The 288,358-nt window shown below is 41.5% G+C and overlaps 2 protein-coding genes across 11 annotated transcripts; one reads left to right on the top strand and one right to left on the bottom strand.

Annotated features, from left to right (window-relative positions):
- Positions 1-59,811: 59,811 nt before the first annotated feature.
- Positions 59,812-117,987, top strand: KMT2E (lysine methyltransferase 2E (inactive)). 6 transcript variants are annotated; one of them, XM_080936372.1, is made up of 28 exons: positions 59,841-59,939; positions 71,969-72,041; positions 73,845-73,933; positions 75,336-75,520; positions 76,822-76,936; positions 78,418-78,647; positions 81,480-81,560; positions 87,419-87,477; positions 88,771-88,943; positions 91,624-91,662; positions 92,692-92,922; positions 93,020-93,150; positions 95,012-95,129; positions 96,257-96,366; positions 98,755-99,019; positions 99,728-99,826; positions 106,523-106,687; positions 107,443-107,751; positions 110,216-110,470; positions 110,635-110,779; positions 111,190-111,440; positions 111,761-111,817; positions 111,949-112,512; positions 113,472-113,758; positions 114,397-114,485; positions 114,583-114,708; positions 114,859-114,944; positions 115,713-117,987. In XM_080936372.1, exons 4-28 carry the CDS (start codon positions 75,450-75,452, stop codon positions 117,225-117,227), a joined length of 5,571 nt encoding a protein of 1,856 aa, XP_080792498.1. In that variant the 5' UTR covers positions 59,841-59,939; positions 71,969-72,041; positions 73,845-73,933; positions 75,336-75,449; the 3' UTR covers positions 117,228-117,987. The 6 variants fall into 6 exon arrangements, with proteins under 6 accessions (XP_080792501.1, XP_080792496.1, XP_080792500.1 ...); XM_080936375.1 differs by lacking the exons at positions 71,969-72,041; positions 73,845-73,933 and having other exon boundaries at positions 59,812-59,939; positions 115,713-116,361; positions 116,902-117,987; XM_080936373.1 differs by lacking the exon at positions 71,969-72,041 and having other exon boundaries at positions 59,816-59,939.
- Positions 117,988-120,966: 2,979 nt separating this feature from the next.
- Positions 120,967-273,242, bottom strand: SRPK2 (SRSF protein kinase 2). Of its 5 annotated transcripts, none has more exons than XM_080936553.1 (16): positions 273,150-273,242; positions 273,009-273,063; positions 178,889-179,037; positions 160,875-160,983; positions 159,646-159,733; positions 158,280-158,367; positions 154,562-154,668; positions 145,225-145,390; positions 144,201-144,226; positions 142,889-143,135; positions 141,479-141,949; positions 135,960-136,060; positions 135,757-135,864; positions 130,675-130,744; positions 130,013-130,105; positions 120,967-122,038 (listed from the first exon to the last, which is right to left on the bottom strand). In XM_080936553.1, exons 1-16 carry the CDS (start codon positions 273,163-273,165, stop codon positions 121,854-121,856), a joined length of 2,079 nt encoding a protein of 692 aa, XP_080792679.1. In that variant the 5' UTR covers positions 273,166-273,242; the 3' UTR covers positions 120,967-121,853. The 5 variants fall into 5 exon arrangements, with proteins under 5 accessions (XP_080792679.1, XP_080792680.1, XP_080792682.1 ...); XM_080936554.1 differs by having other exon boundaries at positions 145,252-145,390; XM_080936556.1 differs by lacking the exon at positions 273,150-273,242 and adding an exon at positions 219,191-219,254 and having other exon boundaries at positions 273,009-273,043.
- Positions 273,243-288,358: the final 15,116 nt, after the last annotated feature.

The following is a 288,358-nucleotide window of genomic DNA, read 5'->3' as shown; positions in this document are numbered from 1 at the left end:
CACATAAATTGCTCATAATGGGGTCATATCAGAATCTAATGTGGTCCCTGCTAACATAGAGAGTAATATTGGAAGCATCACATGAGGTAAACCTCCATCCACATACCAAGTGTGAGGTTTGATGACAATATTGGGTAGTTTCTGGCAAATTTTATACCTAGTGCAGGCTGGCAGTGCTCCCAAAGGATAGGAAGTCCCACAGAAGTGGGCATTTGAGGGACCCTTGGACAATGAGGAAGAGGTAGATGTGATATGCTTGGGGGATCCTTTGGGGATTTGTAATCAGTAAAGGGAACATGAAGTTCCATGCCTAACCTGGTGCCATAGGTTAGATTACCATGAAAGTCCCCAGTGGTCATATTATATAGTTAGAAACAAGAACTGATGGAGGAAACATTAGTGGTAAGGCAGAGAATTTCCTCCTTAGGACAGGTGCCTTCTAATCATCATGTAGTAGTGACTAAGTCCATGGAGGGCATACCCAAACTCACACTGAAAGAGAAAAGAACAGGGTAGGCCAGGAAGTTAACTGCCACAGACAAAAGAATGGGGATAGGGGTATCAGGGGAGATTCTGTCGTTAAGGTCTTATTCCCCAATTGGTTCTTATCAATAAAGAAGGTTGGGGGTCAATTGCTGGACCAAAGGTACAGGTAGGACTTCTGGGTTCCAAGAGGAAAGGGAGACACAGGGAAAGAGAAAGGGGCTTATCTGCCATGCTTTGGAGGAAAGAGGATGCTGAAATCATATAAGGCCCCAGAGTGGCTAGGGCCTTTGTCCCTCCACTATGGACAGCTGGCCAAGGAGGTTGGTGGGGTGGGGGGCTAGCTGATACAAGCCACTAGGTTTAGGGTGGAGGAGAAATGGAGAAAATAGTTGGTAAGGGTATGCCTTTCTAGGCAGGAGATTTCTATACCCAGCAATTGTGTCAAGCCGGTAAGTTCTGAAATAATAGAGTTGTCTGTGTGTCCTTTATCCGTGGATTCTAGTGTCTCGAGAGTGGATTGGGAAGAGAAACCAAGTCAGTGGTGGCAGTTCCGATCCCAGAGCTAAGGTGGGTGGGACAAAGGGAGCCAGGAGTGAGCTGGTAGCGCAGCAGCTCCCAGGCAAAGGTGATAGACCTTGAATTTAAAACTACAAGCAGCAGAGGAGCACCAAAGCCCAGAGCTCATCCAAGGTTAAAGGAAAATTAATAAACTCAGTATGTATATTAAATCTTCCGGTCCTGGTCTTCATCTGGCTTCTTCATTGCTCCCTGGTCCATGTCCAGGCAAACTTCTCTCAAGGGCACCCATATTGGTGCAGTTGTGTCCTAGGGGAACAAGTATAACCACACCCCCTTGTCAGAAGCAGAATGGGTGGCTGCCATTGAGAGGTTATTGGGTCCCTTCATCTAACCAACAGGAGGGGAGCGTTCCTCCACAAAATGCCCAATGTTTGTAAGCAGGGCTCAGCCCTTTCTCATAGAAGGAGAGAAAGTTCACATGGAAGAGGACCTCCACCGAGGCCAGGATCTCTTTTGGATTCTGGGAAGATGATCCAAAAAAACAATCTGCTCTGTCTACGATTGCTTGGCCTTGAGGATTATAGGGTATCCCAAAGGAGTGACTGATCCTCCCTGAGGACAGAAAGGCATTAAACTGCTGAGCTGAGTAAGCAGATGAGTAAGCAGGTCCATTGTCAGTCTTGAGTGCCCAAGGCACTCCCATTACCAGCATTGCTGATTTCATGGCCTTAATAGCATGAGAGGCCTTTTCACTTGCCATGGCCACTGAGAATACAAAGGCCAAGCAAGTATCCACTTCAACACGTACAAACCTAAGATTACCTAAGGCTGGGTAATAGTGACATCCATTTGCTAAATTGCATTGGGGAGTAGACCGCTAGGGTTAACTCCTGATCTGCCAAAGGACCCCGATGGTGCAAGAGGTGTTGTGCACATTGCACAGGACCTTGCAAGACATTGCAACGTAGACAATTTGGACAGGAGCTTCTGTGGATTCTGAGGAGAGACTAATGATGTGACATTCTGGCTTGTAATAGCAGTTCCATGTCTACAGCCATAACTGGGCATTGGTTCTCTCATTTCCTTCTGCTAATATGCCAGGCAATTTAGGATGTGATCTCATGTGTGAGATGAACAGGAGATGTGCCCTATTCTCGAGAACCTTCTGGATAGATAGAATGCAGACATGCACGGGGCTGTTTTACTCTTTAGTATGGGAGAAGGACAGAGTATAGACAGATGTACTGTATATTGGCTATCTGGGAAAATATTAACTGGCTCCTGTTGGCAACACTCAAAATTTTTTCAAGAGTACAAATAATTCACCTAGTTGCACTAAGCCAGGATTAGGGAGAACATAAAAGGGGTTGTGTCCTTTTCCTTCAGGTCTTTGGATAAGAACCCCATATCTGGCTTTATTTGCATCACAAAAGGCCATAGTTGCCTTGGGAATGGGATGAGGGTTTAGCTGGAACAAAGCAATAAGACGCTTGTCTGGGGCTGGAGAGATGGCTCAGCTGGTTAAGAGCACTGACTGATCTTCCAGAGGTCCTGAGTTCAATTCCCAGCGACCACATGGTGGCTCACAACCATCTGTAATGGGGTCTGATGCCCTCTACTGGTGTATCTAAAGACAGCTACAGTTTATATGTAATAAATAAATATACTTAAAATATTACTTTAAAAAAAAAAGACACTTGTCTGGTGGCATGTGATTATCCAACAAGCCTGAGAACCCCGCCACCATTTCTTGAAAGCTAATGAAATCTGCCTATAATGATTGAGGATATCGTAAGGAGAGTGGTAGAATTATTTTGTCTGGTTTCCTGTTATAACTTTTCCTTGCTAAGCCTCTCATCTTAAGGGCAAGATGGAAGGCAATGTCAAACTCTGAGGTAGCCTTAAGTAAACAGAGTAGGCCTGGTACAACCACATGAGGGTTGTACCATTCTGCCATAACACTCCTAGGACCCCTTCAATGGACCATAGCATTACAGCAAAGACAGGTTTCTTTGGATCATGCCTTTCCAGAGTTGATACAGAAAGAAGCACCACAACTTTCTGTAGTAGGCTGTTAGCCTCAGATGTTAGCTTAACCCTGGTGAAGGAGCTGCCTCATCTCCTAGTCCAGAATAAGCAGGAAAGGTTTGAGCCAGTTAACAGTTCTGCATGATCACTGTAACTCCACAAGGGAATAGGATTATTTTGACATGATGTAGAAGGCCAGGGTCTTAATCTTGTCAGAAATAAAAAATCCCAGGAAGGCATATAGGGGAACTCTCTGAATCTTTTCAGGAGTGACCTTCAAGCTGAGTTTTTCTAAGTTAAGCAACAACTGAGAGGACAACCTTGGGCAGGCTAGGATGTGCAAGCATAACATCATCCCCGTAGTGGATTACAAGGGTATCCCTGGGGACTCCCTGTATGGCTTCAACCACATAGAGATGACAAATCGTTGGGTAGGACTATCCACTGATATCTTTTAGGTGGTTTATTCATTGTAAATACTGTGAATATTTGCCGTACTGTGAAGGCAAAATGGCATCTCTCCTGGGGAGCCAGAGAGATCTGGAAAAGGCCATCCTTAATATCTAGGATCATCACATGGTATGTGGGTGGGATAGCACTGGGATACATGGGTAATTCCCATTTTTTCATATGCTCATTAATGGCTCTCAGATCCTGTAGAAGCCTAGATTTCTCTGACTTTAATAACAAAAATGGAGCATTATGACTTCTGGTCAAGGGGTTCCCATATGACCCCAAGCTAATTGTTCCAAAATTAGTTCCTTGAGAGCAGAAATCTTAGGTCCCAAGATGGACCAGTAGTTTGTTCACCCAGATATTGGCTTCAGACAGACAGTCCAATGGTATAGGGTCAGGTTCCTTGATGTCAATTAGCGTTGGGTGGGCAATGGCCATTAGAATTGGGGGTGATCCTGAATTTATGACCTGTGCAGTCTAGTGGGTTATATTGTATTATAACATCATCAAAAAAGGAATGGTTATTCATGGTAAGGATGACACCCATGTCTTCCAGAATACCTTTTCTCCAACGGTTTCAAGGGAACACCAGCCACAACAGATGTAAAAAATTGCTGTTCAAATCCTACCAAAGGACAGGTCGGGTAATCATTTTTGTGGCCTGTTGGCCTCCAACTCCCATAATGGAGGGACCAGACCGAAATCTCCAATGGGGGAACCTCAATGATTCATTTGCTGTTATTATAGTGATATCTGCCCCAAGTCAACCACCCCTTTAATGGGTATATAGTCTAAATGTACAGTTATCATCAAGGAGTGAGGAAACAAACAAGGTCTAAAAGACTGCTGGTCGAGCATGAATTCCTCTTACTGGCTGGGCTGAGGGGTGCCCCTTTTGGAGTTTAAATTGTCTTCCTACTCTTAAGAACGGCAATCTTTAACCCAATGAAAACCTTTGTTACAATGAGGACATTTGGTCTTGGACCTAGCTGAGGGGCATTCCTTTCTGCCATGACCAGGCTCGCCAGAGCCACAAAAGATGCGATCAGGGGGGCTTTAGGGGGAACATGTTTTCTATACACACTTCATGACCAAGGAAGACATCAATGGAGACAGTCGGGGCTACAATGGAGCCTGTGCCAGGGTCCAAATCACAAGTGCCAACAGCTCATTAATGGATAGCATCCTTCCTTATGGCTGCCACTACATTGCATACAGATTAGTTGGGCCAGCATTGACCTGCCTTTCCACTGCCTCAGTCACACAGGACAGGAAGTCCACGAAGGACTCCTCAGACTGCTGAACAAGATTTCGAAAATAAGCAGAGGGTTCCCCAGGGGCAAGGCCCTTAAGGGCCTTAAAGACAAGATCAGCAACCTGGTTAAATTATGCAGTCAAACAGTGGCCTAGATGACAGGGGTAATGTATGCGCCATGGCCAGTGAGCATGTCAAAAGTAACATTAAGGTTATATTCCAAATGAATCCTAGCCAGATTCTCAGCCAAGTAAGTCATGATATGCAGACCTCCAATTAAGAAACACGGCAGAGTCAACCACTGCCTTAAGGAGATTGTACCAATTGTAATAAGTCTGGAGGCATGTGGCCCATTGCTTCAGTACTTGTTCAAAATAAGGGGACTCTGGGCCAGAATCATGGCAGCTTTTCTGATTAGTGCCAAGTCTGCCAGAGGAGTGGGAATGCAGGGCCTTGTCACCACATCAGGGCTAAAATTGAGAGGGGAAGCTCATATGTGAGGAGAATGAGGCCCCAGGGGCAGACAGGCACCAGGTCCAGCAGGAGGGACAGTCAAGTCCCCCTAAGTCATGGGCCCAGAGTGGCACTAGAGGCTGGCGTGGAGTCTGACTGCTGGATGGCTGGAGCAGAGGTGCCTTCATCCTCATTGCTAAAATCAATCCGTTTGTCCAGAGAAAGTGGGATGAGGTCAGTAATGGAAAAGTGAGTATTAGCCTGATCCTTAGTCTGTTATAGGCAGCTACCACTTCCTTTGGGGAAGAATTCTTTATTTTTTTTTCTTTTACTTTATCTGCATTTATTTCATGCTGAATTTATTCCCGTGCCATGAGTTTTTGCTTCTTCAGTTTCTTCTGGGATATCTTTTTCTTCTGTGCAACCTCCTTTTCTGGCTTTGGAACGATCTGTTCCTTCTCAGTGAGGATCATCTCAGTGTGGCAGGGGGAGCTCAAGTATGGGTTAATCCTGCCATGACCTCTGTAGGTTCGCCGGCGCATCTTAGGTTCCTTGTTTACCTGGATGTGTTCGGTGACTACATCAGAGAGTCTACATCTAAACCCTTAAGTTCAGCATTCCTCTCTGCGTTCTTAGGCATGTGCAGCAAAAATTCAGCACTCTTTTTTGGCTGCCTTCCCTGTGTCCAGCCCCACTGTTTGACCTGGGCACACCTACCAACTCCACCATTATAACACCAGAATGGCACACATTGCTTCTTTAAAGTGACATCCTTCAGATACTTGGTGGCTTTGCAGATATGCATACTACTGATGGCTTGGGCAGTTTCCCGGGTGTTCTTAAAGTGAACGCGAAGGTTTGAACCTCTGGATTTTCATGATTTTGTGGGGTTTTCTGGGTCAAGAGAGTAGTGAACCATCTTCACAGGTCACCTCTGGCTGCTTACAGGAAGCGGGATAAGCTACATTCCTAATGCCAGTATCTCAGACCGTAACCATAATTCTAAAGGTGGGTTCAGTTGGTTGGATTTTCAGGTATTCGACTCATATTGCTCAGACTGGCCTCTAATTCCCAGCTTCAACAAACCTCTTTCGCCTCAGCTTCCTGAATAGCTAAGATACATTGCACAGCACAAAGTCTGAAGAGGTAACTAGCCGGACATGGTGCTGCAATCCCGGCATTTAGGAAAGGGGAAGCAAGAAGATCAGGAGTTCAAGGCCAACTTCAGCTACAAAGTGTGTTCAAGGCCAGGCTGGATGACATGCACCTTACAGAGGAAGGGCTTGAATACTATGACTGTTGGTGTCAAGCTCCAGTCTATGAATTCAAGGGGACACAGACCTTTAGACCACAGTACATCACAGCAATGTAGAACTCCCCGAGGCCTTTCCCTGCCTCAACCCCAGAAACAGCAGCCTGATAACTGCAGAGTGTGACCAGGAAGCCCAGCCAGCTGGCACGCTGAGCTCTGGCTAATCTGAAAGCAGCTGTTTCCAGGATCCCTGAGCACTGCCCATCTGAGCCTCGGGAATTCAACGGTGACACACACGGGCCTTCACTTTCCTCTGTGCTTGCTGGGATTTTTATCTTAAGGTTTAGTAAACGCTGGACATGTTGGTGCGTGCCTTTAATCCCATCCCTTCGTAAGTGGAGGAAGGCACGGCTCTGTAAATTGCAGGCCAGCCAGGGATACACAGCGTTAGAGTTCTATTCAAACTCCACCCCACAGTTACCTGGCAACAGCCAGGCATGCTCCACCCCCATAGGTACCTGGCACTATAAAAGAGGCTGCTTGCCTCCTCCTCACTCTCTTGCTCTTGCTTCTCCTTCTCTCTTACTCCTTTGTCCCTCCTCTCCCCATTCCCTTCCCCACTCTCTCTCCACGTGCTCATGGCTGTCTCTCCTCCTCCTCCCTCTCCTACCCTTCCTCCTCCTTCCCCTCCCTCCCTCCCTCTCTCTCCCTCCTTCCCTCCCTCCCTCCCTTCCTTTCCTCCCTCCCTCCCTCCCTCCCTCCCTCCCTCCCTCCCTCCCTTCCTCCTTCTCTCCCTCCCTCTCTCTCTCTCTCTCTCTCTCTCTCTCTCTCTCTCTCTCTCTCTCTGCCCCTACTACCCTCTTAACATGTCCTGAATAAACTATTCTAACTATGCCGTCATATGGCTGGTCCCTCAGGGGAAAGGGATGCCCAACATGAACCCTCCAGGGGCACCCCCTGTCCCCCACACCTCACCACACCACCACAGAACATACTCTTACTCTCTTTATCTTTTTCATAACATTGGTGCTGATACCCGGGACATATTTTTATCTTTTTATAAACATATCACACAATGAGACACTGCCTCAAGCAACAAATAAACAAGCAAACAGAAAAAGTGAATAAGACACAGAAGACAGGATGGTTAAGAACTTCAAGAGAGATGGCCAGGTGCTATTGAAAACCCCAGAGCCAATGCTGCTGGCTGGCAGTCTTCCTCCCCCCCCCCCTGCCCCATCAAGTACCTGTTACAGATACATCCTGGATGGCACACCCCACCTCACACTCTAAACCTTCCCAGCCCTTGAGCTTCCCTTCCCTTCCACAGCTTCCCTTCCCTGTATAACTCGGCCATCTTGACTAAGTGCCCCCCTCTTGCTCTTAGTTCTCATATGTTCTTTTTCCCCCTGCTTCCCACTTCTCTTCCTCGCTCTCATGACTTGGTTCAGTCTCTTCAGTGTGGACCCTTCCAGATACCCCTGGCTATTCTGCCCCTTATGTCTACAATAAACCCTCTCTTCAACCATACCTAGGAGCTGTCATGTCTTCATTTTTCATTCAAAGGTAGCTGGAGAGAAAAAGATATCCTTTATGGGCCTGCAGAGGGCTCAGATTCAGTTCCCAGCCCCAACATGATGGTCAACCATCTTTGAAACTCCAGTTCCAAAGGATCTTCTGCTCTTATCTGATCTCCACAGGCACTAGGCACATACATGGTACACATATATACACACAAAGAATAAACTTTAATTTAAAAAGAATCCAGCTTATATAAAAAAGAATCTTGCTTATCACAACCCCCCCCTTCACTGTGAGGCTGTATGGGGGTGATCTACTGACAGGAGCTTTGAAATGAAAATCTAGTTTACGGTGTCTTCACTTACATTCATTCATGATGACTATTCACTAATATTTTTAAATGTAATCGTTATTCAGGTAAAATGAAGCCATATTCAACTATTGAAATATTTAAACAACATCAGATCTTATAAATGGCACCTCTCTGTTCACCCAGCCTATCTCTGGAAAGGAATTGCTCACAATCTAGCAATTGATGGGTTAGTGCCCAGCACCTACAGGTCCTCTGAAACCTGCTGTGCAGTCTTGACCTTTCACCTGAAAAGAGGGATGCTGGGTCTGCTCTAACTAGCTTTTCAAGTTAATCTTGGTTAGCATGCTCCCTCTGAGTTCCTTAGGATGCATTGCTTCATGGTCATGCCAAACAATACTGTAAATATTTCCTTCTATGTAGGAAGAAACTGGGGCTCAGAGAGATAAGGAACAAGGCCAAAGCCACAGGGCAATTAAAGGGCAGAGTTCTGGACCACAGCTCGGCTCTCTCCAGTCTCATTCCTAGCCCACAGAAGTCCTTTGTCTTTTGAAGAGATGCTATCCAGAGTTCTGGGGTGTCTGAGAATTCTCAGAGCTCCTCTTTAATTCTGGGTCAACTACTGTCACATTGAACTTATCAAGACCAAGCAGTGCTGCTACTAAACACAGCTGCTCAAGGGTTCCAGAATCTTCTGGCCTTCCAGGACACCTTGGAGGCCATATTAGGGCTGTGTATGTGCCTAACTCAGTTCCAAGGTTAATCTTCACTAGCATCTTAACTGAATTGAAGATCACACATCTGTCTGCGTTTGTGAAAGGATTCCTAGCAAAGACTAAATAAGGAGGGAAAACATACACTGAATATGGGGACACCACCCTGTGGGTGGGTATCACAGACTGAAAGTGGAAACTTGAGAAAGTGACTGGAGAGCCAGCTTTCACCTGTTTCCTGACTGCAGACATGTGACCGGCCACCTCATGCTCCTGTTGCCACAGATGGAGAAGTCCTGGCTGCCACACTGTCCTCACATGACAGATTGTACCCTAAAACTACAAGCCAAAATAAACCCTTCCTCCCCTGAGTCCCCAGTGCCATATAACTGATCGACGTTGCAAACCTTTCAAAACTGAGGCCAAAGTCTGTCCAGCTCTGATGAACACTTGGCTCTCCCTGCCACTCTTCACACTGAAGGTCTAACCGCAGGAATTTGTCAAGCCACCACGCCTGACCCCCAGTTCATACTGCAGACATCCAGCAAGACCACGTCTTTTGACCTCTTACCCTGATCTCTTCATTTTTATTTATTTATTTATTTTTGTTTGTTTGTTTGGTAACCTTCTAACTTCGCTTTTGTCTTGCCCATGGTGCTTACCCCTTTGTGACCTAAAGGCTCCAGAGTCCTAAAAACCAGTCCTGCTGGCCCAGCACAATACTACTGGGAAAGCAAAGCTATGAGACTGAAGCCAGAAGGAAACCCACTCACTAGAGAAGCAGCCGGTAGCTTGAAACCAGACAGGGTGAAAAGGGAAGGCAGGCCAGTCCCCACCTCCTCCAGGACTGAGTGGCCTGCCTAAGACCTCTTGGCCCCTTTCCTAATAAGGACACAGCTCTTCCCTGTGAGGCTCTATGGGGGGGAGGATCCACTGATTGGAGCTTTGAGATAGAAAGCACCCCTGAGGGAAGGGGCAGAATCTAGGCTCACAGTCAAAAATAGTCATCGAATTCCACTTTCCAATTAAATATGAGAAATACTCCTAAGGGTTATGTGCTTTTGTTACATGATTTTATTTTTTAAGATGACACAGGATAGAATTTTTTTTATTTTTATTTAAAAAAAAACAGAAGTCACATTAACTCTAATACATATACATAATACTATAACAGTATTACATAATTATAGTGCATATATAAAAAACAGACATAAAATCACTCTCAGCATTTAGTGTGCACATGGTTTTTTATGAACAAAAGGCCAGATATTTTCAACAATAAAGCACAAACTTCTTTATCAATAAATTTACTTCACTGAATCCTTCTAAATAAATGGCTAAGGTACACTTCATCATAAGGTACTTCATCATATGCATAGAAGATAATAGTCTAAATCAATTTCCTGTCTCTGTGCATTTAGATTGTGTGTAAGAAAACGTAAATTCCTTTGCAGTGTCCAGCAAGAACTAGAGGAGGAAACATCCCAGACTTCTCAACAGTCCTCGACCTTCCCTCCCACCCACCAACCTATGGACTCAGTCCACTTGGGCCATTCTGTATTGCTGTGTAAGTTTGCCTAGGCTCAACCTGGAAGAGTAGCAGTTGCTTCATTGTGAGTATTCCATCCATAAATATGATATGTCACAGGGCTGCGTCCTATCTTACTAGCTCTTCCTCCTCTTACCTCTTAAAGGAAACAGGCCACAGCCGAAAGCAAAACAGGCAGCTCCATCTGGTGTGTATTTGCAATATCTAGTATTGTAAGGTAGAACTCAGTTTCCTTGTTCATACAGTTACACAGACACACACACAGAGACAGACACACACACAAACACACAGAGACACACACACAAAAGAATTCCCTACCAGATTAGGCTAGAGGCCCTGGAACTGGCTATCAGGGAGTTGAAACACCTCTGCGGTAAGAAGGGTAAGACAGGGGAACAGGAGTAGAGAAGAAGAAATGCTAAGGTGAACATATGTACACACACACCACACATGCTAGTGCAAGCCTGCTTTATAGCCTTTGTACATGGGAGATGAAGATTTGTATAAAGAAATGAAGTCAGACCTCAGATCTCGCAGAGGAAGAAAAGCTGAGACCAGCAGACTGAACACAAGGACTCCAACCCCGCCCTGTCTGACACTGCATATATCAATGTCGCAGGAGTCTGAGGGCACAGCAGCTGCTGCTTTTCCTCGGTTTGGGGTTTTTTTGTTTTATTTCACATGGCATCTCGTGTAGCTCAGACTGGCCTCAAACTCACTATGTAGTGGAGGAGGAAAAGCTGGTGAACCTCCTGCCTTACTTCTCCAGTGCTAGGAGGTGTGTGCCACCATGCCCAGCGTGCGTGTTACTCCACCAACTGAGCTCCACTCCCAGTCCACATACAAAGCTTCTTTGTGCACGTGTCTGTCGGTGCAAAAGAAACAGACACATTTCTAGGTTCATCCAAAGTACCAAAATTAAACCAAGAAGAGATCTATAACTCAAACTGACCCAGAACAAGTATGATTGCAAAGGTAGTAAAAAGCCTCGTGCCTAAAGAAGTCCAGGCCCAGATGGACGCATAGAAGAATCCCACCAGACTTTCAGTGGTCTACAACCAATCATTCTTAATTATTTTTAAAAAGAAGAAGAAGCAGAGAAACAGAAAGTGCATTGCCAAGCTCCTTCTGTAAGTCAGCATCTCTCTAATACCCAAACCAGAAAAAGACAGCACCAGAAAGAAAAGTGTAGTCACATATCCCTGATCAACGGAGGTTCAAAATTCTCAATATCTGCAAGTCAAATGCAGACATACATCAAAAAGATTAGCCACTATAACCAAGTTAGTTTTATCTCAGAGATACAAGAACATACCTCAATTTTATAAAAGATACATATGAGAAACCTATAGCCGTCACCATTCTAAACCAAGGAAAACTTGAAACAATCCCACTGAAGTCAGGAATGAGACAGGGCTGATCTCTCTCCTTTCAACCAAAGTAAGAGAAGGAAATTAAAGGGAAACAAATAGGAAAAAAAGTCAAACTATCCCTGTTTGTAGATGATATTAAACAAAAGAGATCCCAAAAGTTGTACCAGAAATCTTCTAGAAATGATCAATAAATTCAGCAGAGTGGCAGGATACAAAACCAGCTGACAAAAAATCAATAGCTTTCTTAAATTTTGTTTTTATTCATTTTATTGATTGATTGATTGATTGATTATTTTATGTATGAGTGCTCTGCTGCATGTACACCTGCATGCCAGAAGAGGGCATCAGATCCCTTTATAGATGATCATGAACCACCATGTGGCTGCTGGGAATTGAACTTAGGACCTCTGGAAAAGTAGCCAGTGCTCTTAACCATTGAGCCATCTCTCCAACCACACTAGCTTTTTCATACCCCAACACACACACACACACACACACACACACACACAGAGAGAGAGAGAGAGAGAGAGAGAGAGAGAGAGAGAGAGAGGAGATCATGAATACACTCCTACTCACAATAGCCTCAATGAAAGTGAAATATGTAGGAATAAACCTAACCGAGAAAGTGAAGAACCTCTACAGTGAACCTTTTACATCACTGAAGAAAGAGATACAGAAAAAAAAAATCTAAAAGATGGAAAGACACACATAGTTGTGAATTGTGAAAATACCATTCTGTCAAAAACCATGTATAGATATAATGTGATCCCAGTCAAGACCCCCGTCTCATTCTTCACAGAAAAAGAAAAAGAACTGCTGCTCTTCTCACAAGAGTTAGAAAATGGGAACAATCTAAGTATCTTTCAACTGATAAATGGTAATGAAAGTGTGGGATACACTATGGAATGCTATTCAGCTGTAACAAAAAATAAAATTATGAAATGTATAGGTAAATAGATGGAACATATTAAGTCATATAAAAAGTCATACATACGAGTTGTTATTATCTATGTACTTGAATTAAATATTGTGCATACACACACAATTTAAATGAAAATTCCAGACCTGAACTGACAATACTGTCCCCAAAAGCCCTATATTATCTAACAAACCCCCAATACCAAGCATGAGAAGCCCATTTTTAGCTGTCGGGTAGGGTGTGTGAGATGCCCAAAGTAGACTGTCGTTGTCACTCTTGATTGCCTCTCAGAGGTTGGAAGCAGTCCAAGCGTAGACCTGAAAACATGCTGGACCTCAGACACAGGATCTGGGAGGACCCTAGCTGGATCTGACCTGAAAGCCTCCTTCCCGAGGACTAGATTCCATGGTACCAAAAGATGCTGTGCAAGCTTCCAAGGAAGGGAAGCAGGCAACAGTCCTATCCTATCCAGCTATGATGTCTGTGAGCAATGGTGACCAGGACCATGCAATAGCTTTGTGGGTGCAACGGTGGCAGAAGTATTCTGAAGGTAGCCCAACAGCTCTCTAACTGGGCTTAAGACCTGCTCCACAAGAGAGAAAGCATGCCTGGTACTAGAAACCTAGTCAACTACCCGGGGTTAGTAAGGTCATGGATCTTGGAGGACAACCTACAACTGTCACTTTACTAAGACAGCATGATTCCTAACTGCACTCTAAATATTTATCCCTACACCTTACGTATATCCTTATAATATATATCCTCATACTGTATATCCTTACACTGTATATTCTTATACTTACCCAACACCCTGGACAAGTGTAGCTCTGACCTTCTTCTCTATGTGACAGACAGAGACCATTACAGAAAAATACAACTGATCAAAAGTCACCACTGAGTGGTGCCCAGCCCCAACCCATACACCTACAACACAACTCCTGCACATAAGGTTCAGGGAACATCTTGAAAGAGGAGACAGAAAGAACGTGAAAGCCAGAGGAACAGGAAGTCTGCCGTGAGACCGGATCTCCTAGAAACTTCAGGGAAGCTGCACCCGTGTAGTCTCAATATGGCTGCCCAGGCGAGGCCTGAATAAGCACACCAACAGCCAAGCTAACATGGAAGGGGAAACCTTACCAGAGCCTCAACCCTAAACGAAGAACTATAGACAAGTTAGGAATCCTGAGAGTAGAAGGAAAACAGGTCCCCGGGGACAAGCACAGCAGGTGGTCACGTGGTCAGTCCTGAAAGCACACGCCTGCAAGAAATGCTACACAGACTGGGCAGTATTTACGCATTTAGGACAGTGAAAGGAAAGGCCATGAATTTGAAAGACACAGGGGTACACATGGCCTGGGAGCATTTGGAGGAAAGAAAGGAGAGAGGGAAACGATATAATTATATTTTCATCTCAAAAAATTGTAAATATACTAAGTTTAAAAAGCATATAGAAAAAAAAAACGATTCCCAAAATTCTGTCCTCTGACCTTCACGTGTGCACATACTTGCATTCACATACATGTAAACACACATCACACATAGGTAACACTTTTTAAAGATTTATTTCTTTATTTTATGTTTATGAGTACACTGTAGCTGTCTTCAGACACACCAGAAGAGGGCATCAGATCCCATTACAGACGGTTGTGAGCCACCATGTGGTTGCTGGGAATTGAACTCAGGATCTCTGGAAGAGCAGCCAGTGCTCTTAACTGCTGAGCCATCTCTCCCGCCCACATTACTTATTTTTTAAATTTTGTCACAATCAGCCTTTTCCCCGCCCTCCTGGTTGTCTCTCACCCTAGCTGCTTCTACCCACCTCCTAAGCACGCAAGAGGTCCAAGCTTCCATGGATGCCTCCTTGGCTTTCAGCCTACCTGAAGCCTTTCCCATCCTTACCTCAGAAGAACTTCTCAGAGCAAATCTCCTCAGATGTCACAAGACAACACTCTCGCGAATAACTTGTCTCTATCTATACTGCTGCCGTGTGTGTTCTAATGCCTAGTTAAGTCTCCTCTCGCCTGCCGAATCCCCATTTAGAGGACCAAGTCTGGGTTTTAGTGGCCACTCTTCTGCTTGCAGCCCCAGGAAATTCTGTCTCTACTGGCCCTGTTGAGTATTACCTGACATGTCCCCTGCAAGCCCCAGCCCCTATGCACTTGAGGCATCACCCTGAGGGGCTGAGGGTCTACTTGCTACCCACACTCCTAGAAATGGGAGAAGCCTACCTGTGTTTAGGCTGTTGTCATGGACTGTCCATTTGTTGAAACCCTATCCCGTAGTTAACAGTTGAAAACAGTGTTTTTACAAGGTAATTGAGTGGATGCTAAGTCACTTTGACTACTGGTCATATAAGAGAGGGAACGTTCGTATGTAAAGATATGCATTTGTGGGAGTGGTTCGAGCACACACACAGCCATCTGTATTCCGAGGAGTACATAAACTAGAAGAGAATCCTTAAAGCATATTTTCTTTCAACCCTGTTGGAACTTGAATTTTTAGACTCTTAGCCTCCGGGACCTCGAGATAATTCATCTCCATTGTTTTGTGCAGGGTCTTGCTATAGTCCCATCTTAACCCGAACTCCTCAGCTCAGGCCATTCACCTGTTTCAGCCTCCCTGGTAGCTGGGACTACACATGTCCGCCTCCTCCTGGCTTGTGATACTTTCTAAAAGCAGCTAATGCTAGATCCCTGAGAAACGCAAGGGCCTCTAAAGTAAAGCCCGTTTCAAATCAGAGGCCACAGGTTTCCAAGGGTCATGGGGTATATGGGGTTTGGCCAGGAGCTGACCCACTTGAGTCTCGGAGAACAACTCTCCAGGGAAGGAGTTTTTGTTCTGCATTTGGAAGGGGAAGGAGGCTGTGGCGATGCTTCAGGAGGCCCTTCTAAAAACGGAGCAGACTCTCCAGGGACATGGAAAGACGCCATCAAGGTCCTCAGAATTGCCTCTTTCTCAATTGCTCAAATGCCCTCAGCTCAGAATGATCATCAGGCTACAGTGGTTTCCCCCTGGCCTGTTCAGGTGGTCCTGCTCTAGACTCAGCATCCTAATCCTTGGTACTGCCCAAGGACTAATGAATGCTATTCTCTACAGAAAGAATGCTTAGAGCCTCAGAGGTGAAGCCACTTACTTACCTAGGCCCTGCAGACATAGATAAAGAAAAGTCAGTGGGGTTAGAGATGGCTCTGCACTGAAGAACTGTATCAGAATTCAGTAAATAAAAGTATATCTCTTTTTGTTTTGTTTTTTTTTACTGAAGGTGGGGACCTGCAGAGGTAGCTTAGAGCTTAAGAGCACTGGCTGCTCTTGCAGAAATGTAGGCTCCATTCTGAGCATCCACATGGTGGCGCTCACAACCATCTTGTTAAGTTGAGTACCAGGGAATCTTATGCCCTGGGCTGACCTCCCGGGGCATCTGGTAATACAAGTGATGCAGTCATGCAAGTGAGAAAAACACTCATACACATAAGTGAGTAAAACCATTTTTAAAGACTTATTTATTTCTATTTTACATGGATGAGTGTTCTTGCAAGCTCTTATGTCTGAGCCACATTTGTCCATTAGCAGAGGAAGCCAGAAGAAGGTATCAGATCCCCTCAAACTGGAGTTACAAATACCAGCTAGCCATCATGTGGGTGCTGGGATTTGAACTCGTGTACGTTAAAAGAGCAGCCGGATCATGTCTTCAAAAATAAAATTAAACAAATAAACAAATAAAAGCTGACACACAAAGATGACAAGCAGGGGTGAAACCTATTGTTCCAAAGCTTCCTTGGACTTTGGACGTACTGGCTCTGGGGTCTGGTAATCAGAGGTGGAAAGGTTTATAAATGAGCAGACCCTTGGCCTTTGATATAGCTGCCAACAACCACATTTCCTATTCTGGGCACAGTGCCATCTAGGGCCTCAGCCACCCTCCCCTACCTTAGTGAGGAAGTATAAGCCAGTGCTGGCCGGGTCTGTGAAGGCAAGGACCAGAGGGAAAAGGAGTCCTGAGCCTGGCTGGTGGGTTGTTCCCTCTGTACATTCTGACATACAACTTCCAACTGTCCTCATTTTACCCCTCTTATCTTTGGCCTCTCCTTGGCAAAAAGGCAACCACATCTCTGGTCCTGGCTATTCAGGAGCTATTCAACAAGTGCACTGAGAGAGTGTCTGAGCTGGGCATGGTGGCACGGGGCAAACCTGTAATCCCAGGAAGACCACACAAGTTCAGGGTCATCTTCGGCTGTGTGGCTGAGTTTACAAAAAAAAAGAAAGAAAGGGGGCTGGAGAGATGGCTCAGTGGTTAAGAGCACTGATTACTCTTCCAAAGGTCCTGAGTTCAAATCCCAGCAACCACATGGTGGCTCAGAACCATCTGTAATGAAATCTGATACCCTCTTCTGGTGTGTCTGACAGCTATAGTGTACTTATATAATAAATAAATCAATCTTAAAAAAAAAGAAAAAAAATAAAGGAGGGGAGGGAGGAGGGGCAGGAGAGAGAGAGAGACAGAGACAGAGACAGAGACAGAGAGACGGAGAGACAGAGAACTTTACCCTGACTCCAAAGTTAATTCCTCCTGGCAATGAGCAAGCTGTTTCTTTTCTGAAGAACGTAAAAGAGAATAAGAGATTCTGTTATGGTGACAGGAGGATGAATGCCAGATCAGTGGCAAAGCCCCTCTAGAGTTCATACCAGGTGGGGATAGTCCCTAGAAGGGTAGACATCTGCGCTAATTTAAATAATGTTTAGCAGGAATGCAGGTGCAGGTGAGCAGAAGGTGGTTTCCATTAGTTAGAAATGTTTTTTTTCCCACTTCCTGTTTCTAGTCTCTTTTGCAGTGTTCCTGTATGAAAACACTGAGTTTCAGAAGCAGATGAAAGGTATCAAAGGCCTGCCCCGAGTTCCGTCAACTCTTCCAGGCTGAATGACGCTGATTGTTCTCAAAGGGCGGGCATTTCTCCGGAAGCAGAAAAGCCTGCTGGAGAAACACCACTCAACCGTCCTGTGTCAGTCTCAATACTGAGTCTGAATGGTTTCCCGATGGCGACTTAACCGAAATGGAAAAATAATTTTCCGACGCAACTCCCCCGGTACTGACTGGTGTTTCATCCTCTTCCGGTCCTTGCGAGGCAGCGGGGGCAGGCAGAACTACTGCAGTCTCTGAGAACAGAAGATGGGTGGGGTGCTGTGTTGCCATGCAACCAAAGGCAACACAGCTGCAGGCCTCTGCCAGCTGGGCCAGCCCATTCAAACCGCAGGGAGTTTTAAATGGCCGTGTCCCCTAGGGACCCTGCCTAGGTCTACCAGGGGAAAAGTCAGCATTCAAATGGCTTCGATGAAAGACGCAGAGGAAGCCAAGAGGACGCTGTCAAGGCCTAGTTGTCATTGACTCCAGTTAGAATGCTTGAGCAGGAAAAAACTGCCAAGAGCAGACAGCCAGGGCGCGCGCACGCGCGCGCGCGCACACACACACACACACACACACACACACACACACTACTAAATCCACTTAGTGTTGCCCATGAGTACATGTGTTTAACTTGTCAGGGGGCTTGTTCCTGAAGAACAAGAACCCTTCTGTCAGCAGCGCTTGATGGTGGCTAATCGACTAGGGGAGGAACCTTGTGAATCACACTGTGCATACAACCATGCTGTTGAGGGTTTCTATGTGCAAATGTTCCTGTCCTGCCCAGAAGAGACACCTCACTGCAATCCTCCCAGCCCTGTGGCTCCTACAAAGTTTTCAGTCCCTGGTCCTAGATGTTCCCTGAGCCTTGGTTGGAGATAGTGTTGTGTATGTTCCATTGGACTGAGCATTTCATGGTCATTGTTGCCCTGTGTTTTGACCAGTTGTAATGCTCTGTAATAGCTCTGTCCACTGCAGAAGGGAGCTTCTTTGACAAGGGGTGAGAGTGTTTCTTACCTATAGGTAAAGAATGAGAATTTAGAAGGCAATGGGATCTATATTAATTTTCCAAGATGGCAGCAGTAGGTTCTCCTTTAGGGTCCAAGATCCCTCTAGCCACATTTTTGGTTAGGTTTACAGTATCAGGTGTGTCTTCTCTCCTATGGTTTGGTCCCTAAGTCCAACTAGAAAGCTGTTGGCTGTCCCCAAGAAGTTAGTGTCAATACGCTGTTGCTTGTTCCCAGGATATCAATAGCTAGGTAACACTGTTAATAACCACCCATATCTCCTTCCCTTAATAAAGTCATGGGCATGAAAAACCACATGTCTGTACTTAGCAAGCCCTGTGATGATTGATGTGTGTTGTCAACTTGCCAGGATTTGGAATAGCCTAAGAGATACAGCTCTGGATGTGACTTTGAGGCTGTTTCCAGGAAGTCTGAATTGAGGAGGAAAACCATCATCAGTGTGTGCAGGTCATCCTGTGAGGTGGGTACCCTGGACTGGATGAAAAGAGGGAAAGGAGGATGCTGTAGATCTGCCCAGACGTAAGGTCCCCAGCTGCATTTCCCCCCTTCTCACCATAATAGACCGTGGTGGTTTGAATGAAAATGGCCCCCACAGGCTCATAGGGAGTGACACTATTAGGAAGTGTGGCCTTGTTAGAGTAGGTGCAGTCTTTTTGGAGAAAAAAAATGTGTCATTGGGGATGAGCTTTGGGGTTTCAGATGCTCAACCCAGGCCCAGTGTGTCTTTCTTTCTTCCTGCCGTCTGCCAATCAGGATGTAGAGCCTCAGGTACCTCTCCAGCACCGTGTCTGCCTGCATGTCACCATGATTTACACCATGACAAAAATGGACTAAACCTCTAAACTGTAAGACCCTATTAAATGTGTTTCATTATAAGAGTTGCTGTGGTCATGGTGTCTCATCACCGCAATAGAAACCCTAAGTAAGGCATGGACCATATGCCTTCAAGCCATGAGCCAAAATAAACCCTTCCTTCCTTGCTTGCATTGCTTTGTCAGGCATTTCATAAACTAATGAGAAAACTTAATTCTTACAACCCCTTTGAGAGAATATTGTAAATAGTTCCAGACTTCATTTCCCTCAAAAACCACACTCTAAAGGATACACTTTGCTTATAGGAAACTTGATGCCCTGGAATGTCCAATGGATCTTTGTACGAAAATTCCTTGCTCAATCAAGTCCTCTTGGAACCTTTAGCTATAAGTCACATTTACCTGGTGTCCTCAGCTTCATCTGATTTTCTTGACTTAATAACACATTTTTCCTTTATAAAACAATCTGTTAAAATCAGATACCATTGGATCCTATTTATAGAAAACAGCCTGGGGAGATGGTGTGATGGTTAGAGCACTTGTTGCTCTTGCGTATGACCCAGGTTCAGTTTCCAGCACCCACATGGTTCACAGCCCTCTGTAACTCCACTGCCAGTGAATCTAGGGCTCTCTTCTGATTTCCCTGGGTACCAGGTATACATGTGGTTACAAACATACCTGGAGGAAAAATACTCATGCATTATTAAAATAAAACAAATAAATATAAACAATTATATTAAGAAAGTAAAATGTCACCTGGCAGTGGTGGCTCATGCCTTTAATTGCAGCACTTGGGAGGCAGAGGCAGGTGGATCTTTGAGTCTGAGGCCAGACTGAGTTTCAGGACAGCCAGGGCTATACAGAGAAACCCTATCTCCAGAGAGAGAGAAGAAGAAGGAGGAGGAGGAGGAGGAGGAGGAGGAGGAAGAGGAAGAAGAAGAAGAAGGAGGAGGAGGAGGAGGAGGAGGAGGAGGAGGAGGAGGAGGAGGAGGAGGAGGAAGAAGAAGAAGAAGAAGAAGAAGAAGAAGAAGAAGAAGAAGAAGAAGAAGAAGAAGAAGAAGAAGAAGAAGAAGAAGAAGAAGAAGGGGAGAAGAGGAGAGAAAGCAAAATGTCTGGAATCAATTTCTGTTCCTGATACCACAATTCTGTGACTAAAGTATCCTAATTGTCCATTTTAAATGTGCAGTCTGAAATGTGAATTGCACCTTCATAAAACTTTTTGTTTTGTATCAAGTAGCTGGCCTCAAATTAGACACTTAGCCCAGGACGACCTTGCATTTGTGTCCTCCTGTGTCCATTTGCAGCATGTTGTAATTCAGGCACGTGTCACAAATCCGGTCCTTATTTTTGCAGTGCTGGGGCATTGTGCATACTAATCAAAGAGGATTCTACCATTTGAGCTACTTCATGCATGGGTATGTGAGGATGTTTGTGTGTGTGCCCACCTGTATGTGACCACATGCAGAGGCCAGGGGAGGACATCAGGCCTTCCCCTGTTACTGGCTTCCTCTTCTTTGAAACAGAATCTGTCACTTAACCTGAAACATGTTATTTCAGATAAACTGGTGTCCAGCAGTCCCCTGGCAATCCCCTGCCTCAGCCTCTCCAGGCCCTGGGTTAAAGCTGCCTGTGTGACCATGCCTAGTTTTTTACATGGTTCCACAGTTAGAAACTTGTGTTTGCTTACACATCAAGCATTCTAACCCCCTGAGCCACCTCCCTGGGTTTGACTTTGTTGTTTTAAAGGGCTGAATCTGACAATAAATACTTATACTCTTAGCACTTGGAAGACTGAGGTAGGAGAATTATGAGTTCAGTGTCAGCCTGAGCTGTACAGTGAGTTTGAGGCTGCCTTAAGCTAAATATCAAAAGCCAACGACAAAACAAAAGAATACTCACCACAGTAAAGGAGACAAGCCATTTTTCACCACCGGAAAAGAGTCTAGTCTCATTCTACCCATTTTTACCGTATACACAGTGTCTATTTTGGTCGTTTTCATACTCTTGTTAGCATTAGTGAGCAACTATGCAGTCAGAGACCACAGTCAGGCCTTGGAGACCACGTATCCTTGTTTTCAGTCAACAATAAACATGACTAATGTCACCATGGCTCAATTCAACCACACACATGGACTCAGGAAGTTTGGGACATGTGCTTGGGGGTTGGCAGGCTGATGAGCTGGAGAGGCCGTGCTTGGCTAAACTTGGATTCCAAGGCTGAGGTGTTGGTGGAGGTTGAAAAAAAATAATCTTCCCAGACCGTGGAGTGGAAAGTTACCATGGAAGGAACTGAGAGGAAGGGGAATTCTCCAGTTTGGCCTGAAGATTGATACCAGCTGGGAACTTTTTCTAAGAGAACAGATTTTTAAGCCCAGCATTCCCTCAACAACTTCCGGCCCAGGAGTCCTCCTTCTACCTCACTCCTCTTAGGCATGAGTTTGCTGTCATTATTTTGTTGTTTGAGACAGGATCTGAGGTAGCCTCGGGCTGCCCTCAAATTCATTATGTAGCCTGAAATCTGACTCTTCTGTCTCTATCTCCAGAGTATTAGAACAGCAGACATATGCCTGTGTTCAATCTGTGGGATGCTGGGGAACCCCAGAACCTTGTGGATGCTAAAGTAGGCAGTCTAGTGCTGCGCTTCATCCTCTTCTCCTATACAAGATTTTCAAAGGCAATAGAAGGCCAGGGGAGGGGGACCTGGAAGAGAGGTCTGTGTAGAGGCAATTGCACCAGAGGCTATCGGAGCAAGGAGCACAAAATCCTGAGACAGTACTCCCGGTACTTTGTAATGAACACAAAGCTTCACCAAATAAGCCAAGAAAGGTGACTAATGACTTCTGCTTACCTCTACCTTCTGAAACTCGCCTTCAGTTGGGTGATTTGCATAGCCATAACTGCAAAGACATCTTGAAGGCATGATTCTAAACTTTTCAGCCTCTGCCACACATAAAGACACCCTAAAACGAAGTGAGAATGCCGAGTGTCGATTGTTTCCAATACAGCGACAGTTACAGTTGTTGTCTTTGTCTGGGTTCAGAAGTAACCTTGACTTGGTTCTTTTCAGATACACCTGCAATCAACTGTAAGACTTACTCTCCTTTTTCTCCCCAGTATGCCATTAGGAGTCTACACACACACACACACACACACACACACACACACACACACACACACCCCATTTCCTTCCCAAGAGCTAGTAAACAGGATGTATCGAGGAGAGATTTGTAAGACATAGTGAGAACTCAGACCCAACACCTTCTGCCTGTCAGACAACAAAGAGAACACTTAATATTGTCAAGTGGAAGCCCTCTGTGGACTCTTGCCAGGAGGCAACGAGCACAGCGTTTTAACACTGGGCGAGAGTTAGAGCTTTGTTAAGCATAGGTTGGTAGTCAGGTCTAGCCATCTATCCATATGACTGCGTTATCACCTCTAGTCTGTGCTCAGCCTCAGCCTGAACAGTGTTTTTCTAGACTTGCTAGTGAGCTCTGCTCTTACTTCTGAGATTTTCCCCAGGCCACTACAGACCTAAATAATGGTTTTCATATTTGAGCCCTCTCTCCTAACCTCATGCTCATTCCTTGTTTCCCTCCGTCTCTTCTTGGTACCCATCACTTGCAACTAACTGTCCATCCTTCTTTTCTGCTTTGGACACTTTGCTGAACAGTGTACGTGAATTATATTCACTGCTTGTACTAGAAATAGATTAATACTGAGCACCCACGCTCACCTCCTTCTAGGATGCACAGATGTTCCCTCCCCAACCCTGGTGACACTTCCACAAAATGGTACTAAAGTCTCATTTTACAGATGGGGTAGAGGGTCAGAAGAGTCACACCACTGAAATCTGTTGGCTCCAGGATTTGAGCTCAGCCTTGTTCAGTTCTTCATCCCAAGTCCTTCCCACAGCTTTATGACCTGTTACTGTGTTGTGATCCCAGTTCACAGAACAGAAACCTTCAGATACCCCCAAAGAACCTTCATGTCAGATGCTCATCTCTGAGCCAAAGTTGCCTGGGACTACAGGGCTATTAGCTACACTCAGGGGTTCTTTTTCTCTCCTGATGTTTGGGACATTCTTATTTTAGAAAACAAACTATGGTTTCATGTTGAAAAATTCTACCAAATTGTCAGCAAATGCAAACTTGTGTAGGTTGTAGGACAGCACTGTTATGTTTGGCAGGAGTAGTGTCAGCCTGCAGTAAATGTCTGAAGACATAATAAAAGTGATCTTCACATCCTGTTTCTTACCCTTTTGTTGATTTTTGAACATTTCTTCCCAAGCAAGGGGTTATGCAATGAAAATCGAAAATTGCCAAAGTTTATTGTTAGTTTTACTTAGTTCCTTTTCCATGTTTCTGTGTACCTTGTGTGCTCTACATTTTAACCTCGGCAGTAGAAATGATTAAAAAGCACTCTGAGAGTGACCTAAAGACCACAGGGGGCAAAGTGACTTGGGCATAGTTCACAAAGGATCAACAAGGGTAGCTGAACTTTAAACCAAGCTTGAAGTTATGAGGGCTTGCGATCACTGGGCGGTTGCTCTTTTTCCTAGACAAAAAGGTTTCACATCATTCTATCTTTCTGAGCATCTTCAAAAACTCCCATACCCATCTCCTAGGAGAACGAGTGTGGCCTTGAACTAGAGTTAGGGCTTTGGAGCCTAGAAGTAGACAGCTTCATCCAAATCCCAGTTCTGTATGTCTCCGTCTGGGTCACCTTGGACATGCTCTTCACCCTCTCTGGCTCCTTGTTCTCTTACCTCTGCTCTCTAGGCTGGGTGTGGGAGCAGATTCATCCACAGAGGAGCTTCCCTTTAGCAGTCTGGCGTGCAGCAACGTGTTAAAGGTGCTAATGGTTTGTTTGTTTGGTTGGTTGGTTGGTTGGTGCATTTAAAAAATTAGACCCGGCTGGAGAGATGGCTCAGCGGTTAAAAGCACTGACAGCTCTTCCAGAGGTCCTGAGTTCAATTCCCAGCAACCACATGGTGGCTCACAACCATCTGTAATGGGATCTGATGCCCTCTTCTGGTGTGTCTGAAGACAGCAACAATGTACTCACATAAAAATAAATAAATCTTTTTTAAAAAAAAATTAGACCTTACTATGTAGCCAAAGGTAGCTTAAAAGTTGTTTTTGTTGTTTTTATTTTTTTTTAATTTCATGCATGTAGGTGTTTTGCCTACATGTATAGCCTAGTGCCTGAGGAGGCCAGAAGAGGGCACCAGTTTTCCTGGAATTGGAGTTACAGAGGGTTGTGAGTCACTGTTGGGCACTGAGAATGTAATCCTGATCCTCTGGAAGTGCTCTGAACTGTTAACCCATTTCTCCAAGTCTTGCCTTCAAATTCGTGATCCTCCTGCCTTACTTCCTGAATGCTAGAGTTACAAGCTTGAGATACTATATCTGGTTCCCCCAAAGTGCTTTTTATTATATTGATTTTGTAAATTTGACCTGTCTGGAAATAAAATTTTACCTTCTAACCGCTCGCTGTTAGCTCCTGGTTTTTGGTGCCATAACTGAAAGTTCAGGAGTAGAGGGCAGGGAATTCTTGCCATGCCCTGTAGCAGTTAAGTGAGAAACGCTGGGCAAACCCGGAGCCAGATCCACTCTGATGACATAGAGCCACCTGTTTGTCCCGTGTCTGAAACTTCGCAATATCTACACTAGGTTAGCCTCTGGGCAAGCCTTCGAGAGATCATCTAGATTGGGTTGAGAAAGGAGGAGTCACCTTAAACGTGGATAACACAATTCCATGGGCTGAAGTCCAGAGTTTCAAGCAAGCCTCTTCTGCTTCTGCCTGTGGATTTGATGTAAGCAGCTGCCTCAAAGGTCCTACAAACAAACCCCGCCTTACAGTGATAAACTATGTCTTGGAACCATGAGCTGAAATAACCCTTTTATTTTTATTTTTTAACTTTTTATTGACTCTTTGTGCATTTCACATCATGCACCTTAATCCCACTCATCTTCCTGTCCCTTCGTACCTGTTCTCCACCCTCCACTCATCTTCCTGTCCCTTTGTACCTGTTCTCCACCCTTGTAACCTCCCTTCCCCCAAGAAAATAAAACAATAAAAATAAAAACAAAACACCAACCAGCCAAACAAAAATTTGGTCATGGAAGCTGTGGTGTGTCACAGTGTGTCCCACAGTACACCCTTTGTCCACACTTCTTTGCTTGCAAATGTTCATCATAACAAGTCATTGGTGCGCTTCACCGGCCTCTGGCTTCAATGATAGATCCTCATCAAGACTCTTCCTGGATATACTGTTATTGTCCTGTGCCATGGAGATCCTGCAGCATTGGATCTGCAGGACTGGCCATTTCACACGCTCCAGCAGTTCATAGATGATGGAAATATTGGGGTGGGCCAAGTCAGAGCCCTGGATCTGGGCCTGGATGGTAGCTGAACTGGTCAGCCCATCACTCTCTCACACCTATACCGCCAGGGCCAGCTCTCTGGCACTTCCTTGGCTAACTCATCCAATGCCAGAGCCAACAAGGGTCAGGGCCAGCTCTCTTACTCTCATGCTGCTGGGGCCATCTCACCCACACCCATGCCACATGACCAGCTCTACCATGCTGCCCAGGTGAGGTGGGAGTCCAGGGTCTCCTGAGTACTGCAGTCTGCTGAGGGGCTGGGCCAGCTCTCGTGCCTTCGGAGATAGCTCTCTGGCACCTTTGCCACAGAGGCCAGCTTTCCCACATGCTGCAGGTGACAAGGTAGGTGGGGAGGGCATCTTTCCCATGTCACCTCATGGTAGGCAAGTGTCAGGGCCAGCTCTCTCATGCTCACACCCTTGGGGCCTGCTCACCCAAATTTCTGCCACCAGGTCTAGCTCTCCTGTGTTACTCAGGCAAGGTGCAAGCCTCCTTTCCCAAGTAGTGTAGATAAACCCTTCTTTTTTATCATATATTCCATATAGCAACTGAACAACTTATTAATAAGGTAGTTCCGCCATTCTTTGTAAAACAAAATAAACTTCTTCTCTAGTTTTAGTTCTCAGTGCTGGAATAGAAGGCTTTGATTCAGAGTCTCCTGGTTTGGGGCTTCTGAGGTGCTAGGGAAGCTTGTACTCGCCTGAGAGGTCTGACAAAAAGACGATACTGACTACAGTAACCTTTGACAGATGGCAATAGGGCATTTCTGTTGGTAGTTGTCCTGGTTAGTTCTCATTGGCTACTTGATGCAACCTCAAGTGGCCTGGAAAGAGGGTACCTCAATTTCAGAAGTGCCTCAATCAGATTGGCCTGTGCCCACGACTGAGAGATTGCCTTGGTTGATGCTAGATGTGAGAGGGCCTTGCCCACTGTGGGTGGCACCATCCCTAGGCTGGTAGGCCTGGGCTGTGTACAAAGGCAAGGTGAGCATGAACTATTGAGAGAGTCGGTAAGGAATATTCCCTCTCTGCTTCCTGCCTCCAGGTTCCCCTGCCTTGAGTTCCTGCCCTAACTCCCCTTAGGATAGAAGTGACCTAGAAGTGTAACAAGCGAAATAAAACCACCCTCCAAGCTGCTTTTATTCAGTGCTCTGTTACAGCAAGAGGAAAGTATCTAAGACAATAGTGAAGCCGGTTGAACTGTGAGTATGAGGCAGAGACCGACCACAGATGCTTTTCTAATGCTGGGAAACAGCATGGCTGAGATTAGTCACAGCCTAGAGGGAAGCACCCCTCAACTGTGCTGCGTATAGGAACAGCACAGAAGCAAAGTGAACATGGAGCCCTTGGCCTGGTGGTTAGGAACAAGTCATGGCTGTGCTCCTATGTGGGTGAGCTTGAGCAATTCACTGCATTTCTTCCACCATGAGTTTCTCCTTGCATTGTAGTTGTAATTAAAGGAATTTAAGTACATCCAAGTACCCAAAACAGTTCTTGACAAAGCTTTTAATTAGCATTAATTACTGCCATCATCAACATTTTAACAGCCACGGCAGATGGGAAGAGGGTGGATCCAGAATCAGGTGATGGATCACTGCAAGGAAACTTACCCAGCAGGATAGACTGGCTTGGGGAAATATCTGATTTGGGCAATTATAGGATCCTTAGAGACCAAGCTAAGCAGCAGGAATGGTTAGGATAGTCTGGGTATTATACTGACACTTTAAAGAAGTTCTTGAGCAACTGACTTATTCCAAAGGCAATCCCAGACAGGGCGCTACTGGAAAACAGATGAAGAGGAAGACAAGTCTCTAAAAAGGCAAAACAGGATAACTTCATCCCAACCAAGGGGAAAAGCTCTGGCCCTGAGGAGACAAACTGAGGCAGGAGATGGTGTGATGAGCTGGGTCCCCACAGGGTGGAAGGGAAGAGAAGCAGCTGTGACAAAGGAGACCTGGTGGTTCTCAAAGCTCTCCTGTAAACTGGCAGCTCGTTACAAACTTGGTGGGGCTAAGCCTAAGTTTTTGCTAGAGCATCCATGGCCTTCGGGGCGTGGCCTTCATGAAGCTTGGTGAGAGCTAGCCTCGGTCAGAGCACAGATCCTAACAGTATGATAATCTGGTGTTCTGGGAGGCACAGGTGGTCAGCATATGACAATCTGCACATGACAGGAGCATGGGAACATTTCTCCACAGTAACAAGGGCCTGAATTTGGAAGAGAAAGACTTCCCTTATCTGCCTCAGATGTATGTGTAGTCTATTCTCGGAAAAGACAGCTCCTAGGTTTATGTCAGCTGTCTCCTCAGTTTTTTAACAATTGCTGAAGCCAAACAAAATGGCAAGGCTGGAGTCTGAGAGCAAGCGAAGCCCCTTGGCCTGCAGAGTTTGTGAAATTTCCCAAATAGTTTACCAAATATGAGAAACTCTGGACTCAATGGGGTTTTTGTTTTGATTTAATTTAGAAGCAACCCTGAATACTTAAGCCTATTAGAAAATGCATTAGTAGCAGCCTGGAAGTTTGAATTTCAAATTTCCTGTCAGTTTTCTTTTTCTACTTACTCGTTTTGGAGGAATGAACTCTTCCTATGGAGGAAAACAAGCTCAAATAGAGCAATTTTCTGTACTTCAGAGAGAGTTTTCTAATTGCTTCTGAGTTATTTTTTGTTTGTTTTAAAATCTCTTTAGGGTATAGCTTAAAGTATCTTGTCTATATTGCTTCATAGTTTTGACCTGCCTTTTTTTTTTTTTTTTTAACCTTTCGGGACCTTTTGGCTTATATTGCCCATGAGTTGAGTACCCATTGAGGCCATCTGACTTAAAGGGTGTGCTGTGAGAATTTAGCAACAATTCAACTTCAAAACGAGTTTCCTAAGCGAATAGAAACAAGGATGTGGCTGTTCCCAGTACAGGTGAGGAGAAGACTGTTGTAGCTATGAGGGACAGCACAGTCAGAGGCTTCTGGAAGGATCCAAACTGAACTAGGCATTAGGAGGGCGGAGGGTAAGGGGCAGACCAGGAGAGGAGCCAAAGATGGAGGAACACGTGCCTGAAATGGCAAGTTTATAAAGGAAGGAGAGAAGGGAAGCAAAGCCCAGCCTCTGGCCTGAGAGATGTAGGTTAGAGGGCAGGGTGACAAGTGCTGGGAGGAGCCACAGGCACTCCTCCGATCTGACACTGAAGGAAACCATTCTATTGATCTTTTACTTCAATAGTTAACAACAGCAATAACCGGTCATTTTATTTTTCTAATATGAAAGGGTGCAGATGACAGGTTTGTTTCTGTTAAGTGTTCATTGTCCAAAGACTTCAAAATAATCTATTGTACTTCTGATAATATAACTACACCCGAAATATCTTTCAGCTTCCTCCTGCACAAAAGTTTGATCTTAGACACAAGATCTGAGAAGATGGTTTGGGGACAAGGGACTAAGATTACTCCTCTGTGGATTCATCAAAGCCTGTCTCAAAACCACTATACCATCTGGCTATTGTTTTAGGAGTAACAGCAACATAGGCCTAGATGTTCTTTATAAATATAAGTAGAATTTATTTTTGTCCGGCAATACAGATTTGATTTCATTACTGTTCCATTACTGATGGAATACAGAGTGTTCTCAATGCTTATTTTGGCTTCAAGTTGCTTTTCTATCTTTGTGATCTTTATTAGGTTTAACTGACCCAAAACCAGCTAGAAAAAGATCCTGTGTTAGCGCTCGTACATCAGTGACTTAAAGCCTTGTTCAACATCTTGACATCGGTATTTTTACTGTTCTACCTTCAGAAATGATCACTGCAAACAGATCTCAGCTGGGTTCTGTTAGAAATAATGCTAGCTAGGAAGTAAATATTGGTAGGTCTATTCTTTGGTACTCAGACGATTAAAACAATAATAAATGAGAAAGAAATGCTTTTTAATTGTATCTTTTCATAGTTTTTGTTCATTTGGTTTTTTTGTTTTGTTTTGTAGTAGTGCCAGACTTGGAACCCAAGCTCTTGGCAATGCTAGGCAAATATTCAGTCCTTGGTTTTTTGAGTTTTCCTGTGCAGTGTAAACTGTCCTTGACTTTGCTATGTAGTGCAGGCGGTCCTCGAACTTACCATCCTCTTCTCCTGCTTCAGTCTTCTGAATAGCTGGGACTATACAGGAAAATCCCACTGTACCGTATATATGAGAGTGAATCCAGAGATGACTGTACATGCCAGTGATCCCAACACTTAGGCACTTAGGTTGAGTGGAGACACCCTTGGCTGCAATGCAAAATCAAGGCCAGGCTGCGTTGGATGAAAGACACTGTCACATCAAATCAAAAAGTAGAAACTTTTAGCTGGGCATGGTGGCATGTGCCTTTGATGCCAGCGCTTAAAAGGTGGATAGATCTCTGTGAGTTCTAGGCCAGCTAGGGATGGGTGTACAGTGATCTGCGGAACATCAGGACAAGCATCCATCATTCTCTGCCTCCCAAATGTGAACAAGATCTGAGTAGCTGCCACCTGCTTCCACTGTCCTTCAGTCCCTGAGGGTAGACTGCATTTTCTGGACTTTCGGCCAAAATAAACCCCCTTAAGTGGCTTTTGTCACAGCAATAAGACAGCTATCTAGTACAAAAAAAGATGATCCAGTCCAACAGTGGAGATGTGTACCTTTAATCCCGCGGCAGAGGCAGGCAGATCTCGGAGTTTGAGGCCAGCCTGGTCTACAGAATGAGTTCCAGGACAGCCAGGGTTATACAGAGAAACCCTGTGTCTTGAAAAACCAAACCAAAAACAAAAAAAAAAAAAAAAAAAAAAAAAAAAAAAACGAACAAAAATTGTTTTACTGCTGCAATAAGCCTGAACACACAAATATTAGGCCTTTGTAAACTGGTCTGCAGAAGGAATATGGAAGAGTTTGAAATGATGGGCTAGAAAAGCCCTTGCCTGCTGGAAGCTGAACTCAATAGGCTCGAGGATCAAGATAAAAGTAGAATGTGGAGGCCTAGTTTCTGAAGTCTCAGACTGGGAAACAAGGGCGCCACTGGAAACTGGGCTAGACAGCATTGTGAGAGCCTGGTAAAGAACCCAGCTGCATTCTGGCTGTGTCTCAAAAGGAGGCCCATATAGGAGTGATGGACCATTTTGTTTGGTGGAGGAAATTCAAGGAAGGTGAGCGCATGCTGTGATGTGTGATCGCTCACCCTTCTTATTCATAACTACAGTGAAAACCAGCAACAAGTGGAGGCAGGAAGAGTATGCAGTTTTTCCCAGAAAAGGGCTCAAGTGTGTTTTAAAGGCAAAAAAAAAAGGGGGGGGTGGGGGGGACGTGGGGAGAAGGAAGGACCCTACCCATTGAAATTTGAAAATGCAAATTCACTTGAGAGAGGCTGACTGAGAATGCTGTTGTCCTGCTCTAGGAAAGCAGCTACCTTGGGAAGTGCTTTCCCAGGGACAGCGCCAAGGCTGCTAAGAACTGTGATCTAAAAGGGTCAGATTGCACCGGAAGCCGACTCCAGCGTTACCCAAATGGTATGGTTTTGCAGCTGTGAACGATGCAGCATTGAGGGGGATCACAGAACCGTGCGCTACGGTTTCAGAGGGCGGCTGAGGTCATGTACCGCAGCGTTGGAATCCCTGCAAGGAGACCCTTGTATGGCCATCCTAGCGAATCGTAAAGGCCAAGCCCAAGTTGCAACGAAGACCCCAAGACAATGGAAGTGCTGGAGCCATAGCGTATCTGCCAAGGACAGCTATATGGCTATGTACAGCTGCTCAGAGAGAGAGGCTGAGTGTGCTGTGGGCAGCAGAGTTGGAGGGGTGGGGCTCCTAAAGCGCGTTGGTGCCCAGATGACTCCTTGGCAAACTCCAGATACTAGACATGTTGCTGCAGGATTTGGTGTTTACCCTGCAGGCTTTTCATCTTACTTTGGCCCCAGCATTCCTTGCGATGCCTCCATTCTTCTGTTTTGGAACTGAAAGTTTTGTTCTATGCCACTGTGTGTTGTAAGAATGTAACTTGTGATTCTGTAGGCACTTGCAGTTGGGAGTGCCTTGAGACTCTGGACTGAAGCACATTTCGTGTGCGCTAGGTGTGTTTGGGTGTTGATACATGCATGCCATGGTGCATACGTGGAAGTCAGAGGACAACTTGTGGGAGTCAGTTCTCTCCTGCCATGGCTTCAAAGGGATGGAACTCAGCCTTGCACAACAAAGGGCTTTCTCACTGAGCCATCACACAGGCCCAGGACTTCGGACTTTATTAAATTGAGTTGAAATTGCTAAGGACTATGGCAACGTTTGAAGTTGGACTGAATTCAGTAAGAGATAGCCATGAGCTAGGGGCTAAAAGTGTCAAGTTTGGGTTTTGACAAAGGATGGGATTATGTTAATGTTTACAAATCTAAAATTTACATATTTACAAGATCTAGAACCACTGAAGGGAAACCTTTGGGCATTTTGTGATTATTCTCTAGATTATGTTCATACAGGGGAAAGATTTACCCTCCAGATGGATAGTACCAGGCTAGGGTCCCTGAATGAAGGAAAACAAAAAGGGGGCCAAGTCTGGTGTCCAACAGGTTTTTTTTTTTTTTTAATAAAGGTTTATTTATTATATGAGTACACTGTCGCTGTCTTCAGACACACCAGAAGAGGACATCAGATCTCATTACAGATGGTTGTGAGCCACCATGTGGTTGCTGGGATTTGAATTCAGGACCTCTGGAAGAGCAGTCAGTGCTCTTAACTGCTGAACCGTCTCTCCAGTCCCCCAACAGTTTTAATACCAGCTCTCAAGAGGCAAAAGCAGGCAGATGTCTGTGTTTGAGGCAAGCCTGGTCTATACAGCAAGTTTCAAACTAGCCAGGGTTACACACTAAGGCCTTGTCTTTCAAAAAAAAAAAATCTTAAAGTGTGGGGTAATTTAAATAAATGTAGATTGTCTTCAGTTATCAATTTTAAAAATTATTCTAGGCTCTGGAGAGATGCTCAGCAGTTAAGTGTACTGGAAGCTCTTCCAGAGGACCAGGACTTCATTCCCAGCACCTGTATCATAACTTATAACCCTCTGTAACTCCAGTTCCAGGGGAAATGACGCCCTCTACTGGCCTTCACAGACACGTACAGACGTATGCAGATAAAACACCCACACAGATTTTCTTTTTAAGTTTACAAAGATTTTACTTCTACTTATGTGTGTATGTATATATATATATGTGCATACAAGTGTATGTGCCCACAGATACCAGGGGCCTGAGCTGACAGATCCCTTAAGCTGAAATTAGAACCCTGATACTGGGATTTTCATGTTCAGTGTTAACGAGGTTTCTATTACATACAAGTAAAAAGGGCAGAGCCAGAGCGCGGAGAGGTATTCCTTTGCAGTCAAATGCTAGGCCGGGAACGTCATCAGAAATGATTATAGCAGATCTCAATAGAGGGCTGCAGGACAATATAGCCTTGTTCACCTAATACTGGTTTATTCAAATAGCTTGAATTCAAAGCAATGGCTGCTCCCCAGGCAGGAATTTAACAATTGCTACATTTGAAGGGAGGATACTGTGTCATTCCAAGGGGAAATCAGGTCTGGAAAAGGCCTCTTGGCTGGAGAACCTCATGTGTCCCAAAGCAGCTCCAAAGCAGGCCAAATCAAACAAAACAGCAGAGAACCGCCCTGTGAAGTAAGCCCGCTTTGAACTCATCTGTATTTCCTTCACTCGCCTGCCTTTCTGGGGGATGACAAAATGTCTCCAAAGCAGGTTTAAGACCTGGATAAGACTGTCGGCTGGAGGACTCGGGAGCACTGTCACACTCGGATGAACTGTATATTTATGTAACTGATGATGGCGATGAACTCAGAGGTTCCTCCCTGGCATCAAAACCCTCACCAGGAGTCAAGCGTGAGTCAACAGCAAGCAGAGGCTTCAATCATATTATTTTGGACAACATTGGTGAACAATCCTTCGGGACAAGCTTTCAGTTTAAAACAATCTTGTTTGTCCTGAGAATTCCAGATGAGTACAATGCGTTTTGACAGATCTACCCCCTTCCACTTCCACCCCACCCCCAACATGTCTCTCTCCTAACCTCACATTTATTTATTCTTTATCCTTTAATCCCTAAGTCTAATTAGTGTTCCCTATTTTGTGTTAACCCTTTCCAGTTTAAAACATATCCATCTGTCTGTCTGTCCATCTGTCTATCCATCCACCATCCCTCCCCCTCATGCAGTCACTTCTCTACTTCCACCTTTATATGGGTTCTAGGGAAGGCACTGATCAAGCAGGCAAATGCAGCAAGTGCTTTACTTGGTGAACTTTCTCACTGATCCCTATAACTCTTTATATTTTTGTTGTCATTATTTTAACATTAAATGTAGAAAGTTAAGATTTCACTTTGAGATGATCTTTCTCTGTAGCCCAGGCTGGCCTCATACAGCATGGGTTTGCACTCCTGTTTCAGCTGAGTGCTGAGATTACAGGCATTTGCCATCATACCTGACCTCTGGGATCAATAAAAACAAAACAAAACAAAACAAAACCCCAGTTACTAATCAGTATGTTTTCAGAGACAAGCTATGTCAGATTTGCATTGAACAGTTGGTTCCTCTGGAGCAGCAAGTTTATTATTTTAAACTCAAATTAATTACGCTCAGAAAAAGAGAAAGAATTGCTCAGGGATAAAACCTTTCCGTAGATTCTACCCTTAAGTGGGACAGACGGATGTTTACCTGAGGCCTACCTGTTAGGACGCTTAGAGAATAGTTAAGAGTCTCGGGTAAAACAGATGCTCTGATGAGGATCTCTGCTGCTGTAACATGTTGGAACCTGTAGTTTTAAAATGTTGTAGAGGAGGCACTGCTAGTTTTCCCCCATTACATATTCATGTGGCTCCTTGCCTGGCCCACTCCTGCTCACTGCTCATTCCAGCCACTAAGAGACACCAATTCTAGGTGACAAGTATGATTTCCTCCCTCTACAGTCAGGATGGTGGAGGCTGAAAACTCCATGGAGACTGCTGCAAATTGCAGGGATCTTGACTGGCATTTGTCACTGACCTCACACTACCTACAGTCAGGATGGATGGATCACATAGCAAAAGCAACATACAAACTAGCAGTAAGCCAAACTCCTGTTACTGCATGAAAGTATAGGCCACACAGCAGCTCTTCTAGAACTTTCTGGGACGAGGTAAACTCCATGAGCAATTTGAGTCACACAGTGCTTGAGTAAGCCGCTGAGGCTTTGCCGGGTTCCCTTGCCAGGTTGTCCTAATACCTTTCAACTTCCGGAGTTGTAACTGTTCCTCCGGGGAGTGGCGGAGAGGGAAGGAAGCTGGTGGTTTGTATCTGATGATTTCTCTTCTTATTCACATTTCTCTTGGGATTTAAGTCTTGCTAAACACACAGGACACATGGTGAAATTATTTATTGTGGTTTTCTTTTGAGAGTGCTAGTTTCCGCTCCTAAGAAGGGCCTTAACAAAACAGGAAGTTTTTCTTGGATCTAGAAATGGAACTGTGCCTTTTGACAATCTTTTTTTTTTTTTTTTAAACTGACTTCTGCAAATGTTTTCCTATTTACCAGCCAGAGGTTAGACAAATAGAAGGGACAAGATAAAATTTGGTGATGCCAATTCCTGAAGTGGCAGAGTGAGGGCTGGTGGGGTGTAAGTGGCTGGAGGGGCACACCAACAGCAGTTCAGGCTAGACCCCGTCTTCCTGACTACAGGCTAGACCCCATCTTCCTGTGCTCTCCTACCTTCCTCTCTCACACCGGCCAGGGTAATGTATGTAGATTCGAAGGCCTGGGAATGTGATGGGCAGTTGGTGGCCCTTCCCTTACAGTAAGTGCTCACATAGGTAAGCTAGCTGGGGTGGGTGAGATTTTGATCCCAGGGGACTGGGAGCTTTTTCTATCTTGTTTTCAATTCTGGCAATGTAGTGGGTACCCAAGAGTACTTGATGAAAGATAAAAGGGATTAGTTGATTTCCCCAAATATCTTAAAACCAGGGCAGGGACTGGAAAGATCAAATGAACTTATTTCCAAGCTGGGGACATTGCTTCCTGTATGGGGTCCTGCCACTCAGGAGACTCAACGGTGGTCAGGTCACTTGAGCCCAGGACACAGATCAGGGTGCCGGGCTCTGGGCCAGCCTAGACTACACAGCAAGACCCCTGTTTCAAACAACACACACACAGACAAAAAGAGTAACTGATTTCCTTTTTAGACTTTAAAACCACATACATACCTCTAACCCCAGTGCTCAGCAGGTCGGGGTAGGACTGCCTCACATCGGGGTCAGTGTTGGCTACAGAGCAGGCGGGGCTGTAGCTTAGTGGCACAGCTCTTTCTCCGTATGCTTGAAGCCCTAGGTTTTTCAGCACTGAAAAATGCTTGTTTGCTCATGGTGAGGTTAAGAGGTTTGAATCCAAAATCCAAATTTCCCTGCTTCTGCTTTCAGCTATATGACAGAGGGGTTAAGTCAGGTCCTTGCTCCAGGCACATTCCAATAGTATCGGCCACTTGCCACAGCCAAGTAAGGGACATCACCATGAAGACCTGCTGTTTTGGATTGTCTGTGTTTATGTTAGGAAAGACAAGGAAATTCTAACATCGCTTTCACTGGTGATAAGAGTTTCGAAATCTGCTGGGAAACGGTGGCTCACACCTTTAATCCCAGCGCTCAGGAGGCAGAGGCAGGCAGATCTGAGCTGGAGGCCAGCCTGGTCTACACAGTGAGTTCCAGGATAGCCAGGGCTAACCGGAGAAACCCCACCCACCCACCCACCCAAGAAGTTTCATAATTCTTTTAAGATTTTTCATTTTTATGCGTGTTTATGCGTGTACATCACATGTGTGCAGGTGCTCAGAGGCCAGATGAGAGTGTTGGATCCCCTGAGACCGGATTTACAGGAAGTTACGACCCATCTGAAGTCAGGGCTGGGAACCAAACGACGGTCCTCTGCAAGAGCAGCAAGTGCTTTTAACTGTAAGAGGACTTCCAGTTTTTAACACTTTTCTTTATGCAAGAAACGCAATGGGCTTCTAAGTTAGCACTCTGAATTATTCATTGGGCATGCCTGAAGTGGCAAACCTGAGAACTGTGGCTATTTCCCAAGGAACTGTATCTATGTCTTGCTTTAGTTGGGCCTGGGTCTTCTCTGTTACCCAGGCTGGTCTCACTAAGTCACCCTCCAGCCTCCGCCTCACAAGCAGTTGGAGCTGCGAGGGGGCGTCGCCATTCTTAGCTCATTCTCTTCCTAAATAGACTTTTTAGGTGGGCACAGGGTCATGCAATTTCTCCACCTCCTTTGTAGCTAGATACGGTCAGTTGGGAGGAGAAGCAATGTCCACCACCCAGACAGAGAGGAACAGTCCCCACCCTCTCCCTGTTACAACGTAGAGCTGGCGCAGAACCAACTCGGACTGCAAGAGAGAAGGCATGTGTTCCAAGTGGCAGCCATTGCTTAGCTGCCTCTAGATTATGCCATTGGCCTCAACACGTATCTTAGGTAATAGCAGACATAAACATTTAACAGTGCTCTGACCTCCTGACCTAAAAACAAATGTGTTTTGGGAAAATGTATAGTTCAGTTAGTCAAGCTTTCTTTTGTCTTTAGGCACAAGAGCCCGTTCTACTTCAGGAGAGGAGCATCTTCTGAGTCCATGATGTGTAATGGGACAAGGAAGGGAAGGACACAGGACACTGCATCTCGTTCTCAGATCATATACACTTGGCCACAGTTTCTAGTTTTTCCTGACTGTAACCACCACCTCCTCCTCCAGACACAATGCAGAACTCATGTGTCTGGAGCAAAGAGGTTTACGTAGTAAGGCTGCCTGGCCTCTGAGACACTGGAGAACTGGAGCCACATATGCCTATGAGAACTGACATGAACGTGGTGGTCGTAACTGCCCAGGCCACAGCACAAAGATCACCCTCAGAGCAGCAACATTTTTAAAGTGGCCTTGAAATATTTAACCCAGTTTTCGTGGGTCAAGATTGTGGGGCACAGCTTACCCAGGTGCCTGTAACTTAGGGTCCCTTAGCAGGCTGTGGTCAAAGTGCTGAATCATTTCTCACCTAAGTGGCTATTAGAAGACCAGGTCCTCCGTCCAGCAGCAACTTAACAGAAATCTTCAGTTTGGGGGCTGGGTTTCAGGAATACAAATACACTTGCTTTCATAGTTACCCACTGGCCAGAGAGTTCTAGGTGAGACACTTCTGGGTCTCAAAGGGCCTCCTTTATAATCTTCAGCCAGAAGTGTCCTGACTTAAAGACAGTTGATCTCAAGCTCTTCTATCAGTAGCCACAGTTTATTTATGGTTGTTTCCATTTTCACTGCCATTAAAAACCGGAATGCCAAACACAGCTCATGGCTTTGAGAACCCAAAGCCTCTACCCAAGGCATTCTTTGACCCCAGGGAGAAGTCCTTTCTATTGTTTCATTTCCTCTGGTTTACAAAGGAGAAATCTGAAAAGTGGCAAAGCATCAGGATTAAAAGCTCCATGCAAAGCCAAAGTTGGTTGTTTCCAGGTCTGAGCTGGTCCAGAGGCTGGAAAAGCCATTAGATAGCCTTCCAGCCCAGTCAGCATCTTCAATGAGCAGCTTTGTTATTTGCTGTAAACAGTTGTAAATTTCCAGAACCACAGGCACACCCATATTAAAATGTTAATTACCAAAGTGTCTCATAACCCCGAGTGTAAAAGAACAGTGAAGTAAAGGTCCCGTGGGATTCTGTTTCTGGATTTCCCCTACTAGCATGCATAATTGAACACTAAAGATTTGACGTTTTAAGAAGACATTCAGTCATCTCAGAGTTGAGCCTATCTATCATTCCGTGAAACTTCTAGATTGCAGAGATAACAACCGTGGTCTGATTCTGTGCTTTACGCTGCTTTGAAAATACCAAACCTCATCTGCTGAAGGAGAAAGGAGCTTAAAAACAAAACAAAACAAAACAAAACGAACAAACAAAAAAAAAAAAAAAAAAAAAAAAAAACCAAAAAAAAAAAAAAAAACCAAATGAAAACCAAAACCAGGCATTCCTTGGACACCCAAGTTTTGCTGAAGCTGCTGGAGATGAGAAACTAGTTCCTGTTTACTCTTTCTAAAAGTTCCAGAAAGCCTAGTGCCCGGCCAAAGCAGCAGATCTTAATAGTCCACAAAAGCCTTACTGGGGTTATGAAAAAGGCTCATTTGTTCTTAAGCTGTGGCCCCTCCACCCAGAGTCGTTCCACCCCCCCACGCCGGTGTCTGCGGCTTTGATTGCTAACTAACCATCCACCCACAGCGACTCTAGCACTGACTGAGTTCCTTCAAAGAGGCCAAGGTGTAAAGCAGGAGGAAACTTTTAAGGACAACAGTGTTGGGTGTTGAGGGTTAAACATCAGAGAGAAAAGGCAATTAAAAATCTCTGAGCTGAAAGGGAACAGGGGTATAGTAAATATGTGTATGTGTGCGCGCATGAAAGAACTGCAGAATTTGTGTCCACCAAGACACAAATTTGGTGCTGTGGCGCTGCTTACCCTAGGACAACTGGCGTGTGAACCCCGTTCCCACTTTGTGTAATTTCTTTTATAAGCTTGCACAGCCAGACTGAAGTCTTCCCAGCTGTAAGGCTTGAGACTTGCTGCGTGTCCCCTGGGGGATAACTAACAGCAGCTGCCTTCTTCTTGCTTCCCCAGCTTAGAGGATCAACTGATGACACACACAAATGGCTCCCAAGAAGAGAGAAAATGTCAGAATGCCTGGGCCAGCCTTCCAAAACAGTGAGGTGTGGCAAAGCCATGAGCTATAATTATTATTACAGCAGGGTCAGATAAGTGGGCTTTCTTGAAAAGCAAGAAACGTAAAAAAACAAAACTGCTGGGCTTAGTACCTCAAGGAAGCTCCAGAGTCTCCTTTCTCAAACTCTCCCAAATTGCTCTCACTCAAAGTCCTCATTGCGGTGTTGACAGCTGTGCCCACTGGCTTTTAAATAGAGGCAACTTTAGGTTACAAGTCTGACTGCCACTTAAGAGAGCCACTAGGAGTGTTGTGTGGAAAATGTGCATCTTACTGATTGGAGCTGTGAAAATTAAGTCATAAATATAAAAATGCTTAGTACAATATCCTAACATTAACTTGGGCTCAATGAAAGGTTAACCAGTTCACAAGAAAACAAACTGAGCTATCACTAAGGAAACAGAAGAGAATTTGAGACAACGGTTACACGTCTAACACTCGGCACACAGGAATAATGGGCCTAGTGACCCTTGGCGAGGTCAAAGATTCCTGGCACTCACGTCATAATCAGTTGATGCTTTCCTGAAGTATGTGGTTCCTGGTGTGGGGCCCAGGAGGTAGAAGTGTTAAGTTCCCTGACTACCAATGCAAGATAAGAACTACAAACAAGGTATCTTTAGGGCTATTTCATGTACCTGACTTGACTTTAAGTATTACCTACCATTCTTTGTCTCCCGTTTTCTAAAATCTACCAAATGGTCAGTTTTAACATCGAAAGGTCCAACTTAGACGTTGAGCATGTGTGATTTTTAAGTGCTGGGACATATGTAAATAAAACCAATGAGTTCCCAGACTGCAAAAAAAAAAAAAAAAAAAAAAAAAAAAAAACAAAACAAAAAAAACAAAACAAAACAAAACAGTAGGAATTATCTCAGTAAGAACCCAGCTTGTGGCATGGCTCTGCAGGTAAAGGCACTCTCTGCCTTGCAAGTCTGGTGACCTGAGTTTGAGCCCCATCATTCACACACATAAAGGTAGGAGAGAACGGTTTCCATAGTTGTCCTCAAGAAATTAGAATTATATCTAGGAATTATTCTTTACCACTGAACATTGCTCTCATTCAACTAGCTGAGTTATAGCACCTGATTCTTTATCTCCAGTCACATGATACTGATGATATCAGGCCTCAAAGGTGCTATTACATACACCGCCTTAGATTTGCTCCTTAGTGTTGCCCAGGCATCCACATCACAGCTCCTTTAGTTTTCCACAGTCCTGACCTGACACAACCATCATCATTTACACTGGGAAACGAGGAGTCTGTCACAAGGTCTGGCCTAGATCACCTCTTGGCCAAAAGCAAACTACTGTAGCAGGAAGGGGGTCTTTGTGGATGTAATGAAAATGAGTCACAGTGCGGTGGTAAACAATTTACATCTTTCAACTAAACTATGCTCTTGTAAAATAACACACTAGAGGGCGCTAAATGCATAAACTGCGACATGTGTTTTGCTAATGCCAAGTTCCACACTGGTACAAGACACATAATCAGCTACGGCTTCAAGCCAAAAAGCTCTCCTCAAAAGAAGCATGATGCATTTTATGATAATTAGGATGTTTTGCTCTTATCCCTCTAACTAAGGAAGAGAAGAAAAACAACAGCAAAACCCCCCAAGTTCCCCAAAGCCTGATGCTGTCTGTATTTGATACAGACTGCTGCAGAGACAGGGAAAGTGCAAGTAACCTAGAAGAAATAACTCCTGCAGTAATGTTCACACCACCGTGCTGTCTTCAGGGTGTGGTGCTGGGAAACGTACAAACCTTACTGCTGAGCACCAAGAACAAATCCTAGGAACTAAACAGAGAGACACATTTCTTCATTTAAATCTTATTTTACACAAGTAAAACCACGTACGTATTTCTTTAAAACAAAACAAAAAAATCATATCTAATTGAATTCTAGAGAAACCATCTTCTACCCAGAATGCCTGATTTCAGAATATTTTTATTTTTTGATTTATTGACGCGCCATCTTTTCTTTCCTCAACAAACAGAATACTAATCTGATCTAAGCAATCAGATTTACAAAGTACATTTTATCATTCTCCACTGTCACACAACATTCTTACAGAACCTAAGATCAAAAATAGACAGGTCAAGTCATTCAGCACCCTAACAGCTGCAGGGCATTAACACTTTAGTAAGTGCACACAGACACATACACTGTGATTTTTTTAAGCAAAAATAGGATTATCTTGTAAATATTACTTCAACGGCCATCTTTTCACATCATTATTTTTAAATGTCTGTTCTTGCACTGCTGCAGCCCAGTGCCCCTGAGCCGCATCCCCCTCACCTGCTTCCTTTCAGTTTGTGATTTTACCGCTAACACAGCTTACACAAATAGTACATCTTAAGTCTGTACTACATCAACTTTTATGTTATATGCAAATGCCAGGTGGCTCTGCTCCCATCAGTAAGGTTTTGAACAAGAGGGGTCTTCTAATCCTGATCACAGACTGCATTATATACACTTTTCCATTAAATGTTCTAAAGTACAAAGAACTTCTGGTTTAACTGGTGTGAGGATCTGACATTTTGACTCAACTGTGTGAATTGTGGTTGTTGACAGTTTCATTCAGTCATTAAGGGCAACTGAGGATAGCCTGAAGGGACCAGTCCTGCAGAGATTTGTAGAAAGCAAGTGTAAGCAAATTAAACACAAAGCCCAAAATAAAGATGCTCCAACTGTTCCCCAGTATATGAGTCGTGGATCAGGGGTAAATCTTAATTAAGTCTGGGGTTATTTTTGGTGGAATACAATAATCTTTTACAGTTTAAATCTTCAGTATTGACTCATACGTTATCACAAACACTGACGGCTGCTACATCATTAGTGCACTTAAAAAAGCAAAAATAAAAACAAAACCCCAAAATACTTCACTCTTGCTTTTATTCCCTAATCTATACCCAGTTCTAAACCAGCCAGTCATACAATGAAGCAACACCCTAAAAATAAAAGGGCATATATGTGAAAACTTCTAACACCTAAAAACCTACAATGTACTTAAACCTAGTCTTTGTTTTTTCCTGTAAACTAAACTCACGGTAGGGCTATCCAACTTGGACGCGTCCATCACCCTGCAGTGCATTTATTCACTATGAGACCTGTAAAAAAAAAAAAAATTCCTTAGAAACCAGAAGCCAGTAAAATCTGCTTTTGACTGGTAAGCTATACTGAAGAGTTGTCAAAATCCGCCGCTGTGCTACAGCATATTTCTCTGTAGCTTTCCTTTTCTTCCTCATTTTTAGGTGGCGATACTCAGCAATGCATTATCCCCCACCCAATTCCCTTCTTTATTCTGTTAGTTACTAATGCATATCTGGTATGTTCGGACTCTACATGCATTACCTCATTTAATCAATCAATTTAATTTAAGTGAGAAAAGACTGGGCTAATGAGAGTAAATTATCTATCATTCACGATTTGTGAGAAGGCATTCAAGGCACAGGCCAGACCCACAAGAGGGCCGCAGCTTCTACTTCCCCAAACTAAGTATCATGAAACTAACCGGGCTTGATGTCATTCTGTAACCCAAGTCCTCAAAAAGATTGGGCCAAATGCAAGACCGCTTCAAAAAACAAAAAATAAAACCGAAGGAAAAAAATAGTCATTTCCACTGGGCTCAGACTAACCACCATCAGCATTTCCGGAAGATGGCGGCTGCGCCGAACTCAAAATGTGAGCGGAAAGCTCGGAAGACCGAGGAAAGCCGGAAGCTGCATGGCAGTGCTTTACAGCGAGGATTAAGCAGAGAGGGGATAAGCTCCGGGCCCTGCATCTTCCCGCTCCGCTCCGCGAAGGTCCCGGGGAAACGCCGCCCGGCTCGCAGCGCCACGCACCGGGGCTTCCCGCAGGCGCGGCTCCCGCAGCCGCTGTCCGGGGCGGAAGGGCAGCCGCTGTGACGCAGACAGTGTCGGGGAAACGCCCTGCTCTATGGTACAAGCGCTCAGTCACTGTGGGACTCAAAGCTTGAGGTCTAGAGCACAAGCCCATGCTGTGCTCCGCCAAGAGGTATTTTTCCTCGGGTGTAAAATGGTTGGCAGTCACAACCGGGGAGCTTGGTTTTATCCATGGTTAGGACACGTCAGCAATAGGTATTATACGGTAAAAGGGCTATTGCTACAAAAGGTCAAAACTAAGCTACCGAACCTCTCACTTGTCAATCAAAACCGGGCTCAAGAGAATGGATCCTCCGTACTTCTTACTAAAGAAAAATCTCTTCCTGCAGCATTTCACTCTAGCCACTTTTACTAGACTAGTTTCTAATGTCAGTTGAGGGAAGGGGTCACTCCAGTTGAAAGCTACAAGAACATTAAAAGCTAGAATAGCTGCGCGTGGTGGTGCATGCCTGTAATCTCATCTAGAGACAGAAATACTAGGTATTGAAGGTGATCTTTGACTACAAAGGGATTTCGAGGCCAGCATGGGTTACATGAACCACACCTCGCCTTAAAAAAAATCAAGTTACATAGTCTCATTAGGGCACCATTACATATACGCCTCATTGTCAGCCCTTTCAGGATCTCAATACCTGCAAAGGATTTCTAGGCAGGAGTGTCCAGGTAGAATTTAACAGGGTATGTGCACTCTGCTATGTACATCGAAGGCATTGGGATGGATTTCTGGCAGATTAGGAATTACTGCAGTGCTGACTATTGTGGCAAGCCTGTAACCCTAGAGGCAGCGTTGAGTTGGTGTTCAGTCTGTATTAACTGAGACCTTGTTTAAACTCTTGCCCACCCTCGTCTTCAAAGAACAACCCGCATTATGGTCATTTAAGTTCACTTTCTGTGGAGCATGAATCAATCTTATTAAAAAAGCAGACTCAAACTATGTAAAAGCTAAGTCTCCAACTCCTAATACTTCCTGAGAGCTGGGGCTGCAGCGATTTCCCATTATACCGAGGTTTCCTATTAGGACTATTTTTCAATTATGGCTGGGTTCCCAGACCACTACTCTTTAACTTTTGCTGGGGACTGAATCCAATGCTTCACCAGAGCTATGACTCAGTCCCTAACCCCCCTTCCTCAGTATTCAGAATCAAACTCATACCGGGACTGATGACTACATTTAAACCCATCACTCAAGGCAGGTGATCCCCTATGTTCGAGGCCAGTTTAGTTAAAGTAAGCTCCAGGCCAGCCAGTGAGAACTTGTCCCCCAAACAAGACAAACCTGTAACTGGAAGCATACTAAACAAGTGCTCTACCAACAAGCTATCACCAAAGCCCTATACACTCTAAAAGCTCAGTGACCACTTACTTACCCAGCATATCTGAACTGAATCGTGTAGACAGGCACCTTTTCTTAATCTGTTACGTCTTTCGTCAGGGTGAGTTTACTTTAAAGCATGCAGTTTTTCCATTCAAAGATACACAGGAAGGGGACTATTAAATCTCAACTGTGATGCCGTTCTGCGTGTAGCAGCTTAGACCAGTACTGGCAATACACAGGTCTCTAATAAAGCCAGTGACTATTCAAAGATGTTCTTTATCAGTTTGTATCATGACTCGACTATAGTAATCGTGGTCTTTTCACAGGAAAATCCGTATCACAAATGCTGTTAAGACACTAAAGCTCTGAAACAATATACTCCCAAATCTATTAAATTAATTTAAGTTCTCCACCACTTAGTCATGATTAAAGCTTTTTGGGATTCTTTTTTGGAACTCACTGTGTAGACCAGGCTGGCTTCTAACTCAAGAGATTTGCCAGTCTCTGCCTCCCAAATGCCGTTGTTGAAGGCTAAGCCACCACGACCAGCTTAATATTCAAAATTTACTTTAGATAATGCTGACTTGAGGCCTAGGTTGAAGTAACTTGCTTCTCAGGGGTGGAGAGGATAGAGAAAAGCAGGCAGACATTTCAGGACAAATGACTGGAATAAAGTGTGACTGTACGTCAGTAAAACTAGCTGGTTACACCCAGTGGGATGATCTCCAAACATAACACTGGTACTTTCGTACATGGCAGTGTGCCTCTGTGACACTTATTAAACCTGAGTCCACATGGTGAAACAGATCATATTTGCTTCTTCTGCGTACGTATAAAAATACACTTGCTTAATTTGTATACTGTCCTCAATTGGTAAAATGTTCTCCCTAAGAAAGGCTCAACTCAACCTTCCTTCCTCTCACACAGCCATCTTTGGAGGCAACTATACAGAGGCAATACAGACTGTGTGTGTAGGGGGCGTACTTACTTCCCAGGCCTCTGAACTTTTAACTACCAAACCTTTCTCCACTTCTATTTTTAAAACTTAAACATATCACCAGCCCCTTTTGTGAAGCAATCAGTTAAAAAAAAAAAAAAAAAAAACCAAACAAACAGGCAGAAAACCCTTGCCAAGCTCCACTCCTAATGTTTCTTACTATATTAGCCCTGGCTGACCTGGAGTTCACTATGTAGTGGGCCTTGAAATTCGGAGATCCACCTGTCTCTGCCCCCGGCGTGCCGGAATTAATATGGCCCATGTTACCAGGCCTGGCTCGCAGTCTTTGTTTTTAAACTTCCATCATTGTCAAAGGACTGTCCAAGCAGAGATGCTTGTGGAATATGCATTTATAGTTTAGGTCTCAAACAGCTTACGTCACAGGGTCTATCATGTTATAGGAAATCTTTACCGTGCTTAACTTTATTAGTAGTCTGTTAGGTAATGAAGTATTCATGGTAAATACTAATTCTAGTGCATTAAACTCTATTTTTAAAAAGATTTATTTATGTATGTATATAGTACACTGTAGTTGTCCTCAGACACACCAGAAGAGGGCATCAGATCATACAGATGGTTATGAGCCACCATGTCGTTGCTGGGATTTGAACTCAGGACCTCTAGCAGTCAGTGCTCTTAACCACTGAGCCACCTCCCCAGCCCTAAACTCTAATTTTATAATCTTAGTTTTGAAAGTCAAATCTCAGCGAGAAAGTAAACTTTTATATAAATGTCAGTTACCTAATTTACTAAGCCTATAACCTGATAAAACCTAATTTTGTGTGATGCTAGGAACTGAACCCAGGGTATCACACAGGATAGGTAATTGTTTTATCACTGAGCAGTAACTTTAATGATGGCATATTATCCCATCTAATGGCTGGGACATTATGTGCACACACATATATCCTTGATATATGTGTTTATCTATCCATACCACCTATCCATTAACCCACTTTTGAATATTTGTATTCTTTCTCCCAGGTAACTCCCTGTTTTTTATATTAACAGATCCCTTGATAATAGGGTTAGCAGGGGATCTGACTTATTGCCACATGAACAATTTTCAGTGGTAGAAATCTTAGTTCAAATAATTTAATCATTCATTTAAAAAAATTTACTTTTTTTTTCCTTATAGGGCTACATGGGAAATACTTTATGTTGGAGGCCAGCCTCATGTATATTTATCATTCTATCGCTGCTTTTTAAAAATAACACAAAAAATGGTCAACTAATGTAGTCTATACTTCCTGTAGTTTTCTTATTCCTATTCCAGTCCTTCATGAGAAGCTAACCCTAACCCTAACCCTAACCCTAACCCAACACATGCATGACTATTGGATACTAGTAGATACTGACTGGGGCTTTAATTGAACTTGGTCTTCAACACAAAGCTTTCTGGCATCTTAAATTATCTCTGTGCTCTTATGAATGGCCAATTACTACAGTAAGTATTAAAACATACTAGCACTGTGCCCTAGGGGAAGAGGAATTCAGTGGTTATAAAGCAAGAACAAACTCAAAACAAAAGAAAAACCAAAATACTCAGCTTTATTGCAACATGAGCACAAAAGTCACATGCATGACAAAAGCATCCGTATAACATTTTATTCCAAATGAAACATCTAAAGCTTGGCGTTACAATCCCAGTAGCTAATATAAGTCACTATTTAAGAAACATTCAAAGGATTAAAAATTAACACAAAAAAGGTAACATTACATCTTCCAAATACCTTTAACTTAGTTGGTTTTCTGTAAAGAACACATTAAGGGAGTCTAAATCTAAAACTTTAAACTAAAAGGATCACTTGCTACTTGGCTCATCCGTTCCTTAGTTTGTTCATGTTGAGGGACAGAATCAATCTAGGAGAGGGGCCTAGAGAGAAAGAAGCAGCTGATTAAAGTAACTGTTTTAGTGTAAAGATGCTATTTAAGTAAAGAGAGAAATTAACTAATACATCTTAAGAGGGCTTCAAGCTAATCTTAAATTCTGTACTTCCTACTAGTATTTACTGAGCCTATGTTGAATGTAACAAGACTAACATTTGTGATAATCTGCAGATACATCTTAAGATACACAACATTTGGGATAAAGTATTTTAAATTTGTGTGTGTGTGTGTGTGTGTGTGTCAGCACAATTTGTGGGAGGGAGTAAATCCTATCCTCCTGTGGTTCCTTAGGATGAAAGCACCTTTACCTGCTGCATTGTCCTGAGAAGTTTTAATAAGCAGTCTTGTTCAGCTTATGTAATCGCTGGTCCTAGAAACAGTGATACCTTAGATGAGTCTCTAAGGACAACAGAAACATCAAACAAACTACAAAGAAGCTGGACATGGTGACTCATGCCAGCAATCCCAGGGTCTATAAGGCAGAGGGAAGATCATGAGACCCTGTCTTGGAAAAAATACCAAATACCTCGAAACACATAATTCTATTAATTTTAATTCCATCACTTTTCTGCCTCTGATGTCTATATATAGCATATTTATTTACAGGTACTTAAAACTTAGCCTCCACTGCTTCTTTGAAGGTGAATAATTATGTAATGTCCTTAAGTCACACTTCATTTGCCCCTTCAAATCATGAATTAGGCTGAAGAATTTAACAGTCCTTATTTCTCATCGTAACCCACAATTCTTTCCAGCCAAAGCCTCCATATAGTGATACCCTGTCTCAAAAGCAAAAACAAAGGGCTGGAGAGATATGTAACTGAGCAGTTAAGCTCACTGCTCTACCAGAAGATAGTACTGAGATTTGATTCCCAGCACCCACATTAGGTGGCTCATACAACCTTTTAATCCCAACTCCTGGGGGTCCAGTACTTTTTGCTTCTCTGGGCACCCACACTCACAAGCACATACCACCTCTCATACACATATACTTGTGATTCCTATTGTCCCTACCTACAGGGACTAGCCTTTGAAGCATTTCATAAGGTCCTGGGTTCTATTCCCAGCACCACATCATGTATTCACTATGTATGTATGCATGCAGGAATGTATATGAGATCCTTGGGTGCGATGGCATGTGCCTGTGATCTCAGCATTCTAGAGAGAGAGGCAAATGGTTCAATGCAAGTTCTGGGCCATGGTGTATAACAAGACTCTGCCTTTTAAAACCTTACCTATACAAAGAAACCCTGTCTGAAAAAACCCAAACCACTCCCCCCCATAAATATGTGTATCATATATATTTTGACTTAAGGTCTGTGTAGACCAGGCTAGACGGGTACTCAAGAGATTTACCTTTCTCTGCCTCCTGAGTTCCAGTAAGGTATGTACCACCACAACTGGCCCCTTGATACTTTAATTTCTAAAGCTATGAAATGAATGATACTGAGATTGGAGATTAGATTAACTTTAGGTTTTTGTTTTTAAGATTTTATTTTACGTGTATGAGTGTTTTGCCTTTATGTATGTGCACCACATACATGCCTGGTGTCTGAAGGTCAGCAGAGAATTGTGGATCACCTGAGACTGGAGTTAAAGATGTTTATAATTGCCAGGTGGGTGCTGTGAAATAAACCCAGGTCTTCTGTAAAAATAAGCGCTACTAATCAGTAAACTATCTTCCTGCCCTCTTAGATATTATTACTAAAATTTCCTATACATTTCTAGAGCTAATCCTATTTTTATATTAAATGTCAGGATTCCTGAAAATTAAGGGTGAATTGAGTGCAATGTAACCTTTCCTGATGATTTGCAGCAAACACCAATTCAACAAGCCCTTCAACAGTTAATGTAAAAATGTGTGACTGCTGCAGAACTGAAACACTCCAGTCTATTACCAGTCAGCAGCAAAGGTAACGTGAAGATTCATCAATTGGAAATGTTGAACATAGTAATACCTCACCAAGAAGAAATGGAAAAAAATGTCTTTTCACTGGTACTTCACACATTTTCTGTCTTTGTGTAGTGTCGCATACACTGTTGGAGGCCAGAGGCTGACAGGTGTCGTTATTACTATCTGCCTAATGTTTTGAGATGAGAGCTCCTTGAATGTAGGGTTTATTCTTAATTCTTGTTTCTAGTTCCAGTGTTAGAATCTAGACATATACGATAGCGCCTAGCCATTTAGGTGCTGGGCTATGAACTCATGCTCACACAGTGAGCACTTTTTACCTAGTGTGCCAGCTCCTTAGCTCTACACAGGCATTTTAATAAAACACTGAATCCTATCTATCTGTGTCCTACTTAGCTTTACTTATCAACTTGACACAGCAAGTCTGGAGTTACTAAAGCAGGCCTTAACTGAGGGACTGTTCAGAGCACATTGGCCCTGGCCATGTTCAGAGGATCATTTTGTTAATTTGTCCAGGATGGTCCAGTACAATTCCCTGGGCAAGATGGCCCTTCAGTGTGTGAAAGCTAGTTAAGCATGGGCCTCAAAGAATCAGCAAGCATCATCATTCCTCCATTGTTTCTGCTTAAAGTCCTGACTTCCCTCAATGATGGTGTGTGACTGTTAATTGTAAGCAGAAACAAACCCTTTCCTCCCTACTAAGTTGCTGTTGGCTACTGTTTTATTACAAACAAAAAACAATGTAGAACATAGCAAAAAGCCTATGGAGAGGATTTAACCATGTATTACACATACAAAGGGTCCTAGGAAAAACAAGACCGAAGTGTATGAAGTGAAAGGATCTTGAATTCAGAAGAACAAATCTAGCTTAAGAAACTATCAGGGTACTAACTACTATTAATAAATAAGATAATTATATAATTCAACAAAGTCTGTATATTATGATTAATAAGTACCACGTTCTTATATAAGCACTCTTTCCCCCAAGCAGCTTAGAGCCTTCTAATCTACATACAATGCCTTCCTTGATTAGTATCAACTATCAAAAATAAACAAGATCAATCCTTTCCTTATTTGCTGCAAAGAATGACCTTGCAATATCAAAGCTAAAAACAAACAAGGAAAAGAGCTAGAGATACATAGAGGGATGGAGGAAAGACGGCCGGAGATGACGTGGAGGATTATGATGCCAGCACTTACCCTGCCTAGGTAATGAGAACTTTTCTCAACCAAAACTTTCCCTATTTGCCCTAAAAACCTATAAGACACCAGGGTGGTGGTGGCCCACACCTTTAATGCCAGCACTCAGGAGGCAGAGGCAGGTGATCTCTGAGTTTGAGACCAGTCTAGTCTACAGTGATTTCCACAATAGTCAGGGGTATACAAAAAACCCTGTCTCCACCCCCCACAAAAAGCCTGCATATTTATTTGAATGTTCCAGAGCCTCACATTTAATAAGTCAGCTGGCATGATTATAATCACCAAGTTCTAAAATAACCACTTCTATAGCTGTCGTTATCTTTCTTGCCAGGTGTGCAAATGCCTGTTAATCCCAGCATTCAGATCATAAGCACATTTACTCACTGAGTTCTTTTGTCCACCCCATAAAACCCTCTAATAAGAATAGAATGAATAAAGATCAGGAAAAAAAAAATCAGTTGAGATTTTATTTTCTGATCCAGCACAACACTTATGGTAAGTTCTGGCTTTTGCTATTACATAGATTCTCGAGATGGAATTTAAAATGCCAAACTCATGTTTATGTGGCTGAGACTGGCCTGTAACCGGCGATCCTCTTGTCTTAGTCTCCTGAGTGGTAGAACTATATCCACACACCACACACCATTCGAGACTCATGTTTACTTTGAATCCCCCTTTTATGTACACCCATCAAGACAACTGTATTAGGAATTTAAATACTTTTCCTTTTTTCTAACCTCAATCTCTTTTAGTCCTGAATAAAAGATTAGGAACGAAATCTATAACCCAGCACATAGGCTATCCTGTTTTCTATTTGGATTAGAACATTTTTTGAAGTCCAGGTCTAACTTTTTACTCATTACTCAAGACTGAGGTTCTAGTGAGCCACTTTCCGACTTGAAACTATGTAAAAGTAGAGTGGAGTCTCTACGCTGTGAAGACTGAGGTCTCGTAAGTGAGGTGGAAATGGAGGTTGGTAGTAGAGCACTTGCACTTAGATGTCCTTGGAGCTGAGCCCTAGCAGGCAGGACCAAAAAGGCACCTTCTTCAATTCTTTTCACTCTCATTTACTCTTGAGATGGCCAAACTTAAGAGTCATAACTGAGAACATCTACTGGACAGGTGTGATCATATGCCTAGACACTTAACATGTTACTGGTATCATACAACTCAGAGATGGTGGTTTTTGATGCTGGTTTCTGAAATGAATATTATAAATTCATTTTAGAATGAAAAACGAAATAAACTAATTTGATGTTTCAAGTTCTTCTCATCTGATGAGCTCTACACTAACCACAGCCCTAGTAATTAATAAAGGCTAACCTTGAAGAACAGGTTCTTTCTTGACTTAACAACAATAAAACGTGTCAGAAACCCAGTAGGAGCTTGACATTTGGAATTATGTGTCACACATATATAATATATACATATATATATGATAAAGGGGTATAGTCCATAAAGAAAAAAATTGAACGTAGACAGACAAGGCTTAAACACTTGGCCTAAAAGTTTAGTTGCTAAGTTCTGACCTAGCATCTAAGACTTCAAATACTATAGATTGGTGGTGTGTCACATGTGTGCCTGGTGCCTGGAAAGGTCAGAAGGCACCCAATCCACTGGAAGTAGTCTTGCAGATGGTTGTGACCCACAAGTGGGTACAAAGAATTGAACCCAGGTCATCTGCAAAAGCAGTAAGTGTTCCTAACCACTGAGCCATCTCCCCAGTCTTCTTTCTACTATTTTAGGGCATTAAGAGTCAGTTTAGCTGAAGGTAAGTAAACTCTTTTCTGTTCTGGGCCCTGAGTCTTGTTAAAGCACTTGCCTAGTATTTGTAAAAACAAAACAAAAACAAAAACAAAACAACAAAAAAAAAAAAACAATAGTTCGGAACCTCAGCACTCCAAGAGGGGGAAAAATCATCCTAACTGCATAAAGAGGGGATACTAAACTGGTGAGATCAGGAAGGCAGGCATTGACATCACTATTTGCCAGCTTGGATAAGCATATCACTCAACTGAGATAGAATATATGCAGAAGCATCCCACCATTGGGAGATGGGTTGAGAAGAATCACAGTAGTAGTTGCAGATTTCTAAGATGGTTTTTAAAAACAGAAGAATCATCAATAACCTGAAGTGGCTCACTTTGCTTAAACAAAAACCCCACAAAGAAACAATCAAGCAACCCCCAAATCTCATATCAAGTTCTTACTTAAAATCATCTTTTCTTTAGCTTTGCTATTTATTGTTTGCAACATAGCAAACCATTCATACAGAAATGCAAATGACAGGAAAACTGAGCTAAATTAGAATGGAAGAAATCGGCAAACATTTAGATAGGAAGATTCCAAGCTAAGTAGCTTAGCTTTAAGTCAACCTAAGATGTAAGGTAGGAACTAAATAATGTTAGCTGAAATCAGAGCCATGGTGCCCATTTTCCTCAAGAGTGCGGAAACAATAGAAGGGAAAACCATAAGACAGTGTTGACTCTAATAACAATGTACTTGGGAAAGACAACTTTAAATAAAATCACTTGAGAACCAAAGAGACTGGCATCAGCACAAGACACCCCAAGACCAAGTTCTCAGCACAAAGTTGATTTGCCACAGAGGACAGAAGGCAGGGAGTAATAGACAAAGACAGGAGATAGACAAAGGAAAGTAGAAAACAAGGGGGGGGGGCTTGCAGTGGATAGTGACTGCATCTGGATAGAGGAGACAGGTGGCCTATAAGCAAATAGCAGTTTATAAAAATAAAAGGGGAAACCTGTGGTAGGAGTTAATGTTGACTGGACATGTTAATTAAGGTAGTCAAAGGGGGCTTTTGATTGTTAGCTGGACTTTGGCAGTCAACCTCAGTCGGAGGAAGTAGCCAAACTAGGGAATAGACCTTGGCTAGCTTTAGGAATGTAATCAAATGGTTTTTAGAAAGGCAGAGGTATGGGAGAGAAGGGCAAGGCCTGCCAGAGTCATGTTTACTCTGCTTGGGGCTGACTAGAGTCCCTTCAAGAACAAGGATCATTAAAATCACAATCTTTAGGAATAGATTCCTATAATTACTGAACAATTTGGGTTGATTTGTATAAAATAGTATTCACTATAGGTTATACTCAATTTAGTTTATTATTAAAAAACTGCTATATACAAAAGTCATCGGAAAGAAAGATAGATTAGCTGGTAAAGTATTTGCCATGCTTATAAGGACCTGAATTGGAAACTCAAAACCAGGGAATATGGGGTGTTGGGTTGTAAGCCTACTTTGGGGGAGGGAGGCAGGCTGATTACTAGGGTAAGAAGGCCAGCCAGCCCAGCCTAATTGTTTTATGGAGTAAGAAGCTGTCTCAAAAATTTTAAAAAGTGGATGCAACTGAGGAATAATACCTGATCCTTACCTCTGGACTCTGTACATCTGCAATCACACTTACATGGCTCTTCTGTGTATACAAACACATAAATATACATAAAGAAAATTATGTTCTGAAATTTCCTTAGTATTTACACTAAGAAAAAAAACTGACCAAAACTCAAAAATTTTTAATTATATATAATATATAAACTTCATAATTTAACATTAATGGCAACACAAACATGGGAAGGAAAAATGCCATGAAATATAAAACCACAAACAATCCAACCACAAACTCTAAGAGGACAAATACTGACCAACTTGGTACATTTAGAAATTTTATTTGAAGTATTGCTTTTCAAGTAAGCAAAAGACCTCCAACAAGTAAGTATTCTTCCTCACTAACTTTTTTAAGTTTACAGTTTATACTAGATATTAAAGGAATCACCCTCCCTCTTTTTAATTTAATAACTTATTAAATATATGCTTAACACATATTTATAGAGGCCTTAAACTTTAAAGTCACAATAAGATATTAGTTCACCTAATAACTTCAGAGAACTGTGGGGTCTCTATGCTTTTGTTATGTTCTTATTTTGCTTCATTTAGTGAAAAGTGCATAATATTGGTTTTTGCAGATGAAGTTCCATTCTAAGAAATAGAATGTTTTAAACATTTAACACAGAGATTAGGAAAATTCACCTTTTGGCTAGCAACATGCAGGGAACTTTCAAAAAATGTTTTTTTTTTCCTTTTTTTGGTTGTTGTTACTTTTTCTGTTGTTTTTGAAATCGGGTCTCATGTTCATGATGATCTTGAACCCCCATCCCCTTTATCCTCCTGTCTCTCTTATCTTTCTACTAGATTACATTTTCATTAAAAAAAAAAATTGGATGCAAGTTACCTACAACCTATTTAGAATCTTCAGAGCACTATCTACAAATATGGAGCAGAATGTTGCTACCATCAAATTCTTTTCTTGAACTCAACAATGTGCATATTTACCTGTAACTAAAATTGAGATGGGGATCTCATGTAGCTCAACCTGGCCTTGAACTTGTGACTTTTCTCGATGTACCCTAGAGTGTTACAATTACAGGTACCTGCCACCAAGTCCAACAAACCAGTTATCTTGTCTATCAAGTAATTTCAGTTCCATCATTTTCAGGTATGAATCTTTACATCCTTCTGTATTTTCAAGAGGACACTAAATGTCAGGGGCATGGGAGAAACAAACAGGGAATTTCAAAAAAAGACCAGGCCTAGGTTAATGTGAACACTGTCTCACTCCAAATGTCTTATTTATTTTGTAAATGTGTCAAATAGAGTAGCATACGCCCAAAGCTCTAGGAGCAGACATTGAGCAACCAGCATTCAGGCTTGATTAGGTGAGTTTTCAGTCTCACGTTACCTATCATGTTAATAAGCCCTGCAACTAGAATGTCAATCTTCTGTTCACTAAAACCCACAGCCAGTAGAAGCTGTCACATTGACAGAACACAAGGTTACTACAAATTGAGTCTAATGTCAGAGTAAACAATGCTCTATATCTTGATAAGCTCCCAAACATTAAGGTATCATAAACCCAGCCATTTAAACCACTGATTTTTATATATTACTGGTAAATTTGTAGATGAAAAGTCCTCTATATCTAATAAGAACATCCAAGAATAGTTTTTCTTCTCAGCCTTTTGCAGAATTATCTCTAGCATGGCCATCAGCTGCTGCCACCCTGCTTGCCTAGCATTATCTTTTTCTCTCATCTAAACTCTGATTAAAACAGCCTTCTGGAAAATTTGAGCCATTATTTTTAGTTTAAAGTCCATTATGGCAGTGTTTAACCTTATAATCTCTAAAGGAGCACACACACACTCAAACGCTTATCAACTGTCTATCAGCGGGCTTGGTCATGAATATGAACAATGGCCCCAAGCATTTGAGAGTAGTTTTAAGAGGCATGGAGGAAGCTAAAGCCGCGTTATCTGGAAGTGGGAAGGGTTACTCCAGTGGAACAAATGTGCAAGGTAACTAGAGATGGCTGAGTATTTTAGCACCTCAGCAAAAGATTACAAGTGAGAATAATTTAAATAAAAATAAAAGTTGTATACTATTCAGTAATTTTTTGAGATTACTAGAAAAGAACGTTCTTATGACTCAAGAAACAAGCTTGGAGTGTCCATGAATGTAGAAAAGTCCTAGCCCCTGAAGCTTTAACAACCAATCTACAACCCTGGAGCTAGAAGCACAATAGAAGTATTATAGAATAGCCACAAATGAGAGCTTCTGGAATGAAGGTGGTGACAGGGTCTCATGCAGTCCAGGCTGACCCTGCAACTCACTGCGCCGAGAAGGATGGCCTCGAACAATCTCACTATCCCCCTGACCCCTAAAAGCTGGAATTATGCTTGTGCTATTGTGCCTGAATTTGAAAGGCCAGTTTAAAAAAACAGTAAAAAAAGATTAAAGTTTATGAATTTCATGGAGTCAACAACCTGAAGGAATTTGGTAGCACACAAAGGATTCATTTTCATTCGACTAAAAAATGGCCTCTTTTCCTTATTAAGACAAATTGCTTCATATATAGTTCTTTTTCTTAAAAACATGATGTAAGGATAAAGAAGCAAGGGAATTTACAGAGAAACAAAAAAAGGTTATCCTACAATTATACAAAATGTTCACTTTAATAAATAAGCAGGAACAAGCAAGCTTTGAATTTGTTAAATTCTTTGTAATACATAACTACATTTAAAAATCTGTTTCTTTTAGCTCATTCACATTGTTACTTTATAACAAAAAATTTACAAGGAATGCTACAAACCAAATCTTGATTTCCAAATACAAAGAGCCTAACGCTAAAAAGAAACAACATAACCATGACCCAGGTTAAAGTAGTTTCTAGGCCCAGTAGGCATTTTTCTCTCAGCACCAAATACTGTGTTTTGTCGAAATAGTGCCCAGGCAGAGCCTGTAATCCTAGCCATAGGAGGGTGGGCAGGCGTATGAGCTCCAGGGTAGCCTAGGCTATTAAATAGCAAAACCCATTCAAACCCTCAATCCCATCCCTAAGTCCCATTAAAAGTACGTTTTATGCTGTTATAAATGTGCTTTAAAGACGCAGGCTCGAGAGCTTTAACGAATGTTTACCAGAAGCATTTGAAATTCCATTTTTTATTTTTAAAAGGACGACAAAATGCAACGTGAAGTATTGAAATGGCCTTTCAGTTCCATACAGTACAAAATACCAGTAGGTAGTATTCTCTATTACTAAAAATATTTACATTTGAAAAGGCAACCCTCACCAATAAGATTAAGCTCTCTCACGGGATGTACAGACAGGGAGGGTAATGAACACGAAGAATATAAGAAGTTTGGAAGGGCCCTTACATTCAGATTATGAAACAGTCTTTAACCACTTGTCTGTTCTAAGAAACTCAAGTGTTCCTGGGTGTTATTCACTTGCTTTCAAACTGAGTATGCTGTATTCTTCAATTCAGACCCAAAAACCTGTGTTTTGTCTGAAATAACCAACACTCCTAGCCGTGGTGCCTTCAGAACCTAGCCTGTCCTTGTTGTCCATGCCAGTGACACTCAGGGACTCCTAGTTGGCTTACAGAAGGGAACTGCCACCTTATGTAAGCACATTTTGCAAGGAGAAAGGCAGATAAGAAAATAGGGCGTCAAACCTTCTCCGGCACCAGCGGCTGGCACACCCCGAAAGGAGTGTCCTTTCGGGGACTCCCCCCCTCCCCAGGAGGCCCAGCTGTTCTGCTGCTGGGGGGAGGGGAAACACTTTCAAACAGTCATCTCTTCCTCTTCGGGCAGCCAACGCCGACCGCTCCACCATCTCCTCCGCCCAAACCCGGTCCCCTCCCCCGCACTGCCTGGGTCCCGGCCAAACCCCACAGGAATGCAGCCGGTCACATGCGCTGCGGCGGCGGTGGACGTGCCTCTCCCCCCGCGCCCCAAGGAGACCCAGCGCCATCTTGCCCTGACGCAGTTACAAAAGTCACAGGAGAAATTGCGCCTCCACGGCCGCAACAGCGCCCCAAAGTCTCGCAGAGGCCGAGCCAGGGCCCTCACCTCGCGCAGGGAGAGGAGCAAATGGTCGGGGAAGAGCCTTGCGACTTCCTTCGGCACTGCTTGGGTTCCACAGAAGCCGCGGCGACAAGGATCACCGTCATCACTTCTCCCTCTCTGCCTTTGCAACAGCCTCCCCCGACGACTCTGGCCCCACCCGCTGCTGCAGCATGAGGTCATCGCCAGCCAATCCCTACGCGCCCGACAGAAATCACCAGGCGCTGATTGGCTGCCGGCACCGCCTCTGCCTCTCCCCACTCTTACGGAGCACCCAAGGTCGTGCTGCGGGCCAAGAAGACGGAAACCGCCATTTCGGGGAAAGGCCCCAAAAGCCAGATCCGTAATCGCTGTGTGATTTTAGTGGGGGAAACCTGTTTTATTCCTTGGCCTCCCCTTTTCGCTTCGAGAAACCAGCTCTGCCCCTCCCTCGTTTAATCACCGCCACACAAACGAACTCCCGCTCCCCTCCCAGCACACTGTCCCGCGGCGGGGAATCCTTCCCCGGTGCTAAGAAGTATAGGAGGCGGCGGCGGCAGCAACTGCACCGGCAGCGGCAGCGGCAACGGCAGCTTTTACCCCATACACGGTGGCAGGGAGGCGGCGCTGACGATGGCTGCAATTTTTTCTGCGGCTTCTCCCCCCGACCTCTTCCGTTTCTTGCTCCTCCATCGAGACGGCGCCGGACTCGCCAGCTCCGCTTTTATCCGGTGCCCGGAGTCTGCGCACTGGAGCCTCCTCAGCCACTAGTGGGCGTCGAGTGACAATCCGACCGGGTTTACCCTGCGCTGGCAGGCCAGGCCGGGGGGAGGGGGCTGCCGGGACTGAGGCTGCTTGGGGGTAGGAGCAAGTGCATCACCTCAGGAAGTGATGGGAGGGGGGTCGTCCCCGTCCTTGCTGTCATCCTTCTACCCACTAGTGGCACCCTCAGGCTCACCTACATCCAGACTTGAGGGCTACTCGGGGTCAACGGGTAAAGAGCCAAGCCCACCAGCTAGCGAGACCTCCCCAACCGTCGGCGAATGGAGGAATGCACCTGCTGTGAAAAAGACGGAGCGTCTGGCCAGCTCGCGGCCTCTAGCGTGACGTCTCCAAGCCTCGGCGGAGAGGCCGCGTCGGGCCGCAGCCCATAACCAAGATGGCGGCGAGTAGCTTCGTCCCCTCCCCCCTGCCCCTGCGGAGCGGGGCGGGCGGGCCCCGTGCGCTTGCCGCCGCCGCCGCCGCCGCTGCCGCCGCCGCCGCCGCCGCCGTCGCCGCCATTTTCCCAGAGCGAGAAGCAGTGACACTGAGCGGGCGCAGGGGGCCGAGTCGGAGATCGAGCCTGAGTTCGGGAGCGGCAGCAGAGGGGGCATAGACACTCGGAGCAGTCTCGGCGTCTCCTCAGCATTCCTGCCGTGGCCCGTAGTGCCTGACTCCTGGGTTCCCACTGAAGACGCTGCGCGCTGCTGCTTGGGGAGGGGGTGTGGAGCCGGTTCTGCGACCGCAGTGGCTGTCGTCGGGGGTCGACCAAGCGCTGAGGTGTGGAGAGCCTCGCCCGGGGTCGAGCCGATAACAGGGTTCGGGTGTCTGGTGTGTGACCATCACAGGTCAGTGCCTGTCGTGTCTGTGGGTGTCGTGGGGTCCACGGTCGGGGGGGGACTTAGGCTCCAGGGAGGGGGTCGCTGTCCTTCAGGAGCCGGGCGTCCACACTGAACCCCAGGAGCCTGTGCTGGGGCCAGATGTCGCTTGTGGACATCGAATTTGTCCTTTCTCCTGCCTGTCCCTGGCACTGGGGCATTATGGCGGGTTTTGGGGTAGTGGAAGGGGAAACTGGCAGTTAAACCCCCTTGAGAGTGGGAGTTAGGGAGGGGGCGCCCTCCTCCCTGGTAGCGGGTTCAGGCCTCCGGGGTGAGGAAGGAAGCTTATGACTGGTAGGGGTTGTGTCGGAGAGGTCCCGCGAGCTGCCAGCTCTCCCTCTCCTCTAGCTGCATCTTGTTCGGGTGCAGAGAGAAGACGTTTAGGCCCCATTTTCTTCCTGCCCTTGTTCTCTGCCACTTGGTGGCATGTTCTCTTGAATGTGAAAGGGGTTAAAAGAACGCCTTGGGCATCTCTCTTTGTAGGAGAGAGACCGCTCCTCATCCTCTCCGGAGAGGGTAAACCCGCCCCTAAGGTGGTCACCCCAGTCAGCCTTCTCAGTCTCCTCCCCCGCTCTTCTTGCATTACTGCCGTCCTTTACTGTGCCAGAGCCTTAGAATCCACAATATGGCTCATTTCAGGAAAGCTTATTTTGACCGAAGGATTGGCACCGACGCGGTGGCAGCAGACAGAGATGAGAAACAAACGGTTCCCTGTGCTAAACGGGGGAGGAGGGAGAGAAAAAACAATCCTGGGTGCTTGCCTCACTGGCTTTAGTTCCGCCTAGATCCGCCCTATCTAGACTGTCTCTCAAGAATGATCAAATTTGAAGTCAAAGAGAAATCACTCGAGTTAGCCCTAGAGTAAATTTTTCTGTTGCTTATTTTATTCACCCTTTAGAGATGTAGGTAATATATATGTGTTTGGAGTTCTAGAGACCTTGGATAAGAATTAAGTGAGGTGCATTCAGCTCTAGGTTGAAGATAGCAATACCTAATTGGGAAACAGTCTCCCTTTCCCTTTAATTTCTGAGATGGAGAGTAAAAACTGTAATTTCCCTCTTTTGTCCTTTACAGATTCTAAAAATGGCGGCCCCAGGCTGATGTTGTGGTAATCTAATCAGCTCGGGTCCTCCACACCCCATGCAGTGCGTTTGTCTGCAGTGTATTACAAGCTTATTGTGTTTACATGAAAAAGATTGGGCTTGCTCCCCCCGCCCTTCTCCAAGCCATTTACAAAAATTTGTCAATTTTATTGCAAATTACAGTGCTGTGTTTTAGCTGATTATTTTTATTGGTTTTTTCCTAAGAGGCAAATAAAACACTACCACTTTTGAAAAAAAAAATAAAGACATTTGGCCTTGGAAATTTCATGGTCAGGGGGCTTTTAAACATTAAACATTTATTAGATACAGATAATAGTTTGTGTTGGCCTTAAATCACCCATTTTAAACAAATATGTCAAAGTAAAATGTTTTTGTAGGAGCCCATTTTGCATGGTTGGGAATTTTTATCTTCAGTTAAACATTTCCCATACAATTCTTTTAACTAATTTTGTATATTTTGGTTCTTGTATTCTGTTTTGGAGTAAATTTTAGGGAGCTGTACAGTCCTAAACCTGTTACTCGCTGGTTATAAGGATTCTTTTCTTTCCATTTTATGCTTGCCTCTGTTTTCTCCTGTATTTAAAGCTTTAATAATCGCCAGCTGGTTGTATATTGGTAAGGTGACACTCCGTGCTTTGCTGCCTCTTAAATTTGTCTTATTGCATACTATCATCATTATGTAAGTTAAAAAACAAGCTTTGATCTTCATTCCTTTCCTCCATGCCTATTTGCCCATTGGATTGAGGGATTTGTTTTAATAGACCTTAAATAAAAGCATTATCATAATAGGGTCTTGAATCCAGGTTATGCCATTGTTAAAATCTTAAAAAGTCTGAGACAGAAAATTAATTGTCAGATGGCATTCAGCTGTACTTTTAAGTGTGATTGATGACAATTTATTTGCATAGTGGGAGGGGTATCTTTTTTCAGGGTTGAAGTAAATGGCAAGGTATGAGTGGGCCATTAATGGGGTCTAATGACCATTCTGATTGTGTAGCAACTGAAAGATGAGTGCCTTTCAGTCCAGAAGTGCTTTAAAAGGTTGGAGAGCACACATTCTTTCACAAGTCTTTCTCCAGTGTATAAACCTTTAGAGTCAGTTGTACTTCATATTGTGCTTATATGAACTTGCTGATGTTAAGGTCCATTCTACCAAAATAATTGTGGAGATAATGGGGTTAGGTCATTTTACATGCCACTATTTCATCTTTGAAGAGTAACCAGGTATACCACCTTACTACTTAGAATCTTGGACATATCCTAATGAATTGTTGGTGGGTAGTGGGCGAGTTTTTGTAGGATTTGGAGTTGCTTGTTTACATGACACTCTTGGTTGAGTATATGAACATTGTCTATACATACTATGGTTGTCTTGTTATTGATATTGGTCAGGTCTAGACACAGAATAATTGGCTATCTTGATTTTTATATAAAAAACATCAAGTTAGGAATAAAAAAGCCTCCTTTTGGGTTTTGCTTCTCTTTTGTTTTGAATCCAGTAAAATAAGGAGTAATTTTAAATGTTTGTTGTACCTTATTTTAAGTATATACTTTATAAACAACACACCTCTGTTGTACAAGATAAGGTGGAGGAGGCAAATTTATTGACAGGTTATGTGTGATTTCTGTTCCCAGAGAATTTTGAAGCATTTGGACTCTTGGGAGGAAACCAACAAATAGTCTTTGTTCCTAGGGATAGCTTAAGTTTGAGTGATTACATGCTTATCTGTTTATGTGGATTTATAGAAAAACCTGTGATTGGAGAGTGAAATTACTTTTTAAAAATTTATGTCTAGAGACTGCAATTTGATGATACTTGGTTTTTGTTGTTATTATAAAGTATCTTTTTGATCCCTGTTTGAATTGAGAACTTTTGCCCATTTCCATTCTCTTCTCTAGTCAAAGTGGCTGTCATAGCTGTTCCTGGTGGTTCTGGTTAGCAGAGATGCTCCCGTAGTTCTAACTTGTCTACTTCTTCCTGCCAGAGAAGCTTCAGTTAAGCACCTTATTGATGAGGGTAGCTATTAATTCTTAAATTAGTATCTTAATTTATAAGAGTATGGTACTCACTTTTGAGTATTAATCTCTTAACCCTATAGTTGTATTTTTAAAGATGTCTGAGAAAGTCCTAGTGGCTCTGCTATTCTGGAAACTGACACTGAAACAGAGACAGATGTGTACTACTATGGTGATATTTAAATGTAAAAAATGTTTATCTCTGCCTACTTATGAAGTAATTATGCAAATTTACATTTATATAAAGCATTTCTGTGTTAAATTTTATTTTAAATTTTTATATATTCTTTTAAATAGTAATGGAATTTGAAGGATATCAGAACTAATTAGGGAACATTAGCATTAGTAATATGCAGTTGTCTGATAAGATCATATAGTATTAAAAACATTTTAAAGTATAATAGCTTTTATTTCTAAAAGCTTTATTTTTGGCAGATGATAGAGGCTCATTTATATGTTGAATTTAAAGTTTTTTTTGTAAGTGAACATATACTTCAAAATGATTTAATCAGGGACTGTTTCTGGTTATATCTCAGAATAAGTGTTAAATACATGTGTCTTTTGAGAATTACTTTTACTTTATGGCAAAATACATTTTTTAGTTACTGCCTCAATAAAAGGAAGGCTCTATCTACTTCAAACATTGCCATGTGAATATTATTAGCTTTGGGCAGAGTTCAAGAATCTGAGTGACTCTTTTGTTATGAAGAAATATCGGAAGGAGCCTTATTTCCTTAATGGCAAACTGATTGTTTTTGTATTAATTAAATATTTATTACAAAAGAGCAGTATTTGTAGTAGAAATTGTTTTGTACTGTTCGAAGTAGATAGTATTAACTAAAGATTAACCTAGTGCTGTTAAGCTATAAGTATGTTATAGAGAATATATTATGAGGCAAAGAAATTGTTATTCTTGTGAACTTACAGGCTAAAGTGCTAAATTAAAAATCAAATAGTGGCGATCCAGATTAAGAAGATCATATTCGTATCATTAAGCATATGAAAAGTTTTTATCAATGTTTAGTGTCTTATGATGTTTTTAAAATAAGCATCAGAAAATCCTTGTTAAAATTCACTTGATACAAAATTAGTTGTTTTTCCCTCTTGCTTAATTTATTGTAGATAGTTTAAGAAAGCTATTTTCCTGATGTTGGATGAATTTTACAGCTTTATTGGAAATCTCATTTTGTTATTTATCTGAAGTGTTTAAAGTCTTAATTTTTGAGGCAGGGGCTAATGTATCTCAGACTGGCCTGAACATAGGATGACCTTGAACTTGAGAGTATCTTGCCTCGACTATTAAATGACGGGATTACAGCTGAGCACCACAGATCTAGTTGATCTGTTAGGGTTTGAATCCAGGGCTTCACATATGCTAAGCAAGCACTCTGCTCACTAGGCTACATCCACAGGCCCAAGAGCTTTCAATTTGTAGATAATGACTTGCAGTACATTGATTTTAATTAGTAAATAATCAGATACTTATTTAACATTTTTAAATATTGTGAGTTTTTTTTTTTTTTTTAGTTCTTAAAATTGAAGTGTGAAATCTGGGTGTAAGAACCAAGGGATGGGGAAATTGAGTCCATGAACTGTTGGAGGGGAAAGAATGAGCCAGAGAGGGTCAGAGGGCGGGAGAAGAGTGTGAGGAGATGGAATGAAACACATGCTGGATTTACATCAAGAGCTAATTAAAAAATAATAAAATAAAAGAAGGCCAGGCTGCAGCTCATTGACTCCCATCCATGAGCTCTCAATTCCCAATTCAATCACCATTCCTGCTCCCTGCCCACCCCCTTCCAAAGAAACAATCTTACTCATTTCTCTTATATTTTTACAACTGGGCAAGAAAAGCAATTCCCAGGAACTCCTAGATTGCTTAACATAGAATTAATCCAAAAGAAGGGGCACTTTCAGTCCTGACGTTTATTGAGAACGAATATTGAGTAATTGACCTGTATCAATGCCAGGGTGGTTGTGGTACTTAAGGTCTGAGCCTTAAGGACAGAGGCTAAGATATGACAGCGGGATTTAGTGACTTATGGCACTTGGAAGATAATTTTTTTTAATTTGTTTTTTTAAATTTTAAGGTGATTTTTTTGGTAAAAGTTTATATTTGTAAAGTTTATATTTTGGTGTGTGTGTTTATGATTGAGGTTATGTGTGTGCCCTACATGCTTGTGGAGGTCAGAGGACAACTTTCAGGAGTTGGTTCTCTCAGGACTCAAGCTTGTGCAGTATTTTCCTGCAGAGCCATCTATATCGATGGTTGATGGCCCTGGTCCCTGTAAGATCATTTTCTTTTTCTTTTTTCTTTTTTTTCTTCAATCCCTGCTCCTCTATTTGACCTTGTATTTCCTCCCATGAGTGTTTTGTTCTCCCTTCTAAGAAGGACTGAGGCATCCACATTTTGGCCTTCCTTCTTTTTGTGCTTCATAAGATCTGTGAACTGTTTCTTGGGTATTCAGTGCTTTCTGTGGCTAGTATCTGCTTATCAGTGAGTGCATACCATGTGTGTTCTTTTGTGACTGGGTTACCTCAATCAGGACGATAGTCTCTAGTTCCATCCATTTGCCCAGAAATTTCATAAAGTCATTGTTTCTAATAGCTGAGTAGTACTCCATTGTGTAAATGTACCACAATTTCTGTAGCCATTCCTCTGTTGAAGGACATCTGGGTTATTTCTAGCCTTTGGCTATTATACTTAGACTGCTATGGATACTTTTCTTTTCATTTTTTTTTTTTCTTTTTTCTTTTTTTGAGACAGCATTTCTCTATTAGCCTGGCATGAAACTTGTTATGTAGATCAGGTTGGCCTCTAACTCTGCCTTCTGAACCTGTAAGATAATTTTTTTTTAAAGTTCATATAATTACGTTGTTAAACATCTTATCTGCAAATATTATAACAATTTTATACTTTTGGATATTTTATTGTATTTTTTAAAAGTTAAATTGTTACTATTTTAAGATAGAGTCTCTCTACATAACCCTAGCTGTTGTGGAACTCACTGTGTACACTAGGCTAGCAGTAGACTCACAGAGATCTATTTGTTTCTGCCTGCTGAGTGCCAGGGTTAGAGCACCATCATACCCAGCCATTTATTTTTGTACAGGGTTTTGTTCTATAGCCCTTGTCTGGTTTGGATCTTCCTATCCCCACCTCTGCTTCTGTTTCTGAGTGCTGAGATTATAGGCATATGCCATCATTCCCTTTAACAATGTAAATGTTATTTAAAACTTAAAAATATGCTTATGTTATTTTAAACATATTTGACTTAAGTTCAAAGGTTAAATATGTTTTCTGACTTTTTCTCACTGGTGTAAAAATGAAATGAACAAATGGTATTTATGTTCCATGGTAATACCCACCACTATTTGGGATAGTGTCATGAAATCAAAACATAGCTTGTTTTCTATTTTTTTTATTGAAAATTGTTTTTTTGTCATAAAATTATTTCTGATACAGTTTGATTCCCCCACAGGTTTATAGAAAAGGAGAATAGACATAAGGAAAATATCCTCTTGTAATAGTTTTGTTTTCTTGTCTTACACACTTTTGATATAATAAGTAAATGCAACTTGCTTTTGAGTTTTTCTAGGTATCTGAAGTGGTACAAGATTTGAAGGGTTTTAGACTAAAACTTCAGTGATTGGAACTATGCATTAGTAGCCATGAATTGATAAGGGTTTGAAGTTGACCTAATACATAGATAATACTCATCCAGAAAATAAGATTATTTTATTTGAAATTATTCTCTGCTGCTTCTTTTAGAACCAAGATGCTTTATTGGTTAAATTGACACAGCCTGTGTTGTTAAGCCTCCTCCTAGGCAACAGATGAATTTGAATAGCTCCTCTTTTCTCTGCACTAAGTATACAGAGATAGGTAAGCTTGTCTCTACCTTGAGGAAGCCCACAGTTTATTTCTACTTCTCATTAAGTATTATTTTAGGTTTGACTTTGTTGCAAGGAACAGATACCATCTAAAGCTAGCTTACGTAAAGGATCTGTTATACAGGGAACTTTTAGGATTTATTTATCTGAGATCTAGATGGTCTCACAGAGTAGCAAGGTGTCATGGAACTTCCAGTCTTCCTCTTGCTCCTTGTTACTAGCTGTGCTTGGTTAAGGGGGTGGTGGCAGGGAAGGTGTAACCCCAAATACTTGCTTTTCTTATTATGTTTTTTAGTTAGAAAACATTAAATGGGTTGTCTTATGTGTTCATGCATATTTGTCATTGTACTTGGCTCATTTGCTGCTCTCTGTCCCCCATCTCAAAGGTTTTTTTTTTTCTTCTTTTGGTGGGGGAGAGGGGCAAAGTTCAAAGGTATTTGGCAGTACCTCCAGAACTAAATAATTGATATTTCAAACTGATGGCTCCACTTTTTATTTAGAAAATGTAAATTGCTCTGGTACACATGTGTGTTAGTACACTCAAGCTCAACCACATACAAACTAAATTAATAAATATGCAAATAAATACTTGCACTGCATATGCACATAATGAGGAACGCTTACAAAAGCGAGATTTTTTTTCTGAAGATGTAGATTATTTGCCTATTATTCTGAAAATGTAGATTATTAGTATGCACAGGCTCTGGATTTGATTACAGCATTACATAAACTGACTATGGTTAAAAAAACAAAACTGTTGTTCATTATTACACACAGCATTGCTATAAAGACTAGGCTGTCCTTCAACTTGGAGCAACTGTCCTGCTTCTGCTTGGATTATAGAGGTATAGCTGATAGCATTGCTTGCTTGCTTTTCTTTCCTTTATTTGAAATAGGGTTTTATGTAGCCTGGGTTGACTTTGAACTTGCTGTGTGATGAATGATGTATGATCTTGAACTTCTGATCTTCCTGCCTATACTTCCTAAGAGCTGGGACTATAAGAATGTGATATCACACACATTGTATGCTGGGCACTAACAACTGAGGTATATCCTCAGCTCTAATTTTAATAGATTTTGAAGTAATAGTATAGTTGTCATAATATGAGGAAGGACATACTTGCATTAAGGATTTCTTCCACTCTGTAGAACAAGGCTTGTTGATTGTTGGAAATTACTTAGGTGACAATGATGGATAACTATGCAGACTAAGGAAGAATTTTATTTTATTTTATTTTTTGTGGTATGGATTGAAGCCCAAGTGGTTCTCACATTGGAGAGTCACAAAAGGCTAAGTGACTCACTGTAACAGAATACTGAAGAAAGGAGGGTTATGGAGAACTGAGAGCATGGAATCCTGATTTCTAGAAATGGAATGAAAAAGAAAAAAACACCCCTCCCAAAAAAAAAAAAAAAAAACCAAAACAGGTGTTGGGGCACACCTTATCACAACACTGGGAATCGAGAGGTAGGCAGATGTCTATGAGTTTGAGCCCAGCCTGGTCTACATAGAATTCCAGGACTGGGAGAACTACAAAGAGAGACCATGCCTCAAAAAAAGTAAATTAGTAAATAAATTACTCAAAGAATTGAAGGAAGTGTGTATAAAAGGACATTTTTTTTGTAAAATAATGACACTTTGAAGGTTTGGTTTATAAAATAATGAGGTATTTCAGTGGAATATATTCTATAGACAGTTAGGGATAGAAAACCAGATAGACTAAACGGTTGTTGATTTTAAGGTTGAGATTAATGATGGAGTGAGCTGAGCCTTCGGGAACAACTGTATCAGTAGCACTTCTTTGTGGCAGGCTTGTTATGTTTTAGCAGCAATGAGTTTATATTTGTGTACTTACAAGGATGAGAGAAGGAAATTGTGGTTTACTTCACTTAACTGGGTATTTTAGCCACCAAATTCCAGGCTTTGAGGGCAAATGCATAAATATCTAATTTTTTCTTTTAATATGAGGTGAAGTTAATGATCTAATAGTGAAAACTACATGTCTCATAGGTGTTTCAAAATAATGTGACTAAATATAAACTGGTCATTCAGAAATATAAGTAATATATTCATTGAGAAGCTAAGAAATTTGAGAAGATTGTGTGAAACAGATTTCAGAACTGAAATCGTCTTCTGAAATAATATTGTTAGGGTTTTTTGTATGTATAATCAAGAAACTGCCCTCAGGAAATTGAGCCTTCTATGTACTGCCAAATAGTTTTGTGGCACACATTTTTAAGTTTGAAAGTGGAAAAGACTCAAATGTTCCTGAAACTTCAGTACTGTCTTTATTGGGGGGTGTGGGTAGAAAAACAACTATAAATTTAGAAAATTTGCAGGATGATTGCCCCCCAAATAACCCCAAAACAACAAACAAAAAACAAAAAAGCAACAACCCTCATATTCCCAAAGGATTTATATATTAGAATATTATTAGTAGTATTTTTAGTATAGTGCCTGGGTAACCTGATAGATTATCAAGATTACCAAGTAATTTGACTGAGCCAAGCGTGTGTGCGTGTGTGTGTGTGTGTGTGTGTGTGTCCAATTGCTTGTGGTGATCAGAAGAGACTGTTGTGTCCCATTGGCTGGATATATAGGGAGTTGTGAATTACTTGAGTGAACTCTAGGAATTGAACTTTGTTTCTCTGCAAGATGAGCAAGTCTAAGTTATCTGTTTAACCTCATCTTGTATTTCAACTGAGTTGGGAGGTTGTACAGAGATATTTGGATATTCTCCCACCATCCATTTTTAGCCACAGAGATAAAAAAAAAAAAAAAAAAAAAAAAAAAAAAAAAAAAAAACAAGGCACACATGGTTACTTTTTTTTTTTTTTTTTTTTTTTTTTTGAGATTTACTTATTGTATGTGAGAACACTGTTACCGTCTTCAGACACATCAGAAGAGGGCATCAGATCCCATTACAGATGGTTGTGAGCCACCATGTGGTTGCTAGGAATTGAACTCAGGGCCTCTGGAAGAGCAGACCTCTTAACTGCTGTCCCACCTCTCCAGTCCCACATGGTTACTATTTGTATTAACAGACAACAGTCTTTTTTGTAGCCCAATCCTACCCCTGTTCTATGTGAAGCTGGGGATCAAACTTATGACCTTCTTTGGGCTAGGTAAGCACTATTACTGAGGTACACACAGCTCTAGCCCCAGCTCTTTGCTGAAACCAAAAATTCCCACTTCACTTTATCCTTGACATGGCCTTAAAAGCAGCTTCAGCCTTCCAGTTTTGTTTGTTTTTAATTAATTAAAAAGGATCCACTTTAACAGAACTCTTCAGGTTGGTACTGGCAAACATTAGAAAAAGTATAGAAGATTAAAACTTTTTCCTTTTAGAATCCAAACTTTTATTTATATTTCTGTCTCTCCCTGTTTTTCTTTTATGCGTGTGCCACATGTATGGGTGCCTGGAGGAGCTCAGAGAAGGTGTTGGAGCTGTGGTTGATGGGAGCTGAAGTTAGGACCTCAGAAAGAGCCAAGAGGTCTCTTAGCCACTGACTTCTCTCTCCAACCCTTCATAACTTAACATTTAATTTGAAGATAATTATAGATTCTACAAGTAGTTGTAAAAAAGGATACAGAGAGATTTCCTTTCTCTTTTAATAACATTGCTAACATTTTAACATCAGTTAACATCTTACAAAATTGTGAAAGTGGCAACCAGAACATTGACCTTGACATAATACAGCCCATTTCAAAATGGTGATACAGCCAGAACACTGACATGGGTAGAGCACCCATTTCACTCTGAGTCCCCATTCTACTTGTACTCCGTTGTTGTGTGCATTTCTTACTACATATGTGGGTACTTTTTTCCACCATTGCTGTTACAGAAATTTCCTATCACAAGGATGCTTGGTATTTTTCTCTTATGTAACTGTGCCCACTTCTCTCCTCCCCCTACGTATCTGTTCTCCATTTCTATAATTTATTATTTTAAGAATGTTATATAAATGAAATTTCACAGTATGTAATCTTTTGGAACTGAATTTTAAATTTTATTTTAAGATTTAATTATGTGTTGAGGGTGGGGCCTCAGTTTTGCATGCGTGTGGGTGACCAAAGAGACCAGAGATGTCAGATCGCCTGGGAACTCTAGTTACAGTTAGTTGTGGCATGGGTGGTGAAGTCTAGGGTCCTTATACGTGCTTTTATTTGCTGACCCATGCAGCTCTTTCCTTTGTTATATAGGGTCCACTCTGTACTTTATGTTAACTTTGAATGCAAGAAAATACTTTTGTCTCAGCCTCCGAGTGCTAGAATTACAGGTCTGAGTTAACCTGTCTAGAAGTAAGACTGACTTTTTAAAACCTTAGTATAACCCCCCTTGAGATTCTTCCAGCTTGATGCATGTGTATCCAATAGTTAATTGCTTTGTATTGCTGAAAATGTCCAGCTTAATATTTTCTTTGTTTGAAAGCTGTGTCATCAACTATCCAGTTTCAAATTTTTTCCCTTGTCTTTCCCTAGCCTCCAAGACTGGGTTTTATGTATACCAGGCTAGCCTTGAACTCCCTATGTAGTCCATGATGACCTTAAACTCTGACCCTTTTGATTACAATACAGGAATGCACCTCCAGTCCTGGTTTAAGTGATAATGGAGGTCAAGCCTGGGAGTATCTTTCTGCTAGGCAAGCACTTTGCTGAGCTAGAGCCTTGGCCCTTTGCTCTTTGGATGACCTTAAAAGCAGCCCCCTTTGTCTTGACAGTTTTTCTAGTAGACTATTTTGTGTGTTTTGTTCTTACTCTTATTTTGTTTTTGTTTATAAATGATTCCCCAGCTTTTTTTCAGTTTTATTTGGCATTTAATTATTACCTTTGCTTGTGCTTATATTCATTTGTATTTAAAAATAAGAATGAATTTGTTTTTGTAACTTTTGCTGCTTTCTTTGAGGGTACCACTTCAGTCAGAAGTACCTAAAACATATACATTTAACATTAGCTCAATGCTCCTATGTTCACTTGGTTTCTAGGTCTATTCTGGATAGCAGGTTTTGTGAAGACATTTATTCTTTCTTGGACCTCAGATTTCCCAGACATCTCATGGTATTTCCTTTTATATTATTCTTTATTGGCTGCTATTTATTCTCCCTGTATTTTGTACATATCTGACTGGCCAGTTGGTGACGCCAGGTTTTTTACCTCCGACCTGAAAGTTTGGAGTGTTTGGATTGTGTTGAAATTCTATATTCCTGTTTTATACCTGTGATAAGATGATTTCTTACTACATTGATCTCCCTCCCTTCATTCCCTCTCTTGTCTATCTGTCTCTTCTCTGGCACTTTTAATTGCACAGGTTGGGCAGGTAGTCTCATTGAGCTGTACATTTCTGGCTTTTTCTATTTCAAGACACGGTCTCCTTACCATGTATTCAAGCAGGTTTTGAATTCCCTGTGTAGTCCAAAGTGACCTCTAATTTATAGTCCTCTTGCCTTGGCTTCCCCTCTACTGAGATTATTATTACACTCCAGCGTGCGTGTGTGCGTGTGTGTGTGTGTGTGTGTGTGTTGCGTGTGTATGCGTTTTGTTGTTTAAGACTGTGTCTCTATAGCCCATTTTGGCCTAGAACTTGGAGTAGTCCTGCCTCAGCTTCCAGCATGCCGAGATTACTCATGTAAAATATCATGCCAAATTTTCATCCTGAAAAGATCATTTTAGAGATAATGATTTGACCCTAATGAAGTTACTTTTTATTGTCAACTGATTTTTTTCCGTCGGTACAAATTATCTGGCTTTTATAGTTATCTAATTATCACTTTTCTGGTGATAGAGATAGTAAAATTGTTGTATTTTATAGTCTCATGATAACATCTGACTGAATTGACTGACTGATCTTCCCTTAAGAATGAAAATAGAGGTCTATAGTTCTGTTTCACGTGATTATATGTTTTTATCTTGAACATGAGTTTTTTTAGAGAGATGCAGTTCTAGGTATGTCATGTGATTTTTGCAGCTCTTCTGTATAATATGTTCATTTGGTTCATTCAGCCAGAGCTGCAGTTTATCCCACCTTCTTTAATTCATTCACCAGCGTGTAGAATACCACTGTGTTCCAGACACAGCAGGAGGAACACAGATAGAGACCATTGCTTGAAAGAGGCTAATTACAAGATTTGTATTAGTATTTGTTTGTTTATTTTCATTGCTATTTAGAGCAGATCAGGAGTATTTAGTGAAGATTGTATATTTATATTTAAAACCATACACTATTATAAATCAAATACATATTAAATTAGAAATATTACTCTACTAAGTTAAAGTTATGCATAATGACTTGATTTCTGCTTTTCACTTCTTGACTCTGGTAAACAGTTGTATATTGCTTGTTTTTTTTGCTCATAAAATGTTCTTAATTGATTGTGCTAATAACTAGAGCATTGTGAACTAACTCTAATAAGGTCTAAGGTATAGAAAAGAAGGTTGGACAGTGCTTTCTTCTGTCAGTTGGCTGTCACTGTCTTGAGGAGAGTCTTCAACTGTGAAGCAAATGAGAAAACACAGACAGGGCAAACTTATTTTCAAGGTTTTTAAAGAGTCTCTTTAAATGAGAATGAGTGTTTGTTTTTTTCATACAGTGTTTTTTGATGGAACAAGAAGAACAGTTCTTGTGTGTGGTTATTAATTATCTCTTACCTAAAATGTTTGTGACCAGAAATCTTCCACATTTTGAATGATTTGAGGTTTGCAATACAAATTGATCATTCCTAATCAAGAAAATTTGAGATTCTGAGTATATTTTACAGCATTTCAGATTTTTAAAGTTAGGAATGTATAGCCTGCACTGCAGTATATTCATTATGTCATATTCTTCCCAGAACTCTGATTCTAAATTTCTATTTTGTAAACAAGGAATCTGATACTGGAGAGGCTAAATGACCCGCTTAGTCTCACACATCAAGGAACTGGTAGAAGCAGGCCCCAAAGTTTTTAATTTTAAGGTAATTGCCTATTTTGGATCTGTTATTGATGTTGTTCTGTTTTAAACTGGCCATTTCTCAGTGTGTCCCAGGACAGTCTCCAACACTCCTAGGCAGTTTAGCCTTAGGCTCAAGTACAGAGCCTACAGCATGTACTAGTGCCATATCTCGTTATTTTCAATCATTTGAAACCTGGACACTTTTTTCCAGTTACACATGATTTAAAAGTATGGACAAGTTTTTATATAAAACTCAAACTATTTACTTTCTTCTCAGTTTACATTATCTGTGATATGAAAATTAGAGTAGGGATGCTGAAGCTTTCTGGAAAGATTAAGGGAAGTGTAAAAACTGCTGTTCGAGGACATACTTTTTCTATTTTTCAGGTACAACATTACATGGACAAGGAAAACCTAACTGCTCTTATGTAGTTTATAGGATCGTCTGTTTTGTTCATAACTTGAAACATGTTATTATTGAACAGACTGAGTAGATATTTCATAAGTAATACATGTATCAAGTACAGTGGAGTGAATTTAGATTCGAAAATTTGACATTGCAGCTCAGAATCTTTTACTTATTTTTGTAAAGTTGTATTATTTTTTTAAGTCACCGTCTTTTCTACTAATTTATCATCTTAAGATGAGTAACCTAGTCTTTCATAGGTTGTTTAGTTTTGTACCTTAGAGGTAAAATGGAGATACCTACCTTGGATTTTTATTTATTTATTTATTTATTTTTGAGACAGGTCTCTAAATTATGTAACTCTGGCTGACCTAGAACTTACTATATACACTAGGCTGGCCTTGAACTCACAGAGATACACCTGCCTCTGCTTTCTGAGTGCTGGGATTAAAAGTATATGCCACCATGCCCAGGTTCCTACACTGGAATTTTGAAGATTAAATAAACTACTCAAATAGAAAGTTAATTTTGTGCATAATACTCAGTTTATGAATATATTGTTAGGTCACTACCAAAAGACTTGTTTTGGGATACTTGTATTATAAGAAATTCCATTTTGACTTTCAAAATCAACAATGTTTGCCAGCCATCACTAGCTAGTATGCCTCAGTAATCCTTGTGACATTCTAGTTTCATTCCCTAAAGATTGGCAGATTCAAAACATTCTTGTTTTCTTTCCTTCCTTAATGTGCTAGAATTGAACCCTCTAGCACACGAAGCATACATTCTCAGCTGAGTTATACTTCCAGAAACTTCTCTTTTGATCATAAGCATGCAACATAATTCCAGGAAGAAAATAAACAGCTAGTCTGTGAACACTTTTACATTTGTGCTAGGACTTTAATAAAGAATGCTTTCTTTGCTTACTTATTTACCATTGTTTTAGTATAACTGGTTGCTGTTCTACTTTGCTGGTTAGATGGCTCTTAACTCTTTTGTTTCCATTTCTTTTAAACAGGGTTTGTGGATGCACTTAGATGTTTGCAATGAGCACTGTGGCTGGCATGCCCCAGTATTTTGGATACCAATGCATAGGACTCCATAGTAATCGGATTTACCAGAGGCGAACGTCATGAGCATAGCGATCCCATTGGGGGTTGATACAACAGAAACATCCTACTTGGAAATGGCTGCAGGCTCAGAGTAAGTATTTAAACACAGGTATTTAGATAGGGAAAGGCATAGTATCTCATGCAGTTGTCACATCCAAATAGTGTTTATTTACATATGTTACTTTGCATTCTTGGTTAAGATATCAGAAATTAAAAGGGCAACGAACATTTAAGATTACTTTCATAAATAACCTTCCTTCCAAAATTCTGTCTTTTGGGAATTTGTTTTTTGTATTTTCCACTTACAAAACCTCCCCATTTCAAGAAAATGGTTTTTCTTTTGTGTTGCATGAAAATATGTTAAGAAAGTATTAACTGTAAAAGTTGTTTTTATCCTGCTGGTCTCAGAACCAATTTAGAGAATACTCTGAATAGGAAGTAGGATAAAGATTGAAATAAAGGCACCAAAACAGATTGTGTTCTGAATTTGAAAAGGAGAGAATTGACCTACGCTGTTGATCTACAATTATTCTGATCAGTAGCCATTAGACAAAATTGGGCTAGGTTGAGGGTGTGTCTGTATGAATAAAGAAGTTGGAAAAACTGTTAGAGATAAAATGCTAGGCAAGGAGCTTTCCAAGCTGCAGCAGTTGGGGAAACAGAGCAGCTACTCTCTGCACTGTTACCAGTTGGTTCTTTACCATCACTTAACTCTTAGTAGGCCAGACCTAAAAGCTACTCATTACAGTTAGCTGCTTGTATTTTTCAGGTTCAATATAGGTTCCCTTTTCTTTAACTTACTGACATTTCTCAGAGTCTGTTCTGCCCCAGCACATTCAACACATATTATTTTGATCAATGAAATGCATACTTAACATTGAAGCCAGAGTCTGTATAGACTCCATCCATCCTTAGTCTTACTTAAAACCATTTCTGCCACTCTGGCCACTCCTTTGCATGTTTCCTAATGACACTGGGTAGGTGGCATAAAGTTTAGTGTCTAGTAATTTTGAGGTTTTGTTTTTTTAGAGCCATTTTTCACTCATAGCCCATGCTAGTACTGAACTCTTGATTTCCCTACCTCAGGTTCCCATAGTGCTGTGTACAATCATCCCTAGCACTGGACACTTTCTAAATGATAGGAAACTGTAACTGAACTTGGCATTAGGATATTTATTTTATCAAGTAAAACTTTGGTTATGACATGGTTTATAAGGACGAATCTACTCACAAGCTGTGCACATACTGTAAATAAACATTGTATTTGTTTTGACAATATTTTAGTATAAGCACTTGATCAATTTTAATAGATTAAGTAATTAAATAAAGATTTTAATAGTTTAAAACAGAAAAATGAATGGAATTCTAATTGATGGACCTTCTTTCCCCTAGACCAGAATCCGTAGAAGCTAGCCCTGTGGTAGTTGAGAAATCCAACAGTTATCCCCACCAGTTATACACCAGCAGCTCCCATCATTCACACAGTTATATTGGTTTGCCCTATGCGGTAAGTGTCGCACGGTTGTTCAGAAGGACTTCTGTAAAGCTGGAAGTAGAAAGTAGTGGATGTGTGTGGCATTGTGCTTAATATAGCTGGTTCTTATTTTCTGTGTAATTAAGTGTATAGTCTATACTTTAACTTAACTATGCTATAAGGGAATAAAATTCTGTGAAAGTATTTAGTTATTTTCTAAAAATTATTGTATTTATGTTGGTATTTTTTAACCTCAGTGAAAAACACTATGGATAAGGTTACACTGTACTATTATTATTATTAATTCTCAATTATATAGTAATTAGTAAATTATGTAGTTTTTTTTCTAAAGGTTTATTTTTATATTTTCTTTGTTTTTGTTTTTTGAGACAGGGTCTCTGTATAGCCCTGGAACTAGCTGTGTAGATCAGGATAACCTTAGACTCAGAGATCTGCCTGCCTTTGCCTCCCCAGTGCTGGGAGTGGCACACACTTGGCTGTTACCATTTTTAATTATGCATGTGGGTATGTGAAGTATAGATGCTTTAGGAGGCATTGGGTTCTTTGTAGCTGGAGTTACAGTGGTTGTGAGCAGCCTGATGTGGTTCTGAGAACATAAGCTGGGTCCTCTGGAAGAGTAGCATGTGCTCCTTCCTAATTGTTGAGATGTCTCTTTGGGCCCAGCTTATTGTTATGTATCACTTTATGTTGAATATATATATTAAACAAATAAATGTGTGTGATTTCATATATATATGTATATGTGTATGTATATATGCTTATTTAATCTTTAAAACAAACTTTTGAACTTTTCATTCCTGTTTTACAGCTGATAGAATCAAAATGTATTCCCTTAATTTATTTATTATTGGAGGTCCTGTATTTGATTCAGAGAGTTAGAGGACTGGTAGATACATTTGTGATTACTAGGAAAGTATAGTTATGACAGATTATTTAGATGAGAATAAAAATTACCAGAAGTGGGAAATCCTATTTTACAGTAATATTTTTGCTACTTAACTACATTTGTCTGGGAGAATAGGCTGTGTACTATGGTTCATGTGGGTTCTCTCCTTCCATCACATGGGTCCAAGTATTGAATTCAAGTTGCTAGGCTCTATGGCAAGCACCTTTGCCTGCTGAGCCATCTCTCCAGCCCAGTTCTTGCTATTCTTTAGCTTTTCTATTCTTGTGGAGTTTGGGTTTTTGCCCTTATTCTCACATCACAGGCTTACTCTCTTCTTGAAAGCAAGACTGTGAACTCAGGACTGGAAATGTAGTTTCTGCTGGGGACCAGATATCGTGTGATGTGCAGGTGATTTCCATGTACTGGACAGTGACATTAACTTACAACCGTGATTTAATTATTAGTTCTATGTCATTATTTTGACAGTATTAAGAAAGAAATGGACAGATTTTATGTTATTAAGCATTCAAATTTTAACTTGCCTAGTTTATATTTTTGAAATATGTATTTTGTGCTTTTTTGTTGTTGTTGTTGTTCTATTATTTAGGACCATAATTATGGTGCTCGTCCTCCTCCAACACCTCCAGCATCCCCTCCTCCATCAGGTCTTGTTAGCAAAAACGAAGTAGGCATATTTACCACTCCTAACTTTGATGAAACTTCCAGTGCTACTACAATCAGCACATCTGAAGATGGAAGTTACGGTACTGATGTGACCAGGTGCATATGTGGTTTTACACATGATGACGGATACATGATCTGTTGTGACAAATGCAGGTAAATATTTCACACCATGAGTTCATGCTTTTTAAATGCTTTTAACCTTTGATTGTTAATTTGGAAATGCTAGTTGGTCACATTTGAAGGAATTAATTCCTCTTTTAGGTAAGATGCCTGCCTCTATGAAGATGCAACTTATTTTACTTAGGGGGAAAAAAGCCCTTAATTCAAAAGAAGCTATTTTAGAGCTAGAGAGATGTCTCAGCAGTAACAAACTAATCTTGGAAAGGATCCAAGTTCAGTTCCTAGCACCCACATGGGGCAACTCAAAACCATGTGCAATTCGAGCTACACACACACACACACACAGAGAGAGAGAGAGGGGGGGGGGGGAAGGAGGGAGGGAGAAAGATGAAATAAACAAACTTTTAAAAAAGTAAAAGAAGCCGCTTTATAGTTTATTAGAAATCCCTTAATTCATAATTAAATATGAATTAAGCAATAATTAGTTTTGAACTATACTACAGGATCCTAATCAGTGTTTGATCATATTTTCTCACAAACTTTGGCTTGAACCTTATAGCACTCTGGAGTTTTCTTGAACCAGAACCAGTCTCCTCCTCCCCAACCATGGTTCAGCCACCAAGAATGGCCTCCTCCTTTAGAGAAGGTGATTGGGACAGAAAATGGGATTTCTTTTCTTCCTCCCCACTTTCTTTCTTTCTTCTGTTAATCTCTCTGTGTGTGTCTCTCTCTCTAACACACACACACACATACACTTTTTGTGAGAATATAGATAGAACAATAGGATTTCAGCTTTAAAGTTAGTAAGTGCATAGGATGGGAAACACATTATAGAAGTCAAGAAAGTTTTATGGCTTCACAGAATTTCCTGGTCCTGGTCCTTAGGGCATAGTTTCATTATCTGATTTGGTATAGCATGGCTTTATAAATTCATATTCGAACATGAGTTAAGCTGCAACTGAGAGCCAACTGTAAATTTTTTTGCTTGTAAATTGTTCCATTAAATGAATAACTAGATTAAATGAATAGTCTCTAAGTGTCATTGATAGAAATGTATGATTTTTAAAAGTTCATTTATCTCTGTCAATAAGTAGGAAATTAATTTAGAATGTGAAATTCAGTTTTCTTAAAATAGAATATTAAATAATTTTATTTTAATAATGACATGCTGTGGTATGTTTAAAATTTAGAAATACATTCTCATTACCTGTGATATTTATTTTAAGTAATGACTGATACATTTACTGAGGAGGCAAATTTACGAAAGTAAATGACTTTGGAGATGTATTCTCTGCCTTGTATTAGAAAATATCCATTCTTATTGTAGTCACTTATATAAAAGATCTCTTAATGTGATACATTTCTGTATAGCAATATTTTTATTGAAAGCATAAGCTAAGGTATGATTTTCTTTTGATCTAGTTACTCAGATTGACGTATAATAAATGGTTATCACTACTTGGCATTCATGCACATATCCCTAGGGGGTTTTGGTCTGTTGGTTTTATTTTTTATAACTATCTACACACTCTTGAATGCACAGGTTTTGGATTATTTTAGGTATTTGGCTTGAAGTGACTCTTTTACTATGACTTCTGTCTGTGTAGGTCTGTCACCTTCCCCAACCTCCACTTTTCTACTCAGCCTATTTTGTTCTCTAAAGACTAATCTTTTTCTCTCTTCCTTTGTTTACATTGCTTCTTTGCATTTTTTCCATGCTCCTATTCCCTATAATCACTGTTTTGACTTCTGACATCTAGAATACTGTTCTTTTATTTTCTAGCTTTGCTTATATTTCCTGTGTGACATAACAGCTTCATAAATCTAACACAATTTGTTATTTAGATCTCCTCGGGGAATCTCAGTTGAGAAGTAAAAAGTAACAGTACCCTTTAGTTTAGTACCTTTCTATTAGAAGTGACAGTACAGGGCTGGGAGATGACTCAGTGGCTGCCCAGACTGACAAGCTGAGCTTATTCTCCAGGACCCACATGGAAGAAGGAGAGAGCCAACTTCAGAAAGTTAGTTGTTTTCTGATCTCCGCGCTTGGGCTATGGCATGTGCATGCACAGACACTCATAATACACAAATGCAACTTTGAAATAAGTGGATGAAGTAGGTAGTACTATTTCTTATTCTTTTTAAGATTTCAATTTTGAAGTTAAAAAATTCAAATTCAGTTTCAAGCACTTGAACTTTGTCAGTGACAACACATTAAGAAGTTTGCCTCATACTTTCCATATATTTTATTAAAAGTAGTTAAACTGAATTTCTTTCCAGTGGAACACCTGTTTGATTCTTTGATGTCTTTGGAATTGCTATAGTTCTATTCTTTCTAAGTGTGAAGTATCTTTGCTATTCTTTCTTCCTGTTTCCTTAGCTTTCTGTTAACACTTTATGCTACCAAAATTGTTAAATGTTAACAGAAGATATAATTCATCTTTGCTCCTTTTCTCTGATTTCACAAAAGAACAGTTCTCTTCGTGTATATTGACCACCTTTTGATCATCTTTTCATAGCTGATAATTGGTAAATGTTTCAAGGATACATTTTCTTCCTGTTTTCCCAGATAGTTGTTAGGCTGATTTTTATGTAAGGGCTTTAGTATACTCACCTTGTATAAAAACCAAGTTTTTAATAATATTTTAAACCATTACTTTTTACATATTAAATTGCATTTGCTTTAAAAATTTATTTTATGTATTTTGTAGTTGTCCTATTTTTGCATCTCAAAAATTTTCTACCTAAAGAACTATTTCAGTAGGCCTTTCTTAAATGATAATTCGATAGAATATGAAGTCATAGCTAAAGAATGATTTCAATGCTTTGTGCTCTTTTTGTTATATTTTGTTTTTTCTTTTTAAGTGTTTGGCAACATATTGACTGCATGGGGATTGACAGGCAGCATATTCCTGATACATATCTATGTGAACGTTGTCAGCCCAGGTAAGTTACTACTATACCTGATAAGACTTTCAGACATTTCACTGTAATTTTTTTTCACAGAAATTTATTTATGAGTTTCAGGTGAATGAAATTATGAATTATTTTTTGTTTTAACATGTACTTTTTTTACTAAATCAAGAACTTTCTTCAAAAAAAAAGAACTTTCTTCATTGATAGTATATTGCTGTTTACTATATACTTTCAACTTCATTAGCTATTAATATGAGAGAGTTTTCTTTTTTTTTTTAATCTTCTATGCATTTGGCATCTTTTGGCAACATCATTAGAATTTGGTATGATTGTGCTGGTTTATAATACAAGCCATTTGAGCAGCTGAGGCAGGAGTTGAAAAGTTCAAGGTTTGGTAAAACAGTAAGTTCAAGTTCAGTCTAGGTAACTTAGTGAGACCCTTCCTCAAAATAAAAGCAGAAAAAAAGTATGGCTTGGAGGAATGTGGTACAGTACTTGTATAGCATACATACCGGAGGCACTTAGTTTAATTGAGTTCCCCAGAAAAGGGAGTTGGGGTATGTAATTTTATGGTGATAGAGTTCTCCACTGGCATGTGAGAGGCACTGAGTTTAATACCCAGTGCCTTTTTTCTATCCTCCCAAAATGAATGATTACTGGTATATAACCCCTCTGTATGTAACATGTCTGTTTGTAGATTCAACCCCTTTTCCATGTGTGTGTATGTGTGTGTTCACAGTTTTTTAAACACATAGTAAAGGTACAATGTCTCTTTCACATAAGAATTTGCTTCTTGTGAGGTTCTGGAGAGATCAGTACGAATTACAAGAAGAATGCCGCTTATCCTTGCCACAATGTATTAAAGCTTATGGTCACAGCAAGATCTCTTACGTGGCAGAGAATACGATAGGTAGCTGTCTACATGCACCTTTGGAAAGGAGAATCTGAGTTAGGGTGATAGGAATGAAGCAAGAGACAGACGTGTATGTGGAGCAAGAGTGGGTGATCTGAAGTCCAAGAAATACTTATCAGATGCAGAAGTGCACACATGAAGAAAAGTTGTAGGAGAAAAAGAAATTGGAGGGGATTCCATGGTCTCAACTCGATGGAGTAGAGTACATACAGCTTTACCATGGTGAATATAAAAAGACTGTAAAAAAAAAAAAAAAAGACTGTAAGAGGGCAGAAAAATCAGATGTTCCTGGGATCTTGTTCTGCTCTTGATTTCTTACGCTTGTGTTGTCTGTCAAGTGAATTGAGATAAGATGGTGGACTGTAGTATAGAAAACAGACAATTTATTTCATAATTAATTGAGGCATTCTCAAAGATGAGAGTAAGCACTGACCAAACAGGTCATTGCCTGTTTTGTTTTTAAAGTCATTATTACGAAGCCAGGCAAGAAGGACCCTGCACCTGAGTGATGGAGGAAGACGGGTCTGGGTTGAAGGTCCAGCTTGGCTGCACATATTTGTTTGAGCTCAGCCTTAGACTACATGAGATCCCTGTCTTAAATGATACCATCATCAACACATCTTTTTATTATAGACATTTAAAACCCAGTTAAAATAGGCTGTGGGAATGGCTTACTAAATGTTTGATTTACATATTAAAAAAAAGATGTACATTGTCACATGACTTCTAACCTAGCCCAGGGACGGCAGAAACAGAAGGATCCCTGGGGCTCACTGGCCAGGCCTGTCTAGGTTAACTGGTGAGTTGTAGGCAGATAAGAAAGTTTCAAAGGAAGTAGATAGTCTTCCTGGGGATGATCCTGGAAATTGTTGTCTGCCCTCTACATGTATGTGAACCTTTGTGCTCACAAATGACTGTGTACACACATTGAAATAATAACAACAAAATGCACCTCCTTCTGAAGTAAAATAGTAGAAAGAACTCACATGAATTTATACTTATAATTGCAGGTCAAATTAAGAATATAAAATTTTATTTTACATCTGCATATTTTTATAGTACATATGGGTGTATGTCTTTTTACCCAATTTCTCAACAAGAGAAGAATAATTAGAATATTATAATTACTCAATTGATTAATTCCATAGAATAAGTATAGTAACTACAACACTAGCACACTAATATAATTATGTAAAGCATTTTAGAACTTTTACCCTTTGTGGACTATACCACTGAGGGATATTATATCAACTTATATGCTGCCAGGGCTATGTTGATGTCTGTGGTCTGTGCTGCTGCCTGAGGACATGTTGATGATATCTGTGGTCCATGGGGCCACATGTAGATGTCTATGTTTCATGCTGCCACTCGAGGCCATCTTGGTGTCTGGTGTCTATTACAGTCAGTGATGCCATTGGGGACCACAGAGGCTTTGTGGATGGTCATGGACCATGCTGCTTCTAGAAACCATGTGGAAGTCCATGATCCTTGCTGCCTTTGGCTGTTACAGGCAAGGAAGCTTCCTTTGCTATGTCAATGACTGCAAACTCATAATTGAGAATGAGAGAAATTTAGGGCTTCTGTGACAGCCTCTCTTCATTCCACAAGAAAAAGGGGAAACTGTCTAGACAGGAAGCGTTAAAGAAAGTACTTAAAATTTGTGATTAAGATGCTTAGGTGTGGCTCTTCACAGTTGATGCCTCTGGTGACAGTGGGGTAGGGAAGAACTCAGTCATTTTAAGGGACTAACCACTGGGAGTTGGATCATGCCAGTGGGCAAAACAACTTTGACATATATATATGCATATATTTTTTTTTCTCTCTTTTGGTGGGAGGGCAGAAGGGTAGGATGGTAAACCTGGAAGTAATGTAAAGCCTGTGTAATTAGGTTGCTTTGTATGTAGTTCCCAAATAATCAATAAAATATTATGTTGGGAAAATTTTTATTGTATTTAAAGTCTCTTGATAAGAATGTCACTAACTAGATTCACACTTAGGTTGCTTAGATTATTAGTTTCATTTGCACTATTAGTCTTATTTTGCATTTCTAAGTTAAGCTTTAAATTAATTGCAGATTTACTTACACAGATAACTTGTATTCTTACTTACCTTTTTATAGTGAGAACACCTTGTGATGCTGTCTATACAAATATTATCATTAGATGTTCACATTTTGATATCATTAAATAGAATAGTCATCATTGCAAGGACTCTTTATCCTGTCTTTATCCCTCTCATTCCTAGCCTTTAGCACCCACTAATTGATACTTCATTTTGATAATTTTGTTATTTTAAGAATGGGAATCATACAGTATATGACCCTGTATGCTTTTGAACTCATTGTGCTTCCCTGAGAGAGATTTAATGTCCTTCATGTTTCATTACATTCTTTTTCATTGCTGGTATATTCTGTGGTATATATGTATCATGGTCTATTGATAAACCTCCATGGGTGTATATTTGTGTTGCTTCCCCTTTTTGGGGAATTTTAGTACAAACTTAAGATTTTTTTCCATGCCAATCTATAACTCAATTGTGTGAAGGTTGCAAGTTTAGTGTAACTTTCGAATGTTTGTGTTGAGGTTTGTCTTTAATTCCAACATTTGGGAAGTAGACACAGATGAATCTCTGTGAGTTTGAAGCCAGTCTGGTCTACATAACAAGTTCTAGGACAATGTGGTGAGACAATTTCTCAAACAACATAGATTTTAAAAAATAGAAGAAATTAATGAGGACTGAGTGTGGGTGGATGCTTATTCAGTATGTACAGTGCCTGGGTTCCCAGGACACAAGGAATGAATGAAGGAACGAATGAACAAACACTAAGAATGTGTGAAGAATCCAATTGGGTTAGATTGATTTCTTGAGAGTCTTAAAGGTTAGGCTGCTTCTACCTCACAAGTACTGAATTATAGAGATACATTATTACCCATGGTTCCAGTTAGTTGTTAATGTTAACTGCTTTTTAAAAACATAACTTTTGCAGTTACACAGCTTACTGTAAGAAATAATTGTACTAAAGTCAGATATATAACAAGGGGTATTCAAGTAAGTGTTCTCCCTCATCCTCTCTACTCCAGACTCTTTTCAGACGACTTTTCCTTCCACTGCTTCTTTTCTTACACACAAACAGACTGTGAAGGTTCTCTTCTTACTTGGGGAAGCAGAAATCAGATACAGAGTACATTTCCATTCTCTCCTTAACATGCTGAAAAGCACTTCAGAGTAGGATAGAGATTAACTTTTCTCTTCAAGAACTTTTCTGTCTACTATGATTTATTTTAGTCATTCTTGGTGACCATTTGTTTCTGGTCTCGTATGATAATGTTCAACTTAAAGCTTACCATATATAGCTGTACCCCTTCCAGAATGAGTGGTGTAGTTTTGAGTGCCATCAACAGCAGATAAACAAAGCTGTTCTCTCAATCCTCTCAGTAGAGAATTGACAGACTTGGGGTTAGTCAATTTTATTAGGTAAGAAAGACTAACTTCACCATGGTTTTACGTGAACTTTCTTATCGTGAGTAAAGTTTTTGACTTTATGATAACTGTTAGTCTTTTGATAGACAGTTTCACCGAATTATTTTTGTTTTTCTGAGGTAGGCTATCGGCAGCATATACAGGTCAGCCCTGAATTCCTTACATAGCCCAAGCCTACTTGAAACTCAGCATCTTTGTGCTGCAGTTCCCAAGGGCTGGGATTATAGCTATGTTTGATCTTGTCCACCTTGAACACCTTGACAAGGAGATTTTGATGGAGCAGTGTCTGTTGATGAATTCCAGAAAAATTAGTTAAAACTGACATAAGCCATGAATTTAAAAGGATAGTGAGCTGAGAGCTTCTTACTGCCACACTATGCTGTGAGCCTGGCCACAGGCCCTTAGTGTATTAATGCACAGCCTTTGTTGACTTTATAAACACTCAAGTCTAGAGCCCTACTCTCATTCATATTAGAATAATCTAGTGTATTTGGTTTCTCTATACAATAAATAATTAGCTTCTTTTTTTCTTTTTCTTTCTCTTCTTTCCTTTCTTTGTTAATTTCTTTATTTCTTTCCTTCTTCCCATGTCTTTCCCCTCCTTGAGATATGGTCTCACTGTGTGGCTTGGCTGGTTTGGAACTTTCTTATGGAACTTACCAAGCTGGCCTCAAACTCACAGAGATCCTCTTAGCTCTGCCTCCCACCATGCTTGGAAGACCTAATTAAGAGTGGAAGTCATATTTTGAAGAAATTATTTAAAACTGGTCTTAATTCAATGTGGCAAGCTGTGGTATGGTGGTACCTGCTTCTAATCCCAGTGCTTGGGAAGCAAGAACACACATGCTAGTACACTTTAACTTTAACACCTAGGAAGCAGAGGCAGGCACATCTCTCAATTAGAGGCCACCCTCAAAAAATAAGTGAATACTTATTAAGAGTGGAAATGCATGTAGTAGCTTACAGCTGTAATCCCAGAACAGAGCAGCTGAGACAGTTTGAAGCAATCTGGGCTACTTAGGCCCTGAGACCCTACCTAAATATGCAGTATAAATAAGTAAATCATGGAAATAATTTAAGGCATACTAATTTACTATCATACATTACTTAAATCAATTTGTGGTTTTTAATTATAGTTGCTAATGTGGATTTTATTTTATTTTATTTTGCTATAAATTCAAATTAGAAAAATGTGCTCACTTCCTAGTAAACATTATTTTCTTAGTAGAAAGAAATGGATTAAAACTGTTCCAGTGTGTGTGTGTGTGTGTGTGTGTGTGTGTGTGTGTGTGTGTGTGTGTGTGAGAGAGAGAGAGAGAGAGAGAGAGAGAGAGAGAGAGAGAGAGAGAGAGAGATCATATATAACCTGTCAGGCAGAGGATGCTGCACATAATTTATATTTATTCAATAAGAACATAAAGATTATGAAATTCATCACATGTAAATCATCTTCATATCTAAGCTTATGGAAGTTTATGTTAATGTCTTAATATAGGAGTTTGGATAAAGAGAGGGCAGTACTACTGCAACGCCGGAAAAGAGAAAATATGTCAGGTATGTAAAAAAGACCGTTCTAAAGTCAGATTACTGTGATTTAGAAAATATGTGATCTGAATATTTTTAATTAGAATAAAAACACCTGATTTTTTTTTAATTTTAAAAAAATTGAAAGAAAAAATTTTGTGTGTGCATGAGTGGTTTACCTACATGTATGTCTGTGTAGCATGTGTGCCTGGTGCCCTTAGAAACCATAAAAGGAGGGTGTATTGGATGCCCCAGAACTGAAGTTATAGTTATCAGCCCCATAGGCTTGCTGGGACTCAAACCCCAGTACTCTGGAAGAGCAGCCAGTACTCTTAACCTCAGAGCCATCTCTCCAGCCCCCAATGCCTTGTTAATAATGTATTTTGACTGTGTATCTTTATTATAATCTCAAGTATAGACCTATGATTACAGAATATGCATGTTTATATTTTAAGAAACATAATAACCAGAACAAAGAAATCAAAAGTTTAAATCACCTATTAGTCTCACACTTAGGTAATATTTAAAAAAGTAAGATATGTTGGTTGGAATAATGATCTATTAGTATACAATATAAAATAGTATTTAAAAAATTTTTTAGAATACCATGTTATAATTTTGTATATGCTGTAATTTTTATGTTTAGGATTTTTCTTTTGTTTTTGCTTTTTTAGATAGGGTCTTCTGTGCAGCCCATGTTGGCCTGAGCTTTTTTGCCTTGAATTCGAAGATCCACCTGCCTCTGCCTCCAAGTGCTGGGATTAATGGCATGTTTGCATGTGCAATCCTTTTGCTTCCCAAGTGCTGGGATTAAAAGCAGATGCCACTATGTCCCAGCTTGCTATGTTTTTAATTTTGGAGCAGGACCAATTTTAAATAAACATTTTTTTTTTTTTACTCAGCCCTTGCTCCTTGGTGGACATTATGGTTTGTTTCCAATTGTTTTGTTATAAAAAGTTCCTTTGATTAAACAATGGTGCATAAGTTTGCTTTTATGCCATGGAATGACAGGCTAAACTTTTAAGTGAATATCTATTTTTTTATAGGTATGGCCATAGAAAATTTGAGTTCCGTTAGTCGAGTGTACTCTTGCCTGTTTCTCCAGACCAGCAGGGGCCATCAGACATCCTTAATGATTTAGTGTGTGTATAAGAAAAGCATGTAGTTTACATTTCAGTGTATCTTTCAAGTGAATGACTGGAGTGAGAAAATGAATTTATTCTTTAGGAACAAGGAAGTCATCCTTTGTTGGGTGGAGTGCTGCTTTCTTATTCTGCTTAAAATAGAAGTACTAAAGTGCGCTGACTTTGTTTCTCATCAAAGATGGTGATACCAGTGCAACTGAGAGTGGCGACGAAGTTCCTGTGGAACTGTACACTGCATTCCAGCACACTCCAGCGTCAGTCACTCTGACAGCCTCCAGACTGCCCAAGGCCACTGATAAAAGAAGGAAAAAATGTACGGAGAGAGAACAACACTTTCCAAAATGTAAAAAAGTACGTTTTTTGCCTTTTTATTTCAGACGAGTAGATAAGAGCTGATAGGAAGCTGAGTTACAGGCAAGACATGACTGCAGGGAGAGCATGGATAGCAGCTAAGTGTGGAAAGATCTAGCAAGTTTGTATTTTAAAATGTTAAGCAATCTTATTTAGAAATTGCAATGCATTTAAAGACTGGCATGGACTACAAGAGACATTGCTCATTGCTCTGGCATCAGTGTTCTGAGATGAATGACAGACATTGTAAATGCCTAAGTGAAGCAGAACAGACTGAAAACAGAAATCACAGCCTTATATTTAATAATTACTAGGTAAGGAAGCATGTAATTATTACTTAGAACTGTTTGTAACCTTAATAAGATTCATTGTTAATAAAAGCTTCCTAATTGCTGAATTTCTTATTTTTCTTTTATATTTTATTTGATATGAGATCCAAAGATCTAATGGCAGGCAACAGTTTATAGGCTAATGTTTCATTAATTTGTTAATAACAAATTCTCAATGGTGGTACATAAAGTCATTGTCCTATCAGATTATAAAGTGAAGACATTTTATCGAGTATTTTGTTCTGTTTTGATAAAGAAACATACACTATTATTACTGTCGTGCAAATATATTCATTATTAGGTTACAGTTACCTACAGGAACATAATCTGTATGGTTTTAGCCAGAATCAGTAATTATACCATGAGTAACATAGGTGTGTGGGTTAGACCAGATCTCATAAACACGTGTAAGTATACTCTGTAATTATACAATACAGACAGCTCTAATAATGTGTCCCTGTTAATTAATGTGGAAATATTCATGTAGGTAAAAACTGAAGAATGGAATTGTATTTACCCATTGCAGACAGTCGGCTGTTTGTACAATCACCAACAGTTGTCACCCTTCTCTGTTACACTGCTTATTTCACCCTTTGAAACAATCTTGCATCTTCTTTTCTTTTCCACTGAACTGACAGGAGTGTTGCTTTTCTCCAGCAAATACAAATACAGTCGGAAGTGGCCTTGAGCTTTTTATTTCAGTGTTCAGCCCCATTTCACCACACTGTGCTCATCTCTGTTGTTCTCGTACAGAGATGACATGTCTTTCCCTGTGTATGTAGAGTCTGACCTTTGTTTACAATACAGGGGTTCACTGATAGGTTACTTAACTGAGCCTTTTGGGTACTGTGTTTTCTTTGTTATTTATATAAAAGTTACTTAGAAATTTAATTCTAGCATATTTATTTTACTGAGTTTAGTTTAATAAAGCATAGATTGTGTGTTTTCTCTGAGTGAAATGATGAGTATTCAAAATGAATAAACGTGAATCTTGATTGTCATTTATCTTAGAATATTGCTGTATATTATAAATAGTACTTGCCCAGACATTGTCATTAGTACTTGACAGCAATTATAGAGTCCAAGAACTGGGCATAAAACTCCTCATTGTATGTTAGTTTTTAATATGGGGACACTGTCCAATAAAAATATGTAGCAAAAGAATATAGTTTACTTTGTTTTCGGTCTACTCTTATTTAGTTGTTGAAAATTAATTAGTCATAAATTTTTGAAGAGATGACTGTTTTATAATATTTATGAAACCTAATAAGGTATTGGCAGCATCTTAGTAATTCGGATTTGATATGAAATGTTAATATCCACACATTAAAAGCGTTCACTGTGACTACCTTACAAGGAAGAATTTAGTGACAGCACAGATTAGTTTTGAGTGTCCCCATATCAAAAATCTGAAATAGTTGTTAGAAAGTTTTAGAAATTAGAACATTCTGGATTTGAATTATGATTTTCAAGTTGCAGTTTAATCTAAAATCTGTCAAAAGAAAAACAGTCTAAAAGACTTCTAGGCTCAAATTTTTGGATACGTGATGTTCAACCTGTACCCTTTTCCTTCTCCAAAGACTCAACAGAGAAATAACTTTTTTCCAACAAACAGTTTAAACTTGGAATGTAAACCTAGTGGTTAAGTAAGCTAATGATCTTGGGACATCCCACCTAATTTCAAATCTTCATTCTTTTCTGTTGTTTTGTTTCTGAGACTAGAGTCTTTTTGTGTGGTCTTGGCTGGCCTGGAATTCACAGAGATCCACCAGCTTCTGCCTTAGGGTTAAGGTTTAAGGCTCTGCCGCTGTGTGCATCAAATAGCATTTTTCTTCTTGTTTCCTTCTACACCAAACTTGTCTTATCTTCCTTGATATTGTGTGTATGTCTATATGACTGTCTCACCAGCATAGACAATATGATAGTACTTAGACTCTGAAATCTGTTATTGTATTGAGTCTTTGATAATCAGATTTATTCTCAATAGCTCTATTGAGTTTTCTGTTGAAAAATCTTAGTATATCTTCAATCATTTTGTTATTGTAGATTTAGTCCAAGTCCCCACTGTCTTGTCTTTCACCTGTATAGTTGATACCTGCAATTTGATTATTATGATATTCAGCACATAGAATATTTTTATTATATACATACTTTACTGTTCTAAAGAGTTAAAATTTATTTGTAGTAGACTTTTGGTATAACTGTATTCACTTCATATTTGCCATTGTCCCAGCTTTATTGCTACTGCCAGATTATTTCACTTCAGCAGAATGCTTTAATAAACAGTTGATGCTTGCTATTATATCCATGTTTGGGGGTAAAAAACTAACTTAATTCCATGCTTATTTTAGGCCTTTCGTGAAGGATCTAGGAAATCATCAAGGGTTAAGGTAAATATATTAAATTAAGGCATTATTGTTAACTAGTGCTAAATCAAGAGCTTTATAGTTGCTGCTTATTTATATTGGTCTTTATATGCTCTGTGTTGCTTGGCAATTCACTGCTTTTACGAGAAGTAGACCCTTAAAGTTCTAAGTGGATTAATAAGTCAATTTTTGACAGTTTATTGATGTTGTTACAACATTAACAAAAAGAGGGAAGAATAAATGTAAATATTACAATTGAAATAATTGAAATTTCATTTGTCATTGTATTGCATGTTTCTGATACTACTAAAGTGTATTAGTACATGCTACACATTAACCCATTGAAAACTGCACAGCTGGAATTCTGAGTTAGTCACACTGAACAGTGGACTGTAAAGCCACCATAATCTCTTATTGTTAATACGGGCTAGTCATGTGGACCTTGAATTAGTTAGCATGCATCTTCAAGGTTTTGGAACAGGGTCTCACTATGTTACCCAGGGCTGCCCTTGACCTCACTGTGCCTTGAATCTAATCTCAGCATCCTTACTCGCTAGAGTTTGCAGGCCTCTCCTACCAGACCAGCTTGGTTTAAAACTGGAGAGATGGCTCAGTGTTTTAGGAGTACACACAGATTTTTGAAGTTAAAATGAACAAGTTTACTGCTATGATGTAGGTATATAGGTCTGTAGAATCAGAAGTTTCACATGCTGGCTGTTTTTTGTTGTTTTTGTTTTGTTTTGGACACTAGCTGAGATTGATCTAACTTTCAAGTGTTTTAATGTTCTTAAATTGGCTACTATAGTGACAGTGACACTAGGAGTAACACTTGCTCTTTCAGTGTCACTTGTCCTTTATCGGTTTCCATCTTACTTTCCTGGTGTGTAGTATAAAAGTCTAATGGGCTAATTGATGATTTTTTAATCTGTATCATCTTAGATAGGCACTCACTATAGCTTTACATTCTCTTACATAAGTTATTTTGTGTGTGTGTGCATGCGCGCATGTCTGTGCTTGAATTTAAAGAGTAATCCTGTTTTCCTATGATTTTAGGGTTCAGCACCAGAAATTGATCCTTCATCTGATGGTTCAAATTTTGTATGGGAGACGAAAATCAAAGCATGGATGGATCGTTATGAAGAAGCAAATAAGAACCAGTACAGCGAAGGCGTCCAGAGAGAGGCGCAAAGACTAGCTCAGAGACTCGGCAGTGGGAATGACAGCAAAGACATGACTAAATCAGAATTGGGCACCAACAATTCCCTCTTCAAACCTCCTGTAGAGGTGTGTGCCCCTTGTCAAAACCTTATGAAACTGCCTGTGCAGCATGTTTTTAGTTAGACTGAATAACTGATTTAATTTATACATTTACTGATTCTAGAGCCATATACAGAAGAATAAAAAAATTCTGAAATCTGCCAAAGACTTGCCTCCTGATGCACTTATCATTGAATACAGAGGGAAGTTTATGCTGAGAGAGCAGTTTGAAGCAAATGGATACTTCTTTAAAAGGTATATTCTTTTTTTTTTTTTCATGATGGTTTTCAAGAGTTAAAAGTTAGGGTTTTTTTTTGTTGTTGTTGTTTGTTTTGTTTTTAAGATGTTTTTCACTGTATAACCCAGGTAGACCTAGAACTTTTCATTCTTACACTTTGGCCTCCTGAATGGTTAATTTACAGAGTCACTAATGCCAACAAAATGAATGTGTGTGTGTGTGTATACGCATGCACTCACATGCAGGATGTCTTTATGTATCTGGGCATGTTTATTTCATGGCATCTATGTGGAGGTCAGAGGGCAACTTCAGATGTCAGCCCTCACCTTCCACCTTGTTAAGACTGACCGACTATCTCTGCTGTTCATCGCAAGCTAGCTGGTCTCCAAGCCTCTAGGGACTGCCTGCCCTACACCTTGATGGAGAAGCACTGGAATTCCACCACATCCTGTTGTACCTAGATTGTAAGGATTCTAACTAAGACGAAGGTCCTTACAATTGGCGTGGCAAGTTTCTTACCCGCTGAACAATCTCCCTAGTCCATCACTGAGGTTTTGATTAGGCCGGGATGCCTTGTGTGATTTCCCCCTCCTTCTCACTCCCCCATGATCATTTTAGTATTTTAAAGTATAGTATGGTTGTCATGCCAATGATAAATTTTGTAGTGTGTCAACATGTAAAGGTCTATTTCATAGCCTCTTGCTTGTTTCTATATTGCTGAATTCTAAAGTAAGCCACATTGAACAAGTAAAAGCAAGATAGCTTAGCTATATAGGGTGTCGGCCTGGAATTATCATTCTCTAAGATTTTCAAGAACCTTGTCTCCCACTACCTAAGTTGTAACATACTTACTAGAACCTGAAAAGAACGTGGTGGCTGAAGTTGAAACTCCCCTTTATCAGACAGGGTTAGATATGCCCCTGTGCTGCTATCCCCACTTTTAGCTCCCCCTTTGCTGATGTTGGGATGGTTTTAGAGGCTGCTTTTGAGGTGTGGAATTCTTAAAGAGAATTCTTATAGTGATTTTGTGATCGCCATCCTTCTCAGAGGTATAGAAATATCTTGCTACCGTTAGGGAAATAAAAGTCTGTGCTGTTTAATACAATAACATTATTAAAACATTATTTATAATTTGAGTATTTAAGCCACAAAAGATACATAAGATCTATGCCTCTTATATAGCATATTCTATCTGAAATCTAGTATAAATCAGTTTTAACCACAGCAGGAACTGGGACTTCAAATGCATGTAAAGGGAATGGTTTTTCTGTTGGGTTTTTTTTTTTTTGTTTTGTTTTGTTTTATTAATCTCTGCCTAAAAGAGGCTGGAGAGACAGTTCAACAGTTAAGAACACTGGATGCTCTTCTAAAGGACATGTATTTGGTCCCTACTACCTACCTACATGGTGGCTTACAACCATCTAGAACTTCAGTTCCAGGGGCTCCAAGGCCTTCCTCTGAGTTCTGTAGGTACCAGGCACACAAATAATTTGCAAACATGTATAGACAAAATACTCATACACATAAAATAAAAAATAAAGATTAAAAAACTTACTTAAAATTTTTTCTACCTTAATTGCTTTTGACTTATGCAACTTGAGGTAGACACAAGTCTTATTTGTTTAAAGTTATGGATTCTAGAGTCAGATTACCCATGTTCAAATGCTTACTTTATTACCATGTCTTAGAAATGTCTTAATCTCTTATTTTTCTTACTTGCCTCTAAAAGAATAACAAATAAGTTTTTGTTATAGTTTGCTTGTCTGGTGACACTGGGGACTGAATTGAGGGCCCTGTCCCCTCAAGGCAAGCACTCTACAACCAGATTATCTTCTCTAGCCCTATTACACTGACAGCTTGCAATACTTCTGTTTGTAGGCCATACCCTTTTGTTTTATTCTACTCCAAGTTCCATGGCCTAGAAATGTGTGTTGATGCAAGGACTTTTGGGAATGAGGCTCGATTCATCAGGCGATCCTGTACACCAAATGCAGAGGTAAGCTTATTGACGTCTCATGAAACAGGAGCACAAAGTACGAAAGTCTTCTTGAGGATAAACACCTTTTAGCTATTGATGTATTTTATTTTGTCCAATATTTTTCTGTTGTCAATATTTAGGTAACAATCTTTAATCTCAGAATTACTATTTATAAGCTGTGTGTGGTCATGCATTCACTTCTTTATCTCTTGTGTGGCAGATATAGCCAGAGCTCAGAGTTCACAGCCGGCCTGATCTGCACAACAAACAAGTTCTAGGCCAGCCAGTGCTACAGAATGAGACCGCATCTTTTTTTTTTTTACTTTGTATATCTATCTGTGATGTTGCTTAGAAGAGGGAATATTGAATTTCTGTTGATACTGGATGCTCTGTTTGTAGGTCAGATACATTATTTTATGAACTTCCATGACATCTGAAACCTAAAGCAGATATAATTCTTTTTATTTTTACATTTATTTAGTGTGTGGGAAGGGGGGACCTCACACATTAGGCAAGTAATTTACCACTGAACTGTATCCCCAGCCTTTTATGCTTCACTTTTCTGTGTAATTTAGTAGTGCCAAGCAAAAAGAGTGTCATGAAAAGTGAAACTACAGTTGTGTCAAAGGAAAGTATTCTTAATTGTATCATTAGTACATACTCATTCTCAGGATGATACACATGCACACACACACATACGCACACATTTAAAGAACCTCCACCTCCAGTTTGAAACACGATGAAAAGGTAAAGTATGTATGCTCAGATGAGAATGCACTGTTGGTTCTATTCTGAGTGGGAGGGGTAGGCTGTAGGGTAAGTGTTGGCAGTGTACCTTTGACAACCTTTCAAGTAGTAACTACTGATTTCTAACTCTTGTCGTGAATGGTACTTTTCCATGTCATGGGTTTAAAATGCTTTTAAGAATATTTTTTTAAGCTAGTCATGGTAATATGCCACCTTTAATCCCAACACTCAGAAGGTAGAGGCAAGTGGATCTCTGTGGGTTCTAGGCCAGCCAAGGCTACATAGTGAGAAACTGTCTCAAAACCAAACCATAACAACAATAGTGAATAATTTTTTAATTGCAAAATAAAGGTGCTCTAAGTAGTTTATAGAAATATATAATTCTTTTTAATTAACAGGTGAGGCATGAAATTGAAGAGGGAACCATACATCTCTACATTTATTCTATACAGAATATTCCAAAAGGGACTGAAATTACTATTGCCTTTGATTTTGACTATGGGAATTGGTAAGTTCAAGTCTGTAAATGACTTATGTTGTTTCAAAGTAGTTTACTATCTTTATAATAATTTAGACATTGTTAGGACTTTATCAGGAGTCATTAATAGTCCCTGAGTTAAGTGGGTTGTTACAAGGTCCACCCTTTTATTTCCAAACATCACGTGAGTGTTCACACCTTCCAATTAATAATTCAAATTCAGGTCTTCAAAACTGACTTTATCACGTGAGGATTTTTCCTTCTTCCTTGTACTTCAAGTTTTTATTTACTTCAACTTGTTAAACAACTTGATTGGTCACGTGATTATTAACACATAATTTTTTTTCTTAATAACAAAAACCACTTCACCAAATTTTCTTTGCAATGTAATAGAAATGGTTTGCTGGAAATACTACAGTAAAACATTAAGAACTATTGTTTTGAAATGTTAGGGGGAACCCTTTAATTTTGAGTAAAGAAAGAATTATTTATATTTTTCAGACTCTATGAAATACAAATAAGACAAATATCCATGTACTTATTTTCCAAATTATGAAATAAAGCAGGAGATAAAGCTCAATGGCTAGAGTATTTGTCTAGTGTTGTAGAGCCCTGTGTCTCATCCCCAGGACTGAGAGAAGAAGTCATGCATGATGGTACAGGCCTATAATTCTGTTTTTTGAGGGTAAAGAGGAGGATTTGGGCTAGCCTCAAACTCCCTATTTTGTCTTTCAACTCTGTTCTTTCAGCCTCTGCCTCCTGAATGATGAAATTACATTTGTGCACCACATGTATAAACATTTAATTAATTTCCTCCTATATTTTATTTTTTACTTTTTTTTTTTTTTTTGAGATTTTTGTTTGTGTGGGACAGTGTATACCACATATGTATAGATGCTTGAGGCCAGAAGAGGATGTTGGAGCTGGAGCTGGGTAGGGAGCCATCCAGCTATGGGTGCTGGAAACCAAATTGGGGTCCTCTGAAAGAACAAGTGCTCTTGATCTCTAAGCCATCTCTCCTACATACTATACATTTCATGTGACAGACAGTATTTCTAAAATTAAGTTTTTAAGTGTGTATTGTTTTCAGTTGGCGTATAGTCCCTTTACCTTCAATATGCATCTCTATGATTGTGTCAGACTTATCATCAACTTGGCCTTTCCTTTTAATTTATATATGTATCTATGTGCATGTACGGCACATATGAACTGGTTCCTGCAGCTGCCAGAGACATTTCCTCACATGGAGGTGGAGCAATGTTGTGAGGGGCCCCTTTTGTATGGATGTTCGGGTTCTTTACAACAGCAGGAAATGATCGTTAACTAATTAGGAAGTTCTCCAGCCCCAAGCTTTCTCTTTTGAAAGTATATTAGTAAAAAACATGTATGTTTAACATGTAGTGCTCCCCCCCCTTTTTAAAAAAAGACGGATTTACCTGCTGCTTTATCCTCTCCTGCCTTTTTAAAAACCTTTTTAAAATACCCCAGAAGGGGGAAATTTAATATGATGGTTTATGCTCACTGCTTTAGGAGACTGTTATCTCATAGAAGTTCACAATATAAACTCTTACCTGTATGGCTTGATATCTGGATAGGTTACTCATGTTCACTTGGTTACACCAGTTTCTGCATCTCTCTATAATTCCTTAGCTCAAAATTGACAATACTACTCACTTAATGTTTTGAATTTAATGTAATCTGTTTACAGCAGTTCCTGGCATGGAGGAACTGCTGTGGAAAACACAAGTTAGTGCAGTTAAGTGTAATCCTAAAAGGGAAGTCTCTAGAATTGTGTGAGCTAAACTTTAGGACCATCTGTAAAATTGAGAGTACTAATAATTAGGGAGAAGATGAGAAACAGTGTAGTTCTTCAGACCCCCATTTAAAAGAGAGAAGACTCATAATTAAGTTTTCTTCAAGGTATATTTTAGGGAAAACTGATTACTAAAATCATCCCTTGAAGTGTATGTAATACGAACTAGGTAAGATCTGGTATTTATCATAGTTAGCATTTTTTTAGTTGAAGTCAAATTTATAGTCAGTATAACACTTTCAAACCGAGTAAGGATGGGTTTTGCCTTAATATGTTATCTTGCGTAAGCTATAGAATCATTTTACTTTAAAAGACTGTTCAAAACATCAGCCTCTCAAGGGTGGCACTAATTTGGTAGGAGAGCACTTGGCGAGCACATCTGAAGTACTTGTCTTTGGGATCAGTCCCCAGGTGCGTAAGACAATGAAACAACAAACCCCGTATCTAATACTGTGTTTTCATGAAGAAATATTTATTTTGTGACACCAGAAATTCAAATTAGTAAAGGTGTTGATGCTTATGAATTTTATGGTGTTACAGCTTAAAAGAGATTATGAACATCTCAATTTTGTTTTATCTTAGTATTTACCTGGTTATCATTTCAGTAAATACAAGGTGGACTGTGCGTGCCTCAAGGAAAATCCAGAGTGTCCTGTTCTAAAGCGCAGCTCGGAATCCACAGAAAACATCAGTAGTGGTTATGAGACCAGAAGAAAAAAAGGAAAAAAAGAGAAAGATATTTCAAAAGAAAAAGATATACAAAATCAGAATATTACTTTGGACTGTGAAGGAACAAACAACAGAATAAGGAGTCCAGAAACAAAACAGAGAAAGCTTTCTCCACTGAGGCTCTCAGTGTCGAACAACCAGGTACCGACATCCTGCTTCTCACGGACTCATTTGAGAGAGGGAAATGTTATATTTAAACTTTTTTAATCATACAATTATTTAACAGTTTACTTTTCCCAGTGCAGGGGTTGGAACATAGAGGCTAACATATACTCTAGACAAGTTCTATGTGCCACCCTAGTCCTGTTCTGCTGCTTAATCACTCACGGGCATGTCCTCCTACAGTCCACGCCAAAGTAGTAGGAAACACTCACACTGACAGAGCTTTACAGAGATTGAATAATTTCCTAAGACGAAGTCTTTAAAGACATCAGATTTTTGTAGTTTTTGTAGTTATTTTGAGACAGTGTCTCACTGAGTGGCTTAGACCTCCCTGTTGCTGACCAGGCTAGCCTTGAATTCAGATCTGTCTATGGCTGCTTCCAGAGTACATGACTAAAGGTGTGTGCCACCATCTTGTGTCTTGCCACCTTAAGTATTAAATTAAACAAACATTAGAGATTTCATATAAACAGGTTTGGTGAAAATTTGTTTTGACCACACTACTATATTTGATAGGAGCCTCAGAAAACGAAATTACTCGCTAGTATAAATTTGAAAATTTCATTTAGAAATTCAGATTTTGGTGGGCTTATTTCACAATTGTAGTCAAAAGGCACAGTATATAGTTCCTAGTTTATAGATGGTGTAATATAGATGTTCCATAAATAAGTGATTTTCATGTTTCAGGAACCAGATTTTATTGATGATATGGAAGAAAAAACACCTATTAGCAATGAAGTAGAAATGGAATCTGAGGAGCAGATTGCAGAAAGGAAAAGGAAGATGGTAAGTTGGGAATCTTGTGGTTGTTTATGTACCCTGGGCTGGGGCAGCTGCTCCTCCACAAGTGAACTACCTTTATGTGCAATCTGTCTTGCGAGTTAGTAAATTTGGGATATATGACATTGAACCGTTTTACCTGACTTTGCCATTACTATTTAAATACACTTAACTGGGGTTTTTTGTTTGTTTGTTTGTTTGTTTGTTTTTTGTTGTTTTGTATTTTTACTGACTTTCATTAGGCATTTAAGAATGTATACCACCTTTTAAAAAATAACACTTGAAGCTAAGAATTGTTAATAAATTTAATGCCACAATTATTGTTCAGTATTGTTCAGTATGTTTTTTCATTAGCTCAATATAGTTTCTTTTCATGATTGAAAACAGAAACAGAACTGTTTGCATTACTATTAAGTCAGATAAGGTATATACCAAAGTCAGTTACGTAGCAAAACTTTACAATCCACCATGACCTAGCAGCCTCCATGACTGTGCTCATGCTGTTACCAGAACAAAAGCGCCATGCCCCTCATGATTCCTCTGTAAATGTTTCCTCAATACAAATGCGAGACAAGAGGTTGTAAGTCAGTTTTAACAGCAGTCTAGCAACTCATCCCTGTATCTCAGGATCTGCAGGGCTGAAGCCACAGAATTGCCATGAGATGAGGAGGTAAAGTGTAGGCCCCAGAGTGGCTTGGCAATAGGGCACTTGCAAAGCTTATAAGGGCCTGGGTTAATCTGCTGTGTCCCACCACTGAAAAGTTACCATGTAAAGAAGTGTGAGCTGCCAGGAATTGAGCCCAGGTCCTCTGGAAGTGCTCCCAACTACTGAGCTCCAGCCCGTTTTGTTTCTAGATGTGAGGGTATAGTGTGTGCTGTGTCTGTGTAGCTAAAACTGGAACTCTTCTTGAGAACCATTTGCTTCTACCTCCTGATGCTTTTAATGGCCTATTACAGTCACATAGCTCAAACTGGAGCCCATGGAAGTTGAGTCATGATGGTGTTCATTAGGACAGAAATTTGAGAATCAATGAAAGGATAGCCAGGACTTGCCAAACAGCTAGCTAGTGTTATCCTGGTTGCATACTCTTGACAGCTTACTTGGAGCTTCTAGCAGGGGAGCAAAACTACTCACTTACCCTTGTCAAAAGCTTATCTGATATCATTTATCTGACATCACCTGCCTTTTTAATAACTGAGTGTACAGTTTGAGGGACACACATGGAGCTTGAGTGGTTTGGAAGAAGGGGACATTAAAGTAAGCATCCAGATAAGTCTAATCAATCCTGGTGATGAGTGAGGTGACAGATGTCTAAGCCAGATAGTTTTCACAAACTAACATAAACACCTTAATGAGAAATCACTTCGTAACCCATGTGCTAAGGGGAGAAAACAATGCATGGTTTTTAGAATAGTAGCTGCTTAGTGAGCGGACTAAATTGACAACACCCAATTAGAAAAGATAAGTTATGACTATGAGCTAAATGAAGTTTCACTGCCCAGCTAATATCTGTAGCCTTTACCTAGAATTACATACAATTCTCATAATTTTCTCAGTCTTCCTCTATATCACAAAGTATTCTATAGATGTCTAATTTGATGTCTGTGAGAAAGTATGTTAGCTAAGTTAATTCTATTGGTTCATCTTATCTGCGCTTGAATACCTTGCAACTTTTAGGGTACATGATGACCGTTCTGGCATTCCTGGTTCTTATTTTGTGCAACAAGTACCCTGGTAAAACAGTATTATTCTGAATCTGTGCAGTTGCTGATGCATTTTGAAGTGATGAACTTAGCAAGCCAGTTTAGAATGTGCCAAGTTTTAATATTATTCAAGTATGAGAGCAAATTTGTTGTCAGGAAAGTCATCGGATGAAGACATAGGATGGATCTCATTCTCATCTTTCTCTTTATTGCACAGCAAAACTGATGCTGACTAGTAACCTTAGTTTCTTATTCATGAGGAGGAATCATTTTTGTTAAAATGCATGGCAGAATGGAATGTCTGTTCAAACAAAATGAGATGGTTCTGCTTTAGTTTCTCGTAATAAATATCCAAAACCTTCCTGTGCTTCCCAGCACACCTCCACACACAGCAGCAACATATGCTTTATACAGAACATGGATATTTCTCATTTAACAAAACGGAGTGCTTGCTATGTGGGTAGGGCTTACTACGTAAGTACTGGTAGATCCACTCTCATAGACAGTGGTCATAGCAAATCATGAGTGTCAGGAACAGACTGAGAGGTACATTGGACTGTCTCACATGATAGAACAAATGAGAATACCATGCAGGCAAGGCTTATTACATTGGAATGCTTTTCTTTATTAATAGTCTAAGTGATCTTTAACATTCGTATCCATTTGTTTTGGGTTTTTTGTTTGTCTACTCAAGACAGGGTGTCTCTATGTAAAAAGCCCTGACTGACCTCCAACTCCCTTTGTAGGCCAGGCTGCTCCCAAACTCACGAGATCTCTTCTCCGCAGGTCCCATCCCCATCACTCACCTCCCACTCAGAGAGCTGGGATTAAAGGTGTGTGACACCATGGCCCAGCTTGTTGATCAGATTGCTGTTTGAAAGGGGATTAGAGGAGACCATTTTTAAAATAAGGGGTCTGCTTTTCAGTAGGTGCTCTTTGGTTTCAACTCCTTTATTTTATAGGCAGTTTTGTGTTTCTCAGTTTTTAAATTGGGGATCTTTTATTAATGGAATATTTTCAGCCCTTGGGTTGAGACTTGAGGAAAGGAAGACTGGAAGGCTGCAGAGGTGCAGTTTCCCCAGCCCGCTCTTGATCTTGCACTCTGGTTACTCCAGGCCAGGTCGAATGCTCTTGAGATCCAGGGATCATTTTAAGAAAAGGCACTTGATAGCAAAGAAGAAAAGCAAATCAGGGGGAACATGTATTTATTCTAACACCAAGTTTACCTGTAAAGCTACTTAATGGTGCCTAGACTTGAGGCTTATTTTCAGTTTCAAATAAGTTACAGCCTAATCAGTACAGTTTATTTTTCACAGCAGGATGGTTTAATGGGTGAAAGCATATGCTGCCAATCCTGATGACTGAGTGAGATCTCTAGGACCTGCCTCATGGAAGGCAAGAACTGGCTCCAAGTTGTCCTTCACACAGCACACTGAAATGCATTCCACTCCTTCCCACAGACATACACATATATGCACTAACACACAAATTAAAAAATTTAGATTATCAAAAGCACATCTCAAATGGGAGGAGGACCAAAGCAGATTTTTTCCCTTCTGCTTATATGAAATTATAACACTAAGAAATAATGTACTAAGATTATCACCACAATAGTGAACCAGGGAGGTCACATGGGATACTTTCACATACACTGGTTAAGACCTAACACTTCAGCATAACAGTGTATCAAATCCAGCTCTGAATTGCAATCTGTCAGTTTCCCAGATCACAGATAATGAAGTAGCTATGGGCTCAGGATAAAGCCATGGTTTGTATCACAGTTCTAAACTACAGCCATTACAAGCTATAAATAGTCTTGTGAGGGGCTAATCAGGATGTCCAGTATCTCTTATCTCCTCACCAGCTCCAGTTCCCCATAAACTCAAGTTAATATAATTTTCAGATAGATCAGTAAAAGGGTGTCTCTTTTACACATGACCATGTATCAAGGAATGCATTAGATACTGTGATGACTATAAAACTGACTATAAGAATATAAAATCTGGGGGTTGGTTATATGATTCGGCGGTTAAGAGCACTGGCTGCCCATCAGAGGTCCTGAGTTCAATTCCCAGCAACCATATGGTGGCTTACACCCATCTATAAGGCTTCTGGCTACAGATGTATATCATCAGAGCACCCATACATTAAAGAAAATTAGAAATAAATGAAACCCAGGCATGGTGACACATGCCTTTAATCCCAGCACTCACGAGGCAGAGGTAGATTTCAGAGTTTGTAGCCAGACTAGTCTACATGGTGAGTTCCAGGACAGCCAGGAGTACAGACCCTGTCTTATAAAAATGTTAATTTTTAAATCCATGTAAACAATCATTTATTCACAAACATCTACATACTTTAAGATAAATCTGGGTTAAAGTTATTAGGAATTTGATGCTTTCAACTTTATTGCTATATGATAAACACGTGAGAAATGTAAAATTTGTGCTTTATCAGCAGTTAATTGGAAAGATGAGTGAATTAGCAGTCAGGAAACTTGTAACTTAAGCAAAAGCAATGCAAAATGACTCAAATCACCTACATACATGTAAATTTTTGTTCCATCAACAACAGGCAATGTGCCATCTTTAGGTGGGGGAAGGACCTAACTAGCTAAAGATTATGACAGGGTGTTTTGTTTAATCAACATGTAGTTAACACTGTTTTTAAGGGAGTTTAACCTTTAATTCACTATGTCTAGGTCTTAATATCATATAATAGTATTTCTCTGATCATCAATATCACATTTGAAAACAAGGAAATACTAATTTTTTTAAATGAATTTCAATAAATAATGAATTTCAATAAATACATAGTTATGATGAGTTTTCACTTACAAATCCTCCTTTTTTAAAGATTTATTTATTTTTATGTATATTGTAGCTGTCTTCAGACACACCAGAAGAGGGTATCAGATCTCATTACAGATGGTTGTGAGCCACCATGTGGTTTCTGGAATTGAACTCAGGACCTCTGGAAGAACAGTCAGTGCTCCTAACCTCTGAGCCATCTCTCCAGCCCCTGGAAATACTGGATTTTATTAGATATTTCACATAAATTCATTACTGTCTCACAAGTTCAGGATAATTATAATATAGAAAACTTGTTCCTTGGATATCTAGCTAATGGTTGAGTTATTCACATATAAAAGATTCTTGGGCATCAGGAAAAATGGCTTTGTGGTTAAGATTGCTTACTGCTGGCTCTTGCAGAGGATCTGGGTTTATTGCCCAGCACCTATATATATCCATGGCTCACAACTGCCTATAACTCCAGTTTTGGGAGATCTGATGCCCTCTTCTGGCTTCCAACGTTACTTGCATGCAGATGGTTCACAGAAACTCATTGAGATACACATTAACATATTTAGAAATATATTTAAAAATATATAAAACAAGCTTGTTTCTTCTAGAAAATATTTTTTCCACATTTTAAAAACGTTTTTGAAAAGAATCAGTCATGGTAATTAAAGTCACCCCTCCAACCAAGTCCAACAGGTGAGGTAATTTCTTAACAGATTTATTTTTGTCAAGTCTAGATTTCTAAATGGTACATTTTAGAAAAACTATATATGGAGGTTGAGTTTTAAATGGATTAAGTAAGGTAAAAGTAGAGACAAAAATTATTCTGAGAATTTGGTTTCCAGTTCTGGAGGCTGCTCTTCCAGAGATCCTAAGTTCAGTTTCCAGCAACTACATGGTGGCTTATAACCTTCTATATGGGGTCTGATGCCCTCTTCTGGCATGCAGATGTGTATGCAGATAGAGCACTCATATATAAAATAAATCTTTAAAAAATATCCAGTTCTGGTGTGAACAAATAATCATTTTAATGTTTTGAATTATCCATTCTAAATTTTGGGGAAAGACACAGATTCTGCCTGTGAACAAGTAATCTATTACTTCCGTGGACCTCAGTTTGTGTGTAAAATAAAAAGGGTGAAAATTAGAAACTCCTTACAAAGCGGTTGGAGCTGAGCTGCATTAATCTTTGATTTCTTACTGAATGTGCTTTCTGCAGACACAGTAAAGAGTAAGAACAGTTATCTCTCAACACTTAAACCTGAAGCTCCAGTGTTGACAAGTGTGTGGCAACCAGACCTTGAGTTTCTGATCTTTCTTTCTTTCTTCCCCACATCGATGACAATGAAGGAGGAAAGACAAATGGATCTGAGCCTCAGGACCTGGTTCTTTCATTTGGAGAACTGGACAGTTGATGGACCTGCTTCCTGGTTCTGGTTGAGAGCTGAAGCATTTGCCAGGCCCTCTGCTCAAGGCTCTGGGTCTTGTTCTTAATATTCTACCCAAGAGTGTCAGTGTAAGGAAGGAGGAGCAGAAGGTAGAGGAATGCCTTAAGAGAACTGTAATGGAGGGCATAAGGGCGAAAGCAGACATGACAATGCTTTGTGGTTTTGGAATGCCTACCGTTTTTTCCATGTACTTTTAAAAAACCTCATGTTTTCTATTTAAACTCAGTAACAGTCCAATTAAGTGGCTAAGGATTGTATGCCTTTACACTCCTAAAAAGGTTAGAAATAATTTGCTAGGGTGACAGAGCTATTTACTAAAAATTACTGGAATAAGATGGTTTGAACCTAAGACTATGCCTTGACTCCTTAAGTATGTATGACTTTTTGTTTTAACATATTTTTTTCCTTAGGAATATTCAGCCCTTTTTTTTTTAAAAGGCAAACTTGTGTAATGAAATCTTTTTGGTTTTGTAAAAAGACACATTTTATTTTGTTGTTGGTTGTTTTTCTTTTTTTGTTTTTTGTTTTGCTGTATCGTCCTTTCTGGCATACACTAAGAACGGCTGGCTCGCTGCGGTGCCGTGTGAGACTCTCACGCGCTGACTGGCTGTAACCTGCTCCCATTCCGATTGACAGCAGCCTTGTTATTCTAATAGTGTCACAACCAGTTTTAAAATCTGTCATGAACATTTGACATTTAGAATTTTTGTTTGGAATAATGACATTTACTTCAAATTTAACTTCCATAGACAAGAGAAGAAAGGAAAATGGAAGCAATTTTGCAAGCCTTTGCCAGACTTGAAAAGAGAGAGAAAAGACGAGAACAGGCTTTGGAAAGGATCAGCACAGCAAAGACAGAAGTTAAGCCTGAATGTAAAGAGTCACAGGTCATCACCGATGCTGAAGTGGTGCAGGTATTATCACTCAGGGTTCCCGTACTGTCCAAGTTAAATGCCTTCAAGTCTCAAAATAGTATAGTTGCATGGATAAGCATGATGACTGTTGCTCACATGCTACTGTATGCATGTGGAGGTCACAGTACAGCTCTGAGTCAGTTCTGAAACTCCTCAGTCATGTGGGTTCTGGGCCTCAAACTGGTCTTTAGGCAGGTGTACAAGTGTTTTGCCCATGAAACCATCTCACTAGCCCAATAATTTTAAATAATACCCAATTATTAGTCTCTTAAAGCATTCTGAAACCCTATGGCAAATTTAGAATTAAGATTATATTTGACTTGCTTTAGAGTAAGAAAGTGTTGAATTGTTTTGATTATTGCCAGAAGTTGGCTAGTACAGTAACAGTGCTGCCTGCTGACTTTACTCAGTCTCTAGCACGTATGTGGCTGACAGAGAAAACCAGGCTGGCCTCTGGCCTTTCAATACACACATGAAAACACATACTTGTTTTAGTTTTTCAAGGAAGGGTCTCTGTGTAGCTCTGGCTGTCCTGGAACTCACTCTGGACACCAAGCTGTCTTTCTTCAAACTCAGAGATCTGTCTGCCTCTGCCTCCCAAGTATTGGGTTCAAAGTAGTGCACCACCACACCCAGCCTAAAATACATAAATTTTAAAACATTCTGGAAAGCTAGTTTTTAAAGTAAATAATGCTATATTTCAACATAAACATGTCTATAAACATCAGAAGTCCCCCTGTTATATTTTGAACTAGGAACAAGTAAAAGAAGAAGCTGCCATCAAGCCAACCGCTGCCAAAGTGAATAGAACTAAGCAGAGAAAAAGCTTTTCTCGCAGCAGGACTCACATTGGACAGCAGCGTCGGAGACACAGAACCGTCAGCATGTGTTCAGATATACAGCCATCCTCTCCTGACGTTGAAGTTATGTCACAACAGAATGATATTGAAAATACTGTACTTGCTATAGAACCAGAGACTGAAACTGCAGTAGCAGAAATAATTACTGAAGCGGAAGTTCCAGCACTTAATAAATGTCCCACAAAGTACCCCAAAACAAAGAAGGTATGCGTCCTACTGACAGTAAGCAATGTTTGCAACAAGTCTCTCCTAGCTGAATAATTATCTTAAAAAGTCAACCTTCACTCAAGTGATCTAAGAAGCATCATGTTTACACTTGCAGATATTTGACTAAGAACGAGAAGTACCAAATTGTCAAAAACATTGATAGTTTGTATTATGAAGATTAAATATTTGAACACCTTTAGTGTTGTAATTCATGATTTCTCTAAGGTTGTCTATCTATGTATAAAATTATTCATTTCTCTGAAACTGGTTTAACATATTTCCTCTCTCCTGCCTAGGGATCTAATCCAGGGCCTTGTGAATGACAGGCAAGCACTCTAACCCAGAGCCACACCCTAGCTTTTCTTCATTGTTTGAACATTTTACAATTACTTTTTGTAGGTAGATTATAAGAATTAAATATGAAAAATATCTTTCATTAGATTGTACTGAGAATGTAGATTTAAGAGTATCTTCCTTTGTGTGTATACCAGAGCACACATGTCAGAGTGGGAGGAGTCAGCTCCCTCTTACACTATATGGGTTCCATATCCTACTAATAAAGTCATTGGAAAACTGTCAGAGTTAATGAGACAAGTTATAGGAAACTGCTTATGAACTTGACCAAGAAAAGCAACAGCAGAACCTTAGAGGTTGCTGTTTTTGTCCAAGTAAATGACAACACATAGGGACTAGTGACTTAGGGCCTATACCTTCCTTTTTTCTTACCTAATTTTATAGTTTTGTAGGCAGGCTGCTAAACAATAAAAAGTATGCTTCAAGAATTCTGTGAGTTCAGGATTATAAGTCAGTGGCAGACTCTTAAAATTTCTTTGCCAGAGAATTACAGGTTTTGCTTGAAATATCACTGTAATGTTTCATTCAAAGCCTATGCATTATATGCTTTAAATAAGTGGATACTTGCCTTTGGTGTATTGCTTATCCACATTTGGAAAGGAAAAAAAATTAGTTTCTTTTTGGAAGAAAAAATAACTTTAGTTTTTAAACTATTTTCTCAATCACAAATATCACATTTTTATATTTGTAGAATACGAAATGTAAATATTTGCCAAAACAAATTTTGTGTTATTCTCACCATATTTTATCATTTAGTGCTAAAATATAATGAATTCTATCCAGAAGATGCTATTGTTTAATAATACATAGAACAGTTTTGTCCAACATACATAGAAAAAAATAACAACACAGGAAAAGAGGGATGCAAAAATGCTTTGGAATTAAGGAATATGTCTGTATATGTATGAATGTGCACATGCAATACCTACTCAAAAATTCACATTTAAGCTAGGATATTAAAGACCCAAACAGCAGAAAAGAACGTTCCCGAGTACCTAGTTTTTTAAAAGGTGAGGAATGATTACTTTAGGACCAGGTGTACTCAGGTAGCTGGGAGAGACTAGATTATGAGGGCCGGGGTGTGGCTCATTAGAACAGCACTTACCTAGCATGTGCAAAGCCCTGGGTACAATCCTAAGCATTCCCAAAAGAACAACAACAAAGGCTGTATTATATACATGGTGGATAATAAACTTTAGAAAGGCTTAGATGTTTAAGAGGTATTTCAAACCTCAAGAATTGTCAGTGTGGACATACTTTTATCTATTTGCTGACCTCATCTCTAGGCAACTGTGATGGGCACTTTGGCTAAAAAAACAAAAAACAAAAGCAAAAGCACTGCTTAAGAATATCAGACATTCCTAAGCAAACAGTTTCATGTAAAATATAAGGCAATATATCTGCATTGTTTGTGGTACTTGTTGGTATCTCCTAGATTTTACTATATCGAAAAAAAATTTTTTTAAGTCCCTTTTCTTTTTTTCCTTTTAAACAGTCTGGCTATGTAGTGGTATTGACCAGGTACTTACTATGTAGCCCAGGCTGGCCTCAAACTTGTTTCAGTCCTCCTGACTCAACCTTGGATTATAGGCAGTTTACCACCATAACCTGCCGTAAATTAGTGGGGTTTTTTTTGTAATATAATTTCTTACATATATTCATGTATCTTATCCCTATAAATATTATATAATAATCCTTAGAATAACAGTAAGTAAGAAAATGAAAATACTGATTAGTGGGGTTTCTTTTTCACCACATAACATGAATACTTTGTTAAACATTTATTATTATTAATTATGTGTGTGTGTCTGTCTGTGGGTATATATGCACATGAGTGCAAGTACCCATGTAGATCCCCTGGAGCTGGAGTTACAGGCGGTTGTGAGCCACCTGACATGGGTGCTGGGAACCGAACTTAGGTCCTCTCTCCAAGAGCAATACATGCTCTTAACTTCTGAGCCATCTCTCCAGCCCCATAATGTGATTAATCTAAATTACCCAACTTATCGTCTTAGACGATGTGCCAATATCTAATTTGATATTAGAATATTCTGTAGTGGAATATGTGCAATTACTATATAGTGATCCAAATGTTTCTGTTCTCTAGCACTTGGTCAATGAATGGTTAAGTGAGAAGAATGAGAAGACAGGAAAACCTTCAGACAGCCTTTCAGAAAGGCCTCTGCGCATAACTACAGATCCAGAGGTGTTAGCTACACAGCTCAATTCTTTGCCAGGTCTCACTTACAGCCCCCATGTATACTCTACTCCTAAGCATTATATTAGATTTACATCACCATTCCTTTCGGAAAAAAAGAGAAGAAAAGAAACTACTGAAAACATTTCTGGCTCATGCAAAAAGGTAAACTTTTCTTTGGATATAAAAATCTAGGAGAAGCCAAATGCAAATCTCAGTCCTTACTACAGCTCCTCACAATGAGATGCTTTTGTGATCAGCTTTGCATTTATAGGCTATATAAACAGCTACAAACTGATCCTTATTCATCTGTTTTCTGTCTTATTCAGCGATGGTTGAAGCAAGCCCTGGAAGAAGAAAATTCAACTATTTTACATAGATATCATTCACCTTGTCAGGAAAGATCCAGGAGTCCTACAGTTAATGGTGAAAATAAAAGTCCACTACTGCTGAGCGACAGCTGCTCCCTCCCAGGTACTGTTGCTGTTCAGTAGTGAACTGTGTTCATGAGGAACTGTGGCAGGGAGCCAGGGGAAGCTTTGTGAAGAGAAGCCTGCCCATGTAAGCACTCTTCTTACATGAAAAAGGTTGTAATACCATAGTTGAAAATACTGTTTATGTTGGGATTGAGTGTGGAGCTAGCTGCTGAGATATCAGTTTCAGTAACATCAGCACTAATGATGAGACTTCATTATGACTTCTAGGCTTCAAGCAAGATAATTTTTGCTAGCACTGAAACTTTTGGGGGTTTAGGGGAGATTTCAGGTTAGTAACATTTAAAAACTACACATTCTTTAGTTTGGAGGCAATTAAGTACTATTATTTCTGATATCATAGCAAATATTAGCAGTATGATTTCTTATAGATTATTATTTCATCAACAGATTTAACTACACCACTAAAAAAACGAAGGCTTTACCAATTGTTAGATTCTGCTTACTCAGAAAGCTCCACCCCTACTCCTTCACCATACGCTACACCAACTCACACAGAAATCACTCCTGCGGACCCAGCATTTGCCACTCCCCCACGGATCAAATCAGATGATGAAACTTACAGAAATGGTTATAAACCCATATATTCACCAGTGACCCCAGTGACCCCTGGCACACCAGGAAACACCATGCACTTTGAGGTGAGAAATTTCATTGGTGGTAAAAAAAAATTGTTCATTCCTGGGACTGAGTGTTTCTTTATCAAACTTTTGGTAAAGCCCTTTTCTGTCCCTAAGTGTAATAAGAAGTTCAGAGAAAGTTGGGAATCTACAATTGCATAACTGTAAGCATCTTTACTTGTGCCACAGTGAACATGTGTTTGTAGTATAGCAACCTAAAACAAGTGTCTTCAACAAGGCTCAAATCTAAAACCTGCCATCAGTTTTTTCATTTTAATTCTTCATCTCTACAAATTATAGTTTGTTGTGTTTTAATTCCCAATTTTATTACTTTTATATAGAATATTTCTTCCCCAGAAAGTTCTCCAGAAATAAAGAGATGCACTTACAATCAAGAGGTAAGCAACTATCAAAAAAGATGCATTTGCTGATTTTGTCTAATATTGTTTTGCTTAAATTGCTGCTAGTTAGTAATTTGTCCCTAAATGGCATTGTTTGTGTGATTTCCCCTCCATACTACCACCAACAGGGATATGACCGACCTTCAACCATGCTAACATTGGGGCCTTTCAGAAATTCCAATTTAACTGAGCTGGGCCTGCAAGAAATAAAGACTATTGGTTATACCAGCCCCAGGAGCAGGACTGAGGTTAACAGGCCTTGCCCAGGGGAAAAGGAGTCTGTGTCAGACCTTCAACTGGGACTTGATACAGTTGAGCCAGCTCCCTTACAAAAAAACATGGAAACACCAGCTCATGACAGGACTGAGCCCAGCAGCCAACTGGATTCAACCCACTCTGGACGAGGCACAATGTATTCATCCTGGGTAAAGAGTCCTGATAGAACAGGAGTTAACTTCTCAGTAAACTCCAACTTGAGGGACTTAACACCCTCCCATCAGCTGGAAATTGGAGGAGGCTTCCGAATAAGTGAGTCAAAGTGCCTGATGCAGGATGATACTAGAGGCATGTTTATGGAAACAGCTGTCTTTTGTACTTCTGAAGATGGGCTTGTCTCTGGTTTTGGACGGACTGTTAATGACAATTTGATCGACGGGAGTTGCACGCCCCAGAATCCACCACAAAAGAAAAAGGTTATAATTTAATAATTTATAATCCTTTTAATTTAATGGGTTTTTACTGTGCACTTAAGGGTTACTGGTAGTTACAGCATATGTTATGTGAGGCATCTGTAACTTAATATGTAAGTTAAGGTTTTCATATGTATGTTTTTAAATAATTTGATCTTCCTAAGAAAGTAAAAATTATGGTGATATGAAAACTTCTAAGAAATGTAGTCAGATAGAAGTCTCAAGATGATCTTTTACATGAAGTAAATAACTTAAACAATCTCCACCAAAGCAATAGGTAGATAATACTTATTCTTATTTCTCTTATTTTACATTTGAGCAGGCAGCCTTGGAGAGAAGAAATGCCTCTTCACCATCTCATAATACTTACAGTACTTAGGCCATGGATGTAAGAGTATTTTTAAAGTATGATACTGCTTGATCAGATCTATCTTAATATAGAACTAAGTCTTGAGACAGTTGGAATGCCTTATTTTTCAAGAATGGGAGAAACAGCACTTACTTGTTAATAGGCTTAACTGCATATAAGTCAAAGCGTTTTAGTGATATGTGCTTTTAATTTTTATAACAGAGTCCAGTTGGCAACTTTGTGGGAAGCAATGTAGTATAGTGGAAAGAGCACGGGCTTTCAAATAAGACCTAGGTTCGAATCCCGGCTCCAACACTCACCAGCTGTGTGACCTGGAGTGAGTGAGTTACTCAATTTCCTCATCTGTAAAATGGGGATGATAATATACCTATTTCTTAGGGTTGTTGTGAGGATTAAATGAGATAATGTATATAAATCATCTAAATACAATGCCTGACATATAGTAGGCATTTAATAATTGTTAATTATTTATGGAAAATTCAATTATTTTATAATTTTTCTAATATAAATGCTTCAGTGTCCTTTTTAAAAAATAAATTGATACTGATGCACAAACAAGAATAAAAGATTTACTTTTTCTTTCTTGTTTAAGGTTTCTCTATTAGAATACCGTAAGAGACAACGTGAAGCTAGGAAAAGTGGTTCGAAGCCAGAGAACTTTGCTTTGATTAGTGTATCACCTCACCCAAGTGGGAACCTGAGCAACAGTGGCGATGGATGTGTCCACGGCAGTGAAAACGGGGAGCAGGCGGAAAACCAGGCTAGCTTGCCTTTGCCACCGCCAACTGCCGCCTATAATGCCTCTTCTGAAGAAGGCAGCAGTAACTGTCCTGTTAAAGACGCCAATTCCAGTGAGAAGAAAGACCCAGAAGTTCAGTGGTAAGCCCCTTCCACAATGTGCCACTGTGCAAGGAGAAAAAAAAAACAGATTATTAGAGAATTATTGTTCCTGTTTGCTGTTCTGAAATGATAGACAGTAGTTCACAGTCATAAGCCTGTTGCTGCCAAAATCACATTTCTTCAACTGAGCCACATAAATATTCGTTCCTGTGAAACTTGTCACCCCAGGCAGCATCTATACAGTTTCTTGACCTCCTCTACCAGTTAAATTTGGATGAAGAAGCAATTTTGCTGTTTCAATAAGACTGAAGCAGCTACATTTAAGATGGGTCTCAGCAGTCCTGTGAAAGACTGCTCAGTTCCCAGTGCTCACTCTGACACAAGGCAAATTTGGATTCTGTTGGAGGGATTTTGCTCCCTTTTGGCAACCTAACATGTCCTTAAAAATGTTAACACAGTATTTCCAGCTTACCCTTCTTTACACTAAGAAATTGCCAAAGACAAAAGTTAGTCTGATTTCTTTGAGTAAAAACCTCAGTCTAGATAGAGCATGGTTAGCAACGTAAGAGACTATTTTCAGAGCTTAACCCCAAAGTTTTGTCCCAGTATAACAAAAATCCTTCATCTGAGGGACATTTTGCTCATCAGGAGACCTAAGGATGTGTTTTATTTTAAAGGACTGCCTCCACTTCAGTGGAGCAAGTGAGAGAGAGAAGTTATCAGAGAGCATTACTGCTCAGTGACCATCGTAAAGACAAGGACGGCGGTGAGTGCACTTGCTTCTGCTCTCCCAAGTGGCTCTGCTGTTTGTGCTCTGCTCCCTGTGAGCACTAATGTTCTCTCTGGGTCTGCTTCATCCATAGGGGGAGAATCACCATGTGTCTCATGTTCACCGAGTCATGTTCAGTCTTCACCTTCATCTCATTCAAATCACATTCCCCAGGTGCACGCTCAGAGCCTAGCCCCTTCTTTGAGTGAACTTATGGCAGGTCAGTAAGCAGATGACCTATCATGGCGATTATTTCAAAGCACTTTTTAGTAAAAAAAAAAAAAAAAAAGTGTACAGCAAGCACTCTGTGTGTCTACAAGAGGCAGTATGTTTTGTAATCTTATATTTACTGTAGTTTTCTTCCTTACAGACCCTGATCCTGAAGGTATAGAAGCCACAAGTACAAGTGAATGTCCATCCCCCGACACTTCTCAGAGCCCTTCTAAAACAAGCAAGGTAATAACACTGACCTTTCAAGTCTGGCCACTCATAAAAGTTGATGGTAACATCAGACAGACTTTTTTTTCCCTGCTACATCAAGTATTAGTTTGTAATTTCTATACTCTTCCTGTTGACTTTTTATGTTGAACCGTGACAGACAACCACCCTGGCTTAACCTTGCAGTTTTCTATTTACTCTTCCGTAATCAACATTTCTCACTGACGTTTACTTCTGTCTTCATGGGATACTTTTTAGGACCAGTCAAGCAGCACTCCGTATGCCAAAGCTCAGGTGACATTCATTCAGAAGAGACAATACTTTCTTTCCATCCTGGTCTGTGATCAGCTGATGGCTTAGCCTGCAGACCATGGTAAAATTGAGTGCCTTTGACTTTTGAATAAGTCTTACATTGGGGTCCATCCCACTTGTAAGTGGAAAAAAAAGTATTTTAAGGCTAAATGATTTAATGAACAGTTTCTGTTTATACAAAGCAGTTTAGTTGGGCAAGAAATTAGTTATGAAATCAAACTTTGCTAAGTTTTAAGGTTGTCAGAGGCTGAAAGACAGCTGTCTGAAGAAAATTATTTTCATCAAAAGCTAGAGAATTCAGCTTAAGCTCACTCAACTCTAAGAACTTACACAGTGTACTGAGAAAAACTCACCTTCCCACATCGTGGGCTCTATACTTGTCACCCTACACTGCTTCCTGCCCTCTTTTTAAATAAGTAATATTAAATGCCAAAACAATTTTCTCATATCATTTCTTACTTCTTTTCTTTGTAGCCTGGTTCACCGGGGCCAATCAATCCTGTTCAGTCACATGGGAAAATACTCACAAAACCAGATTCCCACTGGGAGGCAACTTCCACTGTATCAGAAGCTGAGAACAGTGTTCACCTAAAAACAGAGCTTCAGCAAAAACAGCTGTCAAGTAACACCCCAGCACTTTCAAAGAACCATCCTCCTCAGGCCCAAGTTCGAAATGCAAATGATCAACTTCCGCAAAAGCTGCCTTCTGCTCCAACAAAGTTGCACTGTCCTCCGTCCCCTCACACAGAAAACCCTCCCAAGTCCTCCACGCCTCACACGCCCGTGCAGCATGGTTACCTCTCACCAAAGCCTCCTTCACAGCACTTAGGATCTCCCTTCAGGCCTCACCATTCACAGTCACCTCAAGTTGGAACTCCTCAACGAGAGACTCAGAGAAATTTTTATCCAGCGGCACAGAGCCTTCAAGCAAATACTCAGCAGGCAACTTCTGGAGCATTATTTACCCAGACACCCTCAGGACAACCTTCAGCAACATACAGTCAGTTCAACCAACAAAGTCTCAACAGCACGGCACCACCCCCTCCACCCCCTCCGCCTCCTTCATCATACTATCAAAACCAGCAGCCCTCTGCAAACTTTCAGAATTATAATCAGCTAAAAGGTAGTCTTTCCCAACAGACTGTGTTTACATCTGGACCAAATCAAGCACTTCCTGGCACCACAAGCCAGCAATCAGTTCCTGGACACCACGTTACTCCAGGGCATTTTCTGCCGTCTCCAAACCCTACCATTCACCATCAGACTGCTGCTGTGGTCCCACCCCCACCTCCGCCTCCACCTGCTCCAGGACCACACCTCGTACAACAGCCAAACTCGCATCAGCAGCACTCTGTAGCACATGTAGTTGGGCCAGTTCATGCTGTCACCCCTGGGTCACACATTCATTCTCAAACTGCTGGACACCATTTACCACCCCCCCCTCCACCTCCTGGTCCTGCCCCGCATCACCATCCTCCGCCCCATCCTTCCACAGGACTGCAAAGTCTACAAGCACAACACCAGCATGTAGTAAACTCAGCACCTCCACCACCACCACCTCCTCCTCCTCCTCCAGCCAGTGTTCTGGTTTCTGGGCATCATTCAGCATCAGGTCAAGCCTTACACCACCCACCTCATCAAGGACCTCCACTTTTTCCTGCAGGTGTTCATCCAGCTGTACCACCGTATCCCTCACAAGCCACACATCACACCACTTTGGGACCGGGACCCCAACACCAGCCTTCCGGAACAGGGCCACACTGTCCATTACCAGTTGCAGGTCCTCATCTCCAGCCCCAAGGACCAAACAGTATTCCAACACCTACTGCTTCAGGGTTCTGTCCTCATCCTCATCCTGGCTCTGTGGCCCTGCCACATGGGGTGCAAGGACCTCAGCAGGCATCTCCAGTGCCTGGACAGATTCCAATTCACAGAGCACAGGTGCCACCAACATTTCAAAACAATTACCACGGTTCAGGGTGGCATTAAAATGGACTCCAATAACATTTTTTAAAATGTTCTGTAAGATAAACTGTATATTTCATATGTACCTGTTAAGGTACTTTTTAAAGCTTGTACATGAAACTTTGTATAAAAAAAAACAAAACAAAAACAAAACAAACAAAAAAACCACAAAACACCAGTGCTCTTCCATTGTATTTTTCCCATTTTTGCTTTTTAAAATTTCGTATGAAATGTGCTCCTAAGGCAGTCGTAGGCGTCTTTACTCTGTAAGTGAGCATTCCAACTGTTTCTGACCATAGAAGCTGATGCTACATGACCTTTAAACTTCACTGTTGCAGTTAAATTCATTTAGTGAATATTTTCTGTTATTTTATACATATGCATTAAGTATACAGCTAAAGAAAGCACTAAGGATTTTCTTTTTTATGGTCAGCGGTTCTTTGAGTGCATCTTAGGTCTGAAAATGCAATACAGGTTTTTATAATTTGGTGTGGACATGGCTCATTTTGTTTTATCAGTTTTTTGCAAGCAAAATGTAATTTAATGTATAGATAATTTCTAGTGTCTCCTGACCGACTGTAAATACTACATTTCTTTTGCGTATATAATTGCTTCCCACCCTTTTCATTTGGTATATAGCATTGTACATATGGCAAGTCTTTTGCAAAGTGTGGTCTGTGAAAGTAGTACAGTACATGGCCTTCCCTTTTTATTTCAGATATGCTGTCACACTGAAGCACTGGTCGGGCATTTTAATTCATGTTAATAAACCACAATTATGTCAGTTTTACTAAATTGTTCTGTACAACGTCTGAGATTGAGGTCTGCTTAATAATTTTACAAAAGTTATGACTTTCAAATATAATTTGTAAGTAAAGAACCATCCGTTTTCTTCAGTAGCTGCTACCTGAACTGCACTGCAGGCTACCAGCAGCCAGTCTGGGTAGGTTCCACAGCCCTCTCTACCACTTGCCTTTTCTTTAGGAGCGTGAGTCACAGGAAATTAAATAGCCACACTATGTGGCTTAGCTAACAATCAAAGAATCTAACATTCTAATACAACATTAATCCACATTATTGATGCACTCTATACTGTACAGTTGCACACTGCAGTTTACCACAGTCTGAAAGGAGTAATTTACCTAAAACACGGGAAGATTTAATTTGTACAGTTTAGGGATTGACTGAAATGCCTCCACTAATAATCAAAGCTGATATTAAAATTTTAATGTTTTAAGTTGTAGAAAATAGATCTCTTTACACAAAACCAAGGAGGAAAGGCGTTATTCTGAAATATGTTAAAAGTGAATATTTTATTACTGAAAGAAGATACATCAGTTGTGAAAATTTTTTTTTATTTTAAGTTACCAGCTTCTGATGTCTACCTCTCAGGAGTGACACTATTTCCCACCTTCCAAATACGTGACACAATTGGGCACAGTAAATAAATTTTGTGCATCAGGCAAAACAGTAAACTCAAATATTAGATTTGGTAGTGACTTAAATCATGTTTTAATCATTTAATTCCCATTTGAAAATTAACTGATGGTATTCGAGAATACAGATCATTTAGGGCTTAAAACCAGTCAGTCACCTTCAAGTTTTTGAAGAACACCAGTTACCTTGCCATCTTTGACTTGCCAATATTCCCCTTAGGGTATTTACTAAAGAAGCCTTAACCTGAAAACTGGATAGGTTCACATTGTCCCTCCTTGACAATTCCAGACAGACCAAGAAACGGCACTAATCATCCTTAAAATCGCTTGTCCACAGACTTTCCAAGTAGCCGGCTATAAAGTAACTCATAATGAAAGCAATTGTGCAAACAGAAAGATAGCAACTAAATATAATCTTTAGTGGACACACTCTACAAACTTTTAGATAAGAGAGAAGGGGTGTGTGTGTGTGCGCATGTATTTGAGGGATAGGAAGGGGAAAGAACAAATATAATCTTTAGTGGACACACTCTACAAACTTAGTTGGGGGCAGGGGTTGAGGGGTGGGAGGAGGTTGGCATGCCTAGGTAGGCAGATCTCTGAATTCAAGGCCAGCCATGGCTTGAGACCTTGATTCACAAAACAAGAAGAAGAAAAATAATCTGAGTATGTTTCCTTTTCCAATGAAAGTTTTACTCATACCTGTTAAGTTATGCATGGTACAGAGAATATGGAAAAACAAGCAGATCTCACCTTAAAAGTATACTTCTTTCAAACTCACTAATACCACTTTTACTATGTACAGTTCTGCCAGTTTTTAGATTGGCTACTTCTGAATCTGTTAAAGTCACACATGAGACCCACTGCTTGTAATTTTTCATGAAGATTTCACAGGGTCTTTCCACTAAAATGATTAAGTTGGCTATGATGTCCCAAATAACCAGTGGTTCACTCTAAGCTTTTATTCTTTACTCCTTCCTTTGGGGGGGGGGGTGCGGAAGGGGGTCGACATGAGATCTCACTATATATATATATATATATATATATAGAGAGAGAGAGAGAGAGAGAGAGAGCGCCTTGGGTGGCCTGGAACTTCTGCAGACCAGAATGGCCTCGAACTCAGAGATCTTCCTGCCTCTGCCTCCCAAGTGCTGAGATTAAAGGAGTGCACCACCACACCCAACCTTTTCTTTTATTCCTTATCATGCTACCAAGAATCTGGTATTCTAGAACTTGTATATCATAAACTAGTTAGGGTATTAATAGAAGAACCACCTTAAGATTAATATTCTAGCTTCCTTTTCCAACTTGACATTTCTAAGTGCATTAGACAATTTTATTCAAATGTAAAAGTTCTTTTAGAGGTAGAGAAGACAAACACACTCTGGTTCTTGGAGGAATGTTCCTATAGAAATCCTGACTTAACAGCCACCATCTGTCATAGGGTCTACAAGGAAACCCAGAGCCTCAACAGAATGACTCAGCATGCATAGTTTATGAATGAGTGGCACCTCCTGTCTCACTACAGTGTGTGATAAAATAATGGTAACCCCTAAGAGGGACATGTGTCTTGTCTCCAGAGGGAAAGATGGAGGGAGAAAGAGAAAAAACCATTCCACTTAAGATGAAACACTGAAAAAAGGAACTTCCCCACCTTGTAGATAATGAAGGTATAACTAAAGCCTCATTCATAAAATCCATTCTGCCCTAATGTATGTCCTGTGACTTTGCACCTCCTTTAGCTTTGTTGACACTACTGAGAGCAAGTGTATGTTGATTCTGTCTCTTCAAATACAGGGCAATAACCAAGGCAATTTCTGGAAAAACACCCCAAAACACTTTAATTTTTAAGACAAGTGCAAGCACCCCAAACAAAGGATTCTCGTTACAACACTTGTTAGCTTTTCACAATCTAATTATTGCAAAGGCATATGGATAAATGTTAATGGACAAAGTCAAGAAAAAACGAGGCACCTTAATGAATAAAATTTGTTTAAAAAAGACATTCAATCCACTGACTTCTAAAAGAGGTTAAATACACCTCCTATGTGACACTCTAAAATAGTATTGCCTACTAATGGTCTGTGTCCTGGGTTCTACAGTTAATTTTAAGGAAATGCATAAACTAAGACTGTATGCGGTCTGCAAAGGGGAAATGACCTCTCATTCATGGGAGGGAAGGAAGGAAAAGGCGCGGGAGGCTGCTGTAGCGAGGGAGCTGCTATGGAGTGAACATGATCACAATCACCTTTACGCCGTGAGGAGTGTTCTGTCCACTGCACTGCAAACTGTAGAAGCGCACCTTGTGTTTTAAACAAACACGATCATGCTTTTCCAAAAATATACTATTTTTTCATTCCACAAACTGAACATATTTCTCTTGTCCAATTTAATCTATGTATTTAACTTACACTGGGAAGAGGCGACAGGACATGGTACAGGGCCATCATGTTTTAAGTGGAAATGACTTATACTTTAAACATAGTTTTAAAAATATGCAAAATACAAATGGAACTGCTAGGTTATAGTGTCAAAATTTTTAAACTTTTTCTCCCTTTAAAGGGCCACAGCGGGCATGGCACCTAATCCAGAACCACTTGGACTGTTATGGAATGAAAAGTTTGTGCAACTTCTTGAAGCAGTGGAAATCTGCAACATGCAATGTAGGCTAAAAGTCACTCAGGACTGGGTAGCTTTTCTGAATGTGAATCCTCATCCCCTACTATGCAAATGAATAGTTACATACACTATAATACAGGAATGATTTCCCTTTGCCAGAAGATAAAAGTGTACATTTCCTTGCTCTTTCTTGGTTCCAACTGATTCTTTCCTTAAGATTGTAAATTATATAATACTCAGCTAAAATATGTCTTCATAAATAGTTACAGAACCTGCCAAAACACAAAGGGCAAAGTATTTTCCGTTCAAAAAAAAAATGTCATTTGAGTGCCACACAAGAAACAATGCTTGGAGACATGTTATTGTTTCCAGAAGAAAATGGCCAGTAAACTACTGAGCTGAAGACAAAGACCACCCTTCCCCAGGACCACGGTGCACAGGAAGCAAAGTGTGAAACAACAGTACCTCAAGGCAAAACAAAGGTCTGAGGGTGGAGCCAGCTCACTTGTGATCCTGTTAAGAATGAGAGCCACTGCTTAGGTCCAAGGGACTGGGAAAATTTTGCTAGCTCAGAACGCTATATTTGTAGAATCTGCTAAGAATTCAACCAAGGATGTCGAAGGCATTCGCCAGCTGAGGCTCGTTTTTCTGGAACCATCTCTAACATTGGGATCAGGAAATCTGTAAATTGTGCAGCATCTTCATGGGGCCAGCCATACTTTTCCACAAGTACATCAAAGAGGCTCCAGGGCTTCAGCTTGGTGATGTGCCGCAGTTCTCCTGGAGAGAGAGAAGCATGCCGTCACAAAAGCTCCAGATTTGCACATCTCAGAACTTACTTGATCCAGACAGGCTTTTTTTCCCCACCAAAGCAAGCAATTTACCTCTCAAAACCTTAGGAAAATGACAGCAGCTAGCTTCCCCCTATGAAAGACTCATTGAAGAGCTAATGTTCAAGCATAATGAGTTATGCTTGAACAAATCACCGCTGTGCTTCCTGAGATGAAAAAGCACGCAGGCTGTTTGCTTCCCACACGAGAGCTGCTCGCACTCCAGCCACAGAAGCTGTGGCGTTGCTATTTGCTGGCTCAGGAAACCGCTATGATGTATATTTGAAGATGTGTTGCTGCATTTTACCACGTGAAAAAAAGAAGCCTGGGTTTCTACCTCAATGCAAACAGTACTTTCTCTGATGGTACATGTCCTTGTGAACTGGGTTCCACTATGGTAGCTGCAGACTCCATGGGGCTAACAGGCACAGGGCGACAACACCAGAGCCTCAAGCAGTTACTGGTAACCTAAAACAATCTCTTATACAACCTTAAGTTAAAAACTGTTCTAATGTGTTGGCTGCAGTATAAAAGCATCGATGCTCTGACTCAGCAGAAAAATTAACAGGAAGTCAGCCTTTTCTTTAAGGCCTTTTTAAAAAAAGAAAAGAAAAAAAGAAAAGTTACTTTTAAGTCAAACTGCCAGGTGAGGATAACTTTCATTTCTGTGTGTTGGAAAATGTTCACAGAATATCTACCGATGCCCATAAAATGGCCTTCTTGGCAGCCCTCTGTGCATCTCCTTCCCAGGCCGCAGTGGCACTGCCTGGCATTCAAGCCCTGGCGCTGCACTGGCCTCATCCCTCAAGTGCTGGATGACCTGCATCCGAGGTCAGACTATGTCACTCACCTCTGCAAACCAATTCAGACCTCCCCCACCCACTCTAACATTACTAGCATTACTTACAAATGCAAAAAGGAAAAAAAAGAAAAAACCCAAACAAGCAAACGTGCCCACCTGCACCACAGTTCTTTCCTTTCTATATACTCTGCAGGGGCCATCTTGTCTGTCTAGAGAATTACCACACTATACACAGGACTCCATAAAGCAACTCTTGGGACTGTTCCTGGTTGACGAATGTTCTGGGGACCTAGTCAAAGGATATGAACCATACCCCCTACCCCCAGTTCCCAAATAAGGTCAATATTTAGGATGATAGTTAAAATGCCAAACACAAGAATTTGCAAGGGGCAATGCTATGGAATAAAGTCCCATAGAGAAGAAGGTCAAAGACTGACTTAAAAACGCTTGTGAACATGGAAGGCAGGTGCACCAACACCCAGGTCTTCAGGCAGCAAACACCTCCCGGGTACCTTTCCGTAGACTAAACACACTGACAGAGCGACTGCCCACCTCATGCTAACAGTTAAGACAGACGGCCATTCACACATGTCATTGAGGTAAGTTCTCTGGTAAAAGCAGCAACTTTCCCGACCTTTAATCACTATGTCTTGGCACAAATATGTTGCTAAATGAAGATGAAGAATGGCAAGCGCTGTGTGGCAGAACCGACTGAAGGAGCCTCCTCCACCTGTTTAGGCTAAGATGCTTCAATGAACACCAAACTAAATATGTTCTTCCCTTTGTACACCTAGAACCTGGTTCCAGGACTGCACCTTCACCAACAAGCCAAGGTATTCAAATATCCAAGTGAACTCTCACAGCATAGCATTTGTATATAACCTGCACACACTACACCACTGTCCTTTGTCCCCTTTCCCCGTTTTCTTTGGGACAAGGCTCTCACTATGTAGCCCAGCCCAGCCCGGAATTGGCAATCTCCTTGTTTCCACATCCTCAAGGCTGGGACTATGTCTCCTCCAGCGCACAGGGCACAACGCCTGTCACCGTAACTGGACTCAAAGTGAGCACCTCGGAAACATTCTACTGTTTGGGGAATGGGGCGCAGAAAACAGTACAAGTTTTTATAAATGCATTTGTGCTTTGATGCCGATTAAATTCTTGAATGTGGAACAAGAGAAACTAAAAGATTCACCATGTCACCTTCTGTGAAAAAGTACACAGTGGGGTTGGGGTCACTAGTGAGCTGCATAGCTCAAGTGTAAAGGCTGAAACCCTGGAGATGAGCATAATACAAAAGGACATTACACATGGCTCTGCTATCACAGTGACACTCAAAGCTGTGATGAAACCATCTCCAGCCCACACGTAGTCCCACATCCCTGAAATAGAAATGAGTCTCAGCTTCGGACTTATGTCCAATCATCAAGTCACGTCAATGTAAATAGTTCAAAACTGGAGGAAATCAGAAAGTGGAAAATGCCATCTCAAGAATTTTGGACAAGGGACGTTCTGTTTGTATGATGGCAATTACTTCAAATTTCTAGTAACTGAGTACCAAACTCCTTAAAACTTAAAATTAGAGCTAGAAAAAATTCAGCAGTTAGGAGCATTGAACTCTTGCTCTTACAGAGGATCCAGGCTCAGTTTCCGATATTCACCTAGTGGTTAACAATCATCTGCAACTCCAATTTCAGGAGATCTGATGCCCTATTCTAATCTCTGCACGCATCAGGCACATATATGATGTGCATAAATACATGTAGGCAAACCACTCACAAAAATAAATCTAAAACAGCAAGACAAGCCACCTACAACATCTATGCAGCCTACGGTGAGCACTGTTTTCTGTGGCCGTGCTGTCCATGGTACACGGTACACTTCACTTACTTTGTACTTACTGCCTCAGTGGCCTCTGTCCTTCTGCTAGGCAGGACTGTGGGTGAGAGAGGCTAGCTCAAACTGCTCTAGGCTTGTCTTTGTTTTCTCCTTCACTGTTTTGGAGTCAACCTACACTCAAAACTTCAAGGAGGACCATGTCCCTCCTTCCCAGAGATTGCAAAGACTGTAAGGCCCTCAGAGGACACTCCTTCCATTTCTAAAGCACCGTGATACCACAGTCTGTGCGGCTGTAAAACTGAAATGAGGTGAAAAATCTTGAATCTTTTTAAGATGGGAAACCCACACACTGAGCAGAATAGAACCAGCATGAAGCCTGTCAGCTCCAGTGAGCAGATCGGACACAACATGGCTGCACAGATCCTCACAACACCCACAGGGTCAGCTAAATCCACCTCAACTTTAGCTCCGATATTTAAATTCAAAATATGAAATACAAAGTACATTAGGATCACACTTAACTGAGGCCAGCCCTGTGAGATGTGTACACCATGCGGTGGTGTCAGCAAAGAAGATATAGTGTTTACTTTACTTCACAACTCACTATGATCCCACACTCCATATGCAAGGCCTCCTTACTGTCTCATCTCACCTCAGAGAATTGGGGTGCTGGCCCTCACATAAGGAGTTTATATTGTCTCATGGAAACTGATTTTACAGCATGTCTGATATTTTCAACTGAATTTCATTAAATACTTAGGTTTTTTAAATTAATATCTGTCTTATGTGTATGAGTATATTGCTTGCATGCATAACTGTGTACCACATGTGTGCCTGGAGCCCATGGAGACCACATGAGCATGTTGAATCCCCTGGGAATCCAATTACAGTTGTGAGCTACCATGTGGGTGCTAGGAACTAAACAGAGGTCCTCTGCAAGAGCACCAAGTGCTCTTAAATTGCTGAGCCACCCTTCCAATCTCTTTATTACATCTGTACATGTCTGTTTTATGTATGTGTGTAGAAACATGCACATGGAAGTCAGACGTCTGTGTAGGAGGAGTTCTCTTTCTACCTGGTTCTTGGGAGTCAAACTCAGGTCATGAGGCTTGGTGGCAGGTTTTACCTGCTGACTAATCTTACAGGCCCTAAGTTTAATGAAGTCTTAGGAGCTAAGTTGTGTAGCTGGTCTTTGCTGCTTTATGGGTTCTTCTCTTTTCTGTTCTTCACACCCCACCCGGTTTTACCCCATCACTAGATATAAGAGACAGAAGAACAGAGGGAAGAGGGACAGGGAGATACAGGAAAGGGGACAGAGACTGATTGATTCTCGAATCTCATTTCTTATGTTTCTTCTTTGAGCACAAACTGCAGTCACCGCCCCTGAATGACCAACAACCACCTCTCAGGGTCCTAGCATTTTTGTACCCTCTGTAAACGTCCCACAATTCCAAATGTCACACAATTGTATAAGCTATCTGAAGCTGGAAAAACCATGCTTCTTCTAGAGCACAAGGAAAATCACAGTCAGCTGCTATGGACAACACAAAGCAGCCCCACAACCCTTCACCTGGGATAAAATGAAAGCACATGCTTACAATATCTCTGTGCTTTTAAAAAAACCAAAAGTCTAAAACTGTCATTACAAAGTCAGATTAACATCTGTGCACATAGCCAGATGTATTACAATGAATTTGATGCCCCCAGTGGGAACAAGTTTAGGTAACCTATCCCCTCTGAGGCATAAATTTTTGACACAATAAATTCAGTAAACAATGGCTGCATAAGGTCCAAGGAACACAGTCCAGGAAGGGGCCATGATATACTCGCCAATCCCGAGAGAGCTGCCACTCAGAGAGTGGCTGGCTTTCTTACAGGGCACAGTTTAGCAATCTGATTTCCTTCTGTCTTCATTTTGAGACAGGATCTGACTCTGTAGCTCACGTTGGTCTTCAACTTCAAGTAAGTCTCCAACTCACTCCTATATGTCACACACAGTGCACTCTGATTTCTTAATGGCTTTTGTGGGTAACATTCACACCCAAAACATAACCCAAGAAATTAACATTTACTAGATAACACCAGTAATCACAATGCTAGCTCCAAAATCCAGTTCGGATTTCACCTTCTGGCTAAGGAGTGACACAAACTAGGACTGGCCATGCCTTTCAGAATTAGAAGTGAGAGACCAGTTGGCTGAATCTGAACCCCGTTCTCCTCCTCAGACCAGTGGTGGGGGTGGAAACGTCCTCAGTTGGAATGACAAAGAATAGAAAGAACTCCTAGCAAATGCTTTCATGTCTGTTGTGAACATGATGCAACGCGGAACAGCAATTTTATCCTGCACTTTTGTCTTCCTCAGTTGGGTTCATGCTAAGAAACTGAATGGATAGAAACTGTACACTGGGCATGGGTGTACACCTTCAATCCCAGCACTTAGGGTCGAGGAGGAGGGTCTGGTCTACACTGACCAGTTTAAAGACAACCAAACATCCATACTTCCTCATTCTTACAGACATACTTTCATGATAAGCCTTCCCTCCTCCTATTACTGTAGAGTCTGTCAAAGTCCAAAGCTCTTCTGACTGTCACAGGCATTGGATGCAAATCACCACCAGAAAGGGGGCTACACACTCAAACTCTGAATTCACTTTTGGTATCTCTGGCTTCTCCTGTCCAAAAGGGGAAGTATCCTAGTCACCACAGAAACACCAAACCAAGTGGTCTCAGTCTCCCATTAAAAAGAATGTACAGTACACATCATGGTGGTACAGGCCTGTGATTCCAGTATTTGGGAGACTGTTCCTAGTACTGTCAAAAAACACCCAAGCTCTTCAGTCCTAAAGCAGGAGTGCTTGCTAAAAGATGGTTGTAGTCACATGCCCACAATGTCCACGGAGAAGAAAACCCCATGTGAGCAGGTCCACAGTCAAAGCACTGCAGGACAACCTCATCTCCCGAAAACCATCCATCTGAGCACCGCATTTGCCAACTGTCCTTCAAGATGGATTCTTCCAAATGGGTAAGAAGAGGTGCCATTGCTGCTGTTGGTTCTGGGATGGCATTCAGTAGAAATCAACTCCATGGCTTACAAAACCCTTCCAGCTCAAAGACATGTGGAACCTAAGAGCACAGTCGGGCACAGTGACTAGTTCCTGTGACCCTAACACTTGGAAGGCTGAGGCTGGAGGATCAGGAGATCAAGACCCGGCCTCAAAAAGAAAGAATGGGCTAGAGAGATGACTCAGCAGCAGTTAAGAGCACTGACTGCTCTTCCAAAGAACCTGGGTTCAGTTCTTAATAGACACGGCAGATCAGAGCCATCTGTAACTCCAATCCCAGGGTATACAATGCCCTCTTCTGTAGGCACCAAGTATACACATGCACAGACTGCAGGCAAAACACTCATACACATAAAATACCTAAAAAGAGAGACAGACAGACAAAAGATATCGAAGTGAGACAGATTAGTAGGTAAAAAGGCTTGCCACAAAGCCTAAAGACACTAATTTGGTCCCCAGGAATCACATGGTATGAAGAGAGAAAGAACTTCTGAAAAGGTGTCCTTTGATGTCCACATATACACCATCTCACCTATGACCTCTCCAGTAAGTAATAAACATAATTTTAAAAGAAAGATGAGGAGAAGAAGAAAGGAAGGAGAGCTAAAAATGAAATAACCTGGACTGAACACTCTAGGTTCTACTCAAGCCATGCTTGTGTGTGCACATGCGTGTGTATTCGTGTGCGTGCGCATGTGTTTGCAGAAGACAACCGAGTGTTTACTCCTCAGGAACCATTTACCTTGAGTGCAGTCTCCCATTAGGGCCTGGATGGTGACACACCTAGGCTGGCTGGCAGGAGAGCCCCAGGATTCCAGTGTTCTGTGTCCAGAGCACCAGGATTACAAGTGCACGCACCATACAGCTGGTTTTCTATGGAAGCCCTGGGACTGAGCTCAGACCTGCAACTTAGGCTCAGTTGCTCATACGGCAGCCACTTTACCAACTCTCTCCCAGGCCTTAAGCAGACCTTAAGGGAGGATGTAAACACACCTGAGCCTAAGCCTTGCCAGGGACCCAAGACAACAGCATCTGAGAGAGGCTGTTGTCATCAGGCAGGATCTCACATAGCCCAGGTTAACTTCTAATATTCAAGGTAGCTGAGGACGGCCCTCAGTTCCCTGCCCTCCTACTGAGGGTTCATTTTTTAAGGCGAAGAGAGAGACACACTGCTTGGAAGTATGTTTAAGGATTGGTATTACCTTCGAACTACAGAATGACATTAAAACCAGTCACCCATGGGACTACCTACATAAGTGCATGTCCCCAGGATTTCGAAGGACCACACAATGCCAAAGAGCTGAGACACAGACACACCCAAGAAAATGTACGTGGCCATCTATAAAACCCATTTTGAGGCTGTCTTTTTAAAGACTAAGAACAGGAAGAGAAGTCTAGCTTTGTTGGTTTGGGATCTATGCTGGCCTTGGACTCTCGCCTCTTCAGTCTCAGGTTCCGAGGTCTAGGGATACAGCTGAACCTAGTTCTTTCCCAAAGCTCACTTGACGTCCTTTCTACAAACATGGGAATACACGCATGGGTGCCTAGAGTGAGTTAAGAGGTAGTTGTTTGAGAAAGGATTGCTGGAAGCCTGCTTTTTTATACAAGTTTCACTCCATAGATACAAGATGGTTCCAGATTATTTTGTGAGTACCTTCTTCAGCAGAATTCTCCAGTTGAGAAGTCAATCTTTTCCACTGCTCAAATATGAATGCACAATTTCTCCTCTTGGGAGAAGATCATGCTGAAAATTAGTACCATTACCTTTTCTGGTGAAAAACTCCTTGGAATATTTCCCCAAATAGCGTATTTTCGAGGGACTTTCCCCAGCAGTTCAATGATCAATGCTATGTGATCTGCATTGGGAAACATTGCCAGCAAAACAGAAACACATGACAGTTTAATCAGTACACTGCATGCAGACATGGTTACTGCCCGAACAGACAGAAACGGAGCACGACCCGAACAGCCTTATTTCAGCTGAGTCAGAACTCAGAACTTAGAGCACCCAGCTGTCCCTGGGCACCGAGACAAGACCAGTGTACAGAGTTACCACATCACAGCCCAGACTCAGTCTTCGGTCAGCATTTATACCAGCACAGATGTTCTGCTCAGCTGCTTTTAGGACTTAGAAGAACTGCTTTGGTCGCATTAACCCTGCTGCTGCAGCTGTTCCATTTCTGTCTGCATCGTGGCAGATATCAAAGAGAAGAGGTACTACCTCTGCGATTGAAGAATTCCCGAGAATATTTTCCAGACAGAGCAAAGTGCCTTGGGATACTTCCTAGCAGCTCTATGATGTGGGCTATGTGGTCTATGAGGAGAAAGCAAAAGGGACATGGGAATAGGAAGGGGATGGGGAAGGGGAGAAGAGGAAAAGGGAAATTAGTACAACTTAGAAATCAATTCAAATCAACAATGTTTGCAGCACATTCATGCAGAAGTGACACCAAGTAGAGTACCACTCATGGCTGACACCAGCGCACCCCAGCCACCCCATCACTGCAAGCAAGGAAGCATGCAGATGGTCAGGTTCACAGAAGGAATTCAAGCCTGAATCCCCTGGTTTTCAACTGAGTCCAGACAGGACAGCAAAATGGGCAGCAGAGCTGTGGACAGAGACCACAGAGGCCCTGGGGCCTCAGCAGTCAGTGGTCAGCCACCAGCTGGGCTCCTCCAACCAGGAGGCCAGCAAAGCTGTGTCAGGTGAGTCCTGCCCAGTTACTGGAACTGCGGGGGCTTCAAACCCAAAGGAAAAGCATCTGAATTTGGTGTCTGAAAACCAAAGCATGGCTCTGTTCCAGTAAACATTACAAAGAGAACTCAAGAAGTTCTGGAAGAGCAGACCCACATGAAGGGACTCAGCAGGCAACCAGCACTCACCTTCATCTCTGGAATAGTCTTCCCCAGAATGCGGTTCGAACAAATAGTCTCCTGTTGCCAGCTCAAATGCCTAGGACACAACAGATGACATGCTGAGCACTTCAGAGATGCTCAAGAGCCAGAAGCTCTGGCTACAGAGGAAGCCTATATCTGCAGAGGACCAAAGTGCATCCCAGGACAGTTCAACCCCTAGTTCTCTTTCCTTCCAGAAAAGTTCACAGAAGCTTCAGGGTATTTTTATATGACTTCTAATGGAGAGGTCAAAGCCATGGCTCTCTGCACTGCAGGAGGTGGAATGCAGGAGATACACTGCAGCATCTACCCAGAGAGCAATGGGATAGGGTTAGGACTCAAGCAGGCCCCTTAGCGCAGGTGCTGCTGTGCTTTCCCCACACACGGAGAACCACGGTCCATCATGGTGCCGTGGTGTACACAGTTCATGCATCTCTGACTAAAGCAGGGGAACACCTAAAAAGAAGAGGCCCTTCCCTTCCGCCACTGCAGCAACACACAGCAGGCCTTCCTTAGACAGCAGGGAGCACCACTCCTGCAGCCACTACCCCCACCCCCTGCAACCTCAGGACTTCAGTGTGGAGAGAAGCCCACTCAATTCCACTCCCGAAACCTCCTTTGCTCAGAGCCCCATTTTGCAAGATACACAAAGACAGCAATTGCTACTGTGCTGATCATCAATTTGTCATTTAAAGGTCTACTCCCATTTCTAGATCCCCCATACTTAACACTGCTGTGGTAAAGCTCTCCCCGCTTGCTGACACGTGTGAATGGATGGCCACACCAACACCTCTCCTTCCTGTGGGACGGTTTTCCCATTCCTGCCCAACACCAGTCCTCTCTTCCTTCCTTCCTCCTGATGGCCAGGCCACAGTGTGAGGATGCTCCTTGAGATGTACTTACTGGGGAACAGCTGTCCTTAACTAACTGAGCAGCCATATCCTTGATTTTTAAGGACACAATTGGTGAGGAGGAGAAAAGCACGAGAGCAAAACTGATCAGCTGCCTATGTGATAAACTCAGGACCCCGTGCCCTGAAGCAGACTTGAGTCCAACAGGACACAGCAGTGTCATCTCAGCAAAAGACAGCCTCGCAGCCTCGCACTGCAGCTGCAAAAAGACACCCTAGGTTGGGACTGTCACTTAGCCACTGGAATAATACTTAATTCCCAATAACACTTGGTCATGGTAGCTGGACCAATCTCTGATAATGGAAAGACAAATTTGGCTCCAATTCCAAGCGGATAAGAATGTTTTGTGTCTGTAAAAACAATTCAATAATCTGCTAGCCAGGAGGCAAATGTGGAGCCCTAATAGGACGAAAGAGAAGTGAGGTTCTGAGGACAGCCTAGCTGCACGCTCACCCTTCTTCAGTCTTGTGCTCACCCTTTTCATCGCAGCTCTTTCTCGTTCTACAGTGAGAGTATCAGATACATGCTCTTTAAAAGAGAATTATTTTGAACAGCACTTGGGTTTCCAATGTAGTGTTAAAAGAAGGCTATCAATGAAATTAGGGAAGAAGGAAGGAAGGAAGGAAGGAAGGAAGGAAGGAAGGAAGGAAGGAAGGAAGGAAGGAAGGAAGGAAGGAAGAGGGAGGGAGGGAGGGAGGGAGGGAGGGAGGGAGGGAGGGACTAGAGAGATGGCTAAGGGGTAAAGAGCACTGGCCGCTCTTCCAGAGGACCAAGGTTCGGATCCCAGCACCCATGTGGTAGGCTCACAACGATTTGTAGTTCCAGCTCCAGAGGAGTTGACGCCCTCTTCTGACCTCTGTGGAATCTGCCTGTGTGTAGTACACAGATATTCATGCAGGCAAAGCACCCATACACATAAAACAATTCTTTTTAAAAAAATTTTTAAGAAAAGAAGGGAAACAAAAGCGTAAAGTTGTAGGAATAGAGGGCAGTGACAGGACTCGTTTTGACTGACAATGGAGCAAGCACACATGACAATGAAAGCCCTGACACTGGGGTGGTGGTGGCCACAGAGTGTTGTAAGGATAGCAGCCATGGAAACATGAAACATCACTGCCTTCTATTTACTAAGCTGTTCCCTAAGGCGAGTTGTATTATTAATATTCAATAGTTGGCAACTTTGGAGTTTTTCCACTGTTCCCCTAATACCCTTTGGAGGCTTTCCCTAGGTCACTGTCTGTTCTCAACTCCAGGGCAAGCAGCTGTCTCTTCCTCTCTGCCTAACTCAGGCCTCGATGTGCAGTGCTGAAGGCCAAGTGAAGCATGTCAGAACTAAGTTTGGTTTTTATTCTGCTCACGGTCAGGACTCACCAAAGACACACAAGAACATGCACATTTGTACCAGGACATATGAATACAAAGAGGTAACACCTCAGTACACAATTGTGTCAATATGCACGATGCATTTACACCAGAAGATGCCCAAAGCTGTGAACAGGCAAATCTGCTGCCTGTCCTCACGTGGTTGTACTTCTCTGGCTACAAAGGCCACCTCTCTTCCCAGGGGCAGCTGGGGCTCCATCACCACCCAGACCCTGGTCCCCAGGGCAGCCTGTTAGTCACAGCAGAGTAAAGTAGCCAGGCAGTGCGCTCTGCAAGAGCGATCGTGGCATTAGCCATTCTGGGCACTATGAACACAAATTTAACCTCAGGGTAAAAAAGGTGGGAAAACACGGCTTCTCTATAGCTTGTTCTCTAGGTAAAGCACATAAGCTCTCAAACCTTATGCACAGGAAGCAAAAACCTGTTTGAGAAATGCCTGCCTCAGAGTCACGTGGCTGACAGCGCTAAGCAGCCCTAGGAGCACCGCAGGCTCCTGGGAAGGGAGGAAAATGAGACAGAAACAACACCTCCTGTGTCCTCTGATGTCTGCAACAAGAGCATGGTGAAAGGACAGAATGCTGGACAGAGCACGGGGGTGGGGCGGGATACACAACAGCCTGGTGACAGCAGGCCACATACCTGTGATGCTGAACTAGTTTTCTTGTTTTATCACCAAAATTAAAGCATAAGACTTCAGGGTTCAAAGAGTGCTCAGAGCCTGATGCACAGCAAACTTGGCACACAGCCTTCAGTATTGCTGAGGACAGACAGAAATTGGCCTGCCACCTACCACCTAAAATAGAGTGCACATGCGTGCGCACACACACACACACACACATACACACACACACACAGGCATGCATGCTCTGCTCATACAGTGTCCTCAAAATCCAAAATAACTGTCACAGGAACTGTGGCTTCTTTTGGCCACATAGAACTAGATTGTTGGTTCTTATTGAAAAAGAAAGTTTTAATAATTTTAAAATTATTTTCTAGCATTATCAGGACAAGACTTTAGAACCAATAGTATTTTACATTTTGCTGTATCAATCTCAGATAATAACTTGAAGGAGATAAAAACGTCTCGTTCTTTCCTATCACCAGCATTACCTGCTCAGCACAATGCTGTCACAGGTGCTGCTCTTGCAGAGGACCCATGTTCATTTCCTAGTATAAACATGGCCGCTTCACAGTAACACCAGTCCCAGGGGGCCAGAGCTCTCTTCTCACCTCCACAGACACTAGGCATGCACAATGCATACATACATGCAGACAAAATACTCACACCGTATAAAAAATGTAAATGCTTAAAATGCTTTTACATTACAACTAAAAAACACAAAATACAGAAGACTGAAAACAATTGCTAATTGAGTTGAACATCAAGTAACCATATTATTCTGCCTTTTCTCTCTCTCCCAGCCTGTTAGCCCCTGCCCTTCCCTCACTCATTCCCATCCTCCATTAAGAAAATGATTACTAGGCCTTGAATAGGAGCTCTTTCATTTAGATATCCAAGGAAAAGTTCTATAAAAATTAATGCAAGATATGAGGATGTGATTCAATTGGAAAAACACTTGCCTCTTGAACCTCTGGGTTCTAGCCCTAGATCTAAAATAAAATGAAGTAATTTCAAACAGGATGACTATGGCAGCACTGGAAGCTACATGCACACACATGCCACCTTTTCCATCAAAGAACAGCAGAAACCCCACTGAGATGAACACGCTAAGCTGCTGGGACACACACTGAACACACACTGGTACCGGCTCTAATGCTTATCAACTCACAGTTTAGAGCAAATAACAAAAAGATGCACAAAGCCTGGTAAAGTGGCCATGCCTGGCATCTCAGCACTCAGGGGCTGAGTTTCAAGACCAGCTTGGGCTACATTTCAAAACTGAAGTGAATAAAAAGACGTTGGGCTGAAAGATGGCTCAGTTGGTAAAGTGTCTGCCATGGAAGCCCATGAGTTTGGTCTCCAGAACTCATATACGAAGGCAGGGTACAATAGCACATGCTTGCAAAACCAGCACTGGAAAGGCAGAGATAAACAAGCCCTGGGGATCACCCACCATCCAGACTAACCTCAACAGGAGCTTTCATGAAAACACCTAAGGGTGAGCTCTGCCTTCTACATCCATGTGTATATATGTGTATATGTGCCTGCACACACATGTGCACAAGACGAGTAAGTCTCCAAAGACACAAACTCAGACTGCCCAAGTCAATGGGACGTTCCTCCCACTGTCAGGAAAGCACCACTTGTGTTCCTAGAAAAACAGACTTAAACCAAGGAGGCTTGTGTCACCACTGCTATCTCGGGAGTGCTGGCACAGGCCAGAAAAGAAGTCAGGACATGGTTTCTGTGTACGATAAAGATAACTGTGCATGGGCAGATGGAGAAACCTCTTCTTGGTAGGAAGGAGAACAGAGAGCCTGCCCCTATCGTCACCCTCTCCTGGAAGAAGATGGCATCTGATTCTACCCTCATGATGTGACAAGGAGAATGAAACACCTATAAGTTTCCAGAGACTAAAAGCAATACCTCTGATGGATCAGATTCTTGGAGCAATGGTCTTCACGGGGCCTGAAGAATAGACCATGTCTCATAAGACATGCATACCTGAGGATTCTCCATGCTTAAACACCCAGGCACAATCTCCATCTTCTCGCCCACGTTAAAGTAGAGGATGATCTCTAACAAGACTCCACCCCATCAAGAGCACTGAAGAGAAGGCAGTTTAGAGAAGAGAGTGTCAAAGGCTGCTCTCACCATGCACGCTGTACTCCAAATGTCTGCAGGTGTACTGTAGCCAGCTCCTATCAAAACCTCTATGGACCGATACTGGCGAGTCTGGATATCCTCTGTGAAATGCTTATGCTGGAAAGGAACAGATGGGATTCAACATTTCTTTTTAAAAAAGCATCTTCTCACATAAAACCACAATTTAAATGTAAAAAGAAAATGTTACTTACCACCCAACAAGCATTTCCCAGGTCAGCAATCTTTACTCTAATCTTATCTGCATTCCGTGGGTCCAGAGGGTTCACCAACAGGTCAGCTGCCCGGGTTTTTGCTGCCATGAGCAAACAGCAAGAGAGTTAGCATTGAGGACAAGAGGTTTGCATGTGCGAGCACAATGCTTGCCAGGTGGAATGACAGAGGAAAATCCTGCAGTTGGAAGCATTCCCTCCTGGGTTGTATCCAGGTCACTGATGAAGTACTAAAGCCACAGAAAGATGAGCACGGTAACCACTCACTTCTAGGAGGTCGTCCGATGGATGCCCATGGAGCCTGAGCAGCACCCTGAGGCTGACAGCAACCCTGACCCAGCTTCCCCAGCTAAGCAAGCACTCAGACATTTGATGTCTGATGTCAGTGTCAGATGACAACTGATTAGCAGGCAGACGTCAACCTTTTATGACTTAAGTTTTGAACAAAGAGGATGTCAAACTAGTAGTGTTCTCCAGAGTTGAAGTGGGCCTCAAAGGCAGGCTTCAGGGCAATTCATTAGTTCAGATGGCTCGCCTGAAGTATGACCCCAGGGAGTCTCTATAGCAGGTGCAGGCCTGGGGTTTCCCCGCCTTAGGAAAATTCTCAGTTAAGCCCTAACTACACTGTAACTACACACATCTTCATACTCAATCTGAGCCTTTATATGTTTACAGTTTTGGTCATACTGAAATGGAATTTACAGATTAAACAGAAGATCCAGCTCAATGTAGAACATTAATACCCTTGTTAGGGATCTTTCTGTTCTCGTCAAATTGCTGCTTATGGACACTAAGCCTCTTTCAGGGTGTACTGAAACTGAGAAACCATAGTGTTGGTCATCCCATAAAGAAAGGAAGGCCAGCTTTGCTAATAGCAGTGAAGACTGACCTAAACCATCTAAGAAATTCTGGGAAAGGCTCCAAAGTCTCTAGTCAATCCATGTCTGAATTCTCAAGGCTTTCCCTCAGTTTATGGGTCAACTTGGGCCAGACAGGCACAGAGGTAAAACAGTATCCTCTTGTGCAGTGACTTCCTTTCTCTACATGTGCTGGGATCAGCGTGAGGGGATGGACGCCACTGCAGAAACACTCAAAAAGCCCATGTGAACACAGATATACTCGCACCTGCTGCACAGTCATTCTAAGTGTGCCTGAAACCCCACTGCCTCCTTAGATTAAGTCACCACCAGGGTGACCTGTCATAGGGACAAACGACCTTTTCCTTCCAGAATGAAAAACCAGTACCTTTCTCCGCTTCCACTAGCAGGTAAATAAATAAAAGTGGCAGGTTTTATTTTAGGAAGCATGGGAACACCCTAAAACAAAGGTGCAAGCCGTCCCTCCAGCTAGACGAGGGGCAGAACTACCACCATTAATGACAACACCTGACCCATTCCTGGACAAACACTTACCAAGCCCCTTCAGTATGCCACTATGGTGACATGAGTTAAGAAAAGACACACAGAAATAGGAAACTCATGGTGTGCACTGAGCGACAATACAGGCAGTGAGAGCTGGGTATGGGCGCACACCTTTAGTCCCAGCACTGGGGAGGCAGAGGCAGGCAGAGCTCAAGTTCCACACCAGCCAGAACCACACAGAGAAACCCTATCATGAAAAACTAAACAAAGGGAAGGAAGGAAGGAAAACATAAGCAATACTGTAAGTGCACAAGCAATTCATGTAACATGTCAGAAAACTAGATATTCCTCAAAGAAAAACACAGCTAAGAAGAGCGATGGCTATGAAGGCAATGTTGAAAATCTGCTTTTCTCTTTTCCCATTGATTTCTGTGCTGTGGAGGGAGGGGCACGGCACTTGCATGGAGGTCACACAAATCTGTGTGTTCTGGGGATTGAATCAGGTCACCTGGTTTGGAGGCAAGTGAATTTACCTACTGTGCCATTTGCCAGCCCTGGGAAGGTGTCACTGGAAGATATGAGGAGTTCTGGGCAGGAGCTAGGTACTGCAGAGAGAGCAGCATCCATAGTCAAGCACACATTTGCCACAGTTGAAAAGACCCACCAGCCAGAGTGGTACAGGCATCGGCACACTGTAGGGGTGTGCAGAGTACCGTGCTGTGTGGGAAACAGAAACTGACTGGGAGGACTGTGGCATGAGGACTCCACAAGCACCAAGCAGGCAGACTGACAAGGGATATCGTGATGTCATGAGACAAGAGACATCTATCAGCTACTCTAACAGCCAGTGACCTCAGACAAGTCCTTCAAGTCTACATCTTGTCACCTGGCATCTACGTTCTTCAAACATCATAATTCGCCTCTGGACTGTCTTCTACTGTTCTCTATAATTGCAAAGATGACACAAACTCACACCAAAGCTTGCTTTCCAGGGGGGTGGGACACACTGCTCTAGCATACCCTGGATCAGGGCAAATAAAAGACAATTTTCAAACTAAAGAGGAGAGCTGAGTAAGGACTGAGTGCTTAAATGTTTATTTAAATATTTACTTTAAAAATTAAGTCTCCTATAAAGCAGTTTCTATATAACATACACACCATAGTAAAATGTTAATACTAAAATGTAAGTGGAGGATATATAGGTATTTATTGAGCTAGACTTTCAAAATCCCTAGTTTAAAACACAGACGTTTCCTAATTTCTATACCTCGGTGGCCTGTTGTGCTGCCCATAGGCACACGTACCACCTGGAGAAGACCGCTAGGACCCATGAAGAGCTAGGAACAAGGGACTTGATCTAATTCGTGTGATTTAAAACTCTAGCAGCAAGCATCACAGCAATCATCAGGAAGGCAGCTAGGAATCACACAGAGATAGAGACAACAAGCTTCTCAAGCAACACAGCCAAGCAAGGCCTGTGCCTCAGGGCCAAAGCAAAGAAGGACCCGTTAAGAGAAAGGTCTGGCAACGGTGTTCTAGACTGCTTTCTGTTGCTTTAAGAAAACACTGAGCAAACCAACCTGGAAGAGGAAAGGGGTTCTTGGCTAATACTTCCACATCATATACCATAACTGAAGGGCATCAGGACAGGGAGTCAAGCAGGAATGCTTCTTACTGACGTCTTCCCTATGGTTACCTAACATTCTTTCTTGTACAGCCCAGAACCACCTGTCCAGGGGTGGTACCACCTACAGTGAGATAAGTCATCTCACAGCCATGCCTACAGACCTACTTGATGGACGCTATTCCTCAACTAAGGCTCCCACTTGCCAGGTGACTTGTTTGTTGTCAAACTGACAAAAACCACCGCATAGGGCCTATGACAGAAAAGAAGAAGAGTGCAGATGATAATCAACTCAAGACAGCAGAGAGGCCCTGCACACAGCTGCTGCTCACACCACAGCTCACACCACAGCTCACACCACAGCTCACACCACAGCTCACTCCACTTCCTTCTCAGGAGTCACTTGCTGCTGGGACTCAGTAGTTAGATCCCACAGAGACTGAATGAACAGAAGCCAGTGGAAATCATGGGCAGGCACAGATCAGTCACAGGAAGAGTCAGCAAGACAAGAACAGAAAAACAGAGTTCAGGATAATGCACAGGAAGATGCCTAACTTCCCAGAGGGACAGCAGAGCAGGCATGAGCGGCAAAAGGAAGCCCAGGGTTACTGGGGAGACAGCGGGGCCCAAATATGAGTTGTTGTCCACTTACTTCTGCCAAGTCAAAGCAGCAACACAGTACCCTGCCAATCAACAGCAAGATCACCTTTCCCACAGTGCCCAAGCATTTCTTTACGTGACAATGATGAGTTTTGAATTCAATAATTTTTTTGTTCTGGAATTTTAGATTTTGTCTAAGTTAGAACATTTCCTTACTCACTTATTACAAATTCTCTCTCTCTCTCTCTCTCTCTCTCTCTCTCTCTCTCTCTCTCAGGATTTCTTTCTGGGGGCTCAAGAAAGGGAGCATCAGCTGTTCTTCAGGAAGACCTGGGTTCGATTCCCAGCACGTATGTAGTGGCTCCAACTGTCAGGAACTCCAATGCCAGGGCATCGAACACCCTCACATACATATATGCACACACACACCAAAGCACATAAAAAAAATTTTAAATAATTTTTTTTCAGGCGTTAACCTGTATCTACCTATCCTAGCTCCCCAGAATGAATGATGTGGTGGATGGAATAAATCAAAGGACCAAAACCCATGAGTTCTTAGCGAGACTGTGCTGAATGTGGCGCAGCAACAGCAAGCGTCCCTATCAGGAAATGTACTCAAATGTTTCAGACACTGTTCATTGTTAGCATTTGCTTCAATGGTAACACCACTGGGTGTGGCCATTACTTCTCTTTATTAGAAAAAGGAATTGAGGCATGAGGAGGTTAAGAAACTGAAGTCCCATGGTTACTAAGTTTAAGTTGAACTCAGTTTTCTATATTTAAAGCTACTTCCTAAATTATCACATGAAAAATAATGAAAAGCCATGGGAAAAATTGCTTTGTATGTGAAAATCAGCTGCAACAGAAACAATAAATGCAGAGGAGATACAAGTCTCTGCCACCGTTGAACAGAAATGAGCCTATACTTTCTTCTGGACAGACCAAGGGAAGGGTGAGGCATAAACCAACCACTGCCAAGTGAGCAACACCAAGGCAACTACAATTCATTATAGCCGGGAGAAGCAGAGGTGCTGACAGGCAGCAATTAAACAGGCTACAGAATCTCCTGGCTGTCGACCAGGCTGGCTCAATTACTTGTCATGTGCTATGTGGGCACAGGAAGGTTACGAAACTTTTTCACCTAAGGGCCAGAATAAAAATCAACTGTGACATTCATTTTTCCTTACGTTATTCTGCAATAATCCATATGGCACTTACACATGAAGATAGAACCTCACGTAGACAAGAATGTTAGAGCCAATCTATAATCTGTTATCACACTTTATCAAAGGCAGGGTTTATAACTAAGCAGTGGTGGTGCACACCTTTAATCCCAGCACTTGGGAGCCAAGGCAGGCAGATTTGAGTTTGAGGTCAGCCTGGTCTACAGAGTGAGTTCCAAGATAGCAAGGGCTACACGGAGAAACCCTGTCTCAAAAAACAAACAAAACCCAAACCAAACCAACAACAAAACAAAGCAAACAAAAAGAAAGCAGGATTGTATAAACAGGGCCAACTATCAAATGAAACACAAGTTGTCTCTTGGTATACCTAAAAGCAGACAGGTGCTCCCTCCAATGGAGAGAAAACCCAAAACTACTACTACCAGCCAGAATGGGGTTGTATCTAGAAAGCTATGAGGTTGATAATGGTGGAAGACATTTTAACTATCTGATGTCATTTAATAAATATACAATAAATGAAGAAAGCCCAGCAATAGGATGTCAGAGAGTAAGAGAAAGCCTAGGGGACAAGATATGGTCTAAAGCATGTGTTTGTTCTTGAATAGGCAAGCATTAAAATGTAAGGGCTGAGGTGTGTTCTCCTGGCTCTTGCCCTCTAGTCAATTCCCTTCACAGTGCCTGTCGTAGGTGTGACCCTACCCAGAGCAGGCAGAGGTGCAAACGGACACTTACTTTTTGGCAAATCTCCAGTACTAGAGGCTGAGACTGTCCTCCCTCTGTCATGGGATGGACTGCTCTCCTCTTGTTCGGTAAGTGGTGATCCCTCTGAAATCACAGAGCCACAGGCCACAGGTTCTAAGGGCCCAGAAAACACTGGTGAGGGAAACTCTGGACTCTTATGTTGTCCGTTTGGCAGTTCACCATTGAATTGTTCATAGGAGCTGCTGTACGTGTAGTCACTCTCTGCGGCGGGCTCGTCCAGGTTATACTCCTCGGGATTTGCACAGTCATCTTCATCATCCTCCTCCTCCTCCTCCAGCTGCTGCTCCAGTAAAAACAGGCCATTTTCCATATGGCCATTGGCCTTAGGGGACTCCATCCACGTAGGGTCTATGTTTGCAAGTTCCTGTTCAACATCATCTTCATCCTTCTCAGTGTTTTCCTTCTCGGCATCTTCTTTCTCTTCCTGGTCTTCAACTTCACCTAGAAAGGATGGGGTTAAGGCTATGAGTCATGACTTTCCCTGCACAGTAGTACTAGTAAGGCCTCATGCCAAAAGATCCTTTTCTTTATATTTTGCTAGTTTTGTTTTTTTTTTTTTTTTTTTTTGAAACAGGGTTACTCTGTGTATCCCTGGCCTCAAACTCAGAAACCTACCTGTCTCTGCCTCCCAAGTGCTGGGATCAAAGGCCTGCACATACACCACCATGTGCAGCTAAGAGCTACTTCTAATGTATCCCAGAATGTGACTTTTGTTTGTCAAAGCAAGGCGGCATCCTAAATCTTGTTTCTGCTTATTTAGTAATGGGCCCTCTAGTGAGGGACAAGTTAGCTCTGAGGGAAAATTACAAGTAAAGCTGAGCTTTCACTTCAATCCCTTCTGTTTTTTCAAAGAAGCTTCCTATACCTGATCTTTAAGATTTTCATTTTTAAATTGTGTGTGTGTGTGTGTGTGTGTGTGTGTGTGTGTGTGTGTGAACACATTCATCAAACCCCTTACAGCTGGAGGTAGGTATAAGAGGCTGTGAGCAACATGAGGTACTAGAAACCAAACTTGGTTCCTCAGCAAGATTTCTACAGCCATTAACCCTTTCTTCTGCCGTATCAGAAGATCTGTGCTGCATTAAAGTTAGGCAAAAGGTTAATCATAAAATGAAGGACGGGTCTTCGTTAACACTAATGTGCTTCTCAGTCATCCTCCTCCCCTTCCCAACCCCCACTTTCAGATGTTAACATACACTTGGCAGACATTTTCCGAATGAGTGTAAGCTGCTTCCCATGACCTCCAACAAGAGTCAGGGAAAGCCATCCTTGGTACCTAGGGCAGCACAGACACTCTTGGACACTCTGGCTGAGGGACCAATCCCTGCGTGCAGCTCCTGCACACCACCTGCCCTCCCTCCTGCTCTGCCCTGTACTAACCATTGTCCTTTGCTGTCTCTTCCTCAGCTGTGTCCTCTAACTCGGCTGCTTTTAGTTTCACCTCTGGTTGGAATTCTCCATCCTGCTCACTGGAAGCTTCTGCAGAGGTGGTGTTCTCCTCTAGGATTTTCCTTTCGGCTTCTCGCTCCAATTCCTCAATCTCCTGTAGGCGTTTCTCCAGCAACTCAGCCTGCCTCTTCTGTTTCTTTTTCAGCTTTTTCTTTTTGTTTTTAGATATTTTTCCTATCTACAACATGGTAAGAGAGTATGGGTCAGGCGGGAGTATAACACCATGGGCCAGACATGCACTCTTTAAAAACACCATTCAGGAGTTTAAGTGTTGGTAACATGGTAACTCCAACTGTGCTTTCCCACTACATACTCAGTTGTCCCCACTAACCCTGCCAGAAGAGCCACCTCAGGGCAGGACTGTGCTCACAGTTAGTCTCCTCTAACTTTTATGAGGAACATCCAGGAGAGCTGAGCACGTGAAATACCTGACTTTGAGCGAGAATCTTCTCTTGCAAGCTTTCCTTGCTGCTGCCTGTATCCAGAATCATTTTCAGTCCTTAACAACCAAAATATACACCCGCCAAGACAGGTGCTAACAACACTGTGTCTGAGTTTGGCTCTGATACCAAGCTGCAAACAGTCAATACACCATGAGCTCTCAGAAATAAGCAGATGATATAAAAAAGCAAAAAAAGGAAAAGCCACAGTTTTGTCTGCCTCAAGCTATAGCCATAAGTCTTGGAAAGCCCCGGCAATGAGTGCCTGCAAAGTTTCCTAGACTCATAAACCCAAGCTCTGAAGTTCAGGAGAGAGCTATGAAAGTGATCTGAACTCCCCTGTAACAATTTAGACTTGGAACTTCTCTTCCAAGCCAAATGCTCAGTGATTTGACTGATCACGGAATAGATAACGCTCATTCTCACTTCAACAGCTAACTATAAAAAATTAATTTTTTTTGTTTTTTGTTTATTTGGGGTTTTTTTTGTTGTTGTTGTTGTTGTTTTCCCCCCAAAACAGGACACTTGGAGGCCAAGCAGAAATCTGGAATTTTAAGCTTGAACTAAAGCCTTGCAATTAGCCAAACTTGGCCAACAGCAGCCAAGAGAGCCCAGGAGGAGACTGGCTTTGCAGCAGCTTTAACTGCTCCCATCCACAGCGGCCCTCATGCATGGTTGGATGATACATTTACAAACAAGCCCACTTCTACATTAATGAAGATTATAACATTTGCTAGATAATTTGTGAAGCTCAAGAGTGAACAGTCCCTTTTGACATGCTGAAGATACATGTAAATACTTACGGGTTTTTGCTGTGGAGCCGTACTCACTAAAACAAAATAAAACAAAATGGGTATTCAGAAGAAAACAGGCACCTTTGGGTAATTTGATTTGCAAAATGAAATAATACTGTCTTTTAATAACTACCCAACTTTGAAAAACTTTAACCTCAGACATTGCTAAAGAAAGGAACCTAGAAAAAGTTTATGCAATTCAAACAGACTGCAGTTCCAGGCCACAGGAGAAGCTGTGCACGTGAGCCGCTTTTCTTGCAAATAGTCTCTCTCAAAGCACCGACAAACTGAGCAGAGCAAAAAGAAAAATAAATGAACTAAACATGTTTTGCAAACAAGGCAATGAACACGTTAGATGAGAAGATGCACAGTTATGTTTGTAAACTACTTGGAAAGCAACACACAAGGAAACTAAACCACAATCACACTGTGCAGTAGCTCTAGAGCTCAGCCTGGCAAGCATCAAAAGCTTCATAGATTGGGTGCATGAGGTGATAGAACATCAGGACGGCACGGAGATGAGGGGACAGCACAGCTCTCCGGAGCTCAGTCACATTCCAGTCTCCCCAGTGAGTCCTATCAGCTTCCCAAGAGAGACTATGCTAATGTTCAAGTCCCTGCTTCCCTTTCCTGCTCCCCCGCCTGGAGCTGCCACAGCTAATACCAAATGTATGGGCTGAGCTAAGATGGAGGCGGCTAGGGTCTTTAAGTAACCCTGTTGTGAAACTTAAGTCAGAAGAAATCAGAAGACTGCAGGTAGGCTACAAGAAACCTGTCATACACTCTCCACAGAGACTTTACCACACAAGAGCATGCTCCTCTGGAATGAAGCAACAGCTAAGGATTCAGACAGACTTTTTAGTACAGAAGGTAACTCAAACATCATCTTAAGCCTGAGTCATTTTCAACAACCAAACTATTAGAAAAAGTTCCTAAAGTGTATATACACATCAAACTCAACTGCCTTCACTGCACAGCTTTACAAGCTCACAGTCCCCAGCAGACTGAAGCAATGAGGGCTCAGCTCCCTCACCTGCAGACCCAGAAGGAGGAGGAGCACCTGCTTTCTGCCACTCAGTAGCCTCGGCTGCCATTCTTCGCACGTATGCGTCATCCACACACATCAAGATGTTTTCCGGCTTTATGTCCGTGTGGATTATCTTGCACTTACTGTGTAGATAATCTAACCCTTGAAGGACCTGGTTGGAGTAGAATAAATGAAAGAAAGGACCTATTAGTACTTTATATTTATTCACAAAATATGTAATCTTTCCACATGTAAAATGAAATACGATTTTATAGGCACAGATAGACATTTACTTTCAAAAATGGAATCTCTTCACAGGCAACCACAGTGCATCACTTTAGAATTCAGCTACACTCATAGACATAATGCCTTTGATAAGAATTTTATATGCAAATAAATCCATGGCTTCAGCTCTTTCACAGAGGACTCGGGTTCAGTAGCTCCAGTGTCAGGTTCTCACCTCTGTAGGCACAAGGCACACACAGTGTACACACCCCACACACAGTGTACACACCCCACACAACAGGCAAACACTCATACATAGAAAATAAAAACGAGGGGCTGGAGAGATGGCTCAGTGGTTAAGAGCACCGACTGCTCTTCTAGAGGTTCTGAGTTCAATTCCCAGCAACCACACGGTGGCTCACAACCATCTGTAATGAGATCTGATGCCTTCTTCTGGTGAGTTTGAAGACAGAAGAGACAGTGTACTCACATACATAAAATAAATAAATAAATCTTCAAAAATAAAATATAAATAAAGAAAAATGCATCTGTTAAAAATTCAAATCTACATTATCATGTTTATTTAGAAAATTTGAATCACTTCATAAAGAAGCCCACAGGCATGAGCAGTGGCTCCATCTCCTCCAACTCCAACGGTCCTAACTAAGATGCCTATGTTTCTGACTCATGTTTGGGTAAACATGTCCACTGTGCATGCATTTATGTGCATGTGAGTGGAACCCAGATATCAACAGTAGGTGGATTCCTTAATAGCTCCCCACTTTTTTTAAAATAAAAAACTACTGGTTTTTCTTATTGAATCTGGAACTCACCAATTTGATTAGAATGGCTACCCAGCAAGCCTCAGGGAACTTCCTGTCTCTGCCTTACTAGTGCTGGGATTTCAGACACACAGCAGCACACCAGGCCTTATTAAGGCCACCCTAGTCCCAACTGCTCTATTCTAACTGGCACATGACCGAGGCTCACGCTGTGTAGACACACCAGTTACTTACTTCCCTTACTGATGAACAACAGCCACTATACAGACACATGCCACTCTTTATCCACTCATTCTTATTTCAGCATGTATGTGCTTTGCCCGCAAGTATGAATGTGGCACTACATATATGGCTGGAGTTTAAAATGGTAGTAAGACACCATGTAGGTACTGGGAAACAGCAACAAGCACTTTTGACCACTGAGGCCCAGCCTCCAAATGGCATTTTCTTTATTCATTTGCTCAGTAGGAATCTCAACTCTTTCTACTCCTTGGCTATTGAAAGTAAGACTTCCATACACATTCATGTACAATTTTCAATGTGGTCATTATCTTCTTGCTTTTCATGGTAACATACTTAGGGAGAAATGCTGGGCTATGTGGCAACTACAGTTAGCCTTCTCACAAAATGCTGTACTGTTTACCACTTTGGGAGACTCTATGTACAGTACAAGCTATGTATGATAGTTCCGATTTCCTTCATGCTCATCCACAACTATCATCTTCTTTCATTTTCTCTACTAGGTATGAAGCTGTATTTCATTACTGTTGGGTTTGGCTGCTTTTCAAATTTCTTTTTGTTTTTGAGACAAGACCTCACTATATTTGCTAGGCCAGTCTTGAATTTGTGAGTTCAAGGAAACCTTCTACCTTATGTTTATTTTCAATGCTGCAGAAAAGGGAATATTTTATTTAAATTAAAAAAGACCCCTTAGTTTCTATACAGTACTACAATATTTAAAAAACAAAAAGCTGAGTGTACTTATGCTCTCCTGTAAACACAGCACTCAGGAATTAGAGGCAGCAAGACCAGGAATGAAGCGTCCTCAGCTACTTAGTGAGTCCGCTAGGCCTCATAAAACCCCAACTTTAAGAAAAAGATCTGAATAAAAATATTTAGAACAAAGCAAAGCCTCTGTGGTACCAGCTGACATGAGGGAAGCCCATGTTTTCTGGAATTATCCCCGCTGAAGAAGAATCCTAAAAATGACTTCCAAAATCAAAATCTATTATGAAAATGTTTCCAAGAATCAGAAACACTCAACAACTAGTACCACCACCACTCAGACAGGCCCTTGTTTCCAAGAGATAATTAGTGTAGTGTCAGGCTGAAGACAGCATGGCAATTAAGAACATGTACCACTCTGGATGTGGGTCAGTACGAAGCACACGACAGTCACCGAGCTCTGCCCAGTTCTGGGGATCTAGTGCTCTTTTGTGTCCTCTATGGTCACTGTAAGCACATACACATAAAACAAGGAGAACAAAAACAAATAAGAACAAATCTTGCTTTTCACACACAACACTGGGAAATGAATGCAAAAGCAACCAACGTTCCTCTCTATCTTAAGTCCCCAACACAATCGTTCTCAGAGACTCTGCAGTATTAGAGTGAAGAGGGCAGAAGTCTTAGCAGGGGATTCTAAGCAGAGGTGCTTATGACCTCGTAACCCGGAACAAGAGAAACATCGCAATCCCACAATGACATGGATGCTCTTTTATTGAGTTTTAGCTGAGCTCCAACCCCAGGCTATGCACTCTTTGAGATATTTGATACACAACAATAAACAGAGCTCGGTCTTCAGGGTGTATACAGTACTCACTGAGCTAACCCAATTCTTGGCAGCAGCTGGGGGTAAGGGAGACTGTTCAAAAAATTCCCCAAATGAATTCCAGGCACAGTAAATGCGATCTGAGAAGCTACTGATGAGTTGTTAGTAACCGCAATGTGAACAAAAGAAAACATTACACTAAAAAGAAACAACTTTTTTTAATTATCTATTTATTATAGATAAGTACACTGTAGCTATCTTCAGACACACCAGAAGAGGGCATCTGATCCCATAACAGATAGTTGAGCCACCATGTGGTTGCTGGGATTTGAACTCAGGACCTCTGGAAGAGCAGCCAGTGCTCTCAACCACTGAGCCATCTCTCCAGCCCCACAGCTTTTTTTAAAAGTAAAAAAGATTTACTGTTTAATATGTTAGCTTCGGTTAGATGTATAGCCAGTGGTAAAGCACTTACCCTGCTACCACAAAACAAAACAAAACAAAACAAACCCCAAAAGCCATGATTAAAAAAAAATAATCAAAAGAACCGTCAATTAAATTAAACTTAAACTGGACTGGGGAGATGGCCAAGCCTGAGGACTACCATCCAGACCCCTAGAAAGCCATGCACTGGTCAGACAGGAGCAGCAGCCCCTCCTGTGACTCTTGTTCAAAAAGGTAGAACATGGAACTCCCCAGAGCAGGCGGACTACCAAGATTAGCTACAGTGGAGAGTTCTGGGTTTATCTGAGAAATCTTTTTTTTTTTTTAAACAGACCTTGAAAAGAATATCTTTATATGGAATAACAAACAAACATAAAGACAAAAATAAAATAGCTAAAACAATCTTGTACAATATAATGACTTCTACAGGTATAACTTTCCATGATCACAATTTTTTTTTTTACGATTTTTATTACCATATTTAATATTCCAGTTCTTGGGGATTTACCAAACAGCCCTAAGAACCTTATTGTGTTACATTTATGTATAAATCTTGAAAATATTTTGGATTAAAAATACTATTTTTATTTTTATTTTTTGTTTTTTTTTTATAAAACAACTTTATTTTACAAAACAAGGATAAATGTACAGATTTTAAACATTTTTTGCTTAAAATTATACATTTTTTGTCAGTACTTTTTTTTTCAGATTTTAACATAATTTTTACATAAAAATATTATCTGAGAAATCTTGACTCAATGAATTATGGTCAAAGAATGGCAGGGTGATTTCTGATTATCAACTTCAGGCCTCCATATGCCTGTGAGCCCACCTGCATATGTGCATGAGTACACACATGCACACAAACAAACACACACAATTCATACATACACCTATGCATCCCACACACATATATGAAGGATGGAAAAGGGACCCACTGCACTCAAACTGGATAAAACTACAGGAGGCACAGTAAGAAAGAGCACTCTCTCTTTACATATACAGAGTGAAACTTGCACTTATCCGACAGGCCTGTGTCCAATCCTGACATTTCACAGATCAGGCTCCACTGTGTAAGCCAATGGAGTTTCAGATTTGAACAAGAGTCTTAAAACAACAACAAATTAAGATGTCTCCCACTCTAATTTCTATCAAATATTAACCTAACGTAAACATATCAATATCTTGCTTTCTTAAATTTTCGTCCGATCACCTTTTCATGCCTGTTACCTCTGCACCGCAACCTTCCAGGTAAAAGGCCTGACTGTGTGGGAGGCTTTGCAGGTAAGAACAGGTTTGACACACCTTGGAAATGGATTAACATTAGTTTCCACTGGCAAAGATGTGCCCATTCTCAGGAGAATCTATTAAGGTGATGCCAGCTTGCACCTTGATGAGGTGACAATGGCTGGACTAGCACAAGGCCCCACCACTGGGACAACGTGGGCAAATTAACTGAGAAATGCAAAGCAGACAAGGAACACCAGGGCAGCCAAAGCAAGCTGCCTAGGGCAGAACAGCAGAAATGGCAAGGGGTGCGAGAGTACCAGGAGCTACCAGTGAAGGACGTACAACATGTGCACGGATAACTAGCTCTCATTTGTCTTCCCCATTATCCCTAGCATCATGGGGCCTGCTAGAGCCAGAAGGGTGCATGAGGCCTTTCTAACCAGTGCAGTGTATAGGCAGTATTGTATATAATGTATAGGTAGTATGGTATATAGGCAGTATAGTGTATAGGCAGTATAGTGTATAGGCAGTATAATGTTTAGGTAGTATGGTATATAGGTAGTAGTGTATAGGTAGTATGGTATATAGGCAGTATAGTACATAGACAGTATAGTGTATAGGCAGTGTGGTATATAGGCAGTATAGTGTATAGGCAGTATAGTGTATAGGTAGTATGGTATATAGGCAGTATGGTATATAGGCTCACAACTGGTTTAAGTGCTGAAAATAAGTGACTGCGGAATGCTCTGTCTTCAAGCAGGGCAACCATAACCAGCCCCACCCCACCTTCCCAAGCTCAGGGCACACTAAGGAAGGAGAACAGAAGGAACTTACAGGCTGGAATACAGGGAGGAGGACTGTGCAACACTGCCTTCTGGATTTCTGACCTCACAACAACTGGGGCTCTACCTAGCTTCACAAACTCAGTTGTGCCCGCACCCCCACAACATGCCAGTAAGCGAAGAAATAGGCATGAAAGTCCAATCCCCAGTGGGGTAGCTACTGGGGGAGGGAAGTAATTCCTCTTCAGGGACAAAGTCATTGGTAAGTTGCTAAGTGCCCATTAAATCACTCCACACCTATACACATACATACAACCCTAATTAAACTCAGTAGGATTTTGTTGCTGTTGTTGTTTTAAGGCATGAGCACTGGGAGGTAAATATGATGGAAATACAATATAAAAGTATACATATATAAAATTATCAAGGACTAAATTTAAAATGCAACCAATATAACTTGCCCCCTGATATTTCTACAGATGTACTAGAGATGCCACTAAAGATGTACGGAACAGGGCAATGAAAAAACTCAACCCTGGGACCTATCCTGTTACTCAAATATTTACCACTGTGTTATCAGAGAAGGTGCTTAATAAACTCCCACTTCTTTATGTTTTAGGGGTAGTGAGTATTTAGAGGTCTGCATGCATGCACAGGAACAAACAGGTATGTACATGTGTTTATATATGGGTATGGGACTTAGAGTCAACCTCAGGACTCTATCCTCAGAAGCCATTTAATCCACCTTTTGCATTTTGAGACTTGGTCTCTCACTGGGACTTGAGCTCACCAATTAAGCTAGGCTGGCTGGTAAGCAAGTCCCGGGGCCTCTGTCTATCCAGTCACAGAGATTACAGTGGGGCATCACCATGCTTGGCTCTTTGTGTGGGCGTGGGGATCAGACACAGGTCCTCACCTTTGCACAGGCTTTATCTATCTCTTCAGACGGAGACTTCTATTTGAATATTTATCTATAAAAGCTAGACTCATATCCATTAAGCTGGTACATATATAAGAACTGAAAACAACCTAGAAGACGAAAACAAGGCCCAGCACACGAAGCTCAAGGCAAGTGAGAGCACTGACCTGAGGCAGAGCTGCCCTGGGCCCCGTTTCCTAGTCCCCAACACAGAAGAACCGATCGCTTTTATGGGGCATCTTGGCGGTACCACTTGGACTTTTCACTTTTTTTTTTTAGTTTCATGTTTTTAAACTACAGATGCTTGAAGAAAAGCTTCAGCTGTGATTAGGAAAGCTGACCTCATTTTCACAAATAATACTGCTGTTCTTAAACAGTAAAGTTAAAGTGACAAAGTGCCCCCAAGTAACACAGATGAGCAGCAATCTTAAGAGACATTTATGCAGGACAGCCATGCTAAATAAAAATGTCAGCCTTGTCTCACTGCCCTGTAATCAGGGCATTCGGTCAAGCTGCTCAATAAGGTGCCCTTCTGACCACCCACAAACAGACCTGCTCCTTCCCACCAGGATTTGCTGGAAATAGGTCCTGTGGCCTTGAGGTGAAAGGGAGATTAAATCCAGAGAACTGTGGAAACTCAAGAGAGCTGTCTTTGGTCCTACTCACTGTTTGTGAACTAAGCTTTCCCAGAGCTGTAAAATGCAATGAGAAACAGAATGGGGATAATTTTCCATACTATGTTCTAATCCTGAGGGCAACTGGGAGACTTTATTCTTCTCATACCTGAATATATGACACCAGAAGCTGGGCCTTTGCCTGACTCTTCACTAGTATCAAACTAATGAGACACTGTGGGAACCCCAGCAGGCAGCCAGAAGAACTGGCACCCTGCAATGGCCCTAATTTAGATATTGATTACTTGTGCAAATGCAGGAAAACACCAGAGGACTTCCCTTCCATGGGCCCAGAAAACTTCCTACCAGACAATCTTAAGCATAAGGCTTTGTCTCCTTCAGAAGAACAAGAGAACCAATCCTACAAAGTGACTACGAAGGTCTCCATGGAGAAGTCTGGGGAATTCTTGTCAGTGAGAGAAGCCGCCTTAGTGCTGTACAGCTCAGAGAGAATGGATGGCCATGCTCCAAGTGAAGATGGACAGAGCAGGGGTGGAAACAAGACCAATTCCTCCAGAAACAGAGACACTTCTAGGAGTCTGGAGCTGAGAACCCAATATCTGAAGAGAATATAAATTAGCACAGAATCACAGCACTGTGCCAAAAAGGGTTAAATCAGAATATCAGAGTCCACACCTGTAAAATGAGAGCTACTAGTGCGAACCTGAACAGCAAGAGCCCTGAAGCAGTCACAACAGTACATGTGGATGAGTCAGTGTCAAGGGTGCTGAACAGAAACCACCTCTCCACAGAGTGGGCTTGGAAAGGCCCTAGTAAGAACTCCTCCCCGAACTCTAGCTCTTCAGTTCCGGACAATCTCACTTGGCTGCTCAGGCAGGCCTGGAACCTTGATCCTCCTGTGTCTGCTGGGATTATAGGCTCATACCACTTCATCTCAAAAAACAAACTAGACTGTTCAGGTGTCTCTTCTTGCTCCTATAATTATGTATATGAGTATATTTCATGTGTGTGTTCGGGTCCCAGTGGTGTCAGAACCCCTGAGGCTGGAGTTACAGGCAGCTATGAGCCCACCCCGTGTGGGTGCTGGGAACTGAACTAAGATCCTCTGGGAGAGTGTGGAGCAACTCTTAACCACTGAGTCATGGCTTGAGCACGGGTCACTATTTTCTATTTACTTCCCAACTCAGAATAAATCACTAAGCTCAATACTCCTGTTTCCAATGCAATGAAAGCAAGAAGAGACAAACTATATTTTATAGAGTTGTAAAAGGTTTTAGAGGACTAAAGAATGCCAAGTACTTAAAACTATGCCTAGGTCCCAGCAACACTAGCAGCAGGATGTTCATCTTCACAGTCATCTAATAAGGACAGCACTGCTATTATTCACACCATAATCCTAATAAAATGGTGGCTTAAGAGTATATCTAAAGACTCAAGCAAGCAAGCAAACAACAAGCAAAAAACCCAAAACAACATTACCCTTACCCTCACAACCACTCCCCCCACAGCCTCTCCCCCTACAGCCACTACCAGCACCAGAGATCTGTCTAATTCTCTACAAGAGATCAGTGTGAGGAGGTGATTACACACAATCTGGGATGCTTTCACTGCACACGGTTAAAATATATACACTTTATACAATGGGCTTAAAAGCACCATCATGTGCAGTTGCAGACTCATAAACTTTCTGCACTGGTACGGAAGGTTCCTTTCTGAAGTCACTATCTTTCTCACACAAACTAAACTAAGCAACCTCACTGATAACCCCAGCATTAACCATGCTAACCCACAATATCATAACAGATAATCTACATCTCTGACTTTCTTAAATTGGGCAGTACAGGCCACAAGTAGTGTGTAGGCTTAATATACCAATGACAAACTCTAACCCTGGTGAGCAATGCTAGGTGGAAGTGTCGTCTATTTATACACACTTTCATCCTACAAGTATTTATCAGAACATCTTGTCTAAACCACTCCCCTGATAAAGGGTCTAAGTTGGTAAGATAATCAAAGTCCAATCTCATATGATATCCATTGAGTCAAATTGTTTTCTTAAATGGAGATGAGGATCAGGTCTCATTTTATTTATAAACACAAACACACACACACACACACACACACACACACACACACACACACACACACATATATCAGAGTATATAAGGCAGTTGTTAGCCATACTCACTGCACTTTGACTAGGTCCTCAGGAGCTGCTCCCCCTTAGCTTATTCTATCTGTGGTACTTCAAATAGTCAAACAAACAAACTACCTAATAAATTGTTCTTTCTCTAAGTTCCCAAGAACTAAGTGGATGTTTTCAAGTAAATATACTGAATGCAACAATTTCTGGTTATTATTGTTAATGTATGAATATACATTATTCATCTTTTAAAAGTCTGATATGCCAAAGAAGGTTACAGCAGATGTTCATTCTGCTTTCTTTTGCTTATTAATTCCTTCACTATAAACTAAAATACATGTTGAAAAGCAACCAAACTGGCTACTAGAGATAGGACTGTACTTTCCAGGCAGTGGGTTTCTATCTGTCTCACCTGTCGAATGATACTCTTCACACAGCGAACTGGGAGGCCTTGATAGCTGGACTTGATGATCCATTTTAGGAGATGGTGACCAAGAACCTCAAAGACCATGCAGACATCTGGGGTGTGGTTAAGGCACATCTGAGAATGCATTTTCTGAAGCATCTTCATTGTATCATTTGTAAAACATTGATTTCCTAATAAAATACCATATTAATACCTTCAAGGTGATCACTTGTTTATCACCTGAATATACAAGATTTGACTTTTTCCACTAAGAACAATCACATACTATGCATTATACAATGTGTACAGCAAACCACCTCAGGAAATATATATCTAGACCCACTGCCGAAAGAGAAATGGAACATGTGTCCTAGCTGCCAAAGGCCAACCCATGACTCAGACCCACGATGTGCCAGGCTCTCCCGTGAGCTCTACCCAGGGAAAGGGGAAAAGAATGAACTCACACAGGAGGGTTTTATTCCATAGGATGGACTAACTAGGAACTTGAAAAGATTTTATTGCCCAAATAAATGTCTACTTGATTATGTACATTATAAAACAATATTGTAAAACATACTAAAGATGTATCAATAACCTTTCTTTTCCATCAGTATTGTTCATCAAAACACCATGGGATACCCTGTAACACAGTACTTGGAGGGTGATAGACAGAGAATCAGAAGGTTAAGATTATCCTCAGCTACACAGTGAGTTCAAGACCAACATGGACTTATATGAGACACTGTCTCAATGAAAATCTATTAATTAATTAATCAATATTTCAGTATACTACTGGTAGATTTGGGGTAAAGATGTAATTATGGGAACATCACTGTAATAGATCCACGCTCACTGTAGAACTGCCTAGAGCACTCAGGACAGAAAAGTAGTTGACGCGTTTCCCACTGGATGAGCTGATGGAGAAAATGTGACCCATACATACAGTGGAGTGGTATTCTATGGAAGAAGCGATGATTTCTTAAAACAAAAGGCCTAAATCAGAAAGGTGTGCTGCCCAAGTTTTTCTTCCTCAGTAGCAGAATGAAACTATCAGAAAAGCCCCACCACACTATATTTGGTCTAGTTCTGTGGGCAGTTGATTGATTAATTAATTAATTAATTTGCTTTTTAGGCAAGTCTTCACTATGTGGAATAGGCTGGCCTCAAACTCAGAGATACACATGCCTCTACCTCAAGTGCTGTGGGGTTGAAGGCATGAGCCACTATGCCTGGCTCCACCTTAGTTTTTAAGACAAGGTACTGGTCAGACCCTGGAGCCCACTGATTCAATTAGACTAGGCTGTCAGTGGGTTGTTTTTAATGGTATTTTTTTAGCATTTTTTTATGATTTATACAAACACACACACAGAGTGTTTTGCCTGCATGTATGTACCTATGAGATATGCATGCTTGGTGTCCACAGAGGCCAGAGAGCGGCAACAGAAGGTACACTGGGAATTACAAGGTACAGAAGGCTGTGCTTGGAAATATGAGCGCTAGAAATCAAACGTGGGTCCTCTGGACAAGCAGTCAGTTATCTTAGCTGTTGAGCCCTACTCAGATATGGTGGCACATGCCTTTAATCCCAAACTGCCTTGGAAGGCAGTCTGAGGCCAGCCTGGTCTACATAGTAAGTTCTAGATAGCCAGGACTACACAGAGAAATACTGTCTCAAAATAAATAAATAAAAACAAGAAAGAAGAGGAAGAGGAGGAGCCGCCCTAGTCCAATCACTGACCCACTGAGTCAGCGGTTTTCAACCTGTGGGTTTCGACCCCTTTCAGGTTCTGTATCAGACATCTACATTGTGACTTATAATAGTAGCAAAGGTACAGTTATGAAGTAGCAACAAAATAATGTTATGTCACCACAGCATGAAGAACTGTATTAAGGGCTACAGCATTAGGAAGACTGAAAACCACTGGAAATAGTCAACAAATAGGCCACATATTAATGACAGTCACAAGGGGATTTCTAAACAGTTTTGAAACTTTCAAACATCTGGTTCATGACTAGAGGCTTCAGTTGGTGTGAGTATCACAGAAGGGTGGACTAACATACAATATTATTAATATATTTTAATGAAAAAATTGAAAATGTTTTTGCTCTGTGAACTATCTTACATACTCTGGGCTGCAAAGACAACAGCTTACATCCCAATCTTATTACAAAAAACAAAATTCAAACCTAAAGTTAGTGGCAGATACTGGGCCAAATCCTAGGATTTCCAAAATGAATCCCAAAGCACCTCAAAGTATTGAGGTATCCAAACTATAATAGCTTCTTCCCATTTTACTTAATAGTGAAAAGAGCCACTGGAGAGAGTGAATGAGAGTGGGGGAGGGGGATAAAAGAGCTTCACAAGTTTAACACACAATGAATGGACTACTGTACCACCTATCTGCCTGCCTAACTGGGAGAATGAAGTTATTGCAAACCAGACGCTATCTTGAAGCAAATGCTGATACAATGTCAGCAGGTTTTTAGACTTCCTAGTATTGCTGGCTAAGCTGCTTACTTGTTTTGGTTCAGCTTGTTGAGACAAGATCTCATGTAGCCCAGGCTAGCCTCAAACTTGCTACTTAGCGAAGCTGACTGTGAACCCTTTCTCCTTCTATCTCAACATCCAGAGTTGTAGAGACTACAGGCATGAAACAACATGGTGGGCTGATAATTTCTAGGAGGAAAACAAAGACCTAGGAGGGAAAAAAAACCCAAAAAAACAAAAACCTTTTCATCTAAAAGATCATGATATGACAGAGGACATACAGGTACTGTATGTCATTCTTAGGCTTAAGCTGAGGGCTTTTTGTTTTTTTTTTTTTTTAAGATGTATTTATTTAATGTATATGAATACATTGTAACTGTCTTTAAACATACCAGAACAGGGTATTGGATCCCCATTACAGATGGATGTGAGCCACCATGTGGTTACTGGGAATTGAACTCAGGACCTCTGGAAAGCAGTCAGTGCATTTGACCACTAAGTTCTCTCTCCAGCCCCAAAGTTAAGACTTCTATCATAAGAGATTTTATCATATTTTCATACCTTGTCATTAAGGTTTCTAAAGTTTAAGAAGGTTAACAAATATGACAAAAAAGGTTGGGTCTGCTCCAAGAAAAAGAATAACAAAACCCCAATGAAGCAGAACACCTTATCTGTTCACACGCACTAACACTCACTGAGTCATGGGGCTATAAAGAAATAGTGTCAGAACACTTTTCCATCTACTATTGCAAATCAGCTACAGCTGCTTTTTAGACATCAATGGTATTAAAAACCAAGTTAAGATTATGCAAGTAAGCAAACAAACAAGCGGACAGTTACCAGGAGAACAAGGAATGAGGACAGTAACTGGAGAACAAATACAATCTCAGTACATTAGATACACATATGAAAACATGACAAAAACTCTCATTTTGAGTTAATGACTACTAACCCCAAAAAAGTAACAGTTAACTCCACGCCAAATTAAGCTAGCATTTTTTGATGTTTCTAAGATACTAATATATCCAAATAAGTTTTAAAAAAAAAATCAAAGAGAGGAACTTAATTCATAAACTTTACAGTGACCCTAGAGACCTTGTACAGAGAGAAGACTACAGCAGTTAAACATTTACAGGCACCTGAAATAACACTGTTTTTTTAGTGACGCCCCTCCCCCAACCACCACCATGACATCAAATAACTGCTATACTTCAGAGATCACACAGTAAAGGATACGTATCCCATTCATGCCTGAGATCTTGAAGTCATCGATTAGCTGGACTACCATGTCTTTGTTGGGGTCACTGGGGTCACTTTCTCGAACCTATATAAAAACAAAAGACAAAATACTGATTTGCATTTTTGGTTTTCCCAAATCAAAAGAGATGCTAGTATCAGCCCCAGCTGGCCTGAAGCTCAGGAGCCCCTGTGCTCCCTCCCTCAGTGCTGGGACCCGTGCGCATCTTCTCATCCAATCACCACTCAAGTTTGAAACCATGGTTGATGCTGGGGAGATGACTCAGCAGTAAGAACGTGTACTGCTTTTCCAGAAGACTTGAGTTCAATTGCCACCGCCCATGTCACAGCTGAGCAGCCTGTGACTACAGCTCTAGAGGAGCCAATGACTCGCTTCTCCAAAAGTGTACGCATGCGCGCACACACACACAATTAAAAGTAAATTTTTAAAAATGGAGCTTTTTTTTCATTATACCAATCAACAAGGTGATTTGTCGGGAGAACTGGTCCTGTTCCTCATTGGCTGGAGTGCTCAGGAAAGTGGGCCCTATGTCTTGCTTGAGCAACATCACAGTGGAGAGGGCCCTGCCTGTGAAGGTATACATGAGCCATACCCACCCCTCTGGCCCTTGCAGGCTGCAATACTTGGTGGACTAGCTGGGGCAGACCTCACCCTGGTGGTGTGTGTATAGAAAGCCAGCAGGCTGACCAACAGCGACCACCCAGGCCCAGATCCAGGACTTTGAGCTGGCCCACCCCAGCATCTACCCCATCTGGAAACTGGAGCTGAAGCACAGGAAGGATCTTCAGGCACAGGGCATCACAAGGATATCCTAGTGGCGCTACGAGCACTTACGATCCTGTAGCTGAAGCCAGAGGCCTCAAACCAGACCAACAGTCACTGTGCTGAGCCTGTGAAATCTCCAAACTACACTACAGCTTCCAAGAGATTCTGTTTGTTTTGTTTTGTTTTTATTTTTATTTTCTTTTGAGGGGGAAGGTGGCGGAGGGTGGATATGAGGAATTGGAAGATAAGCAGAATTGGGGATTATTAGATGAAATTCACAATGAATCAATGAAAAGTTAAAAAAAAAAAAAACCTAGATTTAAACTTTAATTTAGTATCATCCAGAAAAATGTCCAGCTAATCAAAGTAGGAGCTGTGCATATGTACTAACTTTACAATGACTCTGCAGCCCCTATGCAGATAGTATGGCAACAATTACAAGTTTACAGGCACCTGAAAAAAAAAAACACTTTTTAAAAAAGTAAAAGGAAGAAACGTGTTCAGAGATCGCAGAGTAAAGGATGTGCAGTAGTTAGCCATTTAATTTTTTATATTATTCATTATTTGTTGATTACTTACACATTTGAGCAATTTAATTTCATCCAAGGCTGTCTCTGTATAATGCTGGGCGCTTTTTACAACTTTCATTGCAACAAATCTCTTCCCTCTTTAGATAGAAAAAAGTACAGTCACTTACATCAGCAGTCTGACAAGTGATTGCCAATTAGTAGCCAAGAAATCAAAGCTTTCAGCAAGCTCTCCCTTTAAATAGCCATTCCACAAAGTCATCCTCATGCTGTGGCAAATGCACCATTACACACCCACACATACAGCATGCAAACATATATACAATAATAACATTTAATTAAAATCACATTTTTCAAGTTTGGGCACCACAAATAGTGTTCATGGGTCAGACAATGTCTTTTATGTTTATTGTTTCAATTCTAAAGTAGACAAGAAAACTGCCGTCTAACACAGCACTAAGGAAAAGGTATTCCTTTATAATATTTGTTTATGTATGTTCATGTACACGCACATACAAACACACAACTACACATGAATATATGTGATGAGCAATAATGATGCTTCCTGCTTTGGGTCACTGTGGCTTTTAAATAATGTCAAAGAACATTGAGTTGAAAGACCTATCCATTTTCAATTTGTATCTGATTTTTTTTCTTATTTGAATTAACTAATAAAAAAGTAACACTCTGATGTAAATTTAGAAAAACTAGCTCACAAAGAAACTTCAATTACCATTTTTTAACAATATAAGCAAAGGCATGTAAGAGTAGGGTGAGGGTGACCAATCTAGTTGGCTACAGGGGCCTGTGCTAAGCAGCACCTAACATGCCACCAGGTAGCACGACCCTTGGCTACGTTATCTTAAAAGCAGATGTGGTGGTTTGTATCTGCTTGGCCCAGAGAGTGGTACAATTAGGAGTGTAGCAATGCTGCAGTAGGTGTGGCCTTGTTGGAGGAAGTATGTCACTGTGGGGGTGGGCTTTGAGACCCTATGTTCAACCTCTGCCCAGTTTAGAAAAGAGGGTCTGCTCCTGGCTGCCTTCAGATTAAGAAGTAAAGCTCTCAGCTCCTCCTCGTGCGCTCTGCCTGCCTGCACGCTGCCACACTCCTACCATGATGATGGTGGACTGAACCCTGAACCTGTAAGTCAGTCCCAATTAAATGCTGTCCTTTATAAAAAGTTGCCTTGATCATGGTGTCTCTTTACAGCAGTAAAACCCCAAGACAGCAGATGCACAGCCAAGCACAAGTCAAGAGCACATAAGGAAAAGAACACTTACTGCATATCCCAGCACAGCCAGACGGTAGAAAAGTGCCCCCATCCTAGCTTCCTAATGACATGATATCGACCATTGAAGAGGTCTCCAATTTTCACTGGATGATAGCCACCTGAAAAAGAAACTTAAACACCTCAGGAAAACACATCACATCTTGTCACTCCCTGTGTCGGACCCTAATGTCCTTAAAGGAAGCACTAAAGAACAATCAGATTGAAGATTACTCTTTTAGAAGTAAGACTGTTTGTTGCTTATTTTAATAAGATCTGAAACAAAACTTGCAGAGCTCTAACCTCGAGTGTGTAATTGGGTCATGGTGTGCAAACCGTGTGGGACTCCTCACTAAAATACTGCTTTCTACCGAGGAAGGCAAGTACTCTTTATACCTGGCTAAACAACAGTTTGCCTTACATTTTTTTCTTTCACCCTTCCTCCCTCCCTTTATTCTCTCTTTCTTTTCTTTTTTTCTTTGAGACCATGTCTTACTCAGTAACTCTGGATGGCCCAGGGTAGACTCAAACTCAGAGATCCACCTGTCTTCTAAGTGATAGGATTAAAGGCAGGCCCAACCACGCCCAGCTCTGTCTCACATTTTAAGTAAACTAGGCTAAATAGCCGAATTGTGGCATCCATTTAATGACAGATAACAAATGGTCTAAGAGGACAAAAGGTTAGCCAGGGACAACCCATATAGAAACTCATCACCATGGTCTTAGTGCAGAGAAGCCCTGATTGGGTAGCTTAGTTAAAAAGTTCTCTATTCTCCCCGAGGGCCAACAGAAAGAATGAAAACAGGCATCCTTGGGAGGCAGGAGGTGGAAGACCTTCTAGAATGAATGTACCAGAGACCTGGGAGGTGAGAGACTTAGATGAAATGCTCTACAGTGGGGAGAGGAAACCTGTAGAGCCCACCTCCAGTAAAAAGACAGGGCATCAAATGGAGGGATGGGGTTGTCATCATAGTCAAAAACTCTGACCCAGAATTGTTCCTGTATGAAAGAAACGTAGGGACAAAAATGGAGAAGAACCCTGGGGAAAGGAGGCCCAGTGACAGGTCCAAAGTGGGATCCAGCTCAAGAGGAGGCCCCAAGGCCTGACATTATTTCTAATGCTATGGTGTGTTTACAGACAGGAGCCTAGCATGACTGTCCTCTAAAAGGCCCAACAAGTGGCCAAAAGAGTCAATTACAGATATTTATTCCCAACCAATGGACAGAAGCTGGGAACCCCTGTGGGTGAATTAGGGAAAAGCTGGAAGAAGCTGAGGAGGAGGGAGACCCTGTAGGAAGACCTGCAGTCTCAACTCACCTAGACCCGAGATCTCTCACTGAGCTACCAACCAGGCAGTGCATATGAGCTGATATAAGGCCTCCAACTGCCGGGTCTAGTGAGAGAAGATGCACCTAACCCTATAGAGACTTGAGGCCTCAGGGAGTGGGGAGGCCAAGTGCGGAAGGGGTGGGGGAGGGAGTATGAGGTAGGTATGGGATGAATAAGAGTCAGACGGCAGACCAGGAGGGGGGTAAAGACTTGACTGTAACAAAAAAGTTAAAGAATAAACAAAATAAAAAGTTCTAAGACACTTAAATGCCCACCATTGCTAGCACTGAAGTCCCTAGGCGTAACAATATTGTGTTGGCAAACCACCACTAGTGAGTGTTTTACATACAGCCAGAGTAACAGGGTTTATCTCTCCAGAAATCTCTCTCATGCAGGAACAGACAGCTATTTTCTATGGGCCCCGAGTCTAGAATCCTGAGAGAATACTGGAAGCTTGAATATTATCTCTAAAAACAGACCAATTATACAAGAGCAACACAAAAGTATTTTTTAAATAAAACAAACAAAAGAAACACACTAAAAGCATAAAATAATTAACATTTTTCTAACTAGATAGTACATAATATTTCAAATCTATAGTCTACACAGTCTCAGATTCTAACTCCTAAATTTCTTCATAAAATAAGGGTCTCTCTACTGACCTTTTTTTTTTTTTTTAAATTCATTCCTATAAGAGAAAATCCTGACTAACAGGACACCTCCTCAACTTACTACACTGCAGGAAGACAGGAGTGTCTCCCCTCACAGTAGGCCCACAACAACAGAAATACATTTCACCCTGTCTCCTGCATGCCGGCCAGACCTGCTCTAACACACTGTCAGCATGACAGAAGACAGGTAAAGGCTTCACATCTCTCTGGAGTCACTTTTGTAGCTTTATCCAAGCCAGGTCGGGGTGGGGTAGACACAATATAACAAGATAAGAAATAATGCTACACACAGGCCCAGCTCACAGCCAATCAGAGTTCTAGAAAGGTTTAGCCAACAATCTGTATTTCACTATCATAGTTAACATTATCATGTAGATTTTCTTCTCTGACTAAAGTCAGGTGTACAAGTTTTCTTCTCAAATGGAAAATAACATTTACATTAGGTTATAAAACAAAGGGAACAAGAATGAACTACTCAGTGACCATTCATTTTATTACTGTGGCTTCTCCCATCCTCACTCTCTGTCACCTAAAACCAATAGGTTCTACCTACACTGATTAAGACTCTCTTCTCCCTGCTTGGCAAGAAACACATCTATTTATGTAAGCCAGTCAAAAGTTCAAAATCCATGATATAAAACAGTCTGGACTTTCAACAGTGTCTTTATCTCCTAATTAAAATAATATTACTTATTATTTCTTTTTAGACACCTCTCTGCTCTCTGATTGTGGTATTTATGCTGAAAGCTTTCAAAAGGAAATATTACAGAATTGTCATTAACATATAAGTTTTAATAAAGGAGAAACTAGGTCTGGACAGATGTCTCAGCAGTTAAGAGCCCTGGGTGCTCCTCTAGAGGACCCAGGCTCAAGTCTGTGCACCTACATGGTTGCTCGTAGCTACCTGTAACTATAGTTTTAGAGGATCTGATTCTCTCTTACAGTATCCATGAGCACCAGACACACATATGGTACACAGATACACATGGAGGCAAAACATCCAGACATATAAGATAAAAGTAAAATCTTTAAAGGAAAGAAAGGGAGGTGGAGCATGGGGGGAAGAAACTCGCTCCACGCAGGTAAGGCAACAGAGCGATACTTCCCAACACCAAACCAATGAACCGGGGCAGAAGATCAGTAAGGACATGAAGACTGAGCACACTATGTGTCAGCCTGACTCAACTGAAACTTACAGAATGCACTCAGTAATATTCTCTCAGGCATGCAGACAATTGGTCAAAAGAGATAACATACTGACTCACAAAACACTTGAATAAAAACAAAGTTCCAGTCATATAAACAACATTCTCAGACCACATGGTATTAAATTAAGAACCAACAGGAATTTAAAATGTACCAAAAACCTGAAAACTAACTTAAATTCTCCAAACTAATATATAATTTAAAGAAGAAATCTGAAAGAAACTAGGTACTGTAGCTCAGGCCTGCAATGCAACACAGGCTGAAAGATTACCCATGGCAAGGTCAAGTCCAGGCTAGGCTACAAAGTCAGTTTTGTGTCAACCAGGGAGACCATCTCAAAAAAAGACACACACCCCACACACACACACAAATACACACACAAACCAAAATCAACACCAGCTGTGGAGACTGATGCTTCTCAAACCAGCACTTGGGAGAAGGTGCTCTGTGAATTCAAATTCCCACTGTTCATTGATTCTAGGCCTGTCTAGACATTAGAATGAAACCCAGTATCAAACAAACAAAAATCTCAAGGTATTTTATGTATCTCAAGATAAAAAGCATGACACAGCAATATGAAATGGTGCTGAAACAGTGTGAGCATCTGTCACGATTATACACCTGTACTGAAGATCCAAAACCAAGTTCTGCTTAAATAAACAGCAGTGGAAATGAGCCCAAACAAATAAACAAACAGACAAAGAACACAATATAACCTAAAATCTGCAAAAATGAAAAACAATGAACAATGAAAAGGATTTGAGAAAACAAAACAATGTATTTCTGAGTAGAGCTTTGGTAGAGCAGAGCCTACTCCACCAAGTAAGTACCCTGCAGATGTGGGAAGGACACAGAACATAAACACACCTTTAATGACACAAACTGAAATTTAACAACAAACCCCCAATACTGCAATAATCCTGGGCTCATTTTTAAATCTGAGTTCACTAAACACAGTGTTATAAAAAGGGCACAGTAGCTGAGTATGCACGCCTGCATCCCAATACCTGGGGGGACAAGGTCTGAGGCTGGTCTCTGCTATACAGCAAGCGTCTGTCTTTAAAAAGGGGGGGGGGGGAATAAGTAATTTTATGAACATTATGGAAGAAATACTTACATACAACTGGTTCCAAAATACTTCCAAAAGATTGGTTCTATACAATCTTTTCTGAAAGGGCACACAAGAGAAAACCCCTCCAAAGTGAGGTGTCTGCCTGCTGCACTGCATATATTTATCTGTAAAAGTTATTAAGGATGTGAAGTATTAGAGTGCAAGCGACAGGTCCTTCTCCTGATGATAAACTCCAGCAAAGCACACATCTAAGTCAGAAGTATTTCCTGACTTCCTGGCTCAGGTAAAGTTTATTTTTCCCTGTGCTTTTTTTATACCCTCAATGAAGTCATCTTATGTTCTGTTATGTAACATAACAGAATGTATTTGTTCCTCATTTCTCTCTTCTGTTCCTGTAGAGATGGCAAACTCTTAGGAGAGCAGGCACAGGCTTCCTGTAAAGACATTACTTGGAGCATGATAGACAGCACATATGTAAACCCAACAAGCACAGCCATGGACATGAGAGAGGGCATTTGCTATGTAAAACAACAAGTACAGAGAGTGCTCTCCTTCCAAATATAAGCCAAAGTCAGGCTTTGGTGGCCTGTGTCTTTAATTGTAGCAGGAGCTCAAAGCTAGACTAGTCTATACAGTGAATAATTCAGTCCAGTCAGAACTATACAATGAGACTCTGTCTCAAACAGACAGACAGACAGACAAACAAGCAAGCAAGTAAAAATCAAAACTTTTTTAGGTTATTGTTGTAACAAAAGAAGAATGTGGAAAGCCTCATGAAGAAATCATGGAGATGGGTTTAAGTGGAATAAGTTTTACATTAAGAAGAAAAAAAGAAAGAGGCTGTAGAGATGGCTCAGTGGTAAAGGGCACTGTCTACTCTTCCAGAGGACCCAGGTTCAATTCTCAACACCCACATGGCAGCTCAACACTAACTCCAGCTCCAAGGAATCTGACACCTTCACACAGACATACATGCAGTCAAAACATGAATGTATAAAATAAAAATAAATATTTTTTAAAAGAGAAGGAAGAAAGGAAGGAAGGAAGGAAGGAAGGAACAAAGAGGGAGGAAGTCACAGATCTGGCTGAGAAAATTCTTTCCAACTATACAAGAGTTTGGATCTTCCTTTTGTGGAGAGAAATTAACAAAGTATATCCTCCACACTGTTTCTTCCATCTGGACAAGGAGAACCTAACTTAAATGTGCCTCAAGGAGTATTATCTAATACTACTGCTAAGAAAACTGCAAGACTGTATTTTATCAGACTGCCCATTTGAAATACATAGTACTTAAAGAGCACAGAAAGTACAGTGAGTGAGCGGTGACCTCACAAGATCCAAGGGATCATGATCTTCACAAAACTTTATGATCCTGTGGACCGTCTTTATAAATTAGGCACAGACATGAGCCAACACCAAACAAACAACAGTCTTTTCTATATGTCATTGTAATAATTTTGTGACTACAATAAAACTTTTCTAAAACATACTCATGTTGACATTTCTATGTTCCTTCTCTTGAAAAAGTATCTCCCAGCCTTTACTTCTCAAATGCTGGGATTACAGGCATGTAATACAATGCCAGGCTTGAGAAACAATTTTTCTAAAAGACTGTCATAAACAAAAGTGTCCATAAAGAAAACGTGAGTCTCAGACTGAAACAAGCCAGCATTTAAGCCTTCGTTTGCACTGAGGTCCACACCCGCCATGGTTGTTTCCTTTCTTTAGGCATATGGTTAATGAACCCAGGGAGGTGGGTGTCAAGAATTCTAAAAATGCACATTAGTTAACATCGGATCATAAATGGCTAATGGTGGATTTTCAAAGTCCTTGTCTACAGATTCACTTGAGTCTCATTTAAACAAAATAATTTATTCTAAACCAGTTTCTACACTTCCTCAAGTAGACACCACAAACTAAACTGTGGTCTAACATGATATGTAGCCAACCGCAGTACAACCTATGAGTGTATCCACGTAACAGAGAAGCTGGGTCTCAGCCAACCAGGGGCAGACACTGTCCAAACATGACCATATAAGGCAAATGGCAACTGCAGGGACCAGGTACTTGCTTGTCACTCCCCTTCCCGGTAGGAACACCTATGTGACAGAGCAGGGCCTTAAGTACCACGTTCAGTTTGCAATGCTGTCCAGTTCTAAAGTCTCTTTTCTAGTCCAAATAATCTACACAAATTTAACAGTTTTCTAGGCTTTTGGTTGGTTTTTAACACAGTAATTTAGGTTACAAGCTTCTGATATATGTCTACTATAATTAAATGACAGATTGTTCAAGTATGTTAATTCCCTCCAGTTTCAGATCAAACAGTCAAAAGAGTTAATAACCAACATTTCCCTTAGTTGTTTTTATCTTTTCTTAATGCCAGATACAACCATTTCTTGCTTCAGGATTTCTTTGACAGAATAATTTAAAACACTGTTCCATGAAAAATATCCTTCCCTTTGACTGAAAAACATCATCTTCAGAAACCAAATACAGTGGGAGGTGCGTCCGTTTTTCTCATTACAGAAAAGTCTTCCAACTATCTAATCTATGGTCACACCATCTTTTTGAGTACACTGTAACTGTTCTCAGACACACCAGAAGAGGGCACCTGACCTCATTACAGACGGTTATGAGCCACCATGTGGTTGCTGGGAATTGAACTCAGGACCTTTGGAAGAGCAGTCAGAGCTCTAACCACTGAGCCACGTCGCCAGCCCCCTTCTTGGCTATTTCAAGCTAAGAATGACATTGCACACATTTGAGACTTTAAAACTGAATTAAACACTAAATCCCTTCATCCAGTTTCAATCTATTGCTATTCCCAAACTATTTATATTTTGTAAGGTAGGAGAGTGGATCAGAGTACACAGCAGCTGGCTGACACTGGCATGTCTGCTGGTGGATTTTAACTGTCAACTAGACAGAACCTGTCACCTGGAAAGAAGGAGTATCAGCCGAAGAGTTGCCTTGACCTTGACTATGGAACATTTTCTTGATAGTTGACTAATACAGGAGAATCCGACCCACTGTGGATGGTGTCACTACTCAGGTGGTCCTGGGTTGTATAAGCTGAATGAGCAGGAGCCAGAGACAACAAGCTAGAAAAGGCAGCATCCCTGATGGCTCCTGCCTCTAGGTTCCTATCCTGGCTTCCCTCAGTGATGGACTATTGCATTTCCTCACAGTGTTTATCAAAACAACAGAAAGGAAACTAGAATAATGTTACAATAGTCTAAAGCACATTTTCATTCATTTAAAAAAATAAAAAGCGTGCGAGCACACACACACACACACACACACACACAGAGACACGTAAAATAAAACTGACTTTTGAAACTTATTCTCATTTACGTTTTAGTTCTATAAAAAAGATCATGGCCAAAAGCAGCCTGGAAAGCAGTGACCTGGTTTATGGATCTTGTGTCATAGTCCACCCAGGGAAACCAACGCAGGAACTCAAGGCAAGAACCTGGATGCAGGAACCGAAGCAGAGCCCATTAAAAAGCCTGCTCCCAGGCTTCCAACATCTTTCCACAATCCTCGCCACAACAACACAACTGGTCTGTCAAAGCAGCATCCTACTCCCAGCACAACTTTCGTCCTGCTTTACAATAAACACCATAACCAAAGGCAACGTGAGGAGCAAAGGCTTGATGTGAAGTACAACTCACAATCCCTCACCAAGGAAAGCCAAGTCAAGAACTCACTCAAGCAGGAACCTAGGGAAGGAAGCTGAAGCAAAGGCCATAGAGGAAGGCTATTCACTGGCTTGCTCCCTGTGGCTTCTTCAGCCAGCTTTCTTATACAATTCACACTAGCTATAAAAGGGTTATAACAGCCACAGTGCCTGAGCCCTCACATATAAATCAATCAAAATAAAAAATGCTACACAAGTTAGCCTACAGGCAATCTTACTTATGGAAGCATTCTCTCAACTGAGGCTCCCTCTTTCCAAATAACTCTTAACTTGTGTGAAGCTGGAACCTGACATAAAACTGTTCAGCATAAGCCCCTCTTAAGCCCTTCCTTATTTTATAATCTAAAATTAATTAATACTTCCCAGTTTAGTTATCTGTTGGGAGCATAGCACAAACACTCTTGTACCCACAGATTTACAGGAACATTAATCACACTGTACTGTCCTCTCAAAGGAATGGACGTAAAACCTGTTCTTCCATCCAGATAGCTGACCATACCAAGCTTCTACAACCAGGACCAGAGAGGCTAGTAATCTAAATGACCCTTACAGGCAGAAACTCCTAAGTCCCATAATCAGGACCAGATGACCCTTGCATTATCTGAATAGCCAGGGGCCACCCCAAGCTTCCACAACCAGGAAAAGAGGTTGTCAATTGTCCGAACGACTTCTGCACTATCTGTATGACTGAAACCAGGCCAGAATCCTCCTCTGGTAGTACATCTCTAGAGTGTATGTTCTTGGAAGAAATGACATGTACCCTGAGTTGGTTTCAATGTAATTATGCCTGCTTGTGTCAAGAAACTGTCTCTAAATTATACCATGTTAAAATTTGTTGAGAATAAACTGGTGGATCACTTTCGAAAAGGTCTGATCAACGTAGATGAAGCCAATACGAACTATGTTTCATTCTCACCGATTGGCAGTTCATTTCCCTGACTGACACCTTCAGAGACCTCCCCCAGCCCCTGCAATCATCAGAAAGGCAATACACATACCAACTTCTACATTCATGCATTTGGTACCCAACACTATTAATAATATGGATATACTTTCTTAGTAGACATTAGATTTACATCTGTGCCAAATGGAAGTAGCAGATGAATTTATGCCTTAAGAAAAGGAGCTAGTTTGTAGTATCTACATGTAAACTATACATATTTAGGAGTCTATATCATTCTTTTATTGAATTCTATGCCTATATTCTAAGGTATTGTCAAAGAAAGACATATAATAGTATCTTTCAAACTATCTAATCTTCTGGAATCCTGACAAAAAATAAATTAAAATAAATAAAACCCCAACTCCATTCTTTGTATGAATGGGTTTCTGATGTGTTTGTATGAATGAGCTTGTGATGTGTTGTCATGAATAACCTTGTGCTGTGTTTGTTATATATATGAGCTTGTGATTTGTAGCTGAAATAACCATGCTGTTTCTAAGGACAGCTCAGAAGTTACCAGCTCCCATGTCCATTTGCCTTACAACTCAGTTTCCAGGTAAGAAGTCTGTTAACTCTGAGGTCATCATGCTATGCCACATGGCAATACACACAGGAAAATGCACATATAGCTTCCCTTAGTAGGCCTGGACTTAAAGCCCAGCACAAACAACTGGGAGCTTTCAGATAACTCTGCACCCTAGCCAGAACTACTTCCATGTGTTAGAGAAGTTCAAATGTGATCACAGACAGTGTAAAGAAGAGACAAGCTTTCCAGCTCTGTTCATGAAATATCTCACATACACTCGTGTACTAAATAAATGTTCATGTGAAATATCTCACATACACTTGTGTATGAAATGCAAGGTCCTCAGCTCATTACTCCAACGCTGAGACGTGGTGGAAACATTAAGAACCTAGTTGGAGGACACTGGGCATGTGCCCTCGAAGTGGATCTGTAGTTCTGCCAGTTTCTTCCTCATACTTACTGAGTCCTGTTCATATTTAGGTGAACAAGCTGTTCCCCCTCATCCTCACCAGTCCAGCATCCATGGATCAGGAGATCTGAACAAGAACCTAGGAAACTGTGAGCCAAAACAATTCTTCTCTTTAAATTATTTGTGCCACGTATTTTAGTCACAGGCATACAAAGAAACTAGTATGTTCCTGATACCTAAAATCATGAGCCAAACAAAGAGGTAGTTTAAAGCTTCCCCATAGCACAGTTTGTCACGTCATGACAACCAGACCTGTCCTAACTAAATCATGACAAAGATCACACATGGCTGCCTCACTGAGTCAAAGTAAACACGTGCCCACAGTCCTTAAAAACCAAAGTCAGTATTTCTAAACCTTATTAATCTTTTCCTGTAGGCTTTTCAACTGTCTTATCTCTTCTCCTCTGTCTAGAACTGTGCTTAGATATCCTACCTTAAAGACCACACACCCCATTTCTTCACTGCTAAAGCTCTCTGAGGATATGCCATGCTTTTTGCATAGGTTACTGTCTCCCTCCCATAACTGACCCTCAATCCATAAGTCACTAGCTGCCCCCTAACAAGCGTCCCCTCGGAAGGGACTAGCATGGTGCACATGGCTCTGGCAGGCACTGCTGTTCTCCCCTCATTCCCTCTGCCTTGCTAAAAAAACATTAGATCCCATTCCTGAAGCTAGGCACCAAGGTCTACTTCCTTACTGACCACTTCCTCCTCCTGAGCCTGGTTAAAGTCTAGCAATCAAAGCCCCCTTTGGCTCACCTAATTAACATGCCCAATTATACTTAACACCTCATCCTAACATGGGGTTTCCGGAATGCAGAAACGTAGAGACAGAAAGAAATGGGTTTTGATAACAGGGTCATTAAGATGGCAAATAGAGATTGGTAGCTGACAATGAATGCTTTCCTCAGGAGGTCCTAAACATGGTCTACAATGGTGGCAGTAGTTATATATTTCCAAGCGTATAGTTAAAACCACTGAAATGTTCCCTTTAAAGTGGAGAAAGTTGTGTGTGTGTGTGTGTGTGTGTGTGTGTGTGTGTGTGTGTGTGTGTGTGTATAAAATATCTCACGAAAGTCTATGAAATTGAAAAAACAGCAAGTTTGTTGTTATTTGAGGTAAGTACCATGGTGGCCTTCAATTTGCTATATGCAGCTGAGAATGTCCTTGAACTCCTGACCCTCCCTGTGCATCCCACCAGCCCCCATATCTGGCTGGACAAGGTATCGATCACAGACTACTCATCAGCAAGGAGAATCCCAAACGGTATGTGCAGCTGAAAACAAGAGGCCCTGTCTCGGGCAAGGGGGAAGGGAAGACAACACCAAGGCCTCCACCAGGCAGGGATGGGGAGGATAGGTTTTAAAGAGAAGAAAAAACACCACACTAGAATCTTTTCTCATCGCCCAAGGGAAAAATAAAAGAAACAAATGACTCCAGAAATTACAGTATTACCAGCTCTGTTTATGAATGCGTTTAGAACACTACCTGAAGCCCGCCCCCAAATGAGAATCAAATATGCTAGTCCTTCCGGAAAATCAGTAGATCTCCCTGAGGAATGAAAGTAAAAACTGATTTCTCTAAAGCAAAATGAAGCGGTCAGTTATGTTCCAGCAAGTCTGTAAGAGAAATGGAGGAAGAAAGAGACAGGAAGAAGGAACATGGAGGATAAAGCTGGAGCAAAACAAAACATTAGGCAACAGTTGGAAAGGCCAGTAAGATGGTGGCTGAGGGTGGGCTGGGGAGGCATGTGTCCTGTCCCTCACTACTGCTATGTCTTACTCTGATATAGACCCTGGCCTGGCAGGGGTGAGGAACAGGAAGACTACATAAGAGAGCATAGGCTGACCTCAGCCCAGACCTATAGAAGCCTCTTCTGTGGACTATAGGAGAGCAGAGGTGGAAAACAAGAGCCACTGACATTTAGAATGGATGAGGGAAAGAGCAGTCAAAATAAAACAACACACACACATACACCCCATCATAATGCACATTTCTTTGTATACTAACATTATCACCACTATCATCAATCACCACCACCACTGTCATCATTATCCTCACCTGGGAATATCCATACAATGAACTATTACTAGGAAATCAGTAAGGACCTAACCATGCACCCCACATAGGAAACTGGTGAAGGTGTTAACTCTTCATCCAGAAGACCTAGCACCATGTTGGGTGGCTCACAAGTGCCTAAAACCCTGCCTCCAAGAGATCCATTTCTGCTGGAATGAGACTTCTGGACAGAGCTTCAGTGCATCTGCTGCTGTGAGATTGGGGGCAGCATTTAAGTTTTTAAAATATCAAAAAGAGTGGAAATGGACAATTATATTCTACAAAACACTTGAGACTACATGATACCATTTTAATAGATAAAAACTAGTATTCTATAGGACAAGGTTTTTTTCATCTTGGCATTGTTAGGACCTTAGTAATTTTCATAACAGAAACTGAACTAAACATAGATTTCGACACATCCTAGGCCTCTACCCAATAGATACAGATGAAGCAGCCTTAACTATAAAAACAATAACAGCAAAAATCTCTAGACATCACACGCAGAAAACTCCCCTTGTCGATGAAGAACAGACCTTTAGAGAAGTGTCTCGGAAATGTTGCTTTATTCTGAAAGGTAAAGAGACATTCTCGCTATAATGAAGTAAACTGTAGACTCTGGAGAAAAGGGAAGATTTAAGTGTAAAGTCAGTCACACTTAGAAGCAGCATATTAAAATACAGAAATCAAACTCTAGCAGGTGATACTTCTCACAGATGGAAAGCACAGAGGGGACAGAGAAGAACAGTGCCTGCGCTCAGAAAGAAAGTCTAAGTTCATAAATTAGTGTTTATAATATGCTTCTAAGACACCCCTCAAATGTCTAAAGATACAGCCTCTGTGTTCTACTCAAATGTACACCATTTCTGAGAGCTCTGGAACACCAGGGGGCAATTTTAAGATTTAATGCAGAAATGAGAACCTGGATTCTATAGTTTATAGGTCCTTCAGGTCTACTGACCAATCACCTGCCACCTTCTCAGACATACACTGCCTTTCTTGTTATTTGTTTTGTTTTTTGAGACCAGTTTCTCTGTGTAGCCCTAGCTCTCCTATAACTCTCAAACTGAGCTCAAACCCAGAGATGCATCTGCCTCTGACTCCTGAGTGCTAGGATTAAACTCTGTGTACCACCACCACCTGGTCCCGTACTGCCCATTTTAAGAGACTCAGTTGTCAGAACAAAACAAAACAAAACAAAACAAAAAACAAAAAAAAAAAAAAAAAACTACTCACTGTACCAGGATACATCAAATGCATCAGATAAATAAATCAAATACATCAAATAAATCAGATTTAAAAAATACACAGCTTTGACCACAGTAACATTCATATTGGTAAAAAGAGGATACATGAACATTAAATAAATGTTATATATATATATATATATATCAAATAATGCTGTGCCAGAAGGAATGCTGTAACTTATGAGGGGTCCTTATAGTTGATTAGGGTTTCATGAAGACATATTCAAGGAAACATTTTCATACCAAATCAAGCTGTGCTGAAACTGTCTATGGAGTGGTGACAGGGTAAGATGTCACAAAGCTACCAGCTCATCAGAGAGTGACTGAGGAACACCAGAAAGAGCCAGGAGCTCTGGAGCAGATCATTCACAGCAATGCTGTTGCTTACATCAGTGGTTCTCAGCCTGTGAGTCACAACCCCTTTGGGACGGTCACAAATCAGGTGCCCTGGTTATCACTCATTTATACTGTGATCATAACTGGCAAATCTAGCAGCATGAAGTACAAAATAATTTTGTGGTTTGGGCTCATTACAACATGAAGAACCATGTAAAATGGTCACAGCATTAGGAAGGTTGAGAACCACTGTCTTGAACAGTGAGTCACACACAAAGTGCAGAATGGAATGGGGGCCTTCACTTAGTTCCAGCTTTGGAATTCCTTAAGCATGGTACCTGGACTGGAGACGGCTCAGTGGGTAGCCTGTCTCGCTTATGCAAATATAAGGACATGGACACAGTTTTCCCCCAGTCACATACAGAACAGGTATGGATGGCTGTACCACAACTCCAAGGGAGAGCAAAGCAGGAGGCTTGCCAGCCAGCCATTCAAGTCACAAACAGTGAGCTTCTCCAGAATCAATGAGTGACTACTCAAAGGACACTCAGCATCCTCCTCCAACTTCCATGCATGTGTACACACACACACACACACACACACACACACACACACACACTACATACCCATTATGTGGGCAAACTACAGCCTTCAATGTACACTAAAATTACTTGGTTAAAGACCTGCAAGACCCCCAAAGAGCATATGGTATGAACTACTGACCCCTCATGATACAAGCATGTATGCGGAGACTCATGAGGCAAGTATGTATTACATAGGACCCTGGAAGTGTTTGCTCACACATATCCAACTCATGTGCTTTGGTTTGGGATAAACCACATCACCTATTGCTACAATTCCTCCCCAGACAACTGCCCAGAGATGACAAACAAAGGAAGACAACTAGTGCTGACAGTTGTCAAGACTAAGGAAATCCTCCTTCATCAGACAGAGGGTACAATCTAAGGGAACAAGCTGTAAATGGAGATACCAGAAAAACACAGTGTCACATACTTCATTTTTATCTCATTTGAATCCCTGTAAAATCTTAAGGTGCAAAATACTACATATAACACAGGGGATATTATTATATTATAGATCAAAAATCAAAGACTAGAGGTAAAGTCCTTATAAAAGGAGACTGACTCAAAAAGCAGGAGTCACGGTCTAAACCCAGGTCTCTCAGATACCAGTTCATAATGCTCCTGGACAGCCATCGTTGGGCAAGCTGACTAGAGAGGCAGGTCACGGGAAGTTGCACTCTACAGAGAATGCCAAGGCAAACATGGATAACGGAAATGCTTTAGCAACAGCAGAGTTTAGTATTGGTCTTTATGCTAAAATGGACAGTTCACGATTTGTAACTATTCCTATAAACTTGAGGCAATAAAAAGCCTCATCAGCCACAATTTAGTTGATTATAAACAACTGAGACCAGCAGGGCCCCGAGGCATGAAGACGCCATGAAGTGACAGGCTCTGGATTAAACTGACCACTGCCATAAGCTGTTCCTTCTTTGGGAAACATCTCTTCTGCAAAGGGAAAGAGGACCTTTTGCTACTGATGATGTCTTATTTTATTCTGAGAGAACTAACAGGTGGTGTGTAAGTCAACAGTTCTCTAGGAATAGAGGCAATATGAACAAGACACCTTGGCCTAAGTGAAATAGAATTCTCTGTGGAGAAAAAAAAAGCCCTTTCTTAACAACCCAGTCCAAAGCTACTGGGCAGGGCCAGGCAACAAGGTAGAAAGGAGAGAGAGGGAGCGGATAAAGCAGGGCCTGCTGCCTGTGACTTGGCGCACAGAGAAGACAGCTAAGGAAACAGAACACGCCGATGAGAGCCTGGTCTGCAATAACAAAGATTACCAAGATGGAAAAAGAGAAAACTAAGCTGCATCTTCTGTTCCTACAGTAAAGTTAGAGCTATCAGGTTAAACAAGATCTGGTATTAGGTATACTTTTTAGCATTGGGGTAAGTTTAATTACTTCATTAGTAGTAATAGTTGTTATTAATGCTTTCAAATCTGTGACAGAGCTAAAGATAGACACACAGCATTTATGTTTACTTCTATTGGATTAGGCCCAATATACACATAATATACAATATACGCATAAATGTACAGGAAAGGATGAACATCACTGTGCTCCCTCAGACAGCCTCAGTTCAAGCTTCCATGTATCTCAAGGGCCAGGGTGGAAGGCTTCATCACTAGCCCACAATAGCAGAACCTTTGGAAGGAGGAATCAACCCCAAGTCGGGTTTCTATGGCCACCTTCTAGACATGTACTGATACTATGAGGGGAAGGCACAGACTAGAATCTCATACCAAAAATTAAAATAAACCTGTTCTGCCTTTTAAATAGCTCAATTCGGATACACAACAGAAATATGACTAACAGATTCCTTGAATGTACGCCTATCATAATCTGAGACAAACTGTTATGGGCCATACAAGATTTCAGAGGCATCTGACATAAGCAATGCTGATTAAGGGCACAAGCTCCTTATTCTTACAAGAGTGTCAGCCTGAGAGTAAGCATTAGAGACTGAGCAGACCAGGACGGCAGCTTGAGCACACACAAGCAGAAGGTATCACCATCTCTATGTGCCTTACTGAGATTGGCATTAATACCCTTAAAATGCTTAGCATTCCACAAATTTTACCCAGAATCAGCCCTAAATGAAGGATCCTTCATGATTAGCCCTCTATTTGGGAATGAAAGGTCCTCTAGGTTAGTTCAGAGGTCTGAACAATATGAGAAATGGTTTCATGCCCTCGCCCACACCGTGAACAACACACAACATTCATGCCAGCAGGGTAGAGCTTACTTACTGAAGAGAAGGGCTCCTAAGTAATGACTTCTACAGGTCAACTGCAAGGTCATAAGACAGTAGTGCATAGCTCCTGTAACAACGCATTTTTAAAACCAAGAAATACATACACATAAGGAGGATAATGAGCTCCTGTCTTTTCTAAACTGCATTTTATTTTTTATTAGATGGCATAATGGTAACAGATGCTGAAAAGATCCACTCTTTTCTAATGAAAATAGTGACCGTAGGGGTGGGAGAGACAGCTCAGTAGTTAAGAGCACTGGCTGCTCTTACAGAAGACCTGCATTCAATTCTTAGCACCCACATGGTGGCTCCTAACATCCAGTTCCAGGGGATAAGATGCCCTCTTATGACCTCAGATGGTACCAGATAAACAAGTAGTGCTCATGCACAGATAATTAGGCAAAACATTCAGACACACACATTTTTTTTAATCTTAAAAAAAGGAAAAGGAAGTGTTAATTCTATGGGTAAACATCTGTCCCCGTGAAAGAATAAGATTACAGGAGCTTAGTTCTATTACTACCATAACAGAATAACCCAGCCCTTTTCTCAGCAGACAACTGGTTGTAACAGCACAAAAGACTGCTTCCACTAGATAATGAAAAACTGTTAAGACACTTCAGGCCTAAAGACTCACTAAGGGCTGATAGTTTGTTCACGTATGCATCTTCTGCCATACCCTTATGTTACACAGAATCCGAACTACATGCTTAAAATGTGCAGCAGGATTTACCAACAACACAGCAGCACAGATCTGCAGTGAGTAAGAATCCAAATGAGCAAGACAAGTACTAAAGACAGTCACAGCATTGCTGTGACTTCCTTTTCATGAAGACCTTCAGACTCCAGTCTACACAAAGAACAACCAGATACAGTCAAGTCCTTGATGCTCTCCATTTTCATCACATAACATGCTGGCCATGTAGGAGTTTAACTGTACACTTTTAGTCTTAAGATCAATACAAGAACATTCTAATTTCCTGGGTAGTGGTGCATACTTGCCTTTAACCCCAATGCCTGGGAGGCAGAGGTGGGTGGATCTCTGAGTTCAAGGCCATACAAAGTGAGTTCCAGGACAGCCTGAGCTACACAGAGGAACCCTGCCTCAAATTTAAATAAAATAGAATAATCTACTTCAATAGTTTGTGTCTTCTGTAGAATCATAAAAACAAAGCCTGCCATGCTACACAACAGCAGAGCCAACCTATAGAATGTCTTTCTCATTAAGTACAATGCCATGAAAGTCTCTGTGTAAATAAATGTGCATTCTTTCTTTCCACAAAAGCAAGTACTATTTGCTGTAATGCTATACAGGGAAGGGAATGCTTCCCTTTTAGCCAAGTAGAAGTTACCACTAGTTTCTGTCAGGAGCCTGGCGCCTCCTCTCCCCCATGCTCTCCTTGGATGACCTTTATCTGTAATCATGAGGGATCAAATGTGTCTCAGCATGCCTACAGTGTGTACACACACACACTTTTCCTGCTCTTATGTTCTCTAAGACCTTCTAGACTTTTTGACATCATTCTATAGGAGGCTTTTTTAACTTAGGAGGCTAATTTAAGGAGCATCAAGTGACCCTGTGCCCACCCCACGGGAAAGCAAGCCCACCCTGCTGGCTCAGCACATCACCTTTGCAGTAATCTGCGGGGTCCTCCTGCTCCTCATCATCTGATCCCAGAATCTCCTCCTCTGGCTCTGGGGGTACTGGGTCTGGCGGTGGTGGTGGCGGTGGCGGTGGCGGAGGAGGAACTAAAGGAGCTTTCTGTTGAGGCTCCGGCCTGAAACAGCAAGAAAAAAATCTATTTACAAAAAGTAAATCACGCATTAGGGGTAAATTTGAGTTTAAGAAAAACTGAGTTTAAGGAAAAATAGAACTTGACACACATTGAGAAATGCTAAAGTCACATCACTCGTTTTAGTTAAGTTCAAACAATGCTCATTACACGGGCAGGAAGGGTGGCAACCTTTAATTAACGAAGGAGTGTTTTACAAATATCTACTCATTCAGGAGTTCTTAAAGATTTATTTATTTATTTGCTTTATGTATTTAAGTAGCTATCTTCAGACAAACCAGAAGAGGGCATCAGATCTCATTATAAATGGTCATGAGCCACCATGTGGTTGCTAGGATTGAACTCAGTACCTCTAGAAGAGCAGTCAGTGCTCTAACCACTGAGCCATCTCTCCAGCCCTCATTAATTTTTAAGGCTTAACAATGCTATAAAATTTTACTGTAAAGAAAGAGTACCCTACTCCTGACACACAACTTTGTAAGCTATAAGAAGGTCAGCTATCACAGGTAAGAAGCTAGCTTGTCCTTGTATGTAAAGCCAGGATCAGAGAACTGCCCCCATGTACTCACTCACTCACTCTTTCTTTCACTCATTTTGAGAAACATAACCTCTTGGCTGAATCTGAGAGTCCACCAGCCTCTCATTGTTCTCAGTGCGAGTTCACTAAAGCTAATGAATGTAACTCATCAACACCAAAACAAACTGCCACAGTGACACAGGAAGGTAGGAAGAGCAGGGATCAGGAGATTCCAAAGTCATTAGAAAGGAGCAGAGCTGCAGATAACCTGGGAAGAAGAGGGCAGACACAACCAAGCAATGGCGCAGGACAAATAGCACAGGACGTCACAGCCTGCACTTCCTCCCTCTTACTGGAGTGCAGTACCACTGAGAGGTCCTGTCCCCAGCGTTAGCAGACATTAGAATCAGAGTGGAATGCTGAAAGGGGTAATGAGCACAGGCCTCACTGACACAAGAAGCCTGAATTCCAGTAAAGACTTGGGGAAGCCAACATTTTCCTGGATGCTTTAGAGACTGCCCTGAAGAATAAAATGTCACACTCACAGGAACGGGGGACGCAGAGACTTGTCACAACTCCACTCCCCTTGCCCGAGGGAAGAGTGACAGGTGGGTCAGAAAACTTAGCCTCACACATTTTCCCAGGTAAACAGCCCAGAGGGCTATTTGTTCACTACACTTTGAAATACATTTTGAAACCTGCTAGAAATCTAACAAATATCGTCAGACTTGACTCCTTGAATGTGCTTCTTTTGGTGGTTTTAAGACAGTCAATGTCCATTTTTACAAACCTTCAAATGCAGTGCTAATCAAAGGCACAAGCTCTCTTACCTAGTTTACCACACGCCAATTACATACATGGGTAAACATATGCTGTGACCATCAAAAATGCACGTAGACACTGCCAATGACCTATACAGAGAGCTAGTGCTTCAAACGCACAGCTTCTCCTCAGCAGAACAGAAAGCACCTGTGACCCTCAGGAACCTGTACTTCAGTTACCCAACTGCTACACGGCCCACATGCGTAACAAACTTGCAGACGTCTGTTCTAGGAAGAGAAGCCTTCAATCCTTTCAGTAAGGGCTCCATTGAACAAGACACAGGCAGAAAGAACTTGAAACCCAGTTCTGTCGGTTAGGAGATGGCAAGTGTTTAACGTCAACGTAGTAAGTAGTTGATATCATCACGCATGCCCCATTAGTCTTCTTGAGTCTGTACTTATAATAACCTGTACTTATTACAGCTGCCACGGACAATAAGGCAGGGAAGACACACTGAGCCATTCCCTGCCATCTGAAGGCAAACAGGTTTGCTCCTTTCCTGCCTTGAAAACAGGGCTTTATTGCAGAAAAGGCTTGCCTCAAACATGCTATGAATTTGCAACATGGTTTGAACTACTGCTCTTCCTGTCTCTGTGTCTCAAATGCTAGAATTACAGCATGTACCACAGACCAGCTGAGGCAGTCTTCTTTAAATAAAAAAAAAAAAATTATAGAAGAAATATTAGAAACACAAAAACAGAGTACAGAGGAACTATAAATATTTTCAGTAAGAATGTAAGGACAAAGGGTTTAAGACAGATCTTCTGAACAAAAAGAACTGGGATGAACAAAAGATGCGCTGGGGTAGAGTGCTCAGAGCCTCATGTGTGCTTACTGCTTGCTGCTCTTCCAGAGGACCAGAGCTCAGCTCCAGCATCTATGTTGGCCTGTCCACAACTATGTCTAACTCTAGCTCCAGAGGCTCTAACAGTCTCTTCTAACCTCTGCAAGCACCCAGGCTCATGACATATATTCATATAGATGTATACATATAAATAAAAATAAATTCTTCCTTTAGAAGAAAGTTGAATGTCTGGTATTATTCTAACATGGATCAAAGACTTAAATGAAAGATCTAGAACTATTTACCTGTCAGGAAAGAAACACGAGGTGACCATCATGATCTTGATCGTGCTTCTTACACACAATATCAAAAACAATCATTATAAGAAAGAGAGAGATAAGCCATACTTCTTTATAATTAAAACTTTTAAACAAGCAAAGTGGCTCAGAGGGTAAAGGTACCTGATGACCTGAGTTCAAATCCAGACGCTCATATGATGGGAGAACAAACACTGCCGAGTTGTCCTCTGACCTCCAGATAAGACACTGTGGCATGTCTTCCCCACCTCCGATAAATAAATGTAATAAACCTTTAAACTAACGCAGTGTGTATGCACATACACTTGTACAATCATCCCTTAAAACTTGTTCATCCTACTTCTTGAGACAGCTTTTCACTGGGACCTGCGGCTAGCAGATTTGGCTAGGCTGGCAATCCAGTAAGCCCCAGATCCTCTGTCTACTCCTCAGTGGCATTTTAAGCCCCCACCATCACGCTTGGCTTTCAAAATAAAAGTTTTCATCGCACCTAACCGCCCCCCAAAGAAAACAAATGAAAACACTAAATGGCAGCATTGCACACCTTTAATCCCAGCACAGGCAGGTGGTTCTCTGAGTTCAAGACCAGTCTGGTCTACAGAGCAAGTTCCAGGACAGCCAGGGCTACACGGAGAAAATTTGCCTCAAAAAACAAAAGAATAAAAATTAAAAATTTTGGATGGATGGATGGAAGGAAGGAAGGAAGGAAGGAAGGAAGGAAGGAAGGAAGGAAGGAAACAAAGTTCATCCAACAGGAAAAAAATATTTCAAAATTATATAACTAAAAAGAGACAAAAGGGAGTTACTATATCCCAAAATATATAAAGAACTCTTACAACTAATATTTAAAAAACACACTAATATAAAAGTGAATAAAGAAGCCAAGATGTAGTACACTTGTTCATCATTAACAAAGCTCTAAGTTCAATTACAAATACCAAAAGAGTAGAGGATTAGAATGAATCCTAAAGAATTCTAGCGAATATATACAAATTATCAAAACAGAAAAAGATGGCCAGTGATATTATTTTGGCTATTTTAATTGTTAACTTGACATAATCTAGAATCAGATAGAAAAGGTATCTCAACAAAGAACTATCTACATCAAGCTGGACTGTGAGCGTGGAGAGAAGGGAGTCTCTTGATTATGTTATCACTAAAGAAAGACCCAGGCCACTATGGGAGGTTCCATTCCCTAGGCAAGAGATCCTGAACTCTTAAGTGTAAAGAGCGAGCTGGAAACTAATAGGCACCCATGCTTTTATCACTCTCTGATGCTGACTGTGTATGTGGTATGATTAGCTGCTTCAAGTTTCTGCCTTCATTTCCGTGCAATGATGGACCATAACTTGAAATTATGATCTAAAATAAACCCTTAAGTTGCTTTATGTCAGGGAGTTTTATCATAGCAACAGAAATGAAAATAGAACAGGCGTTCAGGAAAGGGAAATCAAAATTGCAATGAATTGCCTCCTACACCAAGGCAACTATAATTAAAATATCCAACATTAACAAATGTTAGGGAGGATGGAGACATGGAGCCATCATATACAGCTGGTGAGAATATAGCACAGCTATTTTATACAACATTCTGGAAACTCCTTTAAAACTAAAAGGACAGGACTTGGAGAGGTGGCTCCTCAGTTAAGAGCACTGGCTACTCTTCCAAAGAACCCAGGGTCGTTCAACTCCCAGTATCCAGATGGCTGCTCATGACTGTTTGCAACTTTAGTCTCAGAGGATCTAATGCCTTGTTCTGGCTTCTATGTGCAAACATACAAACAGGCCAAACACCTGCACATATGAAAAGAATAGACAAAATGTTTAGAAAATTAATTTTTTAAAAGAGTAAATGGAACAGATGAGAAGGCTAAGTGGGTAAAGTACTGGCTACAACCTGATGACCTGGGCTTGACCCCCGAGACTCCTTATGATGGAAGGAGAGAACTCCTACAGGCTTTCTCTTACCCCCCCACACACGATAGCACCACCTCCAGTCAATATATCAAACAATCAATGTAATTTTTAAAAAGATTAAACACCATTAACATATGATTCAGCAAGTCCGCTCCTAGGAATATACAGAAATTAAATATCTCCACATAGAATCATGTCCAGAGTGTTCGCAGTAGTACTATTATCCACAGTAAACAACGTGCAGAAGGAATTCAGATGTTGATGACTGTTTAACAGATAACATGTGGTACAGACTTACATGACATGCTGATACATGCTACAGAGTGCATGGTCTTTTACTGCACAACAGCTAACAAACGACTTAGTGACGCCAGTTACTGAGACCATAGGGTCTGTGACTTCACTGTGAAACAGATATCCAAAATAAACAATTATACAGACAAAATAAATTAGCAGTTTTGCTGGGAAGGAAGGGAGTAAGACTGGCTGCATATGTTAGGTGGTAATTTTAAGCTAGTCACTTAACATTTTCTAAGAATTATATTACTTGAAAAGTATACAATTTATTGCCCCATATAGGACCTTTTAAAAATGTTTTAAAAACTAAGCATTTCTTTCAACACTAGACTTGGCCAACTGCATTCATTAATTCTGTCCTAGGTTTTGAGGCATTCTTGCTCTGGCACAAATGGAGGGACCTGGGGAAGTCACCTTACAATCAGTTAGGAGCCCACGTTCCTTCCAGCTCACTCAGACTCGCTCTCCTTGTTTTCACAGACAAATGCACATGTGAACTGTATGTTTGGCAGGGAAAAGGATTCTTGTTTATAGCTCAAATGGCAACTGGTATAAATTTAGAAAATATGGTTCAATAATCTTCAATCAAAATTCAAAGAGGAGTTCCAGATTAATTTATTCAGGTGTTATTAATATTTCTGTATATTTCACATAAAATAATATCCTAAATTTAAACCTCTCTCTTCCTCCTCCTTTACCCTCTATCTTAACGTAATGTTAGGTTAGGAAATATTCAGTCGGCATTTCTACTTACAGATAGAATCAATAAATAATACATACACTTGCTCCAAAAATAGCTTGTTTAAAATGGTAATACTTAGGTAAAGCAACAAGCTAGGCAAGAAAACAAATAATTCCATTTATTCACCTCCAATGGAAATGTAATTTCTAAGCTTCTTATAAATCAGCATACATGTGAACTGTTGTGGCAGGCAGAAAGGTAACATGCCCGCCCGGTGGCTCCCATCATGAGAGACCCCAGCTCCTCTGGGATGGGGCAGAGCTGTGAATGTCAGATGTGACAAAGCTGTATGACTTGACTAAACAACTCATAACTAAACAACCAGTGTTTCTTTATTTGGTCACAGGAAAGCAGAGATACCATCAAGCTGGCCTGAGGGAAAAGCAAATAGCCACAAAACCGGTAACTGCAGCAATGTTCATGGGTGACAACAGTCCCCAGCTGTCTTCTAAAAGGACGGTAGGGTAACAAGGACCCTCATTTTACAAACTAAGGAAATAAGCTCTCAACAGCTCTTGAGATGCAGGAGGTTCTGAGGCATGTGAGAACTGCACACTCAACTGACACCTTCATTGTGCTCCAAGGACACAGCCAAGTGCACCCTCATCCCCAAGAAAAAGCCAAGTTAATGAAGAAGTTGTGTGTCCTTATCTGCTACTGCAACAAAAGTTCCTCAAAATGTACCAGAGCAGCTCATGGAGCAATATCAGGTCTTGTCTCAAGAGAAGACTGGGGTTCATTTAACAAAGAGAGGGCAAAGGGGCCTCAAATGCGTAAGCAGGGGTGAGTGAGTCAGTTCTCTTTCAGACACTGAAAGAGGCAGCCACATTCAAGGCAGGATTAAGTCTAAACAGAAAAAGAACGATCAGTTTCATTTTAGAAAACACCTGCCTCTCTACTGCCCAAGAACACGGTTTCCTAGCAGGTAGACAACGAAGATGTCAGCAAATCAGACTTGCTTCCTAGCTCAGCATCATTTTAGCTCCAAAAGGTGGTTTAGGAGCTAGAGAAACAATTCAGCAATTAAGAGCACTGGCTGTTCTTTTAGAGGACCCTGGTTCAATTCCCAGAGCCTACATGGTAGCTCAGAGCAGCTAAGGAATCTAACAACTTCTGACCTCCAAGGATACCACACACACACACACACACACACACACACACACACACACACACAGAGTGAGAGAGAGAGAGAGAGAAAGAGAGAGAGAGAGAGAGAGAGAGAGAGAGAGAGAGAGAGAGAGAGAGCAAGCACATGCACTCAGTAAGCAGAGGCAGGCAAATCTCCACATTCAAGGCCATCCTAGGCTACAGAGCAAGTTAAGTTCCAGGACAGTCAGCACTATAAAGAGGAAACCCTATCTTTAAAAAACAAAACAAAGGTATTAGGGTTTGTGTTGGGGGAGAAAGAACCTACTGGAACTGCAAATGACTGCTTCATGATGCTCAGAAAATAATGCAGCATTCGACAGTTTAACAGAGTTTCTGCCTTAAACCTAAAGACACCTACAATTTCTAGTAAAATTACTTCAATGAATTTCATATATAATTTATTGTCTATACTCTGAAATAATTCAAAATGCACACAGGAAACAAATGAAATCCTAGAGTGCTGTAGATAATGTGTAACCAGTAAACAATTTCAATTTGTTAATTGAACAAGTTAAGGCTGCAGTTCAGTGGTCACTCCTTCACCGTCTCAGGTCCTCAAGAGTCACACACTCCCTGATGGCACTATAATATGGGCAGAACAGGACATTTCTATCACCAAATTCTGGGATTTCCTGATATAATCAGTAATATGATTAACCTATAAAGCTATAAAACTTTTCTCTACACTTTAACTTGAAGTTTTAGAATAGACAGTAAAACGATAAATAACGCTAACTGTTAAGAAGACAGCCCATAGAAGCTGGGAAAGCAAACAGGCTGATAACTTTCCAGTTTCAAAGCTTAGAGCAAAACAACAAGGATCAATACAAGCGTGTGTCACTGTACAGGAATGGATTTAAGGAGCAGTGTCATCAAACTGGAATCTCAGAAGGAAATCTCACTGTAAGTTGATTTTTAACAAGAGTGCCAAGATCATTCACACAGTTAAAGAACAGTCTGTTCAACAAATGGAGACAGGACAACTGCATATATACAGTAAAGAATAATGCTGGGTTCCCATCTTTCATTAGACACAAACTCAGAACAAAGTCCTAAAGGGTTAGCTTAGCTATGAAACACCTAGGGAAAATGGCTTCCACTATTAACAGTGAGAAAAGGAAACATTAAGCCACAATAAAAAAAAGCACTCCATACTTACAAGAACAGAAATAATAATATAGGGAACGTGTTGTGGGAGATATGCAAAACAGGAACTGTCTAGCAGTTTCCCAAAAGGCTAGACTGCTCCCATAAGCCTCAGTAACTTCAACTGATACAACCTCCAAAAGTAAAAGCTCATATCCACATAAAAGCTGCACACGAATGCTCACAGAAATAACCCAGCCCCCTGTGGTACTGAGAGGAGACCCATGGCCCCCACACATGAAAAGCACGTGCATTCTCTACCACTGCACTACAAGCCTAGCCCTATTATTCATCAAGGCCAAAAGAGCAAACAACCCAAATGTCAATAACCACCTTAAATACAATGATGGTGTGTGTAGTAAATAAACTTGACGGGAAGAGGTGCTACAATATGTAACATATTTTACACTAACGTCACACAAACCCCTCGCCAGAGTGTTGTCCTAAAACAGTCATATAACTATGGGGGAGGGGGGCTTAGATTTCTCACAAAGAGAAGTCATATAACTTCGATTATATAGAAAATGCATAGAATAAATAAACCCATAGAGACAAGAGGCAGATCAGTCACTGCTGAAGGTGGAGACGAAAGGGAAACAGGTGATTTACCCAACTCTACAGAGTGGAGAGCTCAGTGAAAATCACCATAATATAGCCAACACAAGAACAACAAAGTAGTTTCACTCCTATTACTAGTAAGTACGTAGGAGAAGCACCAGTTGCTACATGTCACTTGCTTACACAGTGTGTGACAGTGGCACACAGAAAACACCTGAGAGGACAAGCAGCAGCTGCACTGGGTGTCGCCAACAAAGAGTTAACATCTCGAGAATTTCCTATACTCCTTCCACGCTTTTTCAGTTTTCCGTATATGCCAACAGGAAAACTCATTGGTTGACAGAGAAGGACGAAGTCCAAGGAGAAGGCTCGGGCGGCTCAATCAACAAGTATGAGGGGCTGAGTCCGGCTGCAGCCGTGGGAAGGTCAGGTAGAGCAGTGCTCTCCGGTGCTCTTGGTGCCATGGGGTCTCTGTAATAACGGAGCTCCAGATACAGAAAGAAATGCTTGACTCAAAAACTAAGGTGGAGACAAGCATGAGGGTCTGATCTGTTGTCCCCAGATTTAGTGTGCTAGGGGTTAGTGACAACCCCAGGGACCAAGTAAAAACAAAGCCACTTAGGAGAAATATGTCCCACTGCATGGAACAAATATGAAGTCTGCACTTAAGAGCAAGCCAAAAGTAGACAACTAATAAGAGCAGACAAATTAGACATCAGACACCAGCATCACAGAACCTAATACAACAAGGTACAGTGGTTTTGCAAAGGCCATGGGCACCTAACTCTGCAGATGCTCAATTTTCGTAGGTTAAGTGCTACATTAGCCGCATGTAATCTGTGCATACATCTTAAGCCATCTCTAGGTAACTCATATATGTCTAATAATATATAAATGCTATGCAAGGAGTACTTATGCCTCACTATCTCCAAGTGCTTGGAGAGATACAATTTGCCTCCTATCCCCAACAATTTCAACCCACAATAGGCTAAATCAGCAATTATGAAATTCATAGATAAGGAGGGTCCATAATTTTCATAAAAATAAAAATAAATCAATGGATTGCTGTGGGACAATGTCAGTTAAATATGAATTATCTAGACAACAAACCTGACTAGAAAGTGAATATGAAGACACTATCTAAGAGCAACACTGAATCAGAAAATAAAAATACAGAAGAGACATTGAAGCCATGGGCGCTGGGGAGGACAGCTGCCATCCTGGAAGCAAGAAGATCCATGAGTCCCAGGCTACCTTGAGCTCCACAGTGAAGGTTTTAGAAGACAGAAAACAGAGGCTATGGTGAGAAGGAATGACAGCTGAGAAGTGTCAGAAGTAAAACATGCTTTCTCAGATTCAGAGAGCACAAAACGGGCTTCAATGTCAAAGTCCCCAATGTAGTACCAGAAACAATGACATAGGAGAGAGCATCTGCCTCGCTAGCATGCTTAGTGAACATCTGCCTACAGTTATATACATAGTGAAATGTATCTTCAAAAGAATTAAAAAGCTAAATTGATCATCCACAGACCCTCTTCTAAAAGAATTAATATAATACAGATTTCAGGAAGACAAGAAATGATCATATCACAAGGTCTAAAGTCCAAGAAAGCATGTAACACCCGGCAGACTAGTAAATGGTAATCATGTCTGAATATGTGGAATATGTACCCTCAAGCTGGCAATAAACACTGGCTGTTCTTCCAGAGTCCTGAGTTCAATCCCCAGCAACCACATGGTGGCTCACAACCATCTGCAGTGAAATCCGATGCTCTCTTCTGGTGTGTCTGAAGACAGCAACAGTGTGCTCACATAATAAAACAAATAAATCTTTAGAAAATTATATATATTTAAAAAACAAACAAACAAACACTTGCCAGGCATGGTGGTGCAGCCTTTAATCCTAGAGCTCAGGAGGCAGAGGCAGGTGGATTTTAAGGCCAACCTATCTACCTAGCAAATTCAGGCTAACCTGGACTACACAATAAATGAGACTTCTCTCTTCCTCCCTCTCTCTCCCTTTTGTGTGTGTGTGTGTGTGTGTGTGTGTGAGAGAGAGAGAGAGGGAGAGAGAGAGAGAGCGCCCTTTAGCACAGTGCTGTCCTAGTGTTTCATGATTCCATCTTCACAGCGACTGTGACGCGGCACAATCGTTCACCCTATTTTCTATCTGAGAAATACTGAGATGGAGGAGGCGGTGAGCACTGTGTCTGAGGACACTCTTAAGTGAGAAGGAAGGGATTGAGCTTGCTTTACGAAGCAGCTCGCCTGGAATAGAGCAGTATTTCTAGGCCAGCAAACCTGGGACCGAACAGTAAGTAGCAGGTTGCTGGTGCTGAGGCAGGAGGATCAGGAAACATGCAGAAAGTACACTCTTAGGACTTCAACTCCATGACACAGCACAACCAAGCCTGAGAGCAGGCCCGGGATCTACACTGCAGGAGACTCTGATGCAGGGGCTTCAGGAGCCCTAGTAAGTAGTAGTAACAGACACATGCAACCACCAATTCACCTTGTTTAACTTCAATATGCTTTATAGAAGGAGACACAAAGATGGCTCAACAGTTGAAAGCACTTACTGCTTTTCCAGAGGAGCCAGGTTTGGTGACAACTGTCTATAAAACCAGTTCCAAGGGATCTAATGCTGTCTTCTGGCCTCTGCAGGCACTGAGTATGCATGTAATACATATACATACATGCAGGTTAAAAAAAACCTAACATATAAAATAAAAATAAATTACTACAGAAGGGATAAATTCCAACTTGATAATGAACATGAACTCAAAAGCCAAAGAAGCAAAGCACAAAAACTTAGGTATCATAAGATGCCACTTTGAAGAATAAGATTTCAGCAACAGACAGCACACATAAGAGGTTGCTAGGAAGAAAGAAGTTAGAGAGATCACTGACCACAAAATGTTTTCTCATGATTGTGGTTACACTGGTTATTGAATTATGTACCTAAAAATAATAACCTTGTTATTTTTATGTAACCAGCAGGCCCATGTAGCCATCAGTAGGTTGTTTTCTCTGAGCTGCTGATAATATGTTTTCATCACATTCCAACTAATTTGATTTGGCACAAATAAGAAGGGGGAGGAGGAAGAGGAGGAGGATTTAAGCTATTCACAGTTATTAATAAACATTTACACATGGGAAACTCAGTACTGACTTTCACCCTAATTTTAGAGCATTTCCCACCTTGCAAGAATAATAATTAACAGATGAAGACAACAAAACATTTAAAGTTAGACTTCAAAAGCCCATTCATGGACATGGTCAAATCCTTCTATAGCCCCAACACTCCAGGGCCAATAGAAAAGGTAAGTGTATTCCAGCCCAGCCAGCGAAATATAACAAGACCCTGTCACTCATGCATACACACACGTGCACGCACGTACACTCGCTCACTCGCACACACAACCAAAATAAGACTTGCCTTAGGTGGAACAGGAGTTGAAAACATAAGGTAGTTCTGAGAGTGGCGCCCACAAAGCCAAACCCTGTAAATTTCTGTCCCTTACATCAGAGGACAGACATTCTGTGTGAGCACCAGTGTGTCTGACAATGGAAGGGTCCCCTAAGAGTATCCAAACCATGTACTTGACAGGACAAGAACCAAAGACCTCCTTTCTAAGATCCTATCAGCAGGTGTCAAACACCTTCCTGAGGCTGGCTACATCAGAACTGCGCCATTCTCTTGTAGCGTCACGGGAAGAGTCTTCATCTATTTGTTCAGGAAATATTCACAGGGCCCAGGCTGCTGCCCAGCTGAGCAGCTTTTCTGTCTGCAAGCAGGAAGTGAGCATGTTAGCTGTTACAAATATAGAAATGTCAAAATAAAGTAAAGCAGAAAGTGTTAAATAAACTCTTATAAGTTGTTATAAAACCAGGGGTGATTGGGGTACCCTGAATCTGAGACACCTGAGTCTAGAGCTACCTGACAAGACGGGTGGGGACTGAACTCAGGTCCTCAGAAAGCTACTGCTCAGCCATCTCTCCTGCCCCACGCATCCTTTAATTCTCATACAGCCCCACCATCCAGTTTCCAGTGCATGTCATAAGGTCTATGCTAACAATAAACCACAGTAAGAAGGAGAATGTTCACTTGTTAAGAACACAGAAGTGAAAGGTCACAAAAAAAAACAAGGTGTCAACAACTGCGCTCAGGAAACGTCTCCTCAGGAGTCACTAAGTCTATGAGCACAGAGGCAGCGGAAGGCTCCGGATACTCTCATTGCTGACACACTACGTACCACAGGAATAGAAGAAGAAACAGTTAAAAGGGTTGGGGTCATGTTTTGACATCCAAAAAATGAATCTCAAATTCACCTGGGTAGAACAGACAATGCAACACAACAAATTCACCTTGATAGCTGTTCACAACAGGGTTAATTAGGACTGTCCACCATGACCTGCAGTTTTTGCAAAATACAAAAGAACAAAACCAGGGAGTTTGACTCGGTAGGTCTGGAATGTGGTCTGGGCACCCATCACTACGAGACACAGACAGCCATGTTAGACATGACCATGAGTCACAGTCTAAGGGACTGGAGACCAACATCTGGGAGGCATAGGATCTCCTTAAGTTTGAACCCAGAACCCAGCCTGGCCTTCATAGCAAGTTCCAGCACAGTCACAGCTACCAGTGAGATAGTGTCTCAAAAAAAAAAAAAAAAAAAAAAAAGAACAGTCACAATCTCTAACGAGATCTACCAGCAATTTATGAAAGCACACTTAAAATGCATATGATGCAAAGAAAACATACAGACACAGGCAAGAAAAGGCTGATAGAAACATGACAGACCAAAGGATTTCAGAAGCAGGACTTCTATACTTATCGCTATATATTTGTTTAAAAGTTAATTATACCGCATAGCCAGGCATAGTGGTGCACGCTATTGATCCCAGCACTTGGGAAACACTGGTAGGTGGATCTCTAAATTCAAAGTCAGCCTGGTCCTAAGTTGAAAAACAGCCTAGGTTAGCCTTGAACCCTTGACCTTCCTGACTCAATCCTCTGGTATACTGATACCACCATCCTCAGCTATAATATCCTTTTAACAAGCAGAGACACTTCATCAAAAATATCAAAACTACTTAACCATGTCTTCATAGGCTCTAGCCACAGACTATACATAATATAAAAGCATCTTTTGTCATGTGTACATCTTAGATCTTAAGGTTTTCCTTACAGTAACTTGTAACTTTATTAAAAAGCAATACATTTATGGAAATATTAAAAACCCATAACTGGTAACACTTGAATGAAGTCTGACGAACAAATGAAGATGATATTCTAAGAATTAAGTGCTTGGGACAGGCAGTAAGCTTTTAGCAAATTTACTGGAAAGTTTTAAGTTTTATTTGCTTCCTTTGGCATCTATTCCAAGCACATGCTACCTGAGAGACTCTGAAATAAGGTTGGTCTTAATTCCCATTCTCCTGGCATACACCTACTAAAATCCTTGAACTTTCCAAAGCAGTCACTGTTTATTAATCTGCTGACAGACAGTGGACAGCCCTCAGTAGCTTCAGGATGGGAAGCTCCATCAGGGAAGGACCAAGACAGACTAAGGCAGAGGTTTTAGCCAAAGTCTTTTAGGGGTGGAGATGCTGAAAGGTATGTTTCTCTTGGTGCATCTCTAGCTTGATGAGGTTGTCATGATTATTCCTAAGGGTTTCCTATGGGTCTAATTTATCTCATATATAGATGGGCAGTTTATGTCTTTGTCCATTGATTGTAAGGTAGAGGGTTTGTGGGGTAAGAATTTAACATATAAACCTGTTTGATAAGTTGTGAATCATGTTTTAACCAGGCTGTGGAGAATGTGAGTTAAGTTCTGGGCTGGTAGAGGAGCAGCCAGGACGAGCAGTGGTGGCCTGCAGCTCCGTGCAGGAACTGGTAGTCAAAGTTCCAGACTAAAAGAGAGACAGCTGAGAGAGGGCAGTGTGGGGACCTGGTGGTAAAGAAAGAGCCCAGGTGCCAGCACTAGCATGAGATAAAAGGTTTCTACTTTTTAATATTTACCGAAACAAGGAAGCTATTTAAATCTAGATAAGGATGCTAGAGTGTATGTAGTTCTATATAACTGAGGGCTCTGGTAGGGGTGCAGGTAGGGAGAACTCAGTTTTCTTTAAGGGGCTGGCTACTGGGACTTTGACCATGCTCCGTCGAGTCTATGGGTAACACGAATTGGACTTGTGTTTGGAAGGATTTTTTTTCCTTCCTTTAGAAAGGCGGGTTGGGTAGGGGTGAGATCATGAGGGTAGGGGACACACCTGGAAGGAGTGTGAAGTATGATTAGAGCACATTATGTGAAATTCGGGAGTAGACATTTATGACTGTCCTGGGCACTTAGAGCAGGTTTGTGTTTGTTTCACTGTTAACAAAGTGACATGACTCTTGAATTCAACATTGTGTTCAACTATACTGAAATAAGTTTATAGTTTTTTCTGGTGGATAAAGCCAATTAAACTCTAGTACTTGCAGTGGGTCAGATTATATTTATATTCACATATATTAAAATATTTTAAAGACAAACAAATTGCTAAAAAAACACAAGTAACACAAAAGAATCTTTCACTGATGAGACAGTAACTCAAAACAAAAAAAAAGTGAAAAATAAACTAGCCCTGGCTACCATAACTGCCCACCCTGCCCTAGGCTCTGGACACCTGTTCAGCCTGCCCTTTCTCCTTCCTCCAACCAGAAAACTCCATGTTGAAATGACATGATCTCACAACCCAACCCACTTTCCCAGGCTGGGGTCACTAAAAAATAATTCTAGAAAGACGTACCTCTTCAGCTTTAAAAGAAAGAACGAAACAAAACAAACTTCAACTGCAAGGTGTGTTCTTCCAGCTCTATTCTTGAGCAGCAACAAAAGTGAAAAGTCCCCAGAGACTTCCTAACATGCTACAGAAAGCCACAAAATTTCATTTCGTGTTTTTATAACCCAGACGGTTTTTAAAAACACACACAGGAAGGAACTTCCTTGTCAGTTTGTCCAGGGTGTACATTTCTGCCTAAATTTCAAAAACCCACACTAACCCTGTCATATCCCACTCACACCCACACACCGTAAGCTTCTCCACAGCAGTCTTTATTAAGCTGCAGTCGGAAACCCATGGATCACACCAGATCAGACTGCTTCAATGGAATAAAGTAGAAAATCCTGAGTGAACCTCATGTTGTATAAGTGCACAGATCAGTGTGTGCCATGCTCACAGCGATAACAAGGGCAGACAGCCAACCACAAACCACCAAAAGAGCGGGTCATGCTCCTCATCGGTTCTGCAAACAGAGATCACATGCTAGCGCCCTGACCAAGACAGCGCTCCAATCTTGCTAACGCTGTGTGGAGGGGCAGTTCTCACAGTCATGTCTTATTTTTAGATCAGGTTAATACATTCCTCATATATGCTGAACTTAGATTTTTTTTTGAAAGAAAGTGAAATAAAATAGGTATTTTTGAAAAGAAATAACATTTGTATTAATAGTCTAACACACACACAAACACACATATACGCATATGAGACTTAATGCCCTTTAACAGTTTATAATAAATAAATAACAGCATAACCAGTTTTCTACTGGGGTGTTTATTGTGCTTGTTTTTTGTGGTATTGGGAATTAAACATGCCAGGTAAGTTCTCTACCACTGAGATACATCCCTAGACCCTTTCTCTGAAGTTTTTTCCATGTTAATTTGGATGTTGCTTAGACTCCGTATTTTTCTCATTAAAATCAGATTAGAAACTATAGGAGGAGGGATAAGGAATATAGCCCAGTAGTTAAATGCCTGCCTAGCACTGCTACACGACCAACCTGCCATCAGTGTGCCCACTGGTGAAATAGTGGTGGGACTATTATGGGATAATAGTCTGGTTGAATTGAAGCCCACTCCATAGGACGAACCTCATGCCTGGTACTATAAACCTGGCCCAAAGCCCATTGGTGAGGAGCTCTGGGCACTGATGAAGAAGCTACTACTGTTGTTGTTGTAGTAAACAGACGTGTTCCACCAGCCCAACAGTCCTTACGACATGTATGTATGTCCACACATCAGTGTGGCCATCAGCCTGCATCAGAGCAGCTTTGTGTTGCAACAGGAAACTGACCAAGGTGCTGAGAACCAGTGACTACGTAAGAGTGCTCAGCCATAAATGGACATTGAGATTGTCCCCCGAGACTCACAGAACATCATGGAAGGAAAGGAGGACTCGATGCAGAGTCAGAGAATGGGATGAAGCCTTGTAAAGCCCAAGATTCCAGGAGTGACGTGGTCGCTGGGCTCACAGAATTCACAATAGGTGTAAATTACCTGAACAAACCTGGGCCTATCAACACTCTGCCACGGCCCCACCCATCTGAAGTATCCATTCACATATAACAGTTGCTAGGGAAGACAGAGACATGATCTTCAGTGGTACAGCCTCTGCTAAGTTTCATAGGCTCCTGTAAGCCGTGTAAGGATACACGGACAGAAAGAAAGGAGAGGGTAGACATGGAAATAGAAGCAGAACTAGTTGGCAAGAAGGAATCAGCAGGAGTGAGGGGCTAAGGAAGTAACTGGGTGTGATTAAAGCCATGAAAACAGAATAATGAGTCCACTAAGACAACCTTAAAACAGAAATGTACCAACCTTCACTGAAGGGCTCAGGAAGGGACACTGTGCACTTGTCAAACATATGAACAGTGGACCTGGAAATCCATAAAAAGATGGCAACAATCTGTTTTAAACGCTAGGATTTGATTCTACACATAAGGCCGTGTTATTTTCACCCAGAAACATTTCAGTTTACACTCCAATCTTCCTGACTCCGCTGCAGTAACTGACAGAGCACTCAGAAGCAGCAAGCGCTCCAATTCCTTCTGCTGTGGAACTGGAGCTCAACTGGCAATGGAGACACACACAACTGAAGGCCTGGTCCCAGCAAGTAAGAGAAGCGCAGAGCAATGAACTACCATATGAAATTCTGAAGAGAAACTTGTTCTCAAAAACAAAACAAAAAATTTAAGCTATAGCATAATCATTATATCGAACACACAGGTTTAATCCTTATACAAAGTACCTACCTCTCCTCCCTCACCCCACGACTCCCTAAAGATAGAGAGAGAGCCCAGGGGGGGATGAATCTGGAATCAGTTTACATAGCCACAGAACAGGAGTGAATCCTGATTAGATTAAGCCAATGCTCTGCACTAAGGCTAAGAGATAATCGCTGCAACACCTACCAAAGCCAAAAGATCCTGACACACAGTCATGTCACAGCCAGGACTGGAGCGCTGGGCTTGGCTACTGACAACAGACAACAGGAAAAATAGAAACAAAGTAAAAGTCTGGGGATGAAGTAAGAAGCCAAGGCAGAAACTGCACAGCCCCTTTTTGTACAGACAAAAAAAAAAAAAAAAAAAAAAGAGGGCTTTCTGATCCAAGGTGTACATTATGTAGAAAGCAGCAACAGTGAGGAAGAAGGGGCTGTAAAGGGGGAAGGAACCCATCTTGCAGCCTTAAAACACCAAGGCAGAGCCAGAGGTGGATATATATGGCTAGAATTCTGGGTATTGCTGGGAGTTTAGCGGGCACTCTGGCTGCACAGTGAGCTCCAGGCTAGCCTATCTACAAAGTAACATCAAAAACAAATGAACGCTGCAGACACACATCCACTAAGGTGTATCTAGGGCACCACGTTTTCCAACCTGAGCAAATGGAGATTATCTGAGGATATGAGAAAAGGACAAACAAGAATGGTACTGAAAACAGATCAAAGGATGTGCTGGACTCTGGAAGAGACAGAACCTGTTAGCACTTTGGGCACAGAGAGCAATTTTAGAGCAAAGATCTTGTAAACAATTGTAACAATCTTGTAAAACACACCTACACAGGTAATAGTATGATATATACAAAATACAAGCTTAGTTGCATACACATACTTATATATTTAAATGAATAAAAAGCTTTAAGATAATAATACATAAATATGGTGGAGGGCACTTGAGGTAGATAATCAACGTTGATTTCTGGGAGGTGTGGGGGGTGTGACTCAGTGGCAGAATACTAACCTACTAAGCACAAAAACCTTGGGTGCCATCCCTACTAGGGCAGGAGGAGGTCACAACAATTCCAGCATAGTGGCACATGGCTGGCAGTCCTAAAGATCGGATCTCTTGAGGCCCAGCTGGGCAAAGCACTAGCTCCAAAAAGGAAAGAGGAAAACGTAAGGGTTATCATTGATTGTTTACGGCAGGAAACACGCTGTAAGGCCCTACACATAACAGTTTGATAATGCATTATGAATAAATTTTATTTTTATTTATTTAAAGACAGAATGTGCAGCTGACGAGTCTCAACTCACAACACTCTTGCTGAGCCTGAGCCACCATATCCAGCAGGTAAGACAGTGGTCTCAGCCTGTGGGTCACGACACCTTTGGCAAACCTTTATCTCCAAAAATATTTACATTACGACTCATAACAGTAGCAAAATTACAGAAACAAAAATAATTTTATGGTTGGGAGTCACTACATGAAAGGGTCACAAGCATCAGAAAGACCCACTTAGGACCTACATCTCCCAAGTACTAGAATTAATAAGCATGCATCACAATGACCAGCTTTAGAATTTGATTTTTAAGACAATGTTTGCAAAATATATATATAACATTAAAATAGAAACAAAATTTTTATCTAGGAGATGATATCCAAACACTGTTAATCTCAGTAGAGAGGCAACAGAAGGAAGTGAGAACAGTAACAACAGAGCAAGTTGAGTGTGCAGACACACGTGCCTTAGGAGGCAGAGGCAGGATTAGGTGTTCAAGACTATGTGTGCTATAGTACATGAGATTCCCATTTCAACAATGAAAAAAAGAAACCTAAATGCTGTATGAAATGTTCATTCATAAAATTAGATACTTTTTAAGTAGCTGAAGAATTTGTTTACTGGAAATACAAATTAAGGTCTTTCACTGCAAGTAAGCATGAGGAAATAGAATATAGCATCCTTTGCACTGTAAAGACAGTTATTGACTAATGAGAGGAAAAGCTCCGACAAACAGCTAGAACTACAGCATGACATCACTGCTAGCCAGGTCAAGCAATTCAGCCAGGTGTTCTTCACAACAGAACCTACATGGGAGACAAGGTAGCCAAGTTTCTCTACGTCCATGAAACAAAGCCCTTTTCTATAAATGGAAAATAAAATAAAGCATACACGTTTTGGAAAATACATCAGAAAAAGTATTTGAGTTATTCTTTATTCATTGTAGAAACTAGCCCATAGCAGCACCAACAGTAAATTTGCAATTATTCTTACATCAAAATAAAGATGAATTGAATACACAAATTTACTGTGTTTGTTTTGCTAGGAATAAAGCCTAGAGCCCATGCGCTCTTAGCAGAGCTGTACCCCAGCCTCTATAAAGGGACAGTCCTGGTGCGAGCCACTGTCTCACTATGCTAAGCAAGATGGATTAACCATCCCTCCTGGACTAGCTGGACTACAGGGATGTCCTACCAGTTTTATTCTTTATTTTAAATAGATTGTGGACTGTTATCGTTAAATGACACACTGGTGAGATTGTATTTCAGTATTTCAAGTACAGGAAAAAATAAGCAAGAAAAACTGCTGCAAAGATTTACTAATAGTTTTTTTTTTAAGATTTATTTATTTATCATATATGATTACACTGCAGCTGTCTTCAGACACACCAGAAGAGGGCATCGGATCCCATTACAGATGGTTGTGAGCCACCAGGTGGCTGCTGGGATTTGAACTCAGGACCTTTGGAAGCACAGTCAGTGAGTGCCCTTAATCACTGAGCCATCTCTCCAGATTACTGATAGTTTTATAATGGCTAGAGTTGGGGCTGTGTGTGTGTTTCACAGCAGATGAAGTATTTGCCATGTAAGCTTGAGAGCCAGAGTTTAAACTCCCAGCACCCATACAAGGTGAGGGGCTCATGGCACCTTGCCTGTAATTCCCAGCACGTTGGAGGATTCCTAGGGCAAGCTTGCTATTTAAGACTACCTGGATCCATGGACTCCAGGACCACCCAAACTCCACAGTAAAGACAGTAAAGAGTGACTGAGGGAAATGGTCAACCCACAGCCTCCACATGTACAAAAATATGAACATACAAAAGGCACATACACACATGGATTTTACCACATTTATAGTGACATTTCACTTATAAATAAGTGATCTCTAGATAATCAAAGTTCTGCATTATTTCATAAATATTTATAGGGTCTCTGGTATTCTACACACTAAAGACAAAATGCAATAATAGTATCTGCTACTAAAAGCCGCTTCATTAAATCCTTAAAATAATTCTATAAACTACCAGTTTTCTCAAACTGAGAAAGATCAATAGAGGCAGCAATAGCAAATTTGCAATTGTTTGTATTTCAAAAGAAAGATTAATTAAAATTTCAATTCTTACACAACTTTGATGTATGTTTTGTCAGGAATCAAGCCTAAGCCTTAAGTGTACTGAGTATGCGCTCTACTGTGGTGCTCTACCCCAGCCTCTACACAAGAGACACAGTAACTTGGCCAAGATGCAAAATAAAGTAGTTGATAAGCTTTTTTAAAGCAAAATGATCTACCAAGTTCATGTTAATTATTTATCTATGCTGCAGGCTGCTTAAAGAATAACTTACACATTGATGGAAAAGATAAAGCAAAATGACCAAAAGCCATCTAGGTGCTCCAGATGCTTCTGAAGGTGAGTGAACAAAGCAGGCATCTTTAACCTGCTTCCATGGGACAGAGGCATCAGAAATCCAGACTGGTAAACAGTTTGCAGGAATCCTGCCAGGCATGTCCAGCCCATGGCCCGGGGGCTGATACATAACCTGTAAGTAGCCATGAACACAGTCTACAAAGTGTAACCCTGCCTGTACGTTTTGTAAGTTTTATAACTTGATTGTGTGGTTCTCAAGCATAAACTCTGTAGATGACACAATTTGTTTCTCAAAGTCAAAAGGTTAAAATTCACCTTATAGACAAAAGGCACTAGACTATTCTCAGTAGACAACTAAGGTTTTTTGAAATGACAAATATTTTTAAGAAGTCATCAATGTTTATAAGTAAATTTTAAGTATATATATCCATGGTTTTATTTAGATGGTTTTATTTCACAGTGAAAAAGCAAAGTTCATTTCCTATGCTTGCACCTGTCACTACAACACTCCCCAGTAAACCCACATCAAGCTAACTGAACACCGATAATTATCAATTATTGATACAATGCCTAAGATGAGAGATCTAAAAGCTTTCTTTCTCCTTCAGTGTAGCAATGTACAGTATTAACATCCCCAAAGGCACTGGGAAGATGATCAGGAAACATAGTTCATCTAACAACCAGCCTCAACCTCAGAGCCTATCAGAGTCTCTTCCAAGGCTGTAAGATGCACTTAGAAGTTTGTCCTGGCATCTGAGGTTCCACAGGAGCTGAGCAGACCCTCAGGCTGGGGATGGGGAATTTATGTCAATTGCTCAAACACTACCACACAGGCTGGGCTGGTTAGATCAGTCCTTCTTGAGGATTAGATTTTATTACTGAGGAATTTTAGGCAGGAAAAATACAACACAAAAGTATAGGGTTTTAAAATACCACTCTAAAATCGACATGGAGAAGGTTGAAAAGGTTTAAGAGCACCACAAATAAAAACAACATGTACACATATCAAGTATTCACATGTACTTTTTATATATAACTTTGTTCATGGTGCATCTTCTAATCTGTTTTATATCACATGTAGCTAAACTGAAAATGACTTTACTTTCTGAGACAGAGACAATGGTGTGAACCATAATTTACATACAGCTGATCAGTGAAATTCGCCATCATTCCTTCTAGGACAAAGGTGCCTGGAAAGGATAAAACATTTCCGAATGTAGAAATGGCTCTCAGGACAATACAGAAGATGCACTCACAATCACACACGGTAAATGATGGGCCCATGATCAGAGTTTGAACCCAGAACTTTTGCCATTTAAAGCAAGCATTTTTCCAAAAGATAACGCTGCTTATACTGATCCACTGCATGGATCCACAAACGAAGGAATGAAAGGAAAAGGAAGCTAGCACATTCCAACAGAAGCAAGATAAGTAACCACAGATATTTACAGACCCCAGATGTAATATGTTAAATCTAAGCAAGCAAGATTAATCAAGACTTTAATTAAGAAATTCACACCTTTAATCCCATCTCTACAATATCCACATAAAATCAGAGTAGTAGTTTATGAACGTTGGTTCATTTTGGTACTTCAAGACTCAGAATATGACATAATGTCTTCAAAGACACAGACACTGGTTGGATGATTCACTTTCAATTACAGGAGGTGATAACATGAAATGAGGTTTGTAGCACCACAGACACCAGGCCTGGAGAGTGGTCAGACAGCGTGTATAAGCAGCTCCCTCAGAGACAATCAGAACTCGAGTGTCTCTGAAGCATCCAACAGAAGAAGCATCTCTCCAAATGCAGCAGCAGCAGCACTTTTGATCCAATATGACCTTGAAAGGAGTAATTCCTGAACTGACTTTAGTTTTAAACATTAAAATGGAAAGTCTAATATGTATTATTTGTCATAACACACTATATGCTCCCACTCTCTACTGCAAAGTCTGCTAATAAAAAACTCATTAAAGTAGAAGCTCTACTCAGCATGATCAGAAAAGCACACTTGCACCTTCCTTGGCTCAATTAAACCTTCTAGCTCCTAGGAGAAGAATATGCAAATACTGTCCATCAAACTGAGCTCACTAAAATACTCAGGCACCAGTCTAAGCTGATCTTCTGTCTGGGGTCTGATTTTCACATCTGAAATCTTGCTTCAACTTCTGTCTGGGGGTAGGGACTTAAGGAAGGTCATAGAGCTTTTGCTGTGACTGCTACACACACCCAAACGCCCTATTATCACACTCCAAATAGTACACACTCAGGGTCAGGTTACAACATGAACTTGTGAGGACCACAAACAGTCAGTCAGTATTAAAGTCAGAAGTAAACATTCTATATATTTATAAAGTCATTATTCTATCTGGAGGCAATGTGGAAAAGTTCTAACATGTACTAGAACATTAAAAACTACCACAGTATAGAAATCATGTGAGGCAGCATGCACGTCATCCTGATTTATAATATTCTCTACTTATCAATCCTGCACAGTAATTACAGAGAGATAAAAAAAAAAGCAGAGAGCAGAGGAACAGAGGGACTTACTAAAACAAATAATCAACAAAACTCCACAAGCCTAGACACAAACATGACTGTGATAACAGCAACACAGGCTAAGCTGACAACCTGGAAAATTACTGACTATAAGATGGAATTGCTTCTGGGCAATGAGGAAGAGCTGGAGAGATGCCCCAGCAGGTAAGAGCTGCTCTTCCAGCAGACCTGGGTTTGATTCCCAGCACCCACATGGTGGCTCACAACCACCTGTAACTCCAGTTCCAATGCCATCTTCTGGCCTCTGTGGGCACTGCATACAAGGGCACTGCATACATGTGGAACAGACATTACAAAGAGACAAAACACCCATTTACATAAAATACAAATAAGGTAAAAAGTAAAATAAACTTCTCTCTTGCCAGGCAATATAGTTCATCTGTGCACTTGAAGACAGGCAGGTAGATCTCTGCAACTTCAAGGCCAGCTTAGTCTACATAGTGACTGTGAAGCTAACCACTTCAGGTGCTACCTGAGTATATTTTGTTTGCTTGCTGATCATGTTCAAAAATAATTTGTCCTAAATCAGGAAAAAAGATGTAAAGGCAAAAACCAAAATAGATAAACAGACAAATAAATGCTAAGTTAGAGAAAAGAAATGGTATCGAATCAAAAGTGAGTTAACTGTTTACAAAAGGGTTGCACAGTAGAAAAGTGATGTAAACTTTTTTTACTTTTACTTCTAAAGAATTCTAATGCTGATACCAAAAATAGTCAGTGCCATATTGAGATCTGTAACAAGACTGAGCTAAGTGTAAGATGTTCCTTCTTTGAAGCCTCACCAGCTCCCAATCTACTTCCTCAACAGCTTCTTACCCTAGATTCTGTACACACACCATTTTACTTACATGCTGCAGTAACTCAGCTACTGTGGATTGACACATCTGCTAACCTCCAACTCAGAGAGTGCCTAACTGCCCAAGGTAAACAACGCAATTCAGTAGCCAAGCTCAGCTGAGAATATGGTTTGACTCCACAACATTTGATAGTGACCATGTTGCGTTGCCTGTCCCACCCACCATTCCTTTTGGCAGCCACTTTCCATATATCACCTCCTTAGCTACACTTAGTCCGAGTGAGACACAAGTCAGCAGCTCTACTTTCATGATCAGAGACTGAGACGTGAAGAGGTAAATACTTGCAGGACTGGCCTCTGCAGCCCATCATGCTCTTTTCAATGTCAATGGTCACCTATACAGGGAAAAAAAAAGATTCTGCGTGTACAGGAAGACCAGTCATTCATAACTGATTGGAATAAAAACTTGGGGCTGGAAAAAGCACAGAGAGCACTCGCTGGGTTTGCAGAGGACCCAGGTTTGATTCCCAGCAATCACAGAGTACAACCCTCTGTGACTCCAGTTCCAGGGTGCCCGATGCCCTCTTCTGACCTTTGTAGATATCAAGCAGACCTGTGATGAACATGTAAAACACTAACAAAATAAAATGAGTAAAACTAATTTTTTAAAAGAGAGTAACTATAATTAAAGTTTCACTTCCTCAGGAAAAATGATAATTTCTCATGGTTTTGCTTTAAGTCCTGGTTAGACTTAATTGCCAACTTGGCACAGCCTGGAGTTATCTGAGAGGGAAGACTCAACTGTAAAATCAGCTAGATCAGATTGGTTTGTGGCCACGCCTATGAGCTTTTATCTCAGTAACTGATAAGGCCCAACCCACTGAGGGTGATCGACTTATTCAGGCAGAAATGGTCCTGAACTTTTATTAAAAACACATGAGAGGCTAGACCTGTTAGCTCACACCTTTAATCCCAGCACAAAAGAGAGGCAGGTGGATCTCTGTGAGTTAGGGGCCTGGAAGGGGAACAGAAGAAGGCAGCCTCTTAAAACAAAAATAAATAGTTTTGTTAAAGCTAGTTATATACAGGCTAGGGTGAGCAAAGTGGCATCCTCCACGGTTCCTCCCCTGACTTCCTCCCCTAAAGGAGGGGCTGTGACCTACAAGCAGATGCCTTCCTCCCAGGTCACTCTGGTTACACTGCTTTGTCACAGCAACAGAGATGCAAACTAGACCACTTACCACTGCTCTCAAGCAGATCAACCGGGAAGGAGCGTAACCCTGCCTAGAAAAGGTCACCGAGTCCAGTATTATGTCCTGCCATGATCTTCCTATAACATGAGCCAGGGCTGAGGTCAAGTTCTGTGCACATCTTAAACATCCACTGTGTCTTTGTTTGTGTTCTTTTCTACTGATAGCATTTATAGAAAGAGGCTGAGATTGCTGTTAAGATAAACCCCACAATAAGTACAGCAAATAGCTATGACCGGACTCTATGTTCATACAAAGACCCGTGTGCTGGAACACGTGCCAACACACACAAGTCCAATCTGAAGGAAAAAACTCCATACAGTTTGTGCTTTGACAACCTAAAATGAACCATCCATTTTTAGCTCACACCCACTCAAGAAAAGCCCTGGGCTAACCCACAGCAGCCAGCTGTCTGAGGCTGGGAGAAGTTGTGAAGCGAGTCAGGCTCCAGTCTCCAAATGTGACCCCGGGCTTGGCTACAGCTACAGGCTGAATGTGAAAGCCAGAATCCATGAAAACCAATGAAGCTTGCCAAGGAAGCAGCATTCCAAATATAAACCGACTTCACAACACTATTTATTCTGGTGGACGGTAGGTATGACTCAAAAACAAGAATCTTTATATTCCAATCTTAACTCCCTAAGTCTACCTAATGCCATTTACAATTGAAAAGACAGAGGTCCAAATGTGGCCACTCTAAAATTCAAACCCTAAAGAAACGTGCAAACAGCTTTAAATAATGGGGCTATGAGCAAGACTAATAAAATACATTTGAAAAAAGAGGAAAAGTTTAAACTGGCTATAAATGCTCTTTTATCTCTAAATTAGCAAATGAACCGATAGGAACAGAATGGTAGGGTGCAGAAAGCCCAGCCCCGTCCTAGCTACCCACATTACCATGGGAAGGAAAGACCATCATGCAGAACACATCAAGGCGACCACACGAGTCTCTGTGGCCCCAGCAGGTGCTGCCAAAAACAATGTAAAGGTCAGCTAGGCTAAACTCAAACAACTCCTTCTATCCCCAGGCAGCCCTCAAGAAGGCTCCTGCAGCCTTGTACTTTCTCTGGAGGATGTTTACAATATCCACATACACCCACAGGCACAAGTTACAGAAGTAACTTTTCCCACTCACCAAGACCCTAAGGGCAGCCATGAATCCAAACAATTATTTATTCCTTTCTTTCCCCTCCTCCCACAACATTACAGGACAGAGAGTGACTGCAGAACACACTGGCAGAGAACTGTCATGTCTGTCACTCCAGGCAGGAAGAACTTCTGAGCTTGGTTTAGCTCCATTGTAAGTCTGAGCTCTCAAAAGACATTAGCGGTCTGAAGTAGGAGCTAGACATAGATAGACATCTGCAGTTCAGATGGAGATCTGCAGATATGAATGAAGCAACAGCCAGTGTGCAGTGTTTAATAGCACTAAGCACATGAGGTCAGTACAAGAGAGTACAGACAAGGAGGGCAAGAGACCCCAACAAAGGACCAACATGTAGGAAATGCTAATGTGATATACAAACTGAGAGGTACTGTGTCTTTTCTATTGCTGAGAGGAGACACCATGACCAAAGCAACGTCTAAAAGAAAGCACTTACTTTAGGGGTTCACAGTTGCAGACAGTTGAGAGTCTGGTTTTCATGGCAAGAAGCATGGCAGAGGCTGGTGTGGTGCAGGGCAATAGGTGACCCAGACCCTGACCCATAACACAAAGCAGACATACAGCTAACTGGACATGGCATGAGCTTTAGAAACCTCAGAGGGCTGGAGCGATGGCACAGAGGTTAAGAGCACTCACTGCTCTTCCAGAGGTCCTGAGTTCAAATCCCAGCAACCACATGGTTGGTGGTTCACAACCATCTGTAATGGGATCCAATGCCCTCTTCTGGTGTGTGCCTAAATACAGTTACAGTGCACTCAAATAAGTAAAATAAATAAATATTTTTTAAACATTCAGTGCCATGTATTCTAAATACTGAAGACAATCAACTATACAGTTTACCAATTTCAATATACATTTCCAATTAGTGGCAATAATTTTTCATTTGTCCATTCTGTCAAGAAAAGACGGGTTTCATTTATGAGACATTTCCAGGTAAAGGAAGCAAGGCCTTTTCTACGGGAGATTTAAGTTTAGGCACCTTCAAGAGTCAAGCGGATGAGGCAATGTCTACAGACTTGGGGCTGTGCTCTCTTGGCGTGTCCTGGCACCTCTCGGTGCTGCACCGGGAAAGAGGCCTCCACTACAGGCACGAAGGAGTGAAGACCAACCGCACTCCAGGTCAGATGACTCCTGAGCACACTTTCCTAGAGTAACTGAACATCCATAATACAAAGCCCCAAATCCAAAACATCTAAAAATCTGCAATGTTTCACAAGCTAACAAGTAGAAAATGTTACACTGTGAAACTGTTTCCTGTAGGAAATTATAACATATTAATTACTTCTAACAGGTTGTATAAAGTCTACCTGAAACAAAATAAGCTTCATGTTTGGGTCCCATGTCAAAAATATCTGTGTATATGCAAATATTCCAAACCCAAAAATATCTGGTTGTACAATTCCAGAGAACCAATATTCAAATTCAAGATAACATTCCCAAGGTTGTTTTGTCTATAATCTAGTTTTTCTCTACAGAATTTGTACTGTAAAATATGGGTGGGATTTTTGTTACTTGTGTGTTTTTACACATATGTGACTGTATGCATTTGTGATACGAGAGCAAGCGAGCAGGTGTGCATGGAAGCCAGAGTCCTGCCTTCCACTGTGTTCAAAGCAGTCTCTTCGTCCTTCACTCCTGCATATGGCAGGCTAGCTGACCTCTGAGTCAAGGGCTGTCCTGTCTCCTTCCATTTCCATGCAGGGATGGGTGGGATGAGGCACACACACTGGCAGCTCAAACATTTGCATGGCAAGACTTTTATCCACTGAGCTACCTCCTACCCACACTTTAACCAGTCATCTTTGTGACTGGTAAGCTATTTCCAAGCCTCCTAGTTTCTCTAAAGATGAACACAATACAACACTGAAGACTACGAGCATGGGAGAAAGGCTTATTTGACTTTAACAAGAAGAAAAAAAGAAAGACCAAGAAAAAAATTTAATGCCTCTGTTGTTAAGAGCCTTGGGATTTACTACTGTCCCACAGAGTTGACCATTACGTTTTCAGAGTAGTGGGGAAAAGCTGGAAACTGACTTCTCAGAACTGGGAAGGGGAAGCTTGTACATGGAGAAGAGACCCCAGGAGAAGGAAGATGAGAAACAGGGGGTAATGAGAGGGAAGAAGGGAGAGAGGAATCAGGAGGTGAGGGCATCAGAGAGGGCAAGGGAAGAGGGAGGAGAGGACCAGCTTGAGTCAGCGTGTACAGCACTGCCACCCAGGCACCTTCCATGCACTTGACAGTGTCACCCACACAAGTGTCAGTTTCTTCGGTGCCACAGAAGTGCTCGTCGTGTCATTTAGTAAAGGGCAGCTATTTATTAGGCTAGATCCTATCCACGTAACAGAAACCTTTTAAACACCTGAATTTGGAGTTAAAGAGATGGCTCAGTGGTTAGAGCACCTGCTGGTCTGACTGACTGCCAGCACCCAACAATGGCTCACAACTGTCTCTAACTCCACTTCCATAGGACCGAATGCCCTCCAAGGACCCCAGATACCAGGCATACACATGCCATACAAAATTATATGCAAGTGGAACTCTCCTGAATGTAAAGTAATAAAAAGTATCTCTTAAATTGATTCCAGTTATTTATTTAATACTGTCTTACTATGTAACCCTGGCTGCCCTGGAAAACTATGAAGGCCAGGCTGCCTTGGACCTTACTGAGATTCATTTGCTCTGCTTGCCAAGGGCTGGGATTAAAAGCCTGAATGCCATTTCAGACTGAACAGGTTGTATTTTCATATTTAGGAAGGGGTGGGCAACTAAAGAAACAGCAGCCATGAATGTAGGAGGACAAAGGAGATTGTGTGTGAGGGGGTGGAGAAAGGGCAGGAGGAGGGAAATGATGCAATTTTAATTCTCAGAATTTAAAAAAAAAAATCAATGTAATGTGTGTGCCACCACACCCAGAATGCACTTATGCTATGGGCTATACATGTTCTGCAAGAACTGAGACTACCAATGGGCAGGGATGGAAGCAGTCTTGGGAAGCAGAGATCCTCTGGGAAACAGCCCACTCTGACTAGTCATACAAACTGCTACTGGTCTTAAAGTACACAAGGTTGAAAAATATGTTGGTGACAGACTATTTCAATGCTTAAGGCCCTTGAAGAGATCCAAAGCATCAATTTGTATGCACACAACACTGCTCAGCATGTACCGTTCTGACAGATTATACATGATTAAAAGTAAGAAAGAAGAAATATGTGGAAAAAGTGGTCTACCAAAATCAAGTAAAACAGGGTTCGAGATGCACATCTGGAAGCCCAGCACTCAGAGCGAAGGTGTTTGGGGGAGGGGGTCGCCTTTAAATAGTGAATGAATGATCAAGACTTGCTTCCCTGGATTTATGGAGGTCCCAAGTCAGTCCTTGCTGACACTTCACATGGGTCTTAACTTCGAGTTACATACAAGTTATGTCACTGAGTCTACAGGAAGCTCCAAGTTCAAAACTCTAGAAGAAGCCAGAAGTGACAGTGGATTCATGTAATCCAGAGACTCCATAGGCAGAAGCAGGAGACCCATAGCTAAAAGTCAACCTGGACTTAAAATATTAATTACTTGATTAAAACACTAATTAAAATTTAAAAGAACCAGTAAAAAACCAAATTGGCCAGCCTGGTTTCCATGGTGAGTTCCAAGACAACCAGAGCTACATAGTGAGGCTCCATCTCAACTCCTCCACCACCCGTGCAAAAGAATAAATGAATAAAAATCAAAATCATACATGGATAGAGATAACAGCCAGGTATGGTGCCATCTACCTATACGAGTACTCAGGATACAGTAACACATACCTTTAATCCCAGCACTCAGGAGGCAGAGGCATACAGGTCTCTGAGCTCTGGGTCAGCCAGGGCTACATAGTTAAACCCTATATAGTGAAAACTTCAAGAATAAACATAAATAAATAAATAAATAAATAAATAAATAAATAAATAAATAAATAAATAAATAAATAGATACTAATTTGCTGGATTTTTTTAAACAAGGGCATGTGGAGGTCGGTGGGTACAGGGGGACCTGGGGGGGGGGGGGAGAGATTTATATGACCAAAAAATATTGCATGACATTCTTAAAGATTAATAAAAATATTATTTAAAATATTAATTTGCCAAACTATTGTGATACAGTGATCTAAAGCCTTTTCTCTACACCGATATAGCATGAACACATTATCTGAAAAATGAGGAAGCCTTTACTGTCCTCTATGTCATCTGCAGCTCTCCCTGAGCAAGCACAAATATAAGTGGCTCCACCTTGTCACTAGCTATTACAGCTGTGCAGAAGCTCTGGGTAAGCCAGTTGGAAGGCCATGGAGACACTGCCCTACAGTTACGAAAAGCTTATCTTGCCATCCCTGAAAGAATGAAACAAGGAAGAAAATAATCACTTCAAACAAATACAATTTCTTCATTTGTGTGTCTTGCAATAAATGCCTGTACCTACTGTGAACAGGAGTAACAGCAGGTAATGCAGGAGTAACCGGAGTAACGCAGCAAGAAACACTATTATTCTTCCTGGCACAACAAGGGACAGAGCCCAACCCAGGAAAAGCTAAAGGAGACACAACTTGCTCACTCTTCCATTGAACTCCTTAGAGAACTCTCATTTAATCTTAATCATAAAGGCCACAGCCAGCAGGAGAACAGGGAGGCTTCTCCTTTTTTCCTGGCAAAGGTTGGGCTAAATCAAAAGTTCCTTACATCAATCCAGGTTCATCTCCATCACACTTCCCGCTGTCACTGTAAAGCTTCCTCATGAGGAAGCACTCAACCTGTTCGCTAATTATCCTTCTGCCCAGGAAGCACGTGCTCACTCTGGGCGCAAGGAAGGCTGCACTAGACAGGCAGCTCAGCCAGATAGGAAACCAGCCCAAGGAATACTTTAACAAACTCCAAACTCTGGTTAAACTTCACACACACACACACACACACACAAAACCAGTGAAGGAAACATTTTTACTTAAATTTTAACTTTTCTGTAAAAAGTACTGGCTAAAACTGTGTAGCAAGAATAAATTTAAATTACTTTCTCATCAGTGTATAGTCAGGTAGATGGGTGAGGCTGGATACTATAAACTATAATATATATAGATAGGTATCTATATCTGTAAATAATATAGATTTATCTATAAACCTTTATCTCATTTCAATTTTACAGTTAAGATCTGTATTATTTTATCTTTGCCAGCAAAATTTAATGTTAGGAAATTCAACACATGAGGGCTGGAGAGATGGCTCATCGGTGAAGAGCACTGACTGTTCTTCCAGAGGTCCTGAGTTCAATTCCCACATGGTGGCTCACAACCATCTGTAATGAGATATGATGCCCTCTTCTGGTGTGTCTAAAGACAGCTACAGTGTATGAATATAAATAAAACAAATCTTTAAAAAGAGAAAAAGAAAAGAAAAATTCAACACATTCTGTTTTTGGCAGGCATATATACACACACACACACACACAAACACACACACACAAACAAACACACACACACACACACACACACACACACACACACACACACACACACACACACACAGTCCCTCCCTCAGGCGCTGTGGCCTGAATAAGCAGGTGTTTGCATCTGTTTGTCATACATACCCCTCTAATCTTTTAATACACTTTGCCCAGAAATGTCATTTTTATGGCTAGAGAAACAGCTCAATTGTTAAGAGCACTGGCTGCTTTTCCAGAGGACCCAGGTTCAATTCCCAGCACTTACTTGGCAGCTAATAATCAACCACAACTGCAGTTCCAGAGGATCTAATACTCTTTTCTGCCCTCCTGGGACACTGTTCACTTGTGGAACTCAGATACACGTATAGAAAAACACCCATACATATAATCAAAAAATAAAATGTTAAAAAATGATTTTTGAAAAATTAAATGCAATTACTAGTTACATTTAATATCTGTAGGTAGTGTCCAGGGCCACCCACTGCAGTATCATCCATGATACCGTACTCAGCTCTGAGTGCCCAAGGGAAAAAAGCAATCTGCACAGACAAGCACTCACCAACATATTCTTCCATATTCATTTTATACATCAGTGGTCTGTGGAAATTCTACAATTTTGTGCTGCCTCTGGGGTATGCAGATTTCTAAATCATTTGGTGACTGGTTCAGAGCAAGTGCATCCTGGATAGACAGATAATAAATATAATCTATATAAACTCGACATGATTTTTTTTCCAGCCCCGTGCTATATAAAGAATCTGCTGCAACATCAGTCTGAAGGATGGTCACTAAAGTAGTGGCTTTTCTGTCATTGCCCTTTTTACTATGACAGCTACTGAGAACAGTGTGTTCAGAACTGCTCCTGGTTAAGTCAGATTAACTTACCAATTAAAAGAAGATGGGCTTGGTATCACAGCCTGAGGCAAGAGGCTCTCAAGTTACAGGCTATATAGGAAGACCTCAGTCTCAAGAACAGAAATGAGCCAGAAAGGTGGCTCGGTCAGGGAAAGGCTTTCTGTGCAAATCTAGCAACCTCAATTTGACTCCAGAACATACAAAATGGTGGAAGAGGAGAACAGAGCACACAACGCTGTCCTCTGACCACCATCTTCACCATGGCACATCAGCAACACAAGCACACAGCATGCACACACTGACACATGATATCTTTGTGATGAATAAAGAACAAATAGAAGGTTCCAAGAGAAAAGGAAATGATTTAGCTAAGTGATACTAAATAGCTGGTACCTAGGACTTAGTAACAAATGCTTGGTAAAGCACCACATCTTCGGAGTTTTGCTAAGTCTCTACATAAGCCTTACTCTGTGGCCCTTGCCACTGAGCCAGACTGTGACAGTGAGGTTGGGCCTGGGGCTCGGCTCCTCATGCAGGAGTCTAGACTTTGTGACACTGTTGTCTTAGGGTGAGACCCACTTGCTCCCTTTCTGGTGGGGATAGGAATTTTTTTTAAGTAGGATTTAGAATACTATTAAATGTGACATAGCCTGGATTTTACTTCAATTAAATGTAAACAAAATGACATGATATTAAGTAACCATTAATGCTGTGTGAACCATGTGGCCAAAGAGGAACAGACGGCACCCAAACACTGACACTGTGGGAAAATGTTTGGTTTAATGTTGCATTGGGAGAGGGGGACGTACGGAAATGGAAAGCATTCTGATTTATTTTAATTTCTATTTCACACTAAAATAAATGTAATAAATTACAAGAGAAAAAAACCTAGGATTTGTACACGTGATTGTTTACAAGTTATTATAAATTTGTTGTGACTATAATTTAATCTATGCCTATGGCAAAGAATACATTATATCAAAAATCTTCCAACAAAGTTCTTAATTTATAAACTGCAAATTCTACACATACAATCATAGGTTAGTCTAAAATACAGGTGCTCATAACCCAGGCCAGAGATTACCTTTATCCTAAGAACCATGGGATACAGATGAAGGGGTTTTAGAGCAGAATAACAACCCCCCCCCCAAACAAAAAAACCAGTCTGAAATGGTTTACAAAGTCTATGATGTGAACAGCCTTCCTAACATCAGAAATCAGACAAAACCCAAGTTTAAGTTGGTAACAAACATAATAGTGTAGGAAGTAAAGCTTATCATTACCAACAGAAGGGCAGCTTAGATAAATGCCTACTTTTTTTTTTTTAAAACCAGAAATTACATGGCAAGACTACATTTTTATGCTGGTTCAAGAAAATTTTAAAAGCAAGTACAACTTAAAAAGTTAACAGTTTAAAAGGTATAAATATATCACAAGACTGACTTATGCCTCCAGGTCCCAAAAGTAGGCTCTTTCTTCCATGACTTACAAGGTAAGCTAAGAGGGTTAACCTGAGTGATGGTTTTGGTGTGGAAAACAAATCTGGAAGCTGATGTGGTTCTGGCTACATTCTAGTGCTTATCTCTGCTATAACATCTGTCCTCAACAGCACCTTCCCCAGCTGCTTATAAACCTACAATCAATAAAAATGTACAGAGGCTCACTTACCAAATGAATGCATACAAATGCTCACATCAACACTATTCCTAACAGACAGCCACAAACAAGAAATATCCTCTAACATCCATCAACAGGTAAAATGGATAGACGGAGACCAGATCCATAAAGCACATGTGTAACAATGGAAAAGATCAGGCGAAAAGGACACACATGAAACTGGGGGTGGTGGGAGTATCACAAGTCTCCTTCATTAATTCACCTCCATTCTGGGGACTGAGCCAGGCCCCCAGAAACACCAAGCACATGCCTTCCCACTGAGGAACGCTTCCTTTTCCTCACGGTTCTTTTCCAGTCCCCTCACATACTACTTCACGTGTTACAACACATTATTTCTGAACATCTACTGCACTCTGCTCAAGAGTCCCTGCAGGGAGGACTACACAGGACATTTTCTACCTCTCAGATCTTCAGGACACTGCAGCACAGAAGCACTGTGCTTATGCAGTGCTCCCGCCCTTCTGCAGTGCTCCCGCCCTTCTGCAGTGCTCCCTCGGAATCCTTAGTTCGCACCTGCCAAGTGTCTGTTTTCAGATGTAACCTTTCAAACTGCTCCCAGAGTTATCTGTCCAAGTGAATGAAGCTCACTGCTTTCATTCTGCACGGCTAAAGGTCTCTTAATTCCACCTGAACCTCTCACACAGAGCTCACAGAGCTCACAGCCAAGATATAAGCAGAAAGGGGCAAGCCACACAATCTCATAGTGGAGGCTTTATCAAAAACCTCAAAGGATGCTGTACTATGTATTTGACTCCATCGTATGAATATCAAACATTTCCCAACATAAAATTTGGCTTCCTGTAACCAAGCATGGAGTTTTAATTTTTTGAGGGTTTCTATTTATACAGTATTCAAAACAGAGACAACTGAATGGCCATATACAAAAATTAAATCAAAACCTACTTATGAATCCTTTCATCGATATTAAAACCCAAAATGGATCTGAGTCTGACATCAGCATGGTCTACACAGAAGTTCCAGGACAGCCAGAGCTACACAGAGAAACCCTGCCTCAAAAAAATGAAACAAAAAGAAAGGACATGTAATTTCTTAAAAAAAAATAAACATAGCACAAAATCTAAGTGGCCCCTGGCTTAATAAAGATTATCATGCATCACATAAAATTATAAACTACACTAAACACACAACTGTATTTTATATGGTTTGTGAAGTCCCATTATCTTCAGTAAAAATACTAAATATAAATAAAATAAGCACTCAGCCCCATTTGACTCATCCTACCATTCAGAAAAGAAAGTCAGTCTATCCTGTGGAGAGAGAGGAAGAAAGCAGTACCAGGGCGGGAGCTGGGAGAGGAAAGCACAACAGTCACTGAGCGGCTGGGAGACATCAGCGGGAAGGAAGCAAGCGAGGCTGTGACTGGGTCCAGCTGTTGCATCAGACTCCAGAGCAAACGAGGGCCACCCTGCCCTGCGCCCTTGCCATCAAATCCCTTCTCACTATTTGTCAGGCAGTCTCTGTGTGCTCTAAAATAAGAAAGAAAATTGAAAGACACACGTGCACAAGCATTAGATGCACACATGACATGTCCTTGTACAGAGGTGGGAACGACATGCTACCCATGGCTTCTCAGCAAGGCTGCTTGTTCAGCACTGGTACAGCACAGAGCACAGCACGTGTTGATGCTAACACAGGCCATGGCGCACTGTTCAAGTCTTCTCCCTTACTTCTTCAGCCATGACAAAGGTAACTAGCAACAATGGAGTTGGCATCTGCTCACTACTAAGACGATGCTACAAAGACCCTCCTTACAACATTCAAAATATCAGACAAAGAGTTTGTCCTTCTAAGTCTTGCCCTGAAAACACAAATCCTCACTAGAGCACTCAGGGACTAATGGCTGATTCTATTCTCCCGCCCTCATCCTATTAACGAGTAGTATCTGGCCCTGGCTGCTCTTCCAGAGGTCCTGAGTTCAATTCCCAACACCCACACGGTAGCTCACAGCCATCTGTAATGGGATCTGATGCCCTCTTCTGGTGTGTCTGAAGACACAGTGGAGATATATATATGAAATAGTATCTGCTTCGATTCCCAGCACTGAAAAACCAAGCCACCATCAGGAGAAATGTCTGGGTTGAGTGAGGAATTGCTACTGTGTCCCTAGCCATGATTACTAGTCTCTTCACCACACGTTCCACCCCACGACCTCTGGAAGGCTACGGCTGGGATAAAGCCGAAGGGGACAGAGGATGAGAAGGTAAGTTCTGCTTTATTGCACTAGATAGGAGTAAACAAAATGCCCTCTCTAAGCTGCACAATCAACGTGCTCACTCATTCCTCATCCCACGGCACTCACTCCTACGAGACATATCTGCAGTGGATTTATTCCGGGACCCTCCAGAGGACTCTCCCACGACCGGTGCCCCCTCCCAACTTACCATTCACTCGGTAACAGTCTTCCTCTCTTCAGGACACAACATCTAAAACTAAACTGAAGCTGACTGAGCTGTATTACTTCTGCCTGTGAGCTGCCTTCCTAAAGGGAGCACGTGGACCACATCTCTCTACTGAGGTACTTATGGCTCTCCAATGCTTAACTTTAAAACTATTTTCAAAAACTAGTATGATCTGTTAGTATATTATACTTTTACTTTGGACTAATTTTATTTTCAAGGAATCAGTTCTCAAAGTCTACAAAATTAAGCTAAGTTAAATTTGCATAGTGCTTTTTCTATTTTAGAAAAGGATACGAACAAACAAGATCCAGCCAATACTAGCTCCCATAAGACCCTTTCCACAGACTAGGTGAGAAGTGAGATGAAATAATTACTAAAAACATCCCAGCACAGATTCCACACTCGTGTTCAGGAACACTGCCCATGCCAAGAGCGCTCTTCAGAGACCCTCTACACTACAGGGACAGGGGACGGGAATGATGCCTTCCGGTGCCACACAGCTTCTTCCTCTGTGGAAAAACAATCAGGCTGCTCTGCTTGACTTACTGACAGGCATCTGGAGCCTTGCAGCAACCTAAGAAAATCTCAAAAGTCTAAGGCTACTATGCATTAAACCGTAACCCACTTGTTTTTCTTTTTTTAAACCAAGTTATTTTTTTTAAGAGATCAAATAAGGTATTTTAGAAATATAATAACTAACAGTAACTGGAATTGTGACGAATACTATGATGTCATAGGTATTATTTATTACATCCACATCCTGGGCAAGACACAGCTATTAGATAATGAACTTTTACTCTTGAGATTCTTCTTTTACAAGTTTTTTTTTTTTTTTTTTAATTAGCAATTCTAAACCTGCGAGCCACTAGCCCTTTTCACAGGGATCGCCCAAGACCATTGGAAAAAAACAGATATTTACAGTATAATTCTTATCAGTAGGAAAATTACAGTTATGAAGTGGTAGGAAAAAAAAAATGTTATGATTGGGGGTCACCACAACATGAGGAACTGTATTGGAGGGGCACAGCATTAAAGTTGAGAACTACTGTTTTAAATAAATTTTAAAAATCAAATGATACAAGTTTCAATGAAATGGAGAGGAAGAGGGCATTCTGTTTTAATATATTTAAATTAATTAAACAGCTTTAATGCTTACAAAGTTTTTAATTAATGCATAAGTCATATTCATCTCCTAAGTGAGACTATCTGCTTAATATAACTCTAGGTGCCTACTGAAACCAGCAAGGCAAGCTCCAGCATACCGTGCACAAAGTCACCCTCAGTAGCACTTGGTCTTGAAGCTTTATAATTATGACAACAGGTGCTCTCTTTTCTTTCAAATAACCACAAGAGCTTAAGTAAGTAAAATCATGAAAACACTGTAGAGCATGTTTTCATAGAATGAGTTTTCATCAGAAAAAAAAATTACTTGTTTTTAAGAGATATTCATCTTCTGTATTCACCCCTCAGTTTACCAATAAAGAACTACCCCAGAAGGATGTAAAATTATTGTGGTCATCTCATTAAGCACACTGCTGGTACAAAACTAATGCTGCAGCTGATGCTTGAACGGCTCACAGCCCACTTCCTACGTCTACTATTCCCATCAGTAACAGTTTTCTGGCAGAATATTCCCAAGGCTCAAGATTCCTTTTGTAGCTCAACAAACAGAATGATTGAAATCAGGTGGTTAGCCATAAACCAGAAGTTACAAGGGTCAAGAAAAATAAGCACAAAGCTTCTTAGCTACTTTTTATTTTCAGTCTCTACAGACTGTAGTTACATCTTCCCATATAACAAAGTTGTAGCCAGAAGCTTTCACCTAACCACATAAGGACTAAGGACTAGCAAGCAGTTAAGTCTGCTTTCAGAGCTGTCCTCCTAAAAGTAGCACACCATTTGCCTTAGAGGATCGGCTAGTTTCTGGTTTGGTTTTAACAATATTTTTCCTGTATCATTTCCTTGCCACCAAGTAATTTTCCACATTATTTTCTTAAATTTTCAATCTATAAACAACAATGCTCTAAAAATTAGCCTTAAAAAAGATGAATCAACATGGCTTAAATACAGTTGTCAACATTAACTATAAATTGATAAAATAAGCAAAAGGAAATGGTAACCATCAACTGTTTGCCTAAGAACTTCAATTTCAAACATTTTTCTATGTATATTGTATATTCACAATTTCAATAAACAGAAGTGAACACAGAATTTACTTATCAAAATTGAGAACTAGAGTCTCATTTTTTTTCAGCAGATAAAAATATCTTAATTTTGCTTATAAGGCAAAACAGTAATTTTCATGAAACATCTCCTTACAGGTATAATCATATGAATGACAGATAAAATAATTGCTTTAAAAATACTTCTGAGTCATTTTGTCCTTACCTGCAGGCATGAACCATTACTGCATGCAGTGACTGTTCCAGTGCCTAGCAGAGACTTGAAGAAACATCACATCTCTTTTTCAGAATGTGACTAATCTGTGGGTTTGCAATTCCTAAGCTATGTACAAATGGCACTCCCTTTGTTCATTAAAATATATCTGCATATACTTATTACAGGAAAAAAATCAACTATGTTTAAACTACAGATTTACAAATAACCTTGGAAATTATACCAGCAACCTCAAAATACAAGATCAAAAATCTCGTAAGTCCTCTAAAAAGCAAGGTTTGTTTTTTTTTGTTTTTGTTTGTTTTTTTTTTTTTTTTTTTTTGTTTTTTTGTTAAATTATTTTTTAAGCTCTCAGCAGCTGCCACACGAGCCTGCGATCTGCTGTGTTATGGTGCGCGTGCTGCAGCTGATTAGACTGACTGTTTTTCTAAAAAAATCAATTTCCCTTCGCAAAGCAGAGCAGCCTGCCCAAATACACATCTTCAATTCAGCACAAGGCCAGCATGCAGTACAATACGTTCCATAGCAAACTTGACAAGGAAAAAGATAAGTCCTGTTTGTTTCTTAGCAATGCTACACCATTAATTGTTCATGCAAGAGATGTAGCTGTACCTTTCTGAAGAGGACGACTTCTCAGAGTTAACTGACATCAGCAGCTCAATCTTCTGCTTGATTTCTGGAAAAATCAGAAAATATTCACAACCAAGATTGCCCGCCCTTGCTTACAAGCCTTCTATCAAGAGATTTTTCTTCCCTTATCCCTTTTGTTCAGAATGAGGCCACAAGACCCACAGCACTTCTGCTAGGACTCGGATTCAATGGTGCTATAAAGGGAAACCGCTCCAGAGGCACCAGGCCTTGCTAAACTATGCACATGACTGTTTATGAAAGCAGGAAGTACCACTTCTTTTAAGCAGAGGGGTGTCCTTTTTTTTTTAAGGTAGAACTACCCGGGTTTCTTTAAAAGGTTTCAAATTGAACAAATTACAACACAAACATTAAATGCTAACATCTAAACACAATATTCTAAATAATTTGAGAAACCTAAATTATAATGTTTCAACCTCCAATGAACAGATATGTAACCCCTGGCTGCTTCTATTTGATTAGCCCTAAAAAATATGGCTCAGTGAATCATTTCTGTCACTTAAGAATGAAATATTAAACTAAACCCCAATTCAATGATTAAAATGCTATAATTTCCTGATTGTTTTTAATTAAATTTAACATCCAGTCCCTTCGTTTTCAGAGAGAGACTTCTTTACACCTTAGTTTCCCCTCCTCCTTCACAGTACACAAGTGAACAGCAACACCCAGGTACCGAGCACAGATGATATTCTTGTCCTTTCAGGAAGGACTGGCAATGCCACCTACATCAGAATTTAAGTACAACTTCAATTTCATTAAAAGATGGTTGCTGGGACCAAGTCAGGTCAGAGAAGAACTTACAGGAAGAATGAAAAGAACGCAGCAAAGGCAAAGACGTGGGAAGTATAACAAGCTGCCTTTAACCACACCAGCAACTCAGCCAAAGGCTGGCAATCCCAACGGTGTAGACCCCGTGCTCTTACTTCATGGGAAATGCTGTTTTGTCTACTCCTAAAAAGTGTTTTCTCTGTATTTGTTAAATTAGTGTACATTTATAGAAAAAGGTCCACACACTAAAATTAAAACTGTTCTCACTGGAAAGCTCCAAGGTCTCAGATCCCAAAGCAGACCTCAATAATGTGGGGGAGGGTAAGCATGCATACATACATGCATATGTGTGCATTTCCTACAAATAAAACCATGTTTTAAAATGCTGGCTACATTGATAAAATTAAAATGTGAAAAATGTAAGGAAAAAATAAAAAATAAGGTAGGAAAATTCTCTCCCAGTGTTAAGGGATTTTCCTAATTTAAGCATATATTCTCATCCCATAGACAAAATCAAATCAAACTGCTATAATAATAAGACTTACCTTGAGAATTCTGAGGTAAATTATAGAGCCCAGAGCAAGGGGCTACAGTGAAATTGTTCAGTAAAGGTTCCCCTCATTTCAGAGAACAGTCCCTGCATGGGACTCACACACTTTACTTTCTTTTTTCTTTTTTTTTTCACTTTCAAATCCATGGGACCTTCAGGAAACTGCCCATACTCTCTGAAGCCTCTATTTCCTCATCTATAAAATGGGGATAAGTATTTCTGCTTTTTAATTTTTATTTTATGTATGCAAGTACACTGTAGCTGTCTTCAGACACCAGAGAAGGCATCAGATCCCATTACAGATGGTTGTGAGTCACCATGTGGTTGCTGAGATTTGAACTCATGACCTCTGGAAGAGCAGTCAGCTCTGAGCCATCTCTCCAGCCCAGGGATAAGTATTTCTATTTGTGGAGAATGAATTAAATCATTCACACAAAGCCCAGAGAGACTCACGTTGGCAAGTGGTGACCCCTCCAAGCCTGTTCTCCACTGGTTAGCAAAGCAGTTCTCCCTTACTGTGCACTTCCTGAAGGAGTTACTGAGCCACAGGCCTGGCCACCTTATTGATGTCTGCACAATTTTAAACCTGCTTTCTTCTCCCTGTTATTATCAACCTCAATATGTATTTTTAATCAGTATGTTATTGTATACAGAAGTTAACTACTCTGTATCTCAAGCTCCCTACATTTTTTTTTGACTAGATGTTTCAGAATAAAATTGTGCTTGAACCACCATTTTATTGCAGAAAGATGTTTTTAAGTATTTACTTTAGTATGTCTAGATTAAAAGCTTTAGGGAAAATACCATGGTAAGACTGTGGAGCCACACAGCACTGTAGTGATGGAAGAGTTTCCAATGTTCCTTTCACATTGTCACCAATCACACTTGCTTAGTTCCAGAAACAGTGAGTGACTCAGGAAGAATCTTGTAACTATTCAGCGTCACACTTTGTGAGGCCTACATGCCTTCCCATCTACACCAGGTCTGGGCAACTTTTAAGAATTCCAAAAAACAGCCAGGTACCATGATGGCCGCCTTTAACCCCAGCACCTGGGAGGCAGCAGGTAGATCTTGGTGGGTTCGAGGACAGCATGGTCTACAGGGCCAGTTTCCAGGGCTGTTCCACAGAAAAGCCTGTTGGGGGGGATATGTTAAAAAACAAAAACCTCCCAGAGGAGCATCTGAAACGTTATCCCTTTTCTGTAACTAAGCAGCTCCTTTTACTCACAGTCTTCTGAAAAACAGGGAAGGTCTCCCTCCCCACACCAACTGTCATTGTGAATCTTTACCAGCTTTCCTGCCCTACGTCACAACAGTGTTCCTCATGCATCTTTCTAAGATTTACTTTCATCTGTAAAATGGTTTAAAAGTCCAATCTGCCTTTACCATCATCTTTACCACACTATGCCCACTTCACCCCCACTACTCATGAGGTTCTCTCTTCACCACAGGACACCCATTCCTTCTGCCATCGGTCTCCGCTGTATTTCTACTCCAATGGCTTTTGTTTCTACAGTTCATCAACCTTGATAGCTGAACAGATAGAGGCACTGGCATTAAAGCTGACTTCCTGAGTTCGGTCCTTAGGGCCCACATAGTAGGAGAGAACAAATTCCTAGATTTCCTCTCTGACTTCCAACTATAAACCATGGCATATTCAGAACGCCATAAATAGAAAATGGACAAATGAACTCCTGCTACATTCACAGTGAGTACAGCGTGAAGAACTGTGACCAGAAACAGATCAAAAAATAAAACAAAATCAGCCTCTTGTCAATTTTATTACAAACCTAACATGAGGCCCTTGACTTTTGTGACACAGTAAATTAGGAATATAGCACTTCCTAGATTCTAACAAAAACTTCCTTTTATTGAGGTACGCTTTCATTTTATGTGCATGGATTTTTACCTGTATGTCTATGTACCACGTTTATTCCGGTGCCTACACAAGCTGTTAGAGGACAGGATCCCTGAAACTGATGCTTCACACTGTTAAGCTGCCACATGGTACTGGAAATTGAACCCAGCACTTCTAGAAAAGCAGAGTTAACTGATGAGCCTTCTCCGGTCCCATAAGAACTATTTTTAAAAATTAATAGCTGGTGCTGGAGATGGCTCAAGAGGTTAAAAGCACTAACTCTTCTTCCAGAGGACCCAGGTTCAGCACCCACATGGCAGCTCACAACTTTTTCTAAGTCCAGGTCCAGGTATTCAGTGTATATATGCAGGCAAAATATCAATGCACATAAAACAAAAATTAACCACAATTTTTTTAATTGCTGCCTTATATTTGTGTGGAGCCATTTAAGGCTACAAAAAACAACCATGTTGTGCTGACTTTACCTTAGATGAGAGGGTAGTAAGGATATGTCTAGAGTCTAAACATACAAAATGACTCATTGGGTAAAACTATGTGTTTCCACACAAGCTTGAAGACCTGAACTCAATCCTGGGATCAGTAGGAGAGAACCAAACTCCTAATATGTTTCCTCTGACACACATGCCTGATTATACATACATACATACATACATACATACATACATACATACATACATAAATACAAAAAAAACAAATAATTTTTTAAAATTAAATACTGAGGAGGAGTAATAAAGTTAAGTTTGGAAACTGCTAACAAAAAAAAGATTTCCACAAGTCTAGGCCTACTACATCCGTGAATGGGCGGCTCCCTGAGAAGCGGCAGGCAGCCACTGAGACACTGCCTTCCTCAAGTAAACAGTCCCTCCCCCGTGCTCATGCAAACAATCCTAATAAATGTGATGGGGACCCCCCCCCCAAAGACATGAAAGTAGGAGGGAGACTTAGAAGGGACATCATCAAAGTAAATAATAAAGCTGTGAAACAATTTTTAAATGTTTAAAACTGTATTTAGGCACTAGGAGGCTGCATATGAGTAGATCTCATACTCTGCTCATGAATCTGCTTCAGAAGACCTACTCTGAGAGCTAGCTCACCCCCAGGCGTCAGAGGCAGCCCTACCCGGCCCCTGTCTACATTCTGCTCCAGCCATGGGCTTCAATAGCTCCCTGATTCCAATTCCATTTCGGGATACCTACAGCTACCTGTGTTTCACACGCTCACAGACGCCTAGGCGTCTCCAAGGATTCTCTCTCTAGAGTGGCCTGGGCCTGCAGTGGCTTTGCTGGGCACCATGCTTACTCTGACGCTGCTTTTTAAGGTGGGGCCCTCATTTGAAGTTGAAGGAGACTCTTTACAAAGGTGCCAAGTAAACCCAGTCCTCTCAACTATGAGAAAGTTGAGGCCTGGTTAACTGGCCAGCACCTTGACAGGCCAAAACCTTAAAGCAAGGGTGGCGGGGGCAATACTATTCCAGAGTTTATCATTTCTGTCATGATAATACAAGGAAAAAAAAACTTAGGGTGTCCAGATACAAAGAGAACGACTGATGAACTGGGCAGAGAAACAGCCGTCCACTGACCTCCACCCAAACACTGACAGTCCTACTAAGCGCCAGGTCCTCCAACTCAGCACAGTGCTCGTCCAGAGCACTGCAGAGACAATCTACAAATGATAGCCAACATAAACCAACAGAAAACGCTGAGGCTGAGCTAGAATCCCAAGCAAAACCACTGAAAAATAAGACCGAGGTTAAAAGGTTTTAACAGTCAACAGCAGCGTGTAAAGCACCAGAGCACACACTGAACACCAGAAACAGTAATGTCCTTGTGTAGGTTGTGAAACGCTCTTCATCACAATTCCATTGCCATCTAAAACATCCAGTAGTGTTCTCACACAGCTAACCAGGTCTCACTTGGTGTAGCAAGTATGTCAAGAGACTTTATTCTCTCTCCTGCCTTCTTGTTCTGACTGTCCTCTCCCTTCTGCTCCCCCTCTCTCCCCTTTCCCCTCACCATCTCCCTCCCCCGTCTCTCCACATGCTCATGATGGCCTCTATTTTCTCTGCCTCTCTCTGTCTCTACTACCCTCTCAGCTCCCCCCCCCCATGCTTTGAATGAACTCTATTTGCTACTATAAAAAAAAAGAAAAAAGAAAAAGAAACCTTATTTTCCAGTTGTAACCTAAAATTTGTTCAGTGTGAGATTGTGTCCATACAATCCCGCCTCCCCCCCAAAAAAAAATTCCCAACAAGGCAGAGAAGTGCAGAAGTGATTAAGGACACATCTACATCCTCACAACCCTGGTCACATAGGGTTGTATTACATTTACTCTAAACCTAAACGAAACAGAAATGAATGAAGGGCAATGGGACGGGGCAGAAGGGAGTAGTCCTGCCCTTGTTAGGTTTCTTTAGTTGATTGTTTTTAAATCTTCATGTTTTCTGTTTGTGTTTGGTGGTGTGAGTGCCAGGGTGTCCTTAGGAGGTCACTGAACCACTTGCAGAAGTTGGCTCTCTCCTCCTACATTGTAGGTCCCATAACTAATAAATTCAGGCCCTTGGTCTTAGTGAGTACCTTTACCAGACAAGCTATCTTGCTGACCACTGATTGTTTTTATAGGCATCGGCAGCTTCCTTGTCATCATCAAAGGTTGATTCCGGTGTGTGTCTTTCTACGGTGGGTTCTGAGCATTGCACCCACACCAGCAGGCTTGTATGGAAGCACTTTAACCCAGTGAGTGTCTCACTGCCCAGGTCCTCCTCATTTCTGATGATGAATTTCCACAGCAGCTGCTTGCCATTCATTTACCAGCGAAAACATTTTCCTTCTGACATGGCTTTTGTTGTTGTTAATATAGTCCAGGCTAGCCTAGAGTGAGTGTATAGCCAAATATGGAGATTACAGAGTATACAGTCCAGGCTAGCCTTGAGTCAGTGTGTGGCCAAGTACAGAGATTATAGTATGTATGTAGTCCAGGCTAGCCTTGAGTCAGTGTGTGGCCAAGTACAGAGATTATAGTATGTATGTAGTCCAGGCTAGCCTTGAGTCAGTGTGTGGCCAAGTACAGAGATTATAGTATGTATGTAGTCCAGGCTAGCCTTGAGTCAGTGTGTGGCCAAGTACAGAGATTATAGTATGTATGTAGTCCAGGCTAGCCTTGAGTCAGTGTGTGGCCAAGTACTGAGTGCAACAGCCATGCTCAGTCTTATAATATGTAAGTCAGGAGAAATGCTGGCATTAAAGATTTTTGTGCTGATTTTTGAAAAATAAATCCAGCCACATCAAGTGTTGTTAACCCCTAACTTTTCACACCCTCAAGAAAAAAGATATGGTTGTAAGAAGTAAGCACAGGGATGGTGGGGGCGGGGGGGACCCTGCCCAGCTCAGCCAACCTAGGTGCTATCACTAAGCCTTAATGCTGCACAGGAAAAGTAAAGTTTGCTCTTTATAGGCCAGTTCACATCAGTGCATAAGGACAGTGATCGGCCCTGCCTCTGCTCTGCTAGCAATGAGGTGTAAGGAATCTAATCCTTGACAACAGCTGCAGGTTCCAGCACAGCCAAAGCCATGAATAGTTAATCTTGTCCCTCACTAGCTCGCACCTGGACGGAGACATTCTGGCCCAGCTCTGCTGTTAAGACCCAAGTTCTCTGATAACTGAGCTCTCTCACACTCAGGGAGACAGCAAAGACTGCTCAGGCCAAAACCAAGTTTAACACATCCTCTGCACTACTCACACAAGATTTATTATGTGTATTTTAACATGATATACAGTTTTAGAAATACTCAGAAGAATGAATTATTTTAATGAAGTTCTTTTTGTAATAGATGTTAAACAACTAAGATTAATCTCTAATACTGTGACTACAAAGACATAAACTATATCTTCTTACCATCTACAATTTTGCATATAAAGAACTGTGGGGCTATTAATTTACCTGAGTAGTGAAAGGCTGTAGTGTATCACAGGAGACTGTAGAGTCAAGCTCAAGGTCCACAAAAAATAAAAATTAAAAATTAAGCAAAAATGGGGGGTGGGGGCAGGGAGAAGGGACAAAATTCACCAAAGCAATAATCATCCATGTCCGACAACCTTATTAAGCCAAAAACACTCACTGTATCAAACAGTAACTTACTCTAACAGGTGACAGCATTGTTGCAGAAAGGCATTTATTTGTATGTTACATTTGTAATAAAACAAATACTATCAAAATAAGCTGCCTTTAATCCCAGCCTTCAGGACGCAGAGGCAGGTGGATCACTATGAATTAGAGGCCACACCACACAAGCAAATTCAAGGTCAGCCAGAGCTATGTTTTCTTAAAAATGGTGTCTGGGGGTTGGGGAGGGGAGTGGCTTAAGATAATAAGGAACAGCAATTAATTAGGGGCTTATAACTGCCAATTCCCATAATTTTTCCATCCAAGTATCACCAAGCTATGTATGACCCTGTGCGGGTAGTACACAGCAGTCACACACAGCCTTCCCATGAGTTCACTGAATCCTCTCTCCAACAACTGAACAAGTAAGACTACTTTTTGAGTTTCTTCTTTTATTTTTATTTTTTTAGACGGACGGTTCCATGTACCTATTAGCCCAGGCTCACCTCCAACTCCCTATTTAGTCAAGGCTTGCCTTAACTCCTGACTCTCCTTTCTACTTTCCAAGTGATGGGGCCATAGGTATGTGTACGGCCTAGCGTATCCATCTCAGACAGTAGATTGTTATGATTTCTATTTAATATGAAACTCTGTAGCTGGTAGAAATTTGTCCAATATTCTAGACAAACAACTTCTTCATAAGAGCCTCAGAAGAACAGAGTTTAGTGCCCAGTGGCTGGATGTTCCTCCAATTCCACAGTACCTAGCACCCTCCCCTGGTCTGCATGGCCACTGGAGACAAGTGGTCACCTAATACATGAAAGAAAGCACCCGCACATATTTTTAAAAAGACAAACATGATGATGCATGCTTTTATTCACAACAATTAGGAAGCTGAGGCAGGTGGATTTCTATGAGTTCAAGGATAGTCTGGTCTACATAGCAAGTGCTGGGCCAGCCAAGGCCATTTAGTGAGACCCTGCCTCAAAAACAAACAACAACAAAACAGAATGCTTAGTAACAAACTTAACCAAGAAAGAGGAATATTTGTATACGGAAAACTGTTAACATGTTTAAAGAAATCAAAAGATATACAATGGTCATAGATTCAACAGTTCACCATGAAGGCAAGCGTCAGGGCTGGAAAGATGGAGTAGGTAAAGAAGCCACTGCCACGCCTGACCATCCACCCCTGATCCCCAGAACCAACCTGGTAGGAAAGAACTGACTATTGAAAGCTGTGCTCTGACCAACATGCTTATATACATGTGTACCCGTGTGAGCATGTGTGTGTACATGTATGTGCGCATATGCACACAAAATCTCAATGTTGAAAAAGCACTAAAGGCAGAAACACTACTCCCATTTATCAAAAATTCAATGCAATTCCTACCAAAGTTCAAGTTAGCTTTTATCAGAAATAAATAAGCTAATCCCTATTTCATATGGACAAATGTAAGGGGTAATGACTAACCAAAACCATCTTCTAAAAGAAAGTAAGAAGAAACCAGGTAAATACAAAACTACAGTGAGGACACTAAGAACACACAGAGGCTGTGCTCTGAGTCCATGATACGAACTGAGCCACGATCCTCAGAACAGCCAACCAGGTTTCCACAAAGATACCAAGATTATCCAATGGGAACTATCTTTTTAAACAAAAGGTGTTAAACAAGTGGAGAGTCACATGTAAAACAATGAAGGTAAGCTCCTCGCTCACACCAAAACTTACCTAAAAATGGCCCTGCCTGAGTGAAGTGTGTCCGGGCAGGCTGATCTGCTCTCAGGCACCACCTCCTGCAGGACAGCAGAAGGGAGGGGACTCCTAAGAACTGTCCTGCCGTCCACACATGTGCCACCGTGCCTGCACACCTGCACTCACAACATGCTCACATTACACTCTTTCCTTGTGACTAAAGCACAGCATCACTCATCTAACTAAACCTGCAGCCGCCCTGCATTTCCGGAAGAAAGCCTAGGACAGACTATTTCCCGAATGAGCGGTTATGCATCACTGTGAGCCCAGGAAAACATTGCTGTGGTAGCAGCACAGACCTTCTCGGGACCACATGACAGGACTGAGAGCAGAGCCGGCTGCTCAATCATGTCCATGCCTTCTTCAATTCTCCTCTCCCCAGCATACAAAGGAAACTTTCTCTCCCTGCTTCTCACTATTACTGGCCTCTTAGGAAAGTGGTCAAATGAAGCTTATGGGGCCTGCAGGATTCCAGTTGTACTTTACAAACTCTACTTTTGCCAGGGTATGGTTGTGCATGCCTTTAATGCCAGCACTCAGGAGCAGAGGTAGGTGAATCTGAGACCAGCCTCATCTACATAGCTGAATTTCAGGAGAGCCAGCAGGGCTAGAGAGAGACTTTGTCCTGAATGAATGAATGAATGAATGAATGAATGAATGAATGAATGAACGAACGAACATCATAGATGAGGCCATCAAAATAATTTAGCTGGGGCTGGAGAGACGGTTCAGTGGTTAAGAGCACTGACTGCTTTTCCAAAGGTCCTGAGCTCAATTCCCAGCAACCACATGGTGGCTCACAACCATTTGTAATTGAATCTGCTGCCCTCTTCTGGTGTGTCTGAAGACAGCTACGGTGTACTCACATATATAAAATTAATAAATTGATTCAGCCAGGAAAGGGATTTCAGCCAAGCCTGACATCATGAGTTTGATCCCTGGAACCCGCACACTGAGAAAACTGACTCTGGCAAGTCATCCTCTGACCTCCACACAGCACTGTGCATGCACACACATACAGTAAATCAATGTAATTCTTTTAAAAGGTTAGGTGGCAAACTTATACTCCCCACACTTGAAAGGTAGAGAACATCCCAAGTTCAAGGTCATCTTCAATTAAACAGTGAGTTCCAGGCTATGAGAGACCAAGCTGCTCGGGAGAGGAAAGAAACAGTACATACATCAACTGATGAAGGGTAGTTATAAATGTGATACCTATGTACATATATGTATATAATCATGTACACACAGAGAGAACAGAAAAGGGGTTGCTACATGCTACCACATAAACCTTGAAAGCACTGTCCCAAGGAGTTTCTGCTAAAATATAAAGGTTTATTTTGGAGGGATAAAAACATTCTCAAGTTATAGGATGTAATGATTGTACAACACTGGCAATAGCTTTTCAAAGAACTTCTAACGTATAGTTTTAAACAATTAGAAGTCATTTTAAAATTTTCTCAATTAAAACAACAACACGGGAGATTCTAGAGCAAATATGTGCAGTTGAAAGAATAAACCCATCGATTCAACTCCAGAGGCCCAGACCTAAGGATGGTTCTGACTGGGGAAAGACTGGGGAAAGGGGGTGGGGTCCCAGAGAGGAAGGACTCCACCCTGGTGAGTGGCTAAAAGAGCTGGAAGGAAACAAAGGAAGGCCCTGTCACTCTGTGGGCAAGAGCTAACAAAGCAGAGCTAGGGGTGTGCTCTGAAGAGTGTGCTTGTCTGACAGAAGCCCAGCAAGGCCAAAGCAGAGCGGTGCCGCCACTAACTCAGAATCACAAGTTCAAGACCAGTGTGCGCTAATATGAGACTCTGCGGGGGTTGGGGGTGCAGAAAGAATGGGAGTAGATAGATATGGTGGGAGATGAAGCCAGGGATACTGGTGAAGTCATTCTGTACTGGCCTCTCACAGGCAGAAATGCAACTAATCACAAATATAACAAACCAGAGAGTTGTTCCTAAAAGATTCAAAAAATGAAAAAATTCAAGGCAAAATTTTTATTTTGCATGTCATGTTTGAAGAAAATTATTAAACTTTATAGAGCTATTTATAAAGACTGTCAATTTACCAAGATTCATTTTGTGTCAGTGCACCCACACAGAACCCCCAGAGGAATTTCACCAATTATCGCCTCTCTCATTTGTAAATCCTAAAGCTCTCACCTCAGACTCAGTGGTCCCGTACCTTCTATACAAACCTGTGCCAGCAGCAATAGTAAAAACAACTTCCATGGCTTCCATGGCTTTGCTGCTTTTACAAGACAGTACTAAGTACCACAAATGCCTCAGCCAACAGTCCACTTTGCCCTGTTGTCTGTGGAGTCTGAAGCAAACTGATGAATTTCATTGGCATGAAACTCAACAATCTTCCTGCCTTAGCCCCCAAAACACTGGGACTACAGATATACACCACCACACCCGCTGACTGAGTAATCACAAATCAACATAGCCTTAAAAAGATGTGCGCGCACCGAGACAGACAGACACACACACACACACACACACACACACACACACACACACACACACACACACACGGCAGAGCTGATGGCTTCCCGTTGTCATCATCTTCAGCCTTACATTAAGTTGGGTTCTCAGTCACATAAAAACATTCTAGGCAAATATGGCTAAGACAGATGGGTCCTTGATAATTCTGTATAAATGTCTACAACACATTCCTACCATCCTCTCCTCTCCTCCCCTCTCACCACTATTATCTCTCCCTCCAACCTGTCATGTCCCCTCCTCCCTACCAGTCCCCTTCCCAGTTTCCTAATTTTGGGTTTCCTAACTCACCAGTTTAACCAGGACCGTATGTGTGCCTGACAGATTGGGACTATCTACTGGAGCTTGGTGAGGTCATCAGTGGGCGCACACTGGAGGCAATGACTCCTCTCTCCCTGAATCATCTGTCAATCTTAATCATGTTAAGTGTTAACACTACTAAGTGTATGTGGGATCACAAATTGTAATGATTCATGGACCTACTAAATCATCCTTTTGAAAACAGTGACGCCTATAAAATCATATAGATAACTTGTAAATCTATGAAAGACTCTTATTCTTCCTATTTCCCTAAAAAACAACAACAAAAACACTTCCCTTTATAAGCATAAATAACTGGCCAATCAAGGTAAACTATATACATTCTCAGACTTTCATTTCTACCTAATCTACCCTAGAAAAACATTCACATTGCTGGAATGTAGCTCAGCAACACGCCACTTTCTTAACAATACAAACCCTAGATTTGTTGCCTACTTGGGGGAGGCGGTTGGGGATGAAAATATGCAGTGAGATTGCTCAGCAGGTAAAAGCACTAACCGTCCAGCCTGATGACCTGCCCATCTGGGTTCAATCCCCAAGACCCACAGTGGACAAATCAAGCCAATGCTCCACCCTGTCTCCGCACTCCACAGACATCACAGCATGCAGGTGCTCTTCCACTTTCACACTTAAAAGTTTAGGAGTTGGAGTGTATCTAACAAGCCATGGACACCCACTGCTACACTCACACTCAGACTATACAGCATTAGAAAGGATGAAATAGATGCCATAAACTATCTAGAGCATAACTCTTACTAAAGCAAAATGCAACCCTTCCAAAACACAAAATGATACTATCTCTGTACTTAATATGCATTTTGCAAGCACATATATATGTTTTCTTAAAAAAGAAAAAGCTATAGAGGAATATATCCTAAACTATTATAAAAAAATATTCAAGCCTTTACTTTTTCTTTACAGGTATTATCTGTGTAAATTAAATCAATGTTCAAATATTAAGACCAAAGCATGTCCCATTTTAAACATGTCCCTCCTACTGCAGAGCTCTCAAATGGACACTAGGCAAAAAGACTGCCATTACACCATTATAAATAGCTCTCCTAAAGGCCAATTTTCACTTTCAAATAAAATTCACAGTTTAATCAAGGTCGAGGCAGTGTTCTGTTGGAATTCTGAAAGTGTTATACTGAAGGAAAAGAACAACTAAATTTTCCTGACACTGCTCTGCCACCAAAAAGGGTAGTCATGTGGCGCTTATACATCTGGCATCTCTAAAATACAAGCTTTAACATCTAAATTCGGGCTGTTCCTTCTAATTCTATCCGCTGCAGGCTCTTAAATAAACCAGAGCACATCAATGAACTTTTAAAAAGGTAAAAATACAGGTATTGATTAGGCAGCCTCTAATGTGTCAGGTCTCTGCTATGCAACAACACATAGGAATGTTTATGGAGGACATAAACTCTCACGGAGACCAAGAGCTGAGCTCATGGTATATAAAACCTAATCTGTATGCCAGAACACACAGCTTCTCTTGCTAGGCCCGGAAGAGGAAAAAGACAAGCTTTGGATGTTGGAGTTGGGTGCTACACAAGAAGAACACGGACCACAGAGCAACTACCGCAACAAAGAAGCAGGTGGAAAGGCCTCCACAAGGGGTTGAGAAGCTCGTGTGCCTGTAAGCAGGGCGCTCACTCAGCAGACTGCTGAGCTGAAGGCAAGCCGAAGCAGCTGAGGAGACCCTAGGAGCAAGCACTTGAACGCAGTGCACACACATGAACCCAGCACATGGAGGAAGAGGACGGTCAGGAGCTCAGTGCCAGCTGAGCTCTCTGAGTTCAGCCATAGAGCAAATGTGAAGCAATCCTGAGTTACATGGACCCTGGAAAGAAGGAGAAAGATCACTTAGTGATCATGACTAAACTAAACCTTGGATACATACTGACATCCTGACTCCAGGTAACAAAGAGAAATTAGTCTTTTGTTTGGTAATAACCTATTCCAGCATATTGTTATTATATGCATTCCAATAATTAAACTTGCTGATGTATATACATGGAAAACTTCAACTTTTGAAATATTTTAATGATTTAATGGGCAGGTGTGTTGAGGTAAAAGTAGGCATCCTCAAATGCCTATCCAGCCACCTCTGACGCCACTACTGTCAGGTAGGCCATTTCCTTATCTGAAATGCAGACAAAAACTACACTACCAAGGCTTTTAGATAGCTACGTGGACTTGAAAGTTGACAGATTACCTGTCTCTGCTCTAAGGCATTCTGGATGGAAACACCGTCGTTAGATTACATGTTAAGAGGACATAATAGGGTTTTTAGCTACCTCAAAGCCCTCCATCCCAGGCACTGCATGGATGTTCTTAGGACCTCCCAAGTATGCCCGAGGGTCAGTTTCTACACCAGGACCTCTGAAGTATGCCCGAAGGCAGGCTTCTACTACAGTGGCCCCACACTGGGACAGCTATTTGCTCCCTGTGGCTTTTTTGCCTCAATTCCTAAAGACCACTGACTTCCTAATATTTTTGTACCCATCTGATGCATCTGCTGCAAAAACTACCAACAGGTAATTTCCACTCCCCACACTACACACACGGTGTACTCTTTGAACCGCCGGTGGCACTAGCTGTTTGAGTCCTTCTCAGGCTCACACTAAGAGCTCTGCTTCTTTCTCCTTTAAGGTTCCCACTGCAGCTTCTCTTGGTGTCTGGGTCTTTCCCAAGTGACTGGCTCTGCCACTGAGGCCTTTATTATTTCAGATCTCCTTGTGTAATGGTGAAAAATACTCACCCTCTTCATATCATGGTGACAACAGCTATCTTACAATTTGGCAAGCATTACACATCTTCGCAACAACACTCTTAGAATCCAAGCATCTAGAAGCACCTAAGAGGCTAAAGTCAGCCTAAAAAAATGGTCTTAAAACATGAGGCTGGGGGTACAGTTCAGGGCAGAATATTTACTTGCCTAGCATACACAAAGCCTATGTCTTCTCTTTTATGTCACAAATATCTCTCAAAAGCAGGTAGAGTTTGAGAGAAGTCCATTTATATTTTTCAAGGTTTCTCAATTTTTTTATTTTATAGTCAAAGAGCTGGCAAGACTTTCACTGGCTAGATGGTCCAGAATAATCCAGTCTAGTGAGGTCACTCATTCTGACAGAATTAAATCCATGTCCTTTGTATGCAGATGGGAGAGGGCTGAAAGCTGGCACATCCCCAGATAAGGTCAGACTGCCATGGTCTATGCAGACACAGCAGGAGCAAGAACCCTCCTGGCTCAGGTCTAAGCCACTGCAGCAGAGCTGCTGGGACCCACTGCCTTCAACAGACTCTCTGTTTCCTCTTTTGAGACAGGGTCTCACTCTGAAGCCCACCTTGGGATGGAACTCAGGGCAATCTTTCTCCCAAGCACTGCAACTGAAAACATAATTTTTACAGCAAAAGCCTCAGCAGCCCCAACAAGTGTAAGGTTAGCCACATCCAATATACAAATTAAAGAGTAACGGTGGCAGGCAAAGACAAAGACCTAGTGTGGCCACAGTCCACTTACCAAGCCCATCTTTGGGGTGCTAACATGAACTTTGGCTTACTGAACTGAAACACAGGACAAGAAGTATTCATAATCAAGCAAATGTCGGACTGTCTATAAATTATTACTAATAATCATTGCCATCACCTGAGAAGACTGAACTGGCTCCATTCACCTCTTGGATGAATGTCCTGGGGAGAGGCTGTGCCTTCCCAGAATCCAGAGTGACTACAAGCTTAGGAGAAGGACTTGGGCCTTGGGCCTTGAAGATGAAATGAAGTAGGAGAGTCAAGCAAAGCCCTGAGCCTTTGCTGACAGTTGTCCCTGTTTCGGGGTGACCGCGTGACCTACCTGGTCTGCCCTCCTGTTCTGCTCCCCTCCCCATGGTTTGTTGTTATTCTTCTATGTGCTTCATGGTACCACAGCTAAAAACCCTTTGTAAACCCAAAGTCACAAAAAAACTTTTTTCTGATAGTTTAATCCTTTTTAAATTAATGTTTATTTATTATGCAAGACATACAAAGTATCAATTACTTTCTTTTTTAACTACCTTCTCCAAAGTGGTATAGCATTTACTGATGTTGACTCAAAGCTTAGCTCTCACCTCAACAGGAAAAGAAGATTGTTTGTTCTGAGCTCAGTGTGAGTGCACAGACTGGAACACAGATTTAGGTTATCTTGAATAGCACTTTTCAGTAAAGATGTGGTCAGAGACTAAAACAAATATAAGAAAGTATTTCCCAAATACGCATCAGGCAGGTGGATCGTGGCCAAATGAATAACATTTTCCTATGGATCTTAAATGTTCTTAATAACAATATTAGCTTTGGGACAGTAAAGCAGGTGACCTGATAAAGTGGTGCACTCTACAGGTTATGCCTGACAGCTGAGAGATGTTAGGAAAGCTTCTGAAGGGAGGCACTTAAAAAAACTAAAGCTGAACTGCAGTGGCTCAGTGGTTAAGAGCACTGTCTGCTCTTCCAAAGGTCCTGAGTTCAATTCCCAGCAACCACATGTTGACTCACAACCATCTGTAATGAAATCTGATGCCCTCTTCTGGTGTGTCTGAAGACAGCGACAGTGTAACTCATATACGCAAAGTAAATAAATAAATCTTAACAAAAACAAAAAGACTAAAATTCAAGCTTCATATCTGCAGTATTCCAGCTTTACAACCATGAAGTTCCCGTCAGTCTGCTTTCTAACACCTTCAGTACAGGTGGGGGCGGGCTAAAGTTCAATCTGCACTAAACAACGTTCCTGACCTTCGGTCTATGCCGGCCTGGGGCATGAGAATAAGAGGAGGAAGAACCAGGAAATGCCACATAACCAACCAACTCACTGAAATATAGGCAACTGCAATTCTCATGAGTGCTAGCAAAGATGAGCAAAAACCAGACACATAGAAAAACCTTAGAGAGAAGAGGAAACCACAAGCAGCCACAAAATATGAAAGTATCAATGTCGTTCAGGAAGACTGGAGCAGGAAATCCCCTAGGCTTCCCAATAGCAGCACACAATCCCATGTTCATGGCTTTTAGTAGGAAGTTTTAATAAACTAAATGCTTTTTTAAAGCTGAAAAAAAAACAAAAACAAAATTCCAATGTACTCACTGCTTCAGTGTAAAATGTAGTTTATAAAGCAAAATAACAAATCTCTCAGGAAGCCTGGCTCAGACAGGCTGCAACCCATCATATCTCCGAGATAACTTTACATCACCGCAGGGGGCCAGTGCAGGCCTCCACCCTAGGTAACCTTCAGACACCAACCCCTTCCTAAAGAGATGATAAGGACCAAGCCTTCACACTCAGTTCAGCTCAGCCCAGAGCCAGGGCTCAGGTGGTTTATGTTCTTTCCTGTGCTACTTCTGCCGCCATCAACAACCACCTCTTGACCCACAGAGGTCCCTCACCTGACCACCGAACCCAGAAGTCTTCCTAGTCTCAAAAAGGATTGCTCCATGCCCCTGGCAGGACCGCTCACTGCAGGCCTTGGACATGGAAGGCTCTGTTTCTCTGCTCTCCCGGGTTTACCACCTGGTTGCAGGTGAGAACCACACACTTCACTTCTACAGAGTCTTAAAATTTACAAATGGAACCCAAAAGACAGGTGCCTATAATTTTAGCACTTAGAAAGTGAAAGCAGGACGATCAGGAGTTCAAGGCTATCCTTAGCTATATTCAAGGTCAACTTGAACTAATGAAACCCTGCCTGAAATAAACTTAAGAGGCTAAGGGTAAATGGTTTTCATTCAAGAAGTGCCTAACACTATATACTAGCATGCAAGCCCAAGTTTCCATCTCTTTCAACTAAAGACTTCATCCCACCTCAAAACTTTACATAACATTATTTGCAAGAAAAACACTCAACAAATAATTCTTAATGTATTTTTAAGAAAGCAAAAAATCATGGTATATTCCTGTGAATTTGAGAGGTAGAGGTAGGAGAGAGGGGTTCAATGCCAACCTTGAACCATGGGGAGTTTGAGGCCAACCTATGTTTTATGGTACTATGTCTCAAAGAAACAAAGGGCATTACACAAAGGGCAGGTTGAAATAGCTACACGTCCACCACAGCATCCACCACAGGATGAAAGGGCTGCACATTCATCACACCATCCACTATGCAAATATTTTCTATCAAGACTTCAAAAGGTTGTGTGTGGCAATTTCATGTGACACTTGTTAGGAACTTGAGGACAGTTTCTAAGCATTTCTCTACGGGCAGTGATGGGTCACAGGAAATGTGCAGTCAAGACAGACCCCTTTCCCACCTTCCCTAACAACTCCTGGAATTCTAAGTACAGCCCATGTTTGCTCAAGGTTACCCCACGATATAAGGAATTTTATAATATTTGGCAATGTAAATGATGAGCCTATGCAGCTGAAGTATTCCCTGGATATGAGAACCAGTTATGTGGTCCATATAGCCACAACAGTTAATATAATGAGGCAGAGCATCCTCCGAAATGAGGAAGGTGTCTGGACCAGGACACACGTATCTCCAGCACACTGTCTGTCTGTGCTATAAGCTGTGACACCAGCACCCTGATTATTACTGGGCCCACCCTCCAATAATGCTTGCATTAAGGGAAGCTGTCATCAACCTACAGTAGACACATAAATCCTGACATTCCATTTCTCAGAAAGTAAATTTACTCATGACTGATCTTACCTAGTCCAATTCCAATAAATTCTAGACTACAATGGAAAAACTATATACAAATTCCTAAAATAATCACTTCTAGTCACAAGCATGAGGCATCCTTCAAAAATGATATACAACAATACTTAACAAAGAGAAACTTTATGCATGCATCAAATTAAAATTAATCTGTATGTGATGTGTGTGTGTGTGTATGTGTGTGTGTAGGTGTGTTTTCAGGTATGAGTGTACATCTAGGGATCAATGTCAAACACCTTCAGTGTTCCACACGTTACTGTTTGGGAGGGAATCTTTCAGTGAACAGAACTCAGCAGCTGTGCTACACTGGCTGGCCTGCAAACCTAGGCTGCCCCCGCCTCCACCACCCCTTCAAGTCTAGGTACAAACCACTGCACCAGGTTTTCTGGTGTCTGTACTTGCACAACAAGCAAGTACACACCTACTGTACCATCTCCCCATCTACAAAATAGACAAATTGTCTTAGAGCATAAGTTGTTTTCATAGTAAATTTTGAGAAATGGATTTGCCAATATGCATTTTCTATCATGACTGATAGAAACAAAGGTTTCAGGAAAACACAGATGCTGTCTCATCAACAGACACCTTTCTCTCTCTGTGCTCCTCCTCGGTGTGAATTCACTGTACATGGTTCTGTAACATGAACTGTCAGTGCTCACAGACACTGTACTGTGTCCCTTCCACACAGCTGGCTGCTCTCCAGCACACTGCTCACTCGTCCCTTTGTCTCCGTGTTACCCGACAAGGCCATGTGTGTCTTCTGTCAGGATGTATATGCATCCGTGCTTCCATTGCATACGTGCTTCCATTGCATATGTGCTTCCATTCGTCTACATAAAATCCAGAAACCATAAATAAGTTTTTCTAAAACTGACCTAACTAAATAACAATTATCTCCCATTTATTCGTTTTCCTACAATAAATAAAAAACATGATTTTTATTTATGGCTACAATAATCTCATTTTTGATTTGTTGCTATGATTTATGGAAACAAAGGGATAGGCACAACAGATGCACTGTAAAGGTGTGGTGTGCATCAACTATCTTTAAGGCCAAAACACAATCAGCCAACATAAATATACTTACAAGCTTCACACTACCTTAAAATTAAAAAGACTATCAAAGGATAAACATTTAATTCTGTGTGGCATCAAATCTAAAGTGAGCCATTAAAAATAAAAGTCCAAAACCTCTTATTTGCCTCAATTCATAATCCGAGCAACTCTTCTGACCAAAAAACCAAAACCAAAAAATAAAACTCATATTCCTCTAAGAAAATTAAAATACCTATACTACAGCAGAATTATGTGCTAAAAGCAAACTATCTTGTGTCAAAGTTAAGATTCTAATCTTTCTTAGTATTTTGATCTCTCAGATTAAGTCTCGGCTTCCATAAGCTTGTTCCCCATTGGATAGAAATAATATTGATAATTTGATTCAATTAATTACTACACAGGAAAAACAAAACAAGAAATATTCCAAACATTTTCACTAAAGAGAAAGAAAACTTACAACTTGTTCTTTAAGATCTGTTTATAAACTGGAGAAACACCATTCTGAAAAAAACTGGTATAAGAATTTAATAAAAAAGATTTTGTAGCCTGAAAAAAAATCGAAATGAAAAACTTTATTTATAGTCCAAACCCAAGAACGCATCCATATGAAAATCATGACAGGATAATGTCAGCTTGTTCATCTGATCTCAATGGCACAGCAGTATTACAAAGGCCACAGTGAAGGATAAACTACTCCTTTTTCCTACAACAGTTTCTCCCTGTTTTTTGTGGGTGGGGGTGGTGGGGCGGGCACTGTTCTGTTCTGATTGTTTTGGTTGGTTGGTTGGTTATTGGTAGGTCTCACTCAATGCCTGTGGCTCCTCCCAGCACCTTTCACCACACCCCTACCCTAAATCTCTCTCTCCCAGGGTCTGGACTTCTGATTCACCTCAATCTCTATAGTAGGGCATTTTGGTTCTGCAGGTCTCTTGTCATGTCCAATGGCACCACCCCACTTCATGTCTACAGTAAACATCTTCTCCCTGCTTCCGCAGGGTCATGTCCTTGCTCTGTCTTCATTTTTCATTCAGTTGGCTAGTTTTGTTTTTAAGACAGGGTTCTCACTGTGTAGGTTGGCCTCAAACTTGAAGTGCCTGAGTGCCACTCCCAGCTCTGAGAAACAAGTTTTCTTAGAAATATCTGCAGACAAATTGATGGTCTTCTTCATTCCTGTGTTACTTAAACTGTTTTGTGTGACTTGGGGGAGGGTCGGGGCTGAATTACCAAGAAGAGAAGGAAGCAGGCACTCTAGAAAGAAAGGGCCTTTTCTGTGCCCCTGCCTCTCGGAGGAAGGACAACAGGAGGTCCAGTGTGTTCACAATGTGCATGAAAGATGAATGACCACTAGGGCTGGCCAGGTCCCTCCTCTTTATGTGCTGCCGACTGAAACACACAAACAGGAAGTAAAGGTGTAGAGAAAATGCTAAACAGGAAGTCTGGGCTTTAGAGAAAGCAAGAGTGGAAACACTCAACAAAGAAAGATAGTTCAATAACAAACACATTACATGTGGAAAATGTACATCTTGCTTTTAAAGCAGAGAGCTAACCTGCTCAAGATCAAGGTCCTGTGCCAAAATGGCCCTGGGGACCACACTCTGACCACCTTCAACATTTTGGCAATAAAAGTTTTAAAGAGGGATACAAACCAGTACAGATTAAGGGCGTGGCTCCGAAGAAGACTGATCACCTGGCACATAAGGGCCCTGGGCTCAATCCACAGCATCTGGGGTTGGAGGTCTGGGGGCAGGTTTTTTTTTTTTTTTTTTTTAAAGATAATGATATCTGACATTTCTGAAACCATTAGAATCATAACAGCTCTCTTCTGTACTAGTTTGTATCTTTTTGCCTTTTCTCGGTTTTCAGGAAAAGAAAAGCAAACACTGTCACTTTGTCTTGTCTTACAATTTTAATGGATTTAATCAGACCCTTGAGGGCCATCTGTTTCTATATATCTGCCTTAAATACATTTACTTGAGGTCCCTAAAAAGTGGTTCCACAGCATAAATAAAAGCCATCAGAACTATAAAGTACTGTTGCAAATGACATTTCCTTAGAAACAATATATTTGGGTAGAAATGTCCAAAAATCTATTTATTTTTTGTGTATGTTCATGTACCTGTATGAATTTATAAATACCATGTGTATATAATTCCCCATAGAGGCCAGAGGAAGGCATCTGGTACCCGGGAAATGAAGTTACAGGTGGTCATGAGCCACAAGATATAGATGCTGGGAATCAAACCCAGGTCCTCTGTAAGAGTAGTCAATGTTCTTAACCACTGAGCCATCTCTCCAGCCTAAAGATAGAAATTTTCAAACATGTAGCCAAGACCCATCATTTTCTGCTCACTAGCAGAAACAAATAAAGCAGGCATTTTCATTCATTTGAAGTCTGAAAACAAAGGAGAAAAGTCACAGAGAAGCATGCTGGCTAACTGCTGCACTCTTGCTGGCAAGGAACCATCCTCAAATAAAGCATTTAATTCAGTCCTTCAAAAATGTCTTCATCTGCAATTCATTTGACAGTTTAAAATTCTCAAAATTGAGCTAACATGGGAGCATTTATTTAAGAGAAAACAATATCAACAAGAGAGAAACATAATTAAACACTGAACAAAATGTTGACTGCAAACTTACAATCTGAACATGGAAACAAATGCCAAAACCATGGCCTCCGTAGCCCTAACTCTGAAAGGGGACATCATCCTCTTATTACAACAATGCTTCATAAGGAACAGACTATCTGCTAAATTCGGCCTAGACATAAAGGAATTCAAAAGAAGGATTTGGTGCTTTGGAATTTGCTTTAGAGGGCACACAAGTTTTTAAGTTGATTTTTCTATTTGTTTCTTTACAGGGCCGAGGGAAGGCGGTGGGCCAGGCCTATGGAGGTCAAAAGCTGTTGCAGGGGCTCAGGTCTCTCCTCCCACCAGGTGTGCTCTGGGGTTCGTCTCAGGTCTTCTAGTTGATGGCAAGCTCCTTTAAGACTGGAGTCACCTTGGTGTAGGATCTTTCAGGTCCTACTTGTTTGTTTCTGGTTTTTGTATTTTGTATTTTCAAGCCAGGGATCTCACTATGTAGCTCTAGCTATCCTGCAAAACTCACTGTGTAGATCAGGATGGCCCTAAACTCAGAGCTCTGCCTGCTTCTGCCTCCCTGACGCTGAGCTCAAAGGTGTAGGCCACTGCACATGTGGCCATGCTCTAATCTTTCAATGTAAAAGAGATAACAAAAGTAGGCTTACCTGCGTCGTTTCCAAGATGAAGAAAATATAACTAATACCTTACAGCAGTATTCCTGGACAACATAGAAAGTTATCTCATGATATAAAATCCCCACAATCTTCCCTGGCATTAAGACTACAGGTATGAGTCATGAGGCCCTACTTACTAAAATTAAACTTTACTGCAATCTTACTATTGAAAATTTTATAAGTAACAATACCATTGCACCTGTTAGAGTAAACATGATGAAGCTTTTCTTAAAACAAGAAAACCGTATTACCAAGTCACCAAAACCTATAGAAGAGTTCAAACTCCTAAGACCCAAGGTAAAAGAAATTGACTCCTTAAAGTTATCCTCAAACCCCCACACAGGCACCATGTCACATGCCTGCACGCACACACATACACACACACACACATGCACCTGTACACAGGAGCACACACAAGTAAATACACACAATAAAAATGATACACAAATTGAAAAAGAAAATGGAAGCCTCACTGCCAAGTGTGAAGGAGACACTAGAGAGGTAGGAAAACAAGAAATTGATTCCAAAATCATCCTTACATTTTAGGATGTTTCAACAAAAGGAAAAAGCAAAACACCAGTTTCATGGTTCAAAGAGTTACAAGAGGTGCATAGAAGCAACCAGCTTGCTATGTAAAGCAAGGCTAGCTCTACACTGCCTCTGGTAAGCCAGTGGCCTGGGCTAGAAATGAACAACAAAGGCTGATGGGTAAGACAGACTTACTAAACTGCATCCTCCTAATTCTGTCGGTGCACATAACAGATGCTTTTTCCTCTCATCTTTCCAGGCTTGACTTAAGTTACTGCACTGCAAACAGAAAAGGGCTCCTTGAGGAAAAACTGCCAAAGAGGCTGTGCTCCCTGTCATGCTCAATGCAGGCCTTTGTGAGGCCTTAAACCATCAGTAGACGTGCTCTGAAAGACTCTGGGTGGATTCAGGAGACTATCTTTTCTCTACTGTTCTGAATATACTGAAGCATGACTTTTATACACATAAATTTTATGTTCTCATGACATCACAGTTATAATCAGGTGGAGCATTACCATGTGACCAGGAACGAGGGCTCTGATAGACTGACTGTATTCACAACAGCCTGTAAAAGTCAAACTATACACTGCACCTAATCCTAGGTTCTACATATACCTCTACTACCTACAAAACTAAAATCTCGTGTAAGTACCCAGACACCAAGGTAAGAGCAGCCAGGGTAACATGAGGAAGTGCTTTGTGAAGAGAGCACTGGGGAAAATGGAAAGCTAGTGTCAGTAACAGCTTTGCCACCGATGATGTCTCAAAACTGCCCATTGGCATCTCTCTTGCTTAGAATTCAAAATAGTCAGTCTGTCATACTATTTCTTGAGGAAAATAAATTCTCTATCAAGGCAAATTTTAGAAAACAATGCTGAAATCACCCCCAGCATATCAACTGGGGGAGTAGCTGGGTGTTTCTCCTGCTCCCCCAACACTCTCAGAGGCTCAGTAAGAACACATTCTTCTGCATAAGAGACTTTTGTTAATGTTCTTGTTGTTCTCTGTCATTTATGATCCCCATGACAATTCCAAAGATAAAACCTGGTCATTTTTACTCCCCATTACCCTCTCTCTTCTACTGAAACCTGTCGCATGAGCCTAGCCTCTGCTCTGATGCTTTTAACCTTTGCTTTACATGCTGGCTTGGAACTCTCTATACAGAGAGACCAGCTGGTCTCAAGCCTATGATTCCCGCCTCAGCCTGAGTACCCAGTGTCAGGACCCAAAGAAACTCAGGACAAATGGCTGAGGTGCCTTTCCATAACAAACCACAAGCTGGCCTCTCTGCCCTTCTCCCTACCACCTTCCCACCCACCTTCCCACCCCACCCCTGCACTAAACCTCTGCAGCCTTCAGACTCCTAGATGACAAAGCCACTTTGGCCATGTATCCTCTTGTCCTTCCTGTTTGTCTAACTCCCCCCCCCCCCCATCTCTCCTCTATTGTCCCAGTTCAGTCCTTCCAAGAAGCCTCTGGCTGTGCTCGCCCTTATAGCTACAATAAACCCTTCTCCTCACTTTACCAACAAGGGTTCATGTCCTCACCGTCATTCACACAGCTCAAAGTGGGTATTTTTATGTGCAAAATAATGTTCACACACATAATACTTATAAACTAGACAACAGGTGTGATATAGCACATCTGTAATCCTGATGTCAGGGAAGCTGAGGAGGAGAATTGCATTGAGCCTGCAGTTCAACACTTGCTGGGACAATGCAGAATCCAAGGGAGGCAAGTGGGGGAAGGGATTACCAAAGTGTAATGCAAATTTCTGTATCCTTTTATTTAAACCTATACAGTATATTCCCAGTATTATAGATTTCACTAAGAGAGTTTCATAACCAATCTACATAGTTAAAAGGCTTAAAATTTGTATTGAAAATAGAGTTCTCATGTGTATGCATCCGTACTGATGGAAGCCTCCATGGTTTCTGACCCAGCACTGTCTTCCACTGTTCTAATCCTGGCCCACACTCCTGCAGAGCTAAGTCTCTGAAAATAACTGATCCCATTACATTCTGTTTGAGGCCCTTCCGTGTTGTCCCATTTCCCACAGACACAGAACTTGCAGCTTTGAGGGAGGAGGGTCAACCAGTACCCTGTGAAAGAGAGTTCTAGGCCTATCCCAAAAAGTACATTTAAGTTTTACAAAAAGAGCCCAACTTATTTAATGCTTTTAACATTTTTTAAAGATTTGTCTATTATATATAAGTAGCTGTCTCCAGACACACCAGAAGAGAGCATCTGATCTCACTACAGATGGTTGTGAGCCACCATATGGTTGCTGGGAATTGAACTCAGGACCTCTGGAAGAGCAGTCAGTGCTCTTAGCCAGTGAGCCATCTCTCCAGCCCCCTTTTAACATTTCAAACACAAATAACAAAATTTCATCTTCTCTTAGAGCAGTGGTTCTCAACTTTCCTAATGCTGTGACCCTTTAATACAGTTCCTTGTGTTGGGGTGACCAACTGTCTTAGTTTGGGTTTTACTGCTGTGAACAGACACTATAACCAAGGCAAGTCTATTTATAAAGAACAACATTTAATTGGGGCTGGCTTACAGGTTCAGAGGTTCAGTCCATTATCATCAAGGTGGGAACATGGCAGCATCCAGGCAGGCGTGGTGCAGGAGGAGCTGAGAGTTCTACATCTTCATCTGAAGGCTGCTAGGCTTCCAGGCAGCTAGGATAAAGGACTTAAAGAGCCCACGCCCAAAGCAGTACACTTCTTCCAAACAAGGCCAACCAACTTCAACAAGGCCACACCTCCAAACAGTGCCACTCCCTGTGCCAAGCATATTCAAACCACTACACTAAGCATAAAATCATTTTTGTTGCTATTTCATAACTGTAATTTTGCTACTGTTATGAATCATAATAAATGTACTGTTATGAATCGTAATGTAAATATCTGTATTTCCCGGTGGTCTTATGAGACCCCTGTGAAAGGCTTGTTTGACCCCCAAAGGGGTCATGACCCACAGGTTGAAAACCACTGACTTAAAGGAACTAAGGATTGCTTCAGGCAAATCAATAAGCATTTGCTGACGATAGGAAAATAGGGGAAGGCCATGCAGTATATCAAGTCTTTTTTTTTTTTTTTTTCTGTTTTGGAGGGGATGGTGTTGTGACAGAATTTCTGTGTAGCTTGGGACTGTCCTGGAACTCGCTCTGTACACCAAGCATGCCTCAAACTCACAGAGAGATCTGCCTGCCTCAGGAAGGGCTGGGATCACGGGAGACCACCACCACCCAGCTACATCAAGTCACTTTTTAAACACGCAGATGCGCTGAAACAATGAACTTTCTAGGTAAGCAAACATCTCATTCCGTGTGAGCAGTGTCAACAGGGCTCCTGGGTGAGCTGCTCTGCTGCAGTTTCTGGTGACTCAACTCTTGAGAGCTTTGTGTTTCTGTTTTATGTGAATGAAAGTTTAAAGCTCTGAGCTGATCCTTCAGAGCCCTCACTGAAAACCAGAACTGCAGAAGTGTGTGCACAATCCAAGTCCCACTGTCCTCCAAAGACCAACACAGCAGATTTTTTGTAGCTCAGTAGATCTGGCTGATCAGAAGGCCACTGTTGCTCTGCCTCAGAAAGTAAAGTCTCAGGGTTGAAGGCTAAAATCAGGTCCACTGGTACAAAGAGTAAGTAAGATCCTGGCCTAAGACATAGATATGAGGAAAGCAGCTGGTTAGAGGATTTTAAACTGTCTCATTTTTTTCAGGCTCTAAGAATAAAGATTTTTATATTAAATGTTCCCCACTTTAAAGCGGATCCCACATAACGGCATCCACAAGTGTGATCTAGCCCCCAGTCACCAGGCTACACCCTGTAACGAACAGTACAAATTAATGATTAGCAAGTTTCGTTTACAAAATCCACTCCTGATAATGTGTGGAGAAAATAACAGTAAGGTCCGACAGGGACTGGAGAGACTAAGCAGCGTTGGAAACACTCTTGCAGCAGTCCTGGACTTGGTTCCTAGCACCTACATGGTGGCTTTCAACCATGTAGGGGATCCAATGCCCTCTTCTAACATCTCATAGGCAGTGTAGTACACCTACATAGATGCAGCCAAAACACTATACACATGAAATTAACTCTTTTAAAAGATGCTATACATCTTTTCTAGTCCTTTTCTAGATAAGCAGTGGTCTCTCAGCAAGCCAGCTCCTCTGTTTAAATGTTTCTGCTTTCCCTTGCTCTGCGTTGTGTCAAGAGGCTGGTTTTACTGTACATTAAGGAGAAATACCATCTATGCTCTCAAAAGACACAGTCTGTATTCTCTCTTCTCAGAATCACCGACACCCACACACATCGCTGACAATGCACAGGAGCAGTCGCAGAGCTACTGTTCCCATTTTACTCAGCACCTCTCACCTTCACGTTTCCAACAGCAGTTCTCAGTCTGTGGGTAGCAGCCCCTTTCGTGGTTGAACGACCCTTTCACAGAGGTCATCTAAGACTATCAAAAACAGCAGATATTTATGTCACAATTCATAACAGTAAGAAAATTACAGTTATGAGGCAGCAACAAAATCATTTTATGATTGGGGTCATTACAACATAAGGAGCTGTATTAAAGGGTTGCAGCATTAAGAAGGTTGAGAACCACTGCTCTAACACAAAATTTCACCCAGCTCGGGCTGGGAAGACGGCCCAGTAGACAGGGTGTTTGCTGTGGAAGCAGGAGGACCAGACTGCAGACCCTAGGACCTCCAGAGAAGCGAGTGGAGGAGGATAAAGGGCCTCTGCAGCCCCAGAGCCAGGGGACAGAAACACATCACTCTGATGGGAACTGGCAGGACAGGTTCAGCCGGAGCTCCTGCCTCCATAAACACAGTAGCAATGAGGGTGACACCCAGAGCCAACCACTAGCTTCCACTCAGTCCACACACTTCTACATACACAGAGGCATACATACGTTTTTCTTAAAATGAGCTGCAAATATGAAATGAACCAATTCTTAATGTATTAAACAAAATACAAAAATTTTACCAGTAAAATTTCTTTAACATTTCTTACTTTACAAAACCTGCCTGGGTCCTGCAAAGTCGCAGCTTAAGATGCTCGCTGTTGAGACTGACCATCTAATTTGATCAAGAAAAGAACTGACTCATGCAAATCACCCCTTGATCTACACACACACACACACACACACCTACCTTACATGCTCACACATGAGCACATACAATAAGGAAATATAGAAAAGAAACAGTATTTTGTAAAAGTAGTAACAGTTTTTAAGAAAAAAAAACAAGACAGACAATATCCTGAGCACATAAATGCATGCTTGTAATTCCACAATACAAATGACACGTTTAAAATCCTGCACCTAAAGCTCAGGTACAAGACAGGGCAGAAGATTTTAGGAGTCAGAGAACTGAGACACCTGCTGTTAGGCAGTGTTTTCTATACATGACAGGGAAACCAAATCCATGAAACCTCTCACCAATGTCTGCCTAAACAGTACCAGTGCACATGGCAAAGCGGATGAGGTGAGTCTACCGAGACCCCACCTCACCCGTAGATGGAAAACTATAATCGATCAGCTTTGAGAGAAGGGACATGAATTCTTCTCCAGGACTGAGGAGATCCCTGATATGTTACCAATCCCAAGTGGTTTATAAACACATGAGCAACACTGAATGCACTCAGTAAGCTGTGTTTATACACACGTATTTGTGTGTTTGTCTGTAAAGCAATAAAGAGATCGGGAATTTGAGAGGAAGTTGGGGGACGAAGGAAGAGGCACAGAGGGGAGACAGAGGAGAGGACATGATGTAAACACAGTCCCCATGTATGCCTTCTATGCTATACAGTGAGCATTAGAAACATTGTGTTAGTGAAAGAAGCTAGAGTTACTCTTGGATGACTCTATGAACATGAATGGAGCCGGTCTCAGCTACTTTGTGGTTCTTTATCCCACCCTTTATCTCCCGGGTTTTACCTTCTATCACTGGACAGAAAAGAAAGATGGGGGAGGGAATCTCCCAATCTAATTTCTTTTGTTTCTTCTTTGTTTAGTAGCTGGTCTTTGCTACTACTATAGGTTCTTGTTCACACCTTTTATCCTCCCTCCCCATTCACTCCCTAACACTAAATAGAAGGGAAACAAGGGGAAAGCAAAGGGGGGGGGGGGGCGCACTCTGAATCTAATTTCTTTCTTTCTGTTTCTTCTTTGAGCATCACTATTAACAAATGGCAACCAACCCCCCAAACGGGGTTCTAGTATTTATATACCCTCTTCATGGGTATAATTTCAAACATCACACAATCACAGAAACTATCTGTAGCTGGCAAAAATATGACTCTGCTAGAGCACGAGGCAAATCAGAATAAGCTGCTGCTGACAGACAGTCCAAAGCCCACATCCCCACACCTGGGATTAAAACAAAAACATATAATATTTCTGGTTTTTAAAGAAACCAAAGGAATTCCAGAATTCTCACTACCATAAAATGTCCAGAAGATTAAATGTAGCTTGGTAGTTCCCAGAGTACAGAAAGAAAGCAACTGCCTAATGAGTATAGTTCTATTTCTGGACAATAAAATATTAGATACTAGATTCATATGATAGCTAGCCAACTGTGCCAATGTACTAATTGCCAATTAATTATTCAGCACAATAATCTACAGGTTATATCATGTTGTATTCACTTAATTTCAAGGACCTGCCTGCTTTCTCTTCCCTCTCCGCTCTTTCCTTTTAAAGATTTATTTATTATATATAAGTACACTGTAGCTGTCTTCAGGCACACCAGAAGAGGGCATCAGATCCCGTTACAGATGGTTGTGAGCCACCATGTGGTTGCTGGGAATTGAACTCAGGACCTCTGAAAAAGCAGTCGGTGCTCTTAACCGCTGAGCCACCTCTCTAGCCCCAACCACTCTTTCTTTTTAGAGACATGGTCTTACTCATTACTGTGTAACCTCAAGGAAGGACTTGCCTGCCCCTGCCTCTCATGTCTGAGAGACTAAAGGCATGTGCCACCATTTGTCTCATTTGCTAGGAAATACTCTTGCCAGGTCAAACATTCTCTCTCCGTCTCTAAATCACCCTGGTGCAGATGCTGAGTAACTACTGGGTCAAGATGCATTGGGCAGAGCTGGGAAACTGGCTCAGAGTTTAAGAGCACTGACTTCTTGCAGAGAGCCTGGTGACAAACATGATGGCTTACAGTGGTATGCAGCCGTTCCCAATCCCAGAGGATCTAGCACCTTTTTCTAGCCAGAGGACACCAGGCATACACACAGTGCACTTGCATACATTCAGGCAAAACAGTCTATACACATGAATAAAGTACTTTAAAATGTACTTCCTTTAGCACCCAAGGCTCCAAGTTCCAGCCCTGGGACTGGAAGGCTGGAGAAAACGCACAGAAAGAAATTATATACACACTGAAATGTAATGCTAGAAGGGGAATGCTACCCAACGGCATAAACTAAACCTCCTGTCAGAAATATCAGAGCCAAAAATTCCAGGTCATCCTGACCATACAGAGTCTGGGACTACACTGGGCTACATGAGACACTATTTTATAATAATTAAAAAAAAAAAAAACAAGAAAAGAAAAAAAAGAAGTACTTTAATTTTTTTAAAAAATAAATGTTCAAGTGTTACAAAATGCCGAGAGCAAACTGCAAAACAAGAGCGCACAGAAATGTCTCCAGGACACCCACCTACCCATGACTCATGTTTAACACTTCAGAAACTCAATCTTTCAAGTGCTGACACTTAATGCAAATAAAATTATAACACAAGCACTGTTTGGAGTATTAAACAGTCCTCTTCAGCAACTATGTGCACCAGACACTACACACCAACAGAGCTGGGGGTAGGGGTTCTCACCCTTTATGTCATTTTAAGAAAGAGAGAGTCAAAGTTCCACACTGACTGACATAATGCATCTTCAATGCTACAGGAATGTCTTGGGAACATGCTATTTATTCCTGTCTTTCCTGTAGTAGAACTGAATTAAAATACTCAGAGCACTGACTGTTCTTCCAAAGGGCCTGAGTTCAATTCCCAGTAATCACAAGGTGGCTCACAATCATCTGTAATGGATCCAATGCCCTCTTCTGGTCAGCAGGCAGAATACTGTGTATATAATAAATAAATCTTTTTTTTTTTTAAGTTTTTGGATAGAGCCTATCTTTCTTTCTTTCTTTTTTTTTTAAAGATTTATTTATTTATTTATTGTATATAAGTACACTGTAGCTGTCTTCAGACACACCAGAAGAGGGCATCAGATCTTATTACAGACGGTTGTGAGCCACCATGTGGTTGCTGGGAATTGAACTCAGGACCTCTGGAAGAGCAGTCAGTGCTCTTAACCGCTGAGCCATCTCTCCAGCCCAGAGCCTATCTTTCTTAAAAGCATTCTGAGCACACACCTGAAGCACCCAGCGAGCGTACAGTGTGAACAGGAAGCTGCTATACCCTCCGCAGGGAAGGATGGCACCATCTCAGTACATCTCTCAGATACCACATGTGAAAACTCCTCATGTTACCACCAAAGACGCCATATCCTGGCATTCCTGAACTGAAACACCCAAGTTTGCTGAAGGTGCACAGGAAGTCAGCCGAAGCCATCCATCACTTCATGAGGATGTAGTCTATTCAAGACCTAATATCTAAATTCTGATCATATTCTGACAAAACGGGCAAAACATACCAATTTTAAAGTCTGTGGTTTTCAATCTTCCTAATGCTTCAACCCTTAATACAGTTCCTTATGTTGCTGTGACCCCAATCATGAGTCATTTTCGCTGTTACTTCATAACTGTAACTTTGCCACTATTATGAATCATTACGTGACCCCTGTGAAAGGTCATTTAATCCTCTACAGGAGACCCAAGTAGAGAACCACTGATCTAAGTGAACAATGAAGATATTTAACAAAATGAAATCAATGAAAAAGTATTTCCCCTCCCCGTGGAAAGTCCTTTTAAGCTGGGCAGTGTGGAGCACACCTTTGATCCCAGACAGGCAGAGGCAACAAGGGCTATACATGGAAACCCTGTCTGGGAAAATGACAGGAAGGAAGGAAGGGGGGGTGGAGGGAGGGAGAAAGTGTGAGGGACCTCCTTTAAATTAGTTACTAATCATCAGTGCCTTTCAAAGGCAAGTGTTGAATTTTGAGGGTATACAATACAGAGTCACAATCTCCAGTTGTTCAACAGGGTGTCATCTGAGGTCATCCCAAGCCTTGATGCAGTTAAGATCTCATATACCTAAATCCTGAAGAACCCAGTTGTGAAGATTCTACTCAAGCTGTCCACATGCACTGAACAAAGCAAAATGCCAAGACACAAAGCAAGCAAGCCTGTCATCCCTGCACTTAGGGCAGAGGCAGAAGCTACAATCCAACCTGGCCTACAATGTAAGACCTGTCAGTGATTGAAAAGATGGACAAATGAATGAATGCTCTAACAGTGAAGAGAACCAAAAGATGGTAGAACCACCCTTTAACTTAAAATCAAATGATTAAATTAGCCAAACAAAGAAAATCAGATCTAAATATTGTTACATACTAGTTAATAAATCATTTAAGATTAGCACTAGTTAATAAATATTTGAAATCATGTAGAATTGTTTGCGTACTTCTCGTAAATTCTAACATTTGAACTACTGTAAACATGGGAGGTCTACAGCCCAGTCTACACAGTAAGACTGTCCTAAAAAATAATTTTTAAAACGCTATGCAAAACTGGGCATCATGGCACATGCCGATATTTGAGAGTTCACTGTCAGGGGACCAGGGGTGAAGGTGCATGTCTTTATATACCCACACTCAGGAGGCAGAGCAAAGGACATCTGAGTTCCAGGTCATTTCATTTCATAAACTCTGTATCCACTTTTTAAGAAGCATATATTATAAGGGCGTGAGCACACAGCTGATTACTGGTGGGAAAAATGAAGTGCATCTTGTTTATTAGTTATACTACGAAGTTAAATACTGATTTGTTGTTGCCACCTGCTGGTAAAATTCATTATTTGAACATTAATGAATTTGAATTCATTCATCACTTCACACAAAACATTCACCATTGTTAAAATTAAACATACCAGAAAGCTTTCTTGTGCTTTCTCAATACTGTCTTCTTTTTCTAAAAAGAATTTACCCAACTATTCTAGTAAACTTCTCTTTGGGGGAGCTTTTAAAGCTACATCAGAATTAATGGTGACTGAAGCCAGAAATTGGCTCACACTACATTTTCAGCCTTTGGAAGACTGAGGGAGGAAGAGTATTAAAAGTTTCAGACCAACTTGTTCTACAGTCTGAGGTCCTGTCTAAAAACAGGGAGTGGTCAAGATGATCAATCAAAACTAACAACCTGTGGAATAATACTACAGAAATCTGATGCTTGATAAATAAAACACTTTTAAACATAACCTGTGCAGGTAGATAAAGCCATCCCCAAAAAAACACAGATTATTTAAAAAAAAAAAATCCTTGAGCCAAGAGAGGAGGCTAGCTCGCTGTAAGATGTCAGTCAGCAACGCCCATGCAGTCCCCAGAACAAAACAGAACTATCAGTGCTGTAACTTACCCACCAGAACTAGGCACTACCGCCTTACTGGGAATGATGCCTTACAGCTTTGTCTCAGAACAGAGAAAGTCAAGCTACAACTGGGCTGAAAGAGTCATTGGTATAAAGGCTTGCTGGGTAAAAGGTGTTCTTACACTTGACTGGACCCTCTATGCAGCTATACCAATCCCCAAAAAAGACTCTCCTACTGGTACAACCATGAAAAAGTCTGTTATTCAGGTGAGCAACGGCCCACTTCGAAAGACAGAGTTTTATCAGAGGTTACAGGACTTCCTGCACAAGATGTCGCTTGTTGCTTTTCTGAAGACATGATGTGCCCATCAAACTGCCTTCCTTAGTTGTGTTCAGAGAAGCTTCTCAGAAAATTAGTGAGCAGTGAGTGTAAAGAATGGTCTAAGTACAAGAGTATAACCAGCTGTTCAGTACCCAGCCACCAATGGCTCACCACCCTGTCCAGCACAGCACGTGAGAGACAGAGGGAGGGATGGATGGAAGATGCTGACCTCCCTGCACAGCACCGCCACTGCACTCCCAAGCTGACAAGATTGCCATCAGAAGGGGCCATCAATACCCTGGTGAGGGTGGAGGAAGGGGATCAGGGGCCCTCTTCTGATGAATTACACAAAGTCAGAGGTCAGTGAATGAGCAGACATTTTCTATAGTGATATAGCCACTGGTAAGGTGCCCACATTCCTGCAACTCTCATCCTCCCCTCTAAACAACCCCAGTGAACCCACTGGGGCAGCAAAGTCAGAGACTACTTAGAAAAGAAAAAGAATTTGTGGGAGAAAGTACTGGGAGGTGAAAATAATCAAATCACACTACATACACTATGAAAAGGTTATAATGAAAGCTATTATTTATGTAATTAGTACAAGCTAACAAAAATATTAATAGTGACTTTTAACAATAACCTCATATAAACTTGTATCAGTATACTGAGATAGTTTTTAATGCCATAATAATTTGTAGAAAACATAAAATCCTTATTTAATAATATTTTCAAGCTGTTGTTCTTTTTGTAAACAACTCAGATAAGGATTCTGTATCTATTTTCAGTTAATTATGGTTGGGCCTTTTTAAGCCCTCCAGTGCCTTCTAGTCCTGACTGGACTGCTGCACAGGGTCAAGCCAGACACCATGCAGCATGAGGGGAAAGGGGCACAAAGTTCACTATGGCTGAGGAGCTACGGACACCTAATAGTTCTGAAGGAAAGAGACTTGGTCTTCTTTAGCAGGGTGGCCCCTGGTAGGCTGACCACATTCCAAAAGCTAAAGAAATCAAAGCTGCTTGGTAACAGCAAAGGAGCTGGTAGATCACTGGACAGCCAGACTCACAGACAGCCTGCCTGTAGAACAAAGGACATGTGATAGAAATACAGGTTTTGACAAATGGTGCCTGGCAAACAGTCACAAGCAAAACAATCTAGGTGGTCATTATACCCTCAGAAAAATGAATTCAAAATGCCATAGATCTCAATACAGCTCCCAGAAATAACAAGAGAAATTTTAAATATAATGACTTTCTAGAATCCAGATACAAGACCAAAGGCACAATCCTTCAAAGAATAAGCTGGACTGCACTAAGATTACAAATGTCCAAAAAAATGACAAAAACCAAGGGAGCAAAATATTCACAAAAAAGACTGATGACAAAGGAGGACTCCAGAGGAGAACTCTGGGCCAGCCCGGGTAGGCACGCACGGCACAGGCTTCTAACAGCAACTGGTAGAGGAAGGGGACCGTGACAAGGATAGCCAAGAACAAAACCAGAAAGAAAAAAAGGCTTGTAATCCAATCTATGTGGGAGGACACAAGAGATGGGTCTGGGAGGAGCTGGGGGAAGAGTAGGAAGTAAGATCAAAATACATTTCATAAAATTCTCAAAGAACAAAAATGTGACCCAAAGATCCTTAAGAGGTACTTCACGGAAAAACTATACACATCAAATTATCAACACTCCCGACAGGCTCCACATCACTTACGCTTAAGGAAATGTTAAAGAAAATAAATGAGAGTATGGGCTATTCACTTAAGAGAATATGGGCTATTCACTTAGAAGCACTTGCATGAGCATGAGGACCAGACCTTACTGAGAAAGATGAGCAGTGTCAAAGGAGCAACCTAAAAAGCCCTTTGCCATGGGGACAAGATCACTGGGGTTTGCTGGCTAACAATCCCATTCCAGGTTTGAGACCTCTGTCAAGAACATAAGGTGAAACCGTGATACAGCAGAACCTCTGCTCTTTGCCCACAAATGGCCATTTCTACACAAAACCCACCCAGGAAATTATATGTACATAGGCGCGCGCGCGCACACACGCGCACACACACACACACACACACACACACACACACACACACACGGCTATATAGCAAGTCATTGCTTCAAAAAGCCCAAAACAGCCAAAATATTGAAAAGGAATAGCTCTGTAAAAACAGGAGAGAGGATTTGGGGATCCAGAGATCTTGCTCCTAGGTGGTCGCCAGAGTGAGTGACACAGCAGAGCTGTTAGAAAACACTGATGCTTCCTTGACAAGATTCACCATCTGTGATTCCACAGGAGAAACAACACAAGTGTATCCTAACAAACTGGATGCTGTGGGAGGAATGCTACCTTCAAAGGAATAAAGTCATGGACAGACCGCTAGAGAAGCCCAACAACAGTCACGGTATGCACAGACGGCAGGCACGAAGCACACATGTGGAATGACACAAAGTACTCTAGGTGACAGAGCCGCAAGGCAAGCCTTCTAAACCAGGGCTGGGAAGATAAGCAGGTTTACTAATAAGACTATATAAAGTTTCATTGATGTATACATGTCAAAAACATGCCCTCTATTTCATGTTAATTATACACCAGTGAAGTTGGTCAACACTCCTGAAAATGCAAGCAACCAGCCTAGAAGGAATTACAGACAAAAAGCAGGTGAGTACTGGGGATGCCGATTCATTGAGCCTTACTTTTTAAAGATGGCAACAAAAAATTTCACCTAACGAGAATGCGTGACATCTGCATTCCATCACTCCAAGAGTATGTATAAAACAGTGAAAGTCAAACAACCATTAAACAAGGCAGCAACACAGGCAAGGGCGCCTGGAGGATCTGCAGAGAATGAGAAAGAGTGGAGAGAGAAAGGAGAGGCGCTTGAGAGAGGAGAGAAGGCTGGAGAGGAAAGCCCTTCCCTTCTATTTGGTCTGGTCCATGCTGGAGAATCAAAGCTACATGCATCACTGTGATGTTATATGATTGGCCCTATGCTTGCATACTTACCATGTCTTAGCCCATCAATGTGAACTGGAAGTGATGGAGACTTTTGAATTTCAAGGCTGTACCATCTTCAGTTCCAGTCAGCACCACTAACTGGGGACCAAGTGCTCGCTTGCCTGGAAATCGGTACAGACTCACTGTTCAGTTCTCGGGTTCTTTGTGAGGAGTTAGGACTTAAGAATCCTAACCTTCACTGCTCAGTTCATACATCACCTGACATGTCAACTCCCAGCTCTGTGTATCTCAAGATCCTGTTCTTTTAAGAAAGATTATAAACACACCATTTAGTTTACAATACTGTTATCACTCAGTTTTTATTTTCCTCAAAAAGAGATAGTACTTCAAGCTTTGTAAGCAATATGGCTTCCACCACAACTACTCAACTACACAGAAGGCCAAGTGTGATGGTTGATACATGACTTTAGTACCAGCACTCAGGAGGCAGAGGCAGATGGATCTCTGTAAATTCAAGGCCTGCCTGGTCTACATCAGGGGTTCCAGAACAGCTAAAACTATATAAAACTAACAAAAACAACAGCAACAACAACAAAGCCCTATACTTAGTGTGTCAGGGAAAAGAATTTGTAAGTAAAATAACTCCTATGGCCACTGTAACTGAATTTCACTTAAGTTTCATGTGATAAACTACCTTGTTGCGAATTTTCAATCACTTACTTTTTAATTTTTAACCTATTTTACCTGTAAGCAGTACAATGCCTTAAGAGGTAACAGATACACCATACACCCAGCCAGCAGACCACAGCTACACACCTCCTCTCTTTAAAACATTTACTGATGCTGGGCACTGTGACACACACTTCTAATTCCAGCTCTTGGGAGGCAGAGGCAGGAGTACCTATGTGGTTTCAAAGTCAGCCAGGCTCACACAGTGGGTTCCAGGCCAGTCAGGACGACATATCTCAAAATAATTAGCTAGTCTGAGTGCATGACCCTCATGAGAGCAAAGATTAAAGGCATGCACCACCACTACCCAACATGACAGTATATTCTAAACTCATTTCCACACTTTAAGACAAGTTCCGATTAAAGAAATTAGAATAACCAAGTACAGTCAAGAAATGAGAAAATACCACGTGTTGTTTAACAATTACAAGCTCTGAAAAGAAATAAGGTAAACAATCTTATTCAAAGAATTTAAAAAAAAAAAAAAAAAGCAAAACTGTGTATGTCATGTGTATTTTAGGTGTCCTAGGAGGCCAGAGGAGGTGTCAGATCCTTTAACACTGAGTTACCGGTTGTGGGCCCTTTGACATGGATCCCAGGAACCAAACTCAGGTCCTTTACAAGAACAGACTCTCTTAGCAATTGAGTTATCTCTACAAGACCAAAGAATGAAAATAATTTAATGGTATGTTGTGCCTTGTATGTTATGTGTGTGCACACATGTGCTGAGGGCATCTGTCCATACATGCACACACAGAAGGCAAAGGAGAGTTCAGTCAGCTCTCTTCCTCTACTTCCTCCATCTTATTGTCTGAGACACGGTAGAGCCCGGTGTTTACCCGCTTCACCTACCTCACTGTTTGAGACAAGGTCTCTCATTCCACCTGGAGCTCACTAACTGGCAGGCCCATCTGGCCAACAAGATCTACCTATTTTCGGCTCCCAGCAGAACTAGCTTTTTATATAGGTGCCAGAAACTAAATCAAAACCTCATGTTTGTATAGAAAGGACTTTCAGCCACTGAGTTGTATTTTCAGCACAGAATCTTTCTTAATGTATTCATAAGCATTTATTTTATGCATGAAAAAAGTCAATTTGTTTGGAATGTAAAATTACCTGCTTCCAAAAGAGAATGTCCAGAGGCTGAAGAGATGCATCAATCAGAGGTTAAGCGCACATTCATTTTTTGCAAAGGACTTAAAAGTTTAGTTCCCAGCTATGTCAGGCAGCTCTCAATGCCTGTGAATCTGACACCCTCTTGTAGCTTTCTTGGGCACTTGTACACATGTCATACAGTCATACAGACATACATATAAATAAGTAAAAATAAAAGCAATTACAACAATGATACGATCCCCTACACACACTTTGTATGTGTGACCAGAGTGGCACACACATATGTGTGTGTGTGTGTCTGTGTGTGTGTGTATAAATGTGTATGTGTGAGTACATTCTGGCCTTAAACTCAGTCTGTTGCTAAGGATGACCTGATGACCTTGAACTCCTAATCCTCCTGTTTCCATCTTCCAAGTGCTAGAAGTATGGATAAGCATGAGTCACATACCAACCTCACAACGGGATTTATAAATCAAGGGCTTGCTAAGGTGTTTAGAATTAAGAGCTTCTATAGGACATAGGTTTTATTCTCAGCACCCACATAGCAGCACAAAGCCATCTATAACTCCAATTCTAGGAAATACAATGATCTCTTCTGGACTCCTTAGATACCAGGCATACATGTGGTACACAAACACAAAACCCTCTCCATTATTATAAAAAAAAACAGTAGTAGTGGTAATAATAAAATTTATTTTTAAATTTTTAAAAGAAAATGTTTAATGTTAGCGCTTGCCAAAAGCATATGAGAAAAAAAGAAACCTTTAAAAGCTAAAACTACAACCAAAAATTAATAATGTTCCATATAATCAACATCCATATAAAAAAATCTTAGGTCCAAGTACTAGGTGACACTTGGAAAACTACAGTAGAAGGCACATGAGTAGAGAATCCTAAAGCAATTTCTTCTTAAGTCATGCTTGATACATACATGTGTCAAGCTAAACAGACCACAAGAACTCACATTTACTCCTAAGCCCAGGAGACAGATCCCCATAATCTACTTTACAAGTATATTCAGACTGCACAGCTACGGATGAGCTAGCTACAGGATGGACTACAAAGCTGTAACTGTCAGCAGAACTCACACCTCTTTCTAGCTTAGACTCCTGTGTGTGGTTCACTTCTGCAGTGGCTAACACCTTCATATCCCACTAAGGAGACTGCAGCCTCATGGCCTCTATTTTCTTTTCTTTTTTAAGAATTATTTATTTATTTTTATGTATGTGAGTACACTGTAGCTGTCTTCAAACACACCAGAAGAGGGCATCCCATTACAGATGGTTGTGAGCCACCATGTGGTTGCTAGAAATTGAACTCAGGACCTCTGGGACAGCAGTCAGTGCTCTTAACCACTGAGCCATCTCTCCAGCCTCCCATGGCCCTTATTTTCAAGGACAGCATTCAGGCTCTGGGAGGAACAAGCATTACCTTCAAGGCTCCTAGGAGGGAAGGCAGAGCTGCTCTGAAACAACGTCTTCTCACTCCTTACCCACTGCTTAGTTTGTTCAGGATGCTTCACCTGTTTGAAATTTATTTGAAAATAGGTCCCTAAATTATTTAACATGCTTCTTTCCAAAGAACAGAGCATGAATTCTCTCAAGTGTGGGCTGTATCCTTCCAGGTTCAAGCTTATGTTTCCAGGGGTGAATCACAAAAGGTACTGCTGCCTCCTCTGGTCTCGACACTCCCAAACACTGCTGACAAGCTATAAGGACACTCAAAGGACAACCCCACAGTGGATGCAAGGCCTCCCCAGTCAAGAGGCAGAGAGGCAGGAAGTAGATCACCTGGCCCAGCTACCAGATCCAGAACAAACCTGCTTGGCCACTTTCACAGTTCTGTGCTACACAGAACCTTAGAGAGGAAGAGTGCTATCAAGCTACTGCATTGACGATGACAGACTTCTGTCTCCTTAGCCGGGGCAAGCAGTCCTCGATTTTGCTAAGTAACTGAAGATGGCCTTGAGTCTCTGACCTTCTAATTTACCTTTGCCTCCTACAAGCTGCGATCACAGGCATTGGCCACAATGCCTAACCTTGGTAATCTGTTCCATGACAGTTTCACTAAGAAAACATATCCAATATCATTAAATCCCTTCACTCCATGCCTGTCACAAACAATATCAGGTACAATGGAAGGTGCCAGGGACACATGGCACACAGGACAAGCCTGCTGCTCCCAAGGAGCTTGTCTGTCATGGATTCTAATACCTGTTTAATTCTAGTGAGCCCACTCATGCTGAGAAACATCCACCCCTCCCATTTCTACCACAACTGAGTCTCACCTAGGCACTGCAATAACATCACCACCCACAAGTCTTCAACCCCTGTTCTTCCTCAATCCTCCCTTCATATAGTTTTTCTCAAGCAAGAGATCTGGCCACAGAGCTTCTCAACTCTTTGCAAGATGGCTTCATGTTTGTAAAGCTCTTGCCATGCCTGTCGACCTCAGCTCCCTTCTTAGAATCCACATAAAGGGGAAGAGGACACACGGGGACACACACACACACACACACACACACACACACGAACACTTTTTTTAATGATCTTCTGTGTTTCCCACTGCTAACAGAGAAAGTGTAGCGCTTCCTAATTTGCAACCTGCTGCATACACATGTACAATGAGACATTCAGGATCTCAACTCACTAATGCTTCCAAATGTCACATTCTCTTTAAAAATGCTCTTGTGTAGTCATCAGAACTAACTCACCCCCTCCTTACTGTCCACAGCACAATGCCTGTACCCCTATCTGCTAACATTCCACTCCATTTTACATTACTGGGGACTTGCCTGTCCTTGTGAACAGGTCATAAATCTAGCTGTGATAACTAGCTAGGCCATGACTGAGTCAGCGTATTAGCTGAGGCTCAAGATTCTCATCAGCAACATGAAGGGAGTAGATCAAGTAACTACTGCTCAGCAACTCCCAACTCCAAGTTCCATAAGATTCTTTTTTATCCTTAAAGAATCAGTACACATGTAATTTTGAATCCCAAATTCAAAACTCTAAAACCTACCAGATCTCAGTAATAAGTGTGTTGCTTAACATTTATGGACCTCCGTTTCTCATCTATAAAATGAGAAGTGTTATCTATTTAAAATTCTTTCCTTTTTTTAACACTTTTATGAGCTATAACACACATAAATTTCATCCATTTAAAGAATATAGATTAATAATGTTCAGTATATTAAAAAGACTTCTATAAACATCAACCTAATCAAATTTAGAATTTTCATCAACAACTCATCAGCCAAGCATGCTAACTCATGCCTATAATCCCAGCACTGGAAAGGCAGGAAGTCTCAGGCCTGCTGGGTTCAGTATGAGACCCTGTCTCCAAAAAAAAAACACAGCCAGGTGTGCCACTGAAAGCACTGTAATGGAACTAAGTGGCTACATTACGATTCCTTATAAGACATCACTTTTCAATCTTGCCAAAACTTCATTTACGAAATAAACCACGTGAAACAAAAGGAAGTCCACAGTCCACAATGTCGGTCCTCCTTTAGATCCTTGGCAAACACAGGACTCCACAATAGAGTCATCTGTTCCTCTCACTCCACAGGGCTCCTGCCGTGGACAATGAACTCCTAGATGTGCTGTAGCTATGTTGCTCAATCCATTTTGTGAAGCTAGACAAGCCTGTGATTCAATACCTCAGAGGCAGGAGATCAGGAGTTCAAGGGCATCCTTATCCACTTTAAGGACAGCCTGGGTGACATGAATCCCTGTCACAGAAAAAAAAAAAAAGCCAGTCAAAATAGAAAGAGTCACGGGAAACTTGAAAGATTATCATAATACCATACCTTTTTTCTCTCCACTCTGAAAGAACAGTAACAGTAAGTGCCACTTACCAGCCTATGTAGCTCTGGCTGTCCTGGAACTCCTTATGTAGACCATAGACTGGCCTGACTCTGCTTCCTGAGATTAAAGGCATGTATCACCAGTCTAGTTTATAATCTTCTATTCGGCAGGTTTTTATTAGGCTATATTTTAGGATAAATGATGGAGCCTTAAAATACTTATTACAAGAGTGCTGCCTTCACACTGGAAACCTGGGCCGAGGAGGAGGGTGGATCCCACGTTGGAAAGCTCTAGGCAAGTGGTTCTCAACCTTCCAAATGCTGCAAACCTTTACTTCAGTTTCTCATGTTGTGGTGACCCTGAACCATAAAGTTATCTTCATTGCTACTTCAAAACTATAATTTGCTGCTATTATGAATGGTAATATAAAGATCTGATATTTCCAATGGTCTTAGGTGACCCCTGTGAAACCCACATACCCTGGAGAGAGAGAATGAAGCTGGGTCAGATGTCTCTGACAACAGTCTTAGCAAAAGATATCAGAAACTAAGCCTGACGTTTAGAAATGGAAGTCTATCTCCTCTGGGAAGTGTGGGAAGAATACAGCCATTGCTCATCTAAGGGAAAAACTAATCTGTTACTAAGAGAACTTAGTGGAGGATATAGTAAAAACTCAGAGTGTGATCACAGGTGGTTAGCAGTGGTAGGAACTGTTGCTGCTGCTCCAGCTAATCTCAGAGTCAGCTCAATGGACCTAATGAAAGCCCAGCAGCCTACCAGTGCCCATACATCCTAATTATTCATTTTCAACATATTAGCAAATATGTCTAACTACAAAAATACTCAATGTAAACTTAGTTCAAATATCACAAAACATCTAGACATCTAGCCATATATGACACAGGGCTAATAAAATCTCAGCACTTGGGAGGTGGGAGCAGAAGGAGGAAGAATACCGTTCTCAGCTAGAGGAAGCTGAAGCCTGGGAGCTAAAGGCTAGGCGCACAATTCAAAACAAAACAGAACATAAATCCACACAGGCAAGGTAGCATACAAGCTCTCTCTCATCCACACACAAGGAAGATGAGGAGGAAATTTTTTAATTTATATTTTTAAAACAAGTGGTTACAACACAGGCAGAGGGCTGGAGAGATGACTGAGTGGTTAAGATCACTGACTGCTCAATTCCCAGCAACCACATGGTGGCTCACAACCATCTGTAATGAGATCCAATACTTTCTTCTAGTGTGTCTGAAGACAGCTACAGTGTGCTTATATGTTAAATAAATAAATAAATCTAAAAAATACAATAATGCACATCTTTAATACCAGCACGTAGGAGGCAGAGGCAGTCAGGTGCCTGAGTTCAAGAGCAGCACTAATGCAGAATAAAAGGTTACCACATTTTAACATTTACCGCCACAGCCCCCTTTACATGTTTACTTCATTTTTTTTAGCGTATGCATGTGCATGCAAATGCCACAACACTTGTATCTAGCAAGTGGTTCCAAAGGATAAACACGGATCATCAGGCTGGGAAGCAGGCTCCTGAGGCAGCTGAGCAATCTCCCAGGACTCCCAAAATTACTACTTTAAAGACTTTTTAAAATTAAGTGTGTGTGTGTGTGTGTGTGTGTGTGTGTGTGTGTGTGTGTGTGTGCACGCGCGCACGCAGATATATGGACAGTGCAGGGTCCCCCAGAGGCCAGGAGATTATAGGCCATGTGGGTCCCAGAAATCAAACCCCAGTCATCTACACACACAGCTGGGACATCTCTCCCTCACTGCTCTCAACGTTCTTAGCCCTCGTGAAATATAATGTTCTAAATAAACTGTGGCCAAACACTAATTTTGTGATTTTTAATTGTTTTTTCCTGGCCCTACTGACTCTCCTCTAAGAGCATTTCCATATGGGTGTGTACATATACCTAGAGTTCAAAGCCAGACTGGGCCATGTAGTGAGTTGAAGACCCTGTCTCAAAAAACTAAAATAGTTTTCTTCAAATTCAGGTACCCTAAAAAAGAATCACTTTCTGACTAAAAGTTTTCATTTGCAGGATTCCTTTTACTCTATGAAAATTAAAGCAAACAAAGATATTCACTGATGCCAGAAAATGCAATACCAGAGAACTAGGAGCAGGCCAGCAGGAGACAGAGTGTTAGTTAGAGTTTGCCAAAGAAATGGAACTGATTGGATGGATGGATGAATGGGTAGGTGGATGGGGTGGGTGGATGGATAGATGGATGGATGAGTGGATAGATAGAAGGTATATATGTAACATATACGCTACATGATATTTTAAACCACAAAGAAATCTAAATATGCTTTCAATTCAAGATATTGTTCATCCTTAATTTACAAATTCGGCCTTATTCCAAACTAAGGGGCAAATGAAAACTTGAGAATTTGAAAATGAGTTGAGAAATATGCAAAAATAAGCCCCCCCCCCAATCCTAAAACATTACAAGACATGCTTCTGTTAAATAACTTTCTCCTGGTTTCCCAACTCTTGGGCACCTCCTGTAACCAACCCTCAACCTCAGGAGCCTTTTCTTCAGTCAGCACTTGCAGATCTACGGACACACAGAAGAACAGCTCTGCACTTAGAAACTCTAACCAAGTATCTAACAATAGGACCTCCTAACAGTCCAGGAAATCCACCATAACTTCTCCCAGTGTAGTGAAGATAACGAAGGGCATCCATGAACTCTGCTAATACAGAGACGCAGCGTGCTTCCCATACCCTCCCACAGTACCCTGGGCATGGGCTACAGTGAATTCAACGCGCCTCAGTACCTATCAATCTCTTCCGGCCTTTTTCAGGCTTCTCAAGGAAGCTTCCTCCACGAAGTTCTACTCCATTAAAAGCTAGGAAACTTTCTGAAATGTCAATCTGGCGCTCTCCAACTCCTTCTGTGACCTCACCAGCACCCCACCCACTGCTTACTACACCCTGCACCCAACCTCACTCACTACTCCGCAGGAGTACAAGCATGCCATTGTGCAAGCCTCCAGATGTGGACACCACTCAGGGCTGTTTCTGCTCCAGGCTCAAGCCCTGCCTTCTCTTACTGCAGCCATTACTATTACTGGTTCTTCAAGTCCCAGCTAGAGCACATTCCTGGTTTCCAGTCTACTTTTAGATGACAAATTATATTCATAACATGTCAAGAATCATATGTACAGCATATGCAATAAGAACAATAATTCTTTAAGTCTACTGAAAATCTAGGGAGGTATTTACACTAGAAAATTTACTGCTAGAAAATAACTTTATGCCATAAGAAAGGACTGAAGACATTATAATAAGACTATAAAATGTGACCGTTAATGTAAGAATAAACAAATTGCTCAATAGAAGACCATAAAACTAAAGAACATAGAACAAATCTATGGTACTTGCTCCATACAACATGGGCAAGTCTGAAAACAGGTAAGGGAGAAAGCCCATACCGGAGTATATATTGTGTGCTTTATATGACATTCAAAACAAAACTAATATTTGTTGGTGGTGGTTGGGTTTGTTTTGTTTTATTTGTTTGTTTTTTGCCAGGAGTGGGGGTGGGTTAGGGAAGGTTCTAGCCAGGGTTTCTGTGTAAAAGCCTTAGCTGTCCTGGAACTAGCTCAGTAGACCAGGCTGGCCTCAAACTCAGAGATCTGACTGCCTCTGTCTCTTACGTGATTAAAAGCGTGCACAATCACACCTGGCTCAAAAAGAGGCCTGGAGACCCTTCTGCAGTTAAGAGCATTTGTTCTGATTCCCAACATGCAGATGACAATTCCCAAGTGTCTGTAACTCCAGTTCCAGGGACCTAATGCTTCTTCCTGATATCCTCAGGCACGGAGCATGCAATGCAATAAACATATGCATGCAGTCAAAACACTCACACACAGAAAATAAACTAAATCTTAAAAAGAAAAAACTACAATAACAGGTGCTAAACTGTACAGAACAGAGACCTGCTGCACATTGGGGGGAATAAATATCCGCATAAGACAGACTGTGACCCAGCAATCCCGTCACTGCTCAAGTATCAAACAAACTGAAATCATGCTGGAAGCATCTGCATGCTCACTGCATCACTATCCGTAACAGCAGCCCAGAATGGAAACAACCTAGGTGTGGACCAACTGCTGAAGAGCTGAAGGAAACGCACATGCACACAGTACAACACTGTGGAGTCATAAGAAAGCCTGAGACCCTGTCATGTCAACAAAGCAGACGGACTGAGCAGTGCTCGGAGGATGCCGGAAGGTGCCAAGGAAAGTAGAGGGTAATTACACAAGAAAAAAGCCTCAGGTGTGCTATGTACAACGGCTACACATGATAAACATGATCAAGTGTGTACTAAAAGTGGGGACATTTTCAATGTTTTACAGTGATAAATGTTTAAATAACTATAAAGACAGATGTATTTCTGTGGACAGGTGGACACTTTAATCCCAAACTAGGAAAGCAGAACAGGCATATCTGAGTCTGAGGACAGCCTAACCTACAGACCAAGTTCCAGGCACCCAGAACTAAACAGAGAAACCCTGTCTCACACACAAAGAAGCTGAGATATACTTAATATGATTTAATTATACATAATTTATATAACACGGAAACACTGACAAGGTATTTCATTACTGTTTGGGTTTGGACCCGGGACAAGGGACTGAAGTGCATACTTTACACATCAAAGCAGATGTGGCCACCAGGTTCTCCTAGCCTCCTTCAGACCCTACCTGCCATCTTACCCTGCCTCCAACCCTGAACTTCCCAGCCCTTTTCCTAGAGCCTCTTCCCTGTATACTCCAGACATTTTGGTCTCCCCACACCTGCACTCCCCCTCTGAGAGCACACACTCTATCTCTTTCTCACCCTCCCTCCTCTCTCTCTCCCCGTGGTGACTTCCCTGGCAACTTCCCCACCACCACCCCCCAGCCCCCCCAGCCCTCCCCTCAGTCCTTGGTGCCAGTGAACTTGCTTTTCATTAAACCTTCATTTAATATATTTTAATCTGGCTTGAACTGGCTCATTTCATCAGCAGAGAAATAACCTATCAATTACTACATGCAACTTTTTTTTTTTGGCTTAAAAAAAAAAAAGCTACTGGGGCTGAAGAGATGGCTCAGTGGTTAAGAGCACTGAATGCTCTTCCAGAGGTCCTAAGTTCAATTTCCAGCAACCACATGGTGACTCAAAACCATATGTAATGTGATCTAATGGTGTGTCTGAAGATAGCAACAGTGTACTCACATACATACAATAAATCTTTTTTTTAAAAAAAATTTTTAAACTACTTTTATGTGTACAGGTAGGTGTTTTATCTGTATAGTCTCCCCCACCTTATCTGCAGTATCCAAGGAGACCAGAAGATGGTGTGACATCTCCTGTGACTAGAGTTAACAGCTGGAAGCTGCTATATGTGAATGCTAGGAAATGAACCTGGGTCCTCTGAAAGAGCATCCAGTGCTCCAACTGCTGAGCCATCTTCTCCCCCAGCCTTCCAAGTTTTACATACCCCTCTAAAAGGCAAGCTTGGGTGCTGAAGAGATGGTTCATTAGTTTACTTTTCTTGCAGAAGAACCAGGCTTGGTTCCCACTACCTACATGGTAACCCACACCTATTCTAAATCCTGCTCCAGAGGATGGCAACACCCTCTCTGATGTCTGAGTTCATGTATGCATACAGAAATACACATACTCAGAATGTTTTTTCAGGTTAAATTCAGGCCAGCAAAATGGCTCAGTGGGTAAAGGCGCTTGCTGTGAAAGCCCAAGCACCTAAGTTCCAATTCCCCCGATTTCATTCACATAAGGTATGAAAGAGCAACTCCAAATTTTTCTCTAATGTCCACTTGCACCCATGGCCCATCATATTCATATGGTACAGACATGCAAACACAGACACAAATAATATTTCCTTTTCCTCTTTCTTCCCTTAGGCTGGCCTTAAGCTCACAAAGGTGTATCTGTCTCTGACCCCTGAATGCTGGGATTAAAGGTATGCAACACCACACTCCAGGACACTAATAATAATTTTTAAGTAAATTTAGTGGCTGGGGAGGTAGCTCAGTTAGTTAGGGGTTTACCTTGTAAGCATGAAGACCTGAGTTCAAAAGGAAAAACCTGGACAGTGGTGGTGTATGCCTTTAAAACCAGCGCTCAAGCCAAACTATCAGGAATTCAAGGTCATCCTCAACTGCATAGCAAGTTCATGGCAACCTAAATTACAGGAAACCCTGTCTCAAAATCGAGGTAGGGGGCAAAGAAGTATTGCTACTTGTTCTGACCCTTTGTTAACAAGCCAAGACACTGTTTTCATTCATGCCAAGCACCCACAAAAAATAGGAGGAGCTGAAATTCCTGCTCTAGACAACACTGTGAAAGAGCCTCAAAGGCACGCAGAGAGTGCCCGCCCTACTTGGAGGTGGGTCCACACCTTTAAGGCTGATCCCTTGAGTTCCAGACAAACCCAGTATGCATAACAAGCTCAAACTACCAATACAACAACAACAGAAAAGGTATACAGAGAGAGAAAAAACTCTAGATGCCAAAAAGTTACATATTGATACTGTATAGCTTTGTTTACTAAATTTCTCAAAGTGTGAAAACCATTAGTGCTTGCAGGGACTGTGTGGGGAGGGAGTTTTAGCTGTGGTGCTGAAACAGTTCATGTTACTTACAGTGATTAACAAACCCACACAAGTGATAAAATATGATAGCACTAAACAGCAGAAAAGATTCATTTAGCAGCTAGTGAAAGCCAAATGCTTTTTTATTGTTCTCAGTCCTTTGTTTGCTTATTTCAAGACAATGCCTCATTAACAAGCCACAGGTGCCCTGAAAAACACCCTCCTCAGCCTCTGAAAACCAGCCCATCTCCCAAGGAGACTTACTACACAGTATTTTTTATAGGCTGAGAAGATGGCTCAGAGGGTAAATACCCAAGTTTGAATTCCCAGACCAGATGAAAGCAGCATAACAGTACAACACAGGGAAGGGAGTGTCTGTGTGTGTATGTGTGTGTCTCTGTGTGTGTGTATGTATGTGTGTGTGTGTGTGTCTGTGTGTGTGTGTGTATGTATGTGTGTGTGTCTGTGTGTGTGTGTGTGTCTGTCTGGGGGGGGTCCTGTGGTCAAAGTCCTAGTTAGGTACCACTCTGTGATTTTGCAGAACCAGGCCAAATGAATGATAAATAAAATTCAATCAATATGATGGACTATTACTTGGAAATATAAAGAAGTGAAATGCCAAAACGGGTTAGAACATATGGATGAACCTTGAAAACATACTAAATGAAAGAAATCCAAAACAAAGTCATACACTGACAATAAGATTTTGGCTATACTACCTGTACATAAGGACCATTAATGAGGAAGAATGAGGCCCTGGGTTCCATCTCTAGCACCAAAGTGTTAAAACCAAAAACCATGGTTTTTAAGATCAATTCTTCTTGCTTCCCAGGATGACCATATACTTCAGGGTTTAAGAAATTCTCCTGTCAGGCTGGAGAGTTGGCTCAGTGGTTAAGAACACTGACTGCTCTTCCAGAAGTCCTGAGTTCAAATCCCAGCAACCACATGGTGGCTCACAACCATTTGTAAAATGGGATCTGATACCCTTTTCTAGTGTGTCTGGAGATAGCTGTAGTGTATGTCTATATAATAAATTAATTAAAATTAAAAAAAAGAAAACCTCCTGTCTCAGCCTCCACAAGCAGTGGGGCCTATAAGAGCATGCCACCACACCCAGATCTCTAAAAGATAATGTTTACACTTTTAAATTGTGTCTCTGTAAGTCATGGGACTGGACACACAACCATTGGTAGAGCATGCACCTACATTCAGGAGGCTCTGCAGTTTGATCCCAGTGCCTCTCCCCAAAATATATATAAGAAAATATCTTTTCTACAAGACAGAAGTCTTGGTACAAGTTCTGTGATTCCAGCATTTGGGAGGTGGAGGAGAGAAACCAGTGCTGACTGTATAGTGAGCTTAAGGTCAGCCAAATTACATACCATCTCATAAATGTCCTTAATTACCCACATATACAAGTACCCTAAACAATGTCTGTGTACTGTGAGATACAGCTTACACAGAAAATTCATAACTGAAGTATGATGGTGCATACCTACAATCAGGCTGAGGCAGGAGAACCACGTCATGGAGACTCTGTCCCAATCAATCAACAATTAACACAAACAAAATCTACCTAATGACTGAATGACAACACAGTAATTCCCTGCTCCCCATACAGCCAAAACAATAGAGTACCAAAGTACACTCATTGGAACAGTCTAAGATGATAGTTCGACTCAGAAAACATTCCTGGCAACTACAAATTCTAAAATACTGAACAGTAAGCTCTTACCACAGCATGGTGTCCCACACCTACAGTATGGAGGTTGAGGCAAAAGGACCTCAATTCCGAGACAAGCTGGACTTTATAAACATACCCAGGGAGGTGAGTGAAATTCATAAAAGCCTACAGAACCAAATGAGCCAAGATTAAAGAAAAGTCAGTTTGCATATAAGGAGGAAATAATAACCAATCAGATCACACTGCATCAGGCCAGGCCCAGCCACACCACTCAAGTGTGCCAGTCACTACCACAGTTTAAAACTTCAGACTTAAAACCACTCCACCATCAGGGCTCTTGAATACGGATCCAAACAAGGCAGGTGATTCTAACCAGAAGGAGCAGCCTGAGAGATGAAGAAAAGCGAAGACCCCCAGCTTCCTGAAGTCCCTTCTCTCCAGTGCTAGTCCTTGAACCTAAAAAGCAGTTTTCCGTTTAACAGGTGAGCTCTGCTCTCACTCCCACCCCCACACAGACAATGCCTTGTACTAAAAGCTACAATTAAACCCAAGCATTCACTCAGATAGATATCTGCTAAATTTCTACAGTTCACCAAAAGAAAAAAAATAGGGTTTTGATTAATCTGAACCAGCACTACTTTTTAAGGTTTGTTTAAAGTTTGCCTACATGTATGTTTAACAGATGCATGCAGCTGCCCATCAGACAGAAGGCATCAGATCCCCTAGAACTGGAGTTACAGATGGTTGTGAACCATCATTTTGGTGCTGGGAACTAAACCAGGTTCCTCTGAAAGAGCAAGAAACTCTTAACTAGGAGCCATCTCTTCAGCCCTGTGATAACACTTCCTTTTGTGGGGGAGAGGTGTGAAACAGGGTTTCTCTGTGTAGCCCTGGCTGTACTGGAACTCACTCTATAAATCAGGCTGGCCTCAAAACCTAAGAGATTCGCCTGCCTCTGCCTCCCAGTGCTGGATAAAGGTGTGCGTCACCACTACCCCGGAAAAGCATCTTAAACCATCAGAAGCCTACACCGAGTTCAGTATTTTAAATATCCCATACCTGGTGTCTGAGCCAGGGAGACAGCTCACAGGAGAACGATGTTTATCACCGCGCCTGGCAATTGAAGTTCCAAGTCCTACACATAACAACCAACTCTTTTCTTCCTCCCCTCACCCCCTTTTTTAAGACTACAGACCGGGTTTTCCCAGGTAGTCTCCCATCTGATCACCAACCAGACCCTCTCCTGTTCAGAAGCTACGGTCAGAGAATCAAATGCTGAAAGTCGTTCCTTGACTTCAACAGATGTCAAGGCTCCTGCACATCCAAACCCAAACACACATACACACACACACACACACACACACACACACAGAATAATAAAAACTTTTCTTAATTTTCAATCTTTACCTTCCAGTTTTCAAGTCTTTTTGCCTCCTAAAAATATTTTTTCGTAGATATTTACATCTTAAGAAGCCCTATAAATACAGTCAAGTTATATTCAATTTTGAATAACGACAATCCTGTTGTAAAATGCCTCCAAACCAGCAGTTTTCCTAGATGCCACCTAATGGGTTGAGACTAGGGTCAATACGAATTATAACCGCCACCACCTAGGAGAGCAGAGGGTCATCCCACCCCTTGCAAAATAAAGATAGACAAATATTTTGGAATTTTATTAAAGGCGATTCTGTCCTTCTCCACAGTACCAAAGATACCAGACACAGATTTCTTGAGCAAAAGGAACAGCGAAGCAAACAATGTGAGCAAAGATGTTGATGGCTGGTCCAGGAGACGCAGAGAGGGAGGAAAGAGGAACACGCGGCGGCGCTCTGACGCCTAGGAAAACCCAGCTCTCGGGGAAAGGCTTCTCCGACAGCGGCTGCCCAGCTTGGCTGCACGTCCAGGCTGGAGGTGGCTGGCGCTGGCACATTTGAAATATCATAGCTGGTGGATCCAGTCCGGAGCACCACGCGGGACCCGCCTGCGCACACACCCACCGCCCACTGCAGAGAGCAGCCTGGGCGCAGCCGCAGCACGCAAGTAACGCTCGACCCGAGCAGAAAGTTTCGAATGAAAAACCCGAGCGCCGAAACGCACCGGTCCGAGAGCTGAACTCGAGCCAGGAACACGCCCGGAGCCAAACCACTTGACAAGCAGCTCGGGTTTTCAGCTGGCTGGCCCAGGCGGGACCGGGAGGTGGCAGAGGCGGCAGCGCACTGGCTCCCGCAGCCCAGGTGTCAGCCGCGCCACCGCCTCCCTCCCGCGCCCACTCTCCGGCCGCTGCGGGGCAGGAACTTGGGCGCGGATCACGGATGTGGAGAAGGGGCTCGGGGCACGGATCTGGGACGCCGATCCGGGACGCGGGATGAGGATCGGGGCACGCGGGGCGCGGGGTCAGGGCAGAGCCCGGGCGGCTCGGAGGCCGCCGGGCCAGGTCGCAGCTCCGGAACCCGCGGCCGCGTGCCCCTCCCCCCACCCCTCCCCCTCTGGGGCACGCAGAGCCGGCGCCGCGTCCCGGGAGACCCACCGCCCGCGGCCAGGGGACCGGGAAGCTCTTGCCTACACGGCCGCAAGCAACCCTCGGCGGGGCGGGGCGGGGTCGGGACCGAGCGCCGCGCGGACTCACTTTTTCGGATGTTTCTCTCTTTTCGGCCTCCGTTTTCGGGCCTGAATGGCCAGCACTGGGGAGAGAGAGAAGACACATTAACGGTCGGGCCCGCCTACGCGCCGCGAGGCGGGGCAGGGGGGCCGCGCGCGCGCCGCTCACCTTTCCTGGAGCTCATTCCGACTCGGGGCAGCCGGGCGGGGGGCTCCGCGGCAGAGGCGGCGGCGACGCGACACTCAGCCGCACCGGGATGCAGCCTCCACTCGCTCGCCGGCCGAGGAGGCGGGAACCGCGCCTGCGCCGCCGCGGCCGCTCCCGCGGGGGCCAATGGGACCCGCCCCCGCAGCCCCGCCCCGCGGCCCCGCCCCCTCCGCGCCCCCTCTGCATCTCCGGAGCACGGGGGTCCGGACCCGAGCCGCGCCTTTATCGCGGGTTCCGCGACCCACCTGTGCGGGAAGGCGACCGCGCGCCCTCGGCCTCCCGCTCCCTCGGCCTCCCGCAGCCCGCCTCCGCCTCCTTGGTCCTGCGGCCGCCGTAGGCCACCGGCTCCCGGGCACTAGGCCCAGCCGCCAACCCTTCCTCCCAGCCACCGCCTCCGCTCCGCACCCCGGGTGGTCGTGCCGCACGCCTCTCCATGTGTCCTTCCTTGGCCAGCGCCTTGGCGGGTCTCTCAGCGCCTCTCTAACGCGGCCTCTTCTATCCCCTTGCGCCTCTGCATCCTTGCATCCCTAGGAGCGCCGCTTCCTCCTCTCGGGCGGGCGTGGAAAGGGCACCAGACCAAGAGCTGGGGAACCTGGGTCCTTGAGTGTCTGTGTGACCTTGGAGAAGTGATTTCCTCTCCTTTTCCTCCTACTCTAAGGAGCTGCGTGAGTTTAATGAAGGAAAGACGCACACAGCTTAAAAGGAAAGTTTGGCGCAGGAAGCCTAGTTTTCTAAATACCATGAAACAAGAGCTTAAAACGCCAATCATGCCAAGCAATGATTTTGTCTTCCTCCTTCAGTGGGGAAACTGAACCCTAAATAGGCCAAACGGTTCTGCCAGCCTGCATCCCTGTTCAGGCCCGGCTGGTTTCTTTCTACCTTCCCAGACTATCTAGGATGTGAATCAAGTTGACTGGCACAGTTACCACTCCAGGGTTCTCTTGTCTCTTTAAACAATTACAGTATCTTAAAGATACGGGTCCTGAGCATTCAGTCCTTCTTTGGTTACAATTGTATCGATGACTTACAACTGTACCATTGAGTCTTGCTCTAAATACGTCTCAACAAACAGGAAAGGCCGCTCTGAGTTTGAAGGGGTCTTACTTTCTCCATTTTTTTTAATTTTCAAAAATCTCAAACATACCAGAAAAATGCAGTAATCAATCGGCACTAATAACCCACATTCACTAGTTTTTTTTTTTTAATGTTTCTCCACATTTGCTCTGTGTGTGTGTGTGTGCGCGCGTGGCGCGCCGCCCCCCCCCCCCCCCCCCCCGGTATTTTGCTGAGTCATTCCGTAGTTTGCAGACTGTACCCTCCACCCCTAAACATTTCAATACATGTCTACTAAATACAAAGATATTTTTCTATATAATCAGAATGTCGTTATCACTCTAAGGAAAAAAATACAATAATATTGTTCGCATTTCCGAACTATTCCAATAAAATGTTTGGTGACATTTTTTTCCAACCCAAGGTCGTTATTGTTAGTGTCCATGTGGGGTTTTTGTTTGTTTGTTTGTTTTTAATTGTGTTTAGAATAGTCCCTGGTTCAAGACTTTTTTGTTTAAAACTGAGTTTCACTGAGTTCCGAAGATGGCCTTGAGTTTACAATGTAGTCAGTCTAACTGCAGGTTTGTTGCAGGCTTATTGCCATAGCTTCTCAAGTACAAGGAAGAATAGGACCATTAACAGTGACTATTTTGAAGAATCTTGTTCTGTTTTGCAGAATGTTCATCAATTTTAATTCTGTTTGCCTAGTAATTTAAGTTCGATGTTTAGATGATGTGTGCCTCAACCCATCAAGATAGCAGTGTCTTCCAATATGGATGATACATTCAATCATTTCTCCACCAAAACATAACTTTTCCACTTTTTTTTAAGTCTCTTTTTTAGGGGGGAGGGTGATAAAGAACTTGAATAGACATTTCTCCAAAGATATAGACTTGGCCAGGAATATGTAACAAGATGTTCAGAATCATTAACCATTACAGGTGTGCAAAGCAAAATGAAATCCCATGTCACACCTGGCATCCATTCTTTAAGACAGAAAATATGAAGTCAAGTATGGTGTGTGCATGTGACGGAAGCACTTAGGAAACAGTCCTGTTAACACCTGGGTTACATAGAACACAGCAGGTCAGCCTCAGCTACTGAACAAAATCCTAGCTCAAAGAGAAAGAAAGGGTGGAAGAAGGCTGGGAATTTAACTTAAAGGTAGAATGTTTACCAGGATGCAGTCATGGGCCCTACCCAGGTTCACTTCCCAGATACCAGAAAAAGAAAAGAAAACAGAAGGAAAAAAAAAAAATACAGATTACTGAGCATTCTGGAACTCTTGCCTATTGGAAACATTAAAAGCTTTGTCAGCATCTCATGAAACTATAAAATGGGACAGTCACTGTGAAAAAGCTGGTCAGTTCCTCAAAAACTAATCATAGAATTGCCAACAATTCCACCACAGGTATATTTCCACAAACATTAAAAACAGATGAATCTTTAACAAAAGAGGCAAGAACAGACGAGTTCAAGCCTCGCCTACATCCTAAGCCAGCCAGTGTTGGGGGTTTGATTGATGCTCACACAGGAATTCACACATTTGCTACAGGTCCCTGACAACAGTTGATTTTTTTTTGGACTGATAATAGAGAGTCAATGGTCAATGGCTGGGCAGGGGATAGAGATGGAACTTTGAGGCAAGAAGGAGCAGAATCACCAAGACAGGGAAGCAGAGAGATCAGGACAGCATGTAAGATACAGGGAAGCAGCCCCAGAGGTCACTCCCCTGACTGGGTCTCGGGTAGCAGAGATAAAATATAGATTTAGCAAGTATTAATTCAGGAATATTGGAAGGGAGTGTGTAGCCACACAAAGGTTTAAGAGTGGCCCAGCCATTGAGCTAGTTAAGGCATATCAAAATATAAAGGCTGTGTGTGTGTGTGTGTGTGTGTGTGTGTGTGTGTGTGTATGTGTGTGTGTGTTTTCATTCTCGAATCCAGAGAACTCTAGTGCTCTGGTGGGTGGAGAGAAAAATGATCACCCAATCACCCAATGGGAGGTCAGAGCGGTTTAGCAGATTATTGCAACTTGACAATTTCCCAAATTAAAAAAACAAATCTCTGGACATGAAGATTAATATCTACAGTATAACAGTGACTAAAATGTAGGAAGTTTAGAGTGCGATGTCGATCGCCTGTAATATAAACACTCAATAGAAAGAGGCAGGAGGATAATCACAGGTCCCAAGCCAGCCAGAACTAAATAACAATACCCTAGTCCTAGCCACTGTTGTATTTCTGTGAAGAGACACCATGACCAATGCAACTCTTACAAAAGAAAAAATTTAATTGGGGCTGGCTTACAGTTTCAGAGATCTAATCCATTATCATCATGACAGGAAGCATGCAGCACACATGTAATAAGATCAATAGTTAAGAGCTATTTCCTGCTCCTCAGGCAGAGAGAGAGAGAGAGAGAGAGAGAGAGAGAGAGAGAGAGAGAGAGAGAGAGAGAGAGAGAAGGCCTGGTGTGGGCTTTTCTCCAATACAAACTCCTAACCCTTTTCATCCTTTCAAAAAGTTCCACTCCCCAGTGAATAAACACTCAGATACATGAGTCTATGGGGGGCATTCTTATTCAAACCATCACATTCTACTCTCTAGCCCCCATGTGCAAAAATAAAAATTTATTCAGTCCAACTTCAAAAGACCCCATAGTTTATCATAGTCTCAGCACTGTAGCCCCCCCCCCATAAAATCAAAATGAAAAAGCAAATCTCATATTTCTAACACACAATGGCCCAGGATCTACATTACTATTCCAAAAGTAAGGAATGGGAGCACAGTGAGGAAATGCTGTGCAGCTCTCCTCTGCAGATATCGCACAACTCTGGCATCTCCAACATCTTGGGGTTCAATAAAATCCAGGCTTCACCTTTCCAGCATCACACAATGGCTTCTCTGGGTCTCTGTGCAGCGACTCTCCTGACATATGCCTGCCCTCACTGGCTTTCCTTAGCCCCACACTACTCCTCTTGTTTATATCCTTGACTCTAAAGTCAGAACCACAGCACCAAAACTGCTAAATTGATCTTCTTGTTAGAACTGAAACCTGACCTCCGCCATTCAAGTACACCCACATCCACTTGGTGCAGTTGGTTTTCTTCAATCCTGAACTTTTAATTCCTTTTCACAATCTGAAAGTTTAGCTGGGTGTAGTCTCGCCCTGAAGTCACCACTCCCCTTATTCCACTCAGCTCCAGGCTTTTCTCTAAACTTTTTATCTCCTTTAGCCTGGGACTTGGTTTTAACATCTCTTTCCCCGATGTTCCTTTTCTCCTCAAATGGTGCATTTTGTTGTTATTTCTCTTCCTCCAACTTTCCTTTTCATTATAAATCTGCATAAGGGTGGCCATTAGTAACCGGAACAGAGTCAATGCTACAATGTTTTGAAATCTCTCTTTCAGTTTGGGTTTTGGTTTTGCCACAAACCCAAAAGTCTTCAAATATAGCCTTAGAAAGATTTTTAGGCCCAGGGAAAAGAACAGTCATATCTTTTTTCCCCTCTGAAACCTCTTGAGCCAAGCCGTTAAAATTTATACTGCTCTCAGAACTACCATTCATTGTCCATGCTCCTACTAAAATGGACCATAAACTCAACTAAAGCTTTCAACTGATTATCTAGTCTAGAAATAAGTCTTCCATATTCCTCCAAACAAACACATAGTCTGGCCTATCACAGCAAAACCCAACTCTTGGTACCAACTTTAGGCCAGTCACTGTTTTATTACTCTGAAGAGACACCAGGACCAAGGCGACTCTTACAAAAGAAAGCATTTAATTAGGGGCTTGCTTACGGTTTTAAAGGTTCAGTCCATTATCATCTTAGTGGGAAGTGTGGCATCAGGAGTAGTAACAGAGAGCTACATTCTGATCCTCAAGCAGAGAGAGAAAAGGGAGAGAGGAGAGAAGAGGAGGGGATGGGGGGATTGAACATGGCCTGGGCTTTTGACACTTCAAAACCCTCTCCCTGAAACATACCTCCTAATCCTTCTAATCCCTTCAAAGAGTTCCACTCCACAGTGACTCAGTATTCAAATATGGGGGACAGGAGTGGGGGAGGTTTGGGGGGGATTCTTGCTCAAACCATCACGCCCTGTATGAGAAAACAAACAAAACAAACAAACATCTGTCCCTCAAAAAGGAATTGACAGATACTATAATATGGATGAATTCTAAAATACTGTTAATGAAAAAAGCCAGCCGGAAAAGGCCAAATACCGAATGATTCTATTGATTTGAGAAACTCAGACCAGACACTAGGTAAATTAAAAATCGAAAGCAGACTGGTGTTTTTCAGCAATTTGAGGTACTAGGCACAGAGAAGCAAGTGCTTAGAGGCTAGACATCATGATGTCCTAGTGGGATGATGTAGAAGCCAGGTAGAGATGGCACAACCAGCGTATGAATATGCCCAGTGCCAGTCACTCAACTGTCTGAGATGGTTCCTTGATGTTATAGGGATTTCACCTTATTTCCAACAACAGGTCCTGTATGCAGAGACTACAGGGATAGTTAGTTCTTAAGAACATTTTCTAATTCCTTTGCATCAATGTTGGCTATGAGGTTCTGCTATCTTCCAATTTCTGTAATTGCTACGTACTATGTTTGTTTTAGAGTCCTAAAGAACTCCATCAACCAAGTGCTGTCCTATTGTGCTACATCCTGGTCTCAGTCCTGTTTCACATGATTGTGTGTGTGTGTGTGTGTGTGTGGCTATATGTGTATATATGTACTTCAGACTCATCTGTATTAAGCTGAACATAGCTCTTCCATGAATGGTGCCCTGAATTCAAGTGACAGTCTTATGTCAAGCTTTTTATTTTTTTGGTAGGGGGAGGTGTTTTTTTCAAGACATGGTTTCTCTGTATAATAGCCCTGGCTGTCCTAGACTCACTCTGTAGTTTAGGCTGACCTAGAACTCATAGAGATCCACCTGCCTCTGCCTCCTGAGTGTCAGGATTAAAGGCAGGCATCACCGCAGCCTGGTTTAGGTCAAGCTTTTGTCTCTCCATCTACCAATGTGTTTGGTCTTTGTTTCTTATATAGTTTTTATGCTTGGTACCCATATTGTCAGTCAGTATTGTCAGCATTTCTCTTTTGTTTGTTGGGTTGGTTGGTTGGTTGGTTGGTTGGTTGAGACACAGTCATATGTAGCCGTGAACACTCCAGATGGTCTTAAATTCCTGCTCCTGCATTTGCCTCCCTGTGACTGGAATTACCCACATGCACCAACACCATCTAGCTTTTATTTATCTTTTTGAAGCTTTAATTGTATCAATCTTGGCCAAGGAGACACTTTAACCTTGTAATGTGACATGATCCATTTAACCTTTAACCTTGTGGTATGACACAACTCGTTTGGCTGTTAAGCAACTCTTTCCAGCACAGAATGTTCCAGAAATTCTTGTGTTCTCCCTAATTCAGTGTCAAAAACAGGTATAACTCTACTTTTCCTTGAAGATGATTGGAAGCTTTTAAATTAAAGAGATCTGAATTTGAAACCAGTTTATTTTATTATTTTAATTAGTTTATTAACATTTTATATGACCGTTTTATTTAGTATAAATTTTTTACCACATAACGTGAACACTTAATGCATACATTTTAATAACTTTTAGCATATTCATAAGGTTGGAGAACCATCAACAACATTTGGTTTTATTATTTGTTTGGTTTTTGGTTTTATTTGTTTGTTTGTTGAACCAGGGTTACTCTACATATCCCTGAAGGCTATCCTAGAACTTTCTATGTAGACCAGGCTAGCCTCAAAGCCACAGATTTCCCCTGCCTCTGAGCACTGAGATTAATGGCATGTACCACCATGCCCACCTAAAGTCTAATTATAAGCACTGTTAGTGAAACTTGGTGGTGCACACCAGTCACTCCAGCACTGGGGAGGTAGAGGCAAGATCACCAAAAGTTCAAGGCCAATTTGTTCTGCAGAACGCATCCTCCATCAGGGATACATAGCTAGACTTTGTCTCAAACCAACCAAACAAACAAACAAATAAATAAGGGCTGGCGAGATGGCTTGTCAGGTTAAGGCATTGCTGAACTACCCGATAAACTTCAGTCCATCCCAGGGATGCACATGGTGGGAGGAGAAAACTGATTCCCAAAAGTTGTTGCCCGATGTCCACACGAATGCTCACACATACACACATGAAATAAATTAAGATAGAAGTGTTTACATTAATAACAATTTAAAATAAGTGAACATGTTTGTCTCCCCTATAAAAGAGCCCAACCCCATTAGCATCCCTACCCACCCTCCTGCCCCTGGTTGAAACAGGCCCTCATTCCATTCCTGTCTCTGTGGACCTGCCTGTTCTGGATAGTTCAAATGGAAACCATATGACATGGATGTAGCCTGTGATGACTTGATTCTTTCATTCAGTCTAAGGTTGGAATCTGTTTCTGCCATTTACTGCCTGTAGAACCTTGCAACCTTATTGTAATGTCTGAAAAGTGGAAATAATATTAATACCAATTCTCATGGGTTAGTATAATGAGTGAGTCTTCTGAAACATTAATTATTAAAATTAACTGGAAGTGCACATTTAAAAGCGCACAACATAGGAGGCCTAATCAGGAGACCGAAAGCTCCAGATAGGTGACACGTGCACACTTTTGTGTGTTCTTTTGCATTCGACCTTGTAAAGATTTATTATTATTACTTATTCTTGTGTGTATATGTGCATGAGGGTAAAAGCAGCCTGGGCACAGGTTGGCATTAGATGCCTTGGGGCTGGAGTTACAGAATGCTGTGAACCAACCAACATGGATGTGGGAAATGAGCATGGGTCTTCTGCAAGAGCATTATGCACTCTTAACCGCTGAGCCATGTCTCCAGCCTGACAGTTGGCTCACTGAATCCCTCTTATACAATATGCATTTTTTAAGGACCAGGTCCACAGCAGTCAGGAAGGCATAGGGAAATCTTAGGGAACCTCAGTCTTCTGCCCATGGCAGACACTAAAGCAAATGAATGTGTACTGTAATTAGTGATGGGGTCTTTGGGTTGGTTGGCTGGTTGCATCTGTTGCTGTGGTTGTTGTTTTGGGGAAGTATTAGGGTCTGAACCCAGAACCTTGTATGTATGCTATCCAAACACACTGCCACTCAGCGACCCACCACTGACCTAAGCATTTTTATGAAAACAGAATAAAGCCAAGGAGAAGGAGGAGATTGGGGGAACAGAAAGATTGCCACAAGTTCAAACCAGCCTAGACTACATGGTGACTTCAAAGAAGCCAGCCTAGGCTACACAATTCAAGCCCTTATATGAAGTAAAAACCAAGCTGGCCAGATGGCTTAGCAGGTAAAAGTTCTTGTTACACAGACCACGAAACTTGAGTTTGATCCCCAGAACCCACAGTGAAGAAGAAGAATGTACTCTGGACAGTTGGCCCCTCTGATTCCGTAAGTGCTCTGTGGCTCACATGTGCACACACTCCAGTTGATTCTGAATTCAATTAAATATTTCTTCTAGGTGTCTCACAGCTTAGACTGATGTCTTACTTCATGTGTATGCGTTCTCTGTTTTGACCTCTCTGTGTAACCCTGGCTGTCCTGGAACTCACTCTGTAGACAAGGCTGGCCTTGAACTCAGAGATCCACCTGCTTCTCAACTCCCAAGTGCTGGGATTGAAGGCACACAACGCGGTGCCTAGCGTGTATGAAGGTTGTACCTGCATCCATGTATGTGTACCACATGCATGCCTGTTGAATCATCTGGTATTGATGGTTCTGAGCCATCAGGTGGGTGCTGAGAATCAAACTGGGACCTTCTCCAAAAGTAACAAGTGCTCTGAACTGCTGATCCCATCTCTTTAGCCCCCTTAGCAATGACATTTTAAAAGAAAAAAGCTTTTTTGGAGAGAGAGTCTCACCACGTAACACTAACTGGCATGGCACCCACTATATTGACCTCTCGGAAGTTACCCTCAAACTCACAGAGATTTGTCTGCCTCTATCTCTAGAATGCTGATGTTAAATATGTGTGTGTCATACCCAGACAGAAGGCACTTTTGCACTATCATTTGCACTTTCATCCCACAGTCATTTATTTTCTTTTTCTTTTTTTTTAATTTCTTGACATATACATCAAGTTGCTGTAATGGATACAGTTAAGAATAAATAGCTGGGAGGTGGTGGTACATTCCTTTATTCCCAGCATTCAGGAGGCAGATCTCTGAGTTCGAGACCAACCTGGTTTACAGAGTGAGTTCCAGAACAGCCAGTGCTGCATGGAAAAACTTTGTCTCAATAGTAGTAGTAGTAGTAGTAGTAGTAGTAGTAGTAGTAGCAACAGCAGCAGTAGTAATTAAGGATGGAAAGTGTCATGTTAGAATGTGAAACTCAGGACATGTACATAATGTTGAAGGCCATATCTGTGCAGGCCTCTCTCCCCCAGCCCAAGCCCAGTGAAATTAGAGACATTCACAATGTTCAATTTTACCAAATCTAATAGGACATGAATGTCATGAAATCATTTACATTCTGCTATTTCCAAGTGGAGTCATTAAATCACAATGTATTGTAAAAGGTATTTTTAGTATGTGACAGAACAGAAAAAGACTCGAGTTCATAGAATCCATCTTGCTCTGAGGCCTTCGAGGATGAGAACCTAGGCTCCTCCTATAATTCTTCTCATTGCATAATTTCTGTGGTGAAGCTTACGCCTGTCTTTTATGATCCTAGTAATGCCAACACCATCAAAACAAAAGTATGACAGGGATATAACTGCATATATGTATGGACTATGTGGTCCAGGAGTATTATATATAATTATATATAAAATACTAATATATATATAATACTAATATATATATATATATATATATATTATACACCACACACACACACTAAAATATCCACTTGAACACTGAGTGTGGTGGTACTGACCTATGACCCCAATACTTGGGAGCACTGAGGCAGAGGACTACATATTCTCAAGGTCAGCTTGGTCTACATAGTGAAAATGTGTCTCAAACCAAGCAAGTAAGCAACAACAACAAAAGCTTGGAGATGTAATCTAATCATGTTTGCTGTGAAAGTTAGATCAGTACATACAAAACATTCAGGAGGTGTCTAAGCACTCGGCAAATATTAGCTAGTCTCATAACAAGCATTGTGGAATGTATTAGGTATCATTAACTATTGCTATGTACATCTCTTCCAAATTATCATTTCAAACAACAAATATTTAGGGTTCAGAGTAGAGCTCAGAGGCTCTGTGTGCAAGAACCCGACTTTGAACTTCAGTAACACTCAGACACACCTTCCCCCCACCAAAAGCCGTAAAATGACAACAGTAATCACTTGTCCGCTCACAGGTTCTGTAGTCTTGAAGTGCACAGACAACTCAGCTGGTGAGCAGAGGTGCTGCTGGGAGCTGCAGTCCTCTGGAGGCCTGGCAGAAGCTGGAAGCCGAGCTCCAAAGACTCATTCACATGGCTGTTTAACAGAAGTCCTCCTATGCTAACAGGCTCTGGCAACTATGTCTCCTTCTCACAGCCTAGATCTCTCCATAGGGCTGCTGGACCGGGTGGCTTTCCCCATAGCGAGTGACCAAGAGGGAACAAGGCAGAAAGTTCAACGCCTTTTATGACCTATCCTCAGAAGTCACAATCTGTCCTTTCTGCCACATTCTATACATCAGAATATACAGTGTGCTCAAAGGAAGAGTAGGAAAGCAAAGAAACAACACACACACACACAAAAACCAAAAAGAAAAACAAAAACAAAAACAAACAAACAAAAAAAAAAACAAAAAAACCTCTGCTTCGTTTTGGTTGCTGGAGATTGAGCCCAGAGCCTCACAAACACTAGGCAGACATTCTACTACTGAACTTTATTCCCAAATCTCCCTTTTGAACCGACTATCTCTTAATGACTGATCTCAATATTGCTATGCAGCCGAGGCTGACAGACTTCCAGTAATCTTCTCCCTGGAATATGCTTGGCACTACAATTATGCCCCATCAGCCAGATCCTCCTGTCTTCCTCTATCCTCCGAATTATTTTGAAACAGAGTTTCATATAGGCCAAACTTGTCCGGGACTCACAGTAGGAGGTCACAGGCTGACCTTGAGCTCACAGTGATGCTTGTGTCTGACTTTCTTGATAAATTACCCCTCTCCTCACCTTCCCTAGCTCATAAAGAAAAGAGATTGAAAGCTTGGGCTCAACAGTCCTCTCTCTGAAGGCAAGGCTGAGTTTAAGCCCAGTTCAGGCTGCAGAATAAAACATTTCCCCTCCCAAGGAAATGAAGGGAAGAAAGAGGTTTATCCCCTCACAGTCTCAGAGGCTACGTGTCCAAATGGCAAGGTACTGGTTGTGGAAAGGAATCTCTTAGCTGGATCACTCCAGGGCATAAACATGTATATGAAACTTGAGCCAGCCTTTTGAGACCCAGGCTAGCCTCAAAACTTCCCTTCTTTTGATTTTTCAAGGCAGGGTTTCTCTGTGTAGCCCTGGCTATCCTGGAACTCACTCTGTAGACCAGGCTGGCCTGGAACTCAGAGATCTGTCTGTCTCTGCCTCCTGAGTGCTGGGATTGAAGGCATGTAACACCACCACCACCACCACCACCACCACCACCACCACCAGGCTAAGAGCCTGACTCTTAACATGAGGGAAAATAAATAAATCGACAGGTCTGGGAATATATAACTTATAAAGTCCAATGCTTATCTAGCAAACACATAGACCTTCTTTCCTTGGTTACTGTCCCATCAAGATAACTTTTATTCTGACTTCCAGAGACACAGACCCATGCACTTATTTCTTTTAATTTTATAGAAACAGAATGACAAAATAATATTTTATTTTATTATCATCTCTTAAAAGTCTGTTTGTTTTCTAATGACACAGAAAGGAGTGGCTCAGGATGGGAGGGGATGTGGGGCAGAACTCGGAGCAGGAGAGGAAGGGAATATAACCAGAGTACATTATATGAGATAAAAACCCTATTTTCAATAAAAGTAAAAAATACAAAGAACTAGAATATAAAAACTTCTGTTTTAGATTTATTTATTTATTATACATAAGTACACTGTAGCTGTCGTCAGACGACTAGAAGAGGGCTTCAGATCCCATTACAGATGGTTGTGAGCCACCATGTGGTTGCTGGGAATTGAACTCAGGTCTTCTTGAAGAGAGTCAGTGCTCTAACCACTGAGCAATCTCTCCAGCCCATAAAAAATTTTATGTATATTCATATATTCACTGGGTTTGTGAGACTTTATCTGCATGTCGCAATATGTTTATTGTTTTATACTGTCTCACTATGTAAATAACCCATATTAAAAAAAAACCTATTGGCGTTTTTTTAAAGATTTGTTTATTTTACATATATATATATATATATATATGAATGCACTGTAGTTGTCTTCACACCAGAAAAGGCCATCAGATCCCATTACAGATGGTTGTGAGGCACCATGTAGTTGCTGAGATTTGAACTCAGGACCTCTGGAAGAGCAGTCAGTGCTCTTAACCACTGAGCCACCTCTCTAGCCCCATATTGGCATTTTATTTTGTTTTGTTTTACATTCTAGAAATTTAACCCAGAGACTGATAAATGTTCTTACCACTGAACTGTTTGCCCAGACTTAAGTGTTTTTATGTCATATAATTTTACCTATTTAAAACATTTAAGCGTTGACACATGTAGTATGTGTTAACGTTGTACTGTTATTCTCTTTCTTTATTTTCAGTGCTGGGCAATAAACCTTGTACATACTGTGCAAGAGTTCTATGCTAAGCAATCCTAATCCCTTAAATAGCATTTTAAAAAAGATTTATTTATGTGTATGAGTACACTGTTGCTGTCTTCAGACACACCAGAAGAGGGCATCAGATCCCAGTGCACAGAGATGGTTGTGAGCCACCATGTGGTTAGTGGAATTGAACTCAGGGTATCTGGAAGAGCAGTCAGTGCTCTTAATCACTGAGCCATCTCTCTAGCCTGCATTTTTAATGAAAGAAAAAGCTTCATATTTTCTGAAACAAAATATTTTCTTGAAAGTTCCATCCTTGACAATCCCTCTAGCACACCTGGTTTATCTGGAGACAAATTGTCATGCCTGATTTTTCGTTCATTCTATTGCCATTCTGTGTCATGTAGCCTTTAGAATTCCTCACCGTGGGGGCTGGAGAGAAGGCTCAGTGGTTAAGAGCACTGACTGCTCTTCCAAAGGTCCTGAGTTCAAATCCCAGCAACCACATGGTGGCTCACAACCATCTGTAATGGGATTTGATACCTTCTTCTGATGTGTCTGAAAAAGGCTACAGTGTACTTATATTAAATAAATAAGTAAATAAATAAATAAATAAATAAAAGAATTCCCTATTCTAACAGAAAATGAAAGCTAATGTAAAAGACCTCAGCATCACTATGACTTAAAAAAAAAGCTTCTGGACAGGGTTTCTAGGTCTTCAGGACCTCCTGGATAACAACACATCAAGAGATGTAAAAACAACCACAGTAGTCCCTTATGTGTGAGCATGCCACTTAGGTCTCAGTGAGTGATGGGGACTTCTGCCACCAGATTTTTTTTAATTTATTTTGTTCTTACTCGTATGACTGTCTCGCCTGCATGCATCTAAGAGTTCCACGTGTGTGTAGTGCCTGCAGAGGTCAGAAGCCAGCTTCAGACCTCCTGAAACTGGAATGACAGATGCTATAAACGCCACATGTGTGTTGAAAACCCAGGTCCTCTGCAAGAGCAGCTAGTATTCCTAGTCCCCGAGCCACATTTCTAACCTCTGATATACAATTTTGAGAAAGATTTCAAAAAACTACTCATGTAGGAGATAGCCGGGTGGCATATGCCTTAAGCCCCACTGCTTCAAGGGGCAGAGGCAAGGCAAGTGATCGTGGTGAGTTCCAGTTTAGCCACAAATACACAGAGAGACCCTGACTCAAAACCAGACCCACCCCCTGAAAAAAAAAAAAAAAAAACTTTTGTGTATGCGTTATTGATTAGCATAAGTTAGAAACCATCCTGAACATTAAAGAAAAAGATTTAATATAGAAATGAAGTGCTTTCAAATGTACAGATGTGGAAAAACTGATGCTGCTACTGGGATTTGGTTCCATCTAACACTTCATAACTGGAGTTCTGTGGGGCGCTGCCTGCACATTCTCCATTACAAGATGACGCTGACATCCGGCTGGAGTTAGCAGTAAACAAGTCATGTGCGCATGCGCTGGGTAACTTTCCACTCCTTGAGCCCTGCCTCTCCCGTGGCGTCATAGAACCTGATGAGTTTCAACCAATCAGGGGGCTCCACGTCCAAGGCGAGGACTGATCCCTTTATAAGGGGATGGGCTAGATAGTTCGGGGTCTTCGTCTTCACGTGTTGCAAGCTTATGCTATACCTCTCGAGAGCATTAAGGCTTTACCGCAGAAGAATCCTATTTTGTGTGCCGCGTCGTTCTTGCTGGTAAAACGGTTGCGCAGGACAGAGTTCAAAGATTAGGTACCTCACATTGGGAACTAGTGATTGGATTTGAGACTCTACTGAGTACACTCCCTACCCAGCTACCTCAGCCTGGGAGAGTGGTGGTTCCCATCCTGTCTCACCCCTACTGTCTCCCTCCACTACGTTTTGTAGATAGGGTTTAAGAATTCATGTCAAAGTCAGTCTGGGAAACAGGATGGATACTCTTAAAGCCTCACATAGAAGGCAATGAAAATTATACTGAGAGACTCAATCCAAGGGCTCACACAGCTAAAGAATCTTTTAGGCTCTATAGTATCATACTAGAGACCATAAGTGGTATGTGGTGGATCAAATATGCTTGGCCTACGAAAAATGGCACGACTGGGAGGTGTGGCCTTGTTGGAATAGGTGTGGCCTATTCTTGTAGCTCTCACAGAGGAGCTGGGTTTGGTTCCTAGAACCCTCATGCTGGCTCACACTTGTAACTCTACTTCCAGGGTCTCTGACATGCTCTTCAGACCTCCACATGCACCAGGTACTTATATGTGTACAGACAGACGTATGAGCAAAAGACTCATACACATTGAATTAAATAAACCTAAAATAAAAGAAAAAAAGAATAGTCCTGTGCCACCCCTACATGGCTGCGACTCA

This window comes from Micromys minutus, assembly GCF_963924665.1.
Source record: "Micromys minutus genome assembly, chromosome: 23".
In the NCBI taxonomy this organism is placed as follows: Eukaryota; Metazoa; Chordata; class Mammalia; order Rodentia; family Muridae; genus Micromys; species Micromys minutus.
This window is presented reverse-complemented; position numbering and strand designations above follow the sequence as displayed.

What these genes read in the sequence shown, in the direction of transcription:
- KMT2E (XM_080936370.1), top strand. Translation starts at nt 75,450, where the DNA reads ATGAGCATAGCGATCCCATTGGGGGTTGATACAACAGAAACATCCTAC. An exon ending in CCGATGCTGAAGTGGTGCAG is followed by an intron (nt 106,688 to 107,442) that starts GTATTATCACTC and finishes ATTTTGAACTAG; the next exon opens with GAACAAGTAAAAGAAGAAGC. An exon ending in CGACAGCTGCTCCCTCCCAG is followed by an intron (nt 110,780 to 111,189) that starts GTACTGTTGCTG and finishes TTTCATCAACAG; the next exon opens with ATTTAACTACACCACTAAAA.
- SRPK2 (XM_080936553.1), bottom strand. An exon ending in AGAGAGAAACATCCGAAAAA is followed by an intron (nt 179,038 to 273,008) that starts GTGAGTCCGCGC and finishes TTGCTGTTTCAG; the next exon opens with GCCGGAGCCTCAACAGAAAG. An exon ending in AGACTATTCCAGAGATGAAG is followed by an intron (nt 130,106 to 130,674) that starts GTGAGTGCTGGT and finishes TTCTCCTCATAG; the next exon opens with ACCACATAGCCCACATCATA.